This window comes from Phyllostomus hastatus, unplaced genomic scaffold, assembly GCF_019186645.2.
Source record: "Phyllostomus hastatus isolate PE091 unplaced genomic scaffold, TTU_PhHast_1.1 phas_scaffold_1674, whole genome shotgun sequence".
NCBI lineage: Eukaryota > Metazoa > Chordata > Mammalia > Chiroptera > Phyllostomidae > Phyllostomus > Phyllostomus hastatus.
This window is the reverse complement of record NW_025334011.1, coordinates 11,300,074-11,588,431: the sequence shown is the minus strand read 5'-3', so window position 1 is coordinate 11,588,431 and position 288,358 is coordinate 11,300,074. Positions and strand designations below refer to the sequence as shown.

At 41.9% G+C, this 288,358-nt stretch overlaps 1 protein-coding gene across 26 annotated transcripts; it reads right to left on the bottom strand.

Moving 5' to 3' along the window:
* Positions 1-87,481: 87,481 nt before the first annotated feature.
* On the bottom strand, positions 87,482-258,034 carry ZNF438 (zinc finger protein 438). 26 transcript variants are annotated; one of them, XM_045857826.1, is made up of 11 exons: positions 256,381-256,510; positions 254,996-255,030; positions 239,170-239,228; positions 221,140-221,199; positions 209,730-209,776; positions 206,753-207,232; positions 204,906-205,086; positions 176,394-176,475; positions 116,304-116,371; positions 89,402-91,154; positions 87,482-88,274 (listed from the first exon to the last, which is right to left on the bottom strand). In XM_045857826.1, exons 7-11 carry the CDS (start codon positions 204,973-204,975, stop codon positions 87,659-87,661), a joined length of 2,589 nt encoding a protein of 862 aa, XP_045713782.1. In that variant the 5' UTR covers positions 204,976-205,086; positions 206,753-207,232; positions 209,730-209,776; positions 221,140-221,199; positions 239,170-239,228; positions 254,996-255,030; positions 256,381-256,510; the 3' UTR covers positions 87,482-87,658. The 26 variants fall into 26 exon arrangements, with proteins under 26 accessions (XP_045713782.1, XP_045713786.1, XP_045713783.1 ...); XM_045857830.1 differs by lacking the exon at positions 239,170-239,228 and adding an exon at positions 208,899-208,985; XM_045857827.1 differs by lacking the exon at positions 256,381-256,510 and adding an exon at positions 256,243-256,262.
* Between the last annotated feature and the right edge of the window lie 30,324 nt (positions 258,035-288,358).

Below are 288,358 nucleotides of genomic sequence, written 5' to 3'. Positions count from 1 at the left end.
CCACTTTATGGAGATCAAGCTGGACTGCTAAGTACAGCTCGAGGCTATACCACTGATTAACAACTGAAGCAGGTCTCCAGGAGATCTGATACTTTAGCTGACCCTTCTCCAGGCCTGGTGCTGGTAAAAGCCAGCCATGGTGTACAGCCTAGTTCTTTCTGCACATACTCAAGCCCAGCAGAGGGAGCCACAAGCGGTGGATTGCTGATAGCTCTAAACAGTTTGCCTAGGGCCAGTCACAGGGAACATCTGACATAGGTCTGCCCCAGAGTATTTACAGATCTACATAAACATAGTAACAAACACAAAGAAGCAGCCAAAATGGGAAAACAAAGCAGCAGACCCTGTATGAAAGAAAAAAGGAATTCTCCAGAAGAAAACCTACATGAAATGGAGGCAAGCAATTTATCTGATATAGAGTTCAAAGTAATAATTATAAGACTTATTAACATCATGGAAAAAGACATAAACACCATAAAAAATGACGAGTCAGAAGAATGCAATATCTGAAATAAATAATACCCTGGAAGGAATAAACAGTAGGGTAGTTGAAACAGAGGATTGGATCAGTGATTTAGAAGACAAGGTAGAAAAAAACACCCAAGCAAAGCAGAAAAAAGAAAAAAGATTTTAAAAAATAAGGAGAGCTTATGAAACATTTTGGACAACACGAAGCATAACAACATTTGCATAATGAGAATACCAGAAAGAGAAGAAAGTGAGCAAGAGATCAAGAACCTATGTGAAGAAACAATGACCAAAAACTTCCCTTATCTGGTAAAGGAAAAAGACACACAAGTCTAGGAAGCTCAGAGTATCCCAAACAAGTTGGGCCGAAAGAAGCCTATACCGAGACACATCATAATTAAAATGGCAAGTCCTAAAGACAAGGAGAGAATGCTAAAAGCCACAAGAGAAAGCCATGTAGTTATATACAAGGGAGCACCAATTAGACTGTCATCTGATTTCTCAACAGATACATTTCAGAATAGAAGGCAGTGGCATGAAATATTCAAGGTGATGAAAAGCAAGGACCTACAACCAAGGCTACTTTACCCAGCAAGGCTACTATTTCAAATTGAAGGAGAAATAAGAAGCTTCCTAGACAAGAAAAAGCTAAAAGTATTTGTAACACCAAACCAGTACTACAACAAATATTAAAGAGCTTGCTCTAAGAAGGAGAGGAAGAGGAAGAGGAAGAAGAATAAGGAGGAGGAGGGGGAGGAGGAGGAGGGGAGGAGGAGGACAACTACTACTACTACTACTACTACTACTACTACTACTACTACATAGAAAAATAGTCTAACAAGAATATGGCACTGAATATGTACCTATCAATAATCACCTTAAATGTAAATGGCTTAAAAGCTTCAACCAAAGACATAGGGTAGCTGAATGGATAAGAAAACAAGACCCATATACCATGTTTTGCCATGTATAATGTGCTCCTATGTATAATGTGCACCCACATTTTTGGTCCAAACCTTGAGGGGAAAAATCTTTTGTTTTCAGATTTTGTATTAATTAATTAATATTTAAAAACAAAACCAATTATTGTATACCAGGGTTTTATGTTGTATATGGGTATTATTATGGCTTTCTAGAGTTACACTTTTAACACATAAGCATAAATAAGAGAATTAAAAACATTTATATAGCTATGAAATTAGTACTACCCATGTATAATGTGCATTCTTGTTTTTCACTAAAAAATTTGGGCAAAAAGGTGTGCATTATACACAGCAAAATACTGTATATGGTGCCCCCAAGAGACCCATCTCAGATCGAAAGATATACACAAACTAAAAGTAAAGGGATGAAAGAAGATATTTAGTGCAAATGAAAAGGGAAAAAAAGCTGGGGTAACAATTCTTATATCTTATAAAATAGACTTTAAAACCAAGGCTATAGTTAGAGACAAATAAGGACACTACATAATGATAAAGGGGACAGTTCAACAAGAGGATATAACCCTAGTAAATATATATGCACCTCACATAGGAACACCTACATATGTAAAGCAAATCTTGATGGACATAAAGGGAAAGATTGCCAGAAATATAGTCATAGTCAGGGATTTTAACACCCCATTGACTTCAATGGATAGATCTTCCAGACAGAAAATCAACAAGGATACAGTGGTTTAAAAGATACCCTAGATCAAATGAATTTAATTGATATCTTCAGAGCATTTCACCCCAAAGCAGCAGAATATGTACATGTTTTCAAGTGCATGTGGAATGTTTTCTGGGATTGACCACGTGTTAGGACACGGAACAAATCTCAATAAATTTAAGAAGATGGAAATCATATCAAGCATCTTCTCTGACCACAATGCTATGAAACTAGAGATCAATCACAAGAAGAACACTGAAAAAACTCACAAAGTCATGAAAACTAAATAACATGTTGTTAAACAATGAATAGGTCAACAACAAGATCAAGTTAAAGATCAAGATACCTTGAAACAAATGAAAATGAGAACATAATAGTCCAAAATCTGTGGGACATAGGGAAAGCAATCCTAAGAGGGAAATTCATAGCATTACAGGCCTATCTCAAAAAAAAAAAGAAAAGAAAAAGCTCAAATAAACAATCTAACTTTATACTTAAAGGGAGTTGAAAAAGAACAAAAAGCAAAGCCCAGAGTAAGTGAAAAGAAGGAAATAATAAAGATCAGAGCAGAAATAAATGAATTAGAGTTTTAAAAAATATGACACAACAGATCAATGAATCCAATAACAGGTTCTTTGAAAAGACAAACAAGCCTGAAAAATTTTTAACCAGACTCATCAAGAAAAAAAGAGAGAGGACCCAAATAAATAAAATCAGAAATGAAAAAGGAAAAAGAACAACTGACACCATAGAAATACAAAGGATTGTAGGCATATTATGAACAACTATATGGCAAAAAAACTGGACAACCTGGATGAAGTTAATAAATTCCTTGAAACTTTCAATCTTCCAAAAATAAATCAGGAAGAATCAGAGAATCTGAATAGACAGATTACACCTAATGAAATTGAAGCAGTAATCAGAAAACTCCCAACAAACAAAAGCCCTGGACTGGATGGCTTCACAGGTGAATTTTACCAAGCATTCCAAGAAGAACACACACCTCTCCTTCTCAAATTATTTCAAAAAAATCAAGAGGAGGGAAGGATCCAGACTCATTTGATGAGGTCAGCATTATCCTAATTCCAAACCAGAAAAAGACATTAACAAAGAATGAAAATTATAGTCAATATCCTGGATGAACATAGATACTAAAATCCTCAACAAAATATTTGGTCCTCAACAAACCAAATACAGCAATGCGTCAAAAAGATCATACACCATGATCAAGTGGGATTTATCCCAGGAATGCAAGGTTGGTACAACATTCACAAATCAATAAATGTGATTCACCACATAAACAAAATGAATGATAAAAATCATCACATGATCATATCAATAGATACAGAAAAAGGATTTGATAAAATCCAGCACCAACTTAGGATAAAAACCTCTCAGCAAAGTGGGAATAGAGTGAACATACCTAAACATAAAGACTACATATGACAAACACACTGCCAGCATCATACTCAATGGGCAAAAACTATAAGCATTTCCTTTAACATTGAGAACCAGACAGGTATGTCCACTTTCACCTTTCTTATTCAACACAGTACTGGAAGTCCTTGCCTCAGGAATCAGACAAGAAAAAGACATAAAAGGCATCCAAATTGGAAAGGAAGAAGTAAAACTGTTTTTATTTGCAGATGACATGTTACTGTACATAGAGAACCCCAAAGATTTCACCAAGAAACTACTGGAACTGATAAATGAACTCAGCAAAGTATCACAATACAAAGCTAATATTCAAAAATCAGTTGCATTTTTATAGGCCAATAATGAACTATCAGAAAGGGAAATTAAGAAAACAATCCCATTTATAATTCTTTCACAAAGAATGAAATACCTAGGAATAAATCTAACCACAGATGTAAAAGACCTATACTCAGAAAATTATGAGACACTGAGGAAAAAAATTGAAGAAGATACAAATGGAAGCATATATTGTGTTCATGGCTAGGAAGAATTAATATCATTAAAATGTGCATACTACTCAAAGCAACCTATAGATTCAATGCAATTCCTATCAACTTTCCAAGTGATGGATTTCACAGAACTAGACAAATATTTCAAAAATTTATATGGAACCACAAAAGGCCTTGCATAGCAATAATGATCTTGAGAAAGAAGAAAAAAGTTGGAGGAATGACACTACCTAATATCAAACTGTACTCTAAAGCCATAGTGATCTAAACAACATGGCACTCACATAAAAACTGACACAAACATCAGTGGAACAGAATAGAGAGCCCAGAAATAAACCCACACCTCTATAGTCAATTAATATTCAACAGAGGAAGCAAGCATATAATGGGCTAAAGATAGTTTATTCAACAAATGTGTTGGGAAAACTGGACAGATACATGCAAAAAAATGAAACTATGCCACATTCTTACCCCACACACAAGAATAAATTCAAAATGGATCAAAGACTTACATGTTAGACCCCAAACCATAAAAATTAGAGAAGAAAACATAGGCAGCAAAATCTCATACATTGCTCATAATAATATTTTATGAGGTATATCTCCCCAGGCAAGTGAAACAAAAGAAAAAATAAACAAATGGGACTCCATCAAACTAAAAAGTCTTTGCACAGCAAAATAAACCATGAACAAAATGAAAACACAACCCACAGAATGGGAGAATATATTTGCCAGTACATCTGATAAGTGGTTAATATCTAAATTTTATAAAGAAGTTATAAAACTTAACACCAAAAAAAATTACCCAGTTAAAAAACAGGCAAAGGACTTGAATAGGCACTTGTCCAAAGAGAATATACAAATGGCTAATAGACATATAAAAAGATGCCCAATGTCACTGATCATCAGAGAAATGAAAATTAAAACCACAAGGAGACATCACCTCACACCTGTCAGAATGGTTATCCTCAATAAATCAATAAACAACAAGTGCTGGTGAGGATGTGGAGAAAGGGGAAACCTTGTACACTATTGGTGGGAATGCAGACTGGTACAGCCACTGTGGAAAGCAGTATGGAGATTCCTCAAAAAATTAAAAATGGATCTGCCTTTCAATGCAGTGATCCTACTGTTAGGAATATATCTGAAGGAATCCAAAACACTAATCTGAAAGAACATAAGCACCCCTGTATTCATTGCAGTGTTATTTACAATCTCCAAGATATGGAAGCAGCCCAAGTGTCCATCAGTAGATGAGTGGATAAAACAACTATGGGACATTTACACAATAAAATACTACTTGGCCTTAAAGAAGAAGAAAGTTTTATTCTTTGTGACAGTGTGGATAGACTTGGAAAACATTATGCTAAGTGAAACAAGCCAGTCAGAGAAAGATAAATACCATATGATTTCACTTATATGTGGAATCTAATGAACAACGTGAAGTAACAAGCAAAGAGAGACAGACTCATAGATAGAGAACAGAATGACAGCTAAGGAGGGTATAGGTTGAGGGGTGGAGGGATTGAACAAAAAGGCAAAAGGACTCATGGACATGGATAACAGTGTGCTGATTGCTGGGGGGAGGGGTTGTAAGGGGACTAAATGGTAATGGAAAAAATATACAATAAAAATCCTAAAAAGCAAACTTTATAATATGATATAATAGAATAAAGTATAATATATCATATACATTCTTATAATCTTATACAAAAATCCTGCTAACTTAACTGGCTAATATTGTTCAAAAATCTCATTGCCCATTTTTTTCTGATAACAAATGTATATATATTTATTACAGAATATTCAGAAAAGCACAGAGAAGAAAAATTCAAGATCATTCCCTATCTTACCTTACAGAGATAACCATTGTTAATGTTTTGGTGATTCCTCTCTCACAAGCATATATAGTACATACTTTTTTATATATAAAACTGAGATCCCATGGTATGTTTGCCTTTTAAGTGGCTCCATGCATTGAGCAATGTATCTGTCATATGTCCCACAACGATTTGATGGCTGTGTATGTATTTACATCACATGAATGTCCCAACACTTAGTTAACCTTATGCTGGACATTTGTAAGCTCAAGTGATGCTGAGCTCATCAATTCTCCACTAACTCTTTTCCTTAAGAAACATTCCTGGGAGTGAAATGGCTGGGTTGAGGATATCGGCTTTGATACTTGTTGCCAACTTGTTTTTCCCAAGTTTCAGAACAGCGTCTACCTTCACAAACCAAGTGTCCACTTCCCCTGATGCTTGCCATCAGTGATTGGTAGTTTCTTCTTGGCTCTTTAATCGTAAATTCAACAGGCCATGTTCAACACATAAAATTCATCCTCAAAATTCATCACCATCCTGGAGAGCATACAGATGTACAAAAAAGAGCACTTTAGAAATGACCAAAGAAACAAATAATGAATTTAAATGCAGACTAAATTCTGGAATAGGTTTTGCAAACTAAATGATAGAACAACACTACTTTGTTGACATATCATGGATGAAAATTTCTAATATATCCATTGCCTATATATTTAAAATAACCAATTAGCCAATGACAATATCTCCATCACTTGTCACTCTTACCATTCAGTTTCTTGAGGCATAGACTCTATACCCTAGAGGGTCATGTTTTAAACATTACTCCAAGCTTTATTTTTCCAGTCTCATGGCTCCTAGTTTTCGTCTAGGGTCCCGCAGGCTTGCAACTTTGTGTGGGTTCCCTGAGATGGGGAAGGACAAGGGGGTACCCACCTAAGAGCTTCCAGGGGGAGCAGTGTTGAGACTCTGCCATCCATCAAGGCCAAGGTTTCTTCTGGGCGAGAGTCTGCCCCCTGTAACACTGACTCAGGTCCAGCAGACAGCCACGCTAGCTGGATGCAGGAGCGTGACAGTGACTCATCTTCCTCTGGATGGTCGGGCAAGACCACAGTGTTCTCCTAAGGTGAAGCTGCCTCATTTGAAATTCACCAAAAATCCCCAATGTCTCAAACAGTTCCTTCTGTCTGAAAAGTTATATAAGATCTGTCACATTTGGCTACTCACATTTGGCCAAAGCGAGTTCCTGCTCTGGGATTTAATCATCCTATTGAACAACTAATTTGTAAACTGGGCTCATGATCAAAACCACCTCATAGGAATATTAATTGTTTCAAGTTTTCAGCCAGAAAACACACGACAGTCTAGATTTTATGACTCATTCTAGATAACAGTGACACATAAGTGAGAAATGCATCTGCTTCCTAACTCCATAAATTGGATGTTGTTTATAATAATGCAGCTAGAGCAGGAGCACTTTATCATAAGAGCTGCTGTCCCCATGGAAAACCATTATTCAGTGTATACCTGATAAATTGGCCATCGTTCACAAGCAGAAGAGAAATTGATGGGGCCCGTTTGATCTTCAGGGGAATGGGCAATATGTTATCTTCTTATTGGACTGATGTTTTTCCCACCAGAAGGATTATGTTGCCTCCTGTGTATCACCCAGAGAATTTTCTCAATGTCATGAGTCGTAAAGGCTTTAATCCCCTGGGCATAGAAATAACCATTCCTAATCTCAGAATTATCTTCAGGGGAGAACCTTGGAAAGAGATTTTCAGATATGAATTTAATCTCTCACTTCCCAAGTGGAAAAACAAAGAGGAAAGAATGAATGGCAATGACTAACTTTGCTCCCCAGAGCTGGCCTGGTCACGACAGGCAAGCCACAGTGTCCCCTTTCCTTTACACACAGGAAGGCAATGGTTAATTGTGATTTGGTAGATGTGTGCAGCTGCGGGTGAGTCTTCCAGCCCCGCAGACGCATGTCCCCATTGGAAACTTGGCAGCCTCTCCCTGGAGATTAATATCCTTCTCAGTGGAGAACGTGGCATCGCTGCAGGGGACAGAGTCGGGGCTGTGGACATCGCATTACGATGAGGGCTGCCCACTCCAGCAAGCTCTGGGTCCACCACCTGGGGTGTGAGCACAGCTGCCCTGTCCACCATGCCGCCAGCACCTGGAAGAAGGCTGCCCTGGACCCCAGTTGCTGATTCCATCGGCCGGCTACTGAACGAGTGTGCGATGCACTGGTGAAGCACATCGAGACCTCTGAGCATGACGCCAGGCCTGATGTGGGCTCTGTATCTCCCTTACTCACAAGGTCCTGGGCTCCCCTGGAGCCACAGAGAATGTTCCCAGCTTCTAGAGTTTTCCAAAGCTCTAATGATTTGGCTTCCAGGCCACACGGCAGCCTTCAGTTTCTGTCTCTCCTGACTCACCAGAGTAATTGAAACTGAGTTAATCTGCAGGCATTTATTGAGTCTCAACCGCATGGCCAACGTTGTGCTGTTGCAGGAGAGAGCATAGAGGGCTTCTGGATAGAGAACTGCAATTTGTACAGTGTTTTGGCATTTCCAAGGCTTTTACACAAAATTGTGTCCAGGTAACAAGACCAGTGATTACAGTGTGAGCCCAGAATTCCCCCCTCCACCACTGAGTATGAGCCCTTGGCTGCCTCCTCAGTGGCTGCCAGCACCCGTTTTCTCTTCTGGAAAGTGGGGACCACACCGGTACCTGTGTGGTTTGTTCTCCACGGGAGCCAACAAGATAATGCATAATAAGCATCCACTCGATGCAGGCTGTTATCCTCACACCATCCCTTACCTCGCAAAAAGAGACACTGTTGGAAGGGTGCAGGGAGCAGATTATAAATAGCATTTACAGTTTTCATCTGCTGTCGCATGAATCAACTCAGCTGATTTTCCACAACCTTCTCTTTTTACAGGCAAGGAGACAGAGGTAGGGCAGTGTTTCTCACTGTCTGTCACTATTGACATTCGAGGCCAGTTGATTCTTTGTTGGGCCCTGTCCTGTGCATTGTAGGAGGTTTCATAGCCTCCCTGGCCTCCACCCAACAGAGACCAGGAGCACCGTCCTAGTTGTAACAACCAAATAAGTCTCCGGACATTGCCAAATGGCCACGGGGAGCTAAATCGCCCCACCCCCCAGTGGAGACCCACTAAGGTGGGGTTGTTTGTCAAGTGGCTAATGAGGAGAACAGCCAGGACCAGCACCCGGGAGGCCCCGCATACAAGTGGCTTGTCCTCCATCCCACGGCACCTCTCCAAAAGGATTTACTGGAGTTACGGGAACAAAAATAGCAGCAAGTCCTGCCTGATTCCTGAGTGCCATCAGATTTCAGGAAAGGGGGCATCTGAGATGAGGATCCCATTAGACAAGGAGATGGGATGCGGCCTGGGTGCGACAGGCTGCAGGGAAGACTGGACTGAGGGAAAACTGCATGGGGTGTGGCTGCTGAGGAGACCAGAGGCAAAGGCTGGGAGCAAGCTACATGGGGTACCCTGAGGACAGAGGGGTCACAGGAAGCTGGCTGGGGCGTGGGTGAGAGGAGGCAGGCTGTGGGAACCATGGGAGGGGTTTGAACCTGATACCAGAAGAATTCAGGCTCCAAGGGCCAGCCAAGGCTGGTCCCTGCTGGGTGGCGACTTGAAGGAGTGTGTGGGCAGGCTGGTGTGACCTGAAGAGGTCCTGCCACCAGTAGTTCTGACACCTTGTCTGTTATAGCCGGTTCACAAGGGAAAGGTGCTAGCTACCCAAACCTCACCAACCTTGGTGAGGATTAGGCGGGCGGGGGCGGGGGCGGGGGCCTCTGCATGCCCAGCGCTGATCTGGGCCAGCCAGCAGCTCTGAACCTCACTCTGCTCAGAGTTGTGGCTAATGACTTCCGCTTAAGGCAGGCCATTACCACAGAAACCATTGTCCCTTTCCCCCAGCCTCCCAAAGACAGCAAGCGAAGGGCCCTTTGATTCGGCCCCTTCCCAGTTCTGAGGGGGAGGCTTCAGAAGTGTTTGCTCCAACCACCAAGTAGGGCGTCAGGGTTTCCTGAAATGATAGGCAAAGGCTCACAGCTGGCACTCCTACTCCCCAGGAAATCCGGTGAGAGACACAACAAAAAAGAAAGGATAGAAACACACTGTGTGGGTCATTTGTCTATTTTTATTATTTTAAAATGTATTTTATTTATTGAGTTTGAGATAAGGTCCCACTTATTTATGCATTCATTGGTTGATTCTTGTATGTGCCCTGAGCAGGGATCGAACTAGCAACCTTTGCATATCAGGACAATGCACCAACCAACTGGGCCAGCCAGAGAGGTGCATTTTTATTTTGCATGGCCTGACTCGGTGCGCATGTGCCTGTAGCCCTGTCTACCTGTGAGACTTTTAACATGATGTGTATTTAGGAAGGTGTTCTTAACATATCCAGCTTGCAGGTTCTTCTGGTGGGCTGTTAACAGAGGTCAGAGAGTGGTAACTGACAGTCTGTGTGGACAGTACCAACCAGGTTGTGCAATTTTTGAGAGAAATTGGTGACTAACCCAGTGCCTTTTTAATTTTTCCATATTTCAGTAGACCTCTCTCCCACGTAGAAACAAACCACTCACTGAGTCATTCATAGAGTGGTTCTCACATTTATTCAGAAACATTCACAGTTTCTGTGGGTCAGCGTCCATGTTCAAGACTGAATCTCAGGAAGCTATCTGGGTGAAGACGCCAACAGAAAATCCACCCGAGAGGATAAAGCTCCTGGGAGCATGGTGAAAAGTTGTCCCGTGTGTCACACGGGGCTGGATGGCTCCTCCTCACCGAGAACGCATTCATTGCATGCTCATGCCCCCTTTGTCGGACATTAACTGACTATAGAGACTTGGGTTTATTGCTGGGCTCTCTATTCTGTTCCCTTTATCTATGTGTCTGTTCTTCCGCCAGTACCAGACTGTTTTGAAATAAGCCAGTCAGTGAAAGACCAATACCATATGATCTCACCTATAAGAGGAATCTAATGAACAAAATAAACTAATGACAAAACAGAACCACAGGCATGGAACCAGGGAACAGACTGGAAGTGACCAGAGGGGAGAGGGGAGGGGGGTAATAGTGGAAAGAGGAAGGGACTAGACAAAGAACGTGTATGAATGCCCCACGGACATAGATGAGAGTGTGGGAATCAACTGTGGGAGTCGAGGGTAGGCTGGGAGGAGGAGGGCAAAGGGGGAAAATTGGGACAACTATAAAAGAATAACAGTAAAAATTATTAAATTAAAAAGAATGCATCTAAACTGTGTACACAAAACACATGGACAACCAAAATGTTGGTAGTTCAACTTAGGAAAGCAGGTGTTGTCAAGTTCAGTGAGATCAGCTGGACAGATGCTGTCTTTATTTCCCATTACCAGTCACTTCAGAGTGTTAAGGAGAATGCATGCCTGTTACCTCGCTGAGTTTACTTCACCAGCCCGGAGGCCGGCACTGAGAGCTCGGGGGCTACTGCTACCACCACCGCCGGCAGAGGGAGCCTCAGGCTCGTCCGGAGACGGCACTGCCGCAGAGAAGAAAGGCCTGCTTGTGCCCAGAGTGCACTGGAGGATGAAGTTGATCAGAAAACTATTTGGCTCCGTCCCCACTCACTGAACTGACGGAGCCTTCTGTCCACCATGAAGTCACACACAATGGAAAGTGCCTGGCAATTAGCAGAGATTACAAAACCAGAGGAAGGAAGCTGCTGGCCAGGCGGGGGCCGCGGGGATGAGGAGGCCCTGCTTTTCTGTAGGGCCAGCACCCATCTGAGAGGGTGCCCGCCTGAGTTGGTGTTGGCCTTGGAAGCCCCCACCTGGGTCCTTTCTTTGTATCGGGTTGCCCACTGGGAATCCTGAGGCTGAAACTGTGTAGTGAGAAGGGGAGAGGGAAGCCCCCAGGATGGTCTCCGGGTGGGCTGGCAGTCCAATCCTGACTTCACCAGCTAATTGACAGCCCTTTGCAAACGTCAGGACTTCGAGCTCTTTGGCACACAGAAAGGGACCGTAAGTCTTCCAAAGGCTGCGGCTCCATGAGACGTGACAGCTGAAGAAAATTAAATGTGACTGCAACACGGTGCCTGCATTATCCGGCCCGGCGGGCAGCCTGCAGCTTTACTGCCCGTGGGTCTAGAGAGGGTGTCCCAAGGGACAACAGGACAAGAAAATGCTGAGATAGAAAGAAGCCCATTCAGAAGAGTGCCTGCCCACCGGCTTATAAAACAGTAAAGCAGCCTCTTATCACTTCAACGCAACTCAGAGGAGGCACTGCCTCTGCCCCTCAGGTAGCCATACAGGCTGATTGGAGCCCTGCTAACAGGCGTCCTGGCTTCTGCTGGAGAAACAGGGAATTCAGACACGGGTTTTTGTTCCTTCCTCCCAGCAGAGGCTAGGGCCTGCACACTGCTTCGTGGGTATGGGGAGCGTGGGCAGAGCCCTGACGGCTTGTGCCAATTACAGACCACACAGGAAAGCACCTCACCACCCACCCCTTCCCCGGTTCCTCCCCAAGCCCAGCCCACTGGCCAGGCCCCAAGGAACAGAGGCCCTGGCTGTGCGTACTCACTCCGAGCTCAGGTCCGCCCTGGTGCCACCATGGAGCGACCCGCTGCTGTGCCCAGCCCTCCCCCACCCCCTCGGGTGGCGCTGCAGTCAGCGCAGGCCGGCCCTTTTGCGGAAGTGATATTATGTAGATAATAATCATTTATTCACCAGTCATAAAAATGATCCGTGGCCCGAAAGGAATCGGAGCTGGGCTGAGGCGCAGCAGGCGGCAGGCCTAATCAGAAATTCAATATTCTCTGCCTTCCTTTCTATTAAGGATCAGAGCGCTCAGGGAGCAGCCCCGCAGGCCTTCCCTGCAGCCGCTGGGCCCTGTCGCACTGGCAGTGTGGGGGTGCTGTTTGTTCCCTTGGCTTTGGGGTGATGTTGGGGCAGCAGACCGCCCTCCACCTTCCTGGGCGCCCCCTCCTCATCTCTCCGGCCCCTGTGGAGATGGTCCCAGCCCTGCAGGTGGGAGCACAATCTCCAGCAGCAGTCAGGTGGGGCTGCCTCCATCCCATTTGCAAGCCTGCCTAGCTGCTGCTTTCCCACCTGCCTCTCCACCTCTTTATAAATCATCCCGGCCTTTTAAATAAATCCAGGCTGTCTTTCAGGGTGCTCATGAGCAAATAGAAGTCAGGTCTAAGGGAACGAGTAGCAGCTATCCTTGCATCATTTTCTCATTTCCTTTTCAAAAACGACCACTGTACCATTTGCTCCCTGGGCTGCCCAGGGCTCACTTGTAAGGGAGGTAGAATATGGCAGTAGCCTCCTCTTTCTTCATCCTTTCTTCCTCCTTGTCCTCACCCCAGGGGCTCCTATCCTCGAGGAAACTGGCCCTTAAACTGAGTGCACCCTTCCTGGGAGTATTTGCATCTGACAGGATAGGAGACCCCTAGACCCCACAAATGGAAGAATGTCGGAATGGAGGACAAGGAAGAGCTGTTTCCCAGGCCCTTCCATCCCAGCATTTGGAACACCCTGGGAGCCTCTGTCGTGGGCCCATCGTAGTGTGTGCTGCCCTCCTCCTTCCAATCTTTCCCTCGGCCTCTCCTGCCAATGGTGCGGACTCTGCTTCTCTCCCTCCTTTTAGGGCCCAGCTTGAAGCCAGAAGCTGGAAATCCTCTGCATTCACCTCAGTCCTGGTCTCCAGGACTCTGGCTTTCCTCACGTGTGTGAGCACCCAAACGCTGAGACCAGATCACAGTTTAGAAAAGGTCCCGAGCATTGCAAGAGCACAATGCACCTCCCCTCTACCAGGCCACATCCCAGGCACCTCGCCCTAGCACCGGCCCCCGGCTTCCAGACCTCGGAGGGATGTGTGCAGGGTGTTTGGGGCAGTCCCACCCAGCAGAAGTACTTCCTGCAAACAGAAGCCTCCAATCTCCTGGCTGAGGCAGGGGTCCACCCGGGGAGAGGTGGGGTGTCCAGGAAAGGAGTGGCCAGGGTACAGGAAGATAAAATGTGTGCCAGATATGTACAGCTCACCATGAGTCCAGAACATTGGCAGCTCTTTGGAAAATACCATGCTATTTACCACTAGTCCCTTGACGATGGACATGTATGTGCCTGGTGGTGGTCTTTGCAGGGAAATCTCCTCCTGAGCATAAACTGTTGATGTAGAATGAGCAAGCGAGAACTACAATTAACTGGCTCCCGGAGCTCATCCCTGGACCAGGATGTCTCAGGTAAGTGCCCCCATGCTCACAGTGGCCCACGAACTAGGGGTGCCACAGCTAATTAGCAGAGGTGGAAATACACTTCCCCTGTAGGTGGGTAGGGATTTGCCTTCCAACTCCTGCAGTTTAGTTTCCTTTTATAGTCTGGCTACCAGTAGGCTCCTGTGGGTGAGCTCTGTGTGGCTCTCTGAAAAGGGGACAAGAGAGACATCATGCCAATCCTAAAAGAGCGTAAGAAGTTTGCCTGCAGCTTTGAGGCCTCCTCAGAAACCCTGCTCTCAGCCCATGTGCCCATGGACTCTTGTTCCTCTTCCTGGTGGGGCCCAGTGGGAGGAGGGAACTTAGCTCTCTTGGGACCTGGTAGCAGCCCTCCTGGGAGAGTGGGCATTCGCCCTCTCCAATCTAGGACCCTCACATGTGTTTCATCAGTTCAGGGAGCAGTGAAAAGTGTCACTGTTATTTAGAGTTTTGTTTTCCAGAGGCTAGAGGAAAAGGTACAGTGCCGGGCAGGAACCTGGAGCTTCAGCATACCTGCAAGAACAATAAAGAAACGGGTCACTCGGACTGTTTTCCTTTCTCTCTGAGCTCCTCAGTTCATGACAGGAAGCAGATGGAGAAGGAATCTGCTGCTACCCGGAGTGGCCTCTTTGCCCACACATGGTGCTCCTGTTTCCTTAAAAGTCAGAAAGGAAAAGTAAAGAAAAAAAAAGTGCAAAACGAGTGCTTTGGGTCAGGAAATCCCAACTCCTGGAAGCAATGGGTTAATGTGGGCCCACTGATCAATTCCAGCTGTTTCAGTGTGTGCTCCATGGTACGAACTCCCCGTTCCAGCTGGAGGCCGTGCCGTCAGGGTCAGAGTGGGCAAAACGATATCTCCTGCTGTTTAATTTTCATTCCTGCTTCCCAGGGCACCTATGCTGAAATGTCAACTCCTGCCTCAGCTTGGACAGGCTAGTGGTAAGTTACTTTCTTTCTGAAGAAACCAGGAGACTATTTTGCAGGAAGAATGTGGGGCAGAAGTAGGGCAGACGATGGAGAACGGTTTTCACTCAGGCTGGACCTGCCCGCCCCAAGCCTGCACTGAGTGATCCCAGCTGTGTGGCTTCTGGCAGTCTCCTGCCGCCTGCCCACTCTGGGGGATGGACTACCCCTCCCCCCCAACTCTCGTCCTTTATGGTGGAATCTGGGAAACAGGCAGAGAACAGGTGGGTCACAGACAGATGCAGACTGTGCAGCAAGAGGGCCTGGCCAAATCCGGAGAGCCTGTGCAGCTCCCCAAAACTAGGCAGAGTCAGTGCATTTGGAAGAAAGCAACTGAGAAAGCAAACATCAAGCCAGAAAAGGAGAAACCATAAGTATTAGAAAGTACTAAGAAATGCTAGGCTTCAGGAGAAGCTTGTGCCATTAACATCTGATTCTCCTAGGCTGAAACCAGCACTGACAGTGTTAAAATTCTTTTAGAAAGGAGTACATAAGAATTCCAGCCCAACAGAAACTTTGAAGCACTCTTTCTGGCCTGTTTCCTCTTTGATTAAGAAATTGGAATGGGTGATCTCGAAGGTACCTCTTAGGTTGCTCTAAGACTCCAAATTTGGCTATGATCCCTTTGACTAGTGAGCAGCTGACCACCGAGAATTACTAATGCACCATAACTGCCCTTGGCCAGTCCTAGGCTCACTGGCGCCCCCAGAAGCGAAAGAGGTGGACACCATCTGTAATGTTAGTACCCACAAATGTGTGTTTGGAACCCATGGAATTGCGTTGGGACAATCTCAAAGCAATACCTTGCAAATTGTCACTCAGCAAAGCACTTAACGTCCACCCTTCATCTGTAAAAATTTCTGAGCAATGCCCTGCAAATAATCCCAATCACAAATCCTCACAAACCTGAATCACGGGCCTCTCAGTGGGTCACCCAGAAACCACAGTTTATCCTGAAGTCTAAGAGTTCCCACCCGAAGGCACAGGCTCGGGCACCAGATGTGAGACACCGGTGGCAGATCTTCTCTTTAGAATCAGGAACATGACTGCATCTTTATGTTTATATTTTAAGATATGTGTATATTTTCATGTAAAAGGCATTTTATATGTGTCAGTTCTGAGGTTCTCAGATCTGGAAAGAACTGGAATACACTTAATCAGAAAATAATTTATTCCATCCAGCTGTATCTTATATATATTATGAGTCCCCTTAAATGCTTTCTAGATTAAGGTGGGTATACATAAATAAAAAAGAGTAAATGATTCAACCCATATTTATTCTTCACTTTCAGAGTACAGAAGACTGGCTTTATGAAGTTGGGGATTTAGGGAGGGGGGAGGGAAAGGTGGACAGGGCACGCTCTCATAGGGAGACATGATGTAGACCCCAAACAAGGCAAGACCCCGTGGGAAACATAAACCCTGGGAGCAGCGAACACAAGGAAAGCAGGACTCCACAAGAGTGCTGGGGTGGTCAAGACATTGAAATGAAAGGCAGGAAGGACCATTTGACAATCTTCTATCTGCCTAAGAGGCTGTGCCAGTGCCAAAAAGCCCTCATGGACCCCCTCCCCCAGGTCTTCCTGCTTCAGCACAAGCAGCTCACATGAAAGTTGCTTCTTCTGTCACCTGCAGCCTCCACAAGGTCCAGCTGAGGGCAATGCGACTGAGTTAAAAAAGACAAGCAGGAGACAGAGATTTTGAAAAGATAGCCAGTGTTTGCACCATAGGGGGTCATGCAGGGCCCAATGTACAGAGGCTTTTGAGGAGACAATTGTCCTCACTCTATCTTCACATCATGAGGGCTTTTCATCCCTTCCGTGGCCCAGCAATCCCAGGGAGCCGGTGGAAGGGAGTCTGCATCTGGCCCTGTCAGTGTCAGGCCAGCATTGGGATCCGAGCCCCACAGGGTGGCCAGGAGGCCTCGGGAGCCACTGATAAAGGGGGTGGAACCAGAGCCTAGGATACACAGGCCATTAGCTGGAGAAGCAAGCTAAAGACAGCTTCTACCCCAACCGGATCAAAGTTACCCCTAGTTTTTAAGAGGCTCCCTATCTAGCATGAGCCCCCGCCCAGGACCAAAGGATACTTATTGGAATAGAGTCCTCACCATGACCACTTTAAATAGCTCAGCAGTGAACTTGCAGCTGGAAGCTGCCTCAAAGTACTTGGTCTTCAAAGCTTAAGATGGTGGTTTTGGGTTATAAAGACCAATATTAAGACATTTTGAACATGCTCTAGTGATTTTTTCTCCTTTGTAATTAGAGGTGAGGAGAATTTCGTTCCCATTATGATGTAGCCATCCTTTCATGCCATCAGCAAGGTTTTCTTGTGACTCTTGCGAGCACACACCCAGTCCGGTTTGGTTATTTTGCTGACTGCCCAGGGATGGCCTCTGGCTCCCTCAGGGCATCCTGGGGCCCGTGTGCACCCAGACCCCCAGGAAAGGCAGGTCTCTGGAGGGGTGGCTTCTGGCTACGGCTGGCACACTTCTCAGATTAAGCAGTCTTCAGCAAGGGGACTTTTCCAGAAGTTCCAAGTCTTACAAGAGGTTTTATTTTGTTTTTAAACAATTATCAGGGAAAAGAGAAATAAATCAACCTGAGTGAAAGCAGAAGTTCCTACTTCCGGAAACACTCAAATCAAACAGCGAAATGGTCCACACCATCTCCCAGGCATGGCATGCCCGGCAACACGGCTGTCACGGGGCCAGAGTGAGTATAATTGGCCTGGTGGACTTTTTCTTGAGCTCTGTGCAGCTTTCCCATGTCTGTTCCTCATTGCATAAACTTGCTCATGAATTAAGTTTTCACAATTAAATTATATAGATCCCAAAGGGCGACTTTCAAATTACCTGGTCAGAGCATTACACCACTACTGGTTTTCCACGAGGCAACCTGAGGTTGCTCGGGCCGACCCCATGTCAGGGGTGTGGCTCAGGCCTGTAAACAGTGGAGTACACTCGGCATCCTTGAGCTGGCAGCTCAAGTCCCCTGATGGCTGTTAATGACCATTGCTGATAGTCCAGGGGTAACATGGGAAGGGAACTCATTAAACATTCTCCAAGGCCTTGTTGATAATCTATTATTGCAAAATTTCATGGTGTGTGTATTTAAAATGTGAAGGTTCCCTAATTTTCCAACAATTAATTTGTCTTCCAAGTCACACTTAAAAAATCATTTCTCATGAGAGTACCCATCGAAACAAAAACAGTTCTACAAAATATATAATATGTCCTTGGGGAGACCCTAAAAGATTAGCCGTGTGCTGACGGTATTTAGGTACTAAACAGCGGGTTGGAGCTGGGGTCTGGCGGTGAGTTTTGGACGTATGTGACCACACGGGGCGAGGGGGCTGCCCCAGGTGAGCGAGGCATCTTCCTCCACTCCCAGGCCTGGGAGGGGCCCGGAGCCCAGGACCAGAGCCCAGGATGAAGCCAGTCCTCGGGTCAGGTCGGGGGATGGGAAACAGGTGGAGGGTGCTCCAGATGGCCCACCAGGCTCCTGAGGGGAGGATGCTCAGTCTCAGCAGCCTACCTGGATGCATGCTCCAAGCCTGGCCTCCAGAAAGAGGAAGGGACACAGAGAGAAGGGCTCCTCCCAGAATACGTTTGCTGTTATGGTGAAAGGGGCCGCTGCGTCTGGACCCTGACAATTCCTGTGCCGTTCAGCGCTCCCAGTCAAAGCACGTGCGGCAACATGGAGTTCGCCGAGATCTGAGCCGCAATATTTACACTTGTGGAAACTTCACATTTGAACAGAGTATTTCCCAAGCCATGTTTTCCCTATGGTGATGGAAGGGGAGACAGAGACGGAAGCTGCCAGGACGGAATGACAGGGAGAGCTAAGGATACTGTGGGAGGTCCACAAAGCCCTCTGAGCTTTTAAATGAACCAGTGGGTGAGATGACACTTCAGAATGGGAGCAGACATTCTAAGTTAAAAATGAATACTAGATTTACTGGGAGCTGAACTTGAAAGACTGGGTTTTTAAGTTTCTATAATCAGTCAAATACCCCTGAGTCAGGAGAGGCCCTGTGGCTCAGCCCTGCCCACCAGGAGCTGGAGAGGTGGCGGGAGCAACCCCAGGGCAGACCCTGATGGCCAGTGCAAAAGGCCTAGTGCAGTGGGACAGCTGTTCTTAGAGTCCTCATCCAAAAGAGCCCCAACTGAACCCAGATCCGGCTCCTCAGAGAGCGCCTAACTGGAAGCAGAGAGTGTGCCAAGTTCAGGGCCCCCGGCGGGAGGAGGAGCATCGTGGAGCGCTGTCTGCCTTGCGGTAACTGGCACCCGTCACTTTCCTGTCCCTGGCCCTCACACTGGTTAGCAGGACATGAGTGACTTACTCATTAGACCACCTCAGAGGCAGGTGGGGTGAAGAAAGCAGTGGGTGAAGACAAATAAAAGTCTCCATTTCACTCTGTGAAGGCAGCACTTAGGTGAAATGAGGGGTTTTTTAGGCTTCTTTGAAATGAAACCAGAAGGACCGAACTGCAGCTTTTTGGCAAAGGGAAGGCCTGTGGCTGCCTCGTGCTCCCACCCCTACAATTAGGGCAGAGGCCACGTTGCTTCCTGAAACAAGATCTACAGTTCAGCCCTTAGCTCCGGGTGGGACACAGCTGCTGCTGTGGCAGTGGTGTGGTGGGAGGGGCAGGGCAGCCCACCAAGGCGGTGGAGGGACAGCGTGCACAGAGGCCAGGGGCCTCAGGCGCTGACCCTGCTTTAACCTTAGGTAACCTGCACAGCTTTGCTTCTAGCAGCCTAATGATCTGGAAACACGGTGCAGCCTTCCAGAAAGCTGGCAAGACCTTACCCTCAAGGGTGAGCTCTCTGGCTCAGTCCAAGGGACCATGGGGTCTGCTCACCAGAGGTTCTGAGCAGCAGTCTGGGACCATTTTTTCCCTCACATCTAATGTGGAGTGAAAATATGTTTTCCAAGGTATAGCTCATCTTTCCTAGCTCCCTTCATCACCTTGATTGTTGTTTCAGGGCCTGGCCAGTGCCAGCTCCCGCCGCACCCACGCACCGGCGCCAGCCCCCACCTGCACCTTTAATGATGTCAGGAGGCTCCAAAATGCTGACATGTGCTCCTGAAGTTTGGTTTTAAGTGCTTTCTCAGAAATGTGAGTTGACTTACCCTACCTGGAACGTCATTTGGAAAATGCTTGACATTTCTATAGCAGTGCATTTTCACATTTAGGAAAAAATGATGAAGAGAAAATAAGGGCTGGGCTTCAGTGCCAATTCTTATACGCCCCCGACCTTCCCACCAGCAGGAGCAGCATGGGGCTCCCGATCCCTCTCCGACGTGGCTTTATGGCCTCAGCTTTCAGCTGTCACGTTCAGACTCTGGGAAGTTCAGCTCCAACTAACAGCTGGGTGTCTGACAGCTCCAGTTTCTATCCCCAAAGGAACCTTAGTCCTAGTCTCTTAAATTGGCACATGTCACTTTCCTTTCTTTACAATGACGAAACCACAGAATATTAGTCAGATTTTTTTTATTGTGTAACTCAAGGCTACTATAACTGTGTGCAATAAAATCCATTGGGTTCAGGTACTTAAAAGAAGAGCTTAAACAGGTCCAAAGTTTCTGGCAGCTGTAGAACAGAGAAAGAGAGTTTCTGGGAGCAGAGGAAGGGAAGCATTTGGGACACTCTTCCGCATGGATACCCATCCTCCCATGCCCCCGTGAAACCCATGTGGGCCCTGACCTGAAAGTCTTTATTTAAACATGGTTTCTAAACTGTTTCTTGGGAGATGAGGATAAACATGAGTTCAGAAGGACTGTTGAGCAGATAAAACTGGATGTGGTCACAGAGCTATCAGCATCACGTAAAAGGAGTGTGCAGAATGAGGGACGCTGCTCCCATAGGGGCTCATGGGCCTCCTCCTCCTGCAGACGTGTGGCCTCCCATGGAAAGAGTTCAGAGAAATGCCTGAAACTAGAAAACCCACTTTTTCTGAGTTGTTTCTCATAGCCTGTCACTGGAGGTGCATCTCATCATATGCCCCTCAGCTCCCTGCTACCCCTCTGCAGTTCTGAGACTGCTGCCTCTGCCCTTTCTACCTGTGACCTCCACGAAGGTCACAGCAGAGTTCATTAGATTATCTACCCTTCCCCAATGGGGGGTGCCCTCCACAGCCTCAACAGAAAGCTGAGAAGCACATGCAGGAGTCTGGTCACTCTTGAGTTAGTTGTTCTGTTTCAAGCTAACTCTCTCTCTCTTTCTCTCTCCCTCGCCCCCCATACAATATTGTCAATTTATTATTCCTCAGAGTCCAGCCTGAGTTTTCTAGAATTGAAGTGCTGATAGATTATTTGTGCACCCCAAGGATTAACCTTCAATGTTTTCATTTGCATTTAAACTAGATTATAGAGTCGCCTCGAATGAAAAACCCTCAAATACAGTTAATATGTGATCCAAACCCAGAGCATTGGGGGTGAGTGTCAAAGAATTGTTGCTATATATTTAATCTACCACCCCCTCTCTGGCACCAATTTCTTACATTCATTCCACATACAAAATTTCAGAACTCCAAAAACCTCTTCCTGCTATAGCTTCAGGCTCAGGTTCAAGGTCCAGTATCTCGTTCTCTAAAGCAGGATCAGGTCCATCTGGGTGCTTCTTCAGGAGCAGCTCCTTATGCCTGGTTCCTTTTGTTCTGAAGACCTGTGAACTAGAGAGAGAATGCCATGGCCCCCACACATCCAACAAACAATGGTGATATTAGGAAAGGAAAACTCCATTGAATGCCCTCCATTCAAAAGAGGAGAGGAGAGGAAGCCTCATCAGCAATTGGTCCACAGCAGTCTGGAAGTCCGGCCAGGCACATGTCTCTGTCTCCAGGCCCTGAGTAGGCTCTTAGTCAGAAGCTGTTGTGGAAAATACTCTTCAATTTTTTTAAAGCCCTACTGTCTGTGAAAGCCTGTAAGACATGCCTCGAATATTGTTAGAAGCCCCACTAAGTATATCCTTATTCTTTCTTGGGTTTTAAAAGAAGTCTTATAGCTATAGACTTTGGATTGTCACCCTGAGGCCACGCTGTACAAAGTTCCCTGATTTTGATCTTTGTCCTGAAGCCATTTCTCATCGAGTGATATTTTGCTGAGAGACAATGAAGTGAGGAACAGGTTCATTATCATACGCAGAAAGTCCTGGCCCCTTTATACTTTCTCTGAGCTCTGCTCTGCACCTTAACAGTCCCTTCCTTAGTCCATCTCTCTGTTCTCACTGTTTATCGCGGGCAGTTGGAAGCAGTCAGTGGTACATTCCGTCTTCTGCCCGGTGTCTCCTCAGCCAGACCCAGGAGCTCACTGGGTGCCCTTGCTGTTTCCCATGTGACCACAGGTGACAGTGCTCCCAGGCGTTCCATCCAGACATCAGTAACAATTTCCTCACTGTCCTCTGACCTCTCATCAACAGTCTCTTTGAGGTCCTCCCAGCTTTTCCTCCATGCCTTGTCCCAAAGCCAAGGCCATGTATTGTGATTTTGTTACTGTAGCAACCCACTTCCAGGTAGTAACTTGTGTTCTGATTTTCTATTATAGCATAAAAATTTACCCTAAAATTAGTGGTTTAAAATAACAATCAATTTTATTGTTCTTCACAATTTTATGGATATGAAACTTATATAGAGCCTACACTGGGTCAGTCCGTGGTACTCAGCTGGCGAGTGGCTGGTCCAAGGGCCCAGATGGCTCTGCTCACTTGGCGGGGACTGTGGAAAGTGGGGCTACACAGAGACTATCCAACAGAGTCCCTACAGACAGCCTCTCCAGCGTGGCAGCAGTGGGATCCGGTGTATCGCACTGCAGTCAAGGCTTCCAGGGAGAATATTCCTAGAAACTTCCCTTAAGACTTGGGGTGGAAAGTAACATGACATCACTGCTTCCATCTTCTAGTGAATAAAGTTGTCTACTGAAGGGGAGAGGGCACAATGTCCATTTCTGAGTGAGAGAATTATCGAGGAGTTTATGGCCATTTTTGGTCTTTCATATGCCTTCTTCTTCATTTCTGCTTTCTTTCTTCTGCCTGGAGTGACATGTGAAGGCTAGAGTTGCAGCAGCCATTTTGGACCATGAGGAGTTGTTGGAAATCAAAGGCATGCAGTGTAGATCTGCAAGTTAAAAGAAATCTTGATCCCTGACACCATGGACAACCACCAAATCCCTGATCTGTCTACCCCTGGATTTTTAGAATGTCAGAGAAAATAATTATCCTTAAGTCATTGTTATCTGGGACTTTTCTGTTACTTGCAGCCAAATACCTAACAATAGTTTGGGGTACAGTGTACCCTTTGGTAGCTCAGAGTTACAGATTGAGGAAACTTTTCTGCACTCTGGTAATCCATCCCGTACCCCATAGCCAGAGTTTCCTGAAGCACCACATATGGAGTTTGTAAAAGCTCCCCTATAATACCTTACATTGCGAGAGTCCTGAACTCACACTCTGATCTCATCACTTCTTTCAAACCAAATGTTCGATCAGATTAAAGTCCAGCACACAGTTTGGCCTGGACCTACCTTTCCAGCCTGACTTGCCCTCACTCCTCCGCACCCCACCCTGTGGTGAGCCCACTGTCCCACATGCCCTGGGCAGTTCTGCCTGTGGGTGTCTACATCTGTGGCCCTCCCTATATTTTTAGGAGACAGCTCAAATCTTCTTTCGCCAAAGAATCTCTAGAATCACAGACAAAAGGGTTTCCCCTTCTCTGGGACTTTTACAGAAATCATAATTCGAACCCCTCACTTGACATCACATTCCACTGTCAACAGAAGGTTTTGTTTCTTTGTTTCCCCCATGGCACACACCTCAGTTCTCCAACTAGATTTTGAGTCACCAAAGGGCAGGGGCCTGTGTCACTCTTCTCTGGGTCTCCAGTGGCTGGCTAGTTGTAGCCAGCTTTGCTCCCAGGAGACCACACACCTGGAGCAAGCAGTGTCATCTGCCAGCAAAAATGGGGAGTGGAGGAAGAACATGCAGTTCACGAAGACACCCCTTTCTGGCCCCTGGCACACCTGCTGGGCACACATGGCCCACCATTTCTATCTCCCTCCCTCACTGGGCACTCAGTGGTGTAAGTCCACCTCAGAAATCTCACTGTTCTGCTGTAAACCCAGAGGAGAGGGGCCCAGGCTGCCTGCTGGGCTGACCGCAGCCTCTAGGCAACCTCAGCTGCCACTTGACCCACGGACTGCCGCTGAGGCACAGAGTCCTGTCTGCTCCCATTTGGTTCCACACCAGCGCTTTGCCCAGCAATCAGAAACAACACTCAGAGAGGACACGAGCACAGAAATGAGAATGTCTCAGCTTTGCCTGCAGCTGCTTCAGAGAAAACCCAAGGTGTCCCCTACCCAGTGTCCTGCTAGATCCCACCTCCCACACCCACCCCCACCCCTACAGTCCAGCCTGCAGAGAACCAGCACGTACCCTGCGGGGACATCAGATGGCTTGCAAATGGGGAAGGCAGCCGAAAACGGCACAGATTCTGACTTCAACCTTTGGCTAATCTCAGCACTGCTTTTCATGAGACCGGAAAGCCTGACAATGAGTAGAACTGACACCCGGGGAGATTACATTTAATGAGTTGTTTGGCAAGGGCTATTTCTGAAATTAATTATCAATCACTTCTAATTATTTTTAAATGGCATTTATTAATCCCACAAGGCTTGGGGAAATGTGTGTGCTGCTTTCAGGACCCACGAGGAGAGCTGTCTAGAGACCCGGCCAAGGCTGGGCCTGCAGCTCCTGGCCTGGGGTGAGGCCTGGGTCCAGGGGGTGGATCCAGTGCCCAGTTGTCTTCCAAGAGCAGCAAGCAGGAGCCAGGAGAGGAAGATCCTGGCCTAAGCCAATTCTTACCCAGCACCTAAGACACAGCCTCAGCCCCAAGCCTCATTAATAATTCAGCCCCATTTCATCCAATATACCTGAAAATCTAGCATGCCCAACGCATGCCTCACTTGTGGCAGAGGCATGTGCCTAGCATGCCCATCTACACAACCAACAGAAGAAGCTCAGGAAAGAAGGGCAGGTGCTCAAGTGTGGACTCGACCCCCTGCCTTAGCACACTTGGCCAGAGCGCAGGAGCAGGGCTCTGGTGGCTGCTCCTGCCTTCTGAGGACCCTGTCTGGCCCACAAATAGCCAGGCACACACATGGGAATTTGGTGAAACTTGGGAGTGACAGGAGCCCAAGTCAGCACCTCCCCCTGTACTTACCTAAATGGTCCAGAGGAGGACCCATTGTGAGGCTCACCCATCAGCATCTGCCATCCTGGCTGAAGCGTGGGTTGCTCTCTCTACCCAAGATGCTCTTAACAAGACACGCTGCATGCCACATACCCACACCGGGGCATTTTCTGATGGGCCAGAGACAGCTTCCTTCTTGTATGTGCCAAGGGCAGAAGTGGCAGCTTCTTTCTAGTTTTTGTGGCCAGAGCACTCAGCACAGAGCCCAGTATGTGGTAAATGTTTAACAAATGTTGATCTAATGATGACAGATGTTCCCAGACCTGCATCCTATGATTCTTCGCATCAACCACCATGGTGCTGAGAGTCCAGCACTCCCACAGTCTGGGGCAGCCATCAGTGAGAAGACGGAAGGCTGTACTCACACAGGTGTCCGTTCTTGCTCCCCTTCCACCAGCTGCTCTGTAGGCTGCAACACACTGGAGCATTGCTCTGCTTCCGTTCCTTAAAGCTGGCTCAGAGGGACAGAGCAACAGTGGCCAGGGTCTAAAGGCTTTGTTCCAGACCAGCCACTTTGGAAAATAATTTTCCTTTGAAATACGGTGAGTGAAACTTAATGGAGAAGTTTGCAGAATCTCATTAGTCAGAAGAGTTCTGAAATTCTTTCCTTCCTGGAAGTTGCATCAGCATTTCAGCAAACGTTCAGCCACAGAGCCTCAGAAGGGGTGATCCCCACTGGTAATGCTCAGAAGACAGACAACAAGTTATTACGTAGACTAGTACTTGAACAAGCATCAAAATGAGCAGGATGCTGCTGTTTGTGGGGCCTTGACAGAGACAGGATTTATGAGTCCCTGGTGACCTAGGCTGGTGGGGTGCTGGGCCTCCTTATCCTTACAGAAAGTGAGGTCATCTGTCTTGACCTCTTTTGGGCTGACCTGGAATGTCTAGTGAAAGAAGGCTCGGTGCAAGTGAAACATTGACTTTGATATGGGGCTTCCACTCAGAGGGGGGCAGGGTGGGGTTAGACATCTGCCTAGGCCTAGAGAGGTCCTCTGCCTGGTACTAGAGACTGAAGGAGACGAGTCACAGTGCAATAGGTCAGGGAACGTGCACTGCCTCCCCAGTCTGGACCAGCAGAGGCCTGAGAAGGCCGCCCCTGACTCCGATCACCCCGGTGCAGGCAGTCCGTGGGAGGTGTCCACCCCGGACCTGTCCCCAGAACACATGACAATCTGACTCACACAACAACTCAACTGGCCCTGAAATGGACTGGAATGGATCCAAGCAAGGTTTTCTGGAATCTTAGCCCTTCTAGAGCCCGTGGAAGGCCCTGGACTCTGTGTTCTAGGGACACATGTTCCTGGAGCTTGTCTGGTCCTTATGGTCTTTCCCATTATCACAGGGTTGACAACCTCTTCAATCAGGACCTCAGGCCTGAGGTACTGCTTTGTGTGTTGATTTTTTTTAATGCAAAAGATTAATTGAAGAATTGTCCTTTAATTGAGTATATATTAATCACCCTGTAATGATTTACACTTAAAAGATGAGGTGCCACCAAAGAAGGACTAAATATTGGCACCGAACACCAAATTTGCCCAGGGTCCTGTTCTGGCTGCTCCCACCTGGCCTTGTGCCACAAACAGCCATGTCATTGCTTTGGCGCCAGCTTCTACCTATGAAAAACGAGGGTTAGGCTAGCGTGTCTCCCCTCCAGGCCCAAGTCCAATGGCATTCCAACACACAGTACTGGCTTCATTGCCTCCCGCTGGTTATCACGCAAACTGCTCCATCATCTCTCAGGAACCTCTGGTGAGCTGTGGGGTTCAATGTGGCAGTTTGTCACCTCCAAAGGGAAGTTCTGGCAGCAATGACAGCAAGACACTAGAGGGGTATCCTGGAAGGATGGCATGTAGTTGGGAGTTATTTCTTTTAAATTGGCTGCCGGGAGCTGAGCACAGACCGAGCGGCTTCACAAATCAGCACCTGCAGAGTTAAATCTTCAGTAACACATGCAAGATAAATACCAAAGGGTGGACCCAGAGAACCACAAATTGGGGTGTTTGGGTTTAGCACAAACTCCAGGCACCCATTTCTAGGGAGCAAACTGGCCATTTGGCACAGAGATTCGAGCCTGGGGCCTAACAACACTCAACACCTACATCACGCGAGCTCTGAAACGGGGCCTTGCGTGCGGAAGGGAGGGGCCGCTCACAGCCCCAGCCTCTTCCACGGCCCTGCAAAGGATCTGCGTGGCTCTTGTTATCACTGTTTCTAGCTCCACACTCACGTTTTATGTCTCAGAGATAGTGTTTATTGATACTAAACAATGCTCAGCTGCTATGCAGAACATCTGTGCCGCAGCTGCCACGGCCCCGATGGAGATTTTTGTAATAGTTGTAGGGTGATTTGTTAGCACGGCACATACAGTACTGAGAGGGCTACGTTCTGAGAGTTCAGGGAATTAGGGATGACTGGAAATGTGGGGGGTTTTAAGGTTATTGTTAGGTGTGGTTCTGGGGAGGTTGCTTGTTTCTGAAATGTAAGTATAAATTGGAAACATGTTTACAGACGTCAGCAAGAAGGATTCTGTATAGATACACCCTCCCAGTGCCCCCCTGCCCCTGCCCCGCAAAACAGCCTGAGAATTACGCTGGAGAAGTGTCCAAGGCCACAGAGCAGGTTGCTGGGATGTTCTAGAACCAAGCCTGCTGGTGACAACTAATTGCCAGCAGTTAAGCCTGTACTAGGCACAAAAGCAGGCCTTTTATGCTAAAGAGATTTTTGTTTAATCTTGCTTACTGATTTCAGAGAGAGGGAGAGGGAGAGAAACACCCATTTTTTGTTCCACTTATTCAGGCATTCATTGACTGATTCTTTTATGTGGCCTGACCAGGGATCAAACCCTCAACTTTGGCACATGGGGACAATGCTCTAACCAGCTGAGCTACATGGTCAGCATTACGCCAAAGGGTTTTTTAAAAACTACTCATCAAGAAGAGGTTCTGATCCACCGTCCTTCATTAGCATGTGAGCACATCACAGTACTGTTATGCTAAAAGCCCTAAGAGGTTTAGATAAGGAATAAATAAATACCTTCCATGTGTGTGGTGCCCCTGGCTTTGGATCTCTTTCCCTGTTACATTCTCCTAGGCCCACACACACTCAGCATTCTTTTCTTCTGAAAAGTCACTCATTTTCTGAAACGTGGGTAGCGCCTTGTCCAGAACACTCAGCTACCAAATTCTAGTGCTCTCAGCCCTTCTGGGTCTTGCATTCACACCTGCATTGTGTCTGTATTGTACGCCTACTGTGTGCAGCGAGCACGGCTCTAGAAGCATGGTGGTGAACACATCAGAGGGGGCCCCTGGCCGCAGAGAGCAACACTGCAAACATACACAGACGAGCATAGCATCTACTTTCAGTCTTGCATAGCCCTCTTTGCTGTCTACATTTGGTGTTTCCTCTGCTTCCTGAGTGATGAGCGGGGTGGGGCTGCTTTAGAGTGGAAGGTCCAGGGAAGCTGGCTGACGTTGGAACTGAGGTCTGAATTGCAAGAAGAATCCAGCACAGGCAGACGAGGAAGTCAGTGTGTTCTAAGCAGTCCTAAAAGCCAGAATATTGGGCGAAGCTTGGCTTGCCTGAGCATCTGGGAAGTAGGGTGGCAGGTGGGGAGATGAGTTAGGCAGGGTAGGCAGGGAAGATGAGTTAGGCAGGGTAGGCAGGGCCTTGCAGAGTAGGGCATACCACTCCAAGTGCAAGGGAACCCATTGGTGAGTGGGGTGGCCCACGGGGGCACTGCCCCACTTCTCTTCAGGAGAGAACCTGCTGGGAGGAGAGTAGTTAGCTGACTGACTGCTTCTAGCTGCAGTGCCACCCAGATCCACCCAGCATGGGACCTGAGGCCACACCCCTTGCCCCAGGACGGACAGGGACAGGGGTATGCAGAGCTCCCCGCTGTGCCCGCACAGGGTATCTAAAGCTGCACTTGCTAACCCCACCTCTGGTTTCCCCATTCGAAGGCTCTCCCTGACCCTTCCTGCTCCTTCACCCCTTTATCCTTCACTCATTTTTCCTTATGAGCCTTCAAACTCCATCTTGCCTTTGCCCCACAGAGAGCCTGGCCTGATGGAGTGAGTGTTTGAGGGCAGGAACAGAGCTGTGGGGTGAAGGACCAGGACGGAGCAGGAAGCCAGTCAGGAGCCAATCTGGGAACAGAGAAGTGTTGGCCATGCCCTGGGTGAGGGGCCTTTCAGACACTGGGACGAGGTTCAGATCATCCTCTGGACCCAGAGGAAATGCTGCCTTTCCCGTGAAACCATCTTGGCTGTTGCAGCTGAGATGAGCAGCTCGGCCATTCGGTGGGCGTGTGGCACAGGCAGGGCGTGGTGCTGAGCCCTGGACAGTCATGCCCTGTCTTCATAACGATTCCACTGAGGAAATGGGCAGACGGGCTCAGGCAGGTTCCCGGTGAAGGAGAGCTGTCCCGCACCAGGCATTTGTCTTCCTGGTTGTTCTATAGACAGCTGGGACTCCTACTCCACATTCTCTCATCAGAAACTTCTGAACCCTCTCTGAAGTCCCAGGGGCCAACCCTCGGGTTTTGTACCAGCAGGACAAGCACTTCCAGGACCTGCGTGCTCCTGTCTGGGTAAGCACCCCCTTTTCAGTGACGGGCCTGGCCTCCCTCCCCCAGGCTACACTGAGTCGCCGTGCTGTCACCTGGGGACCAGGTGCACATCTGTTGCAGGCAGCACACAGGAGCTGGAGGAGAAAGCAAGTCCTGGCCATTAAGAGCTGAAATGGCAATGACTTGAAGCTCATCCCCTCCAACGTGGGGAGGAAAGAGACCTTTCTCTTCCTTGCCCTGCTTCCCAGGCACCAGGGAGCCAGGGCCTCCTTCTGCAAAAATAACTCTTTCTTCTCTTTTACAGGCCTTACAGCACCCACTTGGAGTACCCAGTGGAGGCCTACTGGCCCGCAAAGCCACAGGGAAGCTCGTGGGCAGAAGCTGGAGCACCATGCTCCCGGGAAGAAAGCTGGCTTGTTCTGGGAACACAAAGGACAGCTGCTGGGCAGGGATGGGCTGTGCATGCTAATGGCCCGGGTACGGAGAGGGCATGGGCTCTGCCCTGTGGAAGGCAGGGGAAGGCAGCTCAGGGCTCCCATCCTGAGCCAGCCCTGATGGGATCTAGGCAAGTGGCTGCTGTGCACCCCACTCATCCAGAGAAGGGCCCTGCACCGGACGCCCACACCCCAAGTGGGCCCAGCCCTCCCCCACACCACCCTGAGTCGCCCGTGCTCGTCGCCTGAGGACCCAGGCGAGCATCTGTTGCAGGCAGCACACTGTCTAAACATCCGTGCAAACTTAGACCAACAGGTCCTGCTGAAATGTGCTAACCATCTGCTTTTCCTTAGCTGTTTTTGAGCAAATTATGTTTATTACGTTAATTTATTTTACTGTCAACAGCACAGAATGACACAGTTGCTGCTAAACAACATCATTATGTAATCTCAGTCTGGCATATTACCAGAAGGCTTTTTTTTTATGTAAATGGAACAGGAATAAGTACAATGCTGAGTCCAGGATGGCAGGGTGATAAGGCTCGAGGTCCAGGCCTGCCTACACCACTGGTCACCTGTTCAGGGACCTACTTCTCTAGGAGAGACAGTGCTGTCTGGGTGAGCCTCGGCCAGGATTGGGTATCTGATTCTTCCTCTCAAAACTTCTTCCCTCAGTAAATCCTCCCATTTTCCAGGGGGTCAAGCCACAGAGACCAGGCAGAGTCCTGAGCAGAGACAGAGTATGCCACTCTAGGGCCCTCGTGATTCACTGGGGACCACCACCCTAAAACCCAACAGGCAGGCAGGGGTTGGAGTGCAGAGTAATTAAGTTTGTGACTGCCTGCCCCTCAAGACCAGTAAACCCCATTCTCCCAGAGAAGAGTGCTGGGTGGGAGCAAGAGAGGGTGAGAAGACACCTCTCAGAACCTACCAAATCAGTTGGTTCATCATGGAGTGGACTGCTTCTTGGGAGCTGAAGAGCCTCATAGAAGCACCATGCTGACTCAGATAGTTCCTCAATTAGGTAACGAGCGACATGAGGTACATGCAGTTTCCTGGGAGGAAAACAGAGCCTCAGACAGAGACCAGAGCCACCCCCTGCACAGAGGCACAGGGTTTCTTTCATTCAGCTCCCAGGCCCAAAGGAGGCTCAGTCTGCGCACACCAATCCAGGCCTGCCTGTGCAGTGGAGGCCAGGCTTCCCTGCGTAATGGAAGGGAGCTTTGCCTGCTGACCCCTCAGAAGCTGAAATAATCCCCAGGTGGGATTTTTATAGCACAAACAGCCCGCCTCAACAAGAGATTTGATAGCCAGGTGGCTTCTGGGTGTCTTTGCAAATATTTGGTTTCCGAGAACAGGTCACATTACACAGTATAATATTGGGAGACTGAAAGGGCTGCAGCAATCAGCCTTTGTCCCCCACTTGTCCTGCAGCCACCGGTAGGCAGCCCATAAAAACGCGGGACTCATGTTCACACAGATGGCTGTTGGTTTTATGGGCTGGGGGAAAGGAGGGAGAGAAGACGGTCACGGCCAGGCTGCCAGAGAGTCTTGATTAAATGGGTCTCAGCTGCCAGGGACACCTGGGGCCTGGCGCCCATCGGGGACTTGATGTTCTTTGAGGGCTCCCTGCCCACCCCTGAAATGGGCACAGGACCGTCCTACCCTGCCTCCCAGAGCCACCACCTCACCACCTCCTCGTCTCAGCATAGGGGTGACCCCTGCCCTTGAAGTGCGGGCTCTGCAGGGCTGGCTCTGTCCCTCCTGAACCTCAGGGCGGGCCCCCTGCCTCTTGTGTTTCTGCCCTCTCTAGGGGCCCAGTTACCCTGGAAAAAAGGCAATAAACTGGCTCACCCTTAAAAAGGTGCCTAAATTCTGTCTCTTAAAGGACAGTTTCTGTTTAATTAGGGCTTAGTTTTACGTCAAAGAAATTGGTACGTTGTCGTGGAATGCAAGAAAGGAGAGCCTGTAGTCCTCTGTGCTTTCAGCTCATTCAGGGACAAGAAGAAAGGAAGGAGGGACCAATTCAACCCTCGGTGGGCCCTCCTCTGCAGCCTTGAATTAATTCTAAACACCCTGGCTCTTAAGGGCAGTCTCCATGGGACCACAGGGACTGTTCATGCTCCTGGAAAAGGGAGATAAAGAAATGCTTGGGGAGGTATTCTGGCCACGAGGTGGCGCTATTGCCCAGGGTGGTCGGTTGCCCTAAGAACGCGGGTGGAGAGTGAGAAGCAACCACACTGGGGAAGGAGACAGGGTAACTAGGGAGTGCTGTCTTTGTGGGTGCTCCCAGTCAGGAGTTCCTAACCCAGCAGGGACCGGAGGGCTGAGCTTAAATAACAAATTGCAAATTCTTCCACATCCTTCTGCATCTCTATTATAAAGCCTTGAGATTCTCTTAATGGCTGGGGTGATGGGTTGGGGGTGGGTAGAGAAGAGCCGTTTATTGGGGTCCTTTGGATGTACGTGTGTAGGGGGTGCTGGAGAAGACACTGCTCTGTGCAGGTTTTAGCAGAGTGGTCCTAGTAGGTTATTGGGCAGTAAGGGCCCTGTTTCCGGGAGGGTGTGAACCGACCTCCGCAGGCGGCCTGGGCCGCGCGGAGTCCGGGCTGGCTACTCAGCCTCTCCGCGGCCCGCCCCAGAGGCTCTTCGCTCACGCCTCCGGGCTCCCTCCTTAGCTGGGGAAAGCAAAAGCATCTCTTCATGCAGAGCTTTCTTCACATAAAGTGATTACCACGTGTCAGAAATAAACGGCTGCTTTCTGTGTATAATCACAGAACACTTCGGAGAACAGTGACTTTGGATCAAAAAGGAAAACTATTTCAAAACAAAATACTGCAAGCTGTCTCTGTCTCTGGGCGGGGGAGTGGAGCGGGGAGGACCTAAAAAACAAACACAAAAAGTCAGTCGGTATCTCCTCAGCACTGCAGCTGACTTCCTGTGTAAACGAAAACCATGTGATATTCCATAAATGTTTCCAGCTCTGAAAGACAGGAAATGAAAACCATCACGGAAAAGGGAAGCTGCAGAATAAAAATTCCCAGTGCAGATAGCATTACAGCGACAGTGCACGGGGACGAAGGCTGGGCCGCCTGCGCAGACCTGCAGGTCATTAGTGGGACTGCGAACGCGGGCGAGGCGCCCCGCACGCTCGGTGCAGCTTCTGTGGGAGAAAATACGGCGGCAGCGGTCACACCCACGGCGCTAGCGGGACAACTCCGCTTTCAATTAGGGACGGAGCTGAGAAAGTAGTCTTTTCTTCCCGCACGCCTCCCGAGGTCAGGTTACGACCTCTCCACTGTGTTCAATCGCGGTGGCATCCATATGCATGAGAGCTAATTAAGTCTGAAAGGCCCGGCTGGCTGGGCCCACCCCGCCGCGCAGGGGTGAGTGGGGAGTGGGCGCCGAGCCTGGCAGCCGGTCTATGCAGCTGCTCCGTCGGCCGCCGGCCGCCGGAGCGCGCACATGTGCGCGGGGAGCGCGGCGTCTCAGCGGCGGGCACCAGCGGGGCGAGGGGAATTAGCCGCGTCATTTCTGGCCAGCCTAGCAACACGTGTGTGCTGATCCTGATGGCTCCTGCCTGGCCACAGCGTCCCAGGGCCGCGTGCAGGAAAGGGACGCGCATTCTAAAGGAGACATAAGGTTTGGGGTTGTACTCAGCCTGGCAGCAGGGAGGATGAGACCAGGATTAGGGACCCAGCGCGGGCTGCCCTTGGGAGCTGGGTAAGTCAGCCCACCTCTCTGGGCTCTCTGCATTTGCCCTGCTGGACAGGAGGTTGCTGGACTGGAGAAAAAAGGTCATGTCTCATGTCCTTTCCACTTACAAATAAGTCCGAGGTCTAGCCAACCTCCATAGTTTCCCAGGCTGAGTGCTTTTAGGTTTCCCAGTTCACAATAAGCCAGGAGGTGCCTAGTTTCCGTGAGATAGCAGTCTGTGGGGTTAACATTGTTACTTCTTCCTGTATCAGTTAAGACCCTTCCATTTTAGATTTTAGAAACTAACTTGAATGAGCTTCAGCAAATTAGAGAAAATTTATTGCTTGTGGACCCACAGCCTGGGATGCAGCTGAGCCCAGAAAGTTCCTTTCACCTTCACTCACCTTTTCTTTCTTCTGCTGCTTTACTTTTGTAAAATAAAGACTAGTAAAGGTAGACTGAAGACTTAGTCTAGCTGGCACGCCACATGGCCCCACCCACCGTTCATCATTTGACAGCTGCTCTAGTCAACAGATGGGCTTGCAGCAGGCCAGCTGAAAACTGCCACATTTCAGGAACAACATATGGGATTGGCCCAGCTAGGATCATGTGCTCAGTCTTGATCCAATCCACTGTGAGCAGAGCCAGTCACATGATACAGACAGGGCTGCCACAGGCCCAGCCCTGCAGATGGGGGACTTCAGGGTCGAAAGGGCCAGAGATGTCAAAGGTTCTTTGCTACGCTGTCTCAGAGCCTGATTTCAGCTGGGTGCGAGGTAGTTTTCTCGGCATGGCTCTCTGGGCTCCTGACTCAGAGCTGGCTTCCCCTTATGGTAAAGAGGAAGGGCAGAATTCCCTCTGTGGAGCTCAGAGGCACCCAGAAGAGCATGCCTGACTTTCCCCAGCTCCTAGCTGGAAGTTGGGAGTGAAGCCATAGACCCTGCAGTGACCAGAGAGGAGGAGAGGCTGACTCTCCCTTGGAGAGACTTCTGTGGCCTGGTGCTGAGGAAGGAGGGTGACTGCTGGGGTGGGGCGTCGGCTGCACCCCTTCTGTCCTGCATTAGAGCAGCAGTCCGAGTCAGGAAGAGAGGAAGACCAAGTATGAGATGGATTGACTCTGTAAAAAAGCCATAGCATGAGTCTACAGGACAGGGCACTGAGGGCATCATCATTCAGAGGGTTGCTGGGAGGGAGCTGGAGCCCACTCAGTGGGGCAGGGAATACACTGCAAGTCAAGCCCAATGCCTCCTGTTCTGAGGAACCAGAGCCTACCTGCAGATGTGACTACCTCATCAGACCTCCTGAGGGCAGAGCAAAGTAGTGGAGCGAAACACTCAGAGCTCTTAGTCATCACAAATAAAACATCCTGTGGCTAGTTCAGCAGAAAAATGGATTTATTAAGTGTATTAGTCAGGATGGGCTAGCCCTATATCAACCCCCAAAGTGACTTAAAACAATAAGAGGCTTATTTCCCATTCACGGCACAGTTCAGTTGGCTATTCAAGGACCCAAACTCCTTGCTGCTAGTGTCTCTACCATCCTCTAGGGTTCTTGTCTTCCATTGGATCCTACTGGGGGAGGAAACTGCCCCAGAGGATTTAGGGAAGATGATCTGCAGTCTATCACCATTGGACAGAACTAGGTTGGGATCAAACCCAACTGAAAGGGAAGCTGGGAAAGGCAATCCAGCTCTGTGTGTGCCCAAGAACCAAGAGAACGTGGGTTCAGTGAGTGAGAGTTGCGGTGAACTTCCAGGATCACTCCCTAAACCCAGCCACAGACTCCATGAGCAGGCCGCGGTGGCCTCTCCATGCAGAAGCACTGAAGGCCTGAACCCTGCGTGACCTCACACGCCGCCTCTGCTAGAACTAACACAGCTTCAGCCCCAGGGCTGGGCTCGGCTTTGTCTAGGCTGCCGCTGCCACAGCCACCGAAGGCCAGTCTCTGCCATCACCCAAAACACTCCAGAAAGTTTGGAGGCATCAGGCTTTTCTCCCTTCCCCCCTACCTCCTCCCTGCCCCATTTCCCCTTCAGTTTACACTTCCAAATTCAGGTCTTGAATAGGAGTCTTTAAAGGGTCAAGGCTTCATCCTCCCTGCAAGCCAGGCTGGGAACTTGAGTTGGAATTTCATTCTGGGAAGGCAGGACCCATGCTGTGGGTTTTTCCTGCAGTGAAGAGACAGACAGTCCTGAGACACATTTCCACCACTGAGGGTGAGAAGGGATGGAGACCTTTGGGCAATTGCAGTTCTGGCTCAGTTTGGATAAAATGGTGTCGAGGACAAATTATAAATTGTTTTCAAGCAGTTCTGAAAGAAAAAAAAAAAGTCAATGGGCAGAAACCTAGGTTCCTGGAGTTAGGAGGACTATTTGAGGTGATCTGTCTAATTTCTACACAGGAATCCCCCTTGACCTGTCCTGTGATCAGTCAGCACCACTGAAAGGTTCAGTGACGGGTGACTCAGTACTGCCTTGTAAGGCAGACTTTGGGGTCACTTTTTGTTCTTAGAATGTTCTTTTCAGTGAAGCAGAAGTCTGACTTTTTTTTAGACCTGCCACCACCGGTTCCAGTGCTGCCCTGGAAAGCCACATGACACAAGTTTGTCCTTCATGAAGATGACAGTTTTTATGTTCTACTATCCAGTCCTTTTTGTACTCTTCTCCGGGCTGAACAGCCTTACTTCTTCCCCCGTCCTCCCTTGGTGGTCTGCCTAAGAGAGACCTGTGAGTAGAAGGTCAGAATTACAGCTTCCCAATGGCCATGCTGTGAATCTCACTACTCCTTAAAACTGCCTCACAGAGAGGCATAACCACTCCAATTTGCCTGGTGGGAAACTGGTGTGCTGAGAATCCAGGCTATAGAAGAAATCCCAAAAACTATGGTCCAGATCAAGATTTGAAACCACTCTCCCGAGTTCTACAGACACCACTTCCACTAGGCCCCATCCTCCCTGGATCCGTCCGAGGGCCCCCATCTGTGTGCTGGGTCCCTGGGCCTGCACAGGTTCCCAAGTCCCGGGAGATCTGGCCTAGGTCTCCCACTGCGGGGGCTGTCACATGGACACCTTTCAACAGTTAGCGTGGACAGTACACGGAGCTGCTCTGGGGACACAGGACTAAGTCCTCCGGGAAGAGCCTCTACAGCATTACCTCGAATGTGTACGGTGACTCACAAAATAAAAAAGGCCATTTCACTTTTAATTTTTTCTTTTAGGAAAATGAAAAAATATATATGTTATCTTTCTGAAACCACCAGCTGTCGTCTCCACTGCACTTGGCCTGACGGGTCCCCACGAGAAAGGAAGCGCCCGTGTATTAGAGGAACCATCATCGACCCCTGCGCAGAGCTACTCTGGAAATGACTGCTGTGATAGACAGCGTCTCGGGCACGTTCAGACGTGGGTGTTTCACAGACGCCTCAACTATCCAGCTCATGCACTCAAATTATGCTTCATTTCAAAAGTCCTAGATCTTTGCTGTACTATCTTCATCCATTCTTTTCACGGTTACAAAGAAAAATAGGTGTGTATTGTCAAATATCTGAAAATTCTGGCAAATGTAAAGAAAAAATGAAAATGGCCACTGCTAACAATTTAGTGCCTATTGTCTGGGTTGTTACACATTTATTTATGGATAATGACGTTAATGTCACTTTGTATAGACAGCGTGCAGACATTGAGTACTGTGTTCACGAGCATTGTGCTGTTCGGGTTTGTTGCAAAGGTGGCTTTAGGACTGAACCACATCCCTTCCTCCATGTGCTGTCCTCAGTCCGGAATCGCTGTGTGTGCCAGGCCCTGGTGCAGGCTCTGGGTGTCCACAGGTGAATCCGAAAGGCAGCGTCTGGCTCCCTGGGGCCTGTCGTCACCTGGTGGATGGAAGGGACAGATGCGGGGATTGGTCATTACAAAAGTGGTGAGTGCAATGGAAAGGGACAGGGCATCACGCTGTCAGCGGGGGCAGGGGTGGGGCGGCCTCCCTGAGGAAGTCCTGCCACAGCAGAGCCCCCACTCCCCCCCCCACCCCCCGCCGGCCGTGTGCTGCAGGAAGTGGTCAGACTCCGGAGGTGGGAGGCGCGCAGAACAGGACTTGGCTTTAACTGCGTGTGAGGGAGGAACGAAGGATGTCTTCAAGGTTTCTTGCTTGAGCAGCCAGGCGGGTAGCCCCACAACCAACCTTCTGGTCTAGAAACTACACTGTTTCCATTTTTTTTTCTTTCACTATTAATAATGCTGCAATGAACACGCTTACACATAATTCTGTGACCGCCTCTCTCTATGTGTCCTCAGGACAGAGGGGTTCCTGAGTGGTACGGGATGGCAGTGTTTAAGGGTTTGATAAGGGTCTTATCAAATCACCTTCCCACCCATGGCCAGAATGCGAGGACTCGTCCTGTAGCCCCCTGCAGTAACGAGAATGACAGTGATCATAGAATGTGTGTTGGTTCTCCCAAGTGGCTATTACTGTTCTAAGAACGTCACATATTTTCACCTATTAAATTCTCACCTCCAGCATTCTACAGTAGGTGCTGTTGTCCTCACATCACGGAGGAGCTGGAGGGGACCCAGAAGTGATCGCTTGCCTGCTGCCACCTCACTAGCAAGCAGGAGCGCTGACGCTTAACCCAGCCAGTCTGACTCCACGGAGTCTTCTTTTCAACATGCAGGGTAGTGTTTTGTTTAATGTGGCCAGTTTCATACTTTCAAAAGTTTGTATTCCCTTGAACACTGGTAAATCTGAATATTTTAATGTTTTTCCTTTTCTATCATGTTTTTGGACATACATATCTGCATGTATGTGGTGAAGTATGTGGAGTACTTAGTATGGTGTGTCGCGCAGGGTGTGTGTTTAGTTGTGTGTGTGCCTGTGGTGGTACATGAGCATGCATGTGTGGAGTAGAGTGTGTGTACTGTGTGCGTGTTTGTGTACCTGAGTGCGTTGTCTGTTTACACTCACAAGGTCAGACAGATCTGGAGTCACGTAGATCAGAGGAAACTTGAGCAAATTATGTTTCCGAGGGGATGTCAGGACGTCCCTTTCCTCTTCAGAAGGGTCGGGGGCCGCTGAGAGAAGACGGCCCAGAACACTGCTCACAGTGAGGCTGCCATGGTCCGGGTGCGTGGGGCCGTGGGCCCATGCTCCACAGCGGCGTCTCTGAGAATCTGTGTGGGCCACAGCTGGTGTCTCTCTGACTGTGAGACACTCTTGTGGCACCACGGGACTTGAAGAACAGCCAGAGACCTGGCCTGGGGGACACCGAGCTTTGCCCAGCCCTCTCTGTGCGGTCAAGAAGGAAGGATGTGCACGCTGGCAGGTAAGGGACCCATGGGAAGTCCCTCGTCGAGGGACAGGAGGAGGCTCTGTTCCACTTCTCTCTCCCTTTCTTAGCTCCACTGAGCTGCTTCCCCTGTGGACCTTGCAGGGGCCCCTCATCTTTCTGCACCTTCCTTCCTCTTTCCACAGACAGATTTTGGGGAGCACTTGCAGTAAGGGGCTTCCCACATATTGAAGACCCTGCATCCTACTTGAACACAAGCAGACACAGTAGAGGATGGAAACGGTATTGATAGGTAAAGCACGCAGACCCACGGCACACAGGGAACCATGAGCACCAGCACAGCGTGCTGGTCCGCCCCTCCGAAGCAGTGGCCTTCAGGTAGCATCCTGGCCGGACCCAGGGGGCCCCTAGGACCTGGTGGGCACTGTCCTGCCTGAGCTGGAGGCAGGGGGAGGGAAGCCCCAGCCTGAGCAGGAAGTACAGTTGTAAATGGAGTGAATCTTTTTATTTTACCAGAACCAGATGTATAAAAGTACCAGGAAAAGAAAGGAAGCCAAAGGTTAAAAAAACAGACTACTGCCATCAGGAACAATGAAGTTTTATGGCCATGCTTGTCGATGGCGTGGTTTACGAGTGAAAACTCAGTGCCAGACTCACTGTGCAGGACGGGGCACAGCCGAGGCCCCGCCTGCCTGGGGTGAGGGCCGAAGCGAGGCCAGTGTCCCGTGCATGAGCCCAGCAGTGCCTCAGCGCGGAAGCTTGCCCGTGCCTTGAATTCACCAACATCAACCCTGTCACCTCGATGACCGAAGTCCCAGGGTTGTCTGTAAGTGATCCATCAGATAGTGACTTCAACATTGCATTTTTTTTGCAGCCACATCTGCTGGGTGACAGTCCTATGAATACCAGATGGACCCGGGTTGAGAAATGGGTTCACAAGTATGAGTGTATATACAATTCAGACACAATCAGAACATCACCTGCTCCCCTGCTCAAAACCCTCGAGTGCTTCCCACCTTTCTCCTTCCTTCCCCTCCCTCCCCCTCCCTCCCTCCCTCTATCCCTCCCTCCCAGGGAAGCAGGAGGCCTCCCAGGGCCCCGCCCACCCTTTGGCTGACTGCCCCACCCCACCCTGACCACCCTGCCCTTCTCCACCAGGCTGGCCCACCCCCACCAGAGGCCTTTCCTCCTGCCCGGATACTCTGTCTGTAGGTATCCATGTCCCCCCTAGCCCAAGTGGGGAGCAGAGTCTGTGCTTCTGAAGAAGATGGCTTGTATACCAAAGGAATTCAGGATCTGGCAGGTGCTGGGGGGACAGGGATGGGAGGAGCTCTTGGCAATACGGGATGAGGATTGAGGAATTAGTGGCTTAAAATGGAGAGAATGTATTGATTTAGGGATATCACTCATGACTGGGGCTTCGTTCCTAGCAAAGATAGCCAGAGCGCGTCAGTCCTCCTAGTGCCAAAGAGGCTTCCTGAATGTAGGGCGTAATGGCAGACTTCGGTACTTGAGGTGAAGATGCTGGAGTCGCCCTTGTGAACTACCGCACAACAGACCGGAAGGCTCAGGATGCAGACCAAGTAGTTGTGAGAGTAGATTGTGCAGTGCAAGGGGAGGGGCACTTCTGGCAGTAAAGGCACTAAAATCCAAAGACACTAGAATATTCTTGCTTATAGAGTGCCTTCATGTCTTCAGATCCCGAGGACAGGGTTTTTGGCAAGACCTACCCAGGCCTGGGAGCTGCAAGGGAGCTTCCTGACTCATTTATGAAACAGGATACATCAAACCTGAACCCTCCAAGTTACCGCTGGCTTTTCCAAAGTGATGTGTATGATGCTGTGTGCATACCCTTACGTGATTTCAGTGAAAGCAAAGGGAAGCTCATGGCACCCTGGCTGATGGAACCAAAATGCTAGACGGTGGGGAGTGCTGAGATAAACACAGCATGATTGGAGCCCAAACTCACCCACTCAGAGAGACGGGGAATGTGGGGACTGATGGACGAGCTGCCCAGAGAGAGGCGGTGCCCATAGCCTTGCCCACCCCTCACAGTCCTTGGGCTCCTTACATCTTACAGAGTTAGCTGTGGACGGGCTTTTGTTTTGGAGCCAAACAGGACAATTATGCATCTGTTTCTTGTTTAAGAACTTGGAACACGTGTTTTCCTTCTTTCCCACTTTGCCCCTCACTCCCTTGGATGTCCAGCCCAGCACAGCTGACATGGGTGAACGTCTCTGGTCATGGGCCTGACCAGGTCCTGTGAGCATTAGCTTCCAGTCACTGTGGTCCCTCTTCGGCAGGCAGAGCGAGGGGCACGATTCACACCTACTGCTGCAGGGCGCGGCAGGGCCCATGGGGGTCCTGGGGCAGCAGCACAGGCCCTGAGGGAGGCACAGCAGCCACTGCGGGCACCACCCCCTTCCTTGGTCTCAGCCAGCTGTGTGCTGCAGACAGCAGTCAGCCAGTGGGCATCTCTCTGAGCACACACATCCAGAACCTCCCCTCCACTTCCCTCTTCCGTCAGCCCAATCTGCCGAGGCAAACACAAGGCCCCATCCACAACCTGAGCTGGGCTGGAGGTGAGTGCTGTTAACTTAATGTATCGCTGGAGATGGAGGCCGAATGTGCTGACTGTGTTCATTCTAATAACTCGGAGGGAAAAATCCATATTGCAAATTACCTTACTTACTTTGGCTTTACACGAACTATTTATTCCGTGGGAACCGCAACGTGTTCATCATTTTCATTCTCCTCGAGGCAGCGCGAAATGGCACACAGATGATTTAAGGAATTTCTCCTCCTCCCTGTAAAAGGAGGGCTAGGAGAGAATGTGTAGACACTGAAATCCTGTAAAAATAATGGATTCAGGTGGTGGCTTTGGTCCTTATGTCTGAATACTGTGATGTTTGGTCACAGTATGTGGTGACGCCCCTCCCTGAGACAGAGGAGGAGACAGTCATCCGTGACCTGCTCTCCATGAGGTCTCTGTATCATCCTGAGGGCATTCTGGCCTCTGCTGGGAGCTGGGGTGATGGAGACGTGAGATCAGGAAGGGTCACTGCCCACAGGGACGAGCGTCAGTAATGCAAGAGGGTGTCAATGGAGTGTCTTAGACATTCAGGTGCAGGGCTCTTGTCTGTTAGAAGTAAAGGGAGAGGAGACGCCCAGCCTGCCCTCCTCCTTGGTGCCTGCATGGCCCCCATCCTGGGCTTCCCCAGGATCGAATGAGGCATGTGACATCCCATGTTGCGGTTTACGTTCAAAACCCAGGGCAGTTTAACAACTGGCTGGGGGTCAGACCCAAAACCACGTCCTTGGACCCCAGATCTGCTCCCTGTCCACTGCACTCTGGGTGAGGGGAGTGGGGATTATTTTAAGATGAAGACACCACGTAAAGGAAGGAGGGAGACAAGAGGACTACTGGTAACTGAGGACACTGAGACTGCTGTGGGGGGCCTTCCTAAGGACAAGAGATGCCGACCCCATAAAAAGGCCAGCTCCCAAGGTGGCTGCACATTGGCCTCAAGTGCCGGCTACACCTTACAGGTGACTACTGCTCTGCCCTTCAGAAGGGGGCAGGGCAGACAGGAAGGAGGGGTCACTTGGCCCTGGGGGGTTGGAGGAAGGCTCCGGGAAAGTCAGGAGTCCATAAAAACATAGTTTTCTGAACCCAGGGATATTCTGGAGTGTTCACCAGAGGCCAGGATGAAAGAGCCCTTGTTTAAAATTCGTAATTCACAACCATGTCATGTCCATCGTATATGAAAAAGAGGATTTTCTTTAGAGCCTAAACATTAAAAGGTCTTCGTGGAAATTTCAACTGAGCCTGAAAATAGTATTTTTCTGAGGGTTATAGACTGTTTCATTAATACTGAGACAACTACTTTCAATCCCTGGCATTTTGACCCGTTTCATTAGACAACAAGGAAAAACCATATTGCCTGTACTTTTGATAGTGTTGTTATATTACGTCAGTGGCAACAATTTCAACTTAAATGATTTAAATGATTCTCTTTTTCTTGAATGGGGAAAGAAAATTAATAGGGCAACTTGTAACCTGGTTTTCCCATACAGACATTTCAGCTTGCCTGTCTCGAGGACAAAGGTCTGTGCCGTTGCAGAAAGACTGTCCTCCTGCAGCACCTCCCAAAGGCTCCAGCCACTGAGCAGAGTGGCCGCCGGAGGCAAGAGGAGGAAGACTAGTCTCTCATGGGGCGGAGCCACCAGCAGAGCCTGTGGAGGACTGTGGTGTAAGGAGATGCTTGCTAAGCCTCCCAGCAGGGGGCCAAGCACGTGGGGCTCACAAAATGGAATACCACATTTGGTGAAACAGTAAAAATGGTCTTGAAAGGAGATAGTATTTGAAATGTTCATAACAGCGTTATTCATAAGAGTCCCAAAGTAAAAACAAGCCAAATGTCCAACAACTGCTGATGAACAAAATGTGGCCTGTCCAAACGTGAACTGCATTCAGCGATAGACAGGACTAAAGTTCTGACGTGTGTTACAGTGCAGATGCATCTTGAAACATTATGCTAAGCGAGAGAAGCCAGACACACAAGAGCACATATTATGTGATGCATTTCTGTGAATGCCTAGAGTAAGCGAATCTTCAGAGACAGAAGGTAGGTTGGCAGTTGCCTTGTACTGGGGGAAATGGTTGCCCAGCTCTGTAAATACACTGAAGGTCATTGTATTATATCCTTTAGTCATGTGGATTGTATGGTATATGATTTCTATCTTGATAAAGTTTTTTTTTTTTAAGGAGATAAAGTTTGAGATGAGCCTTGGAGGTTAGACTGCAGACTCGCAGAGGACTGACTGGCTCCTTCGACGGGAACCCATCTTCAGGTCTGAGCCGAGAAACTGTAAGGTCAGAGCTGCTGCGTTCTTCCCCCTAAGGCGCCGCTGAGAAGTGCTGCGGTTCCGAGACTCTACGCGGCAACTGCCGTGAAGCTTTGGGCGTCAGGGAGAGTTTTCTCCCGCTTCACTGAGGTGTAACTGACAAACAAAATCGCAGTATGTTTAAAGTGTGCTAACATTATGGTCCTTATGATCTTATAGACGTATGTATTTTGAAAGTATGCCTACCTTCAGGTCCTTAAGTAACAGCCATCATATTTACCTTTATTTTTTGGTAGAAGCACTTAAGTTCTACTTTCTTAGCAAATTTTGATTATACAGTGCTGTGATATCAACTGTAGTTGCCATGTTGTGACTAGACCCCCAGACCTGATCTATCTTACAACGGAAAGTGCGCGTCCTCTCCCCAGCCTCTCCCCGCTCTCCCCACCCCCACAGGTCTGAGCCATTGATGACCACCACCCTACTCTCTGTAATTTCTTAAGTTATATAAATTTCCCTGTGTCGTACACCTGAAGCTTGTATAATATTTTATGTCAACCGTAATTTTTAAAAAATTTTAATTACAAAAAAATAAAGTAATTACTGATAAGTATAGACTTGCTATTGCTATTTTGTTCACCTGTTTTGGCTGTTTTGTGACTTCTTTGTTCCTTTCTTCCCTTCCTCTCTCTTCCTGTGGGATGTGATGATCTCCTCTGGTGGTATGCTTTGATTCCTTGCTCTTCATCTTTTGCTGATGTACCCCAGATTTCTACTTGGTTGTTACCATGAGGTGTACATAAAACATCGTATATTTATAGCAGTCTATTTGAAGCTAATGACAAGTCAATTTCAAATGCATAAAAAACTCTACGTTTTTACACTCCCCCTTCATTATGTTTTTGATGTCACAATTTACATACTTTATATTGTATACTCATTAACAAATTGCTGTATTTATGTTATGTTTAATTATTTCGTTTTTTAACCTTTATACTAGTTAAAGGTGATATACCCACCACAATTACAATATTAGTATACTCTGAATTTAACTATATATTTTATACTTTCACATATTTTTACGTTGCTAATTAGTGTCCTTTTGTTTCCTGTTGAAGAGCTCCCTTTAACATTTCCTGTAAGGCTGGTCTAGTGGTAATAAATTCCTCCAACTTTTGTTTGTCTTGTAAACTCATCTCCCCAGTCCTGAAGGACAGCTTTGCTGGGTAAAGCATTCTTGGTTGGCAGGTTTTCTTCCTTCAACACTTTAAATATATCATTCTACTCCCTTTTGGCCTGTAAGTTATCTGCTAAAAAGTCCACAGATACTCTTAGGGGCAGGGGGTGGGGGCAGGGGGTCATTCTGTCTTATGTAACAAGTTGCTTTTTCTCTTGGTGTTTTGAAGATTCTTTCTTTGTTTTTAACTTTTGACAATTTAATTGTAATGTGTCTCAGTGTGGGTCTCTTCGTATTCCTTTTATTTGAAACTCTCTGGATCTGGATGTCTGTTTTTTAGGAAAATTTTCATCCATTATTTCTTTGAATAAGCTCTCTGCTCCCTCCTTCCCCTTTTAGAACCCCTATAATGTGTAGCTTGGTCTGTTTCATGATGTCCCATAAGTCCCTTAAGATATCTTTACTCTCATTCATTTTTTTTGTTCCTATAATTGTATGAATTTCACTGCCTTGTCTTTGAGTTCACTGACCTTTTCTTCTACTTGATCTAGTTGAACCCCTCTGTTGAATTTTCAGTTCAGTTATGATATTATTCAACTGTATGATTTTTGGTACTTTTTAGTATTTTCCATTTCTTTGTCAAAATTCTCACTTTGCCTACACATTGCTCTCCTGACCCCTGTTAGCATCTTTATAACTCTGATTTTTTAAAAATTTTCTCTTGGTTCAATCACTTATCTCTCTGATGAAGGTACCAGCACCATGCTCTCTAAATACAGGTCAGAGCGAGGTATTCTCTGCCTGGTCCCCATTGCTGTGCGAAGCCCTGCAGTCTGCCTGACCCTCTTAGCATTGGGAGGCACAGAATCCCTCTCTTTCTAATGGATGCCTGGCATCTTCATGCCATGTGCTGTTTATATGCTGACCCTACAGCCTAGAATGTCTTCTTCTCTGGTTAAAAAAATCAAATCCAAGACCTAAATGAAGTTGAACCTCCGTGAAGGTATCCCCAGTCCTTCTGGTTGGACTTGATCACACTTTCTTTCCTCTTTGATTCCACAGCATGTACCTGGTGCCACCATTATAGAATTTATTTCATTTTGCTTTTTGTATTTGTTTATATTCCTTTGACTGTAATATATGCTTTTTAATGGCAGAAGCTATTTCTTTACATTCTTTGGATATGACTGGGTGCTACTTTGCACAAGTCATAGAACCTGATATTATGAGAGATACACATTTAATAACATAGACTTTTACTTTAAAAGGTTTGAAGTGCAGTTTTCAACATTTGCTAGAAAGAAATCTAATCTCTTAAATAGAACAAGAGCTCTTACAAATCTGTAAGAATAGAGCAAACATCACTATGGGAAACAAAAATATTTTCAGATGCTGCTGGTGGGACTATTCATTGTCACCACTTTTCTTGAGGGCAGCTTGATAATATTTATTAAAAATATGTGTAGCCCTGGAGAGGTGACTCAGTGGTTGCAGAGTCATCCCATGCTCGAAAGGTCGAGGGTCCAGTTCCTGGTCAGGGCACATGCCCGGGCTGCAGGTGGCAGGTTTGGTTCCCAGCGGGGATGCACCGTGGGAGGCAATGGCCTGACGTTTGTCTCTCACATCACTGTTTCTCTCTCTCCCCCCTTCCTCTCACTCTAAAATCAATAAACATGTCCTCAGGTGAGTGTCAAAAATAATGATAAAAATATGTGTAAACTTTGGTGCAGCAATTCCACATGAAGGATGGCTGCTAAGGAAGCCATGAGGGCATGCACGCATGACGAGGAAACACCCTTGCACTCACCATCATTGCGTTAAATCGCCGTCATTGGTTAAATCACTGTTATTGCGTTAAACCGCCGTCATTGCGTTAAAGGCAGGGTGACTTATGATGCTGAAAATGGAAGTAACACATCTATAGAACACAATGTTTTGAAAAATAAAATCATGTTTTCAAAAGTGTGTGATGGCACAGAATAATATCTGTGATAAAACATCAAAAACAAAAAATAGACATAAAACCCACTTTGATAACAAAATGTACTACTAAGAAGTCATATTTAAGGTTATTTTTATCTTATTCCTTAAAATGTTCAATAATGATTACATATTTATTTTAAAATAAATTTTTTTGGAAGAAACACAGGGTCCAGCACAAATAGTGTCCCTTTTTTATTACAAAATCTTTTGTTACAAAATTATAAGCATGTAATTCTGTAACATAACAATATCACACTCAAGCACACCATATGACATTTTGGGTGAAATGTTCAAGTTAAAACTATAAATTATTACACCCATATTATCACTCTACCAACCACACTCAAGCAGACATCACTGGTGCTGGACCCTGTCCATTACGTCTAAATGGAGAGCTAAGGCAAATGCAGAGAGAGCCAGGCATGAGAATTCAGCTGGTATACCCCAGCATGTCCCAGCAAAGCCATAGTGGCAATGGTCATTGATCATTTGGGGCCCTGATACCATGGTCATTAAATATACTTAATATCACTATACAAATAACTATGATCAAAGGCAGAAAATAAGTTTCTTAAAGCCTGGACATAGAGTTTTAAAATATGACATTCAGTAAAGAAAATCACTCAAAAACTGTTAAGAAAGTAAACGAAATACACCATCATATTCTGTACACATTTAGAATCACTGAGCTTAAGAACTGGGAAGAACCTTAAAGATCAGCCATATCACAAGAGGGAAAAAGACCGTTTAGAAGTATTCACCCCCTCACCTGAAATCCAAGAGATAGGGTGGTGTTACGGGTTGAAGCCATAACCCACAGTTCCACAGAACTTGACCTTATTTGGAAATAAGGTCATGGTAGGTGTAACAGGTCAAGTGGAGATGACCCCCCTTAGCGTGAGCCCTAATCCAGCGTGTCTGGTGTCTGGCTTAGAGAGGAAATTTGGACACAGGCATGCACACAGGGAGAAGAGCATGTGAACATGAAGGCAGAGGTTGGAGTGGTACTTTTACAAGCCAAGGATTACAGTCAAAGATTGGACAAAGATGACCAGCAAACCACCAAGAGTTAGGGGAGAGGCCTGAGGCAGACTTTCCCTCACAGCCCTCAGAAGGAGCCAACCTGCCAACACCTTGATCTCAGACTTCCAGTGTCCAGAGCAGTGAGACAGCACATTTCTGTTGTTTAAGCTGCTTGGTTCGTGGTGCTTTGTTTGGCAGCCCTGGCAACCGACTCCAGGTAAGCAGCAGAGTTGGAGCTCCGACATGCTGGCGCCCGGCTCAAGGCTGAGGCCTCTGAACATGGAGCACGTGTCTCGTACAAGTTTCCCAACTCGGTGAACTCCGGGGCCCTCTCTGAATGGGCGTTTTCGTAATCTTCATGCTCAGAACAGAACTGACTTTGAATTCCAAGCCAAGTTGAGATCGGAACTTGAACAGGAATTAAAGGGTCTGGAGGAGCTAATACCTCCAGGCTACACACGTGGGTGAAAGTGGGTCCAAAGACCCCTCCCCTGCACGTGAGGCCTGGCAGGGTGGCAGAGCCCAGGCTACAAGATGCAGACTTCAATTCGTGTTGTCCTCAAGTGTATGGTTTTCTGATTAAGACTAAACGGCAGGTTTGTGGCCAGCACCTTTAACCCAGGCATTTGGCTGCTCTGCTTGCATTCCTCCTCCAAGCCCAGATGTCTGAGGTTGGAACGCTGAGTTCAGGACTTTTAATTCAATCCAGACTATGTATGAAGTCCTCTTACCATTTGGTCAAAGACAGGAGCTATGAGGGATGGCGTCTGGCTTGACAGAGCTCACCCTGTGCGTGTGAAGCTGGACCTGCTGGCTCGAGGAGAGGCAGCAACAATGCACCGGGCACAGGGGCGCACCACGGAACGGAGACAGGAAGTCCAGCAGTGTGACAGGTCCTCGCTGTCAACAGAATACCATGGCCTCCTGCCGCTGTCAGCCTCACAACGCTGTTCCCTGCTCAGCACCACCTGGAACTCATAAGCAGCCAGAGGACAAGAAGGTCATTGGAATGTGAACTCTTTAGGATGAAACAAAAAATCAAGGCAGAAGATAAGTTCTTAGGACTCATTCCTGTAACTTGAAGTTAGGGAATCAGTGAGGACCTGGAGCTCTGCAGTGCTCAGTCCCTGTGTTGACCCTGGCTAGCCCTGTCCCCGCCTGAATGGGACCTGGAGCTGCTGGTCCGGCTCTCCATCCCGACCTGAGTCACCTGGAGAACCAGCCTGCCGGCCTGGCCAACTCAGAGCAATTGTGTTATGATCCAAAGAACATTTGAAAATGGGAGTTTTTCTACAAAGCAGCTTTAAGTGCAAACAACAGCCTCTTCTGGATATCACTGCCTCAAGCTGTATGAGGAAAAAAAAAACAAATCAAAACAGCAGATTATAAAGTCCGTGATACATTTTGTACATAGTTTGTGGTTTCATAGTTACTTTAATCTTTTTCTCCCTAAACTCCTCCAAAGATTTGAACATCAGCGAGCCAACACACAGTTGCATTTCTGAGCAACAAAGTTGTAAAACTAGATGCTGGGCCACATCCACGACAGTTCTGTAACATCTCCAAGAGCAAAGGGTGACACGAACTATTGAAAAAGATCCAAGGAACCATTACTGTGTTTTGTGTCAAAGAGCTGCTTTATTAAAGTCTTTTTTTTTATTGTTATTCAATTACAGTTCTCCCAATTTTCTCCCATTTCCTCCACAGGCCTCACCCATACTGCCCATAGAGCTCCCACAGTCAGTCCCTACCCTGTTGTCCTTAAGGGTCCATAGGTCCTTTACTCGTGCTCCTAAACTAGACCCTTCCCTCCTTTCTCCCATTACCCCTCCGCTCTCCCCTCTGGTCACTGTGAGTTTGTTCCTTATTTCCATGTCTCTGGTTCCATTTTGCTCCCTTATTTGTTTTGTTGATTAGGTTCCACTTATAGGTGAGATCACATGGTATTTGTCTTTCACCTCCTGGCTCATTTCACTTAGCATAATGCTCTCCAGGTCCATCCATGCTGTCACAAAAGGTAGGAGGTCCTTCCTTTTTTCTGCTGCATAGAATTCCATTGTATATACATACCATCAGAGAGATGCAAATTAAAACCACGATGAGATACCACTTCACACTGGTCAGAAAGGCCATCATAAACAAATCAACAAACAACAAGTGCTGGCGAGGATGTGGAGAAAAGGAAACCCTGGTGCACTGCTAGTGGGGATGCAGACCTGTGCAGCCACTATGGAAAATAGTATGGAAATTCCTCAAAAAATTAAAGATGGAACTGCCTTTCAATTCAGTGATCCCACTGCTGGGATTATACCCCAAGAACCATAAAACACCAATTCAAAAGAACCTGTGCACCACCCCAATGTTCATAGCAGTGTTATTTATAAGAGCCAAGAACTGGAAAGAGCCTAAGTGCCCACCAGTAAGTGCCTTAATAAAGTCAACACCACAAATCAGGCAGGGTTGTGTTTTCCATCTTATTTCCTTACCCCAGGTCTACACAATCAAGTCCAATGGTCCTGGAGGCTGCCCTCTATCAACCCAGTGTCCCCCCCTAAGCTCGGCGTGCAGGCTGCCTTGTCATGGCTGGGGCAGAATGTGGCTGTGACAGTGGAGACAGGTGAGTGTCCTGCAGTGCCTGCAGAAGCAGGACTTCAGGACGTCAGCATTCTCAGTTCCATCCAGCAGGGACGCTGGGCATCCAGTGTGTGTGGCAAACCCAGCATGATGGAACAAGGCACTGTTTTCCACCCTCAAAATCTTGATTTCAGACAAATATTTGTGCCTTTGTGTGTTTCATCTTTTATTGTATTTTTCCCACCATTTCATCCCGATACACTCCCCTCCCCCAGCAATCACCACACTGTTGCCCATGTCCATGAGTCCCTTTTCCTTTTTGTTCAATCCCTCCACCCCCTGACCTCCCCTAGCTGTCATCCTGTTCTCTATCTATGAGTCTGTGTCTATTTTGCTTGTTAGTTCAGTTTGTTCATTAGATTCCACGTACGAGTGAAGTCCTATGGTATTTGTCTTCTCTGACTGGCTTATTTCACCTAGCATAATGTGCTCCACATCCATCTATACTGTCGCAAAAGGTAAAACTTTCTCTTTTTTTAATGGCTGAGTAGTATTCCATTGTGTAAATGTCCCATAGTTGTTTTATCCACTCATCTACTGATGGACACTTGGGCCACTTCCATGTCCTAGCAATTGTAAATAACACTGCAATGATCATAGGGGTGCGTATGTTCTTTCAAATTAGTGTTTTGGGTTCCTTCATATATTCCCAGAAGTAGGATTACTGGATCAAAAGGAAGATCTATTTTTTTAATTTTTTCATGTATTTCCATACTGTTTTCCACAATGGCTACACCAGTCTGCATTCTCACCAATAGTGCAAAAGGGTTCCCCTTTCTCCACACTCTCACCAGCACTTGTTGTTTGTTGATTTATTGATGATAGTCATGCTGACAGGTGTGAGATGGTATCTCGTGGTTTTAATTTGCATTTCTCTGATGATTAGTGATGTTGAGCATCTTTTCATATATCTACTGGCCATCTGTATGTCCTCTTTGGGGAAGTGTCTATTCAGGTCCTTTGCCCATTTTTTAAATTGACTTGTCTGTTTTTTTGGTGTTGAGTTTTGTGAGTGGTTTATAAATTTTGGATATTAACCCCTTATCAGAGGTATTGGCAAATATCTTCTCCCATTTGGTGGGTTGTCTGTTTATTTTGTTGATGATCTTCTTTTCTGTACAAAACCTTTTTAGTTTGATGTAGTCCCATTTACTTATTTTTTTTGTTCATTTCCCTTGCCTGGAAAGATATATCTGATAGGAGAATATTGCTACAAGCCATGTCTGAGATTTTGCTGCCTATGTTTTTTCTCTGATTTTTATGGTTTCATATCTAATATATAAGTCTTTGATCTGTTTTGAATTTATTCTTGTGTGTAGTGTAAGAAGGTGGTCTAGTTTCATTTTTCTGCATGTATCTGTCCAATTTTCCCAACATCATTTGTTAAATAAGCTATCTTTAGACCATTGCATGTGCTTGCTTCCTCTGTTAAATATTAATTGACTATAAAGGTGTGCATTTATTTTGGGCTCTCCATTCTGTTCCATTGATCTATGTGTCTATTTTTATGATAGTGCCATGCTGTTTTGATCACTATGGCTTTAGAGTACAGTTTGATATTAGGTAGCATGATTCCTCCAACTTTATTTTTCTTTCTCAGGGATCACTATTTTTATGTGGAGCCTTTTGTGGTTCCATATAAATTTTTGAAGTGTTTGCCCTGGTTCTGTGAAACACATCACTGGAATCTTGATAGTTGTGTTGAATCTACAGATTGCTTTGGGTAGTATGTCATTTTAATGCTGTTAATTTTTCCCACCCATGAACACAATTGTGCTTCCATTTACTTGTATCTTCTTCAATTTCTTCTTTCAGTGTCTTATAATTTTCCAAGTACAGGTCTTTTACATCCCAGATTAGGTTTATTCCTAGGTATCTTATTCTTTTTGAAGCAATTGTGAATGAGATTGTTTTCTTAATTTCCTTTTTTGTTAGTTCATTATTTGCATATAAAAATGCACATAATTTCTAGATATTAATTTTGTATCCTGCTACTTTGCTGAATTAATTCATGAGTTCTAGTGGTTTCTTGGAGGTATCCAAATTGGCAAGGAAGAAGTAACATTTGCAGATGACATGATACTGTACACAGAAAACCCCAGAGACTTGTGTCTTCAGGCCTGGCCTTTGTCCTCTCTCCTTTCCAAGTAAAGGAGTGAAGCTCTGAGCCCTGGGCCAGGAGAGCCTAGCGAAAGAACCTGTTGGAGAAGGAAGAACTGAGTTAATCTAATTACTCAGCATCATAATTTAATCGAAGAATGTTAACATTTCAAAAGATGTGAAACTACAAGCAGCTTGGGTTTATTTTGTATGTAGCAGAGAGAGGGCCTGGCCTTGGGAGTGAAATGGCCTGGGGTTGAGTCCTGGCTGGTCAGCTGGCCGCCCTCTTCCTCCTGACAGGCAGTCAGGGGCCCTGCGAGGCCACCATGAGGGTGCGGGGGAGGTTCTCAAAGGCAGAGAGTAAGTAACCCTGTCAGACCTGAAGCACCTCTGAGTGGTGGGTGGTACAGAGGGGTGGGGCCCCCGGCAGGGTGTAGGGGGTGAGGGCAGAGGTGCAATTCCCAACTCAACCAGCAGAGAAACACTGGTCAGAGGGACATCTGGCCCCAAGAACGATGGACTGTTGTAAGGGGGCAGGCATAACTCTCCCGTATCCACCCTCTCCCTACCAGGCCAGGTCCAAATCCTCACCTTGGAGTCAATGAGCTGTCTTCAGAAGGGGTCCCAGGTTAAAATGCTCATTTGGAAGGGTGCAGGTGTGGATGCCACGAGACTCATGAGGACCTTCGAATGGGTGTGTCCACCAGCAAAGAGCAGGCCCCGGGCCAGGGTGTGTAGGAGAAGGGGCCGTGTCTTTGTCTGCTCAGGGGACACCCCCATACAGTCTCAGCCCTAACAGCTGGGTGCAGCGCCAGCCCTGAGAGCCTGGCTGCCCTCATCAGGAGCAGGCCCTCAAGGGATAGCAGCTCCGGTCCCCCAGGCCAACCCTGTGTCCAGGGCAGGGAAATGAGCATCACACACAGGCTGTCGCTTTTGATTCTGTGGAGGGTGAGTTGGGCTCTCAAGGACAGCCTGCCAACATGACCATGCCAGCCTCAGCTGTCCTTTGGGTGCCAAGTGTCCTGTGGCCGGGAAATCACAAGACCAGGCCCTAATCACTGACAGGCCTCATGGCCAGCTGGCACCATACCTACTGGCTGTGGGATCTGGAGACCCGCCAACACTCCCCCCTCCTGCAAAACTTGTCCACCTGGAGCACAGTCCTAGAGGTGACGTCCAAGGACACCGAGGTCAGGGAGGCTGTCTTGTGGTCCTGGTGATTAGAGGGGCCCCCGCAGCACTGAGCCCTTTGCTGCATCAGCATGAAAATGATGGAAACCCAGGGAGGATTCCAAATGGGGCGTGAAGAGGAGGAGCCATCGGGAAGGCAGGGCAGCAGCACCAGAGGCAGGCAAAGGGGCTTCCAGAGAGGAGGGGAGTTGAGTGCTGCAACACCTTGCAGCATTCAGTGGTTCGGTATGATGGAGATGATGGTAACGCCACCAAACTGCAGGACCAGGGGCTCCTGGTGGCCTGAGGACTACGCCACACCGCAGTGATCCTGGAGGAAGGGAGAAGCCAGGACAATGAGAGAAAGTGTCCCAGCATCAGGTGTGGAAAGAGACTTGCTACCTGCAAGTAACCCCGAGTCCTGGGCGAGAAACAGCTCCCTTCCACATCCTCTCCCATCCCACCTGGTGCTGTCCGAAAGGGCCTCTGCGGCCCCAGCAGCCCCTCCGCGCTGGCTCGTCTTCCTGCTGACGTGCAGAGGGCAGGCCCCAGGCTTGGAGGCTTCCGAAGGCCACAGCTGAATTTTGATGACATTGTCTAGTTTACATCACATTTTTTACAGTTCTCTTCTATGCTGACAAATGATGTTGCCTTTCCTATTTAGTGAAGTAGTAAGCAATTTCCTTATAAACTAATATGTTGAAGTAAAAATGTGAGTCTCTTTAAGGAAGAAAGCTTGAGTGAATAGGCTACAGTGGTAGGTGGCTATGGCGAAGATTACAAGGGTGCATTGCAGAGGTGGCACCAGCGAGGGTCTGTGAGGGACCGAGGGTGGCAGAGGGTTGGTGGGGGTGGGTCCTGGGGGCGGGGCCTGGCCCAGGCCAGAAGGAGCTGGTGCGTGCCTTCCAGGACAGCCCCTGTTTCTCCGGCCCCAGAGCTTGTTGTGATAAGGGAACAAGAGGGTGGCCTTTGCGAAAGTGCTGGGTGGATCCACCAGCCCGTTTCAGCTCCTCAATCTGTGTCATTGAAAATCTGAATATTTACCTCTTACTGCGCCATGGGGTCCTGTCTTTGATAACGATGTTGCCCACAGAAAGTGAAGTAATGCAAACGTCAATGCTGGGGCCACTCGTCTGGTCCCCTGATGCCAGAGGTGCCTGCAGGGAGGGCACTGGCCCGCGGCCTCTTCCTCCTGCGGCCAGTTCTCTGTCAAGACTCAAGCCGTCTGGAATGAACAAGAGGATTGCAGATAATTGCTGTTATGTCATGCCCATAAGCACCACCGACCTGGCCCGTGCCTCTCCCTGGTGTGGAGAGGGAAGGGAGGGACATCACCATTCAGTCACAGGAAAGCCGCCCGCAGGTGGTGCCGCACAGAGACAGAGGCAATGAGGGAGAGGTCGGTGCGCTTTTTCCTTCCTGGCCCCATAGAGAGCAGAAAGCTCACCTGTGGGGAGTGGAAACTGGCGTGTGCTGTTACCAAGTCAGCCGTGTTCAAATTAAGGATGAAAATCTAATGCTTTTGGGGGCTGGTATTGAGAAATTCATAATGTTCTGAGGACAAGGGCTGCCATTCATTTGTCCCCTCTGGAGAATCCGTGCACCCTCTGTGGACTCCCAGCGCCTCCACAGAGAGGAAACCGAGATAAGGCAGCAGGTGGCCTGTGGGAGTTACCGCTGATGAAACTGCTTAGGAGGCAGGAGTGAGCTTACAATGGGACCAAACTCAAGCTGGAGTTTAATGGAACCCACATTATGTCCGCTTTTCTTCCTTTCTTATTAGCCTTCTCTCTCTGGTGTCTGCTTTTGCTCCTTACTCCTTCCTTTTAGCTTCGACTTGAGAGCACTTTCTCTCAGCACCATTGGGAAAATGAATATGGGGCGAATACAGGGCTGTTCTGAGGCGTTCCCCAAGTCTGGTCACACGGAGTCCTGCAGGGTCCCGGCCCCACTCACCCTGCAGGACTGCAGCTCTAGGAGGGCTGGCCAGGTCTGCACCCAGCCTGCCTGTGTCCAGACACCAAACTGAACAGTTTATGTGTGTACAGTTTATTGTGTCTTGATTATAGAATTGTACTTTAATAAGCATGTGTGAAGGAGAGGGAGGAAAAACGGAGGGGGAGAGGGAGGGAAGGAGGAGGAGGAAGGAGAGAGAGAGGAAGAAGTCCCTGCTCCCTGCTGAGCAGACTCCGGGGCTGGACTTCAACTGCCAACCCCTAATCCTTCCCCAATCCCAACCGGACTTGACCTGATAATACTCATTCGGTGGACATTAGGCCTGCACTTCAGAGTTCAACCGGATTTCATTCCAGTTCATTCATTCACTTATTTATGGGCAAATTTCTCTCTCTTTCTCTTATTCCCTCTATCCCTCTCCCTTCCATCTTCCTTCCTCCCTCCCTCTCTGTCTCCTCCCCACCCCGGCAGCACCCCTCACACACAGAGCCCTCAATAAATCTAGCCACACTCCCTTTGCATGAATACAGGATCCAGCTCTGGCTCTGTCCTTCACTGCTCACTGGCTCTGGAAGGAAAGTGGCCAGTAAGATTTTCAGAATTTCCAGACTTTCTGGGAATTTGGGGTCTGTAAATGCAAATGAAGAATCAGCAATATAATGTGGACGATTACAGAAAAACCAGTCTTCTCTCCTAGTTACTGAGCTCTCCAGAGCTGGGTGCTGCGGTGCCTACAGTGTGCCCCGTGCCTCCACCTCTCCATCACACTCAAGTACCCTTGTTTGACAAATGAGGCAGGAGAGGCTTGAAGAGGTTGGCGATTTCACTAGGTCACATGGCCGGTGGGGGTGCAGCAAGCTGGAGGCACCCTCATGTTAACCCACAGGAAGGTTTTGCCTAGAGAAAAGGAGAGTAGCTGGAGGCAGCTTCCCGATGTTCTTACACAGACAATGCGTATAAGGTTCTCTTCAAGCTAAATCCCTTTGGAAGAGACAGCTCTCAGTGGGCACTTTGGGAATGACTGAAGTCAATGTGGCAACACGCTGCTCCACCCTAGGTCCCGTGTTCGGGAGCTTCATATTCTCACTAGAGATGTAGATGCTCAGAGGAGCTGGTGGCCTGCCAAGCCCTGGATGAGATGTCCTGTCAGAATCTCCCAGCATTCCGGTCCCATCCGGAGTCTAAGCAAGCCAGGAAAGTGGTTCGGGAACAGTCAGCTTCTAGTTGCGACAGTGCGGTGCGGGGCGGGGTGGGGGGGGGGTACTGGCACAGGGAGAGAAAGCAAAGCCCCTGGCTACTCTTGGGGGATGGGCACCAGGGGGCGGGCAGGGGGCCGACATAGGGCATGCAGCTGTGCAGAGGGGACTATGGCGCTATGGGCATGTCCCCACTGCATGGTCACTGGGAAAACGCAGCATAAACGCATGCTTCTCAGGGTGAAGAACGCAGTCAAGCACAGCTGAACTCCATCACTTACCAGCCGTGTGACCCTGGGCAAGTGAGTTTGCCTTGCTTTCCTTTTCTGTAAGATGGGAGAACAATCCTGCCTTCCTTTCAGGGTTGCTATGTAAACATGGAAAGAGACAATGGCCACAGAGCCACTAGCACAGCGCCTGCTCCCAGCCAGTGCAGGGCAGGCAGCGGCAGCCTTTGAAGAAGATTATCATTTGCTGTGCCCTGTTTAATGGATTAGGAAACCTTCTCTTCTTTTATCTTCATCACAACATCAGTAAATGCACCATTTTACAGATGGAAACATAGGTTAAATATGTTGCGTGTGGGTCACCGGCCAGCAGTGACCACGGAACGCTGTGGATGGCTCGACAAAACACGCGAGAAAAAACAACACATGCACAGAGACAGACTAGTTTCTGTGGGGAAGTAGGGACGAAATGGCCACCCCCCTAGTGGGGAGCGCGCTGATTTACCGTCCATACCTGCTTTTATTAGGCTCATTTTGCATAATAATTCAGGTAAAGTACAGTACTCATTAGGGGAAGTAAGGAACTATAGAAAACAAAGAACTCTGCCGGTCTATTGAGTTGGGGCCAAAGAGCTGTAAGACTGAGGAACAAACTAACTTCCTCCTAAGACCCTTCTCATTCAACTGAGAGCATTCTAAACAAAGAAGGTTTCACAGTAATTTACATGTTCTTTCTTAGGCCTGATCACCCCGGGAAATCCGCACTTCTCAGTACCGAGCTGCACCACCCTGTCATTGTTTCAGGCTTAGGTGGAGCAAGGGAACTAGGTAACCAAGAGATAAGGAGATTTTCTCCCAGACGATGAGAACTCAGGCTATGTCAAAGCCGAGGAGCGAGGGTCCATCACCCCCTTTTTGCTGCAGCCCCCCCCCCAAGTCCTTCTTTTGGGGGGGGCCTCCCAAAAGTGATCGTGCCTGGCTTAGGTCGTTCCCCCGTGGGGAATCTTACCCGTCTTTGGCTAACCGACCAAGCTTTTTGGGGTTCAGCAGCAGAAGCAGCATTCCTGCCAGGGAGATAAGCTTTTGTCTCCTTGCTGGCTTACGGTTCCAAGGGCGTTCCCTTAGCCTTAGCTAGGCGGGGGTTTCAGCCTCTGATACCAGTCAGGGCGGTTCCCAACATAAATAATTTGCCTGAGCTCATTTCAAGACCAGGGCTCATCCCTGCACCTCGCCATTCTTTTCCCCTTTGTTTCCGTTAAATCCAATCACCACCTTCAGTCCCCTGCCCTTCCAGGCCTTCAGCGTCTCCCTTCTCACTCAAGACCTGTAGCAGCGAGACTTTCCATGCTGCCCTCTGCTCAGGGCCTTTTGTCTTTGCACCCATCACAGCTTTCATTAACTCAGTTAAAATGTGTTCTGCTGCCCTGAGGTATAACTAAGTGTATTGCTGTGGCTGGTGACTGTCTATGGAAGGATGCGTGTAGAGTAAAAACAGTCTTATAAGTGGCTTAAAGACTTACAGCAGAGCAGGAGACCAGCTTTCGTCATCAGAGGTGGCTTCTCAGGGAAAATCATGGTGAGTGCCACGTCCCCCTTCAACACTGCACAGGCATCAAAATCAGGGAAGTGGACCTTTCAATGATGAAGTTCACAGAGAAGGGGGAGGGGCAGCTTGGTGTTCTGCCAGCAGGAGTCCTAGAGGCTGAACTAGATAGGAGGAGGTTCAGCTTGCTTCCGTTACAACATCAGGATCCAACACTCCCAGATAAAAGCGAATGTCAAACCCACTCACCATTCCAGCAGGCCCTTAGCTGGCCTCCTGCAGAGGAAGAACAGTGGTCAGCAGAGCTTCTGAGCCATCAATGACCTTGACCTTCTTCCTGCCTGTCCCATGTCATCTTGACTCTGCTCCACCTGCACCTTCAAGGCCTGACAGAGGCGGTCAGAGGCGGCTGAATTAAATCATGCTAAACAAGAGCTTTGCTGATGTCTTAGAATTTCTAGGGTGACCTAATTCCCTTTATCTGTTTTTCACAACTTTTCTTTTTACATTTTTCCCCCTCTTGTTTATAAGAGCAAGTTGCTGGATTGAGATCAAGCAGTTCACGGTGCCAAGAAACCAGAGAGGCTGCAGAGACTCCAAGCGCAATGCAGAAAGGCTTCCTGGCGCCAGCACCACCCTGCTGAGGTCAGCCCAAGGTGGCCCCTGCATGCGCCCTGGCCCAGCCTGTGTCCCGGGCCCAGGAGGGCTCACGGCTCAGGGAACATTGCAGCTGCTGCCCGGGGAGCCCATCAGCAGCCTGGCTTGGCTCTAGTGGGGACCTCACTTTTATCCCAGGTGAGAAGGGCTGGGGTACATGTGACTCTCCTGGTGCTCCACAGAATCGAGAGAACATGTCTGTGGGCGAAGCACTGGCCAGAATAACATTTCCTGCCTGTTCTCCACTCTTCCCAGCACTTTCCTCTTCGGGCTCTGCCTCCTGCACGGCCCTACCCAGGAAGGGCAGAAGGCCCTGCGTGTTCTCACTCTCCAGAGGCCTGACCAGGGACTGGGAGCCCTTCATTTGCCCCTGATGTGAGTGAGCTCTGGGCACTTGCAGCATCGTGTCTGTTCTCACCACTGAGCCTCCAGGATTCCTGCGAGCTCCACAGAGCAGATGAGCAGCCTGACCCTGGACAGGGAGGGAGGCTGATGCAAATCCTTGAGGGCACTATAAGCCCAAGATCAGTGAGCTAGTAGGTGGAAAAGCCCCAGCAGAAACAGATTTTTCTGACTCTCAGCCTAAAATGAAGTTACAAGTAAATGAAAACATTTAAACTGTATTTGTTCTTCTGACCATACCTCCCGTGACAGGACTATTTAAAAGAACCCTATGGTGAGTTCTCTGTGGCCCTGTTTAATCTGTCTGACAGAACGGGTTTTTCCTCTGTGCCTTCCTTAAAGAGTCCTTCCCCATCTCCACCACGGAGGGGCGGCGGGGGCGGGGGGCGAGGAGGGTACAGAATTTAATGTGCAGAGAGAAGCTTTGAGTGAATGATGGCTAGCCTGGCTCACTCCACTTAGAGCGGTCTCTGGGGTGGGAGCCTAAAATTCTCAGACTGTTTTCCAAGAAGCCTCATCCACGTATTTAGAATGATGCGACAGAGGCAAAAATATTCAGCAGTAAATCCTCTTGATCCGCCGCTTGAATTTTAATGAGCACACAAAGCAGATTCAGTCGGTGTTTGGGGGGCGGGGCGCCAAGGTGGCGTTCCTAACCAGCGAGCGCCCAGGTGATGCGGAAGCGTCTAGTCTGAGAGCAGCGCTGGAGCCTCCGAGCGCAGACCCCAGGTTTCCAGACTAGATTCCTGGGGTTTCCTGTAGGTACCGCAGGAGCCTGCCTGGGGCGGGAGGGAGGGATTTGGAGTAAGATTTCCCTTGAAAAAAAGGGGGTTTTCATGCTTTAAAAAAAAAAAACCTTGAAAACCACAGGTCTAAATATAAGATCCCATGCATTTGGTGTTACTTGCTAGAATGTGTGGCAAGAAATGTCTGTCCCAAAGATCATTTGTTAAATATACTTTGCTGACTCAAGGGAATCAGCAGCCATATTTGGACAGTTGGCCTCACAGTGACCTCCGGCTACCTCATGGAAAATGTTGAAGGGACTCTACTTAGAAAAAATTATATTTACATAGTTTCTGTGGTCTCTCTCTCTCTCTCTCTCTCATAGATGCATACGGGAAAAAAGAATACTTGCTTCTGGAATTCACCAGCACGAGCTGTTTACTTCTCTTTGAGGACAGAAATTTTATTTTATTTTTTTTCCTGTGGTTAAGTTTCCTCTGGGAAAGAGGGGGAAGGAAGGCTTCTAACATGCAATTATCAGAAATTGTTGCCATCTCTGAAAACTCAGTCTGTCTCAAATGCTTTCTACCACCTACAATTGTGTCCTACAAGGAAAAAGTTCGTAGATCAAATGACCTGGGAACGTGCTGGGCGAAACCAATCTCTCTGCTCTAGAATCTTTTAGAGTCATTTATAAGCTAACATGGTACTGATGTTCCAGAAGGCAGTACGAGTCTGCAGCGCTGCCCAAATGTCCCTGATCACAGAGCCCATTTTTCTAGAGCATCTCAAGGAACACCAGGATTCCATGGAACCTGATTGCTGGCACCTGCTGATAGAGTCCCAGCTCGAGAGTGAAACACCCAAAGCTGAGAGGACATCTGTCCTGGGGTCTGGCTCTCAAAGCGATCAGACACCCCGGCCTTCCAGCCCAGGAATGACCATTCCAGGAAGTTCCTGCCCGGATGCTGGGCAGTCCTGGGAGGGTGGCAGAGGCTGAGGCTGAGGCCAAGTGCTGCTTCTGTGAGTCTGGGCTGGGTTTCCTTCCCCTTTGACTCCCTGGGTGGCCCACAGAGAGCCATCTAGAAATGTGGGTCCAGCTGGGTGTGGAGGATCGTAGAAAGATGGTACAACAGCAACAAGGGGGAGGTCCATGAGCTGGAGGGTGTCCAGAGTGCCCAGGGGACCAGGGAGAACAGGAGAGAGACCTCTGGTGTATAAGAATTGGGATCCTGGAGAAAGCTAGGGAGCAAAGGGTGTTCTGGGAAGGCTGGTGGGTGCAGGGGTCTGGGAGTCAGGATGCCACTCCGAGTCCACTCAGGCTGAGGTCGGGCAGGGCCTTGCTTTGCATGGAGTCCCCTGCAGCTTCTCAGTGTAGCTGGGTGATTCTGAGGGATCTCCCGGGTCTGGCAGTGAAAACCTCCAGCACAGCATGTCCCCAAGCATTAGGATGGGACATTCAAGACGAGCAAGGGGACCTTGGTGGTGCAGAGACAAATATTTTTATTTTAATCGCTATGTTTTTGTTTTAACACTTATTTGAAAAGAAAAGTGAACCAGAACCTCACACCTATGCTTTTCCAGGTGTTCTTGCTTCAATGGAGGCTGAAGTAGGTGGCCCCGGGGCTGTGGCCTGTCCTCAGCTCCTGAATTCTACAGGAATGGGAGAAGAAATGACAAAACTGTGAGCAGGCCAATGATGACTGCAGTTAGAGACACTCAGGAAAACTCAGAATTTTCTCTAGGAAAGACTGTCTCTGACTGCGTTGGGGAGCTGGCCCCTGGCCAGACGGTGTGGGGTCACAGGCTCAGCACCTACTTGGGCCCCCAGCCCCCTCTGGCCAGCGGCAGCCAGATGCACAGCTGGTTTTCTGAGCAGCAGCCACGTACGCATGCGCCCTGCACACAGGCTTTGCTCTGCTCACTGAGTCTCTGGAACCAGCTTCCTAGTCAAGAACTGCTCTGTCCGGATTGTCCACAAAGTGACAGATTCTGAGGACATGGAAGAAAGTCTGGCGGTGAAAAGAAAATACCAGAATGTGGGCAGTTTCCTGCCTGCCCAGCTGCCTTACAATCTACCTTCCGTTCCTTTAAATTCCAAACTTGGATTTAATTCACTGGACGAGATTATGTTAACTCATCCAGCAGCCAATACACCTGGTGAAGCTGTATTTAACAGGCAAGAGAGCTCCTCAGGTAACACAAAATAGGTCTCTGTTTGGTCCCTTAATGCTGTAATTTAACGTGACAGGACTCTTCATATGCAAATGGCCAGGCTTAAATAATGTAAAACTTTCTATTTTCTGACTGTGGCTCCAACCTGGTTTAGGCAGGAGGGCTCTGCCCATTTATCACTGCCAGGAATAATAGTCACTGGAATTTAGTGTCACTATGTGTCAGCACTATTCTGAGACACTGACACATGAATGCATCTAACCCTGTGAGCCAGGATGTCTGTTATTCCCATCTCACAGATGAGGAGAGTAAGGTACCAAGAGGCCGAGTAACACCCAAGGTCACGGGGTCAGCAAGTTGTGAAGCTGGGCTTTCAAACCCTGAGCCACCCCAGGGGGCCCCAGGGGAAAGGTTTAGGACCCATATCCTGTCTGGTCACATGTTTGACAGCAAAACAAAAAGCAAACACCAGGTCCGTGGATTTTCACCGTCAATACTTTTCAGTGTGGTTTTAGGTGATGAAAACATTTCCTCTAACATGGGAATCTAAAAATCTAGAGAAATCTCCAGGTGACTGGTTTCTAGAAACGGGACTGCCTGCTCGAGGAAACACCCCCAGGAGCACAACCAGGACGCCCAGCTGCCCAGTGGGAGAGGGTCCTGAGGAGGGAAGGGCAGATGGGGAGGGGAGAAACCCTTCTCCAACCCTTGTCCTGGGGTTTGAGGCCAGAGAGAGAGGAGGTTCAGCCCTTCCACGGGAGCGTCCAGGGACTGGGGGGAAGGAAATGCTGCGCAGCTACTCACTGGCCCTGGGCCGCACCGGGCCCTGGTGTCTGGGTGGCAGCATGGCCAGTCTGTTCGGACCAGTGAGCAGCCGGGGCCCCGCCCACCCCGGCCCAAGTGGGCAGCACTGGGTCACGGGCCATCGCTGCTGCTCAGGGCCCAGAGCAAGCCCCATAAAGAAGGCAGAGTGGGCGGGGGGCTGCTTCCTCAGGCTACAGGAGCTGGAAAAGGCTGAGCAGACCAACACATGTGGCCTTGAACAAGAGACTTCCAGGGGTGTCCAACCTGTGGCCCATGGGTGGCATGCGGCTCAGGATGGCCACGAATGAGGCCCAACACAAAACTGTAAATTTACTTAAAATATTATGAGATTTTTTGTGATTATGTGTCTCAATGTATTAAATCTGTGGCCCAAGACAACTCTTGTTCTTCCAGTGTGGCCCAGAGATGCCAAAAGGTAGGACACGCCTGTGAGACTTTGGAGGGTAAAGTGGGCCTAATCTCCTCTGCCCTCCGGGCTCAGGCCGGCCTCTTCCGGCCACGCCCACTCCTGTGGGAGGGCTTCTCTAAATACAGTCCCTAGCGTCGAGGAGCCCAACATTTTGTCTCCCGCCGGAGCCTCACTGCTAAACTTGGCCCATGTACATATAACTGCCCACCTGTCATCCTCACCTGAACATTTAATGGGCATCTCCAACTTCACTCCAATCACCCCCATACCTGCCAGGCTCCCTACCTCTGAGCAACCCCACCCACCCAGGTGCTCAGTCCAACGACCTTCACATTATCCCTGACTTTTTTTCACACCTCACATCAAGGTTGTCTACACAAAACGTGCTAGTGTCCAGCCTGAGACCCTGGCCTGTGGCCTGAAGGGCGCCCCTGAGGCCACACGGGGGCCTCACCCTGTGAGTCCTGTCGCCCACGGCCCTTTTCTGTTGAGAACAGCAGGCTGTGACCTGGCCCTGCTCCTCCAGCCTCCCGTCCTCACCCGCTCCAGCCACTCCAGCCCCCTGCTGGTCGTAAGGCTCCACCCTCAGGGGCCCTGCCCTTCTCGGGGGATGTGCTTCCCCGTCAGCCCGCTGACCGAGCAGCTTGCTTCCTCACCTCCACATTCACGTTCTGCCCGCCGCCTTCTCAGCAAGGCCTCCTTGGGCCACTCTATGTATAAGGACCACCCCCGCCGACCCCATGCCTCTTCTCCCCACTTCCCTGATTTCTTTTCTCCAAAACGGTTTCCCCTTCTCATACACCACGCGGTGTCCATGTTTCTGTTCATTGTCTGCATCCTTTACGGTCCGGGGAGCAGGAGGAGGCGTTCTGGCCACTGCTGTATCGGGCACTGAACCACCACCACCTGGAAACCCTGCCTGTCCCTCATGGCATCCTGAAGAAAAGTGCTCTTCACAGGGACGATTACCGTTCAGATTTACAGTTCTTAAACTGAAGACCTTCAGACCCCTGGCTGCCAGCATTGCCCGTGTCCCCAGGTAGCTCACAGCTATGGTTGCCCACAGCATTCCATGTCTCAGCTGCAAAGGGCAAGCGGCGGCCGATCCCCTGGGGAACTCTGAGCTGGGACAGGGGGACCTCCGTCTCAACTCGTACTTGGTAGAACCTTACAGAAGCAGACAACCAGGAGCCACCCCAAGAAGCTGTCAGGTAGTGGGTCAGGCACAGGCAGGTAGGTGACGGGCTGAACACTAAGCTCAGATGGGCAGGCGAGAAACACCCTGCCTTACAGAGCCCAGGGCGGGCGGACATTCTGGTGCCGTGTGTGTCTCCCCACCGGACTGGGAGCTCTTGGACCACAGCACCGCCGCGTCCTCTCCGCCCAGTGCCCAGCCGAGAGACCTGGTGCGCAGCAGACATTCTCACAAGCAGACACGCTTTCGGGCTGGGCATCCACCACATGGCCACTGGGGACACTTTTTTGTTTAAACATTTCCAACAAGCTAAGCCTCTGTGGGGCGGGCGGGCAGAGGTTGTGCCCCCCCCCCCCAAACTTTGATTTGTGGTTGGTTTCTTGAAATCCCTCAGTCCCCTCTGAGAGAAGGCAGCTGCGCCTGCAACAAGAATGTGTCACAGGGGCCTCCCTTCCCCACCCACCCTGGGTCACCCGCAGGACACACCCTGGAAACCAGAGAAACAGTGCAGCCAGCTGTCCCCAAAGAGGGGAGTCAATGGCTGCAAGCGGTTCATAAAGCGAGAGGACTTGGGAGCTGAGACCCAGCAGCTTCATCTCATACGCACCCCTTTTGCTTGCCTAAGGGAACGGGATGAAAACGACCAGGTGGCCCAGCTCTCACCCCCAACGGGACCCTGGCAGCACCACTGTCCCTCCCATGGAAATGGCTTCCCCCTCTCAGCTCACTCACAGCTCTCCCTTGTTTCAATGATTTGCAGCTTTGAGGGATAGGAGTCAAATTCTGAGGCGTGAAGCACCCTGGTACACATTTGCACCAGGGTGCTGGACGCCTTTGCAGGGGATGAAGACTGTGACCCCATGGTGTTGTGTAAACCGAGACAGCCCCCTCCCCCTGACAGCCCCCTCCTGGCCTGTCAGCCTTTCCCCTCGTGCTCCCCAGGCTGCTTCTCCTGAAGGGAGCCCGACATGCCAAGAAAGCGGTCCCCAGCTTGGAATCCCAGAGCCCCCAACTGTGGTGATGAACGGCTGTTTTGTGTGACAGCTACTTAGCCTGTGGATCGCTGGAAAACGCAGCCACACCGTGAGGAGGGAAGTTGGAAAGAATGTTGGTCTTCACTGGGATTTAATACGACAGGTTTCTGGCTCTGAACTTGGAGATTAACTCTTCGTTCTTAAGGGGGGAAAAAAGCCCCTTTAGCTCTCTGAAATCACAGTTCAGTGGGAAAATGTGTAGCTTTGAAAGCATTGCAGGCAGTTGGATGTGCGTGTTCCCTCTTTCCGGGGCTGCATGTTTTCTGTGTCTGATGATATGTTTGCTGCATGTCCTCTCTGCCAGGAACACATACGGTCAATTGCCAGCTCAAACCATGTAATCTCTTAACCATCAGCCTGCCACATCTGTCAGCCAGTTGCTGCATGGCTGGGCTCTTAACGTGGCTTCTAATTTTACTCTTTGCATTTGACATGAAAAGTTTTGATGAGTGTAGGTAATTTATACTTTCTAGCTTCAGAGAATCCTGAAAGAGAAACCTATGCTTTTATCACCCACATCTCTGACGTAAACGGTTTTATTTTCAAATCCCATTTCCTCCCCCATTCCCCCACACAAATGCATTATAAAATAGACCAATGGGGCATTGCCAACCTTCCCCAACACACACTGAGTATTTGCCCAGGTTTGGGTGAAGAGCCTCTCTCAACTCTGCATCCCTATGGTGTATCAGATGTGCGCATCGTTCAGGATGAAACTCATCTTGTGGGTCCCCATTCATTCATCTATAAAAACAAATTGAAAATTGGCATATGAGGGACGACCCTTGAGTCATCTTGAAAGAATTCAGCTTTAAAACTTGCTTTTGCTCTCATGCCTGTTTTTACTGAAATGAGCTGGATTTAGCAATGGTTTGTTCCTGCCAACTTAGTTCACTTTTCCCATTCCCCCAGCTTGGGCCTGCCCTACATCCCCAGTGTGGAAAGTGACTGCGTTTGATCAAATGCAGTTGGGGGTTGACCTTTTTATTCAGAGGCTTGCTTCCATTAATATATTTTGGGGTATTTTTTCAGAAACAAACTCCAACAAGCTAACCAGAAATGTTCAATAACATGTGCCTTTGAGAAAGCATCGCGTTCACAGTTACTTGCTATAGCTGCATTTATCATTAACCAAGTCCTGGGAAATTTCTAAAGGACGCCCCTTCTAAGCACTTGCCCCTCTTCGGGGTCGTCTAGGTTGAAAGCTTGATGACACATTTAAAGTAAAGCCCAGAAGGGACTTTGCTAGTGTGGCTATGAACTCCTGCTAGAGGCTCTGAGGATGTTCTGCAGACACTGTCCCTTTCTGCTGAGCGCATTGCATGTGGCCTTGGCCAGGGGATGGGACAGTGGTGCCCACAATGGGTGGCCAGAGTTAGGCAAACTCCTTTGAATGTTACTCTTTTATTGGTGTTGATTCCGTCAAGTTCACACAAGTTCAGAAGCAGGACCTCAGCACAGCATCTTGTATGAAGAGCTGCATCTCAAATGCACAACATTGTGTCAAATGCAAGAGTCTGATGAACTTGACCCAAGTTACATTCAGGACCCTCTGTTCCTCAGTAGATACGTATTAACTGTTTTATCCAGACGCTTTCTGGGTCACAGGAGGGAGTGGTAAAGCGGAACCAGGCACAACTTTCTTGGCACTTACAGTCCAGCCTGGGAAGAAAATGGCGATTTGACTATGGCAGGGAAGTTTTTCTACCAAAGAGGAGAAGAAAAATCTCTGGATTCTTTTGGCAGTCTGGGGATTTTCCACTTTTCTGGAGTTCTTGGGAACATTTGCCTATCAAACGTATTTTAAAAGCTAGGGGCCAGTGAAGGAATGGTCTCTCCTGCAGAGGGCTGGAGGGTGATGGGGAGGCATCTAGGCGGAACCCAGGCCAAGGGTTCCATTCGAGGGGAAGACTCTGAGGCTTTCAGTGACGTGGTGCACAAGAGGGGCCACCACCGCCGACTTCCAGTGTGGAATCCTCTGAAGAAGACAGAGATGGTGACATGGGAGAGGACAAAGGGACTCAGAGAGAAGATGAGGAAAGAGGGAGGAAGAGTATGGGGGGGGGACGGGGGCGTGGAGGAGGGAAACAGGTGGCTTGGAAGGAGCTGGGGCCCTGGAATGGAATGCTACAGGTTCAGCGCCTGCCCCCCTCACCCAGAGGGGGAGAGCCTTGCTTCTCCGAGCTGAGTTTCAGGGTGACTCTGGTTATTTCCGTCTTTCCCTTCCTCAGCTCCTCCCTTTGTCCCTGCCGTAGAACAGGGTAGGTTTCCGCAGGAAGTCTCTGGGTCCAAAGGAGTATAATTAATGCAGGGGTTGCTACTGTAAATCAAAATTAATTTTAGACAGTAATAAACAACAAGCATTTATTTGAGCAAAAGGAGCTGCAGCCCACGCAGTGCACATTCAGGTGGAGACTTACACTATTTCACTGAGACAAAGGGGAGGCCGCCGTTTATAGCGGAAGTTCCTCGCCCAGGTTCTCAGGCAGGTATGCTTTCCGAAAAAGAGGAATCCAAATCGTGCGGTTTTGACTGGACAGAGCAGGTCTCAGCCCTTCAGTAGAGGAAAGAGGAACCAGCGCTTCCTCGCAGTGGTGGACTCAGGGGGCAAAGACCAGTGGGGCATGGTGTGGGGAGAGATCTCAGTCGGAGGTTCTTCCTGGTGTACAGAGTCCATCAGGAGCTTTTGTCAGGAAAGGACCACCAACTTCTTATTATTTGTAAAATCTGGCCCTCAGTGGACTCTGGGGATTCCATCTCAGCAGAAAAATTCCTTCCCAGGATTCATAGCAAGTGAATCTTTCTTCTAGGGTTCACGTTATGGAGCATGTTTCAGTGGAGTGCAAACGAGATACCTAGGAGTGACACTAGGTCACTCCTGGTGTGACACTAGGCAGCACGTCAGTTCCCTGGTGCCCCATCTGCTGAAATGTGTAAGGCTGCATCCCTGGAGCATTCGCATTCTCAGCTGAGCCCATAACTGTGCCCCGGTTGTCAGGCTCCAGCCCCTCCTCTGAGCCCTGGTCCCCTCGGAGGGGAGCAGCAGAGCTGGACTGAGGATGCTCACCGTGCGGCCTGGGCTCTCACTGCTCTGCAGAATCGATCGCCCCTTGAGATTACAGCAGAGAACTTGCAGGAATGTTTGCAAACCACCTCCTGTGCTGCCCGCCCCCCCCAACAAAGTGCAAGTCTGAGATATTGTGATTTACAAGATATTTGGTCTTGCCCTGGCTGGTGTGGCTCAGTGGATTGCGCACAGGCTGCGAACCAAAGTGTCGCAGGTTCGATTCCCAGTCAGGGCACATGCCTGGGTTGCAGGCCATGACCCCCAGCAACCGCACATTGATGTTTCTCTCTCTCTCTCTCTCTGTCCCCCTCCCTTCCCTCTCTAAAAATAAATAAATAAAATCTTAAAAAAAAAGATATTTGGTCTTTACAGTTCCAGACTATCAGTGCCTCAAACCCTTGGACTTTCCTAAGCATTGAGAATGAAAAGACGAAAAGGTGTCTCTTGTTCTGTTAATGATGTGACTTCTGGAAAGCACCTAAGGGGGTGGGGGGGGGTGCACCTGTTGTCCATGGAGCCAGCCTGGGTGATGAAAGGGTTGGGACTTTCAGCCCTGCTCCCTGAACTCTGAGGAGGGGAGAGGGTGTGAAGTTCGAAACAGTCTCCAATAGCCAGTGACTCAGTCAGCCAGGACCGTGTGATGAAGCCTCCATAAAAACCAGGAGGATGGCTCGTTGGCCTTTTCTTGGGGGAGCTTCCACGGTGAGGGGCCAGGACATGTCCACATGCCACTGTGCCGGCACTGAAACTCCTCCAGGACAGAAGCCCCTTCTTTCCGGACCTGGCTCTATGCATATCTTCATCCAGCTGTTAATCCATATTCTTTAACGTCCTTTGCAATAAATCCGTAATCTAGTAAGTAACATGTTTCTCTGAGTTCTGTGAGCCATTCTAGCAATTTTATAGAATCCAAGGAGGAGGTTGGGGGAACCTCTGATTTATAGCCACTTGGTCAGAAGTACAGATGACAGCCTGGGCTTGCCACTGGCATTCTGAGTCTGAGCGGGGGCATTGGAACCTCCCATCTGTAGCTGGGGGGTCAGACACAGAGGTCAGAGTCTGGGCTGGCATCTGGCCTCTGAAGTGTGTGTGGTGGGGGTGGGGTGAGAGGGCAGGGGGCAGTCTTGAGGACTCAGCCCTTTACCTGTGGGACCTGGTGCTATCTCCACGTAGACAGTGTCAGAATTGACCTGAATTGTAGGACACCCAGCTGATGTCCGAGACTTTCCTGTTGGGCGGGAGGAGCTCCCAGGTTGGAACAGGGTGTGGAAAGCTTCTTTCAAAGCCCCTAACTGGAGTCTTTCTGCATGCAGGTGGGTAGATGGATGACCCCTGGGACAGAGGCGAAGGCCACTCGAACGAAGCCTGTCTGCCATGCTGGGTTGCCTCGGTCCGGCAGCAGTGGTTGAAAGGGAGCAGTGAAAGCCTCAGGAGGAAAGGGAAGAGTGACAGAGGGCTCTCCCACGTGCTCAGATCCTGCAGACCCAGGACCCCCTCCCCAGGCCCCTGCCCACCCAGGGACCCAGACTGGGGAGCGGCCCGCAGGCCGGCGAGTGCGGGGCGTCAGGACAACGCTGCTCTCGCTGAGAAGGCTTCGTGTCCCAGGCATGCGTGTGCCGCGAGGGCAGACGCTGCAGAGTAACGGCCGGCTTCTCACAGGAGGGGAACGAGGCAGCCATCCCTCAGGAGCAGGAGAAACCTCCTGCCTGGGGGTGATGGCCACTCTGGACACTGCCCACGTGAGCATGTCCCTCCGTGTTTATGAAAAAGCACTCAAACACCAGTACCGAACGGCTAAACAAACCCAGATTGTTGCTGGGGATTTTGATGGGGAAAGGATTAACTCACTTCCAAGAGCCTTGGCTTCCGCCCAACACTATTTACTTAGCTGAGAACTGCCTTTCAACACCAGCCTGGTGAGAAAGACCAGGAGGTCTGCGCCTGGGGGAGGTGTGGCTGGAGGAGAGGGGACTGAGAGGGCACGTTACAAAGACATCAGCCCCCACTCTGCCAGCTTTCTTCTTACTGGGTCAGGCCTCAGGCCTCTCGCTGAGACACGGAGACGGAGACGGGGGCAGAGGCGCTGGAGGGTCTTCCTTTTGCGCTGAAGGGAGAACTGCACAAACAGGCTTATCAGCAGCCCACGTGTCCGCTGAGCAGTGGTGGCTTTCACCCGCTTACTTTCGCCAGCTAGTTAATAGTGATTGTCATGATTTAAATATTTTTCCTCTAGTAGCATCCACAGTGATTTCAGAGCAAATATGTTAGGAGACGTTCCAATCCAGACCCCTGAGTCTCTGCTTAAGGCGCTTCTTTTCACACAGAACTGGATGGTTTAACTGCAAATGTTTGGTGACCCGCCTGTTCTGGCTGGTTGTGCTTATGGTGTGTGTGCTCTGTGAGCCTGGGCCGGGGGGGCGGGGGGCTGTCACAGGACCGGCGTGGAGACCATGGGTCAGCAACCCCAGCTCATGTCACCTGCCCACAGAGAGCATGGCTGGTGTGCTCCAGGGACCGGCATAATCATCACACATTCCGTTCAGTTCATTCATTCAGCAAGCTGTTAGGTGTCAGAGTTCATAGTGGGCGTGCACACTCAGATTTTAAGATGAGATGGTAAAATGTGAAGTTCTGACTTTCAGAAAAGCTACAGAAGCCGCCATAAGAAGCTAAAAAGCTGAGAATTGTTACTAGTGTTCACTGAGTACTCACGGAGGCTGGAGTGGTGCTAAGAGCTGGACACCCCTTGTCTGCAGCAGCGATCGCTAACCCTCTCCAGGATGAGGCTTCTCCACGCCCTCCCCACGCTCCACCGTCCCACCCTTCTGATGGCGCAGTGTTACCCCATCCCACCACTGAGGAAAGGGGGGCATAAGACGGGGGCTCACTCCTGGTTGGCACTGAGAGAAAGTGGCGGAGCTGGGATCCAAACCCAGATCTCTCTGGCTCCTGTGCCGTTCACCCCACCTTGCAGAGGCACCTGGGCCCAGAGCACAAGCCTCTACCTAGAGAGACTGGGGAAGGCTTCAGAGAGAAGAAGACCTTTGAAGGGCAACATCAGCTGAGACTTCCTGTCTCTGGACTCCTTTCCCTCTGTGGTCCAGGTGGACCTGTGGCGCTTGCTCTTGGAGCCTGGAGCCAGGGGAGGGGGCCTCTGCTTCCTGCCGGCACTAGAGCGCCTGCCAGCAGGCTGGACTTGGACACTGAGGGATGTTGCTAGACAGATGAGGGATCATACAGGTTTCCTAAAATCACCCCTTCAGCTCAGAAAGAAAAGAAGGCAAGGCCATGAAACCTTAGGGAGGCCTGATTGGGGAGGTGGAGATAGGAATTCCTGGCTGCTAAAAATGCCTCACTGGGCACAGGTGAATTCAGTGACTCTCACAATGGTCAACAAATGGAGCGGCAGAAGAAGGGGGTCTCTGTAGCTTTGACAAACGGCCCTGGAGGGATGTGGAGCCGCCCATAACGCATTCCCCGCCCCTCACTCATGTTCTGGCCACAGAGCTGCCATCGTCCCGGTCACTAACAGCTCGGGTTTGGGTGGGAACTGTGCCAGATGCTTTTAATGAGTTCTTGACTTGGTTTTCAGGTGTTGGCCATGGGCGGACACTCAGATAACTGGCTTCCTGGGCTCTTCAACAGAAAATGGCATTTTCTGCCAAGAAGCCATGAGCAACTGAGCGAAACTAGGACGTCCAGTTGGACCACACAGTGACTTCTAGCAAAGGCAGCAGCTTCTAGCAAAGACAGTGTGGGCGGCTCCCATGTTAGACAAGAGCCACCCAGCATGGGGAGCGGAGAAGTGGACGGTGGCGGGGGATGGCAGGGGGGCGGTGGGATGGGCATGCAGAACTGCCCAGAGAAGGAGGCACTGGTGGTCACTGTCCTGGGTTTTGGCTGAGTGTCAGGTGTCAACCAAAACTTAAAAAAAAAAATCAAGCCCTGGCTGGCATAGCTCAGTGGATTGAGCTCAGTGGACTGAGCGAACCAAAGTGCTGCAGGTTCGATTCCCAGCCAGGGCACATGCCTGGGTTGCAAGCCACAGCCTCCAGCAACCGCACATTGATGTTTCTCTCTCTCTCTTTCTCCCTCCCTTCCCTCTCTAAAAATAAATAAATAAAATCTTTAAAAAATTTTTTAAAAAATCAAGCAAAAGCCACCAGAACACAGAGCCACTCAACATGACTCACCTTTAGCATGCAACGAAGAACACTCTGGTACTTGTCTTTTGGGGCCCATTTAAACACTCCAGTGATAGTTATCTGTGATGCCAATAAAACATCTGGCCTGATGTTCACTATTGCAAGACCTCGAGGAAGAGAGAAAGTCCATACTGGAAAAGCATTTAAGATCTGTGCTTACAATTTCATAAGTCAGACCCCGCTAAAAGGATCTTCTTTGCTAATATTTCTGAAGTGACCTGGTGGCGGGTATATTTCTACCAGCTTTCACCTTCAGTATTAATACTGGTACCATTTCTATCTGAAATGTCTGTTATAATTGTGTAATTACACACCTCATTTATCCAATTGTTAAGCCAGGAGACTGATTAAATATTAACAACTGCTTGGTTCTCCTGGTGTCATTAGTTGGAACACAACCCTGTAATCTCAGGTAACACGCGACGGTAATTATCCTTCACATGCACACTTAGCTGCAAACCCTGAGCAGTCAATCCAGATAAGGTTGCCTTTAAATCCTGCTTTATCTCCGCAGTCTCCAGCACGGAACACTTGAGCCCTGCTCAGGGTTTTAAGCCTGTGCCGGCCCAAGTTGGGAGATGGCTGCCGGAGGGAGGCAGCCAGGCTCACACAGCCCAGTTCCCACCTATCCAGGTATCCAGCCCTCTCCCGTCAAAATCCGACTGGGCTTCAGAAGTTGTAACGGGATTTTTACCCGAAGCACCAAGGTGGAGAATCTGGTTTAGGGCCAGCATCCCTCACTTAGAAAACACGCCCAGGTGCTGCAGAGGGTGTGTGGGCACTGAGCAGTGGGAGGGCGTCCCAGGCCCAGAGGACTCTGGCTTGGCCCTGGGGCCCTGCCTGCACCAGCTCCTCAGGGTCCTTCCGTGCTGGTTCCTTTCAAACTGGCCTTTTCCTGCCAGTCATGCAACGCTTTTCCAACCCAGAGCCCCTGAGCTGTGCCCAGTGGTGACTGAGGGGGACAGGTTTGGGGCTGGCTGGGGCTGCCACAACAAGAGCTCAGGTCTTGGGGGGGCCTGTCTCTCCAGGCTGGGGGAGGCCTGAGTTGCTTCTCTGTTTGGAGATGCTGCCATCTGGGAGCACAGAATCAGCAAGACCAAGCCCTTCCCGTGGGCCCAGGGCAGCCCTACGAGCACTCAGGTGGCCTTCCCTGACTACCTGCACTGGGTCCCCAAACACACCCTCCTGGTTGGTGGCTACTGGTTGAATTCCTCTTGCCCCAGGCTATCAGCTGGCTTTGCAGTCTCTGTTCAGATACAGGGGGAACAGGAGACCGCATTACGGGGCTGGGGTCTCCCTGAAGCACTCCTACACCACAGCGCAGACCATGCAGGGTGGGGGTGGTGCCCAGTGGCTGGGGTAGGCTGTCTCCACTCAGCACAGGGGGCCTGCAGTGGCCCCTCTGCCTCTGGGGTGGTGCTGGTGCGAATTTAGAGGGCTATCTTGAGAAGGATCGGATGTCGCCGTGACATCCTCCTATAAATACGGAGGGTGTGCTGCTGTGCCCGGCTCAGCTGATAATGAGACAGCATTAATGAGAAAGAATTAGGCAATTATTGCTCCAACCACATTTTAAAAACACCACTCTTTGCTGGACTTTGGAGAAATGTCTACAAGGAGTTGGGCTCAATCTGATTTATTAATGCACAGCCATCTACTGGTGTGAGGAGCCAGAGAAAAGAGAAGGCGCAGGTGATGCGGAGCAGATACCACTACACCTGGTGGGGCCTGGGGGCCAGGCAACCGGCAACTGGTGACAATGGCCTTGCCTCCTCATCTCATCTCTGAAGCTGTAAACCTCCAGCTCAGGTGCTTTATAAATCAGGGGTGGTTAAAGAGGGGGGCCTCTACTTTGCATGTCAAAGACTTCCTGCTTTAGCTCAAGGAGGAAATGGAAAAAAAAAACAAACCAACAATCTCCTTTGTAAAAAAACAAATAAAACAAAAACAAAAACCGAAAAAAAAAAGCCCCAAAAAACCAAACCCACAACACCTTCTGGGCTTCCAGTTCAGGGTTTGCATTTATGGCTGGGCAATGCAGGGTGGTTCAGGCCCTCCAGAGCAGCAGCCCGGCAGCAGTCCCGGGAGAGGACGCGCTTTCTTTGACGACTCATTTGCTGGATCTTAATTATCCTGGAGATTTGCGTCGTTGTCGTTGTCATTGTTGTTTGTTTATTTAATACCGAAGTCGAGGAAAAAGTCAGACGGAGCAAAATTACACAACTTTCCACTCTCTAGAGGAGAGCGTCAGCACATTAAAATTGTCTCTGTAAAATGCCTGGGAACCACTACAACTCACTTTAAAAATCAGGGGACTTGGTCCCACTGGCCCCTGCTCGCTAATTTCTTATTCAACAGCTGATCTACAGATTTGCTCCTGCATTCAGTTGGCCCAAAGGCAAAGTCAGTTGGTCGGAGGCCTTTCTGCCCTTCTGGCGTTTCATACAGAGGTTCTGGGCCACAGCTGCTCAGCTCTCTGCTTCTCTGTGACCATCTGAGGCTTCTGGGCTCCTGGGCTCCTGGGCTCCTGGGTGCTTGGGCAGGGCTGCCCGACGCTGCTGCGCACTGCAGCCGCGGCCTTTGTGGGTTTATAATTTTGCTTCCCTGTTTTGCCCTGTTCCTAGGGAATATGTTTTCACAGCTGGCAGTAGGCATGCAGCACCCAGAGGCCCTGAGCCCCCAAGACCTGCCAAGCCTGTGTGAGCCAGGCCTGAAAAATGGGGCTCATCTCAGGGCTGCCGTGGGGAGAACGCGAGAGTTTAATTGGTTCTGACTTCAGGATTCAGATCGTAGTTTTCCCTGGAGGTGCGTGTTGCAGGCAACAATATTACCAAAGCCAGGTCCTTGTAAACAGGCTGCAATTAATCAAGTTCCACGATCATTTGTAATGGGAAAACGTAAGCGAGCATTCGAACATTTAATTATAATATTTTGTAATTGTTAAATCACCAGTGACATTACAAAATGCTCTTGGTGACCAGATACACCATGTATTTCTGTGTGGGAAAGCAGAAACACTCAGCAAGAATGATGTAATTGTAGGCACCTTTTCCTCTCCTTAATCTTCTGCAAAAGGAACCAATTCAAATAAATAATTTAACTTGATTGTTTTTAATTACATTGTAAACACATGCAAAGAAAATCTAGTATAAAGGTAAACACAAGTCACTTGGTAATAAAAATGCAGGCTCCAATTCTTCTTGGATGACAGATGCAGTGAGTTTAATATATTCTTGCTCTGTGGAAAACATGGAATGTTTAAAACTGCAAACAACTGAATTCAATTAGCAGACCTGGTTCAAAACGGCTTGGTGAACTGGAGGGCAAGGACTTCCTATCAGCCACCCACTGTGGCACCAGGGAAGCATCCAAGTTCATGGCTGATAGGAACTGTTGGAGAAACCATTTAAAATTGGTGCCTGTGTTTTTCCACCCAGCCACGTCTGGCAAGCAGATCCACAGAGAGAGTCAGCTGCTAATGTTTTCAATCCCTCACCTTACATAAGCCCTTAATTCATCAGAAAGATATAAAAGTGGAGAAAATACATTCAGTGTTGAAAGATGGACTACTAACTGCACTGCTTTCAAATGCAGGTGAGTCCCAACAGTAAAGTTCAATTCCAAATTTCCCTGCACTAATCAATCACAGTCAGCAATCGTCCGGGGGCCTGTGCCACCACCTCACAGGAGGTCGACCCAGCCAGAGCCCATCCTGGGCTCATTTTTTCAGCGGGTGACGTTTTCTACTTAAGAGGAGAGAACGCCCATTTATTTCAGAGAAGAATGGGCCTTTGCCTTGGTGTTCAAGACATGTTATTTTCAGTTGCTTAGCAAGGCCATTACTTTTACATCCGAAACACATAAATAGCTTGGTTCACACATTTAATTGCTTTGACTGGTCTGGAGCGGGACCCTGTGGGTCACCTGTGCTGCACATAGGGCCTGCCTTTGTTTAACTAGCTGGCTACCCAGGTCCCTGAAAGAAGCAGCTCAAGGCCCTGGAGACTGAGGTGCACAACTTTCTCAGGAAACCAGAGACGTCAGTGGGGCTCCTCGCCCTCCAGAGTCGCCAATCCCAACACACATTCAGTGGACTCCCATCCAGCCTGCGTTTCACTTAGGAGAACTGAGCTGCCGGTGCTCCAGGGCAAGCCGGGGGAGAGGACACAGTTTCAGTGGTGGGGCCGTGCCAGAGGGGAGGGATGGCTCTGCAGCTCCCCACCTGTGGGTGTGAGCCCCCCACTTTCATCCTGGGATCGTGCAGGTTGAATGGATCCCTTTATAAATTTCATTCTGCACCCCGCCCTCCCATAATTATGAGTACTGTAAACCTGGCTCCTGCACCTGTCCTGTGGGTAAGACTGCAGTGACATCGCTGTACTCTGTGAGTATCCCTCCACAGCACTGTGTTCTCAAAACCCGGGCCCGGGGCTGCGAGGGCTGGGGTCAGTTTGACGACTTCCAGGTTTGCCTTCCTCGTGGGGAACAGCACTCAACCCCTCAGAGGATGGGGCTCTGCTTTGCACTTATTTGTGTGGCGCACAACACGACGAGAAACAGAACCACGCTTCCACAGCATGGGGAGCAGTTCCTGTTTGGCACCTCAGGGGTCCGGGCTGCCTATCAGGGTGTGTGGTTGCGGGGAGGTGGGGAGTGTGGAATGAGGGCGTGCCTGGAGGGAAAAGTGACACCTCTGGTGGTGACAGCCCAGGAAGGAGCTCCAGGTGTGGACAGCTCACCCAGGTGGGGAAGGCCAGGCACAAGGGCAGGCGTGCGGGCTGCGGGGAGGCCGAGTCCTGCATGGCCTCCCACAGAGCTGGACTCATGCTTGGGCAGGATGAGGATAAACAAGGAATAAAAGATCACTGTAAAAAAATCGAGGGCTACCTTTCAGTTTGGAGCCCAACAAAAAGCTGTCACTGTTTGAGGAGGTGGGCTTAGACTTGTGTGGTTCAAGCAGAAGAGCAGCTGAGGCCTCCGAGGGAATGGCTCCACCCTCAGGACCAAGCGAGGGTCATCAAAGGAACCACTGTGCATTCAGAGAGGTGGGGAGGCAAGCAGAGCTGAGGGGGGTGGGGAGTGGGCAGCCGCTGTCACCGTAGAGAAGGCAGGAGCAGCTGGGCTGGGCGTGGGGGAGAAGGCCCGTCCTAAGTGGGACTGCAGGGCCGGAGAGAAGTTATTTCAGCCGTGTTCCCTGGATGGTGCATGTAAACCCAGAGTTACACAGCAAATGCAGGTGGGGGGCCCGTGGAGTTTGAGGTGGGATTTTTGGCATGCTTTAGATTCAAGACTTTTCAGTGGTTGTTAATCCTTTCTGAGTCCTGTTTTAATGGTCTTGTAGAAGAATTGTCCATTTAAGACGTTTTCTCAAGGAAAATATTGTGATGACTTAAAAGCTTGCTGTATTGGCACCGATGTCGGGGGCACTTAGCAGGAAATCAGCAGGTCCTGGCGAAGGACTGGATGCAGCTGACTGCAGTGCTGCCTGGTGTGAAAGGTTTCATTCAAACCTCACGGCATGGCAGGGCCGGCTCCCTTGACCCAAGGCTGATGTAGCCTGAGCAGATGACAGCTCCAAGCACAACGCAGAGAACGGGAGCAGTCAGCCTGCTTTCCTGCCACAGGGCCGATCGCTCGGACTTCCGGAGGAGAGCTAGTGCTTTCCACCGCCTCTGCCCGCTCTGCCACCAGCTGCCATTCAGAGGTTTCTTCCCTAAGTTAAAAGACTTAAGGCTGGGGTGTGCCTAAGGTCTTCCTGAACCGACCTGAATTAACTTGTTACTCAAGAAGGCCTTTTGCTCTTTCTGCAGGATTGCTGGTGAGGACCCGGCAGCCCCAGACACTCTCTCCTCCCAGGAGAGGGCAAGGATTGGGTCTGAGCAGCATGGTTTTCTCCGGATGATCTCAGTTCTTTAGCAAACTGCCCAGTTTTGGCACCCAGAGCTTTCCCTTAAGGGCTGGCGAACAAGAAGGCCAGTCGGAGCCCATGACGGCCATGGGTTCGGGGATGTGCAAGCTTCCCAGCTGCTTGGCCTGAACTCCCCAGCGAATCCCACAGGACTCAGAAATGCATGAGTCCCTTGTGAAACTGGCATGAGCTTGCCCTCTTCAAAAACAAAGGCTCTCAGCATTTTAACAATTATTGTTGTAATGCTTGTCTTCCATATGAGATGATAAGCATGTTGGAAGTGGTATTTCAGTGCACTCATGAAAATCAAAGCAAAATGAAAACATTCCATGGTTGGCTAACAGGGCCAGTTCCCTTCTCTGCTGGTGCCTCTCGTTATCCATGACAGGGCCGAATGCCACTCTCCCATCCATGTGCAAGTGGAGACGCACAGCCGAGCAGCCCATCTGACAGACAGCTGGGAGGTCCTCCCCAGTCAGTGCCGCCCTGGGCTGGGCCGGGCCAGGCCAGCCTGCAGGCCAGGGACCCCACAGTGGGCGTGCTGGGTGTGTGGCTCTCCACGGAGTGTGAGCACTCACGAGCGAACAGTGTGTTGGTTTGGGAATCTCCTTGGAGGACCCCTGAATAGTTCCATAAACACTTCTTTTTGGCAACTTGGGACAGACTTAAGCTGCTATAAAAAGGGAACCAGACCTATTTTTTTTAAGCCAACACACTAAAATTGAAAAAGAGGGACCTCTGAGAAATCCACATAGGAGAATGTGAAGTAACGAGGTGTTGCCTTTGAGTGGTTTAGGCCAAGTGACAGCTAAGTAAAAGGCAGGCTTTCCTCCTCCCAGTGGCCTGGGTGTCTGTTATGGAAGGGGCAGTTGGCAATTGTTTGCCTCAATTAGAGACTTGGTCTAATTGTAGAATCACTCCCTGGAGAGGGGATGGGAGGGCAAAGATCACTCTGAAGTCCAAGAGGTCTTTCTTTGACCATGTCCTTCGTTGTGACCCAGTTACGCTGCAGGCCTGGTGAGCAGCAGAGGATTCGACAGGAAAGGGAGGCTGTGAGGAGGAGGAAGGGGTCCTACCCACCCACTCAGAATGCTGGCCAGACCGGGCTCCTAGCCAGGAGAGGAGAAGGGGCTTGGGAGGAGGCTAGAGGAAGACCGCTGGTGCCAGTAGGGCCAGAATTTGCATCTTCTTCAGGGGCCTCCATTTCTGCCACATCATTTTATGAGAATTAGGATGAGAAATGAGAGACAAGTCAAATCCAACCCAATTCCAAAAGAATGAACAACTCTAGTCAAGTGAAACTTTGAAAAGGGGTTTTAAAACCCAGTGGCTTACTGGGGTGAGCCCTCAGCTGGGCAGCAATGTCTCTTGGTTCCGAAGTAACGGCTTTGCCTTTTTCTAGAAGGGCACTCAAAAGCCACACAGGGCCAGGCCATTACCGGACAGGTGCTGAAAGGCCTGCCCTCAGGCCACAGGGCGTCTGAAATTCCCACCATCGGTCCCCCCTTTGGCTTCTGGCCACCCTTCAAAAGGCCTATAAAATGCAAAAATACGTGGGGGAGGGGTGAGCGTCCCCATCAAGCCCAGGACAGCAGGGACCTGAGGGGCTGAAAGCCCAGGAGAGACATGCTGAGCTTGGGGAGGTGTCAGAAAGTCTAAGGTCTGCAGCAGTACATTTCAGATTGTGTTTGCTCCTTTAGTGAGTCAAGAAGCCAATTTAGTGTGGGGTAGTGAGGACTAAAACAAAGGCATCAGAACAGAACCTATCATAAGGCATGTGAATTATATTATGTACACCGTATTATCCTTTGTATGGACTCAGCCTTTTGTCCTGATGGCAGGTCTGTCTGTGTCTGTTAGGTGTGCATGTGTGTCCTGTGTTGAAGAGACGTCTGTCACCTTGGCCATTGTCTGAGTGGGACTGTCAGGCAGCAGGGCTTGGCTGAGGACGTGCGTGGCCACCAGAGCTGAAGGGGTGAGACCAATTTTGCCTTCTTCACCGTGTTGCTGAGGCCTTCCTGAACAGTAACAGCAAAGCGACAGCTTCATCCAGGAAAGTCATTTTTTCAATTGAAAAAAAATGCACTAAAAAATTCCCATAATGAAAAAGTGTCATTCCTTCCCATCTTCCAGAAGCAACCTTCCAGAATTGTCCAAGAATATACAAGCACACTTCTGTCCCTCTCGCCTGCCCTTTCTACAAAGTAATTGAGAGCATGCTACACATTAGTCTGCACCTTGCTTCCTTCACATCATACAATCTCAGCACATCAAGGGCTACAACTTTTACGTGCAATGTGGTATTCCAGCGCATGGTGTGCTGTGATTTTTAAAAACCATTCTGAGGGACATTGAAGTTCACCTGGTCTCTCACTTCTGTAAACAAGGCTGCAGGGGACATCCTCACACGCTGGTCTGTGTACGGGTGCAGTCATATCTATGAACAGGTTCCTAGAAGCGGTGTTCCTGGGTCAAAAGGTCTGTGCATTTTAGGTGTTTGACAGACATTGTCAAATATTGTTTGTTCCACTGAAGTTGCACCAAAATATCAATGGCATTTTGTTGCCTGAACACCAACCAGTTCGGGGCCCCTCTTTGAGGAGAGCAGGGCTGGACTAAGATGGCATCAGTCCTGTCAGCCAAGAGGCCACGTTTAGAGGACGTGCCGTAGAGCAGTGGCTCAGAGGGACGACGCGGCCCCTGGAGCACACGCAGCATGACGCGGTGGACAACACGTGCTTATCTGGAGGGTGACACCACCCTCTCAGCGCGTCACAGGAGAGTGACATAATCAAGGTGTGCATATCAAGGTGGCACAAAACGTGTTGATCCAAGGCTGATGAGCTGAGAGACACTCTGCTGCTCCCGCCCACCCCGCTCTGGGTGACTGTGGACCTGTCGGAGACTCTACCTTGCAAGACGCTGACCAGCTGCCTCCAGGTCCCAGACCTGATCTGGACTCTTACTCCCCAGTTCTCTTGTGGGATGTTATTGCTGACTGTTTCTGAGAGATTATTGTCATTATTGGGTTATTATTATTATTGGGTTATTATAGGTTTGGATGAACCTGCATCAATAAAAGCTGAGTGAACAGCACAATTACCTGTGCTGACTCACTGTCATTCCTTGGGGCTGATGTTGCCTGTAGGGTAGGCGGCCCTATAAGCTGCAGCTCTGGTCCCTGACAAAGGCTGGAGGCTGCCTTACAGATAAGGAAGACTATAGTGTGGATACTGTAACAGAGCCCACTGGGCCTGCTACCGCCAAAAAGCTCCTCGTGCCCCACCCTGACACAGCACTTCCACCCTCCTGCTCCTCCCTCCCCGGACCTGTTACCTCAAGGAGTAAATACTACAGAAAAGACTTTGTCTTCTTGGATATTTTCACTTTCCTTGGGTGTAAACACAGTCAGAAAGGCTTGTTTCAATGAAAGCCCTATGTACAATTTAACTGTGCTTTAATTTGGATTAGACTAGGGAAAGACCATTTTTAGTGTCCTAAGAACGTACTCTGAAATATTACTTCCAGATCCAGCCAGAGCTTTGGGATGGTTATGCAGCTCATATGTTCGAGCAACCTGGATCTCTTCCATGGCCAAGTTTTTGTAGTAAGATCTGCATTACAACTCAGGCAGTAATCAGGTCAAGTTCAAAGCTCTGTTTTTCCAAATGCCTATAGAACTGCTGGTGGTCTCCTTACAACTCCTAGGTGGAGGTTATACTCACATTTAATGTCAGAAGGTAAAATCTTTTCTTTTTTAAATAGTGCTTGATTTGATTTTGGATAGTGCTGTTTGATTTATCAAAAATAATCTATTACAATGCTAATAGTTTGCAATTTTGTTGAAACACACCAAAAGAGGCAATGTTGTCACCCCGTCATAGGTGCACTCTTTACTTCTCCACTAACCGGGAGTTGGGGGCAACTCTGAAAATGAGAGCAACATTCATTAAACAAGCAAACCTACCAACAAACCCACATGTTTAGCTTCACATCGAAATCAGAAACAAGTAATCTTAGCTTCTCTTTCAGCTGTCACATTTGGTTTCCTTCAATAGATAACGATTTTTTCCTAGGGTTAGGCAACACATTGAAACATTTTCACACTTCAGAGTATGGAAAATGTGATGTACTGCTAAGCTAATGTCTGCATACTAAACACAAATTTAAAATGTGCTTGCAAAACCGTACTTATAGTTAGTTTTCGTATGGGGATACACCATGACTGTAACGAAATATGATAAACACTAAACATTTCACCTCCAAAAGGAACATTCCTGAAGGGGTGGATATCGTTAAAATAGATATTGGATTGCACCACAAGCCTAGATAAGCTGCCGATTGTCAGGAAAGTCAGTTATACAGTTGAAGCAAAAAATCTGTTCTGCTAAATCATCTGTACCAGGGCATTTTTTATCAGACTCGGCAAAAAGGGGAGACTATAAAATACGTGCCTAACAAAACATGTCAGCAGTTTGAATGGAGCAAACGAGTCCAAATCTGAGAATTCTAATAAATAAATGAAGCCGAGCATTTATTGCCAACGACCGTGTCACTGGGGCCACAGAACGCTGGAGCCGTGCAGCTGGGGGGCGGGTGTGTGGAGCCGGGGCGGCACTGGACGGCGCCCAGGCTTTATTATTTATGGCGTGCTGATGAAGAGACAACTTTCCATATGAGGAACAGCTTAACAGAGGAACAGTCAAGCTGAACCAGGAAGAGAGCCAGAGAAAGAGCGAGAAACAAAAGGGGACATGAATAAAAATGACAGCTAATAAAACAATACAAATCTAAAATGCTGTAACTTTCAGAAATAATTTAGGGCCAAAGGAAAAGAAAAAAGAAATCTCATTTTGCTGGCCTTGCGACAATTTTCCAAGAAGCACAAGACATTAAGCAAAATGCATGTGCAGAATTTAAGACCTATTTGTCTCTATGCCTTTCTAGCTGTTTGGTTGTTCCTAAAGCTGGATTTGTTCATAAACAGGGAAGTGGCGATTTTGTTTGTATTTAGTTAATGTATCCATTTTTTAAGAAATACGTATCGAGCACTATTCCATGTCAGGTGCTGGACCCTCTGGGGCTACGTGCTCAGCCAAGACACAGCTCCTGTCCTCAAGAGACTTATGACCTACTGTGGGCAGCAGGAAAGACCATGGTCAAGTTCAGGACACTGGGACAGGCACTGTGATGAGCTAGGCCAGGGCCTCTGAACCGCACGGAGGAGCAGCCTGGGGGGCGGGGCGGGGGGGACTCCAGGCCCAAAGTGGAGCCTGGGATGGATAGTTTCATCCCTACATTCTGGGCTTGAGGCTCACCGCTCGCTGTGTCAAATGATTTTTTTATGGTGTAACAGACCTCCTCTTTCAAGTCTGACCAAAGGCACAGCATTAGCCACTAGTTACTGCGTGGCCCACCTGTGGCAGTCACTTCGTTTGTGCTGAACCATGCTTCACAACCACACCTGGAGGTGGGGCCATCACAGGCATCTTACAGACCAGGGACTGGAGCCAGAGGAAGGTGCCTCTCTCCAGGTCCCGTGGAGTAGGCGTCATAGCACTTCTGCCCCTCGAGGCCCTTGGGCCCAGCAGGCAGGTTAGGACCTCGAGAACAACCCGTCTGCACCCAAGGAGGGCATATCCGTGAAGACCCATTGGCTTCACTGTTCCCAAAAGTTTCTTTAGCCGAATCACTCCCTCTTTTCTTCTCATCTTTTCCCACCATTCTCATGGAAACAGTGCTACTATACTAATAAGGGCAGAAATTTCTTATCTTAGTTGACTTTGTAACACAGGGAAGTGTTTCTAGAAGCAGAGAGCTGTAACAAACGTTTCAGAGGATGAGGTGTGGCTCGGGGGGCACACTCCCCTCCCTTCCCTGCAGATGGATGCTCTGATGAGCCAGGGATCCGGCCACAGCACTCGCCCATGAGCCAGTCACATGTCCTGACTTCTGCTCTCTGCCGCGTTCCTAGCTCTCCACTTCTTCCCAAAGGCGGTCTATGCCCTCGCGGCCTTGCCCATGCTATAAGAATAGGCGTGGGACATTGGCTACAGGTGGGGGTCTCCGTGACTTTGCTGACTTCAGATTTTCCTCTTGCCCTCACACCTTCACCTCCGTACACACCCCAGACCCCCTCTCCTGCTGTTAACCAACTGTTGTTTCGGAAATACTGCTTAGTATCTGAAGACTGAGCAGTTTAATGCATTATTTTATAGTTTCAATTCAAACAGTATTCTAGGTAGAGCCCAGTTTTTAGTGTTTTTAAGACTAATCTTCCCAAAACAAACTAGGTAATGCACTGAATGGTAAAGCTGTTTCATGAATAACCCAGTTCTAAAAAGATCTAAGAGTGGAGGTCTAATATCTCTCGGAACCTGGGTAGCATGTAATCAGTCGATAAACCACAGCAAAATTTTTCAGATATTTCCATTCCTACCCTCTTACTTCCAAATCTATAATAATTTGCAAAAAGCCAAGGACTGAATTTTCCCTTTTTGTAGCATTTGAAACACAGCACGTCTATGAGCGTTTGCTTTTAAAATCAGACACTAAAGATATGACTTAAGACCCATTAGCTTATCAATTAGAATGCAGTTCTTCCTCTGTTTCAGTATCTTCCTTTAGCACAGAAAAATGTTATGCTGATGTCCTGGCCGCACTGCAGGCAAGGGGGCTGGCCCCGAGCACTGTGCTTTCATCTAAAGGCTGAAATTTCAGTAGGATGAGCGATCAAGTTCCATTTCAAGAAAATATTTTTGCAGCCAGGATGGCCAGAAACTTCAAACGGCAACTTTTCTGATTTGAGGTAATTTCCCAAGAATTTAAGAGGCAATCATTTACTCTTGACTTCTAAAGAGAACCTGGACTTGAATAGCACAGTTGTGTCTAAAATCGATCATTTAGCAACAACCCACTGAAGTTACTTGGGAGCAGTTGAGACACCTAGACATCTGGACTGAACTATCTAGTTTGCTTCCCAGGCTGTAAATTTTCTGGCCTGAAAATGACTTTTTAGCAAAAAAGTGAAATATTTTATTAGCTGAAGTACTAAAAAAAACTTGATTATGTTGATATGAAACTCTACAGCTGTGAAACTTACATCTAATCTTCAAGGCAATGTGCATTTAAGAAAATAGAATTTTAGGCCCTGGCTGGGTAGCTCAGCTGGTTACAACATTGTCCCTGATACACCAAGGTTATGGGTTCGATCCCCAGTCAGGGCACATATAAGAATCAAACAATGAACGCATGTGGAACAACAAATTGATGTTTCTCTCTCTCTAAAAATCAATCAATAAAAAAAATAAAAATAGAATTTAAAAAATTGAGTCCTGAAAATATGGATTTTAAGTTATTTTAGATGAGAACCTTATTAAACACACTGCTCTATAGGATATTCAATTAAACAAGAGAATTTAAAAATAATAATAATAATATGGTTGGGACAAATAATTCTGTCACCTGGAAATTTTCAATTTTGTTCGACCTATTTAAACAGAAAACATTTGAAAAGGACACACACATACACACTCTAGCACATGTTTTTACTGGAAATGGTCTCTGCAGAACAGCCTAAAATCCTGTACATCTCAATCTCTAAATTCTGATCTCTTTATTTATTCTCAAAAAAATTCTAAGACATGAACAGTTAGTATATAGAATTTTAAAATAAAACTGCATACAGTTAGAAAAATATGCATCATCATGGGCATATATTTAATAAGAAAATAACATTATGTACAAAAATCACTTCTGCTTATTATTGCTGCTCCCAACGTGTTTGATTTTATCACTGAGCACCACCACACAGCCAGAAGTTGGAGGGAACAGTGGTGCAAAACTCCCTCTACCCTCCTTTGGCCCCAGCATTTCATTTCCCTGTTTCCCTGGGAAGCTCCACGCCGCCCTGGTGAGAGAACACCTTCAGAATCCTCCAGAGCCTGGGAGCATCCTCACAGTTGTGCCCTTGTTCCCAGTGCAGGAGGAGCTCTTCTTTCTTCCCAAGGGTCCGTGCACAGAGGACACAGTTAAAACCTGACTGCAACTGGAGGGGTGCTGAGTGTGGGCTGGGACACGCAGGGCCCCGGGGGGCTTCTCCTGGTCCGCTGGGTCCAGGCCGGGCTCCTTCATCTTCTGTGAGTGTTTCCATGTCATCCTGACGATGAAGGCAGAGTTGCCTTTTCAATTTAGGAGCTACAGGTACCTTCTCGTCGGAGGGACAGGGCTTCTGCAGCAGTGTCCTTCTCTCGGGACGCTGCTTCCAGGAAGGAGCAGCTTGTTGAGCCCGTTCCTGTGGAGCTGCCTGGCTCCCGGGGGAGAGCTCCTCTTGGAGCCTGCCCTGAATTTCCTCTCCGTGAACATAAAGCAGATGAAACTTGATTTCGGCGAAAGACTGGGTGGTGATCTGGCAGCGGCCACACTTGATCTGCAATTTGACTTCATCTGCCTGGTTTAGGAGGAGGTCTTCTTCGGGGCTGGACTTGTCCCTGAAAAGGGGGAAAATATTCAATATAAAATTGCACGGGAAAAACAGCATTGGAACTTTTCCTTTTTTAAGCTCCGAACCATCCAAGACCTAAAACACACCTGCTGACGAGAAGCACGAAGCTGATGAGCAGACGGAGGGAGCCCAGGAAGGCCGTCAGCAGGGGCCACGCGACCCTAACGGTCACTCCTGCATGGGGCCACACACTTCCCAAGCTACCAGGGGCATTCAGGCATCGCCCCCAGGGGCGCCTACTAGTCTGGGTGACCGCAGGAACAGGCGGCATCAGCGCGAGTCTGGTGGCACCCAGGGAGGTGCTCCAGGAACACGCTGGGTTTGGCTGACAGTGCCTGTCCCACTCCACCCGCTGCTGCCATGGCTAGTCTTGAACACCAAATACAGGCTGGACATTTTACCTAAAGTTCAAAATGGAATACAGTAAAACAATGGCAGAAGCCAGAAAATCCAGCGTGGGAAATGGTTCATTTCCATGGTGCCCATGAGGATTCAGTTTAGTGAGACTCCCTGGCAGACTTGTTGCTGTAGGAGAGCCCCGCCTGCCAGGCTTACGGCTGGCTTAGCCCGTTTGTTTACAAGGCCAGCCAGCAGGACCTGCAAATCGGAATCCCGCAGGAAGAAGTTAATGTGCCCGAAGGGAAAAACAGGGCTAATGCAGAGGGTTTGAGGTCAGGACACCGTGGGGTCTGGTCGCACCGTGCCGCCACCGTGGGTTATGTGATGTTCTGGAGCAAAGGACACTGTTTAGACATAAATTCTGTGAACACCATTTGGGGAAACGACTTGTGAAGAGCACCAGGAGCTATATACAATACTTAATATTTCACATGTCAGATACAAAAACAATATGTCACCGGACTGTCCCCAGCACATCTGGGGTAGGCATTTGTGGCCTGGCTCCCAGGGGTGGTGTCGTCATAAATCATGACTGATCAGAAACCAATGAGAAATGAGATTATTCTTCACAGAACTAGAGGAAAGAGGTAGCTGTCCCACAAAATCTTAGTCTGAGAGATGTTTTACAAAGTTATCTTTCTGAACACGAAACCTTAGCCTGTCCCCACAATCCACACAGGCCGCCTCGCCAGGCTTCTGCTCCTCGGCACCCACCTCTGCACAGCCGCCTCCCTGTCTCTGCTCTTCGGTGCGTCCCCCGGTGGCAGCTCACTGGGGGCGGACTCGGTGCTGATGACGACCCTGTGCACTTCCTTCAGGTGGCCAAAGTAGACTCTGACGTGACCGAACACCTTTGCACAAAACTCACAGCACACGAGTTTCCTCGGGCGGTTCTCGCCGTGGTGAAGCTTCACGTGTGAGCTCAGGCTGCCGGAACGGACATACGTCTTGCGACAGATCCGACAACTGTAAGGCCGTCGGTTCGTGTGTGTGTTCATGTGGTCTTGAAGGTGCTGCTTGAACTGGAAGTGGTGGTTACAGATGGGACATCGGTGCCAAGGCTTCTTGATGCCAGAGAATCCATTTCTACGTGCAGAGCTGGTCCTAGGGGAAGAGGAGCTGTTGTCCTGCTTGCAGCCGAGATATTTAGGAGGGAGAGAATGACTTAACAGAAGGTCCTGTCCTGGGCCGCTGGGCCTTTGGGACTGTAGCACAGTGGCAGGAGAAGCCAGGGGAGTCATAGTGGGCGTGACGACGACAGGTTTGGGCATAATGCTACGGTATTTTTTCATAGCTCCAGGCTTTTGGTCTCTGGATTGTTGGGGGTCATTTTTTATTCTTTTACATTTCCTCCTTTCCTCCTGAAATGGCAAGATCTCATCTGGTACCTTCAGTTTCCTTCCTTTTCTCTTTGTTGCCCCGCCATTCAGTTTTGCTTTGTGGTTGAGATCCAGTTTGGTAGCTGAACAAAAGGCACTTTCACAGGGACTCTGCTTCAACACCTGCGGACCAGGCACCTTTGTGGCCATTCTGGCGGCTGCATCAGAGCCTTCTGTGATGGTGGATGTCTTGTCGCAGTCGACCCTGAGCCCAGGTGAAGAAAAGTCTACAGTGTTAACGTCTGACTCATTTTTATAAGCCTCTGTTGTTTTTGTTCTAGAGTAGGGTAGGATTGGCAGTTTACCTTTGGGGGCCGAGGGCATCAACTGAAGCGCACTGCCATAAATGGCCGGCGATAACCTGATCGTGCCTTTTGCAAGATCAAGTGGTTCTTTATGTTTTTCACTGGCAGCAACAGAAGGTTTACTGGATGTTTCTTTGCTTGCAAAGTTCTCTTTCCCTGAAATCTTCAAGAGGCCCTGCTTGGCAGAGGGCTCCTCTGGCGTGGATGATGTTGGGATGTCAGGACGGTTCAGCTGTCCATGGTCACTGGTCAGTGTGTCCACGCCGATGCCAGCTGGGGCTGGGTTCAGTGACGGCACTGGCTCGGGTGGGCTGGGACGGGGAGGGGGCTCGGAGTGGTCAGGGAGGGAAGGGGACATTTGGGTTTGGGCAGGAAGTTTGCTACAGCCACTCTCAGAGGAGCTCCGGATCGAGTTCTTGGTTGATCCTTTGTTATTTCTTGGGGGTTGGTATCGAGGAATCGGCAGTTTAAGGTTTTCAGGCAGGGACAGTCTGCGTTTCTGGACTGGCTGAGCTGAGGCAATGTGAGGCAATGCCACGAGAGAAAATGTCCCCTCCGGGCCAGCAACCTGCATCAGAGCATAATTCTGGGTGGGCACCCCCAGCGGTGTGGAGCTGACGGGAGGTCCTGGAGTCACCTGATCGGAGAGTGATGGCGAGTGGCCCGACAGCACTCTGGAAGTTAGGACTTTGGGAACAATTTTCGGTGCAATGGTCCTAAATTGACTCTTATTCTGCAAACCTCTGCCGCTCTGTATTGTTCCAGAAGGCATGACTGATTCACCTGCAATGACATTACAATGCAAAAAGTCACCTTGATATAGTTGTGCTGTTGTTGAGAGTGGACATTAAGCATCTCATCATTTACTCTGCCTAGAAGGCATCCCTAGACCCATGCCTACTCTTCTGGGCAAGCTCCTCCGTTCTTTAGCATCCAGTGTGGAAGTGGGTGCTTGCCTACCTTTCCCAAGGATCAATTATTATTCTCCTCTAAAGTTCCATAGCTCCTATATAAATAATGTTTGCTACTTCTCATAATAATTTATCTGTTTTTGTGTCTCTACTACTAAACAGAGCTTCTTGAGAGCTGGGACTCTGTCCTGCTCAACTTTACTCCACTAGGTCCGTCCCCCCCGTTACCCCAACTCCCATGTGTCTTCACAGGCTGGCGCCACCCCCCTGCTGTACTGCTCTCCTGAGCTGGCCATCCCTCTGGTCTGTTCTACTGTGTATTTTACCTATTTTATATACACATGTCTTGTTGTTCCTATAAACCTTAAGCTTTGTGAGAGTGAAGTGATATTTAATTCATCTTGATATTTCTCCCTGTATCTTCAGTATGAAACAAATGTTTCTTGTATCACACTCATTTTTCACTGACTTTCAGGACACACCATTTGACCCCTTGGCAGTGCGACTGGTTTTGCACAGTGGATGAATTCCAGACTGAATGCTAGCTTTGTGGCTGTTTCCCCATGTGACTTGTGAATTTCTTCTCACACCTTTCAAACTGTTTATGTGTGCTTTTGCAATTAAATCACCAGTATTAAAAAAGCTGATTTGACACCTTAAAAATGTTGAAGAAAAACAAAAAGATAGAAAGTGATAGGTAAAGATACAGAGACAACATAAAAAATACACAAACCCACACAAAAAGCACCTCCTAGGACACTTAGGAACAGTTTTAACTAACAGAATACCACTTTATCCTGCCCCGGTTTGTTACGACTGAACACCAATTACTACCACTCTAAGAAAACAATTCAGGAAACATGTCACTGAGCTGCTTCTAAGGACGGAATCGTCTGCTTTATTCCTGAGGCCGCAGGGTTGTGAGGCCCGGCTGCAGATCAGTCTCCCATTCCCAAGTGCCTCGTTTCAGGCAGGCTTCGCCCCAGCTCACATGAGCTGGGTCCCTACACGACTCTGGGGCCTCTCTGCGACAGGCCCACAGTCCCTTTTCTAAAATCTTAGGGGCACAATATATCCTGGAATTTCTACTTACTAATTTTTAAAAAGTCATAAGGTACACACGCTAAGTGTTACATAATACCCAACAGAGTCTGCAGAGCACCCCAAATTAAGCCTGTTACCACTTCTGTAGCCAAATATATAAATGAGTGAGTATTCACAAAAGCGGGGCAAATGAAGATTTCTAAATAGTTTTAGTTCAGGTTTTGCCTCTGGATGAGTTTTGGTATCCAATTTTTGATAACATTTTTTGATAGAGCTTTTTAGATTTTGGAATTACGAACAGAGGCGTGAAGAATTATTTCTTCAGGGTTACCAAGGATACAAAGATGAACAGATAGTTTCTGCCCTAGGTAGCTGGAATCTAGTGAGAGAGACAATTAAAACATTTTTTTAAAATCAACCTTGATTTTAATGTCTTTAGCTACTGAACTAACAATTTTAGCAGAAAGTTGATTTTTTTTTCAGTGAAAATGACACTCCTCACATGAACAAAACACAGAGTACTAGGAATAAGAAATGTATACCGACTAACTTATTTTATAAAGTAATCACTGTCTGGGAAAGAAAGGGAATGTTAAAAGCGCATTTCCCCTGGGGGCTTGCATTAGAACAAGAAGAGAAACCACCAGTGCTATGGTCTGGAAAACCCGCACACAGGTAAGTAAGTAGCCTGTCTTCCTTTCTAGCTTTGCTGCCACAAAGTTCATGGGTAAACGGATTAGTCAATCACCTGGCGATAGTCACCTAAATGGATCTGTGACATTTGCTTCTTCTTCCTTTGTAAGTTATTTATTTTTTAGTGTTATTTTCAGAGCCTTGAAAGTTAAATAAATGTCTTTCATTTTAAGCCTCATCTCATCTTTTTGGAAGAAGTACCGAAGTTGCAAATAAGTACGTTAAATTGGGATTGTGAGGTTTTGCAAAAAGATTAAAATTATCAATAGCTTTGGTTACCTAGAGACAAAGTTTATTGATAGCTTTGATTACCTAGAGACAAGGCTTGTTAAAAAATTACATTAACAACAATAATAACAGTCTTTGCATCTACATAACAGATCAGGGCGAGGAAGGAAAGAAGAGAAAACCCTGGGTCACTTATATCTAGTTCATACTCTTAATCGATTGAGCACAAAATATTTACAGCAAGAAGAGCTGGAAGAAAGGCTACTTTGTCCTTAGTCATACATCTTCTTGAAATAACATGCGACAATAATACATCAAAGCATAAGCCACATCACCTCACTTGACTGCCCTCAACCGTCCAGTGGCTCTTCATCTCAGAGCAAAAGCCAAAGTCCCTGCAATAGCCAACAAAGCCTCCTGCCATCTGGCTCCTGGGGACCTCTCTAACTATTCCCTCTTCTCCAGCCACAGTGGCTTCTTTGCTGTTCCTTCACTGTGCCACACACTCATTTCCTTGGTCTCTGCACTTGCTCTCTCAGGTGAGCTCTTCTCTGACTACCTTATTTGGAACTTACCTGCATTCTGAACTCCCCAGCCCTCCGTTTCAGTTTCCTTGGCACACTGGCTCCACCCCAGGGACTACATTATGGGCCCTGCACCCCTGACGGTGCATTCCTGGAGGGCAGGGAGCTGGCTTATGTCTTCAGGGCCTAGAATAGCATTGGGCACGTGGTAGAAATGTAATAATTACTTGTTGAATTTGTAAGTGGTAATAAAATGATTAATGGCTGAAATAAAGATTTTACAGATGGAATGTAAAACATTTTCTAAAAAATAAAAATTACTTAAAAGCAAACTTTAACATTTCCAAATGTTGAAAATTAAAAAAAAAGAAATGAGGCTATATCTCTGGAATATTGTTGTTGTTTGTTGTTTTAATTAAATTAAACTTACTGCCAGAATAAGAAAATGAGTTAGTACCATGTTAAGAACCTTTAAAATCAAGGGGTAGGTGAGGCCAACCAACTAACCATCTGAGGAAATGAGAGAGAACAGTAAATTATGCTGCTGGGATACAAACTAAAATAGTCAAAGAAGTAAGCAAGCTCTGAAGAAGAAACTGCATTAAAGAAACACAGACATAGAGGGAAAAAGGGGGGCAGTGAGAGTGTAGAATGCAGAATCAACTAGAAATGGAAAAACTGAACCTCAGAGGCAGTGGATGGTAATGTCAACACGAAGAGGAGCAGAAATAACAAAGAACAGGAGATGCAGCTGAAGCCACAACCAGTGGTCAAGGTCAACTCAAAGTCTCTGAAGACTTAAGTTGGGCAGGGCCTTCCTCCTTTTCATGACCAAGCGTAAGAAAGAAAGCAACCTCCTGACAGGTAAGGTGTCCAGAAATGAGCCATTCCAAAGGGGGTGAGCTAATTATGATGCTGTTGAAGTTAATGTGCTTTGATTGATCGTCCAAAGTTTCCACATTATAATGGAAATAAAATCACACAGGAAGAGCAATGATACTCAAAGGAAAAGGAGGCAACTGTGGTCAGGTCCCGAAGCAAAGGAGATCCTCCGGGGTGATCCGTGGTCCCAGCAAGGGAGAATACTGATGAGGGAGCCTTCTGGGGAACTTGAAACGATGAAGTCCTAGGTGACAGATATGGTGCCTGTCAAACAGTTAGTTCTCCTTAAGTTCCCTGCAATTTAGAGAGGTGGGTACGACGGTAGACCAGTTTATCAGCTGGCTTCATGATCAATTATCATAAGCTAACCACAAGAAATCTGTGGGGTAAAAAGATAAGGGCTTATTGGGTAAATTTAACTTATGCAGGTTTACCTGGATCTGTCGGAAGTGCGTGCAAGGGTGAGAGTCTTCATGAAGGTGTGTTGAGTCTCATTTCCCGGAATCAATAGGGAATACGTGATAGGGAATGAAACTGATGCGTTAGAAGAAACACAAGATAGGAGAAAAAGGGCAAAGCCACAAAAATAGAAGAAAAACCAAACCAAACCATTGGAATTCATACATGTCTAGCAACAGGGTATTAACAGAATAATCATCCACCCATACAATGTAATACTATGCAGCAGTAAAAAAAAGTAAATGATTTAGACTGATATGAAATACTCTCCAAGATGTGAGATTGATAGTATGCAGTCACTTGGATTTTAAAGATTGTGAGACACACACACACACAAAAATATATTCTTGTAAATGCATAGGATGTGACAAGAAACAAAAGAAACTAGTGCTAGGTGGCCTTCGGGTGGGGACCCTGGGAGCACTAAGAGGTCAGGAGGAGACAGGTACTTATTTTGCACTGAATACTTTTTGTGCCTTCGTATAGGAGGTGCTTATAAATATTTGTTGAAGGAGGAAAGGAGTATGAAAGTTTCCCTATCTGAATCTATTTTTAGAAGGGTATCTTTTAGGCCAGCGATTTTCAACTGGTGAGACGCAAACATCTGTAAAACACGCAGTACCTGCCTATTCAGTCAGGGGCACTGGCCTCTTTTCCCTTAGACTGTCAAACAAAAGAATGACAATAGCCACAACAACGACCATCTGGTGTGAGTGAATCATAATTATACCTATATATTTTTGTCAGATTGGCAAAAAAATATTTTTTTTGGTGTGTCGCAGAATTTGTGCAATTAGTTTGTGTGTGCCATGAGCTGAAAAAGGTTGAAAATCGTTTTGGGCTTTTCATGATGGGTGAGTGTGTGGGTGGGAACACACAACTATATCTAGATTACACACAGAAATGTCTCCTGTTTTTTATTTTCCTTGTCTACTCAGTCACAGGAATTGCTAATGATAAGGGCATTGATCTGATGATATTATGGGCAGTGCAAAGCCACCCTGAAAAGTCAGGCACCTAGGAGTGTCAGAGCTCATTACCTCCCAGGACAACTGGAGTCCGGAAAAGTGTTCCCCTGGACATTCCGCTCTTTAGGATGAAACAAAGCAATCTGCAGTAAAGGTCAGTCATGCTACAATAACTACAGGCTCTTTTTTTTCTTTTTAAAACTTGAATAGGAGTTCTTAGAGAAGTTGAAAGTGCCAATTCAGTTTTTAAAACTCTAAAACAGTAAGACTGTTTGATTATAGGAAGTATTTTTTCACAATGTAGCTACAAGAGTGGTTTACTCCACCACACACTTACGAGGCCTTTCACAGATGGTGACCAAAAAACTCTCACCTGTCACCTACTAAATTACAGATGTCGTAGACATGTGCACTAAATAATGAGAGGTAGAAAGTTCCACTGACATTCATAATTTTTGGAGATCCTGCAAAATTACCCATAATACAGTTTAAGAGACTCACAGGATGCTCAGGCTGTAAACATGGACTTTTATGAACTGAAAACATAAAAGGCTCACTCAGTAAAATTAATTTTGCAAAATTATACAATGTGAATACTTAATATCAGGATTTTAAATGTGGGCTGTTTTTAATATATTAAGCATATGAAAAATAACTATTTTGAAAAGTGACATTTACAGAAACTGATCTAACTGTGGATTAAAGGGAAACAAATAGATATTGAGTCCTTACTGTGATCTAGAATCTGTGCTAGGTCTTTTAATTGACCCTCACCTAAACCCTGCACGTAAATATTTTGTTCCCCTTTTATAGATTAAGAAAAACAAGTCTTAAGGAAGTTAAATAATGTGCCAAAGTCCACACAGCCCAGATCTGTCCCTTTCCAACTTGAAGCAATGACCTTCCTCTCCTTCACTCTCCTCAAAAGGAGGAAAATTGTATACAAGTTGTCCTAATTCACTCTAAAATACAACATTACCTCTGAGTGTTTAGGGAAGAAAAAAAGAAATTTTGAAATGAAAATGGCTTGTCTGATCTCCCAACTTCAATTACCTTTAAATGATTCTTTCCAAAAGCCTAGTTATTAGAAAGAATTCATGGAAAATTAGTAATCATTTGAAGGTAAAAGCAGGTTTTTAAAGTTGAACTTGCCACTTACTCTCCATAGGATTCTCACAAATCCAATAAGGTTGCCAGGCACTTGTTTGGGAAAAGCGCACCGTGTGTCTTCCTCCTTTTCCTCCATCACCTCCAGAGAATCAGGTCTGATGGAGTTCGGCTGCGTGTCGGAGGCAGCAGGGGGAGAAGTGAGGGCTCAACGGTGCTAAGTGCCCACATCTGCGCCAGCCTGACCATCTGCTTCACAACACATCTGGCACAGATAATGTTACAGAGCGGTTCTTGGGGCAGGCAACAGCTGCAACAGCTCACTTCCTGATTTCCACGGGCAGAACCAAAGCCTTTGTTCCTTCTGAGCAGAGTCATTCCCGCTTGTGCCTTTGTCAGTGTGGGCACAACTCCACGATCCGGTGCACTGGGGCCACAGGCCTATGCTCCACAAGGAGCAGGAGCAGGGACAGACAGAGAGGCGTGTCCCTGCTCTTGAAACAGGTCCCAGAGATCCAGGAGCAAAACGAAAGTACTGCCAAGTTTTAGCCACGTCAAGAGCCGAAACTGTTAGGTGTTGTTTAAGTTTTAACTTTATTAAACTAAAAAGCCCTATTTTCAATTTTGTTGGCATCCCTTTTTCCCCTCCCACTTGGCTTTCAAATAATAAATTCTAGTTGGGGTTCAAACTGTTTCCCAGGATGGTCTTTGGTTAAAACAAATATGGTAAAAACCCCAGAGACATCTGAGATAAAAGAATTGCCTCATAACACAGGGGAGCTCAACTTAATTTTGTTGAAAACCCTATAAACACGTTTAGCTATTGCCTTCCCTCTCCCCAGGGCACTGCCCGGGCTCTGCAGCAACACAGTCAACAGGAGCTGATTGAGCGCTGACTGTGGAGCATGAGCTGTTAAACGTGCTGGCAGAGGCACAGTGTTCTTTTGTTTCCAGGGACATGGGATGCCAAATGCCATTTCTATCCCATGTATCTGCAGCACCAAGACCTCCTAGAGACGTTACGTCCAGGACCCACATTTCAGGAAATCTGACCCTATACAAAAGAAATAAGCACATCCCCAAGTAGATGTCTTGTGTCCTCAGCCTAGGCTTCTTCATTCTCCTTGGCACATGCCTGGCTCTGCTGACCTACGCTCTTACCTGACTCCCTCTCCTCTGCCTCTGTAACAAGACTGGTGATATCTAGATCCTATTCAGCACTTACTCAGGCCTTTGAGAACTGCCTTGCCGAACACTGAATCCATAGCCTGGCTTAGCAAGAATAAGAGTTCTTTTTCTGAGCATCGGAACTTCTTCATTTCCTAGCACTTACCAATACTGTTTTTTAAACATTATTCCAATGACAAGGCATGTCAGGTTCAGTACATACTTTATATGCATTATCATTTCATCTCCACAACAGCCTGAATTGGGAATTACTGTTATATGTACATTTTATAAAGATTTCAAAGCTGGTAAGTAACAGGCTGGACCTCAAACCTTAGCCCATTTTTGACTCTAAGGGCTCTTCCCACCTTGACATGCAGACTGTAAGCTATTATGCACAGTTATGGCCACTACCATCATCTCTAGTGGAAGATCATGGGTTTTGGGTTCAGACAGAGGTGCTTTCAGCTCCTGGTTCTGTCCTGTGGCTTGTGAAAGACACTCCCTGAGCTGTACTGTTCTCAGTTATGAAGTGTGCATACTAATAGTTTCTGGCTACAAAGGTCTATCAGGGTTACACGAGGAAGGCCCATGAAGAGCAGTGCCTACCAGGTGTTAGATGCTCAGCAGACATGAGTTTGCCACTTCCTCTTGCCAAAACGTATGAGGTTCCTGACATTTATTTTTAATGGGAAAACCCCCCCACAAATATTGAATGCTAATCCTATGGAAATAGTACTGAATCCTTAAACTGGTGTTTCTTTTTTGAGAGAGAAATGAAAGAACGAGGGAAGAAATGGCTGTTACTTGTCGATAGTGTTCCCAGTAAATCTGTAAAGCACGTTTTCCTTCCTGCCTTTCTCCTGCTGCCCGCTGTGGCAGCTCAACCTTCCAGACACCTGATCTATCCTGTCAGGCTCCCTGATTCTCTTTCACAACCCAGCTGACAAAGTGATAGTCAGATGGACAATGGTAGTGAACAGGAATTAACATACATGCATTTTAAGGAGCTGTTTTATGGGGAAAATCCTCCCTTCTTTTGTTTATATTGAATATTATCGATGCTGCTCTCAAACCTGCTGGGAAGAAAGCCTTCCCAGCAGTCTGTTCGTGGGCTGGGGACAAGCCCAGGGCCCAGTAGCCCTGTGAGGGACGGGGTCAAGGGTGGGCCTGGGGACAACTCTCAGGACGTCTGTGAGAGCAGTGCCACGAGACTTCTCAGTGCGGCAGCCAGACCTGTGGGCTCTCACTGAGGGTAGGGGCAGGGGCTTCTGAATCCTGAAAGCGTGTTCTGGTAGATCTCAGCATTTTGCTGAGGAAATCACCAAGAAATTGTTTAAGGTAATTGATTAACTGTATAATTAATGTCCCAAATGAAAAAAAAATTAAAAAGGTTTAACATTTACAATACATTTTAATAATCCTCAATTTCAATCAATTTTCCCTTCATTTTAATCAAGCCCCCTTTTATCAGTCCTCATTTCTGGGAAAAACTGTTTTGATTTAAGGTGTTTCTGATGAAAAACAGTTGAAAACTCTATGAGAAATTTTTATTTTTAATATATTTAGAAAGTTGTTTAGCTTTAAAAGCCAAGAATATTGTTACATGGACAAGATTTTATTCATTATTACAAAATAGTCATTTTGCATCTTTACTCAAATCTATGAATGACCAAGTAGCATAACCCCATCCTATGATTATTTTTTTGTTAATATTACTATAATTGTTAATATTCAGTTGAGTCATATAATTGAGGTTTAGAAGGCTTTGATAACTGCACTTCATCAAGGTAAAAACAGTAAATCACTTCATTTCATGTTCTAGCACCCATAACAAATATCTGTGCACACTTCTCCCAGATCCTGCTGTTTGCTGAGTCAGCTGTTTCTCCATAAGACTGGTGAACATTGAAATATCTCCTGTGAACGAGCTTTAGTAAGCTGTACAAATGTCTCAAAGCAAGAAATCTTCCACCAACAAATTAAAAATGGGCCTTCTCGCCCTGGATGGTGTGGCTCGGTGGATTGAGCAAACCAAAGGGCCTGCAAACCAAAGGGTCACTGGTTCGAGTCCCAGTCAGGGCACATGCCTGGATTGTGGGCCAGGTCTCCAGTTGGGGGTGTGTGAGAGGCAACAACACATTGATGTTTCTCTCTCTCTCTCTCTCTCGCTCTCTTTCTCTCTCTCTCTCTCTCTCCCTCCCTTTCTCTGAAACTAAATAAATAAAGTCATAAAATAAAGAAAGATGGGGAAAAATAAGTGTCTCTTTAAAATAAAATAAAAATGGACCCTCTCTTTTTGAAATCTCACCACCATTTCAATATCAGTTGGAAGAGTTGAGTATCTGGGATGACTAACAAGATGACTGCTGGTGAAGAAACCTTTTCCTTGGTGGGATAAAGGGAGAGTCAGGTTTCCACATCAACTCTGATGTGCAGTCACGTGGGCTAACTCAACCAGGATACATGCCGCAGGCTGAAGGCTCTTGCCTTCGGTTGAAATACCATGATTGTGAACTACAGTGGTAAAAGAGCACCATGTTTCAACAGCAGTATAGTTGAAAGCAAGGGATAGAATCAAAAAGACGTTCTTATTTTTACACTATAATTTCAAAAATGGATTTAGTTCATATGCAAAGTTGGCAAACTGCACTTTAAAAACTGAAGTACTCGTTCCTCCCTTTTATAGTATAGTTTTATAGATGCTTTATCTTCAGTTCTGATTTATCTTCAACTCACAGTGATTTATAACTTTTTTTTTACTGCAGGTTTTTTTATGCTTCAACTTTAATGCCAAATAGTTCATGATTCATAAATACTAACACACAGGACTGTGTATATTCTTTTATGGCCGTAAGTATTCCCTAAAACTCCTACTTTGTAAGTTTTTGTTTTTTGGGGTTTTTTGACTGTTACTTATTTCTTTAATCAAGGCATATTTTACTGTAACATAAAGAGACCACCTACAATACTGAGACTTTGAAGAAAGTACAGAAAAAGCAAGTGAAGCCCCAGGCACTGGCTGGTACTGAGACACCTGGATTTGCAGTAGTTACCTGTGGGGAGCTGTGTAGGCTGGCTGCATATGAGTGAATAGCATAACAGATTCCAAGGTGCAGCTAATGTAGTCAGATGCTGACATGACCTACTACACAGAGCAAAGTCATCAAAGTTTAAAAGCTGTGGACTGCTTAAGAATCCTTTTCTTTTGAATTCTGCCCAGCTTCTTTTCCAGTATCTTTATTGTACTTTGATGACATCTACAGAACTTGGTTGAAGGAAATGTTTACTCTCAGCTACAGGTTAGGAATATGCAAGAGTTCACTCTCCATTTTCTCTGAGGTGGAGGGATTATGCAATTCATCTGTGCTCTCTTCTCTTTGAGGCTCTTCACATTAGGATGTGTGTGCATGTAGGCAGGTACTCCTGGTTCTGGGGCAGGCTTCATAGCTGACCATCCACAAACACTCCCAGCCATTATACTGTGGGTTCACCCCGCTGCTGTCTTCCTGCAGTATCTCCCCCACTGGCTCCTCCATGTGCTCCACTCACACTGCTGGCTACCCAGTGCGGGAGAAGTCCAACCACTGTGAACCCTGGACAACAGTGTAAACTTAAGGTTTCCAGTCTCCAACTGCCGACCTAACCCATTATCTGTTTCCTATCTCTGCAGGCTCCTTTCAGTTCGCTCAGGGGCTAGCCCAGGTCTCACTGCCCCCTTCACCTTTCCCCCACGGCCCTCTTCTCTCCTGCCAATGATTTGGGGCATTAACCTTGCAATGGACTGATTGTCTGTGTTCCTCTCAAATTCATATGTTGAATCCTCACAACCCGGTGTAGTGGTATCAGGAGGTGGAGCCTTTGGAAGCTCATGAGAATGGAGCCCTCATGAATGGGATCAGTGCCCTCATAAAAGGGACCCCAAGCGAGCTCTCTTGCCCTCTTCCTGCCATGTGAGGACACAAGGAGAAGATGGCAGTCTGCAACCCAGAAGAGGGCTCTCACTAGAACCCAACCATGCTGGCACCCTGCTCTTGGGCTTTAAGCCTCCAGGGCTGTGAGAAGTGAATTTCTGTTTGTAAGCCAGCCAGTCTCTGGTGCTTTGGTATAGCAGCCTGAGGGGCCTGAGACCTCATGGAGAAAAGAGAGGCCATCCAGTAGGAATTCATTCACCATTACTTCTTCCTACTTCTAAACTCTCTTCTTCAATTACACAACACAAATTAATTTACCCTTTTTAGGGTGCAGGGAAAGAAGGGAGGAGCACACTCTTAAATACACAACTCATCCACCTCAAGTCCTGAAACATTAGAATGTGGAAAAAATGTTTCTCTCAGAGTAAGAAGATGGAGCATTTCCAGCCTGTTCTGCACCCCATGCTTCCCTCCAGGCCCCTTGTGCTGCCTCGAGGACCCCACTCCAGCAGAGAGCCCTCTGGTCAGGGAGGTCCTCCCTGACCATCCTACCCCAAGGCAGAGGCTCTGCCCCAGGTTTTGTCCTTCACAGCACTTCCCCTTGCAATGAGATTATTCACCTGCTTTCCTGCCACTAGAATGTTAGCTCCAAGAAAGCGGGGGCTTGTTTGTTCTTCACCAGGACCTCTGTCCCTAGATCGGTACCTGTTACATGGCAGTCACACAAGGTGTTAGTTACTGAATGAGTGAACTATTAACCTTCAACGGCGCTGTCTTGCTTTTTCCTTTGTTATTGCTGAATGCACACCCACACAAATAAAAAACAAAACAACTGGTAAGAGTCCTTGGACTCTGTTTCCTCTTCAAGCTACTGCCCTATCCCTTCTTTTCTTCAGGAACGAAGTTACTTACCGTGGATGGTGTATATGTTCCCTGTCTCTATGCACAGACTTCTATTCTTTCTTAAACCTCCTAAACCCTTGAATTCTGGTATGCAGTATTAAAATGTCTTTCTGTCAGGAGTCAGACTGGGTGCTTAATTTATCACCTCACTTAGTCCTTCAGCAGCTCTTGATATTAATATCTTCAGTCCACAGATGCAGAAACTGAGTTTCTTGCAAGGGCACAGAGCTAGTAAGTGACAGCTGGATTTGAATCCAGCCAGATTTCAACACACTGACCTTTCTAAACTATTCTGCAATTTATCTGTTTATGCTAGTCTACCTCCTATGCGGGTATGTGCCATATAACCCATCTCTGTGTTGATAATAAAATCGAGATCATATTGACTAACCTTTTCCAATCACAGTATCACTGTTAGGAGGGAGGGATGTACAGTACAGTTGCCAGAGAGGTAGGTAACGACATTTACAGAGTGATTCCCCTCCCAGTGCCCAAGCCAAGGTGTTGCACCAGGCTGCTTACGCGTGCACCTTCTTTTACAGAGCTCCGGTGAACAAGTCAGACTCATACCAAAGTGGCTTTTTCCAAGCAACAATTAACAATAAATTTAATAATACTTTTAAGTACTGACAGTTTTTACGAGAAAAATGAAAAAAAATCATTACTAAGTCTTTTATAATTTTACAAATAATATAAATTTCCTAGATATTTTCTAAACCCATACTACCTGCCTTTAAAGCTGAGGTGACTGAAGAACATTGGGCCTAAACGAAAAAGTCTAAAGATTCAGAAAGAAATTCTAAATTCCTCATGTGCCTGTTCAGTAAACTTGATAAAATATCAGTGCTGTGGCCTATGGTTGGGATCTGGGGAATTTTCCATTTTTAGAAGGGCTCCTTGGGGAAAACCAGACAAACTTCTTTACATATAAGAGAGCAGAGGTGACCTTGGTTCTTCCATCTACTACGAATGAGTCTGAGCAACACAATATCCTCATTGGCTTTAGTTTCTCCCTTTACAAGAGAGGATTACACGGGATCGTTGAATTTCTCAAAGGGTGGTTTGCAAACCCTGTGGAGGGAGGGTCCCAGCGACCCCTTCTCACACCAATACTAAGATGTCACTTCCTTTTCCACTATGTTGGCCTTTCCAGTGTTGCACTGACAGGCAAAAGGGAGAACTGGGTAACACTGCTACAGTGCCTTAGCATGAACTAAGGCAGAGACAGCAAACTGTTCAAGCAGTCACATTCCCTCCCACATGCTCTCTCAGTGGAACAACAAAAAGGCGGTACAATTTATAAATCCTGATCTTTTTTTTTAAGCTTCTTTTTTAAAAGATTTTATTTATTTATTTTTAGAGAGTGAAGGGAGGGAGAAAGAGAGAAAGAGAAACATCAATATGCAGTTGCTGGGAGCTGTGGCCTGCAACCCAGGCATGTGCCCTGACTGGGGATCAAACCTACAATGCTTTGGTTCGCAGTCCACGCTCAATCCACTGAGCTACGCCAGCCAGGGCTTATAAATCCTGATCTTGATGTGCCTTTTAAAGCTCTGAGTGCTGAAACAGAGGCTTCATGGGTGAATTTTACCAAACATTCAAAGAAGAACTAACACCTATCATTCTCAAACTATTCCCAACAATTCAAGAGGAGGGAAGACTTCCAAGTTCACTTGAGGAGGCCAGCATTATCCTAATTCCAAAACCAGATAAACAAACTACAAAGAAAGAAAATTATAAGCAAATATCCCTAATGAATGTAGATGCCAAAATCCTCAACAAAATATTACCAAACCAAATACGGCATATAACATTAAAAAGATCATACACCATGATCAAGTGGGATTTATTCCAGGAATGCAAGGTTGGTACAGTATCTGCAGATCAATAAACATGATACACCACATAAACAAAATGAAGGATAAAAACCGCACAATGATAGCAATAATGCAGAAAAAGCATTTGATAAAATCTACCACCAATTTATGATAAAAACTCTCAGCAAAGTGGGAAGAGAAGGAACATACCTCAGTGTAATAAAGGCCATACATGACAAACCACAGCCTACACCATACTCAATGCAAAGTTACTAAAAGCATTTCCCTTAAGATTAGGAACAAGACAGGAATGTTTGCTTTTTCCGCTGTTATTCAACATAGTACTGGACGTCCTAGCCACAGCATCAGGCAATAAGAAACAAAAAGCACCCAGTTTGGAAAAGAAAAAGTAAAACTGTCATTATTTGCAGATGACATGATACTGTATATAGAGAACCCTAAAGATTCCACCAAAAAAGTACCAGATCTAATAAGTGAATTCAGTAAAGTAGCAGGATACAAAGTAAATATCCAGAAATCAGTTGCATTTTTATACACCAAAATGAACAACGAGAAAGAGAAAATAAAAAAAAAATCCCATCTACAATTCCATCAAATAATAAAATACCTAGGGATAAATTTAACCAAAGATGTAAAAGACCTGTACTTAGAAAATTGCAGACACTGAAAAAGAAAACTGAAGAAGATACAAATAAGTGAAAGCACATACCATGTTCATGGATAGGAAGAATTAATGTCATTAAAATGTCCATACTACTGACAGCAATCTATACAGTCAATGCAATTCCTATCAAGAAACCAATAGCATATTTCACAGAACTGGAACAAATATTCCAAAAATTTATATAGAACCATAAAAGAACCTGAATGGTCACAGCACTCTTGAAAAGGAAGAGTAAAGTTGGAGGAATCACACTAACTGATCCCAAACTATACTCTAGAGCCATAGTAATCAACAGAGCATGGTAGAGGCATAAAAGCAGACAAATAGATCAATGGAACAGAATAAAGAGCCCAGAAATAAATCCATGCCATTATAGTAAAATAATATTTGACAAAGTAGGCAAAAACATACAATGGGGTAAACAGTGTCTATTCAATAAATGGTGTTGGGAAAATTGGACAGATACATGCAAAAAAATGAAACTAGACCACCTTCTTACACCATACAGAAGAATAGACTCAAAATGGATTAAAGACTTTAAAATTTTAGACTTAAAACCATAAACATCCTAGAAGAAAATATAGGTAGTAAAATCTCAGACATTTTTTGTAGCAATATTTTTTCTGATACATCATATCAAGCAAGGGAAACAAAAGACAAAAATAAACAAATGGGTCTATATCAAACAAAAAAGTTTTTGCACAGCAAAGGAAACCATCAACAAAACGAAAAGACAACCCACTGATGGGAGAACATATCTGCCAATGATACATCTGAAAAGGGGCTAACATCCAAAACTTATAAAGAACTTACAAAACAACACCAAAAACCCCAAAAATCCAATTTAAAAAGAACCTGAATAGACTCTTCTCCAAAGAGAAGGGTCTATTATTATGGCCAAAAACCATATGAAAAGATGCTCAATGTCACTAATCATTAGAAAAATGCAAATTACTAACACAATCAGATATCACCTGTCACAATAGCTATCATCAATAAATCAACAAACAACAAATGCTGGTGAGGATGTTGAGAATGGGGAACCCTCATGCCCTGTTGGTGGGAACACAGATTGGTGTGGCTACTGTGGAAAGCAGTATGGAGATACCTCCAAAAATTAAAAATGGAACTGACCTTATGACTTAGTGATTACACTTCTAGGAATTTATCTGAAGAAACCTGAAGCACTAGTTTGAAAGAACATATGCACCCTATGTTTACTGCAGTATTATTTGCAATAGCCAAGATTTGGAAGCAGCCCAAGTATCTATCAAGAGGGTGGATAAACAGCTGTGGTACATTTACACAATGGAATACTACATGGCTGTAGAAAAGAAGGAAATCCTACCCTTGCAACAGCATGGATGGAAGTGGAGAGCATTACGCTAAGTGAAATAAGCTAGTCAGAAAAAGACAAGTACATAAGATCTCACTCATCTGTGGAATCTAATGAAGAAAACGAACTAACAAGCAAAACAGGGAGTCTCATAGAAAGCAGGCTGACGGCTGGGGATGGAGGTTGAGGGACAGGCTGTAGGGGGCGGGTGACATAGCACAACATAGTGAATGCAGGACTAGATATGGGACTTCAACCATTTTTAAGGAAGCCAGACTTTAAAGATATTTGCAAAAAAGTAAAAGTCAATGCCGGTCCCCTCATTAACTTTTTGTTTTGGAAAACAGCCATGAACATAAAATGTTATTTGTGTTAAGCTACAGTAATCTTAACATAAATTTATTATCTTGAACTCATGACTACCTACTTTCCAGTTCATGGTCTCAAACATGGCAAATACCAACAGACACAACTGACTCAAACTCAATAAGTTTTGAGTGTAAAGGGGTCCTGAAACAAACAAAAAATTTTTTGAGATCTTTTGAAGATGAAATCAAATATCTCAGTTTTGAGATTCTATGCGGTTTTTTTGCTGTATGTGTGAATGAAATAGAAAATAAAATCTAGAACTGTCTTATTTTCGGCAAGTTTTTATTTCTCTCATATTTCTTTTGAAACCATAATACAGCAGATCCACACGACAGAGTTTTGAAAATAAAGTGCCTAAAGTTAATGTATCCTAATAAAAATGCCAGTTATAATGAAAATATCACTAGTGAGACAAGTTAGAATACAGATTTTATAATAAAATGCTTGAAAAAATCTTATAAATACATAATGCTTCAGATATTTTACTTAATTTGAATTTCTATTCATGAAATATGTCATAAATTATATTTAAACTAAGGATATTTGTATTTTCCCCTCAATTTTAAGAAATATTATCACAAGATTCTCCTGGTAGTATACACTAAGGTCTGTCCAGAAAAAGTCCAGCCATTATTAACATAATGAGAACAGTCTGCGCGACACAGATGTAACCTGGCAGCAAGGGAAAGTGGACCGGAATGCACATGTGTGAACAATGACGACTTCACTGTACTAGTCAGTGGGGGCAGTAACACCATTGAGTGAGCATGTGTACTGTGTGGCCATCACATTCAAAATGACTGAGCAAGTAGAGCAATGAATCTGCATCACATTTTGTGTTAAGCTTGGACATTCCTCCATGGAAACTATTCAGATGATTCAGAAGGACACAGCTATGGGCAACTGGTGATTGGCAGCTTCATCATGACAATGTGCTGCTAATGCATCACATCTTGTGCAGAGATTTTTGTGAAACATCAAATCACTCAGGTGACTCAGACCCCTACAGCCCAGATTTGGTGCCCTCCAACTTCTAGCTTTTCCCAAAACTAAAATCACCTTTGCAAGGGAAGAAATTTCAGACAGTTTATGATATTCAGGAAAATACAATGGGGCAGCTGATGGCAAGTGGGAGAACTATGTGAAGTCCCAAGGTGCCTACTTTGAATGGAACTGAGGCGTCATTGTCCTATGTACACTATTTCTTTTATCTTTTATCTTCTTCAGTAAATGTCTCTATTTTTCTTAATACAAAGCTGGATACCTTCTGAACAGACCTCATATACTATCATTGTTTTTCTTTTTTTGATGGAGTACTGTTTTTTAAACTGTTATTAACATGCATTCAAAATCATTTTCAATTATTTTATCAAAACCAAATAATCATTAGTTGCTGTTGCTAGTGCAAGTTAAATGTTAGAATTTCGGTAAATGTTTTATGATTTTGGAGTCAATTAATTTAAAGACAAGAATACGCTTACTCTATCAAAGGCATCACTAGGTTTATTAATTTCTATTCTTAGGAGTATTAGACTTTTACAAACATAAAATGCCTAATCTATATTTTTGGCTTGCATAACATTCTAAATACCTCCGTCAAACTTCTTTGCTTTTATTCCAGCTCAACTCATCACACCAGCCATCTGCCTAAATAAAGATGTAAGCATCTGCTATATGGCAACTGTCTCAGGGGCAGATGTTTCCATCCTGTGCTCATGTCACTGGGGCTGGATACATTATTTGAACAGATGTACACAATCGGAAAGTGTTGTGTCCCACAGTGAAATGTCTCCAACTGCTTTCTATCAAAGTACATAACTGCTATTTGCACCTGCATTTATGTTAATGATATAAAGGCAGCAGGGGTCTGACAAAGTGAGATGTGAAGCTATGAAATATATTTACATGGTTAATTGGAGTTTCTGAGAGACTCTGTTGCCAAATGGCCACAGTGACATTGACACATGCCCAAGTGGATCACCTGACTAGGAGCCTGCTTTTTAAGCCGTGGAAATGTGGCTATTTCTCAGGACAAAAACACTCATAATCTGAATTTACTGGTAAGACTATTCCAGCCTCTGCTATTTTATCTCAAAATAGGAAACTAACTTCCAGTATAGGGTCTCTTAGGCCACCCAGGTCATTTTCATTTTGCGAGGAAATTTCTATAGGTATGTGCATGTTTTCCATTTGTACTTCTGTCAACAGCATAACATGCTAATAATCCATAGTGGTATTTTGCAGAGGTTATTGCATTGGAAAGTTCCAATTTCCAACATTAAGGAGTTAACCAAAACCAGCTTGAAAAATGTCAATTTGTACTTGGTCTGCAACATAAAATGGTACCAAAAATCCAAGAACAGCATTTACACCACTAGTTAAGATCAAAACGTTTCCATATGAATGCCACATATTTGGAAACATAATATTTTGGTAATACATGGGGAATGTTTTTCCCTCAGTAATGAGGTCACAAAGCCATGTTAACCACTAAACGCAAAACATCAAATTACAGTGGTTCTCCTTGCTACTGTGCATTAAATGTGAGGGCTGAGGAGCCAGAGTTTGCAGTAAGAGTTGTCTTTGTAGCTTTATTCAACAAAGAACTTGTGGTCACTTTCAAATAACGTATTTATTATTTTATTAACTTGACATAGATAAAAATCAGCTTTGCATGTAGTTATTCTGTCTGAGTTAAATGGTTCAGTTGGCTGGGGCATCATCCCATAACCAAAAGGTTAAGGGTTCGATTCCTGGTCAGGGCACACACCCAGGTTGTGGGTTGATCCCTGGTCCTGACGTGTACAATCCTGTCTGGGCACGTACAGGAGGCAACCAAGCACTCTTTCTCTCTCACGCTGATGTTTCTCTCTCTCCTTCCTCTCTTGTCAAAAGGAATGAAAAAATATGTCCTCGGGTGAGGATTAAAAAATGTTACCCAAGCTAACTTTTAGTGCCCAAATTATTCTGCAATTTATTCTGCTCTTTAACAGAGTTTACAAGGTACATTTATACACAATTGATCCTCATTATTCATTCACAAATTATGTATTTGCAAATTCACTGGCTCACTCATGGCTTCTGTGGTCAGCTGTGGGCGTGTACAAGCAAAAAGTCTGAGTCACCTGATGTGCATGGTCTCGGCAGGGTCAACGGGGCCCTGCCTTGTTGCAGCTCTCAGAGACAAGTGTCCTTTCTGTGGTACATTTAGTGCCGTATTTTTCGTATCTTCTCTGTTTGTGACTTCGCTGTTTAAAACAGCCCTCGAGAATGATGTGCCATGCTGCCCAGTGTTCCTGAGCATAAGAAGACTAACATGTCTTATGAAGAAAATACACGTTGGATAAGCTTTGTTCAGTCGTGTGTTAAATGCTGTGCCTGTGAGTTCAATGTAAAAGAATGAAGGGCGTAAATTACATGAGGTGTCTTTAAACTGAAACACACATAAAACTGGGTTCTGTATTGATAGCTGATGAAAATGTGCTGTGAGCAGAGGCTCACAGGTACCTAACTCTTAGGAGCAATGGTTTAAAATTCGCTAATTCAGTGTTTCCGGTAACTGCTGCAAATGAGGAGAGTTGACTATATCTTACTTATCTCATTTGCCTGCTTCAGGGTGAGAATTATCATCCCCATTGGAAAGAAGGGACGGAGGCTTTACTGATTTAGCCGAGATCACAGAGCCTGGAAAAAGGGGAGAAGAATGACCAGAGTTCAACTGTCCAGCTCTTGGTGTCCTTTCCCAGAGTGAGAGAGGGGACGAGAAGCGGGGGAGGAGAAGGAAAAAATAGGAAAGGAGCTTAAGAAACGGCTTTAATACCATGCTCGAAAAAGAGAGCCGTAGTTAGATAACATGATACCAAACCATGTTTAGGTTGAATCCTCATAAAATGTGAACTCTGCTTAGATAGGCTGCCCACTTTTATCAACTGGGACTGAGCTATGAGAGAGTAGAACCTAGTTTGGGTTTCTTTTTTCCCCCTTTGTTCTTTGCTCCTTGCCTCTCCAAAGACAATAAATGTTTCTGACATAAACACACAGACCTGAGGATTCCAGGTTGGTGTTTCATTAAAAAAATAAAGACTAATATATTTTCACATCATTTAAGTAACGTGATTTAAAAAGATGTTTGAGAGTTTAAAGCATTTTCATCAAAATTTAATATGTATTTGATTACTCACCACTTGGCCAGGGTGATTTAAGGCCTGCCGAAGACAGAAAATTGATCAAAAAGTTTATAAAGAACCCAAACAATACTAAGAGTCTAAAATAAGTAAGGTTGCCCTGGCTGGGTGGGCCAGTTGGCTGGAGCATCGTCCTGTGAAACAAAAGGTTGTGGGTTCGATCCCTGGTCAGGGCATGTACAGGAGGCAACTGACTGATGGCTCTCCCCGCCCCCACCCCCACCCTTCCGTCTCTCTCTAAAATCAATAAACATCCTTGAGTGAGGGTTAAAAATTGAAAAAATAAAATAAGTGAGGTCATCTTATCTGCACTTAAAAAGAAATCAATTAACAAGCCACTCCAAATGTTCCTTACTTGAGTTCCACATGCTGCCTTCACTAATACCAAAATGCTTATGTATGTAAGATATATATTTTCATGTCTGTAAGACATAGGAATATATTTGTAGGCTCTGCCATACTTATTTTAAAAGCATTTTATTCAATCAGGAAATCAGGGTTTTTTAAACAAATCCAAGTCTGAACTCACAGGACAGATGGTCAGAGCTCTGGCCACACAGCGCGCCAGTGTGCGGGCTCTGAGAGTCCGTGGGAGCAGACGGTGAGTGCGTGTTTAGCTGACTGCACTGGTTCCGCAGGGTGGGGGGGGGGGGGGGCGGCATTAAGAACACGGTGTCTGCTGTCTTCTGACCCCCATTTATTGTGACTCTCATTGAATAAAAATTGTGCTCACAATTTGAAAACTATGTTTAAACAACACAAATGTTATGACAGAGCTGAGAAGCGTCAGAAGGCCTGTATGAGGAGACCTTTCCACCCACTGCAGACTCACTGAGGAAATGGCAAAACCAAATGGTGATGCTGGCACATGACTAGGAGTCTGAGTGAGTCCAGTACAACAGAGCCTCCCTGGACGGACACAAAGACTCTTTCCTGACCAATGAACAGCGGGACATGTTTTAACCAGCTGTGTGGGGACTAAAATTCACCCTGCTTCCTCCAAAGTGCAAACTTCAATCTTTAAATGGCATATTCACAGTGAACTTCTTTCTGGCATATAAAAAACATAAATTGTTCCTGTCAGAGAAGCATTTGGCCAAGTTGCTCATTTGTCTGTTTCTTTATCTAGCAAATAAATAAATTCATTTGCATTTTCAATCACTGTGGTGGTTTTGTCTTTTCCTTCAACAAATTTAAAGTTAGAACAACTGTAGTGGGCCCTATCTCATTGTTTCACACCCATTTCCCCTCGAAAACAGAGTTTATCACTTGTTACAATTTGCTATTTCCAACACAAAATACTTACCCTTATATTTCTATTGGCTTCTCATTTGAAAATGAGAAATTATGGGCAAACCATAAATCTTGTCCCCAAATCCTGAATGCATGAGAAGACAGACAACTGTAATGAAGTAAGTCTAATGGCCTTCTGAAGGGTCTGTATGGAATACCTCCCCACAGGCATGAACGGTGATGTTGCCGAACTACAGTGGAAAGCTTTTAATATAGTACGAATTATCGTTAGAGTGAAGCTATAATGTTAAATGTCTTCATTCGAAATTAAAAATTAAAAAAGCATTTAAGTCAAGGGCACTAGAATTTCTAATTAGTTTCCTCTGGTTCTTTTCTAGCTTCAAATGCATGAGCCTTGACTCCTAAATTCCACTTACTTGAATTCTATACATGTGGTACTGTCCTGAGCAAATGTCATCTCCTCTCTGCTTCGTTGTTTCCTGACCAGCCTCAAAATTCTGGCTTAATCAACTGTCCCTCCATCCTGGTTCTCAAAGTCTGTCACACTCACTTCTCATACAGCATTTGCCAAGCTTTGTTCCAGTTCATTGCATACATACCTGCTGTTCTAACAGAATTCAGTTCTGCAGAAGCGCAGGCACTCTCCGATGTGTCTCTGGATCCCTCAGACACCTGACACAGCTCCTGGTGAGTATTGGCTTGGTGATCACTGAATGCGGTATTTTACTAGGAGACAGTATGTGATGCACTACGTTTTCTTAAGCCCCGCACTTCTGCTGGTGATGTTCTACCTGAATTCTGTACGTCAATGGGTATGATATGTGTGCATGTTTACAAGTCTGAAATTCAAAAGTACCATAATTTATAGGTAGCCATCTAATTAAGAAATGGCATGTTCCCAGCAAACTTCTCACATTGCATAAATGATTATATTTGATGACAGAAATATAAACAATATCATAATTTAAAAATCTGGTATTTTTCTTTGTTAAAAATATTAATAGAATCCAGGCTACAGAGAAAGCATTTGACAGGCAAATGAGTAAATTAATGAATAATTGGATGATTCTTAGGCTTCACATGTACTATACTGTTTTTCCTTACTGATATAATTTATCATGATGTAAATTCTAATTCCTGCCTTTTTTGGTTCAAAATGGTTTTAAATATTCATATATGTAATTAAGCACAATATGTTTGACCAGAGAAGAAAGGGAAATGATCTAAAAGTAGACTATAAATATTCCCTATAAATTTACAGTGTGATACTGGGGACCAACAGTGAGTTTTGGATTTTGATTGATCTAGGTTCAAATCTCAGCTTAGTCACTTAACAGTTGGCAATCTTGGTAAAAGTACCTGAACCTTCAAAACACAGGTTATACCCACCTTACTATTAAGATAAAATGAAACAAAGGGTGTAAAGTGGTAGGTAGAATGACTATAACACTGAAGGCACCTGACTAATTTAGCTCTTTTAGCTGTTCTCTCTCTCTCTCTCTCTCACTCTCTCTCTCTCTCTCTCTCTCTCTGTCTCTCTCTCTGTCAATATCTTGAGTTGGGGCTTGAGTAGCCTTTGTCCCAGAAGTGAGTGATGAAGAATTCACTAGAGCTAATAAAATCCTAGCTAGGCTTGAAGGTGTCTTATATTCTCACCAAGTCAATGGAGTTAACTAAACATATGCAACAGCTCAGAGAGGAAGGCACAAAAACAAAATAAAATCAACCTTGATGAGAAGCAAAGTAGGCAGGATGTGTGAGTGGTGACATGTTTGGTTTTTTTTTTTTACTTCCCTGTATTAGCCAGAAACCAAGTAGCTCATTGTTTAGTTACACAGATTCACAACCTTTCAGAGCTTAAAAAATGTCTAGTAATATTGGCTTTACTAATAGGGAAGCTGAGGCTTAGGGGCAAAATAACTTGTCTGAGTTTCCACAGCCAGTTGGAGGCAGATCTGGGACAGGAGCCCAGCTTTTCTACATTTGTCCCAATACTCTTTCTTCTAAGCAGTCACACCTCTCCTTCCTTGCTCAGATGAGGAAGGTGAGATCAGCTAGGGACCAAACCCAGTACTGCAGAAACCTTCCAAAGATACAGGCACATACCAGAAAATATTAATAGGAAATCCACACTTTTTATTTCTAGATAAGGGTTTACTGTCCTCTTTCTCAGTCCCATCTCCTTTCTTGCTCTGGTATTTGAGACTGGATCTTGTATGAATCTCAGAAACTTTTACCCTCCCCTTGGCCAAATGTCTGGATAAGAACCAAGCTGTGGTCTGCTCTGTTTACTTCCCATGGGTCTCCGTGGATCATGCGTGACCTTCTAAGACCAGTAGGCATTCCAAGAGGGAGAAAGCCAAGTCCAGCTCATTACATTAGCCTCCACACAAGGAGCAAGCCCAGGTATTAGCCACAACTGTTAAGAACAATAGCCACCATCATCTTGTAAGTGCCTACTATGCCATTAACAATCCGCTGGGTGATTCGCATCTATTTACCCCTTTAATCTCCACATGACCTGTGGGGTAGGACTTATTATCTTCACTTTATAGATTTATAGATGAGAAAGCTTAGGTCAAGTGTGTATCTAAGGTTACGAAATTCAGTGGTAGAACTGGGTTTCAAATCCAGACTCCACGTTCTTAATAGTTATGACATTACCCTTTTCCCTTGGTAGAGCGATCAAAGAGTGTTATCACCAGGTAAGGCTCTTTACAGTAAGTTCACCCCATTCACTAAAACTTACACATTCCATTAAGGAAGCCAAATTGTGCATCAACAAAGACACTGTTTTTCTGTGTGAAAGTCAATTATGTGGGGGCAGGGGAAAGACTTGAATTTCTCCCAGAAGTCAGAGTTCTCTCTTTACTGTGCCAAACGTTTATTATTCTTTATTCAGAAAGGACTGTAACTCTACCTTCTGCTTTTCTGAAAGGCTCGGAGCTCCTGTTAAATCATGATTTTCATTTTAAAAATCATGTGGAGGGGAAATGGTTTTTCTTATGTTTCTTTTTAAGTGGGTATGGGAAGAAACAGGTCAAAGAAATGTGTAAGCAAATCCCCTCACGCCCTCACCCTCTCCCCACGTGTGCTGCGTGTCTGTGCATGCACACGTGTGTACAGATTATGTGGATGTATATGTTCTCTCACTGAAAATACATGTCGTTCTGCTTCAGCCAACACTGTGATTTCAGTTGACACCTGCTATACCAGCTCATGGGCTGAGCTCTGGGAGTTCTGTGTGCAACGAGATGGCCCTGCTCTCAAGGAGCTCTCAGCATAGGAGAAATGCCCTTACACCCAGGAACCCACATACACTCAAGGAATTTTCCAAAGGAAATAAACTTTCATGTACATTAAAATTTTTTCTTGGTTCCAGGAAATAAGTCCCCTGTGGTTAGAGGACAGTGGCATTAAATGTATCAGCTTATACACATTTATATAACATACACATTACCATTTTCTTCAGCATGGTGGACCTTACCTTGACCTTTCGGTGGTACTGACAAAGAATTCTGTTTTGTGCTGTGTTTGACTTGAGCAGGAACTGCCCTAAAAACAACCAAGCACAAATAATAATTAGAAAATAACTGAGATGTCAAGTTAGTACATAGGAAAATATAAATTATAAGCTTTTAAAAAAGTCCTTCTACTTATAATTATATGAGTAATGAGGAACGGACCCAGGGGTATCCGACCCATGGCCCACAGGCTGCATACGGCCCAGGAAGTCTATGAATGTGGCTCAACACAAAATCATAAATTTACTTAAAAGCTTTTTTTCCTCATCAGTTTTCATTAGTGTTTGTGTATTTAATGTGTGGCCCAAGGCAACTCTTCTTCCAGTGTGGCCCAGAGATGCCAAAGGTTGGATACCCCTGGCACTAAACTATTAAGAAACTGATGTTTTTATTTCACTCTAATTTTCATACAGGCATTTTTTTTTTTTAATATACTGGCATGGGCCTGGGGAGGGAAGCAATGCCAAATGGAGAGGACCGTATCTGCATCTCTGGCCTCACAGGCACAGGGGTGCGTGGAAGGAGGCAGGATTAAGGTTTCCCTGAAAATGCCCTGCCTGAAAACTGTTTCATATTGTCTGTTTGAGAAATAACTATAGTGTTTAACCATACAGGTAAAAGTAGCATAACTGCAAAATATCATTTGATGAAATATAATTCAGCCATTAAAATGTGATTATGAAGATTATGTGGCAACATGAAAGTGCTGATGATACCATGCATTGGATGAACATAGTAGATGGCATATACACCAGGGTTACACCTGTATAAAATAACACGGGAGCAGAAAAACTCATGACAGGAAATACATTAATATGTGTATTGGCATTGTGTTTAGTGATGAAAATACAAATGTTTCCCCCTCCATTTTAGCTATTTTTCAAATTGCCTATAGTACTGTGTTCCATATTAATAAACTATTTGAATACAAAAATAAGACAAAATACTTGAAAAAGTATAGGTAAATATTTTTATAAGCCTTCATGGAAGTGTTTCTAAGCATGACACCAAAGACAAAAGCCATTAAAGTAGGCACTGATGAATTTTTCTTTTAAGATTTTAAATGTTTGTTCAGTAGAAAATTAGACAAAATTAAAAGGCATGATTTCTAACTTCCAGCCAAGACTGAGTAAGAGAGACCATATTTTCCCAACTTCCTGAAACAACCAAGACACACACAAAGGACATGAAAGCATATTTAAACACTGGGCATCAGGTCACAAAGACTGGTCTTTAAGACACAGGACACAAATGTGATGAACCAACCTGTGACTGTGCTGCAGGAAGGGAAACCCTCCTAGAGAGTCCCAGAGAAATGCAGAAGAGAGGGCAGGGAGGGAGGCAGGAGGAGAAAGGGGGAGGGAGGGAGAGAGGGAGGGAGGAAGAGGGAGATTGGGAGATTGTTACCTAAATGTAACACCTAAAACTATAAAATTTCTGTAAGGAAGCTTTATGGCCTTACATCAGGTAAAAATATCTTAGGACATCTATAGCATAATCCATAAAATAACTAACAATTTGGACTCCAAAATTAAAAACTTCTGTTCTTCAAAAGACACTGTTAAGAGAATGAAAAGACAAGCCACAGAGTGAGAGAAAATAATTGCACAAATAAATAGAATAAATAAATTATACCCAGAACACTTTTAAAACTCATTAAGAAAACAAACAATGCAATTTTAAAAGTGGGCAAAAAATCTGAAGAGATACTTCACCAGAAAAGATATGGTTTGCAAATAATGACATCAAGAGATGCTCAACATCATTAGTTATTAGAGAAATGTACATTAAAACCACAAAGAGATGATGTTGTATACCTATCAGTGTGGCTAATACTGAATAAAGAAGACAATACCAAGTGTAGACAGGGATGTAGAGGCAGTGGAAGTCTTATGCATGCTGGTGGTAATGCAAAATGACACAATTTGAAAAATAATTTGGTGTTTTCTTCAAAAGTTGAGATACACCTATAATGCGATCCAGTCAATTCTTTCCTGATCTAAAAGAGAAGAATATGTCTATTGGATCAGAAAGAAACAAAAATAAAAAGACTGCAAATGATGAATGCTATCAATTATAGCAAGATTTAGTACTTAATAATATTGCTTTATAAATCATACATATGATTATTTTTAATTTTAGTTAATAAGTCATATTTAAACAGAGTTAATTAAAAAACAAGAGTTGGGTGGTTTCTTGAGAAGCAAGAGCCTGACGGTGGTGGACATGGAAGTCTTCCATTGATTCCTATTTGAGGAAACCTGATGCAGACATTGCTTTGTCCTGGTTATGCTGCCCAGCCAAGGTTCCTAAAAGTGAATTTACATAAAGAATCTTACAGAACACACAAAAATCATCCACTCCATGCTCAACAAGCTTGCTGACGTTGACCCATGGTGTGAGTGTGTGTGTGTGTGTGGTGGGGGGGCACCATGCACAGGGCTGCAATATGGACGTTAATCTAGATTAGTATTTCCAGGGGGTGATTTCCTAGAACATATGAAGGGGACCCCAAAAACCTGAAATTTATTTATAAAAATTGTGTATTTATTCTCACACGTTTAAACTTCAGTCACCTTCAAAGTACTCTCCATTTGATACAATACCCCATCAAGACATTTTTTCCACTGCTCAAAACAATTTTTGAACTTGTTAATTTTGATGCCTTTTAGAGCTTTTGCTGTTTTTTGTTTCACCTCTTCCACATCTACAAAATGTTTCCCTTTGAGGACTTTTTTCATCTGGGGAAACAAAAAGAAAAGTCGCTCAGGGTGAGAATGGGTGAATAGGGAGGGTGGGGCACCGGGTCATGCTGCTTTTGGTCAAAATCTGTTTAACACAGCATGGTGTGGACGGGTAAGCTTGTAAATCACCCATCATGAAATGGGCAGACGTGTTAAAAGAGACTTCAAAAAAAAAATTCACTTAAGCTGAACACAGCCTCTCACAACAAGCCATCTGGTACACTGATACAGATGGGTTCCTAGAACACTCACCTAGCTAGTGGGGGAAGCCTGTTCTATATGGGGACTACCTTCCAGAAGACAATTCCACTTTGTTGGGGGGTCCCCCTTTGTCCATGTCATACATCATCTGACACAATGTCATTAAAAAAATGTTATAATCTAATATATTTGTCCAGGAGAACTTGAAATATACAAATAAAATCTTTCGGTGTGTTACCATTGGTAATTTGTAACAGGTTCTTCTTTACATACCAGTACTAAGATAATGCCACTAACCTACCATGCCTACCATGCCACTGCCTGGGAAGCTGCTCTTCTCACGGGCCTTCCTCTAGTTTTGATTCTACTCGCGCTTGTGGCTCTTGATGTTAAGGCATTGCACGGTGATTGCCCCACAGAGTTTGTGTTTTAGGCTAGTACTGGAGTTGGTGAATCCACAGATGACAGCTTCACCTACACTGTATTCTACACTGGAGCTCTTCTGCATTGAGTGCTTACCATGTGCTAGACCTATAAGGTAATTCATATGCACCTCTTATCCTCACATGAGAATCAGCATTATTATCGTCTTCAAGTCAAGAAACTGAGGCTCAAAGAAATTAAGTAATTCGCTCAAAGTCACTGAGAATGAGCTAGAATTAATTCTGCAGGTGTGTCTGACCCCTAACTTCACATATATGTCATGCTCTCCTGCATGCACATTTCCCCCACCTCCCATCCTTCCTCCTTTTTCCTCCCTCACACACACATGAACACATACAAGTGTGGACCAAATCAATGAAAATACAGGTTTGATGCTTTTATGCTGGATATTAGAAATAAAGAAAAATCAGCGAAACAAAAAATAGAAACAAAATAATAGGGAGAAGTGATTTAGAGAAGTTAGGAAAGGAATGAACTTGATTCCTTTCCTGGAATTCAAATAAACAAATTTAAGGGGAAATGACTGTCATCTTCAAATATTTGAAGAGAAGTTACTTGGAAGAAGGATTAGAGGAATCCTATGTCACTCCAGTGGGCAATTAAAATTCCTGAGTCCAGCAAGGGAGACAAGTTACAAGAAGGCAAATTTCTACTAGATATAAGGACAAACTTGTGAAACTGATTTCATATTATACTATATGCACTATTGATCTCTGTCACTAAAAAAATTAAAGGACAAGTTAACAAAAACTTTTATTTTTCAGCCTTAAAAAAACAGCAAAGGAGCCCCAGACACTGAAGAACTGAAAAAGCCCCCTTTCTTTTTTTGTATTAAGGAAATGAAAATGGTCACGGCACAGAAAAGAAAAAAAGGGAACTGCTTGAATGAACTTATAATGGTTAAATATTCAATGCTGCTCTTGTCCTTTTATACATTCAGGTATTATTTTAAAACTTTTAATGCATTTGAGGATGAATTTTCCTAGCTTGTTTTAAGTAATTTCATGTGCTCATTATCTTTCACTATTTTTTTAACTTTTCAAATCAGCTATATTGAGATGTAGTTTTCACACAACAGATATATAAAAATATACACCTGTGTAGTTATCACATTCTTTTTTCTATATCTTATGCTATTTTGACACACTAGGGGCCTGGCTGCCTAGAAAGAGTGCCCCTTCCAGGGCTAATTAATCCTACATATAGCAAACAACTAACTCCTCTTTCAGATGCAAGCCATCAAATCCAAAGTCTAGTCCCCAACCATCCCCTTTAACTCTCACACAGCAAGCCAATGCTTCCCCCCACCCCCTCCCGCTTACATCATTACCCCAGGGCCAGGTACTGAACTAGGACCATTCTATGCCTGAGGACACTGAAATCATTCAAACTGGCCAATCTTAAACCGCTTGTCTTGCTCTGCCAAGCTCTTCCCAGGGAGACCACAATACAACCTCCAGGCCATGCTTTCCCAAGACTAACCCAGGAACTTTCCCATCTGGCCCTGAATTTACGGCACGCCCCCTCCTCTTGGGAACTGTAAATTATGTATTCTTCTTTCAAAGGCAGCTGTTTCTCTGTCTATAACCTTACCACAACTGATTGAAACAACTCTGGAAATATTTCAAAGAAAATACAGAACAATAACATCACCTCAGAAAGTTCCCTTATTACCTCAAAAAGTTGCCTTGTCCTCTTTTTACAGTCAATTCTCACCCCTCACCTGGCCTCAGGCAATCACTGATGCTTTCCATCCTGATACACTAGTTTTGCCTATTCTAGAATACAAGATCATTTCATATCAGTCAAACAGTGTATGTTCTTTATTGTGCATTTCACTAGATCATTCTTTTCTATTGTTGAGTGGTACTGATAGAGAGAGAAGATCAGGGAGGAGTAGGAGGGACTTTAGGAGGAAATTGCCTGAGGCAATGGTAAATTGTCTAGGGTGAGATTGCCTGAGAAGTTGAGTGCCTCCAGAGTGCATGGAATTATGGGTGAGAAGATTTAAAACAGAAGGAAGGCAGAGAGAGACTCACTGTCCTCTTCCTTGAGGATGCCTGGATGGGCCATGCTACAGCCACCTGCATTTCCCAAAGGACGGAATTTTCAATGGGAGAAGGAAGTCTGGGTGCGGCCTAGGGCTGCTCTGGCCTGTGGCAGGGTTATTTTCCTTTGGGTGTTCTACAGGAGACGGGCTCTGAGGTAGAAGCCTACCATTCTTCCAAAATCGTGTAGCTTTTATATCTTATGTTGTTTTAGTTTGTAAGCTAACCTTATTGAAATAAGATAATTAAAAACTAACGGGGAACTCAAGAGTTAAAAGATTTTAGTCTTAATTGATACACTTAAGTGATTAAAGCTGGAGCTCAAGATTTAAAGGTTTTAGCCTTAGTTGATAGGCTTGAGTGACTAATGCATATGCAAAGTTGTTATTCCAAAATTGTGTAGCCTTTGCATAAAGACTCCTTTCTTTTTCATCAGACCTCTGCTTCTGGAGTTTTCCCTAAAGGGTGGGGGAGGCAGCAGGACCTCTCCTGCTGTTTGGTAACAGTATCCCATCCTATGACTAAAAGGCAACTGTTGATTCACTCGCTCACTGATGGGCATTTAAGTTATTGCTAGATTTTGGCTATTATGAATAAAATTGCTGTAAATATTTATGTCCAAGTCTTTCGGTAGACAAAAGTCATACCTCTTTGGTAAAAATCTAGGAGTGGAACTGCTGGGTGGGATAATAACTTCATAAGCAATTGCTTGTTTCCAAAGTGACCAAACAATTATTTCATTGATTTAAAAAAAACCTACTTCTTTAAGCAATGCTAGAATTCATGTGTCTCAATAGCTTCACATAAATAAGAGAACCAAATAACTTAGGCTCAGTTTTGTTAAAATAATAAAAGCTTACAGGACATAAATCTGACTAAGAGTAGTTTCTATCAATTACTCAATTGTAATAAATTTTTACTCCTATCTCAATCTGTCCTATTTAAGAAAGAAATAATAAATCCTCAAATTGGTACTAAAGGATTAGAAAATCTGAAAGGTAATCCACAGAATAAATTTTGATCCATTTAGAAAATTCTAACTGCTTACATTAATATTTGCATTAATATAATGTATTAATATTTGACAATCTTCTTCCTTCCCTAAATGGTTGCATACTGCTAGTGAATTCAATAAAAAAGTATCTCTTTAAATTCAAAGATTTCTGAATGTTAGCCAATGACAATAAATGCTTTGCAGATTCATCTGGGGGCCTAGTTTGTTTAAGACTCTCCAAGGCAACTTCTTTTCAGTGCAGAGTTGGGGAAACTTCAGAAGTAGTCTTACTTCCCCTAATTTTTCAGACTTACTGTTAAGGTGGTATGGCCAAATGCTACTTATTGTTCCCCAAACCAAAGCCCTTAAAAGATAATTTTCAGAGTCACAGTCCAGTACAATTTCAAATATGCGATGAGTTTAAAAGTAGTGGAAGCATCTGTGAACTGAGTGTGGAGATGTATCTTTTTAATGGAAACTTCACACTATATGACCTTGGTCAAATCAATTCATCTTTTCTCTGTCTCAGTTTCCCCAAAGAGAGATTCTGGTCAAGATGGTAGAGTAGGTAAATGTGGTGCTTGCATCCTTCCACAACTAAGCTACACAAAAACCATCGCTGAGAATCTTTTGAAGTCTAGCTGAACAGAAGTCCTATAACTAAGGAAATACAGAGGAAGCCACATTGAGACTGGTAGGAGGGACTAGTCCCACACCAATGTGTGTTGGTTAAAAACTGGGCGGGATATCTCAGCTGGGGAGGTTCCCCCCTGGAGAAGCAAGGAACCAGACCCACTAGCCCAGCATTCCAGAGGCTATGGGAAGGGAAGTCCCTACAGCCTCTGGATATGAAAACCAGTGGGATTTGTGGCTGAGTGAGGCAGAGGGCTCCTGGAGTCCCAGACATAACTCCTAAAGGACTCATGCCTGGACTTACTCAGACTCACTCACCCAGGGCTTTAGTGCTGGGGCAGCAGCTCGAAAGGCACCAGAGACATATGAGGAAGAACTGAGTTCTCTGGCATCAGGGCAACTTTCTCCCAGACCAAAGTGCTGGCAGAGGCCATTATTCCTTCACTAAACCCTCCCCCCACCCAGAGCAAGCAGTCAGGCACCATCTGAGTTTCCATGAATGTGATTAACACAGTTCCCTGGCCCTGGTGATTTGTTGAAACCCCATTCCACCCAACTCTCAGGCCCGCCCAAGTCACTTCCATACAATGGTCTGTTTTGGCTCATGTTTGAACGTTCCTAAAATCCCTAAGAGGTTGACAAACCTCTCCAAAAGCAGCATTGGGCCTCAGCATGTACCACACCTCTTGCTAAGTAGTCCCAGGCCCAGCATTAGAAGCAGCTACCTTTGGTTCGTGGCTTGGCCTCTCCTGGACACTTTCAAGCTCAGCACAGATAGCAGCCACTTGCAGATCACTTTGTAGCCCATGCCTGCTGGTCCCAGGCAGGACACAGATAGTGGCTCACCTTGGCCTGCACCTCTTGGGATGTCCCAGAGCCAGCACACCTGTTGGACATGTTCAGACCACATTGAAGCATCACCCAAATATCCCCATGAATGGCACACTCAGGGGGTGCACTGAGTGGGCAACAGAGCTCCAATGAAGCAAGTCCTGCTCCAAGGGCTCAGACCTTGCAGAGCAGATCCTCCATGGTGGTCACAGCCAGTCCTTGCAGCCATCGGCCTGGGTGTAAACTACTCCCATAGATGTGCCAACTGCAATCAAGGCCCAACTACAATAGGAGGGTGCACACAGCCCTCATAGGAGGCACATCTGGGATGCCCAGTCAGGTGACCAGGGGGACTATGCCATGGGGCTACAGGACACTTACTACATTAAGCCACTCTTAAAGCCTGGGAGACATAGCTTTAAGAGTGGCCTAATGTAGTAAGTTTCTGCTCTACCTAATACGTAGAAACAAACACAGGGAGGCAGCCAAAATGAGAAGACATAGAAACATGTGCCAAATGAAAGACCGTTACAAAACTCCAGAAAAAGAATTAAACAAAATGGAGACAAGCAACCTACTAGATGCAGAGTTCAAAACACTGCTTATAAGGATGCTCAAAGAACTTAGTGAGAACTTCAACAGCACAAAAAAGGATAGGTCATAAATGAAGGATAAACAAAGTGAAGTAAAGAACAATTTACAGGGAATCAACAGTAGACTGGATCAAGCCGAGAATCAAATCAGTGATTTGGAACATAAGGAAGCAAAAAACACCCAAGTGGAACAGCAAAAAGAAAAAAGAATCCAAAAAGAAGGATGTTCTAGCCTTAGACTCTCATTTCTTTTCACTTTACAGGTTTTCTATAAAATTTCTTCCAATTCCTGTGGTTCTAACTATTTCTAGTTCCTAGGTTCCAGGACAAAATGCTCTCTGCTGCTTACTATATATCTATACAAACTAAATGCAGTTTCTGTTTCCTCTAAACTATTTTTCAAAGCTTTCACCTCTGTTTTACCCTACCATTAGGTCTGGGCTTGCTGGTAGTACAAGAGCCTCCTAAATTGTCTTCTTACCTACATTCTTACATCTTTCCAATCTATTCTCTATTATGCAGCTAGAAAAATATTTCCCTCTTTTCATTTAATCAAATGTTAGGTTTATTGGGATGTAATTGACAAAATTATACATATTTAAAGTATACAATCTGATGACTTGACATATGTATGTATATTTTGTAAAATGATCACCACAATCAACTTAATTAACATGTCCATCACCTCACACAGTTACTTTTTGTATGCATGTGGAGAGGATATGTCAGGTCCACTCTATCAGTAAATTGCAAGAACACATCACAGTATTATTGACTATAGTCACCATGTGGTACATTATATCCTCAGAGTTTGTTCATCTTATTTTCTCTGAGACAAGCACTTTCAAGTTTTAGAGGTGATTCTTCTGGTATTTATATCTCCCTATCTGTTGATAAAATGCTTATAATCTTATTTCTTGATCGTTCAGTTTTAGGCAGTATCTAATCATTCCCACTGTAAAGGATGAAGATATATCTCTATTTCTCTATCTCTCAATTAACAAAATTTTGCTTAATAAGTTCTCTGAGTATAAAATTCCAGGTTGAGAGGTTCCAGCCAAGATGGAGGCATAGGGAGAAACACTTTGCTTCCTCTCACAGCTAAAAGGAGGCTGACAACCAATTTAAAAACAGTATCACCAGAACTGCCAGGATAGTAATCTGTATGGAAGTCTGACAACCAAGGAGTTAAAGAAACATTCATCTAGACTGGTAGAAGGGGGGGAGGGAGATGCGCAGCCACGCGGGCAGAGAGGACTTGTGGCAAGACAGAGGACCACATGGGTGAGGAAGGGCTGGCTCACCAGGAAACTAAAGACTCAAAACCTCTAGCTATAAATATTGTGTGGGTTGCAAAGGTGGGAGAAACTCCCAGTGTCACAAGAGAGTTTCTTGGAAAGTGGGGTTAGAGCGAATTGAGTGAGTGGCATTGTTCCCTCTCTGACCCCTCCCCCACAGATAGCACAACAACACAGCAAAGAGGGTTGCCCTGCCCTGACGGATACCTAAGGCTCTGCCCCATACAACATAGTAGGTGCACCGAGACAAAGAAATATGACCCAAATGAAAGAACAGATCAAAGTTCCAGAGAAAGAGCTAAGGGACAAGGAGATAGATAACCTATCAGACACAGAGTTCAAAACACTGGTAATCAGGATGCTCACAGAACTGATTGAGCTCAGTCACAAAATGAAGGAAGAAATAAAGGCTACCCAAAGTGAAATAAAGCAAAATATATAGGGAACCAAGAGTCACAGGAAGGAAACTGGGGTTCAAATCAGCAATTTGGAGCAGAAGAAAGAAATAACATCCAACTGGAACAGAATGAAGAAACAAGAATTCAAAAAAATGAGGAGCGGCTTTGGAACCTCCAGGACAACTTTAAACATTCCAACATCTGAATCATAGGAGTGCCAGAAGAAGAAGAGGAAGAGCAAGAAATTGAAAACTTATCGGAACAAATAATGATGGAAAACTCCCTAATCTGGTGAAGGAAACAGACTTTCAGGAAGTGTAGGAAGTTCAGAGTCCCAAAGAAATTGGACCCAAGGAGGAACACACCAAGGCACATCATAATTAAGTTACTCGAGATTCAAGATAGGGAGAGAATCTTAAAAGCAGTAAGAGGGAAGGAGAGAGTTACCTACAAAGGAGTTCCCATAAGACTATCAGCTGACTTCTCAGGAAAAACCTTACAGGCAAGAAGGGGCTGGAAAGAAGTATTTGAAGTCATGAAAGGCAGGGACCTACATCCAAGATTACTCTATCCAGGAAAGCTATTATTTAGAATGGAGGGGCAGATAAAGTGCTTCCCAGGTAAGGTTAAGTTAAGGGAGTTCATCATTACCAAGCCCTTATTATATGAAATGTTAAAGGGAATTATCTAAGAAATAGAAGAAGATCAAAAACCATGAACAAAAAATGACAACAAACTCATAACTATCAACAACTGAAACTAAAACAAAACAAAACAAACTAAGCAAGGAACTAGGATAGGAATAGAACTACAGAAATGGAGATCACATGGAGGGTTATCAATGGGGAGGGGGAGGAGGAAGAATGGGAGAAAAGGTACAGGGAATAAGAAGCATAATTGGTAGGCATACAATAGACACGGGTAGGTTAAGAATAGTATAGGAAATAGAGAAGCCAGATAATTTACATATACAACCCATGGACATGAATTAAGGGGGGGCAAGGAATGCTGGAGGGTGGGGTGTTGCAGGGTGGAGGGGACATAAAGGGGATAAAAAAACTGGGACAACTGTAATAGCATAATCAATAAAATATACTTAAAATAGAATAAAAAGAAAAAAGAAAATAAAATTCCAGGTTGATATTGAGTCATGTTCTACTTTCTTCTGGTTTCCAAAGTTGGTGTTAAGAAATCCAAAGCTACTTATGATCCTTTGTTTGTAATCTGTTTTTATATTTCTCTATGGAAACAAGGTTTGGAAAATTCAGAATGAAGTGTTCCAGCCTATTTTCATTCATTTGCTAAGTATTTGGTGAACCTCATCAATCTAGAAATTCCTGTATTTTAGAAACTGGGATATTTTCTCCAATTATTTTTCTGAGATTTCCTAATTTACTTTACTCTGCTCTTTCCCCCTGAACTCTTATTATTTAGGTGTTTACCTTCACTGGACAGATACATATTTTTTCCTTTCTTATGTTTTATCTCTTATTTTTGCTCTTTCTGAAAAAAAAATTCCTCAACTTTACCTTCTCGTGTTTTAAGTGAGTTCAGTTGTCATCTTTACTCAATAGTTCACCAATGATCTTTTTAATGCAAATCTAACTGTTTTGCCAATGCTTCATGTCCTTTGGTGGTTACCTGTTGTCCACAAGATACAGCCCAACCTCGCATGACACATGAGACCCTTCACACATTGTCCTTCACGCATTATCACCACTAGACAGCCAGCCAAATAGGCCAGCTCTCACATGCCTCCACAATTATTCACACAGTGGCCTCTCTTCCCTATATAATTCTTACTCCACTTTGCAAAGTCTACCTGGACAGTTCGGAAAATTTTTGTTGATGTGTCCATTATCTCCTCCTAATACTCTTTGACTAACTCTGTCTTAGCATGTAGCATCTGTTTAAATTGTCTGCTTTTTCCTTAAATTTGTGATGCCAGGGACAATCCCATATTTATCTTTATATTTCTATTACTCAGAAGTGACTTGGTATATAATAAGATTTAATAAATGTTTACTGAATTAATAAATGTGAATAATCCTGTGAAAACAAGAATACTAGAAATTTAATACTTGCACAGTTCCATCTAGTGCTTTTCATACCATTTAAATATTTATTTTCTAGGTAAGTTTCTAAAATTCTAAATCATTTTTTAATGAATAGTAATTTTGAAATGTGAAGCAATGTCTTATTAATTATGCCATTGCTGTACTGTTCCATAACTTAAAGTGACAGAACACTAAGTTAATTTTTTCAGCAATGAATTTCCTTTGATCTCTACCAATTGCCTGGCTGTATTTTTAGAGGGACTGAGTCACTCCTAAGGTGATTTTAAAATTCTCTTATGCAAATGTAAAACCTTTCCTAGTTTCTTCCATTTCTCTACTCAGGCCTGGGGCTTTTCAAAAATAAGGGTGCTTCAGGTGTCACTACCCACAGGTAACAAGTCCCAGGAAACAATGATTTCCAACGTGAACTATAAACCCAATTTGTGGACAATGCTGCTTTTCCACTAAATGGTCCCTGTGCCTTTTAGTTAAGTCAAGAAAGACCCAAGGTTTAGGCAAGTTTTAACACACAAGTACCTTTCCATTTCTTATTTATTCAAATGCAGAACAAACAAGTATAAGACAAATATTTGGTTCTTTCTACACTAAACACAAGCATCCTTGGGATTTCCTGCCTGGCTTTTCAATGCTTAAAAGAATGAAGAAGTCAATCAGGCCATGAGGTTACCATCATGATGAAGACAAAAACATTTCAAAAAAGAATTGTACCACTGGGTAACAGATAACACTCGGGAGGAAAATAAACACCACAAAATAAAGAGGCTGTCATTTACATGTCCATGATATAAATACAGATTGTGAATCTTCATTATTTTTCCCCTTCATTCTGGCTGCCAGTGTTTCAATCAGTTTGAATTTGATTCATTACTGCTAACTGGTCTACAGTCTGACACAAAATCATCTTTAAGCTAAGCAGGTTAACAGAAAATTGATGTAACATCATTTTGGATTCCTGACATTCCTTTCCTCTCTTTTTCTTTTTTTTTCAGTAGTTGACTAAATGTTATTAAGGAACATTTGGTTTTCCAACATAATGAATCACATAATAATAATTAACATTTGTTGACTATTAATTTGTGTCACAAGGCTCTACATTTTTAAAGCTCATTTCATGCTAGCAAAACTCTAAGGTTAGCAATGTTATTCTGTTTTATAAAGACTTTCCTTTCCCCCTTTTTTAAAAATCTAAAAAAAACTTATTTTTAGAGAAGGAAAGGGAGGGAGAAAGAGAGGGAGAGAAACATCAATGTGTGGTTGCCTCTTGTGTGCCCCCTACTGGGGACCTGGCCCACAACCCAGGCATGTGCCCCAACTAGGAATCGAACCGGCGACCCTTTGGTTTGCATGCCAGCACTTGATCCACTGAGCCACACCAGCCAGGGCTCATTTCCTCTCTTAAAGCTTACCTGAGGCCAAGCACCAAAAGAGTTTTGGTTTCATCACCAGAGACCAACCAGTGGACTTTCAACAAACTCTACTTTCTGCTTCCACTCTAACCTCCTCACAACATGGCCACTATGGTCCACTTTTCTCTTAGCTCTGCTTGCATCTCTAGCTTTTTCCTTCTTTACTAAAATTTCTGCATTAAATTAAAATCCCATCAATTAGCTTTACAATGACTGTTCAATTAAAAAAAAAACACTGCTCTATTTCCTGCTAACTTCATCCATGCTTTACATTTTTCATGTTCTTGCAGGTGTGTGCCACTTAATGAATGATTCTGGTAATTTTTCTTCCTTTTTTAAAATAATTCAAACCTTCAGCTTTTCCCTAGAGCACTCTAATCACAGATTTACCTTTTCAGTATTACCTACATTTAAAAAAATTCCATGTCCCCGATGGCATTTATCTAACACTTAGGTTACCATAAAACGATTCTTTCGAACATGGAGAAAGCTAAATAAAAATGTACACACCTCCCTCTTATTCTATAACACCAACTCCCCTCCTCGAAGGCAACAACTCTTAGTGCCTTTGTGGGTATACTGTCAGAAACAGTCGTCTGTGTGTTTACCAATGAACATGTATGGGTACGACGTCTGTCTGTAAAAAGTCCAGCCATTGTTAATATAACAAGAACAGTTTGCATGGTATCAGTGTAAGCTGGCAGCCAAGGAGAGTGGACTGAAATGTGCATGTGTGAATAACGACGACTTCACTGTACTAGTTAGTGGGAGCAGTAGATGTCCGTGAGTGAGCATGTGTACTGTGTGGCTGTCGCATTCAAAATGAGTGAGTAGAACAACAAATCTGCATCAAATTTTGCATTAAGGTTGAACATTCCTCTCAGTACACTATTTGGATGATTCAGAAGGCTGCAGCTACTGGTGGGGCAACTTCATCATGACAACATGGTTGCTCATGCATCAAGTCTCATGCAGAGCTTGTGGACAAAACATCAAGTCGCCCAGGTGGCTCAGCCCCCCCACGGCTCATATTCGATGGCCTGGGACTTCTGGCTTTTTCCAACACTAAAATCACCTTTGAAAGGGAAGAGATTTCAGATCATCAATGAGATCCAGGAAAATACAACTCAGCAGCTCATGGCAACTGGGAGAACTGTGTGAGACACCCAAGGTGTCTACTCTGAAGGGGGCTGAGGAAGATTCATCCTATGTGCAATGTTCTGTGTATCTTCTATCTTCTTCACTAAATGTCTTTATTTTTCATATTACACGGCTGGATACTTTCTGGACCTTCTGGACCTCGTAAATGCTCTACCCCCCTTTCTCTTCTCTCCTAATCAGAGTAGATTACACATACTACCTTTTTTTTACTAATATATTTTTAAGAGCTTGCCATATCAGCACTTATGGATCCTCTTAATTCTTTATAGAGACTGTAGAGTATTTCATTGCATGGAACCACAATTTAGTAATCATTCACCTGCTGACAATGAGGTTGTTCTCAGCTTTTTGCTCTTACAAAGCTGCAGTGTGCATTCTTATTCATGCATCTTTGCTGACATGTATAAGGTTTATCTGGGTTGATTTAAAATTTTTATAGATATTGCCAAATTTTGATTCAATGAAGTTATACTGATTTATTCGCCAAAGCATGAGAGTGCCTCAAAACCACGATCTACAAAAATTGCCACAGGAATTTTTCAATCAACTATTGAAAAGCTTCACAAATTCCGGCATGCCTGGATATTTTTCTCAACTTCAGCTGAGTATGCAAACACTGCTCTTTGCTGAAACATAGAAACCCTGACAATAAAGTAAAAAACAAGTGTCGATCTCAAGGATCAGAAGGGTGGTTGTTTATGGGAAGTCCCTGACAGACGGGGAAAGGGAAAAGAGTTGGTGCGAGAGACGGTGGGGCTGCCCAGGGGCCCCCAGAGAAAGTGTGCACCAGCGTCACAGAGCAGGCCCGGTCGTTTGGGTCAGCACATTCTGGCCATGACAATGGAAAGACAAAGTGATTTCCTAATTGAAAAAGACATCCAGATTTTTAAAAAAAGGAGGAAAAAATTCTGCATATTTTAAAAACTAGGCTTATACAAATGTTTTTATCTTGAAGAAATTATAGAACACATAGTATAACTTAATAGATAATTTTATAGTGGTGCCCCTTTGTCTAAAAAGAAAGTGTCCTGACTGAGGGGCTACCAGCTGAAGATCGGGTGAACCCAATTAGCTCAATTTTTACATGTTCAGACCAAGTGGTTTATTTTAAATGTACACTACTCCTTAAGTCCTTTAGGGTACCACATGGAAAAACCATAAACAAGCTATAAAGGTCATGACATTAATTTTCTTGTCATTCTCATGCTTTAAATAGGCATCAAAAAACTAAAAAAATCTTGTCCTCTGGGAAGGAAGGCAAATCTGAAACCAATTATTGTAATACTATTAAATTAAACACAGTGACCCTAGCTAAATTTATTTTGGTACCTTTTGTTAATGAATAAACCTTCCCAAATAAGATTACAGCATCCTCTCAGATAGCAAAATGATTCACTAGAGCAGTGGTCCCCAACCATTTTGGCACCAGGGACCGGTTTTGTGGAAGACAATTTTTCCTCGGACCAGGGTGGGGGATGGTTTCAGGATGATGGGAGCACATTACTTCAAGCTCACCCCTGCTGTGCGACCTGGTTCCTGCTAGGCAGGGTTGGGGATCCCAGCACTAGAGGGCTAGTAGAAGCCAGTAACCACTCAAAAACCTGAATTTCACTCACCTAAAGCTTAACCAAAAAGCTTAATAAGCGTATGTGGAATCTTTGTTCAGGGAGTGCTGTATCTGCCAGAAAGCTTGTAAATACTTGACGCGGGTGGACTGCTCCGCCAAGAGTCATATCTGTTTTTGCTTGTTTTTTGTTGTCTAATATTTCTCCTGTTTTAGGACTAGCTTTTAACGATTGCAATTTATTTAAGCCTAAAAGAAAACAAAGGGGTGGGGAATATCTCAGTAGGTTCTTTTTCTGCTTAGGTTTGCAAGACTCAAATTGCTTTAGGTATTTGGAAGATAAGATGGTCACTAGCAAAAACACAGGCAACAAAAGTGAAAATAGACAAACTGTACTGCATTAAAAAAATACCTTCTGTGCATCAAAGGAAATAACTGAGTGAAAAGACAATCTGCAGCATGGTAGGAGATGTCTGCAAATCACGTTTCTGATACGGCAGTAGTATCCAGAATATGTAAAGAACTCCTACAATTCAACAACGAAAAGAACAAATAGTCTGATTAAAAATGGGCGAAGGACTTCAATAGACAACTCTCCTAAGATGATAAAGAAATGGTCAACACACATATAAAAAAACTCTCGCCCTGGCTGGTGTAGCTCAGTGGATTGAGCGCGGGCTGGGAACCAAAGTGTCCCAGGTTCGATTCCCAGCCAGGGTACATGCCTGGGTTGCAGGCCATAACCCCCAGCAACTGCACATTGATGTTTCTCTATCTCCCTCCCTTCCCTCTCTAAAAAAAAAATAAATAAAATCTTTAAAAAAAAAACAAAAAACTCTCAATATCCCTTACTATTAGGGAAATGCACACGGAAATCATGGTGAGATATCACCTCATATTCATTACGATGGATGCTATCAAAAAACCATTAAAAAGTGTGGGCGAGGATGTGAAAAAATTGGAACCTGTACGCACTGTTGGTGGGAGTGAAAAATGGTGCTACTATATGGTGGTTTCTCAAAAAACTAAAAATAGAATTATCATATGATCCAGCCATTCTATCTGGGGATATATAAAAAAATAAAAGCAAAATTTCAAAGAGATAAATGTACAGCCATGTTCATAGTAGCATTATTTAGAATAGCTGAGAAGCAGCCCAAGTGTCCATCAATAGATGAGTGTGTAAACAAAAGGTACTAGACATATATCGTGGAATACTGTTCAGCCCTGAGGAGAAAGGAGATTCTGACACACGCTAAAACATACATGAACCCTGAAGACATTATGCTAAGTAAAATAATCCAGTCACCAAAAAACAAGTACTCTGTGACTGTACTTATATATCTACAATAGTACTTACATGATGTATCTACAATTTGACTATTTGACAGTAGTCAAACTCAGAGACACTGAAAGTAGAACTGGGGTTGCCAGAGGCTGCCAGGAGGGAAAAATGGAATTGGTTGTTGAATGGGTAAAGTTTCAGTTTTATAAGATGAAAAAATCCTAGAAATGGGTTGCACCAACAACATGAATATACTTAACACTACTCAACTTAAAAACAGGATAATAAATTCTGTTGTGTGGTTTTTTTTTACCATAATTTTTAAAAAGTAAATGTGATTGTACTAGTGCTAAAAAGCACTGGTCTTGTAAACAACATAGTTCTGGGCAAAAATGGCAATCAATCAGGATGTTTTAAGAGGACAAATCTTTAATCTTTATTGGAAGCACAATGGACTTTAGCCAAGCATATATGTGTTCCACTAGAAAAAAATAAAATTAAAGAATCCTTACAAAATATACAATATTTATACTAGACATGTATCTATGTTAAAAGAAATGACACATTAAGGTACTGTATAGGTTTTACTAGTTTTACTAGGTGATAGAGTATTTTCTTATCTAGCATTACACACTTAACTTCTGTGTATATTTTTGAGGAACATAATTTGTACGAAAGTAAATATTGCCTGTAAGCAGGAAATCTCAGCCGAGGGCTCCTCAGGACACAGGCTATCAACATAGCTACTTTCTATTCCCCCAAACACGAATCACCCCATGTTCTCTGGCCAGTGTACCAGAGAGGCAGGGAGTTTCTTTGTTCACACTACTTTAATATTAGCAGCTGACAAAAGACCCAGAGTCACAGGGAAAATACTGCACTACATAACACCTTCTCGGCTCCCAGGTGGCTCAGGCAGCGGTGAGTCCCCCCACGCCACTCCCCTCAGTGCACTGCCACTCCACTTCAGCCACTGCCGCCCTTCCTCCCCAGGCTCAGAGTTGAGGGAATAAAATTAATTTAAGTGGTTCCAGATAAAAACAATTGTAGGCATGCCAGAGATTGGCTGTAAACCCTTCAATTAGCTTTGAGATTAAAGGAGCAAGGGCATGTATTCTTGGGCTTCCCAAGCATGGGGTCTGTATTTACAATGCTGACAGCGAGACGAGCAGGCAGGCATCGGGGTGGGGGTGGGGGGGGGCTGGTAGGCAGAGCTCTGGGGCATGCAGGGCCTTGCGGGGCTTCTCTTGAGAACTTTCAATTACACTGTAAGTATAGAAAATGCTGCAGATTGTACACCTACAGATTATATTCTCTAACACTCACATAGCATGAAATCCAAAACAAATACAATTATTGACAAATCTTTTCTCATTTTGGTATACAATCTTTAAGACACTACAAAATAAAGTGGTTGCTACTATAAATTCATTAAGCATTTGGTTTCCCTATAAATGACTGGGAAGGGTATTAATTCAGTCTAACTAAATAAAGTCATCTAAAATAAAAGGACAATTTTAAAGAATAAGAATTTGCTAAGAGGAGAATCAGTAGGCACATTTAGAAGGGAAATTAACTTTCCACTGTAACCTTTTTTGTAAACCTTTGGAGTATCTTACCTTCTAGAATGAATTACTTAAAAAAACATTATCAGAGATACGGACAAGAATACCGAAGCAGATCTAGAGACACAGGAGGTTCTCAATAAAGGCTGGAGGAAAAGATGTCCACAAAATAATCTTAAGTGAAGCAAACTGTGCAACAGAGGGTACACCTGTCTTTAAGTCAAGGGTGACTACCTGTGGTACTTGGGCTGGTGGAAGTTGCCCTTTATTTCTGTACATGGTGTATATGTGTGTACATGTGAGTGTGTGCATACAGTTGACCCTCGAACAACACAGGTTTGAACTATGTGGGCCCATTTATATGCAGACATTTTTCAATAAACATACTGGAAAATTTTTGGAGATTTCCTTACTACTATGAAGCAATTGGATTGATTACACTAGGCTACGTCAAGCCATCATATTACTTTTTCTGTTATTAACACATGAATTGTTATATCCATAAATAAATATAAATTTTTTCATGTTATCTTTTCACTTTTATTGTGTTAGTAATATGTATAACATCTACAGTGTTTTATATCATATAGGCAATATTATTATAAGTACTGGCAGATGGTTCATCCTGTAAATAGGTGATAAAAACTTACAGCATTGATACAGTACAGTACTGTACATGTATTTTTTTCTCCCTTAGGGTTTTCTTAATAAAATTTTCTTTCCTCTAACTTTATCACAAGAATACCATATATAATACCTATAACATAGACAGTTAATTGGTGGCCTGTATCATCAGTAAGACTTCAGTCAATAGTGAGCTATTGTTGTGAAGTTTTGGAAGAGTCAAAACTTATATGCAGATTTTTGATTGTGTAGGGGAGGGTCAGTGCCCCTAACCCCCACATTGTTCAAGGGTCAACTGTACATACAGATCTATTTTTATGTTAAAAAAAATAAGTAACTGTTCTAAAAGAAACCGAAAAATACCCTACTCAGAATCTATGTTAAAAACGTTTTTGTTCAAGAAGGACAGACAGATATTTTGATTTTCAAGTAGTAAGTGACTGAATTAAATGGTAGTCTTTCGCTTTTTGTATTTTCCTCATTCCAAATTCATGGTGACCATTTGTCTCAATAAATAATTTTCTGTAAAAATCAAATGCACACAGTTCATCAGTTAACCATTTTTGTCTGTCAATAAAAAGCAATTAAATACATTGTGCCTACCTCAAGAAGATGGACATTAGATGTAATTCCTTAAAATTCTTGTTTTTCCCTGGCTGGTGTTTTGCCTTCAGTGGACTGAGCACCAGCCTATGAACCAAAGGGTCATAGGTTTGGTTCCTGGGCGGGGCATATACCTGGGCTGCAGGGCAGGTCCCCGACAGGGGGTATGGGGGCGTGCGATAGGCAGCCAGTGGATATCTCTCTCACACATCAATGTTTCTCTTTCTTTCTCCCTCCCTTCCCATCTCTCTAAAAAAATAAATAAATACAATCTTTTACAAATTCTTGTTTTAATACCTTTGTTAAATTCAAAATAATTTCAGCTTAGTAATAGACCTTTAGCTAAGGATGAATTTTCAAAATCAGCACAAAATAAAAATTTTTTTTCTAAAGAAACAATATTCTGTGACTTCTTCCGACTAGGTTAGGTCCTCTTAGTCTATGTCCATATTGCAAAATTTAATTCTCCTTTCCCAACACTGATCATACTTATATTAATCTGATGTCTGTCTTTTCTGACAGACTCAAAAAAGTTCCACATGGGCAGGTTCCAAGTCTGTCTTGTTCCCATTAGCCCCAGGTCACAGAGGGAAGAAGTCTTCCAGAAGTATCTGATGAAAGTACTTTGAAAGATATAAACCTGAACAAAAGGAGCTACAAGATTTACAGATATTCAAGCAAAACAGATCCTAAATAAAGATTATGTAACCAACCACACAAAAGATATCTACATCATAGTTAAAAACAGCGTAAGGATAGAAGAAAAAGTTATTTGCCTAAACAATTGGTCTGATGAGATGAAAGCATGTGTTCTCTATGCAAAATTGCTAAGAGCCTCCAGAGCTCTGCCTGTCTTATAAGTATTAGGCTCTGAGTCACAAAATCTTGAAAAAAATATCCACAAGTAACTTCTGAAATTGAATTACAACACTATATTTGCAAGGTATGTTATTATTGAAAAAATCATCTTATTAGCAGATTGTTTCAGAATTCATTTTATATTAAGAAGCTTTTAAATAGAATTATGAGATGGTAAATACCCTTGAACACACACACATACACATACACAGCCAGACTTTCATTCTGACAATTCTTGAAAGAAACCCAAGTCTTAATATTCTTTACTGACTATGTATGGCTTTTTGGCATGTCTACACTTATGCAATCTACTACAGTTGAATTAAATCTGCTCATGAACTTGTATTCAGTTTCAACAGAATTAAACCAAAGTGGAAAGACACACTTTTTAAACCAAAACAAAAGTTTTCTGCCACATGGCTAATTAAAGTCATATGTTTTCATTTTTTAGAATTTTTGGTAATTAGTACTATTTAAATTTTTTTCAGTTACAGTTGACATTCAACATTATATTAGTTTTAGGTGTACACACAGTGGTTGACATTTATATACATTACACAGTGATCTGATAAGTCTTGTTCCCCGTGGCACCAGTCATATACTTTCTGGCGAAAGCTTGTATCTTCTGTCAGAGCAGGACAGAGGAAAAGGCATGAGTGGGTTCATTCGATCAGCGGAACGGCCCCACAAGCCAGGCATTCGGAAACTTCCTTGGAAAGGCCATCCAGTGAGTATTGTCAGTGCTGTGGGCCCTATGGACTCTGTCACAGCCGCTCTCTTCTGCTGCAGTGGCACAGAGCAGCCACGCGCCATGGAAACGGCCACATGTGGTATGTACCAAGAAAACATTTTTATTTATGCATACTAACACCTGAATTGTATATAATTCTCATGTGTCACAAAATACCATCTCCTTTTGAATTTCCCCCCAGTAATTTAGAAATGTAAGCTCCATTCCTAGCTCTCCAGCCATGTCAAAGCAGGCCCAACTCGGTTTGAGGGCCAGTTCACTATTTCCTGGCCTAAACCAACTCTTCAGCAAACCTGGTTTGCACCACTTACTGGCAGTGTAACCTTGTCCTCACTCCACCAAAAAAAGTCCAAATGACAAACAAAGTCAACAGTAACCCAAACGGACTTATCTTAATTTTTAGGTGGGAGCTGGAGAGTTATTGTGTTGGTCTAACAACAGGGGCAGTGACTAACACAAATTTTGAGCTTACTATGTTGTAAACAAGGTTTTAAGCATTTTAAGTGTGTGCTAATTTATTTCTCACCGCAGCCTATCGATGGGTATTTTATGACCACCATTTACGTACAGAGAGGTTAGGTAACTCACCTAAGCTCACAGCACTAATAAATGTTGGAGTTGAGGCTTGGAGACAGGAAATGGGTTCTGCTTTTAACCACACCTGCCTCGAACCTCAAAAATTTCCCCTTTCTTTTTTTAAAGTTCCCATTTCAAATGGCAATTCTCAGAAATTAAAACATATAATAGAATAAGCACAGACAGAAAACAATGTAATAGAATTAATGATTATCCAAAAAGAGCTAATCCTTAGATTGAGCCTACATTGACAATAATAAAAATGGAAGCTTGATTCAAATAATTGCAACCCTTGGTGTTCTAAGGGAGAAATTAGGAACAACAGTCCCTGACTCCCTCCCATGTGAGTGAGTGAGCTCATGGGAACACACCTAGTGAAAATGCCCCATAACAGGGTTGCAAAACGCAGGTCACTGTGATTTTCTCTAAGTGACTCTTGACTTTCCTAATTTAAATTTGCCTCAAGCTTTGTTTACCCAAATGACATTTATAGATTTGAAATGTTTGTCTATTACTGGTACATTAGCAACAAAACAGTTATAAGGACACCTTTCCTGTAACAGACACAGTTTAATCTAAATCACAACCCATCTGCATGACCTGTGTTCTTTGCCGGGTCTTTACTGGACAGCTGGTTCTGTGTGCAGATTTTCCAAATCCAAGTGGATACCCACTAACTAACTCCTCAAGGATCGGTTGAAAAAAATTTAGGGGAAAGATAAAAATTTATTTCAGTGTAGCCTTATATCGCTAACTTGGCTTTTAGAAATTATAATAAAACACTATCACTCTAAATAAATCCAGAATAAAAACCTCTTTGAAGAACTTGACATGTTAAGATTTTGGCTAGCCAAGGAAATAAGAATTACTAAATCTGAATTCATTCCAGTTATTCCTCATTGGAAGGTAGTTACCTGCCAGAAAATTATTTTAGAATCTATTAGTATTACTTAACATCAAAATGAGGAAACTTAAATGGCAGATGATCTCTACAGCACTGGGGATCATGGGCAAGGCCAAGTACATGACAGTAAGACACTGAGGATGTAGATTAGGACAAAAGAGACTCCCAGAGAAATATTCATCTGGCAAATATAAAAAAAAAGTCTAGTTTTCTCAATTTTTTCTTTTGATTCCCCAAAATGTTTGCTACAGTGAATTATATAGTTCTATATTATGTTTGACTGCTTTGGTAAGAAAGAACTATTTGTCAACAGGGAAAAAAAGAAAAGCTCTCAGTCCTGGCCAGGTAGGTCATCCGGCCAAAGCATAGTGTTGGCATGCCAAGGTGGTGGGGTCCATCCCCGGTCAGGGCACATAACAGGAATCAACCAATGAGTGCATAAATAAAGTGGAACAACAATTCAATGTCTCTCTCTCTCTCTCTCTCCTTAGCTCTCTATTAAAAAAATTTTTTTTTAAGAAAAGAAAAGCACTCGTGTTACTTGAAGTTCTTCCTAACAAAGTATATACTGAAGGAAAATCTCTGGCTTAGAACTTGTCCTCTTGCCCATTTACTTTCAAAAGTCCAGCATCTGGGAGTCCTGCCTTACCCCTCTGCTCCCTCACTTCCCAGATTTAGGTTTGCATCAAGTCATGTCGGTGCTGTCTTCTAAAAAGCCCTCAGACACGTCCATTTCTATTCATCTCTGCTGCCAACTCCCTGGTGGCAGCTGCTATGTCGTTTCCTGAAGGAACCACTGAATACCCTTTTACTGCTTCCCCTCCTGCTCCTTCTCTCACCAACACAGCCACAGTGATGTTTTCTAAATAAAAATTAGAACATGCCACCTCAGACAGAAAACCACTAAGAGCTATGACGGGTCCGTGAGGTATTATCGCACAGTCCAGTCTTGGCCTGTTTCTCAGTTTCTCCCTGTACTCCCCACTCTCACTTTCTGTGTCCCAATCACACTAGCTTTTCTCCAGTTTTCTGAACATACTTGGGTCTGCAGATGGAGTCTTTATAAATGCTTGCCCCCCTCCCTGTAATGCTGCTTTTCTTCTCAATTAACCTGGATTCACCCTTTGTATCTCAGGGCAATACCACCTCCTTATGAGAACTGTCTCTGACCTAGTCTGGCTCACACACCCATGTTAATAATCTCAGTGAACCCTAGCTCTTTTCCCTTAGAGTATTTACCATAATTGTAATTTTACTTAGATGATGCTAATTACCCCCAACAGACAAGAAGTTCCAGAAGGCACGATTCACATCTCTTGGTGTTCATAAGGTACCCTAAGCAACTGCCACAATAACAGAACACATAGGAACTCAGTCAGTATTTAAACTGGTTATATAATTCCTATACCCTAAATTCATCCTTTTAAAGTATACAGTTCAGTGTTTTTTAGTATATTCACAAAGCTACACATTTATCACCACTATCTACTTTCAGATTATCCATCATCCCAAAAAGAAACCTCACGCTAGTTACTACTTACCTTTCTCCATGTCACTAGAAATCATTAATCTACTTTCTATCTCTGTAGACTTGCCTACTCTGAAAACTTCATATAAATGAAATTATACAATATATGGCTTTTTGTTGTCTTCTTTCACTTGGCTTAATATTTTCAAGGCCCAGAAGCATTACAGCATGTATCAGCAGTTCATTCCTTTATTGCCAAATAATATTCCATCACATGAATATACATTCTGTTTAGCTTTCCATCAGTTGGTGGATACTTGGGTTGTTCCACCTTTTGGCTGCTATGATTAATGCTGCTGAAAACATGTGTGTACACATTTTGTGTGGACATTAATTTCTCTTGAGCATATACCTAGAAATAGAATAGGTACATTCCATACAGGTACAGGCTGAGTGATAGAATCACTCTATACTTAATCCTTTAAGGAATTACAAAACTGATTTTCAAAGCAGCTGTCCATTTGTGTTCCCACCAATAACTTATGAGGTTTCCATTTCCATGTATCTTTACTAAACATTTTTTGTCTGTCCTAATGGGTGCAAAGTGTTATATCATTGTGGCTGTTCTCTAACGACTAATGATGTTGAACGCCTTTCCATGTGCTCCCTGCCATTTTGTATGTTTTCTTTGGACAAATATATATTAAGTCTTTGGCCCATTTTTAAATTGGGTTTTCTGGTTGCAGCTGAGTTGTACAAGTGTGCTTTATGTATTCTTGATGCAAGTCCCTTAGCAGATACATGATTTGCATATATTTTCTCCCCTTTGTTGGTTGTCTTTTCACTTTCTAGATGGTATCCTTTGAAGCACAAAAGTTTTAAACTTTGGTGAAGTCCAACTTATGTTACTGTGCTTTTCATAGCAATCAAAGAAACCATCACCTAATTCAAGGTCATAATGATTTCAGCCTATGTTTTCCTTAGTTTTCGTTTTAGCTCTTACATTTATGTCTCAGATCCATTTTTAGTTAATTTTTTTGTATATACTGTGGGGTAGGAGTCCTTGTTCATTCTTTTACATGTGGATATCCAGTCATTTGCAGACCATTGGTTGACAAGACTGTTCTTCCACTGAATTGTCTTGGCACCCTTGGTGAAAATAAATTTACCATAAATGTATGGATTTACTTGGACTCTTAATTCTATTCTGTGTATGTGTGTGTGTGTGTGTGTATCCCCTTTGGTTTATTATAGCTTTGTAGTAAGTTTAGAAATTGAGAAGTGTGTCTTTCTTTCTTTTCTAATTAAAGACTATTTTGGCTATTATGGGTCCCTTGAATTTCCACATGAATTTTAGGATGAACATGTCAACTTCTGCAAAACAGCTGGGATTTTTTTTTTTAAAGATTTTATTTATTTATTTTTAGAGAGGGGAGGGAGGGAGAAAGAGAGAGAGAGAGAGAGAGAGAGAGAGAGAGAAACATCAATGTGCGGTTGCTGGGGGCCATGGCCTGCAACCCAGGCATGTACCCTGACTGGGAATTGAACCTGCGACACTTTGGTTCGCAGCCCGCGCTCAATCCACTGAGCTACGCCAGCCAGAGTACAGCTGGGATTTTTATAAAGATCACATTAAACCTGCTGATTAACTTGGGGATATTACCAGATTAACAATGTTAGGTCTTCCGGTTCAAGAACATAGAATGTCTTTTAACTTATTTATGTCTTTACTATCAACAGTGTTTTGAAGTTTTTGTGCACAAGTATTGCATAATTTTTGTTAAATTTATTGCTAACTACTTATTCTTTTTGAGGCTATTGTAAATATAACTGTTTTCTTAATTTTGTTTCTAGATTGTTCACTACCAGTATACATAATACAATTGATATTTATACTGATCTTGCACCTTTCAGCCTTGCTGACCTTAATAATTCTTTAAGTATATTTTATTGATTATGCTATTACAGTGGTCCCAATTTTTTCCTCTTTGCCCCCCTCTGTCCAGCACCCCCTTCCCTTCAGCATCCCCTCCCCCTAGTTCATGTCCTTGGATCATGCATGTAAGTTCTTTGGCTTTTCCATTTCCTATACTATTCTTAACCTCCCCCTGTCTATTTTGTACCTACCATTTGTGCTTCTTTTCCCTTTCCCTTTCCCTCATTCTCTCCCTTCCACCTCCCAGCTGATAATCCTCCATGTGATCTCCATTTCTGTGATTCTGTTCCTCTTCTAGTTGTTTGCTTAGTTTGTTTTTGCTTTTTTTTTTAGGTTCAGTTGTTGATAGGTATGAGTTTGTTATCATTATATTGTTCATAGTTTTGATATTCTTTTTCTTAGATAAGTCTCCTTAACATTTCATATAGTAACATTTCATATATTATTGAACTCCTTTAACTTGACCTTATCTGGGAAGCACTTTATCTGCTCTTCCATTCTAAATGACAGCTTTGCTGGATAGAGTAATCTAGGTTGTAGGTCCTTGCTTTTCATGACTTTGATTACTTCTTTCCAGCCCCTTCTTGCCTATAAGGTTTCTTTTGAGAAATCAGCTGATAGTCTTATGGGAACTCCTTTGTAGATAACTCTCTGCTATTCTCTTGTTGCTTTTAAGAGTCTCTCATCTTTAACCTTAGGTAATTTATATAGTGTACCTTAGTGTGAGCTTCCTTGGGTTCAACAACTTCTTTGGGACTCTCTGAGCTTCCTGGACTTCCTGGAAGTCTATTTCCTTTGCCAGATTAGGGAACTTCTCCTTCATTATGTTTTCAAATAAGTTTTCAATTTCTTGCTCTTCATCTTCTTCTCCTTCAGGCACCACTATGATTCAGATGCTGGAATGTTTAACGTTGCTGGAATGGCTCAAAGGTTCCTCAGCCTCTCCTCATTTTTTTAAATTCTTGATTCTTCACTCTGCTCCAGTTGACTGTTTATTTCTTCCTTTTGTTCCAAATCTTTGAGTCATAGTTTCTTTCCCTTCACTGTTTGTTCCCTGTATATTTTCCTTTATTTCACTTTGTGTGGCCTGCACCTCTTCCTTTATTTTGTGACCTCACTCAACTATTTCTGCAAGCATCCTGATTACCAATGTTTTGAACTCTGCATCTGATAGGTTGACTACCTCCTTGCTGCTTAGTTCTTTTTCTGGAGCTCTGATCTGTTCTTTCATTTGGGCCATATTTCTTTGTCTTGTCCTACCTGTTATGTTTTAAGGGGCAGAGCCTTAGGTATTTGCCATGGTGGGGCAACCCATGTCACTGCTTCAGGGTGCTCCATGTGAGGGAGGGGTCAGAGAGGGAACAATGCCACTTGCTTGGCTCTCACCCTGCTTTCTGTCACTTCCCTTCCTTCCATTAAGTGGATTGTGCCCTTTCAGGTGCTGATTCCCAGGTGGGTGGGTTTATGTGTGTTCTAGGATCCCATGGGCCCCTCCAATGGACTCTCCAGTGAAACTGGGAATTTCTCCTGCAGCTGGAATCCCCACAGGTTTTTACAACCAAAGGTACTGAGGCTTTAGTTTCCTGTGCTGGAACCCTGGGTCGCGTGGTCTGTCTCACTCCCCAGTTTTTTCTCCCGGCCACTGGAATATTGAATGTGAGGTCTCCCAGTCTGCTGCCACCACCCTGGTCTGCCAGCTGCTGCCTTGCTGCACACACTCACTGCCCTGGTTTTCTGTCTCCGCCCCTCTATCAGTCTGGATGAATGTTTCTTTAACTTCTTGGTTGTCGGGCTTCCACGCAGTTTGATTTTCTGGCTGTTCTGGTTGTTTTTGTTTTTAAATTGGTTGTTATCCTTCTTTTGGTTGTGTGAGGAAGTAAAGTGTGTCTACCTACATCTCCATCTTGGCCCGAAGCTCTGACCTTATTGATTCTAACAGTTATTTTTTGTAACAGAGTTCTTAAGGTTTTCTACATACAAGATCATGTCATCTGCAAATAAAGTTTTACTTCTTTTTAAATTTGGATGACTGTTATTTCTTTTTTCCTTTCTTTCTTTTTGCCTAACTGCCCTAGTTAGATCTTTCACTATAAGTGACAAGAGAATAATACATTCCTGTCTTGTTCCTAACCTTAGGAACACTTTCAGTCTCTCACTGATCAGTATGTTAGTTGTGGGTCTTTGTAGATTCCCTTCCTCAAGTTAAGAAAGTTCCTGTCTATTGGGATTATATCAAATTAAAAGGCTTCTGCACAGCTAAAGAAAACATCAGTAAAATGTAAAGGGAACTAACTGTATGGGAAAACATATTTGCCAATGATACCTCAGACAAGAGTTTGATCTCCAAAATGCATAAAGAACTCATATGACTCAACACCAAGAAGGCAAACAACCCAATTAAATAATGGTCAAAGGTCATGAACAGACACTTCTCCAAGGAGGACATACAGAGGACCCAGAGACAAATGAAAGGATGCTCAGCATCACTAACCATCAGAGACATGCAAATTAAAACCACAATGAGGTATCACTTCACACTGGTCAGAATGGCCATCATAAACAAATCAACAAACAACCAGGGCTAGTGGGTTGTGAAGAAAAGGGAACCCTGGTACATTGCTGGTGGGGATGCAGACTGGTGCAGCCACTGGGAAAAACAGTATGGAATTTCCTAAAAAATTTAAAGATGGAACTGCCTTTCAATCCAGTGATCCCACTGCTGGGATTATACCCTAAGAACCCTGAAACACCAATCCAAAAGAAACTATGCACCCCAATGTTCATAGCAGCACTATTTACAGTAGCCAAGTGCTGGAAACAGCCTAAGTGCTTACCAGCAAATAAGTGGATCCAAAAACTGTGATACATTTACATAGTGGAATACTATGCAGCAGACAGAAAGAAGGAACTCTTACCTTTTGTGACAGCATGATGGAACTGGAGTACTATGCTAAGTGAAGTAAGCCAGGCAGCAAAAGACAAATATCATATGATCTCACCTATAAGTAGAACCTAATGGACAAACAAACAAATGAGCAAAAGAGAACCAGAGACATGGAAGTCAGAAACAAACTGACAGTGACCAGAAAGGAGAGGGGAGTGGAATATTGGGGGAAAGAAGGGGGAGGGTCTAGTCAAGGAACATGTATAAAGGACCCATGGACATGGGCAACAGTGTGGGACTTGACTGAGGGAGCAGAAGTGGGGGCAGGACAGAGAAGAGCAACAGGAGAAAAACTGGGACAACTGTAACTGAACAACAATAAAAAAAATTTCTATTTCTAGGTTGTTGAGTGTTTTTGTCAGATAAAAGACTTAGATTTTCTCAAATGCTTTTTCTTTGTGAAGATGATCATATGGCTTTTGTTCATTATTCTATTAATATAAGGCTTTACACTGATTAATTTTATGTTAAACCAACCTTGGGTTTCTGAGATATATCCCAGTTAGTCTTTATTTACAATGCTCTTTATGTTACTAGATTTGGTTTACTAGTATGTTGTTGAGCATTTTTGCATCTACATTAATAAGGGATATTGGTCTGTAGTTTTCTTGTGTAGGCTTTGGTTTTGGCACCAATGGTTTATTAATAGAATTAATTTGGAATTATTTTCCCCTCTTCTAATTTTTAGAGGACTTTGTGAAGATTGGTGTTACCCATATTTTCTGGACCATAAGATGCACCTAGGTTTTATAGGAGTAAAATAGGGAAAAAAATTTTGAAGCAAAAAATGTGGTAAAATATTTAATAACATAAATAACATAATATTTCACCAATGTAACAGAACTCAACAGCAGCATTAACAACCATTATTCCTCCCAAATTTGGACGGGGGGAGTATGTCTTATAGTCTGAAAAATATGGTAATTCTTTTTCAAATCTTTGATAAAATTCACAAGTAAGCCATCTGGACCTGGGATTTTCTCTGTGGGAACTTTTTAAAAATTATAATTCAATTGCATTATTTATTATAGGTTTGGATTTTCTGTTTCTTCTTGGCTTAGTTTTGGCAGTTTTTGACTTTTAGGAACTTGTCCATTTCATCTAGCTAGCTGTCTAAGATTTTGATATATAATTCTTCCTAGTATTCCTTTATAATCTTTTATTTCTGTAAGATTGGTAGTAATGTACCCTCTTTCACTGATGATCTTAGTAACTAGAATGTTCTCCTTTTTTCTTTTTTGTTGGTCAGCCTAAAAGTTTGTCAATTTTATTGATCTTTCAGAGACAACTTTTGCTTCATCAATTTTCTCTATTCTTTTTATTCTCTATTTCATTTATTTATACTTTAAACTTTATTATTTTCTTACTTCTGTTTGGTTTACTTTACTCTTCCTTTTGCAGGTCTTTAATATGAAGGGTTTGGTTATTAATTTGAAATTTCTCCTATTTTTTAAAAAAAGTAACATTCATAGCTATAAATTTCCCTCTAAATACTGCATTCTTTAGCTGCATCATATAAACTTTGGAATTCATTACTTTAGATTAATTTATATCAAAGTATTCTCTAATTTCCCTTCTTATTTCTTCTTTGACTCACTGGCTATTTAGAAATGTATTGTTTAATTTCCACATATTTATGTATTTCTCAAATTTCCTTGTGTTATTCACTTCTAAATGTATTTCATTGTGCTCAGAAACATACTGCATATGATTGCAATCCTTTTTACATTTATTAAAGCTTGTTTTAAGGTCTAACAGATCATATATCCTGCAGAATGATCAATATGCATTGAAAAGAATGTGCATCCTGCTTTTGTTTATTGGAATGTTCTATATATGTCTCTTAAGTCTCAATTGCTTACAGCATTAGAATAGAACCCACACTGCTCTGGTGTATTCAGGAGGATACTCTCCTTTTTAACCGTTCACCATTCAAGTTAATATCACCCTAATGGTAAATGGTAAGAGGTATGCACAGTAAAGCCCTCACTTTGGATTTGTTCTTATATATCTACCTTGAAGAACTTGAAAGAGAGCAAAGTAAGAAATAAATATAGCTGTTCTATATTTTATGAATATAATTTCCTATCTCATGGGTACAATGCAACTAGATGATGGCAAAGCATCCTGCAAATAAAACATGAATATAAATGCACAGTGAAATGTAGTCAAACAATTACTACTGAAATTTAGTTTGCCCAAATACTTTCTGAAAGAAAAATACCACTTTATGATTAAAACTCCACTTATGATATATACTTTGAGAAAGAGCATCCACTGCAGATTTTTAAAAGCAGGCCAGATGAGGCAAATCTGGAAATTATGACAACTGCATCAATGTGCAACAGTCATCCAATCAAATGTCTTTATTAATCTTGGATTTGTGGCTTTCCCCCAAAATATCTCTAAAATAAAATTTGTGGACTTTCTTCAACATACTTAGAGAAGATAACTGGATTTTCACACTTAAGAGAAAAGCACAAAATAGTATTATTTATTATCATGAAGAGCACATCTATATTTACTGAAACAAATACACAGTATTTGAAATCTTAAGCAAAATCCATAAAGTTATTTGCCTTATTCTACTGTATAATACAAAAGCTTACCATTTTAGTAAAGTACTAAGATTTCTCAACATATATGTATGTGGATATGACTTAAATAATGATTACTGAATTATATAAAGTTACAAATCCAAAGGTATGCTTAGCTTTGGTTCTGACTATTATATAATCAACACCAAATATCTCACACACAATATCCAGCTGCTGCTACTAAATCACTACCATGTTTACTGGGCAATGGGAAAATTAGACTCCAAAAATACATCAAAAGTTTCTAACAGAATAAAATACAGAGTTCTTGCTTCTAAGGTGAGAGTTTATATTTCCAAAAGATAGAACCCAAAGTCCAAACCTAATACCTGATATGATAAATCTCAGGAAATAATCTTTTTAAAATTATGTATTCTTACATGTTTAAACTATTTTTTAAATTTTTGTTAAATTTATTTTTATTTTTAGAGAGGGAAGGGAGGGAGAAAGAGAGAGAGAAACATCAATGTGCAGTTGCTGGAGACCGTGGCCTGCAACCCAGGCATGTGCCCTGACTGGGAGTCGAAACTGCAATACTTTGGTTCGCAGCCTGCGCTCAATCCACTGAGCTACGCCAGCCAGGGCTACAAAATAATTTTTTAGTTTTAATTTTCTAGTTACCCTGAGCAGCTGCTTTTATACTGATGTGCCCTCTTATTAAAAGTAGTAAAAGAATTTTACTCCTTAATATTGCATGGCAATCATTTTGAGACCTGTAAGAGGCAGTGTTAAGAACAGAAGGGTGCTTTCCATTCCAAATTAATGCCACTAGCTATATGATCTAACTAAGATTTTTGCACCCTTTTACCAACCTCTCTGTATTCTCCCCAAAGCCCAACCTCTGGCAACCACTTTTCTATTTTCCACTCAGTTTCTATGAGTTCAACTTTTTCTTTTAGTCTACATGTAAATGATATCATCCAGTATTTGTCTCTTTCTGGCTTATTTCACTTAGCGTAATGCCCTTCATGGTTCATCCATGTTACCACAGATGTCGGGATTTCCTTCTTTTCAAAGGCTGAATAATATCCATTGTATACATAACCATATTTTCTTGATAAATTCATCCCCTGGTGAATACTTAGGCTATTGCCATACCGTGGCTATTGTGAACAATGATGCGATGAACATGGGAGAGCAGATTCATCTTTGAGATAACAGTTTCATTTCCTTTGGACATATTCCCAGGGTAGAACTGCTGGATCATATGGTGGTTCTATTTTTAATATCTTGAGGAACCCCCATACAGTTTTCCATACTGGCTGTTCCAGTTTATATTCCCACAAACCACATACAAGGGTTCCATTTCCTCCACATTCTTGTCAGCATTTGTTATCTTGTCTTTTTGATAGCAGCTATCCTAATAGGTGGAAGGTGGTATCACACTGTGGTTTTGATTTGTATTTCTTTGATGATTAGTGATGTTGAGCACCTTTTCATGTCCCTGTTGCCCATTTTTATGTCTTCTTTCAAAAAATGTTTATTCAAGTTCATTGCCCATTTTTAAATTGGATTATTTGGGTTTTTTGCTATTGAGTTGTGTGAGTTCCTTGTTTATTCTGTATATTAATTACTTTTGGAGTATGTGGTTATCATATATTTTCTTCTAGCCATAGGATGCCTTTTCGTTTTGTTGATGGTTTCCCTGTCTGTTCAGAAGCTTTTTAGTTTGATGTAGTCCTACTTGTTTTCTTTTGCCACTCTGTTTTTAAGAAAACTGTAAAGGGTATATGAGATACATAGTATTTATTATATTTGCAGTATACTTAAAATTATCTCAAATTTAAATGTTTAATAAAAAGTAGCAAGGTGCTTACAGCTCGTTCTCAAGGATAATTAGATTATCCATTGCTGAGTGCAGTATTCCCATTTTTTAAGTGGTCTTCATCCAGTTTATCCACATTCTAGCCTTGCTGGGTCAGCCCGTGAAGAAGGGCAAGATTTACGTAGACAAAGGAGGGACGTCTTGAGGTTGTAAAGAACACGATAAAACATATTAATATTTCAAGAAGTAGGTCTTGGGATGGATTTGAGAGTTTGAGATGACAGGGGCATAAACAAGTATTTATGACCTAAGAATAAATGCTGCCTTTGGTACTTTGCAGTATTTTTTAAAAATCACATAGAATTAAATTACAAAGCTAACGCACTTGTTTATGCAGCTGGTCTTTTTTAAAACGGAGAAACTTTAAACCTACAATTCTAATAGGCTTACTGGTGACACCCCAATCCTTTAAAAAATAAATGAAACATCATAAATCATCTGACAGTTGTTAAGCTTAGATTTTTACCATCACTCAGATGCTTTAAAAATAAAAAGCAATATGGAAGAATAAGGTCTTGTTTTCTTAAGATAGAAAATAAATTATACTATTAAATGTCATTTAGAATCCTAACTTCAATATTTAGGATTAAATTGGCATAATACCCTTGGTCATTCCTAAGAGATTTGATGTAAGCAGAATAGTTTTCTTACAAAATACTTCAAAACTCTGGCACTTCCTGTGATAAATGGAGCAATAAAGCTTTGGAATTGCAAGTGGGTATCTTTAAGTACTTCATATGGGCAACCAGACTGCCATCTTGCTGGATATCTGGCATTATGAATTTATTATCTGGCATCCATAGGAATATTTGAATACTTATTAAGAGTAAAGGGTTGGGGTAAGCCCTTTTAATTTTAAGTTACAAATTTAGGACCACATTATAGCTACAGAGTTCAACCTTTATTTTCTGGCTGGCTGATTTAAAGAAAAATATTCACATACCTTGAAATGTTTGAGATTCAATAGAAGAACAGTAATATCTAAGCTAAGCCACAGAACCTAAAAGTTTTTATTATAGCTAAGTTTCAAGAAAATAAACTATGGGAGCCATTCTCCATGACCTGACTGAAAGGCAGTTTAATGACTGGTCGATGACCAGTTCAAGTGACATTCCAATTCATGTAAGCGTGCCTTCAGAAGCCCCTGGACTAGCAGTAGGACCTATATCAGACTGTAACCATTTTAGGTTTCAGTAGTTTTTCTAATTCATTTTTAAGATACAGTTACCAAATCAGTAGCCTCCAAATAAGGGCTTAACCACTGTCACACTCCTATGAAGCTGTGTACAACCATTTGATAAACACTTGAAAAAATGACTGAATTATTGATATCCCAACTTCTTATGTCTTGCATATCATATTGTTACCAATGAAGAATTTTTTAAAAGATTATTTAATTTTAAAATGTACATTTCACTTCTCATGAAATTATTATAAAATACTGACTTTGTACCAAACAATATTTTAACATATGTGTAAGTAAAAAAATAAAATAAAGTGAACATATATCTTCCTACTACCCAGCTTAGGGAAAAATAAAAAACATTACTAGTAACTTTGAAGTCACCTTTATGGCCTTTACCATTCCAATTCCAACCCTCCTTCCCACGCCTTCTTCCCAAGGATCCTAAATTTTTCTCTTAGCTTTCCTTTATAGTGTTATCCTATGTATCCTTAGTTAATATAGTGTTTAATTTTGAAAGATTTTGGATGGAATTATATTGGTTGGAATCACACTGGAAGTACTGTTATGTGTTCATGAGATTCACCCAATCTGGTGTGTGTGAATACAGCCGCTTTATGCCTTCCCTTGTTGATGGTTATCTGAATTCTTTCCAGTTCTCATGCATGTTTCTCTGGGTACTTTTGCAAGTGTTTCTATATCTCAGAGTGAAATTTCTGGGTTGGTATACACACAAGTTACTACATAATGACAAACTGTTTTATATTATTGATCCAATTTCTTTAACAACTAGCAAGGGTAAGAGAGGGCAGGATGCTCCATTTCCTTGCCAATATTTTTGCCAATCTGGTGGGTATAAAACACTGTTTTCCTTGTGATATTTTTTAAAGCTCTTTTTCCATTTCTTTGAAGTGAAATGTACATAAAATGAAACACAAATCTTAAGTGTGCCATTCTTTAAGTTTTACAAAATGCATATGCATCATAACCCAAACCTTTACCATCGCCCCAAAGAAAGTTTCTATGCAATCCTTGCCAGTCATGCCCTGCTCTATTCCACTGTTTTGTTCCTCTGTCTCCTAGATAAATTCTGCTTGTTCTAGAATTTCATGAAAACGGAGTAATACTGTATTCTTTTGTATAACACTTCTTTAGTCAGTATAACAAGATCCATCCATGTTGTTGCAAGGATCAGTAGTTCCTTTTTATTTCTGATTTATTTATTGCTCTCCCTACCTCGCTCCCCAGTTCCCACACTCAGTCCCCCCCCCCCCCCCGTTGTTCGTGCCCATGAGCCTCTATTCATGTTCCTTTGCCTGCCCCTGCCCCCCGTTACACCCCTCACTGCTCCCCTCTGGTCACAGTCAGTTTGTTCTTTATTTCCGAGTCTCTGTATTTAAACTTTTTCCTACCCCCAAGTCATGATGATATTCTAACTTTTTCCCTAAAAGTCTTATGGTTTTAGATTTAATATTTAATCCATCTCAAATTAATTTTTATGCATGGCTCAAATGTTTTTAATGTGAAAATTAGGAATTGAGATTTGTTTTAATTCCACAGAAATATCCAATTGTTCTAGTACTATTTATTTAAAAACTTTCCTTTCCCCACTGGGTTGCTTTAGAGCTTTGTTGGAAATCAAATGACCATAAGCTATGGGTCTGTTCCGGCCTCTCTGGTCAAGTGCATTGATCTGTTTGTGACCCTGAGAGCAGTGCCACACTGTTTCAGTTATTGTAGCACTGTGACTGCGTTATGAAGTCCTCCAGCTATGACTTTAAACTTGTTTTGCATATGTTCCATCTTTTACATTTTCACATAACTTTTAGACTAAGTTTGTCAATCTTCAGGAAAAAAAAATAAGCCTGTGGGATTATGATAAGGATTATGCTGAATCTATAGATCAATTTGGGGAGAACTGTCATCTAGCCCAGTCTTCCAATCCGGGAACACGTCATCTCTCTCCACTTATGCAAATCTTCCATAACTTTTCTCAGTAATGCTTTGTTTTCAATGTGCAAATTTTGAATATCTTTTGTTAAATGTCTGTAAATGTACTTTTATTAAAAGTGGGATATAGGCTTACTATTTATAACCTCAATTCAAAACTACTTGTTATTTATTAGGGCTATTCCACCATATATATTTTCTGTGGAAATATTAAATGCATCAAAATTCTGAGCAATTCTGTTCAATAGTACATAGCACATTCTGTATAGTAAGGAAGGCAAGAATTTCTAAAAATGAGACAAGGACTCTATACCTTGGCAGGAAAATAAAGAAATGGATTTAGTCCAAGAATATACATGCTGGAAATTGGATCAGGAAATTTTTATAATCCACTCTCACTTTAAATATATTCTGTGAGAGGCAAGAAGGGTTAGATACACGATCACTTGTGTCTGGAGCTGCACTGATCCTTTAAGCGCAGGACTCTGGTTACCTAACTGTCCCACAGCCAGCTCTGTTGTGAATTCTGGCTCACACAACCACAGACACGGGTTTCGGGAAGAGAGTAAGGCATATTTAGTTTCGACGTTTGAGCAAATAGAACACAAGCTCCTTTTCCTCTGGTTTCCCACTTTGCTTTGTTTCTTTTCTAACTTACTTGTCTCACTTATTCAACTTCAATGTTGTTCCCTTTTCTCATCTCTGCTTCTTCCTGGCATCATGAATTTCATTTTCCACATCTTCAATATCTGATTCTTCAGACTTCTGTATTTATCAGGATATGAAAATGAATGGAACAAATTCCTCATCATTCCTAAAAGGCACCCCTCTATCTCTGAGGGATAGAGGATGCCTTCAACCCTAAAAGGCATCCTCTGTTTTTGGCTTTTGCTTGCCTCTTGCTGGCTACTCTTCTGGCTTCCCTTACGTCTTTTCTCCATATGCCTTAACTTCCTTCTTATGTCCTTCTTGGTCAAATTGGTCCTCTTCCTGAAGCCTTTCTTTCACTTTATTAAGGTCGATACTCCTATGATGCTTTTCCTTAGAATCTTTCACAACGGACTTCCACATTGGTGGCCACTGGTGAATCAACTTCTCTTCTTCAGTAAATGTTATTTTCTTATTAATTTAAAGTATTCCACTACTTACTTACTTTGTTTGTTTCTATGACTTTCTTGATTTTCTGTGCTCTGGTATTTCTGTTCCTGACTTCCATGGTTAACAGCAGCAGAGGAGAGAAACAGAAGTCTGTAAGAAGTTTATCTGCAAGAGCGTTAACAGTGCTCTTTGCTACAAATACTGAATTTGGGGGCCTCTTGTTTGTACTGCTTTCTCCCCCAGCCCCCCTCACATTCCTCTGTTCCTGCTCCTCTTCCTCTCTTCACCCAGCACCATTAGCCAGCTTGTCCCCTTCCTCTCCTGCTTCTGGTCTCCTGCTACCTTACCGAAGGACGGACATTTTCTCACTGAAATAAGCTCTAAATTCTTCCACTTAGTCCTTGGTGAGGGATAGAGCTCTAGGCTCATAAACAATTCTTTGGTTACTTGTTTCTACATTTTCTGAGAAATACTATCCAAGATCTCATAGCAAGGCCAAGCCACACAGCATATTTGGGTAAAGGTAACGCGTTCAAATCAAATACTCCTTCATCCTTCATCAGATACACTAACATATGCAGGAAACGAAACACCTTTGAGCTCTTTAATGATGGATCTTGGGCTAAGAATGACTCTGGTTTTGTTTTCTAGAAGCCCATAAGTTTTTCTGGATTGATTTTTACTTCCTTCATAGGCACTTTCCTCTCAAGAAGCTGCCATACCATCCTTTTTTTCTTCTGAGGGAAGCAAAATTAATAAAGCTTCATCATCTACTTGGCAGGTCTATCTGCTCTGTGAATATGAGTTGGCAACCTCTGGGCAATCGAACGGAAGAAGTCAGTTCACGTCCTGAATATCCAATACCCTGGCTGCAGTGTTTGTAGCAAAGAGCTCTGTGAACGCTCTTGCAGATAAACTTCTTACAGACTTCCGTTTCTCTCATCTGCTGCTGTTCATGGAAGTCAAGAATAGAAACACCAGAGCACAGGCAGTAGAAAACTCAGTTTAAATACTGAACCTCTTTACAACTGAAAAAAGTATACATTATACTCTTGTTCAGATGGCTTTTCAAAAAGGAATACAGGATACTTTTTTTTTTTTTTTACTATAGCTCATATCTTATGTAGTTTTGCTCCAAAGTGATAGGGGTCTTATGATTCAATTTTCTCAGCAATTCAAATACATTCAGAGTTTTTCAAACTCAAGTGCACAGGTCTTTTACAGATTTGATTTGTCTTGCCGGGAATAAAACAAAGTTACTGTTTTGAGGGGACAGTTTTTGATAACAGCATTCATAATATCAGCAAGGTGCTTCTTCATCATAAGCTAACTTTGGAGGTTGGTCTGAATACTCACTGCTTCATCCTTGTGTCTCAATAGTCAAACTTGTGTGCAAATATGTACATTGACATGGCTAGTCTTCTCACACAACTCGTCTCAGGTCATTTCCATCAACGATGAGATTGCTGAAAAGTCCATGATTCTTTCCTACTTTTTGGAAAACTGAAAGGCCTGAGAAACAATCAGTTCTCTCATAGGTAGTATTATCAGAACCCACAGTCCACCTGTCAAAGTTTATTACAGAAGACAAAATGCTTCCAGTCCTGGGACAAGAAAGTCAAGTCTTGCCAGATCCCATTCCAGCAGCTCCACGCACAACTTTCCCTTCCAAAGCCAGGTTCGAAAAAAACTAAAAAGTATGTTCTTTAGGTAGCATTGCCTCAAAAAAAGTACAAAGGACTAATTTTTTAAAACATTTTTTTAGTTTAAAACTATTTGCCCATTGACAAATTTGAAGGACTATTTAGGTAGATAGAAAAATCTATCAGTTACCTATTCTTTTCTTCAAAATCTTTCCCTAAAACTCTTCCATTTGATTTTCTTGCATTGAATGAAATCTGAAACTTACATAATTTCCCACTTATAAATAACTCAACTTATTTGTCTGGCTCCCCTAAGGAATTTTTCTTTACCTTGAATCTAGCAACTTGACTAGGCCCAGAGTATGACCCCTTTCAATATTCAGGTTCTAGTTGTCTTTTATTTCAAAAATGCTTAACCTCTAAAGATTGGTTTTACTTCATTAGTTTGTATATCTCGTATCTACAATTATACATACAATGGATCTGCTCTGCCTGTTTTCTGTATCAGTGGTTCTTAAATTGAGGGACACGTGGGGCTATCTGAAGGCTTTCCAGAAGATATGTGGGCAGAGATAGTTTTAAGACAGTAAATTCTAGATCTTCCACTTCCATCGTTCCTATTACTAATCTTTCTGGGAATGTACCTGCAGGTAAAGTATCATGCCAACCACTTTCTCATTTCCTCTTCCCCTCCTTCACAATCGCTCTTTCCCACTTCATAAAAGAAGTACGGAACCACTCATTAATCCTGTTTAGTGCATTTCCATGGAATATAACCCCCCAGTATGTCGTATCTGTAAATCCTCCTTTGATCAAAGCACAACGATAAGATCTGCTCTTTCCCCATTATATGTACATATAACACATATACTTACAAAATGTGGTAGGTGGGCCCATGTTAGTATACTCTGACTACAGATGTCTAATAGAATGAAGCAGTAGTGCGGGCGTTTCTACTTAAGGACCTTACCTCTTCAGTACCTTTATGATTGTAAAAGAATCATCTCAACTCCGGGACATTTTAGTGAGCACAAAGGACTATTAAAAGCAACAGTATCTCATAATATCCAGGCAACACATGGTAAGGCTCTGTGCCTTATTTATTAATCTGTATTAGAATTAGAATTCAGCTGTCAGATGGTTGTCATGGAGACATGCATTAAAATATTTAAGCTGAAAAATCAAGTCGGACTTTCATTGACAGAAAAATGTCTGATTTGGAAGACAGGTTTGAAATTGAAGACTAACTTTCTCAGTTAAATACAGTGGCAAACATTTTCCCCTAAATTGAGTGATCTATATTTATAGCTGCAAGATTTTGATAAAAATACATCAGACATATTTAAAACAAGTTTCTCCAAAAATTAACACACTGGCAAGTATATATTAAAATTAATAGTGTTTTTTAATATCTCTTTCTAAGTATATTGGGTTAAACAAGATGCCTCTAAGTAAAAAAGTAGTAAGTTCAAAAGTCATTTGATAAATCTTAGTTAAACCTTTTTATTTTTTTGACCTCGTGTCTAATTTTCATTCTGGAATGTAAAGCTCTTTTTAATTAAAGTACAGGTGACATACAATATTATATTAGTTTCAGGTGTAGAACATAGTGATATTTAATATTTATACACCTTACAAAGTGATCCCCACACAAAGTCCACTCCCCGTCTTTCACCATGCAAAGTTATTGTGATATTGTCTGTATTCTCTATGCTGTACTTTACATTCCAGGAACTTATTTATGTTACAACTGTAAATCTATATCTCTTAATCCCCTTCACCTTTTTGCCCTACTCTGGCAACTATCAGTTTTTCTGTGTTTATGAGTCTGTTTCTGTTTTGTTTGTTCTTCAGTTTTTTAGATTCCACACATAAGTGAAATGATACAGTACTTGCCTTTCTCGGACTTATCTCAATTAGCATACTACCCTCTAAGTCTATCCATGCTGTCATAAATGGCAAGATTTCATTCGTTTTTCACAACTGAGTGTGTATGTATGTAAATACATACACCTCCGCTTCTTCTTTATCCATTCATCTACTAATGAACACCTAGGCTGCTTCCATAGCTTCACTATTGTAAACAGCGCTGCAGTGAACATAGGGGTGCATGTATCTTTTTGAATTAGTGTTTTGTTTTTGTCAGATAAGCAACCAGAACTGGAATTCTAGGTCCTCCTTTCTCTAATTTGAATGTTGGTACACCTGATGTTGTCCCATAGGTCTCTTATGCTATCTTCATTCTTTTGAATTCTTTTACCTTCCAATAGGATGATTTCCACTATCCTGTCTTCCTGATTGCTGGTCCATTCTTCTGCGTCATCTGATATGCTGTTGATTTCCTCCAGTGTATTGTTTTTTCATTTCAGTTGTTATATTCTTCAGTTCTGATATATCCTTTTTAATGAGTTATATCTTTGTTGAAGTTCTCACTGAATTTATCCACTTGCCTGCAGAGTTTGATGAGCATCTGTGTGCCTATTACTTTGAACTCTTCATCTAGTAGACAGCTTCCCTCAGTTTCATTTAGTTCTTTTTCTGGGGTTGGGTCTTTTTTTGTTTGTTTGTAACATATTCTTTTCTCTCTTCATTTTGCTTGTTTGTTTCTATGTAATATTAGGTAAGTCAGCTAAATCTCCTGCTCTTGAAAAAGTGGCCTTATGCAGAAGGTGCCCTGTGGGGCCCTTACTTGGAAGGCATCTCCCTGTCACCAGGGCCAGGTGCTCCAGAGGTGTTCCCTGGGACTACTGTGGCCTCCTATTATGGTTGGGCCACAACTTCTGTGGACACACTGGTAGGCAAGGTTCAGCCACACAGGTGCAGAAACACTGCTATATGCTGGTGCTGACTAGGGCCACCCACTGGGTGTGGCAGTGCAGGAGCCACTTTGGAGGGGAGCTTGCCTGGGAAAGGTCAGGACTGAGTGAACACTTAGCAAGGTTAAGAGAGAGTGTCAGAAATGGCGCCTGCCAGTGTTAGACCAGCTAGGTTACAGAATGGGGGGCAGGAATGGTGCCCACCAGCATCTCTGATTCAGGAGAAAGTTCCAACAAATCCCTGTCCCTTCAGCACACACCCTAAATGTAGTCAATGTATAACTTTCACATTTAACCGAGGTGCTTTTCAAACTGCTGCCTTTGTGCTGGAACTCAGAAAGAGCACAATCTCAGTTTCCTACAGCCCTTTGGCTCTCTCAGACATAAGTACTGCTGGTTTTCAAAGCCAGATGTTATGGGGGTTCCTTTTCTTGGTTCATGGCCTACAGGCTAGGGCTTGAACCCTTCACTCTTTGAGGACAACTTCCATGGTTGTGATGTCCCTCCCACTCATGAGTCACCACATGGGGAGTGGGGAGTAGAGTAGGTCCTGACTAGACTTAGTCTCTACTCCTTCGACCCATTTCAATGTGACTTTGTCTTTGTATCCATAGCTGTAGAAAGTCCATTCTCTAGCCTTCAGGTCATTCTCAGAGATAGCTGTTCTATATGTAGTTGTAGTTTTGGTGTCAATGAGAGGAGGTGAGCTCAGGATCTTCCTACTTTGCCGTTTAAATTCAAGGCCAGAAGCCTTGCTCCTGAATGCCAATTTAGGTTGTCTGTGAAATGTTGTTCCTTGTGGTTGTTGCATAGTGTCTGCAAAAAACTAAGTTTTTTGATAAATTTCCCTAAACTCAGAAAGTGTTAATAAATTCCTTTGCAAGCCAGGTGGTTTCTAAGTCTTTGCTTTCTACAAATAATGGAGTGATTGGGTTGTTAGCAGATCATTAAAATAATTTATAGATCATTTTATGATTTTTGGCACTTAACTCAGCAGGATGAAAAAAATTAATAAATGATGTAGTTCTGTCCTATTGTAAACAATAATATTTTAAAATTAAAGGTGTTTCATCACTCTTTTGAATGTATACTTGACTGCATTCCCTTCTCTCATTTATAATTTCTATGACCTCACTCTTTTTCTGCACCATCTCTTTTCTTTTGTGCTCCCTCCAACTTTGTTTTTATTTCTTTGATAGTTTGTTTTCTCTTCAACTTTTTACTGAGTCCTGCTTCCAATTTTATGGTTATATTTAATTATAACTATTCATTCACAAGTTATAAGTTAACTATTTTCCATTTGGTGTATAATGTGAAGTAGGAGTCCAGTTTTACTACTTCATACGAACAGTCTTTTGCCCCAGTTGTTGCTGCTGGTTTGCAGAAATGCAACTGGCTTTCCTATGTTGAAACTCTATCCAACCTTTTTCACACTGATCTACAATGCCAGTTTTGTTGTAAATCAAGGTTCCATATATAGATGGAACTGTTTCTGAAGTATCCATTCTTTGGATATTTCATCCATTGACCAATTTGTATATCCTTATACCACACACTGGATTAACTATTATAGTTTTATATTAAGCCACAATATGGGCAGGAAAACCACTTTGTTATTCAGGAGTATCTTTGTAATTCTGGAATGCTCTTCCATATAAATTCATAATTGTAATGTTAATTAATAGTAATAATAATAATAATACTAAGATCCCCAAAATTTGTTCACAATTTATTTTAAGTGCATTGAGAATTAACATTGTTGTAATATTAAGTCTTCCAATCCATAAATGGTAATTCTCTCCATTTAACTGGATCATAATAAATGTTTTTCAATAGAAGTTTATTTCTTTCTCAATAAAGGTCATAAACATTATATTGTGTTGCTTCTGTAAGTTATATGTATACATACATATAGTCAAACCTCCGTTCTCAAATGTCTCCCATCTCAAACAATTCAGTTTCAACCAAGTTGTTCATGGAAAACAATGTCTCAGCTGTTGAACAAAATTCAGTTCTTGACCCGACCATCCTTTCATCCTTGACCCGATACCCGTAGGGTCAGTCAGGAGTCTCTCAGGAGTGATTTGGTTTTTGAACAAATTGCTTATGGAACAGCTTTCTGAGATGAATTAAGTTCAAGAACTGAGGTTTCACTGTATATTTAATTCTCACCAGAGTATATGTTTATTTATTTAGAATCGAACCTGCAAACTAGGTATATGCCCTTACCAGAAATCTAACCTGTGACCTTTTGATGTATGGGATGATATATATATATATGATTTAATATATATATTCACATTCATATATATTAAATCATATATATGATTTAATTTTTATTGTACTTTTCCCCATTACCATTTAGTTCCCTTATACCCTTTCCCCAGCAATCACCACATTGTTGTCCATGTCCAAGAGTCCTTTTTCCTTATTGCTCAATCCCTCCGCCCCTTTACCTCCCCCACCACCAGCTGTCATCCTGCTCTCTATCTTTGAGTCTCAAAATTGTATATTTTTTAAATAATATTTTCTTCAGTAACTTCACTGTGGAGAAACCTGGCAGACAGATACCACCTTACCCAAGTGATCAAGGTTAACATCACCAGTAATACCATGTATGTGATATAATCAGGAGAAAACACCAGACAAACCCCAACTGAGGTCCATTCTCAAAAGACCTGACCATTATTCTTCAAACGTATACAGTCCCTGAAAGAAAAGACCAAGAAATTGGCACAAACTGAAGTAAAGGGACGTAGCTCTCTGGATGTGATCCAGATTAAAGAACATTGGTAGAAAAACTGGGAAAATTTTTTAAAAAGGCACAGTTTAGTTAACTAATTTCTTAGTTTTGGAAAAAAATATATCATGGCTATGTGGGGTGATAATTATTTCAAGACGAAATGTGGTTAAAATTACATTCTGTTGCATTGCTTTTGCTGCTGGTCTACAGAAATGCAACAGGCTTTTCTATGTTGATTTTGTGTCCAAAACCCTTGCTAAAGTCTAGTTAATTCTAATGATTTAGCTGTGAAGTTATGAAAACTTTCTACATGGACAATTATATAATTTGCCAAAATGGCCATGTTTCCTTCCTTTCCAGTCTCTCACCTTTTCTTGCAGGTTTTTTTAGAAGGCATGTCCTCAGTCTGCTGACTAGGATCTCTGGTAAGAGTTAAATTATATCTCTTGATGCCTAGAGATAATTTTAATATCATTCAAAGAAGAAAAATAAGTTACTTTTGCTTTGAATGTTTCTATCTCAGAGAGAGCAATACCATTCTTTACTTTCAAATACTAAAATGTTTACTCAAAAATGTAAAATAATATGTAACACAAAGAAAAGGAAGTAACATGAAGACACAAAACAAAAGCAATATGGTATTATGTTATTAAAACAAAATAAAAGCTGTGACATTAACCATGTTAACCTGTGGACTACTAACATCATCTAAACTCTGCTTTTCCTGTGTTACGGTGAGGAGCTGCTACAGAAGTGGCTGCCAAGCCAGAGTCTACATTTCCAGACCCTCTCTGCTTGCACCAGATGTGGTCTTGTGAAAAGTTCTCCCCAAAAGAACAGCAGTGGAATCACTTAATGCCAATGCTCAGGTTGCGGCTTTTCAGAAGCAGGGGAGGTGTGTTCATTGTCTCTTTCCCCACCTGCTTGAGGACTCAAACACCCAGGTTACAGAAAGTCAGGAATGCCTTCAAATGCATTGTTTCATTAGTAATCAACACACTTGAATTAGGTTTAAGCTATTATACTTTTGTAGTCCATTTATCACAGTGGTCAGCTTTCCCTAACTAACATAAAAAATGGTATCTTAAAGTGGGGTGCAGACCAAACAAAAAATCTAAAGCATCTGGCAACAGCTTACCAACCAGGCAGCAGGAAATGAAGAAACTGAGTAAAGGATGGAAAGATAGCTATGTCATGCAGTCACAAATACTTAATAAAAAAACTGCTTGCCAAAAGGAATCCACAGAGACAGAAGCCAAAAAGTGGCTGTCTCCAGGGGAGTAAAGCGGGAATGAACTACAAAGGGGCATCCATCTGGGGTAATGCCCATGCTCCAAACGTTATTTTGGGTGGTGGTTTATATAGGTGTATACAATTATCAAAACTCACTGACCTGAATGCTTAAGAGCTGTGTTTATGTAAATTACACCTCAATTTTTTTTAAAGGCTGGGATAGATCGAAAAGCAGGGTGTCTACCAAGTCAACAGCTACAGGGAAAAAGAGATGGAAAACAGAATATTAGAATAACACTATTACTTGCTGCATTTATCGAGGATTTAAAAGAAAGAAATGAGCACACACAAGAACTAACAGATTTGCCCAGGCTGGTATGGCTCAGTGGATTGAGGGCCGGCCTAAGAAGCAAAGGGTCACTACTTTGATTCCCAGTCAGGGCACATGCCTGGGTTGCAGGCCAGGTCCCCAGAGGGGGCACGTGAGAGGCAACCACACATTGATGTTTCTCTCCCTCTCTTTCTCCTTTCTTTTCCCTCTCTTTAAAAATAAACAAATGAAATCTTAAAAAAAAAAAGAACTAGCAGATTTGAGAGGAGAAATGAAAGACAGAATCCAGAAATTTGGGGAATCCCAGGATTACAAAACTGACTGCTTCTGAGCTTCACACAGTAAAAGACTGAAAAAGGTTTTGAGCAAAAATGGCCTGTTATATGTTTCCTCGGGTAACAGAGGAAAGTCAGTCTTGCTGCTGATCAAGTTAAGTATATTAACTTCCCATGAAACCTATTTCAAAATGAGAGAGAGCGAGACAGAGAGACAGAGAGAGACAGAGGGAGAAGAAATTAGGCTTAGGAGTTTTTGGTGTGCATTTTGGCTATAATAATCACACAATTTATTGTCCAAGCTGGCATAGTTTAGAGAGTGAAAGAGGGCATTATCACTTAACATGCACAAGAGATAATAAACGAGCACAGTCCCTGCCAAACTGAGACATATAATCACTCTATTACTAGTACATGGAATTAACTACAAGAAGATAGATCAGGAGCCAACTGAGTTTCTGAGGGAGTAACACTGCCAAACAAAAAAACAAAACCCCAAAAAACAAAAAACAAAAATAACCCCATACAAGTCTTGCTAATAAGCCTTGACTGTTTGACCCTTAAAACAATGCTCAAGCTGCCAAAACTGCATGAGCAAAAAGTAGGAAACACAGGTTAGAAAGCCTCCAGGGAGGGCATATTTGCCAATGTCTATGTAAGTGTGACCTTGGAGGAACCTGGGCAAGGAAGAAGCCCTCCAGAAATGAGAATCCCTGGAGTTAAAGAGAGGAGCTCCTTTTAGAGAGCAGGACCATAGTCCAATCAAGGGACACCTTCTATCTTAGGCAAGGATTCTTCAGCCATTCCGTTATTTTTTTTACAGATTTTTAAAAAAAGATTTTAGAGAGAAGGGAAGGGAAGGAGAAAGAGAGGGAGAGAAATGTCAATCGGTTGCCTCTTGTAAGTGCCCCAGCTGGGGATTGAACCCACAACCCAGGCGCCCTGGGTCTGGTGCCCTGACCAGAATCGAACTGGCAGCCTTTTGCTTTGCAGAATAATGCCCAACCAACTGAGCCACTCCGGTCAGGCCATCCCATGTTTTTTGTCACTGTTAATATTCCTAATTCTAAATGTTCCCTCAGCTTTAGGAAATTAAATAAAAACTTGTAATTTATTCATTGTGCCTAATGCAGTAGATTATAAACAGTGCATGTAAGGTGGTCGTGGTAAGAATAAACCGGAAGGGTCTTTTACAAAGATCACTGAACTGACTGCCAGGAGGCCCATCCAATCTATTAACTGTGTGACTCTGGGTACATCATGATTTCTCAGGACTTGTAAAATGGATGCGAGGATGACTTCCAGCTCTATAATTCTAATTTAAAGTTCTTGACCTCACTGGACCAAAAGAACTGCAAAAGTCCTCTACAAAATGTCAATACCTGGAAAACCCATACTAGGCTAGTTGGTCTGGTTTTTATAGCAAAAGCAATTCAGCAGAATTCTAAAAAGTTATATTAGCAAGGAGAATCCTGGCACTCTTCATTTCTTGATTTTTTCTGTATTATTTCAGTCTCATTATAATCATTAAGAAATAAAGTGTATCTTTTTTAAGTGGGAAAAGACACCTGCCTCCCATTTCATGAGGCTTCAGAAACTAATCCAAAAAGGTGGTGGCGGGGGCACTCCGCATGCACCTAAAAATGGCAATTCTTTTGCAATATTTACTAAAAGTTACAATGTTTTGAAAACCAAATGTAACTTTGAGAAGACTTTTAATCTAAAAATTACCATAATAGTATAGTTTATTAGTTCCTAATAAAAAATCCTAAAAATATTTTTGAAATAATTAAAACTTAAAAATATGCCTGCTAAATCTGAACTTCTGATGCCATCTCTAAGTTTTAGAAGAAAACAGCATTCAGGACTCTGTCTTCTTCACTGATGAAAGGTAAGACAAAAGTTAATATTTTATATTGATCTTTTATAACTCATAATTACTTAGATTTTTATATGTATAAATAGCCAAACATTTAAAGACACTAGGACCCTAAATTTTGTTACTTCAAATCATTATATGTTGGGACACATATAAAATATCAACTCCACAGTACCTTGAGAAAAGAATGCTCTAATCATCTGTTGCATGTATTAGTGAATCAAAAAAATGAGGAACCAGAATAAGTACCATGAAAATACCCTAAATCTCTGAAACCCTAATTTGCAGGTATACCTCAGAATACACAAAAATTCAGTTTCAATGATGGAGAATTTATAAGTGGAATATTTTAAGTGTGCATCTAAGAAACTTTATATTCAGAGATATTTGACAGTAACTTTCAGGTAAAAGAAGTGCTTTTTTATGATAAAAATTATCCCTTAAGAGAACACTTCACAAATTTAGACACTTCCATATTAGTATCAATGTAGAGAAGTCTCTTTCTTGTTTGTTCTCATTCACTTTGTGTATGACAATTTTTTTCTTCTCTAGAAACATTAACATTTACTTCTTCCTTCTGTACCAAATCCTCTTCCGTATCTCTTTGGTATAGTGAGCTACTGGACCTCCTGGGTTGCACCTCTAATTATTTCCTCCTCAAATTCATCTTTCAACCTCTCCAATGACTTTATTTCAGCCATTGTATTTCTAATGCTTACAAGTTATCTCTTGTTCTTTACTTTTTCTTTAATTTCTTTTTTAAAAAAGACTATTTTCTATGCAAAAATTTATCACATTTTCAAAGATAATGACAGTTCTTGTCTCATCAGACTTCTTTGTTTCTGTTTACTTTATCTTTGCCTTTATATTGGAGGCATTCCCAAATATGTGGTGATCCTTGGCTGACTATCCCCACCTTGGTGTACATTATTATCAGCACAGCAAGTCGGCGGCTCTGTCTGTGGGGCTGAGCTGTCGAAGGTGAGCTTCACTGAACAGCAACTGGAGAGCAAGCTGGCTTTCTCCGTGGGGGAGCCGCTAATGGGGCTTTCTCTAGGGCCGTTCAGTTTCGCTCTGTAACTTAGGAGTTCGGCTCTTAGCGTTCTTAGGGCAGGGCAGACTTTTACTGAACTGCGGCCTCCAATGTCTATGTGTCCCTGTGCCTAGATCCCCTGTAGCTGCAATATCTCCAGAGGATAAAACTCCCATCTTCTGGGATGAGATAAGGACCTGAGGGAGTGAGTGTCCAACTGATCCTTTTACAGACTTTCAGCTGATGGTGTTTCCAGCCCCATGTGTTACTGCCTTCTTCAGCCTACCCTGGTGCCTCTAATCACACGACCTCCTAAGGCTCTGCAAGGCAAAATTGCCTCCTGGCATTGTTACCCTCCTCTGTAGGTCTTCATCTTCCTCTGTTCTACTAGATCACACTACCATACTTACACTTTCTGTTCACATTTACAGATTAGAGTTACTGATGTCACCTACTTTTTAATCAAAGAAAGAGTTGAAATTTTTGTTTCCTTTCTTTTGGAAGGATTTTTTAATAGAAGGCAGAAAGTTCTTCATTTGTCATTTTAAAAACAGAAGATAGAGTCTCTAGATCATTTCATATATTGCTTGTTACAGTTTGAACCCACTGCAGTTTTGGTCTGCTGAGCACACATTGCATCCATCTCCCTTCTTCTAATTCCTCTGGAGAAAGCTTCCCTCAGTCACTGGGCCAGGGCCCACTCCTGCAGCACTGGGAAAACATGCTGTAGGCTGGGCCCACAGAGTACCCCATTCCCTGGGATATCGCACATGGGGTCAAACCCGCATCTTCTCTGGGCAGAGAGCTGGATGTTTGGCCCAAGACACTCTCTTTCTGTTGGGACTGCTCAGCGAGGAAGGCCACAGTCTCAAGCTGCTGGTGGCCATCTTCCCGATCACATGCCTGTTTGAGGAATGACGAATAAAGAAAACAGCAGAGCCGAAAAAGTCCTGATGAGATCATTGGAGTTCCTGGCTGCAACCATGCCTGAAGCCAGATGCAACTCTGGAAACCAGTTATATAAACAATTAAGTTCCTTTTATTTTCATAAGCTGGCTTGAGCTAGCTTTCTTTCACTTGCAACCGAATGAGTCCTGATGAATTCATTTAATCAAAACGTTCCAAATTACTAATGCTTGAACTACAGCACATCACTTCATTGCCAAAAATTAAATAGCCTAACTTCTTTTACTAAATAAGATCACGGATCATAAATAACATAAACATATGTCCCTTTCACCATTTAGGGAAGATACTTTGATTTTATTTGAATATTCTCATGTTTCCAGGGTAGCAGTTTGAGAATGAGGCATACAGCGGTGGACAAAAGTAGATGTGCAGTTGCAAATCTGTGAACACAGCTTACTCTTGTATTATTCTTATTGTGTTATTTAGTTGTATTACCACTGTAAAGCTACTTTTGCCCACTCCTGTACACATTCTGTGGTCCTACAAACCCCGTAGCTACTAACCTGCATGACAATTTTCACCCAGATACTTCAAAAAGTCTTATTTCTTTAAACCTTCTCTTTCAGAGCTTTCAGTCTGTATTAAAACTCAAGGCATATGGCTATCCTACATAAAGCTTATATGGAAATATGAAATAAGTTAGCTCAAAGTAACTGCTCCCTTAGGACGCAAAGTATGATTTAAATTCAAAGAATTATTCAGCTTGAATCTCTGATCCAGAGACTGGAAGCCAGGGTAATTTCAACCCCAGGATTTATGGGAAGGAGGTAGATGATGATAATAATGATGATACAATAATAATAATAATAATAATAATAATATACTTTTGGACTATAAGACATACCTCCCACCAATTTGGGAAGAATATGATTGTTAATGCTGCTGTTGAGTTCTGTTTACATTTACATTGGTGAAATATAATGTTATTTATGTTATTAAATATTTTATCACAATTTTTGCTCCAAATTTTTTCCCCCTATTTTCCTCCTCTAAAACCTAGGTGCGTCTTATGGTCCGAAAAATATGGTAGTTCTGAGCAAACAGGCAGGAGTGCTTGGAGATCATGTGTTCTTTGGAGGCTCTCCCTGGAGTGACTTCCTCGTTATTCCCCACAGGCCACTGTGCTGGCCAACCCAAGGGTCAGTCTCTGAGCTGCTGGGTTTGAAGTCTCACCTGCACAGAGAGCCTGGGCAGCTAATCTAAAAGAGTGAGGAAGTCAGCCATTTTACATGTATTGCAATTGTTTTATTTTCATTAAAAAGTAAATCTCATTAAATTTCAGTCTCTCCCTCTTTTTTCATTGGTTCTTTTTATGCATCATTTCTATCTCCTGTTCATAGCTTGTTCATGGTTTCATAAAGCTATCTTAAATAATAGTTTTTTGGCACTGTTACTCCTTGTATATATAAAAATTATGTATGAATAACAGCTAGTAATAATAATGATAATAATAGTTCAGTTAACCGAGCACTCAGTATGTGCTACACATAGTAAGTGCTTTATCTGTATTAACTCGTTTTGTCCTTACTTCAGCCCCATGAGGTAGGTGCCATTATCTTCATTTTACAGATGAGGGCATGGAGGCACTGAGAAGGGTAAGCAGCTTACCCAAAATCACACAGCAAATTAGCTGTAAATATGAATCCAGGCACTCTGCTCTTAAACCACTATTCTGCACTCCACAATGAAATCTGCCATCTATTATGAGTTGTTGTGTTCCCCAAAATGTTCTGTAAACTTATTTGGAAATAGGGACTTTGTAAATGTAATCGGGGTAAGGCAAGGCGATCCTGGGTTAGGGTGGGCCCTAATGCAGTACGGCTGCTTTCTGTGTAAGAAGAGGGAGTTGGACACAGAGGGCAGACAGCCAAGGGAATTTGGAGGCAGAGACTGGAGTTGTGCTGCCACAAACCAAGGCCGTCTAGGCCTACCTGACACTGGAAACGGCAGGGAGGATCGTCCCCTAGAGGCCTCTGAGGGAGCATGGCCGTGCCAACACCTTGATTTCAGGCTTCTGGCTTCTAGAACAGTGAGAGAATACATTTCTGTTGTTTTGATAGCCCTAGGAAATGAACACTTTTTTTCACTTATACTGAAATACATCATCCTATCAACCTATTATTTCCAATTTTAACACAGATGGCAGTATACATAACATTCAACTTTCCTCTTAATTCTATGTGAAGAAAAGCAGCAGCTAGAATAGGGCCGTGAGCACTGAAAAGCAGGTTCCACTCCACTCTACCTGACTACTGACCCATGGCAAGGTAGGCCTGAAGTTGCTAGATCTTACTTTTCAAGAGAACCCAGAAACCTGGATTTGTACCTTAAATCAGTCAACAACAAATTACATCAGCAACTAGTTAAAGTAACACTAATGAGTAATTCATGAATAAAACAAACATTGTACAAACATGACCTGTCTATAAGACCAAATCTGGCCACAATCTCCACTTTGTGTGTTTTCTTTGCTTTCCATGTCTCCTCCCCTTCTTTTCACTGGGCCAGGCCCCAGCTGGAGTCATTATCCACCCACCAGACCCAGGAAGCAGGCCCGGCGCTGGCCCTGGGAGCCACGTGGAAAACAGCCCCTGAGGACGAGGGAACCCACTCTGGGATGTACTGAGTATGGCAGGTGCAGAAAAGTCCTACACACTCAGGAATCCAAGACTGAACAGATGCACACTTCTGGATTCATATCTGAAGCTGATACCATTCCTCTACTGTGTCAGCTGGTCTTCCTAAGGCATTTGTCTTTGCCAGTCCGAAGTATAAGAGACTTAGAGCTTTCATCGGGTAACGGTTTTAGGTTGGCTTAGGACTTGATATTGGTACTTCCCAGGCTCACTGCCGCTTCATTCATAGTACTGTCCTAATATGAAGAGTTCCCTAATTTCTTATATGTATACTTAAAGAAGCGTAAATGGATTACAATAACTATAGCTGTCTTTCAGTCTTCACCATCCTATAATCCTATAAAAGTTGCCAGGACACTGGAAACATTTTGAAAAGCAGTTTTGTGTGCAAAAGAGTTTTATATAATGTGACCTTATTACTCAGGCTTGTAAAAAAGTTCAAAAATATAAAGAATTTTTTTTGAGAATGTTAACATCAACTCTAGTCCATTAAGTCTATTGCTATTACCATGTTTTTCAGACCATAAGACGCACCTAGGTTTTAGAGGAAAGTAGGGAAAAAAAATTGAAGCAAAAAATGCGGTAAAATATTTAATAACATAAATAACATAATATTTCACCAATGTAAACGTAAACAGACCTCAACAGCAGCATTAACAACCATTATTCCTCTCAAATTTGGGGGGGAAAGATGAGTCTTAAAGTCCAAAATATACAGTAAGTAGTCTCAGAATCATCTTGGTTCTCATTTTCTATGAACATTTCTTTAGAGTTCAGACCTATTTGATATGGTATAAAGACTAATGATTGCTTCTGGTAAGTAAAAGGAAGTAACTGATATGTTGCCAGGACAATCTGCTACACTGAGATATTAAATTCACTGATGTGGTCTGGCACACCATGGTGTTTGAACTTGCAAAATTGACAAGTATTACTTTGGAAAGTCTGTAGAGCAATGCTAAGAGGTGAAACACCACACAATCTGTACAAGTCATCAAATTTCATGTTTTGCTTTGGTTTTTTAATATGTTTTTTGCTTGAATTAAAAATCTCTCAATCTTCCTTTGGTTTTTATACCTGTAATATCACACTGAAATTCGCTAGCTTATTATTCTTATAACAATCCCAAATGGCCAGCAACACAGATTTTAACCCTATATGACAGATGAGGAAACTAAAGCTGAGAGCTTTAAATGACTTGTTCGACATGGTTAGTGACAGAGGGAGAGCTTGTCCTCAATGGCCCTGATTCTGAGTTTGCTGATCTTTTCCCAATGAATAAAAGTCACGCAGACTTCTGAGACCAGGCTGTTTAGAGAGTCAGATAAACCTGGGATCAAAACCAACTTCTCCTTAGTTTCGACGTCAGATAAATTTTTAAACCTCTCTAAACCCCATATTGGTTGTGGGTAAAATGGAGTTAAAATGGTAAAAATACATGTAAAGAACACAGCACAGAGAAGACACCTGACAAATGTAGTTCTCTCTCCTCCCTTTCTCCTACAGGACCCCTCAAATCTCAGCAGACCACCCATTCTCTGGTTGAACACCTAGATGATCAGTGAAACCTAAGTAGCTACAGAAAAGTAACTCAAGGGAGATGGGGGTATTAATAAGACAACAAACTCACGATCACGGGCGAAGAGGACCATACAGAAATTGTTGTCATGTGTGTAGCACTGCAGAGTAGCCAAAGAGGGGTTCTTTCAAAAAAAAATTCCATGATGTCAAGTCAAGTCCTTTTGAAAAGGATCAAACCACTCCTTGAACTTATTCTCTGCCAGCTCGTAAATATGGCTCACTGTTTTCAAACCATAACATAGTCAAAACACACTGAAGAGGTATAAAACATTTCCAGCCAGTGGCATGGTTTGAGACTCCTGAGTAGGCGTGCCCTAGCAGCTGCCTTACCCCACACTGGCCTGGACAGTCCCCAGCATCGTCCAACTTGTCAGCGACACAAGAAAAGTTTCAATCAGACTCCTTTAAATCTCCTCTCTGCTGGGGGCACTCAGGGACGGACACTAGCAGGGGATGGACAGGGGCCTGGGGCCACACCGGCAGCCACTGGGGGCGGAACAGAAGTGGAAGCTCAGAGGAAGTGCAGTCGCTGTTGTCAGGAGGCATGCATGGGTCTGCTGCCAAAAAACTAAGCAATTATCAAATTTGATGCTAAAAATATTAAAATACAGAGCATAATTTAGAATATTTCTTCAAATTTTGACCAAATGCTACAGAGTTATGTGCCAATAACTATCTTATATATGTGGCTCCAGTTCTTGGCACCATCCTGCAGAGCTGAGGTTATGTACTGCATATGTGGGTGGTTTAAATGCTTTATAAGGATTATGTTAAAGGTCATATTCCTCATACACATAACTTCACTTACTATTACGAGTTAGACGTGTACATAAGTAGACAATGGTTTCCTTCCATTAAATGCAACTGGCTGAAATTACTGTTTAAGTTGCCAGGTTGTAAGAGAAAAGAGATCACATTAATGAGGGTGAAGCTTTATAATCAGTTTATAAAACAAATCATGCTGAGGACAACGCTGACATCATCAACTCCCACACATCTAAGGACACTTAAAAATGTTACCATCTCTTTTTTCCCCACCACCACTGCTCTACTTCAAGTTGTTTCTTATTTCTCTTCCATTCATAAGCCGTGGACAATCATTTATCTTGGCACACAGCAATCTGGTCATGTCACCCGTCTCAGAAACCTCTGAGGGCTTCCCACTCCTGAGAGACAGAGCCCCAGCTCCTCAGCAAGGCATTCACGGCTCTCCTAAGTCTGGCCCATCCTTCTAATTTGGGGATCCTCAGTCACTAGGGGAGCTCTAAAAGAAAACAGGCTTATGTCTCTTAGCCCAGAAATTCTATTTATTAGTTCTGGGGAAAGATCCAGGGACTTGTATTTTTAAAAATATCTACGGGTAACTCTTATTCGTTGCTGAGCTTGAACCACTGGTGTAATTTTCCCACCTATTTTGCACCCAACATGGACTGAGCTTTCTGTTGCAGCCAGTACTGCTGCTTTGTTTGTCTGTCTGTCTATTTGTTTTTGCTTCTCTAGTCCTCTCTTCATGCTGTTAGTCCAACCTGGAATATAAGTTCCTCTCCCAGCTCTTTATTTAAATCTTCACTATTCCTCTAAGGCAGCAATTTTCAAACTTTTTCAACTCATGGCACACATAAACTAATTATTAAACTTCTGTGGCACATCAAAAATTATATTTTTTTGCTGATCTGACAAAAATGGGTAAAATTTTGATTGATTCACACTAGATGTCTATTGTGTTGACTGTTGCCATTTTTAAATTTGGCAATCTAAGGGAAAAGAGGCCAGCGCTCCTGACTAGACAGTTGGGGATCTCATGTTTTACAAATTCCTGGACACACTGGTTGAACACTGGTGCTCTGAGACTGACTGAAGTCCCACCAGTACCTTTAGAACCAGGGTGAAACATAAGGATACTGCCACTCTGACACTCCTAGGGCATTTGTTATCCTCACAAAGCATTTTATGGCAATTAATAACATATTGTTTGAACTCTGTTTCTTTCATACTTACTCCTTGTATTTCAGGATCCTGGAGGAAAAGCAAACTTTTTGTAACACTGTGGTTCTCTTTCCCTAGCCCCTAGCATCTACAATGGCATTAAGCATAAGTAGACTTTCACTCTTGTGCTCAAAGCTTAGGATGACTGAACACACTCACGTACAGCCTGACAAAGTAAACTGTCAACCTCTGGGCTTGTTTATGCACACAGACGTGTTTTCACGGGACGCGCCACTATGCCCGTGTAGAAATGAAGAAATAATAATCACTTGTTCACAAAAACTGATGTGATGTTAGATATAAGGTTGATACCAATAAAATTGTGTTTTTCCTATAGATAGAAATATTTTCTATGTTCATACATGGTGGGAAAAAGCAGGTTTACAGTCATTCATAAGGGAGAATATACAGGAATAACAATAAAAAATAACTGTCTTGTGTACTCATAACTGTAAACCTACTTTTGCCCACCCCTCTATATTCAATTCCCATAAGTTTGCAGAACAACAGAAAGGGGGACTTAGTAAAACAATTCCTAAACTGTCAATTATCTGACTTAAAAATCACCCACCCACATGCCAGGACAGCTGAAGCCCTCTTTACCATCTTAATCTATTCTGGGGAGAATCAGAAGAGCAAGTGTCCCCTCACCCTCAATTAAGATGACGCAAGAGTATCAGCAAACTACAGTAAATGTCACTTATGCAAATACTGGAAACTGTAAAGCTATTGGTGCGAGAGTATCAAATATGTTAGGCCACTGCTGGAAACACAGTTCACACCCCCCTGCTGCTCACGCTGCCCAGAAAGTGTCCCCTAGGGTGTGGGGGACATGTTTCCACGTCCAAAATGTAGAATTTCTCTGCAAAACAGTGTTAACATGGTGACTATCTGTAGTTAAATCAGCACTGGTACTTATGAGTTAAACAGTCTTGGGAGGATGGCTGAGAACTTAAGCACTATTTATAACATTATTTTTGTGGAAAAACGCTTTCTGCATTCCAAACAACAGAATTAGACATGAACTTCTGGAATAGGGTTTATTTCTTAGGTTGGGAACTGAGTGTATCTTGTTAATTACACTACAGGCAGCATTTTCTAGGATAAAATGCAGAAGGAACGTCTGCCAGGAGTGCATAACGGGAATGAATGGTTGCCATGAATCGGAGCCATGTGTGTCTACAAGGCTGAAAAATGGCTGGCATGATGGGAGAAAAATCCAGACACATTCTTAATTTGCTAAACAAATATTTACTAAACTCTGTTAAGGGCTATGCTGAAGGCTGTGAGAGGCGGAAATAAGTCAGATAAGAGGTTTGATTTTACAGTCCTTACAACGTAGTTGGCGATATGAGACAGACAAACATAAGTAATAAAACTGCATGATAAAATGTGCTATCTTAGTGACAAAAACAAAATATTAGATGAAGTAGCAGATGGCAAACTAATGCTTCCAGCTGAAGCAATCAGGGAAAGCTTCATGGAGGAGCTGGCACCTGGGCTGAGTCTTGAGAACTTGCACAAGATTTCAACTGGCAGAGGAAACAATTAGGGAAGAAGAACAGGGAACATCATAGAAAAACATCAAGAAACAACAGTACAAATCAAGACACAGATAGGAAAAACAGTGAGAATTTAAAACATAGGAAAGACTCCAGTTGGTGAAAGTGGGGATATTTTCAGGAGCTTGGTAGAGGGCTTTGAATGCCAGGCAACAGAGCATGGGTCCCGCCCCACAGTGAGTAGGAGCTATCAAAGGGCTTTAACATTACTGCAGTGATTCTATACACAGACCCATCTGGCAGCAGAATATGGAGCGAGAATGAAGACAAAAGACCATTAGGAGATAGTTCTAAGAGTTGAGGTTGGATAGGATGACTTTTCAAAGCTAGGTTTTTAAATAAATTAAATAAATACTTATACCTTTAAGATTCAAGTGTCATTTAACTGCGAAATATCTCCCTTTAATGATCAAGAAGGCATAAATCATTTAGAAAAGCCGGATAAAGACTTAAACTGAAAAACAAAAAATTACCTACAATGCAAAAAACCCTTTAAAAACATGAGTTTGGCACATAGTCAGGACTATGATGACTAGAACTGATACAAAATAAAAGATTATTCTGAGGTGTTAGTCTCATTTTAAATATAATACCACAAGTTTAAACATTATATTTTAATAAGCACATGAAATGTAATAAAAGTAATTGTTCCACTATTTTCTAAGATGTGTGATTCAACATACAAGGGGAAGCTAAGATATTCTGAGAAATTTGAGAGTTGAGAAAGAGTCAGAGGGAGTGGACTTAATTCTTTGCATTTTAAATCAATCTTAAGTTGGTGCTAAGATGGATAAAATGAAACTTACTTGAATGAAGTACTATGAGTTAGCAAATGTCTTCTAACAGCCAAATTTTCGGTTTTCAAAAAGACATGGTATTCATCTTTACCTGAAAACAAATTTAATGGGAGTAATGAAATGGAAGTAATTGATAGGTAGCATATAGAAGTCAATTAGATTATTATATTTTAAAGATCATAAAAGAGTTATATAAAGTCCTATAAAAATTAAAGCACTTATACTATGTATATTAAAGGCCTAAGATAAAAATCTCAAACTGTGCTCAAAGACTTCTAAAATAGGAGATATAATACATTCCATTCATATGTTTTGTTAATTTCTTAAAAGTTCTGGAAAATATATTACTATTTAGCCTGATTACATATTTAAAATTTAGCCAACAATCAAGCCCTATTCAGTATCAGAACAGGGGAGTATTAGAACAAGTTGAATAAGAGATAGTTTCTGTCCCTAAGACAAGTACAAACCACCAGAGGAGACAGGAAAACATGGATAACCCTGTATCGAGTGCTACAAGCTGTAAAGGTGCTGTGGGGTTCTGGAGAGGGTTGATGACTACATGGAATATACAGGAAGGCTCTGTGTTATGGACTGAATTGTGCTCCCTCCACCCCAAAATCAGGTGTTGACACCCTAATCCCCAATGCCTCAGAATGTGACTGTGTTTGGAGATAAGGCCCCTAAAGAGGTGACTAAGTTAAGATGAGGCTCCTATGGTGGGCAGTAATCCAATCTGACTGATGTCCTTATAAGAAGAGATTAGGACACACAGAGAGACACGGGGCGGGGGGCGGGGGGTGCACACAGAGAGGAAAGACCACATGAGGACACAGCAAGAAGGCAAGTATCTGCAAGCCAAGGAGAGAGTCTAAAACCAAACCAAACCTGGGGACATCTTGATCTTGGACTCCTAGCTTCCAAAACTGAGCAAACAGACACTAGCAAACTAACATGCTCTATAAAGATAAATTTAAATAGAGCTTCAAGAAGTAGGACTATTAACAATGAGAACCAAGTTAGGTTTGGAAACAGCATTCCAGGAAGAAATAAAAGTTCCTTTATTGTATATAAGTGGCCACAATGTACAGCATGAGCTCAGAATAGTCAATGCACTTCTATAATAAGAGTGCAGTTTGGGGGTAAGGAGGAGAAAAGTAAAAAGAGGAGGAGGGAGGGAGGGAGAGAAGGAATGAGGGAGGGACCAGAGGGAAGGAGGGTGGGATGAGAAGCAACAGACAGGTAAGGACTGGAATTTGGGGTGGCGTAAGAGAGGTTGAATACTACATTCAGTACAAGGGGTTCTATTTTGTACGTAAAAGGAGGCATCAAGGATTTTTCAGTAGAAAACATGTTTGAATTTGTATTTCACAAAGATGGGTCTGGTTTTTGAGTATGAGTTACTATGAGTAGAACCACAAGGGGCAGTGAGACCTTCTTGCTACTGCAGTAGTCAAGAAGAAACGAGAGCAACTGCAACGAAAGCAAAAAGTTAAAGACTCACTGAAGATGTCCTTGCAGATGAGAACCAGAGAACCAGAATGACCACCCCATCAGTTAGGCAAGACTGAGAACTGGAACAATCACCACTGCTCATTTATACAGTTACAAACACAGGGTATCTTGGGCCTCAACAGACCTTTCTTCTCAATCATTAATTACCATGTGCTGTGGACACTGACCATTACCTTAAGAAATCAACCAATCCAAAGACTCGCCCTACTCCTCTCTTACCTTGGAACTCCAGAGCCCAACCTATAATCAAGAAAAACCTAAACTCATTTCCTCAAAGGAGGCACCACTTCACAATCATCTATGTGGTCTCTCTCGCTCCAGCAAGTCAACGAAACAGTGTGCTTATCTCCTATAATATTATTTATTTATTTATTTATTTATTTATTTATTTGAGAAGGGGGCTCTCCACAAAAGACTGATGTCAATCAGTGAAGTCAAGAAAGAAGGGCAAAAGGAGGGAGGGCCCGTCCGGCCTTTTCAGAGCAGGAGGAGGACTCAGAACTTAACAGTTACTGGGAGCCTCAGAAAGAAACTTTAGAAAGGCAATGAAAGAGAACAACATTTCCAATAATTAGGGGGTTAAAGAAAAAGGAGAAATGGAACTAACTAGTCACTTTTACTCTTCTCAGGAGTCTCGCACAGTGTGAAAGCGATGCTGAATCCTTAACAGTACAGTCCAACCTTGGTTCTTGAACGTCTCCCATCTCAAGTAGGTTCTCAACCAAGCTGTTCATAGGAAAACTCTCTCCGTTGTCAAAAAAACTTCACTTCTCGACCTGACAACCCTTTCATGCTGATACTGTGTGAACAGTCACCCGTCTCTCGGGCGACAAAGGAGAGAAGGCACAAGTATGAGTCAATCTACCACTAAACTTTGTGTTGTTAACAGCTCAGAAAATTGTGCTATGGGTATTTTTGTGGTTTTCTTTTGCTTTTGTTGCTTATTATTATTAAATATGTACAGAAAGTCACTATGGGTCCTAAGAAGGTTAGTGATAGCAGCAAAGTGAAAAGGAAAGTTGTGAGAACAACAACAGAGCTTTAAAAATAATTGCAAAGTATGACAGAGGGGTTCACAGGTCTGATCTGCCTAGAGTGTGGCACGGTGAAATCAATGACTGGCACAATTTTAAAACATAAAGGGGCCATCAATAGTACTGATGTTACTAAGGGTGTGAAGGTGCTCACAAAACAACCAAAGGCAATAGAAGAGGTAGAAAAATTGTTGATTTGGAAGAACGAAAAGCAGATGGCTGGCGGTAGCATTTTGGAGGCAATAATATGTGAAAAGGCAAAGACGCTGCACACTGACCTCCTGACAGACAGACACGCCTGGAACGAGTGCTGAAAGTGACTCGCTTAAGGCTCGCAGGGGCTGGTTCGATACATTTATGAAGTGGCATTCATAGTGTAGTGAGGCGTGGGGTGGCTGCCAGTTCTAACAAAGGAGCTGCTGATAATTTCATGATAGAATTTCAAGAATGCATAGAAGCTGAGGGATTTTTTTTGCCCCCAACAAGTGTTCAATTGTGATGAGACAGGTGTTTCTTGGAGGAAAATGCCAAAGAGAACCTACATCACACAGGAAGAGCAGTCACTACCAGGATATAAGCCAATGAAGGACAGGCTGACGTAATTGTTGAGTGGGAATGCGAGTGAGAACTTTAAATCGAAGCCTCTACTTGTCTACCCTTCTGAAAACCTGAGAGTTTTCAAGAAAAATAATGTCATGAAAAACAAGTTTAATGTGATATGGAGGGCTAATAGTAATGAATTCACGCAGTGTTTGCCCCAAATGTGAAGAAATGCCTCTGGGAAAAGCAATCACCACACAGGGCACTTCTTGTAAATGGACGATGCTTGTGCCCACCCTGCAGCCCTGGAGGCCCAGTTGGTGGAGGAGTGGAGCCTCATCACTGTTCGGTTTTTGCCCCTTAACACAACTCCTCTCAGCCAGCCCCTGCACCAGCAGGCCATTTCTAATTTTAAGAAACTACACAAATGTACTGTTGGAGAGGTGTTTTGAGGTGATCTCTGAAAGCAATTTAACCCTCAGGGAGTTCCGGAAGGGACATTTTACTATCCTCCCGTGCTTGAGGCGCACAGACAAAGCATGGGGGGAAGCATCTTCCAGGACCACACAATCAGCCTGGAAGAAGCTGTGGCCTGAGTCTGTCGCTGAAACTTGGGGGCTTTGAAGATGAGCCTGTGCCTGCTGTGGAGGACGCTGGGTCCCTGGGCAAGTCCATGGGCCCAGAGGCGGATGGTGACGGCGGGGAGGCGTTGGTGGAGGACCCCACACTGAGCTGACCACCGAGGAACTCCAAGACCTTCAGAGGGGGTTAGCAACAGACAGCAGCTGGGGAGCCTTCTTCGGAGGCGGAGGAAAGGGAGGATATTCCTACTTCACTATCAAGGAAATGCTTGGGAAATGGGGAAAATGTGAAGTTTTAGTGAGAAATATCACCTTGACAAAGAAGTAGCAGACCGTGGGACACACTTGTCCAGTGATGACACAGTGTTTCACTTGAAGCAAGCGATAAAACTCAGGCACAAACATCGCTGGATAGGTTTTCAGCGACACAGAGGCCAAGTGAGCCCGAGGCAAGGTCTAGTGGAGGAAAACGACAGGAGAGAGGAAGAGCCCCAGAGGAACAGCGACCTGATGTTTTTATGAAAGGGGCTCCCCTTCCAAACCACATCATCCTTCCTCCCTCCTCTCCATCTGCAGTCATCGGCAGCTCTCAGCACTAAAGGTAAGTTCAAGTGTGTATGTAAATTTTCTTTTTTTATTGTGCATTTCATTTCCTTTCTGTTAAATTTTCACTTACATTTCATGTTCTTTTTGTTTTTAGAGTGTTTATGGATTTAGCAATACATTAGACATGCACTGTATATAAGAAAGGTTAAAACAGGGAATCATTTGGGGGTATGGAATAAATTAATTCAACTTACATAATTTCTAGTGGGAAAAAATTATTTGGTTTTTGAACAAATTGCTTCTTGAACAGACTTTCAGAATAAATTAAGTTCAAGGTCCAAGGTTCCACTATACTTTTCAAAAAAATTTTTAATGCCAGTAAAAGGGAGGTATACAAAGGGATATTGATAAATAATGAACCAAATTCAAGAGAAGATGAGAACAAGAATGGCGGAAGAATTAACCATATTAAAGAGGAGAAACAGTCTCTGTGATTGGAAATGGAGGAAAGGATGTTTGATGTATATAAATAAAAATTGTATGTAAGGGAATAAACTTGTGGGAGTAAAGATACAATGGTAAAACCACCTATTGAGATACAGGGGGAGGGAGAGGGAGGGAAGAAAGGAGAGATGAGGAGATACAATATGAATGAAGGAATGTCCGAATTTAAGATTTGGAAAGCAAAAAATTGCCAGAGAGGAGGAGAAAAAAATGAGGGGGGGGGGCAGCTTTTAGTATTTGAGATTTTGAAATGATTGCAGTTGACAGAACTGAGCAAGTTAAAAAATAATGATTTGTGTATCAGAACATCAATGACACAAACTAGGAGAAAGCGACTATAATCACAGTGTGTGGGGTTGAGAGGAGATGCTGACTGACATAATTGAGGGAGTTGGAGCAATGTCCTGAAGTCAGCCAACAACACGAGTTAGACGGGGAGATGGAAGCAGAAGGGAAGGAACTGTGCACAGGAGGGGCACACTGATCACTGACCTGACGGCAGAGAGCAAAGGAACACATCAGCCCTGCTTTAAAAGCTAGAGGTAGAAGAACTCAATACTTTTTATTGAAATGGTGGTTAAAAAATGGCACTACTTACAAATGCCAGGTTTAAATTTGGGGGGAGGATTAGGGGGAGGAGAGAAAAGAGGAGTTCTATGGAAAGACAAAAGTTATAAAAACTTGTTCAACATGGAGGACCCAGATGACATGTGGAACCAGAAGTAGGTTCGCAGTGGGTTCCAGATGAGTAGAGTAGGTCTGACTCCCTGGAAAAAGCGTGAGTAAGAGTAGGGCTTCACCTGTACTGACAGGTGCTTTGTCTCCCCCCACCCATTCCACCACCTGTTTGGTGAGACAGGGCAAACATCTGGCCACAGGTGTCACCAGTTTCTCAGTCTCTTTCAGAACTCAGTTCCCCAAACCCACATACATCCTCCTCTCATCCCCACGGCAGATACGACAGGACAAGGTAAGTCAACTCAATCTGAAGGGACAAGAAGGCCAGATGCAGACCTGAGTGCATTCTTTTACCCAGTTTTTCCACACATGAAGGTGACATTTTTATTCCAATCTGAGTTATGTCTACTTTTCAAGGGTTCAGAAGCTGGATGAAAAAATATGGTATAACTAATGTGTCCCCTTAATCTCCAACAAAAGGGGTGTAATGGAAATAAAGGGAAATCAATGTGAAAGAACCTAAATGGAAAGAAAGTAGGTTGAGTGTAGAACTTGTCAGCCACAGTGAAGTTTTAAATATCCTAAAAACATTCAAAGACCTAATACTGAGATCCAATTCAGCTGAAGAATACTTACTATTAGAGGTGGGGAGATTTTTTTTTTATTATGGATTCAATGACTTTTAAAGATATAGCACTATTTCGATTTTTTACTTCCTTTTGTGTCATTTTGGTAAGTTGTATTTTGCAAGAAATTTGCCCATTTCATATAAGATGTCAAAAGTACTGACATAAAGTTATTCACAGTATAATATTTTCTTATTCTTCAAATATTCCTGGATCTCTAATGTTTCCTATGTATACAGATACAATTTCAATTAATTTCAGTTTTCTCTTTTTTCTTAGTAGTTTATCAATTTTGCTAATTGATAACAAATTTTTAATTTCAAAACAACTTTGACTATGTTAATTTTCCCCATTTATCTCCTGTCTGTGTTAATTATTGTCTTCTGGCTTTTTTTTAAATTTAATTTGCACTTCTCTTTCTAGCTTTGTGAGATGGAAGATTAGATCATGGACTCTCAACCTCACCTTTTAAATATGTGCGTTTAAAGCTATACCATTCTGCCTAAGCATTACTTCAGCTGTGTCTCACAAGTCTTGATACTGATCCAGTTCAAAATATTTTCTAATGTGACTTCATTTCTTTGCCCCACAGATTATTTTAAAGTGTGCTGCCTAATTTCTAAGAAAATCGAATATTTTTAAACTCTTTTCTGTTATTTATTTCTCATTTAATTCCACTGTAGAACATATACTGTATGATTTCAATCCTTTGAAATTTGTTGAGACTTGCTTTTTAGCTCAGCACGCATTCTATTTTGGTAGTAAGTTCTACGGACACTTAAAACAATACGCATTCTGCAGCTGCTCGGAATAATGTTCTCCACATAGCACACTGACAACAACTTGTCAACAGGTCAAGCTGGTTAATGGTATTTAAACATTCTACATAAACCTTACAGACTTTAAAAGTCTACTTGTTATAATAGCAGTTGAAAGAAGGTTGTTAAGTTCTCCTACTATGATAGTGATTTGTCTATTTCTCCTTTTTATCCTGTCAATTTACCTTTATATATTTGAAGTTATAGTTAATATATAAATTTAGAACTTTTCTGTCTTCCAATTGAATTGTCCCTTTTATCATAATTTGTTCCTTTTACCTCTTATACTTGTCTTAAACTCCACTTTATCTGATATTAATATATCAGATTTCTTTTAGTTAATGTTTGCACAGTGTACTTTTTTGTTTCCATATCCATTTAAGTAATATGTCTTGTGCAAACTATACACAGTTGAGTATTTTTAAAAATCTCATCCAAAAATATTTGGCTTTTAATTAGAGGACTAATCCCATTTACATTCAATGAATTACAGGTATTTAAGAAAACTTGTTATTGTTTTTTTATTCACCCCATCTCTTCTTTTTTCTTCCTTTATTCCTCTTTTTTCTGATTAATCACATCTTTTATTCTTCTATTTTATCTACTGTTAGCTTTTGTTTAAACATTTTTTATATTTTTTTAGCAATTATCCTAGAGGTTATACATACTTTTCTGACTTATTACAGCTGACTTTTGCCACTTTCTGAACAAAACAAAAATGTGAATTTATCTCTATTTACAGCTACTCATCCTGTGTTCTATTGCTTTCATATATTTAATTTCTACATATATATTAAAGTGCCATAAGACATTATGATTGTTGCTTTAAATAGGCAGAAATCTTTTACATTTACTTACCTACTTATGCTTCCCTAAACTCTTCCATTTTCTCCTGTGGTTCTATGGTTCCATTTAGGACCATTTTTGTTCAGACTGAATAACTTCCTTTAGTATTATCGTATTATGGTATAAAATATGGTAAATAAATAAAATAAAATTATCACAGTTATGGTATTGTGATAAAATCCCCCACCTTTTGTCCAAAAGTATCTTTATTTAGTCTTCATCAAAAAATATATTTTCTCTGGTACAGTTTCATTTGGCAATATTTTTTCATCATGCACTTCAAATTTAAGGATGTCAGTTAGTTGTGTTCTGATTTTAATAATTTCCATAGAATAGTAAGCCATTAATCAATCTTATTGTAGCTTTTTTGAAGGTAGTGTAGTCTATTGCTTTTAGCCATTTTCAGATTTTCTCTTTATATCTTGTTTTCACAACTTTCACTATGCTGTACCTATGTGTGCTTCCCTTTATATTAATCTTGCTTGAGGTTCAGGTTTCTTGTGCTTCTTAAATCTGTGAACTGCTGTCTTTTGAGTTTGGAAAATGTTTGGTCATCTTTTTAAATATTGCTTTTGCTTATTTTTCCTCTTAGTACTCCAATTACATGTATGTTAGATAACATGACTCAGTCCCATATGTTTCTTATTCTGTTTTGCTCTTTCCATTCCCTTTTTTTTTATTTCTGTGCTTTACCTTGTACATTTTTTCCATGGACCTGTCCTTGAGTTCACTAGTTCTAGTTATTTATTTTTTGCTGAGCCTCTTTTTCTCTTAAACTCAAATCTTACTTTCAGATATTAAATTTTACAGCTCTACAATATCCATTTGATTATTTTTATGTGTTGATATCCTTCATCTTTTTACCTATTTTGTTAACCTCTTCCTTTATTTTCTTTAACATATTTATAACAATTAGAAAATCGTTGTATGGTTAGTCCTAGATCTATATCATTGGGGGATCTGCTTTTATTTTCTGTTCTTTGGACACATGTTATTTCTGAATTTTCACATGTCATATAACTTTTTAGTGTCTTCCTGATATTGTGAATATAACAACCATAAAACTGTGGTAGATAATATTTTCTGCCAGTGAGGGCCCATCTTTTCCTCTATTACAGCAGTCCCCAACATTTTTGGTACCAGGGACCAGTTTCGTGGAAGACAATTTTTCCATGGATCATGGGAGGGGTTGGGTGGATGTTTTCAGGATAATTCAAGCAAATTACATTTATTATTTATTATGTACTTCATATTATTATTACATTGTAATATATAATGATTACTCATCACAATGCAGAATCAGTGAGAGCCCTGAGCTTGATTTCCTGCAGCTAGACGGTCCCATCTGGGGGTGATGTGAGACGCTCACACCTGAAGTGTGTAGCTTATGTCCAGTCTATTCCATAATCTCTTGGTTGCTGTCATAGCAAAGAACTCTACATCACAAAGATAGGATATCAGAAATGGAAGGAGGCTTTTAAGTGCTTTTGTGACAATCTCAGGTAATTTTGCCTTGACTTTAATCTAGAACATTTGGAGGTCTGAAGTTGCCTCAGACATAACTTCTAAGGCCCCTGTCATTTGTGATCTCAAGCAGTCGATCCTCTTCTGGCACAAAGTCAATTTCACCTGGCTTATTCACAAATGGAACTGGGATCCATTCCTTCCCAGTTCGGGGGTCTTTTGTCCTTGGGAAGTAATGCTCAAACTCTTTGAAGCTGAGACAGGTGATCATGCACCAGCTGTGAGAAAGCAGGCCGTGGCTCAGTCTCTTTTAAAATCTCTGTTAATGTTTGAAACATGTCAAATATCCCAATGTTCACTCATCACCCCCTAATTCCCGTTTGGCTTTGAATGTAGCCACTTATTCTGCTGATTTAACACAGTTATCCTTCCCTGAAGCAAGAGGTTGAGTTTGTTGAGCAGGTTGAATATGTCCCACAAGGAAGCAAGTTTTGCAACCGATTCTGTGTCACTATAATGTGCTGCCAGTGGTGACTTTTTCTAAAGGAAATCTCTGGAATGGCTCTCATGACTCAAAAACTCTAGCCAGTGATCCACTTTTAGAAAGCCATCTCACTTCTGTGTATAAGACATGTGTGCTCTGTGTGCATCTCCTCACAGAGCTGCACAAACAGACATGGGTTAAGGGCATGTACTTTAATGTGGTTGATAGTTTTAATCACATCCTGCAAAACATCGTTAAGTTCAGGTGACATTTTTTTGGCGAGCCAGCATTTCTCTATGGATGACAAAGAGTGTAGACTCAAATTCAGAACTGACTTTTTGACCTGAGTAGTGAAACCAGAAAGCTATCCATCTGTGGAAGCCACTCTGTCCGTGCATATACTGGCACAAAATGATCAATTCAGTTTTCCTTATATGTAATCATTCAGAGACTTGAATAGTTCTGTAGTTGAGCTGTTGGTTGGCAACAAAAGTGCACATATCATATCCTCATGCACATCCTCCCGAAAAATATATTGCACAAAACCAACCATCGTTGCCTTGTTGTCAATATCGGTAGACTCGCCAACCTGGATTGGGTACCACAGTAGCTCACTAATCTTCTCTAACAATTGTGCCTCTTTATCCTCTGCTATTTCATCAATTTGTTTAGTTATGGTGCTAGCAGAAAGAGGAACACATGCCACCTTTGGGACTGTAGCCTCTCCTAAAAGTTCATGACAGCTGTCCTTAGCAGTGGGCAGGATAAGCTCTTCACCAATAGTAAAGGATTTCTTCACTTTAGCAATGTGGTTACCCACTAAGAATGATGCTGTCAGTGTAGACACATTTGATGAAGTGATGATGGCCTTCAATAATTACTTCTGTTCTTCACGTTAAGGGTTATTTTTTTTTCATTTGAAAAACTCCAAAGGTTTGTTTTTTTAATGCAGGATGCTTGGTTACCATGTGGTGAAGCAGTTTTGAAGATTTTGTGGCTTCACTGGATAGCTGGTCACCACATATTATACAAAGCAGTCTTGAGGAAGGTGAATAACCCATTACAATGAACCCATAACTTAAGTATGACTCTTGATATTTTCTCTTAAATGCAGCTTTCTTTTTGTTGACAGTCTTGGTGTCTTCTCCTTTCTCATCATTGTGTCTTTCCCCCTTTTCAAGGAAGCTTTCCAGCAATATTTGTTTCTTACTCATTTTGGCTAGGGTTAACATGTGGGCTTACCAATACTGTGACTGAGATAAGTGTTCGCTGCAGGAAAGAGACATGGACAGAAGTGGTAAATAATATAACGGGTGGGCCACGAGCAAACTAAAGTAAGTGTCGGATTCTGACTTAAAGCTGCCACCAGATGCAGCTGTACAACTGAAGTACATCAACTCACTGGCCACTATAAACTCTGCCACCATATGCAGCTTAATTGTCACTTGCCACTCACTGATAGGGTTTTGATATGAGTCTGCAAGCAATTGATTTATTATGGTCTCTGCACAGTCAAATCTCTCTGCTAATCATGGTCTGTGTTTGCAGCTGCTCCCCAGCACTAGCATCACCACCTCAGCTCCACCTCAGATCATCAGGCATTAGATTCTCTTAAGGTGTGCACAACCTAGATCCCTCACACGCACAGTTCACACTAGGGTTCACACTCCTATGAGAATCTAATGCCACCGCTGATCTGACAGGAGGCAGAGCTCAGGTGGTAATGCCAGTGATGGGGAGCAGCTGTAAATACAGATGAAGCTTTGCTTGCTCACCTCCTGCTTGTGCAGTCTGGTTCCTAACAGGCCTTGGTACCTTGAGTTGATGACCCCTGAAGTATTAGACAGGTAGGGTAAGGAACTAATCTCTGAAATCCAATTAGTTTATGTCTGGTATAAAATGTTTCAAAAGTGAAATCAGTTGTATATTTATTGGAGCTGTACCCTACCCTCTTAGATGGAGATTGTCTCATAAGCACTGCAAGACTGCAGAAGACTTCACTATATTTCCAGCTCACCTTCTCAGCCTCCCTCACTGCCCTAAGACTCATCAAATAAACCAATGGAGAAAACTAGTCATGTGTTGGAGGACTCTCTAGGTTCAAGTTCACCATGCCAGATTATGCGACCATCAAAACTCCAATGGTTTCTCTTTCCCCTACTAGAGTCTCACTTCCTTAGTGAACTTCATCTTTAGCCAGGTCCATTGGGGCAAAAACATACTCAAAAAAGATAACTACTAGCAATCTTAGCTCACGGACTCTACTATTTCTAGAATTTTGGTTCATTTAGTCCTCTTTGCTTTTGTAGCTGAGATCTGCAAAAATATGACTGTGGTTAAGAGTGAGAAAAATATTTTAAAACTTCTCTAACATAAAGTAATGTAATATCTCTCCCTAATCTTGAATTTGGGTGACCTTAGTGACTCTTTGATCAATTAAAAATAGGAATGTATTACACCTGTTTCTGGGCCTAGACCTTAAGACCCGAACACCTTTAAACTCTTGCATACTGAAATACGCTAAAGCACTGCCACTAAGTGGGTGGAATAATCTGATCCCTTATAAAATATAAGAAAAACAGCTTCTGTTTCCATAAATTTTCTCTATTATTTGTTTTATAAATTTTATTTTATTGATTTCTACTTCTTATTTTCTACCTTCTACTTACTTTGGGTTTATTTTGCCTTTCTTTTTCCAGCTTCTTAAGATGAAAGTGTAGATAGTTTGTTTTAGACCTTTCTTGTTTTTTAATATTAGTATTTTTAAGCTATTTTCCTCTAAGCAACACTTTAGCTGCATAAATACTGGTATGATTTTCATTCATACAATTCAAAATAGCTTAAATGTTTTAATTTCCAAATTTGGGGGAGAAAAGTTCTAGTTATTCTATTGTTACTTAGTTGTTAAGGTCTGTCTGGAAAAAATCCAACCACTGTTAATATAAAAACAGTTTCTGTGACATTGATGTAACCTGGCACTAGAATGTGCATGTGTGAACAACGATGACTTCTTTGTACTTACTACTCAGTGGGGGCAGTAGGTGCCACTGAGTATGTGTACTGTGTGACTGTCACATTCAAAATGAATCAGTGAGTAGAGCAACAAATCTGCATTAAATTTTGAGTTAAGTTTGAACATTCTTCTGAGGACACTATTTGGATGATTCAGAGGCTGAAGCTATGAGCAACTGGTGACTGACAGCTTCATCACAACGAAGTGCCTGCTCATGCATCAAGTCTCATGTAGAGTTTGTTGGTGAAACATCAATCACCCAAGTGACTTAGTCCCCTTATAGCCCAGATTTGGGACCCTGTGACTTCTGGCTTTTCTCAACACTAAAATCACCTTTGAAAGAGAAGAGATTTCAGAACATTAATGAGATTCAGGAAAATACAATGGGGCAGCTGATGGCAATTGGGAGAACTCTGTGAGGTCCCAAGGTGCTTACTTTGAAGGGGACTGAGGCATCATTGTCCAATATATAATGTTTCTTGTATCTTGTGTCTTCTTCAATAATTATCTCTATTCTCCATATTACGTGGCTGGATACTTTCTGGTCAGACCTTGTATTTCTATTTAGTAATAGTGAGACAATATACTCTGTATAGTTTTAATCCTTTAAAATCTATTGAGACTTACCTTATAACCTAACATATGATCCGCCTTGATAAAAATCCCATGCATACTTGAAAAAATGTGTATTCTGCTATTATTGAGTATGGTATTCTATAAATGTCAATTAAGTCCCTGATTAACAGTGTTGTTCTAGGTTTCTATTTTTTAAAATTATATTCTGCCTATTTACACATTAATTGCCAAGGCAGAAGTTTTTTAAATGAACAGCAACTGTAACTTTGTCTATTTTTCCTTTCTTTTCTGTCAGTTCTTGTTTCAAGTACTTAGAAGCTTTATTATTGTGCTCATAGACATTTATGATTATCTTTTTAATTAAATGATTTTTTAATCATTATGACATATCTCTCAATATCATTCATAATATTCCCTGTTCTAAAGCCAATTCTGTTGAATATTAACATAACCACTACAATTTTCCTAATGATTTATGTTTTCATGGTTTATATTTTAAAATCCTTGTTCTTTTAATCCGTGTGTGCATACTTGAAGAGGATTTCTTATAGACAACATACAGTTGTAGGTCTTGTTTTTGTATCTAGCCTGATATTTTCTGCCATTAAAGTATTTATATTTTAATGTAATTATTTATATGGTTGAATTTGAATTAAACATCTTATTTTCTGTTTGTCCCAATTTGTTTCCTCTTCTCCTTATTTCTTGCTTTTTCTGGGATTGCATATTTTTTAATACTTCAATTTAATCCCTCCATTGGTTTATTAGATATACCTATTTCTTTTGTAGTTTTAGTGGTTGCTTGGTGTTTAAAATAGAATCTTTCAACTTATCACAATCTGACTTCTAATAATATCATGGCATTTCACATGTAACAAAAAAATTTTTACAATGGAATATATCTATTTCTTACTTCCTGCTTTTCTGTGCTGTTGTCATCACAATAAGCTACAATAAGACTGTCATGTTGGAGAAGTTAGGTGCAGGCATTTTGGTTGACAGTCCCAGCTAAGACTAGCTTTTTAGTAATCCTCATTAAAGTACTAATAATGTGAGTAAAGCTGTTTTGGACCCTCCAAACTAGTCCACTCTCCAGGTGAATACCAACAACTAGCCTCATCTGATGCTACATGGGGAAGAATAACCACTCACTATAAGCCCACCCTTTTCACTGACCCACAAATTGGGACCCATACAAGTCCAGGAAGCACAGAGAGTCCCAAGCAAGATGAACCCAAAGAGTCCCATACCAAGACATATTATAATTAAAATGGTACAGTTTAAAGACAAAGAGAGAATCTTAAAAGCCACAATAGAAAGGCTGTTGAGTTTTTAGGTAATTTGTTAACAAATTATAGAGAGATAACAGATTCTGTTACATAGAAGTGGGGTTCTACAATAAAAATCTTAAATCATGTAGCATTGGCTTTGGCACCAGCTGTTAGGTAGAAGCTGCAAGATCCTCAGGAAGACTTGAAGGACAAGTAAAAATGTTAACAGATGGAGAAATGACAACCCTTCTTACACAGTGGCGGAAATTTACAACACTATTCTTTGCATAACACAGAAAAGAGAAAATATGCCCCATACATTGGCAGGTTTGGCTAAGGAGACTTTTAGACACAAGGCTGAAACTGTTAGTCTCTTTTAGTCATGTAAGGTAAGGTATGCAGAGAGAAAGATGAGCTAACAAAAGAACTGTTTCATGTTCAAGAATAATTTAGAGTAATACAAAAGAGCCAGGACTTGCTCTTTAAAAAAAAAAAAGTTTCTCATCTCCATTTTCTCCAGATAGAAAAGTAAGAAATAGCTTCAGAATAAACATCAAGTCTAGGGCTCTACAAGTACAGCATGGCTTCAGGATAAAAATCTCTAGAGTGTGTCTATAAAACACTGTGGTCAGACTGTAAAATGATTTAAAACTGTATCTAGTTCAGTTCTAAGAATCTTAACAGTGCGCCTCTTAGACTCTTCTTGATAAAATGTCTCTAGGAATCTTAAGGGCATGCCTTTTGGACTCTTTCAAATAGAAAAGCTCCTACGAATCTCATGGGTATTGCCCTACAATACCTTGCCTGTCGGTCTGAAGCAGAAACAAAACACCTGTCCCAAAAACAAATTTGGTTAGGCTCTCTGTCTAACAAAGTGGATTATATTTTGATACATATGAATCTGACAAAGTTTTTAAAGGAATTACATTATATCGGACTGTAAGGAGCAGAGAAAGCACAAAAAACATGAAAGGCTTTAGGACTTTTAAACTTCTACAAGCAGGAAGCAAGGTTGGAAAGGATACCCAGTTGTAAGCATAAACCATTTTTTATAGAAAAAAAGATGACTCAGAATTGATAGGGGGAAGACAGAGCCATGAACAAGCACTTCCAGGGAGTAAATTTTACCCAAGTAAAGGAACTGACAGCATCACAATTTCAAAATTACTATGGACCAGTGAAAGCTACATGCCTCCTGTTCCCCATTTTTTAATGGAAGTGCTTATTCCAGTTATTCTATGCTTGATTCTTCAGCATATGTTGAGTAATAACTTGTCTCTTGAGAGGAAATACACCTGTGGTGCTTCCTGCATATCTGGACTTGATTTAAATGAAAAGGTCCTGAACCTTAAGCTTGAGGTTGAAGAAATAGTGGGATGAGAATTTGGGGGATTCTCAGGGGTTGGGTATATTTTGAACATAGGAGGAATGTAAATAACTTGTGTGACCAGAGGGTAGTCTGTGGCAGATTTGAATGGTCACGAAGTCCCTGATTACCTCTTCCATGAATAAGTCATGTCTGTTTCCCTTTTCATCGAAACTGGGTGCAGTGCAGGACTGCTTTCATCAACAAAATACAGAAGTAGTGAGATGCCAGTTTCCAGTTTTAGGCCTTAAGACACTGGCACCTTCTACTTCCTATCTCTTGCCAAATTCTCTCTAGGAGGTCTATACCATAGTATGAGGAGTCTGACTACCCTGAGATTACCCTGCTATAGAGATCACATGAACCTAGCCATCCACCTCTGTCCAGACACCATATTCATGTGTACAGATATCTTCTATCCTCCAGAGCAATCCATCCACCAGTTAAACACCATCCACTTACCCCATTCAACACAACATGAAAAAGGAAAATCACTCAGCTAAGACGCGCATTAATTCCCCATCCCCAGACTCATAAGCTATATGAAACGGTTGCTGTTTTAAACAACTAAGTGTTGGGCGACTTGATATGTGATAATGGATTAATGCAACAATGATTTTTCAAATTATCTTGTTTTAGGGACCACAATGTCCTGCCACTGCTTTCTAAAACCGAAATGGAAGCAGAAACCTAAACCTAGATATAATTCAGAAGCAATATGAATAGTTCATTAAAAGGTAAAATTATTTCTTGGAGACAAAATGGCCAACTTTCTGGGAGACATCAACAACTACATTTCAAACATAAACTTCAACTAAGTTACTGCAATTAAAATCAATCATTTTCTTCTTACTAAATAAAGTATTGTACATACATATTCAAAATAAAAGATTCATGCTCAGGTTGTACTTTAGTTAGTTTATTTAATAAATGGTTATTTAGATACTTTCTCATGATTGAAACAAGACCAGGAGTGCAAATATAAAATTAAGACCATTTATAGTAGTCTAAAGCAGTGATTTTTTAAAGAACATAAAGAAACATTAGTTTATTAAGGTAAATTATGGCCCTGACCAATGCAGCTCAGTTGGATGGACATTGTTCCACAAAGCAACTGGTTGCAGGTTTGATCCTGGTCAGGGCACAACCCACACAAGTTGGGGGTTTGGTACCAGGTTGGGGCGCTTATGAGGGGCAACCAATCAATGTTTCTCTCTCACACTGATGTTTCTCTCCCTCTTTCCACCTCCGTCCCCTCTAAAAATAAATAAATAAAATCTTTAAAAAAGATAAATCATGAAATACAGAATAGGTAGTAGTTGTTACTGAAGTGTTTATATACATACACATGTATAATTGTGATGTTTACGTGTATGCACACATACCTTTCTTAAATAAAGAAGTGCCTGACACAGCATATTTACAGCAGCATTACAACAGCTAAAAATTGTGAACAATTTAAATATACACTAATAGACAAATAGCAAAGAAGGGTCCAGAGAAAAGAGACTTTAATTTTTTTTATTCTACACATTCTATACTTGGCATATGAATTCAATTGTTAAAATCTTTACCACAGGTATATAGCACTTGTGAAAATTTACAATTAAAAATACACACCATTCCAAGCTAATATCTCTGACCATGTCCTACTGTCTTTAGAGCCGGAATAAACCCTGAGTCTAAGCACTGGAAAACAGCCAACATTATTTCTCAGGGAGAATCATAACCCATCAGCACATATTTCTTCAGACTACCTGAAGAGATTCATGGGTGGTAGATAATGTATTCAAATATATTTCCTCCTCAGGCTCCCCAACTTTTCTAAAAGGATGCCAATCCTACTCCCAACCTAGCTGACAAAGCAAAATGTTCCATATTTAACTGTAAGTGAGAATAACTACACTCCAGGTACTTGTCAGGGAGTAAAACGCTAATCTTACTGTTACTCAGCTTCACTGAAAGCTTCTGTAGGACGGGTACATGCCTGTTTAGTCCAGCCATTTCTTATTCTGAAGCTGCATGTCTGGATCAAGACATACCAACGATAAATGGCATTCTACATTTTACCCTTTTACTGCTCTCCTCCCTGTTCGCCCTGCAGAACTGTGTTTAATAAAGTGCCTTTGATGGTAAGCCACTAGACTGTGTTGAAGAAAAGTTTAAGAACAGGTCTGGAAAATAGCCTTCAATTATTTACTATGAGGACGCTGTTGAGACAGTTTGGAGTATGCTGCACTACAACTAAAAGGACATATTTTTCTATGAAGTATAATTATTAGGCTTCTCCTAAAGTGCTGACAAATTTTGATCTTGTGAAAACTAGAAAACACTGTTCATCATATGAGAGGTCTCGTTCCAGAGCTTAGATCATAACCCAAGCAGAATTTGTGATCCACCTCAAGCAAATGCATGAGCTTTTATGAAATGTATTGTGTATCCTAACCTTAGTCCATTTGTCCCATTTTTATCATCTCTCTTTTTACTTAAAGGTTTATTTTATTCTCCTTCAAGACAGAGAGGAAGGAGGGGGAGAGAGAGGGGGAAAAAAACACCAATGCAAGGGAGAAACAGTGATCAGCTGCCTCCTGCAAACACCCCAACCAAGGACTGAGCCCGCAACCCAGGCATGTGCCCTGACAAGCAGTCAATCTTTCAGTTACAGGATGGCATTCCAACCAACCGAGCCACGCTGGCCAGGGCCCTTTTTTTAAAGAAATCTTCAACTGAGGATATTTTTTTATTGTTACTGTTTTTGAGAGAGAGAAGAAGGGAAAGAGACAGAGAGAGAAAGGCTGATGTGAGAGAGACACATCAATTGGATGCCCCTGTATGTGCCCAAGCTGGGGATGGAGCTTGCAGCCTTTTGGTGTCCTGACCAGGGATCAAACCTACAACCTTTTGGTGTATGGGACAACGCTCCAACCAACTGAGCCACCCAGCCAGGGCTCATCCCTCTTTTTTTTTTTTTTTTTTTATATTATTGAGCTATAATTTACCTAGCATAGGATTCACCTGTTTTAAGTGTACAATTCAGTGAAGTTTTTGTCAGCTGACTGGTGGCATCATCACTACAATCCAATTTTAGAACATTCCCATCCCTCTCCAATGTTCCCTCGGTCCACACGCAGCCAGTCTCTGCCCCCAGCCCCAAACCTCCTCTGATGTGCACTGTCCGGACGCTTCACACGAGTGGGATCACACCATTTTTAATGTTTCGAATGTGGCCTCTTTCACCCAGCATATATTTGAGGTTCATCCATATTACACCATTTATCAGTATTTTCCTTTTTTTTTTTTTCAATTGCTGAATAGTATTTCAATGAATGGACATATGACATTTTGTCCATTTACCAGTTGATGGACATTGAAACTGTTTCTAATTTTTGTCGATTATGAATAAAGCTACTGGGAACAATCACATACAAGTCTTTGTGTGGGTATATGTTTTCATTTCTGTTGGGCATATTCTGAGAGGTGAAACTGCTGAGTTAATTTTACGTGTCAACTTGTCTGCACACAGTGCCCAGATACTTAGTCAAATGTTATTCTGGAAAAGTGTTTTTGGGTGAGGCTTACATTTAAATTGGTGAACAGTGAGTAATGCAGAGTGCCCTCCCTAATGTGAGTGGGCCTCATCCAATGAGCTGGAAGTCTAACAGAACAAAAGGCTCACCTCGCTGAGCAATAGGGAATTCCCCAGGAGAAGGCATTTGGCCTTTTTCTGCATCATCCGCTCTTTCTGGTTTTCCAGCAGGCTCGACTTGCACTCCAACTGCAGCGTTCCTGAGACCCAACCTGCTAGCCTACCCCACCCAGTTTTGGACTCACCAACCTCCACATGAGACAATTCCTTAAAATAATCTCTTCCTATATATAGATACACCCTATTGGTTCTGTTCCTCTAGAGAACTTGACTTATGCATAGGGCCAAACTGTTTTCCAAGGTGCAGGCACCACCTTACATTCTCACTCACAATGTGTGGCATTCCTGCTTCTCCACAACTAGACACTAGACATTGTCTGTATTTTTAACTAAAGGCATCCTGGTGGGTAGGAAGGAATCCCTCACTTTGTTTTTTTAATGTGCATTTTTCTAATTACTAAAGCTGTTGAGCACATTTTCATGTGCTTATTCATCATTTGTATGTCTTTTTTGATAAAATGTCTATTTAGTTCTTTTTTTTAAAATTGGGTTGTTTGTCTTATTATGGAGCTGTTGGAGTTCCTTATATGTGTTGGATACAGTTCTTTATCAGATAGGATTTCCAAGTATTTTCTCTGTGGCTTGTCTTTTCTGTTTCTTAACAGTGTCTTTTGAAGCACAAAAGTTTTTAATTTTAATGAAGTCAAATTTATCAATTTTACCTCTAATATCTAATAATGTCAAATGCTTTTGATGTTACATCTAACAACTCTTTGCCTAATCCAAGGTCATAAAATTCCTTCTATGCTTTCCTTTACATGTTTTATAATTTTATCTCTTACATTTAAGTCCATAATTAATTTTGAACTTATTTTTGTACAGGATTTTTATGAGGAAGTTCATGTTTTACATATGAATATCCAATTTACCCAGAACCATTAGTTTAAAAGATAATCCTTTCTCCACTGAATAGTCTTAGTAGCTCTGTTAAAAATAAATGGACCTTACTGGATCCCACTCTGATGTTGCCTAAAGTTGGCCACTGGCTGTCTGAGTTCTGGGCCTCTTAGGAGGGACCTTGGCAACATGCCAAGTAAGACGCTGTCTGTGACTGGCCATTGGCAACATGCTTGGAGCTACAAGTGACCCAAAGTTTGTGCCTACCTCTGCTGGGCCTGGGTGCACGCAAAGAAGACCAAGCTGCACACAAAGACTGGCTTTTACCAGCACCAGGCCTGGGGGACTATATCAAACTAAAAAGTTTTTGCACAGCAAAGGAAACCACCAGCAAAATGAAAACACAAGCCACTGAATGGGAGAACATATTTGTTGATACATCTGATAAGGGCTTAACATCCAAAATTTACAAAGAACTTATAAAACTCAACACCAAGAAAACAAATAATCCAATTAAAAAATGGGCAAAGGTCCTGAGAAGATACTTCTCCTAAGAGAACATACAGACAGATAGCCAACAGACATATAAAAAGATGCTCAACATCACTAATCATCAGAGAAATGCAAATAAAACCACAATGAGGTATCACCTCACATGTGTTAGAATGGCTATCATCAATAAATCAACAAACAAATGCTGGAGAGGATGTGGAGAAAAGGGAACCCTAGTGCACTGTTGGTGGGAATGGAGACTGGTGTAGCCACTGTGCTAAGGTCCACAGTATGGACCTTTATCAAAAAACTAAAAATAGAACTGCTTCACAACCCCATGATTCCACTTCTGGGGATATAGCCAAAGAAACTGAAATCACTAATTCAAAAGAACGTATGCACCCTATGTTCATTGCAGCGTTACTTACAACCACCAAAATCTGGAAGCAGCCCAAGTGTCTATCAGTAGATGCGTGGATAAAAATATCTACAGTACATTTACACAATGGAATACTACTTGGCCATTAAAAAAAGATGGAAATCTTGCCCTTTGTGACAGATAGCATGGATGATGGACCTGGAGAGTATTACGCTAAATGAAATAAGCCAGTCAGAGAAAGACAAGCACCATCTGATTTCATTCATACATGGAATCTAATGAACAAAATGAACTAACAAGCAAAATAGAGACAGAGTCATAAATAGAGAGCAGGCTAACAGCTGTCAGAGGAGAGTTTGGGGGCCAGGGTGATGGAGGGTTTGGGCAAAAGAGAGAAAAAAAAAACTCAGGGACACAACAGTGTGGCGACTGCTTGAGGGAGGAGGGGTAGGAAAGGTGGAGGAGGATATGGGGGATAAGTGGTGATGGAAGGAGACTTGACTTGGGGTGGTGAACACACAATACAGTGTACAAATGATGTGTTGTGAAATTGCACACCTGAAACCTGTATAATTTTGTTAATAAGTGTCACCCTGATAAATTCAATAAAAGGGAAAAAAATTCAATGGACCAAAAATGTAAGGGTTTATGTTGGACCCTCCATTCTAATGATCTATATGCTTATCCTTATGCCAATGCCACATTGTCTTCTTACTGTCACTTTACAGTGAGTTTTAACAATAGGAAGTGACAAGGTCCTCCAACTTGTTTACTTCATTCATTCATTTAAATTTTGTTTCATATTTTGTGTATTAATGAATACCATCTTAAATTCTTTCTGAGAAAAGACAGATATTAATAAACCCCCCAAAGAAAATAAACTACATTTTAAAGATATTAAAATAACCTATGTCTCTTAAGATTTGAAAGGGACAATCACTAACGTGTTCCCCTAGAGATAACTGTGCAATTAAGTCTTTCCCCTGCCCACACCCACATCAACAAACATTTACTCAATGCCTATTAGACACCAGGCTTGGTGCAAAGTCAGATGCTAAAGATACAAAGGCAAATAAGACACGTGCCTCACTTAGCATATAAATAGAGAATGAGGGCACAGTGTATTGCTAGCAACCACAGAAGTATGTACAGTGCAGCAAGGGTGAAGGTACCAAGGGATATTAAATTTATCTAATCAGATTTATCTTACTTCACATAATAAGCTTTTTGCTGAAAAAAAAATAAGTTTAAAATTACTGGAGGTTTTTCCCCCCCACAAAGTACATTTTAAAACACCAGAGAGTCTAGTACTTACAAAAGCGTGAAGCAAGCAATCCTGTTACAGGGTGCAGCCAAGAGGGGGGACCCAAATAGGCATTTGAAATGGGGTCCAGAACTCAAGGTGTCTAGGAGATTTTAGGATGTCTTCACCCCCCCCCCCCGACCCACCCCCAGGGTGTGGGTTGGGGGAAGGGACAAATGAGGCAGGGCCTTTGAAAGCTGTTTCGCATAGCAACAGCCTTGTAGCTAACCTCTGGTGTGGTCATTTAACATATCTATAGCCTTTGGCTGGTCGCTTAGATATGTTAAGTAGCTGTGGCCAAGCTCTGAGCCAGGGGAATGGAAGTAACTACCCCACCAAGGTATAACTGGGGGGCAGGTCCCTCGAGTTACAGCGCCTGCATGGGAGCTTGGAGATGACTGGCTCCATGACATGGGGCCACACCTGCCCAGACTCATGATGGCAGTCCAGTAAAGCTGGAAGGGTATGAGTTCTGGCATGTGAAGCCGAGTGTGGGAGGAGTCGGAAATGGGACTGCAGAGGAAGATTGGCGCGGGGATTTAAACCCAGATGTGGCAGCCATTGGGGAGAGAGAACCACACAGCTTTAGCAGAGTGAAGACTCCCGTGGCCCTGAGGGAGAGAACCACGTGCCTTTGCCAGAGTGGGGACCCCCGCAGCTTTAGAAGGGGGAACCACCACCTGATTTTAGCAGAGATCCCAGCGACTCAGCTGAGGGTGCCGGGAACCGAGGGAGGTCTCCCAGTCGAGATGGAGTACTAACTGGGAATAACCAGAGGACTGCCTGAGCCATGGACTTCTATTTCCTTTCCTGAGATACGGTACTCTGGAATGGGCAAGGGGGGGAAGGGAGGACTGTGTCTGTTTGTGGGTGTTTTAAAGGGACTTTGGGATTTTTGATAAAGACATTAGGTCCCTACTTTAAGTTTGTATAGCATTAAATAAGCATTTCCTTTCCTTTTCACAAATCTCTGGCATTGAGAGACGTCTTTCCTCTGGCGGCATGACGGACCTGGGGGCTTTTTTTCCAACAATAGTATATCATCCCAGGCCCCCCTTGTTTGTTCTGTAACAATCCTTTTATAAAGTAGAGGTTCTCTTAACTAGTTAGAGCTTTTCATTTGTTCTTTGTTTTTAAGTTTACAAAAGTAGTCATACTAAAACATAAAGGCTTCATTTTACCTCTAACCCACTCCACTCCATCCTACCCCCAGGGGTAACTTCTGTTATGGTTGGTCAACTCTTGATTTTTTCAGAACTATAGTAGATGCAGAAACTATGAATGCTTAAAATCTTCAGATATATCTCAAACCTTGTTTCAGATAAGAATGTCAGCCTCTTTCCCACTAAACGTGACATCAGAACAGCTAGCAAGCCTTATTAATCATTCTTTTTCCTTCTATATCCAATCTTTTGCCCCAGAAAAGGTACAGATTAAAAGAAAAATGGACATAATCAACAGACCTGAATAATGTGTGTGTATGTAAACTTTATAGTGACAATTCCTGAAACCTGTTCTATGGGAGACTTTAATAAGTGTCCTTAAAAAAGAAAGAAAAGAAGGAAGAAGGAAGAGGAAATGGAGGAAGACAGGAAGAATAAAGTCTGGCAGTGGGCATTTCCAAAATCAAATACATGGAAAATAATGGGTTAAAAAAATACCAACAACATTCATGGAGATGCTCTTACTGTTCATAACATTGCTGACCACCAAACTTTTAAATCACAGATCACCTAGTAATATCTTGAAAGCATCCAGATTGTCAAAAATACATAGCAGGGGAAACAAGCACTGGCTATAGCCTCCCCTTCATTACAACACTGGCAATAATTCATACAGTTGAACAAATGAGAATCTGGAGAGATATGCACAGGACCACATAAATTTGCTATTTGCCACAAGACTAAAGTCTACAGACTATCTTAAGACTCTATCTTCACTATGCTGTAAAAACAGGTTTGCTTTCTTTGGTGTATTATTTTTCCTTTGTATAATAAATGAATAAATGAGAGATAGAAATCTGGCTCTAAAATTAAATGCGGTCAAGTGTTTGCTTTCACTAGTAAGTAAATATAACCAAATGGTCACAATGTACATTCTATCCATTTTTTAATTTCCTTTACAAAACCAAAAGTTAAAGTATTTAGGATATTAATACAATCATTGCTTTGTTGTAAAAGAACCTTTAACAGGTTAATAAAAAAATACTGTTAAGTTATACTTACATAAAGTGACTACAGTCACCTCTATCTGTGTAAAAACAATGGTAAATTTGGATCTATCTCCTTCTATGTTAGACTTCAAATCATGATATAACTCAGCAGTGAGCACTGTTAAATTTGGCCCTGAAATTGGATGGGGTCTTATTTACCAAAGTGTAGTCATGAATGATAACTTTTCAATATATCTTATTGCTGTCTTCCTGCTGAAACTCTAATTGGGTGGGAGAAATCTGGGAGGACTTCCTAGGGAAGTGGATCCTTATGGTAACTAAAAATGCAGTATATCCTCGGGGAAAGCTGTTCTGAAATTCCACTTGAGTAAAAAAAAAAAAAAAAGGGAATAAATACATCATCAATGGAGAAAAGTCTCCATCACACATTTAAGCTTTTTTTGTTGTAGTTTCTTCATTGCCACTGAGAACAGGAAGTGTGATAACTAGCGCCCGTATTTACAAACGTCAAATAGCCTCACTCTGTCATATCCAGATTCCTACATGCCCAACTCAAGCTTACTTTATGAAACCTCTCACCACTGTCTAATTCGAGTCGCAATGACTTCTCCCTCCAGGAAGCGACTTGATTCTTTCTTGTTCAGGCCTTTCACTTAACACATAACCATACTCAATGCACCTACAAGTTGCTGTTTAACTTGACTAGTGCACGCATCCTGTTCGTAGAGAGGTCTAGGAGACTTCAGGTGGCAGGACCAAGGTCATAGACAGTACATCTTTGGAGAACCCACAGTACCAGGCACAATTCTGTTTACATGAGCATTCTCAAGTATTTGTTGACGGATTTATATTACCAGTCAGTGCTTTATGATGGCCCTAGGAAAAATTAATCTCTGGGAGAAAATATAAGTATTTGTCTATCATGAAAATAATAAATGGGCTTATTGGTTTTAGGAAATGTCACTAGACTGTAATTTAACTAATTTATAAGTAAATGCTATTTTTTCCCTATGACAGAGCAGCGTCATGTTAGGCCATCCAGATGCAGATCACATAAGGACTTGGGCACAAAATGTTGTGAGGGAATTAACTGCTTAACAGCAAAGGACTTTGAACAGTATCTATCGTTAGAGACTAATAAGAAGGGTAAGAGTAACATTGCTGAGATGTACATAATCATACACAGTATAGAGAACAATTAAGAATTTAGAAAGTAATGTTGAAGTCTCACTCATTCATTCATTCATTCATTCATTCATTCAACAACCGTCATAGAAAACTTACTGTGTGACAGGCCGTCTTAGCAATGGGCAACTAAAGGGAAATGAGAAATAACCACTCAATGTTGGCTCTCTAAGGCAAACCCAAACAGAATCAATCTAAAAATTCATCTACCCACATCCATGTAAAACCATAATATACTTGGCTAAAGTGTATTAAAATATTTTATCTTATTGCTTTAAGCAATGCAAATAGTTTTCTTTGGCCTAAACACCGGCAAACTTCAATTACCCTAGAAACTCCTTCAAAGACAGATTGCTTTATCTCTGCCCATCAACAAACCCTCAGGCATTTGCTGTTGAAGAAGGACACAGAGATGGCTATAAGCAATAGAGGTAAACTTGCCCAAAGCTTGTCTAAACAAAACTTCCCTACCTGTGATGAGGGCTACAAGGACTCAGTCCCTATCAACACATCAGCAGCTGCTGAAACATTCTTATGCTTCACAGGAGCATAACATTTTCTTCTAAAACTTAAGGAAGACGGCAAAAACAGAAAACCTTTTACCAACCGCAAAAATGTACATTTAAAACGTGTGTGAAATAAAAAATGAGCTGCAATATACTTTTACAAACAGAGAAAAAGTAGAAAATAGTATCTCCCTATGCTCAGCTACAACTTTCTGAATGGAACTGAAGCAGAAATGTTGCAATACAGCTAAGCAGCTTTGCGATGAAGCAACTTAAAATGATCTACCTATTACATAAACTAAAAGTAAGATGATAGGGGAATATCTACTCTTTCAGAATCAGAACCCATTTTTCAAGTGTGTTTTTAGGAGGAAGGACGTAGTCTTTAAATAGATCAGTGGGCTTTCATTTAACTAGAAATTCACTAAACCAGAAGTCAATAGTTTTAAAATCTACACAATTAATTTGACAATAAACTTGACTATTGAATCTTAATTTTAAAACTAATATGTAACTGCTCCGTTCTTGTTCTAAATCAAAGGGATTTCTTCTAGGACCTCAAAGGAATGAGCACTTAGTCTACCTCACGGAGGAAGAAGCGGTTTCTAGTCTTGAAAAACAGGAGAACGCCTACATGATCACCTGGGACAAACTTGGCCAGTGCGAGCAGGCTAGAAGGTTATAGGAGCCTGGGAATGTTTAACATCAAGAAGGGAATTACAGCTCAGTAAGATCACAGGGAATTGCACAGGAAATGTGAACAGTAACCCTTTCATATCTCCGTACCCCTCCCACTGCCTGTGATAAATGGAGTCCTGCTGCATGCTGTCCAGCTAGGCAAATGCATGAGCCAACAGCAGGGGGGAACTGGGAAAAAGGAAAAAAATCCATTTTACACACACACACAGAGCACAGCATAAATTCATGACATGATAAAATCACACTGCTTCAGAAAACAGCCTTTAGCCTTTCTGACTGCCACGTGTGCACCGTATTACTGCCTTATCCAACAGCCCTAAGTAAAAATTCCGAAGAAACTTGAAGAACCAGGCGGGGGTGGGGGTAGAATAGTTGGCGGAGTCATCATAAGTAGGAAAACGTGGCTCCTCTGAAGCTGACCAAACAAACAGGTCTCCACCCCGGCTTATGTTTAAACATCTTGTTCCTAGTCAGTCTGGAGGGAAAACATTCTTTCCACAATAAATAATATGCAATCGAATCAGAAATTCTTACTCCAGCCTTTGTTCCCTCTGTGTAAAAGTTTCTTCAGTACAGTCAGCCAGAAGCTGAGAGAATTCAACTGGTTATGAACTTTTTGTTTTAAGAGTAACTTAGTTGCATAAATTCAAGGCAAGTTAAAATATTTCTAGCTGTTAATTTAGAAAAGCTAATGTGACCACCCAGATCCTATACTCTTTAGAGACCCCTGGTTCGCATCTCAAGAAAACAAGCTACCTTTACTACATCTGCTCCTGGAAAAGGGAAATACTCAGTTTCTAAAAACAGGTGAATTTGAGAGAGATTCATTAAAAAACAAAACAAAAAAATCCTTCATGGTCCTTAGATAATAAAGGTATGGATGGAGTATGAAAATAAAATGAATAAAAAATTGATTTTTTTCAATGGGCTAAGTTTAAAATATGGAATGGTATTTCACAGGTCATTTTGAAACAAGATTTAACTTTTCCCACTGGTATAGCTTTAGAATAGAGATGTTCAGCCACAAAGAGTGGGTCAAGAAATAAATGGCAGTGAGTACAGATACGGCAAAGCAACCAACAATAAAAGTGAAAACGGTAAGCTTAGAACTATCCAGAAGCAGGAACAATAAAACCAAAGGATCTTTTTTTCCCTGCAAAGTGCCTCCTCCAAAGCACACATATTTCCTTTAAGAAATAACCTATACTAGTAGTGTTTTTGTACAGTAAATGGTACACTCAAATGGCAAATGAGATTTCAATTACAGACTTCCTAGTCACCTTAAAGGCAAACAACTGATGTCTAATTTCTGTAGCACTGGCTCACAGGTAGGCAGTCCCGTGACTCTGAAACAAGCTAAAGATGCTGCCCTGACCTACGTGGATCAGCTGGTTGAGGGTCATCCAGTGACGTGAAGGGTCTCCAGTTCAATTCCTGGTCAGGGCACATGACTCAGTGGCAGGTTCAGTGCCCAGTCAGGGCACATACGAGAGGCAACGATCCATGTTTCTCTCTCACATCGATGTTTCTCTCCTTCTCTTTCTCCTTCCCTTCCTCTCTCTTTAAAAATAAATAAATACAATTTTTTAAGGTGCTGCTCTTTCCATGGATTTAGAGTTGCTATAAAATTTACATTAGGAAAGCATTAGCAGAACAAGAGGGCACAAAAATGATAAACAAACTCCAAATAATAAACCAGACTTCTGACCGGGGTCCCGAGAGGGAATCGATTCCCCACTACAGTGTGGACCCTGAAGCTCACCAAGTAGAATCTCAATGGAGCAATCGCCTCATCTGTAAATGAGAGCTCCTTTTACTACTCCGTAACCATTTTTTACTCATGTCTTGTGTAAAGCATAAAAACTTCATATCCTCACTGTATATTATTTGAGATTTCAAAATAATTTAAATATTATATAGTCAAAAAGAAACTATAGCAAGACAATTTTTGCTTTTTTTCAAACAATGTTCTACAACAAAATTTGTTAAATACTTGTATAACTAGACAAATATTAATACTTTACCATTATTTTGAAGACAAAGAGGTCAAAGATAACTACGAACACTAATGAACTGATGAAAATGAAGTGGTGACCATTGGGACTTCACCATATCTCCTCTCATGAAGAATTACTGTAGATGATGTTTTTAGTTCTTACATTATTAGGCCTGAAGAAATGCTGACCAATACAATATTAGGCTTTCAATATTCGTTAAATGATTCAGCAATAAGGCCTCTTTTTTTTATTCTGAAAATAACAGTGCCCTCATATAGTATTCTCTTTCAAGTAATAAAGGATAGAAGCAAGCAGTGTGAGTCTGCAGTACAGAGACAATAGTAAAAGATGCAAATTGTAGTCAGCCTTGACAACATAATAAAAACGGCAAAAGTATCAGCACATTTGTATAGCACTTTGCAATGTATGAGATATTTTATATAATTTCAATCCCACAACTTTATAATGTGGATATCATCTGATTGCAATAGCATAAAGTGGCTTTTTCAAAGTTACTCAGCTAATTAAGCACCATAACTGAAATTTAAACCCTCCTGACAGCCATCCCATTCATTAAAAGCGCTTAACTTTGTCGTGAAATTTTGAAAATATCTTCATCCAAACTCCAAAATCAGGGTATAAATAATAAGCACACCTTTTTTTCTCTTAACCCACCCAGGATCACTCACTCCCTTTCTACTAATTCCCAAACCTTTCTCACGGTTCCCATTGTGACAGCCTTCATTTCCTCATACCAGCATGACAAAGGGCACAAGGAAAAGCACCTTTCAAAACAAACCTTTCCGCCAGGTCTTATGTCTTGCATCACCCAGAACGAGGACACCATCACTGGCATAAGCTTTGAACAGCATTAACTACTGTGGAAATGTCTGGTACTGTCTGTCCTTCGTTCAGAATGAGTCAGACCTGACACACATGCCTCTTCATTCCTAAAAGGTGAGCAGGAGTTACCGTCTCATCTCCAGCCTTCTGGCTCAGTGAAGACGCTCATCCCAAGGAGCGGGCAGAGAAAGGCTGACGGCACACGAATAACAAAGCTAACAGAACTAAAAGTTATATTCCTACCAATTTTTAAAAATCATTCTAAATGTTTTATTTTTGAAAACTTATTAAAGATCGATAAATTAATGGCATTAGCAATTTAATGTAAATGTGAGGTATACTGAAGGTAAAAATTTATTCACATAAAATGAATATAGAATACTCACCTTTGTCAACAAAAGGTCACTGTCACCAATCCAATGCCAACAGGAATCCCCAGTCTGGCTTGTGGTAAAAAGGTGAACAATTTGCAAACTGCAGAAACAGAACCTCTGGTGAAAGCCAAAGGTGTGTTCCGCAAAGACAAGGGAGAGGGGGGCGTTTTTGTTTTTGTTTTTTTAACAGAGAAGTTCCTACCCTGGTTCAGGATTGGTTCGTTTCTATGCCAATAAGGAATCCAAACAGCATAGTTCCCATTGGTCCCAATAGCACTGTCTTGATTGGTCAGCTTTGCGCATTCTGTTTCATCATTATCGAGTTGCTCTGACTGGTCAGAATAAATGCAAATGAGTGGCAAAGTTCCAATGGACAGGGTGGCGCTCAGTGCACGCAGTTGACTAACGTTATCAGAAGCTCCCTTTTAAGGTTCACATCAGAAAGCAGGAGCTCAGTGCAGCAGGCTTGGAAGCTCAGTCCACGGCTTCTCCCTGAAACACAGCATGCGTGAGAGGCCTCTGTTAGCAATGGCTGCTAGACTAGGATTATGATTTTTTTGGCCTAATTAACCATGAGGAATCCTTGCAGATATATTCTTCCTCAGGGTTCACACATCTGAAGCTTATCATGAAGATTATGAGACTAAATCACATGAAAAATGCTAAACTTCTTGCCTAATACATAATAACTACTCAATAAATGTTGCCGTTACAATATTATTGAAGTATCAAAAACAAAACATATATTAGAAGGTCATATTTAAAATGCACCAGAGAACAATATAATCTGTGAATTACCTTAATTTATATTCGAAACAGAAATATCTATTCTGTGCACAGACTCATAGTCATATAAATATTCAGGAAATGATTTGGAAGAAATGGCAAATGACCTCTGGGAAGATGGGAGAGGAAGTAGTCAAAGGAACTTTGATCTGTAATTTTTTTAAGTATTTTTGTATTCCTTCTTTAAATAAAATAATATTTTAAAAAACAAAATAGAAAACTTATTTAGACAAAATAGTATCTTAGTAAGTTTCTAAATTCCACAGTTGATTTCAGTATTAGATGAAAAAGAATACTTTCATTTTTAGTTACTGTGTCCAAATGAGAATTAAAATCTCATTTTCTTGCCCTGGCCAGTGTGGCTCAGTTGGTTGGAGTGTCATCCCATAAACCAAAAAGTCACAGGTTCAATTCCTGGTCAAGGCACATACCTAGGTTGAGGGTTCAGTCCCCTGTCAGGGCACTTACAAGAGGCAACTAACCAATTGATGTTTCTCTCCCACACTGATATTTCTCTCTCTCTCTCGCTCTCTCTCCCCTACTCCCTTCCTTCCCTTCTCTCTAAATCAATAAGCTTGTCCTCTGGTGAGGATAAAAAAAAATCTCATTCTTTATTCAAGCTTTATACTACGCATTGCTTTTAATAATCTTCCTAATGATATTCATAATTACTATATTAAAAATACCTGCTTGTGCAAAAAAGAAAAGAAAAAATCTATTTTATTTAGTTTTAAAACCATTCAATGTATTTAATCAAGGTGCAAGGAGGCTTTCAAAGGCCGGGAAGTCATAAATCAAAAAATGGCTTTACATGAAAAGATTACTTTTTCTGTTAAATTTTGTATGTGGTATTTAATACACCACATACAGAAAGGTGAACCCTCGATTCTTTTTAAAGCCAAAGGGTTGCCTATTTAAAATCATCCTAACAATTTCAAATGTCTTGAGGGTTTCTTTAATTAAAAATCTCTTCTTCCAGGCTCTTCCTAACTTCTAATTCTGGTCTGTACCATGCTGATGCTGGTTTTAAAATTCTAACTTTCCTTCTACTTTACAACCATAACTTTGACTTTTTCATTCCATTCTTTTTTCCTTCAGATCAGCTAGATCTGAGCCTATAAATTGTGGGCAAACCAGATCACCAAAGCCCTTATTAACTCCCTCAGAAGAGCAAATAGCGGGCCTCCAGGCATGAAGATAAGCCACTTGCACCACAGGCCCAACCAGACTGGCCCCAGCGATTTATAGATCCAGCTTATAAATTAGAGGCCTCCAGTGTTATAAAAAGAGACAGACATGTCAAAGGATGAGAGATAGAGAAAGCAGCCTCTCTTTAACCAGGAGGACACTGGGCTGAACAGGAAATCCCCACCTCAAAAAGCTTTGGGATTCAGCTCTTCACTGTGGGAGGCCGTGCAAATCTCTTTTAGATATATTTAATGTTCAAGAAAGCCCTTTTCTGTAAATTAACAGAGAAGAGTATTTGATCAAAAGGTATTCTCTATAATTTCAAATAAAAATTCTAGTTATAACCTGTTAACTACTAGAGGGCAATTCTGATAATAATTATAATAATACACAGCTTTATTTCTAGAAAATGAAAAACATATGTACAGATGATTTTTTTCACCTAGGTGCTCAGTTATGGACCCATTAATATTAAGCTGCTGTAATAAAACGTGCAACAATGGTTCTTCCAGTAGACGACTCCCTTCATTCTGTCTTAGCACAGTAGTTAACAGCATGAACTTTGGAGCCAAATGCCAGATCCACTACATACTAGTTGTTATTGGTTAAGTAACTAGACTGCTCTGGGCCTCAGTTTCTTGGCTAATATTAACACCTGCTTTATAGGATTACTGCAAGGATTACATAACTCATGTTATGTAAAGTGCTAGAACTGTGCCTAACACAGAGAAATGCATTGTAAAATTTGTGCCTGTTATCATCCTTAACACCAGAAATGTTCAGCTCTTGGAACAGAACTGTAAGCACAGCTTACTACAACCACTGAAGGAACAAGTTCCTTGAGACGGCTTAGTTCCGCTCTTAGGACACACTCAAAGTCACTGCACCTCTTTCTGTTGTGCTTTCCGGTGATTGCATCCCTCCTATATGGCTCCATGCATGCTGTGCTCCGTTTCCCCGTTTACTCCACTCCTTCTGGACTATAAATGTTTTGAGAACAGGGACTATATCTTACCTTGTGGTCTCAACACCTAGCACAGAGCCTTGCATAAAGTAGACGCTCTACAAAAAAATGAAACAATAAATATTAGCTACTTATCTGACTGCCTCACTTAAGTTCCTGAGGACAGAGGCTACTGAATGTAGATCTTTGCATCCTTGGAGGGGTCTTCTGCACAGTGGCACTTAAAGCCTATCACCTACATTTTGTATCCAAGTTCCTAATATATTTTGAATTTTATTTGAATTTATTCATGATCCTTTACTAAAACAAAATGCACTTTGAAATGGAATAATTCTCCTTTTTCACCTGAAGGCTCTTAATAGAGAAGGAAATAAATTTTTCAATGATATTTTAGTCCTCAAAGTGATGACCACAAGGAGGAGAAGCGACCGATGTCTGCTGCCTGATCTCTTTCTTCCATGCTGTTCTGGATGGATCTTTGGCAGTGGCCCATCCCCCAGAACCTAGCCAGAACAAAGCCTTCCTCAAAGAGTCACCCTTGGACTGCCGCACAGATTTTACTCAGTTGGTACCATTTCCTACAAGCTCTTTTACATTTATAAGATGTTCATTATTTCAAAATTCTCCCTGGCCACCCAGCTTGTGAACATGCCCAGTTCAGCTGATGACAAACAGCCACCTTGGGCAGCATTCTATTCTGGATCTTGTAAAACATGAATTTGGTGCTGGCAGCCTTTTTACCACTTGGGAGCTCATCAATGAAAGATCTTCAGTGGGACCTTCGGTCTGATTTCTGACTGCTGCCACACAGTGGGGCTACCTCCCAGCACCCTCAATCTCAAGATGCGCACATATCCCAATGAAAAGGGTAATAACCTTTTTAGAGTCTAGATAAACACCTTACATTTCTCAGGGGAAAATAGTGATTTAACATTCCTCTGAGTCATTCTATTACCAGATTACTTCCAGGTGTTAAAATTGTGCCTCTCTCTCCCCCACATCATGTGTCATGGACTAGTATTAGGTCAGAGCACAAATACACAAGTCATGCGTGATCCCTTCTTCTTGTTCTCCTTACTCAAAGTCGTTAGGTAAGTGTTTTATTCCTCTTGACTTTACACGATGAAATTATGCTGACTTCCTTGCTTAATGAAATTAAAAATAAAAATGCTGTCAAACTGACACTTTTTTGCTATCCCTGGTGCTCTTGTTCAGTCAAGGAACATCAAGGCTAGAAAAGACCTTGGAGAGTCATCTTCCTCATTGAATATATCTAGCCTGAGGCCCAGGAAAGTTGAGGCTTTGCCATGGTCTCTCTCTCTCTCACACACACACACACACGCAGAGAACCAAGGCTAGAGCAAAGGTCTTCCTGGCTCCTTTCCACACACCACACTAAATGAGTCTCTTGTCAAGAACTTCACCCTAACCCACAGTGCTGAAGAAGCTGTTCTCATTCTCAGCCTCACCTTATTCTCTACACCTTGGTAGTCCAGCTACATAATTATGTGCCCCCCAAATATGAGAAAGACGAGTCTCTCATCTCAAAGAATAACTTAGGAACATCACTGTTGCTTAAAGATATTATCCCTAGCAACTGTTACAGGCTTCTTTCTTCCACACTGTTTCTAAGACAAGACTGAATGTCCCTAAGATCCTGCTTCCTTAAATAGTCCTCAGGTATAGTCTGATAAAAATGGGAAAACTCCATATACAAGCACTTTTACTATAGAGAAAGAATGGAGCCCGATGCCCACTTGAGAAAGTCATGTGACTAGGAGCATTCAAGGTAAGAATAATAGCCTATCAGAGACTCAAAGCAGCAAGAGGACAGTTTCTGTCATTGGCAGTGAACAAACGTTAATGATAATGTAAATTCCATGCCCTGTGTTACTTGACATAATCATTGGCAGGCACATATTAGAAAACAAGCTTACCAGTATATAACTGGTGACATCACCCCCCCACCCCCCCACCACAAAATCCATTAACCCAAGAGTTCCCAAACATGTTCTAGACCTTAATGGCTATAGCAAATACCAAATACAAAATTTCATACTGTAATTTCAAATTAGACTCTCTCTAGTTCTTTTTACCTGGTCTAGTAACCAGGAAAATGGCCTGAAAGTAAGCAACAGGGAAAAGGAAAAGAGTGTCTATTTTTAAGACAGAATATGGAAAGAGATCAAGAAAATGAGAAGTAATGTAATATGACACAAAAGCATATACTGAATGACTTTCTTAAAGTTTATTTTGATATATATTTGGAAAACAACCATTTATTGAAAGTTGTGACAATCTTAGGGTTTTCAAAATTTTTATGTCTATATAAAAATTAATACAAATATTTTATAAGTAATTTCAAATTACAACTCACTAAAAGTCTGAGATTAAAATCTCAGATCACATTAATGAAAAATAAGAAGCAGATTAGCAAAACCCCCTATTAAATTTCTCATTTCATACTGAGGGAAAACAAAGGACACCATCTCCTTCTTGACAGGTAATTAGAGCTATTACAGAGACTTAAGGTTTCAAAAAAACTTAAAAATTATCCCTAGCAGATTTAAAAGCAGACTATTTACCTTCAGATATACCGCAAATTTAAAATATCAATCAAATCATAATTAAAAAAAACTTTAAGTCAAATAGCAAAAACCCACAATGGAAACAAAAAAATTTAAAACAGAAAGTTTAAAAGAAGATAAATGAAGTAAAAATAATTAAATCATTTTTTGACAATAAACATAAATAAATTAAAATATCTGTTAAAAGATAAAGGTTCTCACTAGGTTAAAAATATTAATTGTTCCACTTTTAGGAAACATACTTAAAACAAATGACAAAGAAAGGATAAATATAATAAGAAGTACAAAGATGTTTAGGAAAATGTAAACTAAGGTAGCAATATTAATGTCAGCTAAAACACAAAGCACCAGGCATAAATTAGAAAGTCATACAATTCTTATAAAATTTATAATCCTCAATTGAGATTATAAATTTTATATTACATTAACACTGATACCAAACCAAAAACTGACAGAAATATAAGTAAAAATTAATAGAAGAAATCACTGATTTATATATTTAGGACTTTCATAGAATAAACAGTAATCATAGAAAAGTTAAACAAAATATTTAGGTATCTTATAAGAAATACAAATTCTTTATAAAGATCTGTAGAACTACTGAAATTTATCACAAACTAGTCCATAAAGACCATCTTAAAAATTAGAAAAGCACAGTACTGTGTATCAATTTATCAGTTTCTTAAATATTAGTATGTAAGTTTAAACATAACTTGGAAAATTGAGAATTAGTCTCCTAAATAAGTACTGCATTGACCTAGCCAGTGTGGCTCAGTTAGTTGGAGCTCTGTCCCTAGGCCAAAGGCCATGAGTTTCTAGTCAGGGCACACACCCAGGCTGTGGGTTCGATCTCCAGTGGGGGCATGTACAAGAAGGCAACCAATCAATGTTCCCCTCTCCCCTCTCTCTCTCTACCATCTCTAAAAACAATGAAAAAAGTGTCCTCAGGTGAGGATAAAAAAATAAAAATAAAAAAATAACTACTGCATCAACAGCACTCTTGTCATCCAGTCCTATGCTGTTCTAGAAATTGTTAATTGAGAATGCACACCAAAATACATTGAATATGGCCAAAAAGTACACAGAGAAAAATGTAGCAGTCTTAAATTCCTAAGTGTTTTTATTTTCTGTTAGGGTATCAGCTTTCTGCCATAACAAAGATCCTCAGAAATACAGTAGATCAAGTTAGAACATTTTCTTTTTCATGTCACAATACAGTGTGGCAGGGGAAGTGTGCTTCACGAGATCACTCAGGGGCCCAGGCTGGCTCTATCATCCTCCAAAAGGCTTCCATCTCTGGGAGGTAGCTGCCATACCTGATGTAACCTCCAACCAGCAAAAAAAGAAAAAACAAAGTCTAGGTCAAGCGGCCTGTCTTTCAGCAGATAACCTTCTACACATCACTATTCACCTCTCAGTCACAGCCTGCTGCAAAAGAAGCGGAGGGAAGCAGTGTCTAGGTGGTCATCCCTGTATGCGCTCAGGTAAAATCTAGGGCTTCTATTCCTAAAAGAATAGATTCGAAGGAACATCAGGATGGCTTCCACACATTCTTTCTAGTTAAAAAAATGAAAAGAACAGTAAAACAAAACAAAAAGAACTAATTATATGTAATTACTTCATTTTAGCTAGATTTTTATGCCAAAACACTACCAAATATAATTTAGGAAATTAGAAAAGTACATCAATGAATTCTGAGGATGCATGGGTCCCATTATAATACATCAAATCATAGGCTAGAAAGTATACTGAGAAGTTCATCTACTATCTTTACTTTTTATGGAAAGTTAATTCATACATTATTGTTTATATTGTGATTTATTTAAGTGGACTTTTCAGGTCTACTCAGCTTTATGGAAGGTTTTAAAAAGAAAAACAACATTGCTGGAGTTGTTTTTATATTTACTGAATATTTTATATATACTGTTTTTATATACTGAAGCACATTTTATGTACAATAAAACATGTACATTTTAAGTGTACAGTTCTGTGAACTTTACAAACACTTATGTCCACATAATTCCCCCCATAGTCAGGATACAGAACACATGCATCATGCTCAAATGTTCCCTTGTGTCCCGTTCAGGTATATCACACTTGACTCTCAGCTATAGGCAACATCGTTACTTGTCTGTTTATTGTCACTATAAAATAAATCTGGCTTTTCTAGCACTTCTGATATAAAAATTCAGGGCAGTAAATGGAATCATAGAGTTTATATTCTTTTGTATCTGGATTATTTTATTCACCATAATGTTTTTGAGATTCCTTCATGGTGTTGTGTGTATCATTACTTTATCCCTTTTTATTGTAAAATAGTTTCCCATTGCATGGACATACCACAATGTGTTTATCCATTCACTAATTGATGGACATTTAAACTGCTTCCAGCTCAGGGCTATTATGAATAAAGTCACTGTGAACATGCACGTACAAGTGTATCTCTGAACATGTTTTCATTTCTCTTGGGTAAATATTTAGAAGCAAAATTGTTGGGTCTTATTGTACTACTATGTTTAACTTTTTAACACACTGTCAAACTGTTTTCTAAAACAATTTTATGATTTACTTTCCCACAACCAACATATGAAACTTCCAATTGCTCTACATTTCCCCTAACACTTGTTCTTTTTTAATTTTTAATTTTAGCTATTTCAATGATATGCACTGGTATCTCACACTGGTTTGCATTTTTCGGATGTCTGATGATGTTAAACCCCTTCCCCTGTGCTCCACAGACCATTCATTATTTTCCTGTGCCATTTATTTAACTGGGTTGTCTGATTATTAATGAGCTGTAAGAGACCTTTATATATTCTGGCCACAAGTCATTTGTCAGATATATGTCTTGAGAATATGCTGTCTCTGTTTAAAGACTGCCTTTTCATTTTCTTAACGATGTCTTTTGATGAATAGAAGTTTTAAATTTTGATGGAGCCCCATTTTTCAATTCTTCTTTTATGGCTCATGCTTTTTGTGTCCTGAAAAGTCTTTGCCTATCTCAAATTCATAAATATTTTCTCCTGTGATATTTTTCTTAAGGTTTTTTTTCTTAAAGTTTTATAGTCTAAGTCTAATTAGAAGCATTACTCTTTTCCACTTATTTTGTATATAGAAGAGGTGAGTGTTGCTGCATGGGATATCTGAGAGTTTCCTGCCTATATTTTCCTCTAGGACTTTTATGGTGTCATGACTTAAATTTAAGTCTTTTATTCATCTTGAGTTTATTTTTCTGTGTGGTGTAAGGTGGTGGTTGAGTTTCATTTTTTTGCATGTAGCTGTCCAGATCTCCTAACACCATTTGTTGAAGAGGCTATTTTTACTCCATTTTAGGTGCCTGCCCCCTTTGTCAAATATTAATTGACCATAGAGACTTGGGTTTACTTCTGGGCTCTCTATTCTGTTCCATTGATCTATGTGTCTATTCTTATGCCAGTATAAAACTGTTTTGATTACAGTGGCCTTGTAATATAGTTTGATGTCAGGTATTGTGATCCCTCCTACTTTGTTCTTCTTTCTCAAAATTGCTGTGGCTATTCGAGGTCATTTATAGTTCCATAAAAATTTTTGAAATATTTGTTCTATATCTGTGAAATATGTCATTGGTATTTTAATTAGGCTTGCGCTGAATCTATAGATTGCTTTGGGTAGTATAGACATTTTGATAATGTTACCTCTTTGATATGTCTCCTAGAGTAAGGGATGTAAAGGAAAGAATAAGCAAATGGGACTTCATCAAAACAAAAAGCTTCTGAACGACTAAAGAAAACATCAGCAAAATGAAAAGGGAACCAAACACATGGGAAAATATACTTGCAAGTGATACCTCAGACAAGGGTTTGATATCCAAAATATATAAAGAACCTACATAACTCCACTGTAGGAATATAAACAACCCAATTTAAAAAAATGGGCAAAGGACCTGAATAGACACTTCTCCAAGAAGGGCATACAGAGGGCCCAGAGACATAAGAAGGGATGCTCAGTATCTCTAGCCATCAGAAAGATGCAAATTAAAACCAGAATGAGATACCACTTCACACTGGTCAGAATGGCCATCACAACCAAATCAAGAAACAACAAGTGCTGGTGAGGTTGTGGAGAAAAGGGAACCCTAGTGCACTGTTGGTAGGAATGCAGACTGGTGCAGCCACTGTGGAAAACACTATGGAATTTCCTCAGAAAACTAAAAATGGAACTTCCTTTTGACCCAGCAATTCCACTGCTGGGACTATATCCTAAAAATCCTGAAAGGCCAATTCAAAAGAACCTATGCACTCCAATGTTCATAGCAGCACAATTTATAATAGCCAAGTGCTGGCAGCAACCTAAGTGACCATCAGTAAATGAGTGGATCAAAAAACTACGGTACATTTACACGATGGAATACTATGCAGCAGAAAGAAAGAGGGAACTCCTACTCTTTGTGAGAGCATGGATGGATCTGGAGAGCATTATGCTAAGTGAAATGAGCCAGGTGGTAAAAGAAAAATACCGTATGATCTCACCTATAAGTTGAACCTAATCAACAAAATGAGCAAGCAAAATAGAACTGGAGACATGGAAATAAAAGAACAAACTGACAGCAACCAGAGTGGGGGGAATAATAGTGGAAAGAAAGGGAAGGGTCATCAAGGAACACGTATAAAGGACCCATGGACAAAGACAATGGGGTGGGGAAAGGACTGAAGGTGGGAGGTTGGGGTGGGTAGGGCAGAGGAGAATAATGGGGACAACTATAACTGAACAACGATTAAAAAAATGAGAGAGCAAAAAGGCCTCAAAGTAATAAATTCCTTAGATGAGGACTTAGATGAGGGCCAATCTGACTGCTATCAACCTTGGTATCAGTTAAGCTCTTCTTTCAGTCAACTCAAGTATTGGGAACTTTACCTAGAAGTGCTTTATACTTCATTGGTGAAATTGGTGCAAGTTTCCTAATAAAAATACAGGAGGATTAAATCAGAGGAGACACTAACAATAGTTGCACTGACAAAAAAGAAGATTCTAAAAGGTACAATCTCAGCACTGGGAAGACCTTCGAAATCAACTGTCCCCCTCTCCACTCCCGCACAGTCTTCCTCCGCCACATCCCACGAGGTGATCACCTCAACTTGTACACTATCAGCGATGGAGAACTCACTGTTCTGTGCAGAGGCCCAGCCTATTTTTACACAGATGTAATTGTTACCATTATTATAGTGCTTTTAAATGGAGCAGAAATCATTCACTCTGTAGTTCCTCTCCAATGATCCAGCTACCTCTTTCTACAGCTCTGAGTCTCTAGTCCCTCTTACACTTGAAAGCAATTCAAATAACAGAAACTTGGAATAATAAAGGTGCAAATTACCAAGCTAGAGGCTGGGCTGGTTAGAATAATGGTATAGGGTAGGGGAGTAGGAGGGATTTAGGTAATTCCAAATGAAGTGGAGAATTTAAGGAACAGCAAGAGGGCAACTGTGGCTAGAACAAAGTGAGACATACTGGTAGGTGATAAGGTGAGCAAGCAGAACACGCAGGGTCCAGCAGGGCACTGTGAGACGGGCTTTAATACTGAGTGTGACGAGTAGCCACTGAAGAGTTCTGAACAGGGGAATGACAGGAACTGTTTAACATTTAAAATATTTAAAAAAGCATTTTTGCCCCTACATGGAAAACTGACTGAAGAGGTACATGGGTATAAGGAGATGAGGAAGGCCAGTTATTATTATCATCTAGGAACTTACGATGGTGATTGTAAGTTATATTCAAGTAGTAGGGCTGAAGTGGCAGTAGTAAAGAGGGATTTGGGGTGTATATTAAAAGGAGGGCATATAAGCCTTACTGATGGGCTGGATGTGGGTTAGCAAAAAAAGAGTAAAGTCAAAGGTGACTTCCAGTTTTCAGCATGAGTAACTGGGTGGCCCATGTATGGAGATGAAGAGGGAGACAGAACAGGTTTTGGGAAGAGTTCAAGGAGTTCTATTGCAAACATGTTATGTTTTTAATGTTTATTAGACTTCAAATAGAGACGATGATTAGGTAGACATACATCTGAGCCTTGAATACATAGGAGAAACTAAGGCAAAGAAATAAATTTCAGAGAATAGGTGGCATTTAAACAAAGAACCACATGAGATCACACAGAGAATAAATGTAGAAGGTGGCCAAGGACTGGGCCCTGAAGAATGCCAACTTTTGGAGACTATGAAGAAGAAGAGATAGATAGTAAGGGAGATACACATTTTTTGAAATTTTATGTGTATTTTATGCTTTCTAGTATAAGAATAACTAGAGATTGAGAGCTACAGAAAGACACAGCTAGACAGGAAAAGTTAGACAGATTTCTGCTCAGTGTAATGAATAAGCACTGTAATGAATAAGCTGGTAACTTACTCTTCCTCAGAAAGCATTTGAAATTATTTTACATCTACAAACTACCAAGTCTATAGCCAGTCACCATAACCTTCTTCAAAAACCACCTTTCAAAGTCATATGCCTATTCTATTCTGACTGCTGCCCACTGACTGCGTCTGGATAGCTGCATTTCACGTGTCAGCTGCTCGTTATTCCACCTCTAGTCTCTGGCATGTGTCTTAGCTCCTGTATCCAAGTTCTCACCCAAACTAACAACTTCTAGTTGCCAAACTCTGACCAAGAGGCACATGGAGATCATATTCCCCAGAGTTGCCAGAAGTTCTTGGCATAGGATCAATGAAGCATACAATAAATGAGTGATTGCAATTAATCGGGTGACAGAGAACAACTGACGTGTTAGGGAACTGCAGAACGAGCCAGATCAAGACTAGAATAGAGAACAGGAGATTGTGCTCCAGAGTAGTTCCCCCAGGGGAAAACCTGCTCTAGGTTCCCCAGTGTGATCAGACATCCTTTTTTACGGAGAAGAGTTGAAGCAATCTGAAGTTGAACCACATGTCCACGGATCCAGGGCTTCCTGGAAGCTGGTGACACTGAGAACCAAACTGGAGGTCGTGCCACCACAGGTACTTGTTCTTCCGCCCCGGGCACTTGTTCTTCTGGCCCCATACCCTCAGGGTTGGCCTGGGGACATCCGCCACTCTCTCAGCCCCAACTATAAAGGGAATTCTAAGCTATCTCATAGGTGCTTGTGAAGACTAAATAAGATCATTGTAAATAAAGTGCCTGGAAGATAGGGAGTGCTGAACACTATTAGCTGTTCTCATTTATACTTCAGATGACCATAAAAGGACGGCCAGTTGGTTAAATGGTAAAGCATGTCTCTAACGGCAACACTTTTAATGCTCTGCTAGCAAAGAAAAGTAATAAAAAGGTTTGTTTTGTTGTTTTTTAATGTGTGAACTGGTATATAATCAGTAAAACTTAAACTTGTCCTGAAAAACCTGTCCGCCATTTTTCTACACTTCTCCAAGGTTTGCCAGTTATATTACACAACTGAGAAGTAAGGATGAGATTGATAATACCAATTCTGAATGAATATCAAGCAAAACAGAACTTTCTAAGCCTAACAATTATTCTGCAAGAGTCATTCAGGCCTGGGTTGCTTGTTTTAAACATCTACATTTTTTAAGTATAATATATTTCTATTTCCTTTTATGAAATTTAAGTTTAACTAAAATCATTAAGTTGGCAACAGAAGCAGGAAACCATTTATAAGGCCAGCATGGCTATTTTACTTTTATTAATGAAAAGTTATGTAATAGTTTCAGCAAACTAGAGTTCCCTTCTTACAGTCTTTTAATATTTATAGAAATTTAAAAGAGTTATACTGCTAGAGTTCATTTTGGAAATTGAGAATTTCTATTATCTGACAGCAATCAATTATTTTAGCTCAATTACAGAAATGGCTATTTAAGAGTTCTGTTCATCTTTATTCATACCCTTTAACAACAGGTCATCTGTATCTAGTACTTGACCTAGAAGCTCAACTAAGTGTGACTGAAGAAAACTGTATTAAGAGGGTCTCAACTCCAAACCACTGAGTCACATTACTGGTCTTTTTGCCTTTAACAGTACATTTAGAAGAGAAAAGAAAGAAAGCAGTGTTCTGGGAACATTTAAAGGGCCTGCTTGTGTTAACAGATAGTGCTGTACTAAACTACCAGAGAACACACAAGCAGCTTAAAGGACTCAGAGCAAAGCTGTGGCCGAGTACGAGGAGACGTTCACAGACGCCATGCCAAGGTCCACAAATGGAGACCCCACGCCTCCTAGGAACTGGAAAACAAAACCTACAGTCGCAGCATAGTTCCCTACGTCTCCATTTCATGAAGTCTCAATTTGCAAAGCATAATTATTTTGATTTTCAGACTACTACACGAAAAGTCACTTGTAAACTACAATTTCAAATCAATAAACCTCTATTATTTATTTTTCTGCTTTAAATAAACTTTTATTTTGGAGTAATTTTAGATTGACAGAAAAGTTGCAAAGCAACTACAGAGCACCTATACACCCTTCACTGTTTCACCTGCAGTGACACCTTGCAGAGCCACGGTTTTGTCAAAAGTAAGAAACTAGCACTGGCACATTACACAAACTACAGACTTTATTTGGATTTAACCTGTTGGTTTTTTTTTTCAGTTCTAAGATCTAATCCAGGGTACCACATTGCATTTAATGATATTTTTTCTTTTAGTGCTTTAAGTTTTAGAACCTGCTAAACTTGTGTGTCTTATTAACAATGACCTCATAATTATTATAGAAAATATAGCTCCCTGTGAAATATGATTTATTGGATATTAGGGAATGTTACACTAAGATTGATATAAATATAACGTTTCTCTTAAATCACTGAATTAAGTTATGACCCATTGCCTACTTTATTAGGAACCTGTTAGATGAGATTATTTAATGTTTCAGAAATATCGCTTCAAAAAATGCTTGTCACTTACCTATCTCTCAAGACTCCAGTAAAAAGTTGTAACATATATGGTAAATCCTTTTAATTACTCCTGTAATAGAATATAAAGTATTATTATAATTCTATTCAGATAATTCCTTTTTATCAAATATATGTAAAAACTGCTTTCCTTTCATTCCCAAATTTTACTTTTAATTACTGTATAATATTTTTATTAAGATACCAAAAGAACTAATTTAAGGGAGAATAATTCCATATGTGAATCACATGTCTTTAAAAATACAGGTATGTGAAATTTAATCAAAGTTTTAAGATAAATAGAAAATGTTCTAGGAAAAAAGGCCACAATGAATAAAACTAAGAAGAATGCTTCACATTTTTTCCATGTGCATAATGCTGTGGAAATTACTAAATAGCCATAAACAAGTGAATCATATTGAGGGTACAGCCTTTCTTATGGAAAAATATAAAAGTTTGGGGTTAGGAGATTTTTGAAAAAATGTGTCTGGTCAAGTGTCCATGTGTAACAGTTTGCCGGAGAGAGTCCCAATGTATGCCCATTGTCCCAACAATTTGTCATTTGTCTTGGATTTTCCACTTTCTAGAGATGCTTTTTTTTTTTTTTAACAGTAGCATTATAACAGGCCAGGACTTTCACTTCCAGGCTCTGCCATGACCTGAGCAGTGAGTGTGAGACGTATGTGCAGTGAACCCATTCTAACACAGACACCAGTGTGGAGTGTGGTGACAGCCAGAGGGAAAAGGGGGTAGGGGGGTCAGTGGAGGGGAGCAAAAAGGAGGAAAATGGAAACTGAAAGACTTTGCTTGGGGCAATGGGGACATGATGCAGTGTGCAGACCATGTTTTCTTGAGTTGTACACTTGAAATCTGTACAGTTTTGTGAACCAATGTCACCCTAATAAATTCAATTAAAAAAACTCTAAAAGGCCCTGAGCAGTATCCCATCTCTGGATGGTCTGTAACTTTATCCTCAAAGCCACTTACAGAAAAAGTGTCACTCAGGAGTAGCTAGGAACAGCCAAGTTGACTTCATTCTTGGATAAAGTTGTAAGAAATATTCAATGCTGCTGCCCCTGCTTCTGACTAGCTTGAAGACACCAATTACAAAAACCATATGGAGAAAATGTTTTACATATAACTTTATAAAGCATGACTTTTCAACGAGATCAAATGACTGTTCTTTAAATTTATCTTAGTCAACTCTGATTACAAATTATCTTGTTTAAACAGCCAAAGTTAAACGGCAGCTGTTATTCTGTTGGCTCTATTAGCAGAAGAAATTCACACTTAAATGATGCCAGCTTCCTATCAGTGTCAGGAGATACATCAACTAGAAAATCAGTTAATTCCAATAATGGTTTGATTGTTTTTATACAATTCAGGGAATCAAAGGAACGCTTTTGGAAGTTCATTCTGTAGAACATGAAACACCTGACGTTGCTGTAACTGCTATTTAAACTCAGTTAAAAAGTTCAACAACAAAGATAAAATTACAGTCAGCTTTCATTATTGAAAGTAATTAAGCTCTATAAAGCAAAACCAAACCATTGCTCTTAGAAGAAACAGAGTTATGTTTCTGTGAGCCTTTGGCCACAACATTTTCATCAACTGACCAAACATAACCTTATTTTACCTGCATTTCTGCTTAGAGACACTTTACTTAATATATATTATTGAGTCACTGATATTGAACTCACAGTCAATAGTACTAACTCCTGCCTGTATGAAACTTACTTAAAATGCATTTTCTCTGTAAAATACATTACATTTCAGCCCTCTGGTACTTAGGAACAACATACAGCAGCACTTCAGCACTGTGCCTGGGCACTATCTTAAACAAGGAAATCATCAACGAGTACATAAACATGCAAAAAAATGTGGCACTAGGCAGACGGTACTTTACAGTATTAGAGCTGAAAAAAGGAGGCAGAGAATTGGTATATTTTACCTAAGCTGGAAACATGTGTTAAGCAATCCAATTTTTGTCTCACTCTACAAATGTCCATGAATGACTATAAAAGCAGCATGAGTACAAATTTTGGCATTACAAATATATTTTTGTAACTAGAATTTGCAAAATGGAATCTGTGAATAATGAAGATAGATTGTCTTTGTTTTCACAGTGCCAATACAAATTTTGTTCAAGCACAGCATCACAGTAAAAAACAATGTTCATATTAATTAAAAAATTATGGAACAAAAATTAAAATGGACTTGTGATTCATATTCACAACTGTGCCATATAAACTTTAATAATATACTAACAATCGGTGTAGAAGCAAACATATTACACAACTGCATCCACCAAAGAAGTGCCATTTACCAAGTGAAATTTATAAATATTTAAAAACATACACACACTAGTTAAAAAAACTGAACTAGAATGTTTTCTGTGGCAAAGAGAATGTTGAATAAGAAAAAACTTCATCATGCCAGTTGTTCCTAAAACTCACATACATAGCCAAGCAAACTTAAAAAAGAACAGAAATGATAGTCAGACAACCCAATTTCAATACTTGTTATATAGTTGCGCAGTATGAACTGTCATAAATGTAAACAAGTAAAACAATGGAATGGAAGTGAAAAATAAACTCTTACTTTTCTGGTCAATTTTGACAACAATGTTAGCCAAAACAGTTTAATGGACAAAAGTACAGTCTTTTCAACAAAAGGTACAGGGACAACATGCAAAAAAATTAGGTTGGACATCTTCTTTATACTAAACTCTGAAATTAACTAAAAACCACAGATGTCAGTGTAAGCACTACAACTATAAACCTCTTAGAAGAAAACACAGAAGTAAATCTTTAGCATTAGGTAATGGTTTGTTAAATAGATAACAAAAGCACAAGTAGCAGAAGAAAAAATAGATAAAATGGGCTACTTCAAAATTAAAATATTTTGTGCTGCAAATGATATTATTAAAAAAAAACTCCAGAATGGGAGTAAATAATTGAAAACCATATAAAGAATATAATAAAGAACCCTTGTAATTCATTAATGAAAAGATTTTTAAAATTATTTAATTAAAATGTAAATAATGGGCAAGGAATTTGAATAAACATTTCTCTAAGGAAGATTTATTAGTGGTTAATAAACATGAGAAGATATTCAACATCATAACCATGAAAACTACAATACATTTATAGTCAATTTGATACTGAGACCATACTTCCCAACCATTAGGATAGCTATAATCAAAATGAGAGATTTAGCAAATACTGATGAGGATATAGAGAAATTAGAGTGCTATATATATTGCCGGCAAGGCAAGGGAATGAAAAATGGTAGAGCCACTTACAAAACCAGTTTGGCAGCTCCTTAAAAGGTTAAAACATAGAGTACCATTTGATCCAGCAATTCTACTACTAAACACACACTGAAGGGAAATGGAAACACACATCTTCACAAAGATTTGTCCATCACTGTTCATAGCAGCATTATTTATAATAGCCAATAAGTGAAAAAATCCCAGATGTCCAGCAATTGATGAAGGAATTTAAAATATTCCATAAGTATAGAAGCAACCCAGGTTCCCACCAACAGAAAAGTGTATGAAAAAGCTGTGGTACTTATATGCAATGGAATACTACTTGGCCATAAAAATTAAAATTTTACCATTTGCAAAAGCTTAGATGGATTTGGAAGGTATTATGCTGAGTAAAATAAATCAGTCAAAGAAAGACAAATACCACATGATTTCACTTATATTGGAATCTAAAGAGAAAAATAAACAAAATAGAAACAGACTCATAGATGCAGAGAACAGACTACTGGTTGCCAGAGGGGAGAGAAGTTGGAGGACTGGGTGAAAAAGGTGAAGGAATTATGAAGCATAAATTGGTAGTTACAGAATAGTCACAGGGATGCAAATTACAGCACAGGGAATACAGTCAATAATACTGTAACTGCGTGTGGTTCCGGGTGCTGGAAACATTAGGGGGACACTTTGTAAAGTACATGATTGTCTAACCACTAAGCTGTATACCTGAAACTAATAGAAAATATTGCTGAATGTAAACTCTTACTGAAAAATTAAATTTTAATTTAAAAAAAGTTAACTTTTGCTTTTAAGAAGTAAAAATGAAATAAACAGATGTAGCGGACCCATACAATGGACTAGTATTCAGCAATCAAAAGGACTGAAACACTCATACATACCACATCATGAACAGACCTCAAATACATTGTACTAAATTGAAAGAGGTCAGACACAAAAGACCTTGTACTGTATGACATGATTTATATGAAAACCAGAGTAAACAAATCCACAGAGACAGAGTGAACCAATGGTTGACAGGACTGGGGAGACTGGGAGGATGGGGATGAGGAGTGAGTGCGAATGGGTTTCGGTTTCTTTCCGATGTGATGAAAATGCTCTCAGCCTAGATTATGGTGACGGGAGTACAATTCTGAGAATCTAGTAAAACCAGTGAATTGTATACTTGAAACAGGTTAATTTTATGGCATAAAATTCTCTCTCAATAAAAATGTTTTTATGTTTATTAAAACCAACTATAGTATCTAAAAAAGAAAACTATGTTTATATGTTAAAAGGACTTATCTAAGAAAAAGATGATGATCAATACTATGAACATTAAAATGACAACAAACTCACAACTATCAACAACTAAATCTAAAAAAAAAACCAAAAAACAAAAACTTAGCAAACTATTAGAACAGGAACAGAACCACAGAAATGGAGATCACATGTAGGGTTATCAGTGGGCAGGGGGAGGGGGAGAATGGGGAAAAGGTACAGGGAATAAGCAGCATAACTGGTAGGTACAATATAGACAGGGGGAGGTTAAGAATAGTGTAGGAAATAGAGAAGCCAAAGAACTTACATGAACAACCCAGAGACATGAACTAAGGGAGAAGAAATGCTGGAGGGAGAAAGGGAAAGGGTGAAGGAGGACAAAGGGGGAAAAAAATGGGACAACTGTAATAGCATAATCAATAAAATATACTTAAAAAAAAAAGAGTGACTGACAAAGTTCTATTTCTTAACCTGGGTGTTATTGGCATTGTAATAATTCACCAAAGCAGTATATTTGATTTGAATGGTTTTGCATTTCTGTTTTATTATACAACAAAAACACTTTTAAAAGGGACATTTTGGATTTTTTTTAAAAAAGGAATTTGCAATTATATGCTAATTATTTGATTAACTTATTAAGATAATGATGAAAATATCCTATATCTGTACTGTCCAATATGAGCTCCAGAAATCTGGCCAGCATATTTGAGGAACTAAATTTTTAATTTAATTTAAGTAATTTAAATAGCCATTACAGGTGGTGGCTACCTCATGGACAATGAAGGCTTAGAGCATAAAACTACTATGAAATTTTTGGCAAAAAAATAAAGAAGCTTACCTTTAAAATATTAAAGTTAAAATGTATATACCAGAGAGATGGCAGCTTTGTGACAACTCCTATTTGTTTTTAAGTTTGCATAAACTTCTCAAAGGTCAATGAAATAAACAGGGCCTGCCATCCTTTTATTTAAGTAAATAAAAGTTAAATTTATATCTCAGAAAAGTTTGGAATCAGATGTTCTTATCTTACTGGACAGGGTTCTTTCTATAAAGAGCTCTCATACTCTGGTTTCTCATCATATCGTATAAATCTTTCACCTTTCACTATAAAGAGCTCTTAACAACAGTCCTATCTCCAGATTTCATCCAAACTCTCAAGGCATGAAAATGGCAAACTCATTAGAACATCACTCAAATAACTGCTACAATACATCGCCAGCCACCATCCCTTCTCTAAAAACCACTAATTCCATTAGAATCTTGAACAAATCGATCTAAAGTCTAAAGTTTCTGTCACCCTCCAAATGGTTTCCCAGTCCTAAGTTCTCCAGATTTGGTTTTATAAACAGTATGTCACTAAAAATCATCTTTAACATTCAATCACTTGACAAACATTTATTGAGCAATTACTCTGTTAGGTACTATATTAGGAAACAGATGAAAAGTACAATCTTTGTCCTCAAAGAGATTATATTCTTGGGGGGAGGGGTCAGGCACCAAAAAACCCTCCAGAATTGAGCAATGTGTTTAAGTGCTAAATGAGTTCCATTTACATACTTCTATGGCTGTACAGAAAAGTAGCATCTACTTCCCAGGAATAGAAGAGAGGTCAGGGAAGCAGGACTCAAGCAGAGGTATACCTGAACTAAATCTTGGAAGACAAGCAGAAAATATCCAAGCAATGAAGTGGTAAAGGATTTCAGGAAAACGGAAACCATGCAAAGGCACAAAGGTCCAAGGGAACTCAGCACTGAGGGAAGCTCAGTACTGAAGCACAGGAAGGGAGGGGAGGTAAGAGAAGTCAACACTAGGCAGGTGGGCAGAGACCCAATCCCAGAGCCCTCTGTTTGCATGGGAAGGAGTCTAGATTTTACCTGGAGGAAGTAGGAAGCCAAAGACTTTGAGCTCAGGAATAATGTGACCAGACTTGCATTTTTAAAAACATCACTCTGCAACAATATGATATATAAACAAGAAAGTCTGAGACTGGAGATAGGACAAGACTTTACAGCAGTACAGGTCGAAAAAAGTGAGGGCTCAAACTAAACCAGAAACAATAGGGATGGAGATGAAATGATGCACTTGAGGGATATTTAGCATACAGAACATCAATTGGCTGTATAAGGGGGAAATGGAAAATAAAGAATTAGGGTGAGTCCCAGAATTCTTGCTTGAGAACAAGAACAATGACATTCACCAATAAAAGAATAGAGGAGGAACAAGAAGTTTGGGTTTGAGAGGTAATTTTGAGTCTTGAAAACTCAGAAAAAAGGTATCAAATGTCCTCAGAGAGTGTAAGTAAGCTTAAGTCTACAGGCCCCCGCTCAGAATTACTGAACAAGAAACGGAGGATGGAGCCCAGCGATGTGTATTTTAACCGGCCACCAGATGGTTCTAGTGCATGCCAACTTGAAGAACCACCGGTCTTGATGAACATTACCAATAATACTGGCACAGGACCAAGCAGTCAGGTAGGCACAGATGATGTCAGAAGGGAGGTGTATTACTACTAGGATCCAGATTATAGGACTTTAAGAAATGAATTGGAGGAAAAGAAATGGAGACAGTACATGTAGACTTTTCCTTCAATAATCTTGAAGAGGTAGGAGAGAGACATACAAAATAAAGATGAGAAAAAAACGATTAACAGAATAAAGTCCTCCAAGAGATAGTTAAGGACTCAGGGCCCAAGAGGAACTTGCCTTGGCAGGTATGGCAGCCACTAGAGGCTGCCTTCCCAGTCCACCCCCCTTCCTGGAAACTGAGTCCTACTTTTGTTCTTCTCTGGAAGGATTGGGAGGCCATAAATCTTGACTAGTCTACACCAACCAAAGAACTTCTATACCCTTTTGCCACTGACTGGTTTAGAAATGGGTTATATGATGTAAAATTGGCTAATGAAATCGAGTCTGCTGGGAGGTTTCTGGGAAAGTGGTTTTTACTCTTAAAAAGGCCTGAATGTTTGTATGTCTCCAAAACTCACGTTGAAACCCTAACCCCCAATGTGATAGTATCTGGAGGTGGGGTCTCTGGGAGGTGATAAGGGTTAAATTAGGTAATGAGGGTGGAGCTTCCATAATGAAATTAGTGTCCCATAAAATGAGAAAGAGACTAGAGCTCTCTCTCTGCCATGTGAGTAAACAGCAAACAGGAGGCTGTCCACAAGCTAGGAAGGGGCTCTCACCAAGAATCAAATCATTAGACACCTCGACCATGGACCTCCCAAACTCCAGAATGATGAGAAATATAAATGTTTGTTGTTTAAGCCACCCAGTCTACAGTATCTTGTTATAACAGTCCAAATTAAGACAAGAGACACTGTCTTTTCTTATTGTCTTGGGTGCTTTGATATAGGGATATAAATCTTGGAGCTAACAGTGCCTGCCACCTTGAGACCAGGAGGGGCCGAGCCTAAGGACAAGCACTAACTGGTGGGAGAATGGGAAGACAGAAGGCTCCCAAGAGCCTAATGACAACACTTAGCTGCTGCATGAACCAACAACTATAAAACAAACTTTCTTCCAGATTTCTATTTTATATGAGACCATAAAATTTACTTCTCATTTGAGCCATTTTCAGTTGGGTCTTCTGTTACTGGCCACCTAAAAGCATTCTAACTGATATAGAATGAAAAAAATATTTTCACTGAAATGGGTGTGGATGAAATTAAGTTTGTGTATTGGAGACTTGGGAATTTGAGGAAGTTTAAAGCCTGAAGTTTCATTTATTATAAAATGTAGCTCATATAGATCTATTTTATAAAGGGAATGACCTTAACAGATCTTTTCTGCTTTAAAAATCAGTATTTTTAATTATAACAATAAAGAGTGAAGATGATGATGATTATGATAATGATATTATGAAAAACCTGTGGTTATTAAAGTATTTTAAAATCTAGGCATTTCATTCTTATATTGTTTATATTCTGCATTCCATTTGACTTCAATAGTGTAGCCATATCAATCTTTTACTCTGCTTATAACAATTTTCATGTCAGTTTCATTTTTCATACTTTCATAGCATGCATAACATTCTACTACACTATAGTTTATACAAGAAATCCTTAACTCTGAAAAACAAACAATTTGAACATTTAAAGTTGTCCCAGAAGCCCCAGAGATCCCTAAACCTCTCCTCATTTTTTTTTAAGTTCTTATTTCTTCATTCTGTTCCAGTTGAATATTTATTTCTTCCTTCTGCTCTAAATTATTGATTTGAATCCTGGTTTCTTTCTCTTTACTGTTGGTTCCCTGTATATTTTGCTTCATTTCACTCTTCATAGCCTTCACTTTTCTTCTATTTTGCAACTGTACTCAATCATTTCTGTGAGCATCCTGATTACTAGTGTTTTGAACTGTGCATCTGATAGGTTGGCTATCTCTTTATCTCTTAGTTCTATGTTTGGAGTTTTGATCTATTCTTTCATTTGGGCCATATTTCTTTGTCTTGGTGCACCTGATAGGTTGTAAGGGCAGAGCCTTAGGTTTTTGCCAGGGTGAGGCAACCCACATGGCTTTGTTGTGGCACTGTATATGGGGGAGGGGTCAGTGGGGGAACAGTGCCGCTTGCTCAGCTCTTAGCTGGCTTTCTGTCACTTCCCCCACTAACCACAAGCAAACTGGGCCTTTCTGGTGCTGATTCCTAGGTGGGTGGGTTTGTGTACATTCTAGGACACCCTAGGTCTCTCTAAGGAACTCTTCTGTGAGGCTGGGAGTTTTTCCTGTCCCTGCAACCCCCACAGGTTTTTACAGCCAGAGGTTTTGAGGCTTTAGTTTCCCTCACTGGATCCCTGGGTTGCACAGTCTGTCTCACTCCCTAGTTGTTCCTCCCAGTTTATCTGCATGCAAATATGGGACCACCCATTCCAACAGGCACTGCCTTGCCGTGCATCCCAGGAGAGGTCTCCTTGGGTGTGCAAGCTTCTGGTCCTGTGGCGCAGTCCACAGGCTTGCTCTACCAGATGTGGGAGAGCCTGGGTCTGCCTCAGCTCTCCAGGCTAGAACCAGCAGGCAGCTAAATTCAAAGGAAAGCACTTTTGTAAGTAATGAACAAGACACATGAAAGCTCTAAGATGTAGATTCCAAGATACCTCCCCCTGACACATACACAAAAGATAATCAGAAAAACAAATGAGAAGGAGAAGAGAAAGAGCAAGAAATTGAAAATTTATTTGAAAAAACAAGGATGGAGAACTTGGGAATCTGGGAAAGGAAATAAACTGCCAGGAACTCCAGGAAGATCAGAGAGTCCCAAAGAAGTTGGACCCAAGGAAACACATACCAAGGCACATCATAATTATATTACTCAAGATTAAAGACAAGGAGAGAATCTTAAAAGCAGCAAGAAAAAGGGTGAGAGTTACCTACAAAGCAGTTCCCATAAAACTATCAGCTGACTTCTCAAAAGAAAACTTGCAGGCAGGAAGGGGCTGGAAAGAAGCAGTCAAAGTCATGAAAAGCAAGGACCTACATCCAAGATTACTCTCTCCAGCAAAACTCTCATTTAGAATGGAAGGGCAGATAAAGTGCTTCCCAGATAAGATCACGTTAAAGGAGTTCATCATCACCAAGCCCTTATTATTTGAAATGTTAAACAGACTTATCTAAGGAAAAGATGATGATTAATAATACAAACATTAAAATGACAACAAACCCACAACTATCAACAATGGAACCTAAAAACAAAAACAAAGCAAACAATTAGAACAGGAACAGAACCACAGAAATGGAGATCATATGGAGGGTTATCAGTGGGCAGAGGGAGGGGAAGAATGGGGGAAAAGGTACAGGGAATAAGAAGCATAATCGGTAACCACAAAATAGACAGGGGGGAGGTTAAGAATAGTATAAGAAATGGAGAAGCCAAAGAACTTATATGTAGGACCCATGGGCATGAACTAAGTGGGAGGGAATGCTGGTGGGAGGGGGTTGCAGGGTGCAGAGGGATAAAGAGAAGAAAAAAAATTGGACAACTGTAATAGTATAATCAATAAAATATACTTTAAAAAACAGTCTGAAAACCAAACAATTTATTAAAAGATTCCTATTTTTATTTCCCATATATTTTCTAAATCTGCTCAAGAAAATAAAATAACATTTCAACCACATCTGTGCAATGATACCTTTGATTCCTATCAGAGGGTGGAAAATCAACACCGCAGCCACAGGAACAGCAGAGAAAGCATGATTTGAGCACAAATAACAAAAAGTACGAGAACTGTGTGCCTGTCCAAGCAGTCCCCAAATGGTGAAAAGAAATTTTTTGAAAATTAAATTGTAAGATAGTTTTTGAAATCCAAAACATTTTTCCTATAGAAACAATGTTGCTATAAGTAATTCCATTATGAGGCAAGTCTATAAAAACTTTATAAAAACCATATGCGTAAGACTACCGTTTGAACTATACCCAGGCAAAACAATAACTTTTCCTTTGGAAAATACATCATTTTCTCCCTCCACCCTCTCCCAAGTCCCACAAGAACTCCAGTCACGCCCTCCCCTCACCTCGCCAACCTCACCTCGCCTTACTCTCCTCTCCCCACGTTCCAAGGTCCCATCAGCCACACTGCCCTTCTTCGAACTGCAGGGCCTGCTCCCCTCCACACCATTGCTGCCGCCCCTCCTGCCCTCTTCTAGGCTACCTCCATTCAGTCTTCTGGTCTCAGCTTAAAAGCTACTTCCTCAGCACAGTTGTCCCTTGTCCCCACACTCAGTCACATATCCCTGCAACACTTCCCCAATACCACAGTATTGATCACACCGCACTGTAGTCACTTCGCCTATCTCCCTCAGAATCTCCATCATGTCCATTTTGTTTGCTATTAGTTTAACCCCAGAGCTTAGAAGAGTGCTTGCCATTTTGAAGATGTTTAGTACACATTTGTTTGTATGAATGAATTTTCATGGGAGAAGGTACATCAATGCATTTTTAACCGCATCTATGGAATATTTAAGCTGATCTTTGATGTTATCAAGGAATAAAGGGTTTCCCCCCAAAATTTCTCCACTCCTGAATTTATACCTACAGATTGTTCATGCAGAGGAGGCTATTTATCCAACTTCTTCCTCACTGGTGGTTTATAAAGTAACTTAAATAGAACATTAAAATTCTAGCAAATAGAAATAAGTATATTTTTAATATGACCTTTATCTCTTTCCTGTAGGTAATGTAATTTATTCTTATGGCTCTCACTATAACAGATAAAATGCTGATCCCCAAACTGTATCCAAGGCCTGATTTCTCTCTTAAGTGAAGAGCCACAATTTCCAGCCGTCTACAGTTTTCTACTCAAATGTCTCCCGAGGACTTCACTCGCTGCCCAGATCCTCCCCAACCTTTCTTTTCTCCTGTGGTCCCCATTTCCGATAATGACGGCACTGTCTAGCCACTGCAGCGTGACGCTCAGGTCTTCTCACCCTTGCTTTTTGAAGTCTGTTCCGTGGACTAACAGTGGTGTTCATGTCCTAGAAACCTGTTAGAAACACAGACTCTCTGGCCCCTCCCCAGATCTGCTGAATTAAAATATACCTTTTAACGAAATCCCCAGACAATCCATAGGCACATTAAAATTTGAGAAACAATAACTTATAATTCCTTTTTTTCCCTATCACCACATATCAACTGTGTCAACAACTCTCTACATAAGAAAATGCCTCAAATATATTTCATCCATGTCCATTATTATTGCTCTGAGTTGAGCTATCACCTCTTTTTACTTTTTTTAATTACAGTTTATATCCAGTATTTTGTATGGTTTCAGGTATATAACATAGTAGTTAGATATTTCAAGTGCCCACCTGAAACTGTACAGTTACAACAATATTATTGACTGTATTCCTCTTGTCTGGGACATTTCACAAGTGATACTGCATTGTAGCTATGAATTTTGTGAGAGGCTTTGTGGCTGGCTGGCTAGGACTGTGCATAATAAAAAGTTCATATTATCTGTGTTGCAACTTGATATACATATATCCCTCAGTCAGCTGTATTATTTTTTCATTACTTATAAATGTTAAATTTTATACATTCAAAACTGTTGAACTGCCTTGGTGAGTTTATTTTCATTGCTCTAATACTGAGTTATTATTCTTTCACAAATCTGATGAATATTATATTCCATTTTCTACTACTTTTTTATAAATGTAATTTTTAACTACTTATCTCTTAAACCAGCTAGACCTGATAAAGATGTGATGCGCATAAACACTCACATATAGCATAAACCTACCTCTTCTAATCCTACTACCAATCCCTTTGCTAGGATACAGCTAGGGAAATCCCTTTCATTCAAACTCCTCATTCATTTTAATTCAAACTCCCTCACATTAGAATGCTGGGAAGAGAGCAGCCTAAGGTAGTGTCCTGTGCATCACCTTAAAGATGGCCCTGAGACATCCACACCCTCTATGAAAGAATTAACAATTAGCATTTTAAGGTCCATGTTAGGGACAGAAGACATTTAAAGGACAGATCAGCAATAAAAATCAAGGCTAATTTTAGGTGTTGTGGCAACACTCACTGTCATGCTTTCTAAGTCCTCAGAACTGGGCCTGGCATGACCACCTTTTGATTTCATGTCATGGAAGCTAATTTTCAAATCAGAAAAGGGGGCTTAGTCAAGTGGTTTGCAGTTGAGTATGCCTGACTTCCGCGGGATCGTGGAAACTGGAGGGAAGGGGCACCTTTTAGATGTCACAGTAAGGGAACATGCATTGTGAGTGAGGAACCAGGGGCCATAAGTGTTCCTCAATGCATAGAGCAATCTTGTGCAACAAAAACTTGTCCCATCCCACATGCCAATAGCCACTTCACTTCAGCTAAGAGCCCTAAAGCCCAAAATGTCTTGTTGCCAGTATCTAGACAAGGCAAGTCTCCTCTCATGTATTCCGTCCACCCTGCCACAGGTACATTTGCTCAGTGGGAGGGCAGCTCTAAGGAAAACTGAGGGAGACCTCGCTGTACTGGATGCCTTGCTTACTCCTCCTGTGGAGTCTCTTGTTTTACCACCCATTCTGGCCTGCATTTGTTCAAGTAACACCCCAAGTTTCTAAACTTTGGTTACTCTCTTCTCACTCTGATCCACCAAAATCTGTTTCCTATAACTTCTTAGAAAATATCTGATAAACAAATCATACTAAAATATTAATGAGGATACAATGCATTCCTCTTCTCAGGGATGTATGTATTTAAGGCTTAAGTGAAGATACTACTTCTTACCATCTCATCTTCTGTTCCAACCCTGGTCCAAGCTACTACCATCTTTTCACCTGGATCACCATAGTAGTTTCTCAACTAGTCTCCCTGCTTTAACCTTCTAACTCATAGTCTACTCTCAACAAAGAGCTGACCCACCTAAGATCCTATCATTTCTTAGCTCAAAACTCCCTAGTTCAATAATAATAAAAGCCAAGAATCTCCAATGGCCTACAAGGCCATGATCAGAAATGAGGAAAGCTGAAGGCAGAGTATATCAAGGAGTAAAAATAAGAGTCTATTTTGGCCATGTTAAATTTGAGATGCTATGAGACATTCAAGTAGATCTGCCATAAAAGCATTATCCTTAGATCCTCAGAAGGCAGCTTTAGGCTCTATGAATGAATGGTTCTCAATGGGGGACAACTGTGCCCCCCTAGGAGACACTCAACCATTTGTGGAGGCATTTTTGTCACACCTGGGAGAGAGGTGTTCTACTGGCGTCTAGTGGGTAGAGGCCAGAGATGCTGCCGGACATCCTACAACACACAAGATGGCAACCCCACAACAACAGCAACAAAAGTAACAAAATCAGCTGGTTGAAAATGTCACAAGCACCAAAGTTGAGAAACCCCGGGCCTGAGACATAAACATGGAAGTCTTATCAAACAGACCACATTTCAAACCCAAAAAACAGAGTGAGGGGAGAAAAAGAGGGCTAAACCTTGAGAAACTCCTCTTTCACAAGTCAGACAAACGTGGAAGAACCAACACAGAAGACTGAAAAGGGTAAGCTGGAATGGGCAAAGGAAAACCAGGAAAGGGTGGTGTGACAAAGGCCAAGGAAAGAGTGTTCCTGAAAGGAAGCAGTGCTCCGCTGTGGTCAGCTGCATGCAGAGCTGCTAAGACATCAAACAGCAATGGCAGGGGTAGGAGGTTTGAAAGAATGGAGGAAGTATGCTGTGGGGAGTGAGATAATAGTGGCACAGGGGAAGACTGCTGGGTAATTTTGAGGCTGCTGAGTATATCATTAAAGTGAAACCAACAGGCAGGTAGTTGAGCTCATCTAGTTCTGAGGCTTTGCCAGACAGCAGAGATAAAAGAGATACAAAGGAATTGAGGGAATTTGCAGGAGAGTAATTTGAATTGGGGCAGCTAGGCTGGATAAGAAAGGAACTTGGGACAGATAGGAACTAATAAATAAAGAGAAATTGGGGGTGGGGGTTAATGAACTGAAAGACTTGGTAAGTCATAAACATTTTCCCAAATCAATAAATACACTTCTCCACCATGTTTTTAATTGCTGTGTAATAAAAGTCTATTTCTTGATATTATTAAGTAAATGTGATTTAATTTAATAAGAAAGAGCTATTTGGTATTTGAACACTGCTCACCCTTCTACTTACTTTTCATGATCTGGATCAAAGGCATTTGTGGGGAAAAACAAAAACAAACAAAAAAATGTTATCATGAAGGATAACAGGCCTGGGTTAAACCATCAGCTCTTTTCTTATTAATGTTATGACCTTGGAAAATTTACCTAACCTTTCTGAACCTCAATCTCTTAATCTAATCAACAGATTGTGTAGGCAGAATAATCCCTCCCCCACAAGGGTATGTAGGTCTTAATCCCTGAAGTCTGTTAATATGTCAATTTACATACTATGTGGCAAAGGGGAATTAAGGCTACAAGTAGAATTAAGGTTGCTAATCAATTGACCTTAAAATAAAGAGAGTATCCTGGACTATGGTCCTCTAAGGGAGAAGAGGGACACAGAAGAGTGCGAACCAGAGAAATGGCATGTGAGGAGGAATCAGCCTGCCAGTGCTGGCGTGGAGATGGAAGGCGGCCAGGAGTCAAGGAAATGTCGGCAGCCTACAGAAGCTGGGAAAGGCAAGAAAACTGATCCCCGCTAAAACCCCCAGAAAGGAATGCAGCCCTGCCAACACGCAGTAAGACCCATTTTGCGCTTCTGACCTCCAGACGAGTAAGATAATAAATCTGTTGTTTTAAACCATGAAGTTCTTGTTAATTTGTTACAGGATCGACAGGAAACTAATGCACAGGTGAAACAAATCATCTTCATAAACTGTTATGTAGATTAACCAACATATACAAAGTAGCTAACAGAACATCTCGCTCATAGGAAGCATTTAAATAGCTGCTATTAATATTATCAGTGTCAATACTATTAACAGCACCAAAACCAATAGACATCAACAGAAAGAACACTGACACAGTTCTAGAACTTACTTAATTCTGTGATGTAAGAGATCTTAACCTCTGCGGGACTCAGTTCTCTCACAGACGAAATGAGGGCGCCTACAACAGACAACTTCTAAAGTTTCTTCCAGCTCTAATATTTTATGACTCTAAAATCTAATTCCTTAATAACACATTCTACTTATTGCTAATTAACTGATTCAGAAAATCCCATTAAATAAAAATAGTAAGCCAAGTAGTTTTCATTTTATGTTTCAACATTTTCAATATTTTATATTGCTGAGTTATAGCCTTATAAAGTTGAGTCATGGCATAAAAATCACAGGCCTGCAAGCAAGGAAAAAATAACTAAGTCATCCTGCTACTATTTAAAGGTGTTATAGTCAAACTACAGTAATAATAGAATCTTCTCAAATAGCTCAAAGTATATTCATACATATTACCTCATTTATTCTTTTCTTAACAGTTTTATTGAGATATAATTCACATTTCATAAAATTCACCCTTTTAAAGTGCACAATCCATTGGTTTTAATATATTCAGAGTTCTGCAACTATCACCACAGTCTTAGGTCATTTTCATTATCCCCAAAAGAAACTCCCTACCCCGTTAGCAGTCACTCCCCATCACCCCTCTTCTGGCCCACTAATCCTTCTGCCCCTGTGGGCTGGCCTATTCTGGACATGTCATATAGATGGAATTATACAATAAATGGCCTTTTTTTGGTCTGGCTCCTCTCACAGAGCATAAAGCTTTAAGATTCAGCCATGTGGCAGAACATGTCATCCAGCACTCTGTTCCTTTTCATCGCTGCATGGTACTCCACTACAGTGGATGGGCCCCACTTGCTCATCCATTCATCAATGATAATATCTGGGTTGCTTCTCCTTTTTAACTATTAGGAATAATGATGCTATGAACATTCATGTACAAGTGTTTGTATATATGTACATTTTTATTTCTTTTGGATATATACCTAAAGTGGAATTGCTGGGTAACATATGGTTAACTTTATGTTTTAATCTTTTAAAGAACTGCCAAACTGTTTTCCGAAGCAGGGGCCCACTTTTACATTTGAACCAACAAGTACCAAGGTTCCAATTCCTCCACATCCTTGACAACACTTGTTATTATCTGTGTTTGATTATAGCCACCTAGTGACTATGAGTACTATCTCTTGTGGTTTTGGCTTGCGTACCTCTATGACTAATGATGATGAGCATCTTTTCATGTGCTTATTAACCACCTGTAAGTCTTCTTTGGAGAAATGTCTACTCAGACCCTTTGCCTATTTTTTAATTTCTGAATTGTCTGTTTTTATTAATGAGTTATAACAATTTTTTCATAAACTCTGGAGATGAGTACATTATCAGATAGATGACTGGCATGTATTTTCTCCCATTGTCCATATCTCATCTACCATTGTGCAGCCATTTGCACCAGACTGTGTTGCTATCCCCACTTCACAGACAGAGCTGGCAAGTCATGTGATTAAACAGATTGGACAACTGACAGACTCAAAAGAAAGCTTATAGCTGTGCTCCTGTTTTTATTTAAAGGTCATATATTGATAGCAACATTGTGACAGAAAACTCAGGAAGTCCCCTTCATTCAACCCTGATGCTGTCTATATTATTTCCACAGCTATATCAGAGATGATGCATTTATTCACTCGAAAAATAGTTAAGTGTTTGTGGCCAGCTTTGTGCCACTCCTATCTCAGGATGCATCGGTGAACATGACCTTTGTCCTCATTAGTCTTACAATTTAGCAGAGTTGTGGAAAATCCCTAACTCTAAATCACTTTATTAATAGTAAACAGTCCAAACAAAGAAATTTTTTATCATAACATTAAAAAGAGTCACCCTCAACTCAGAAGAAACGTTACAGATTTTAATGCAAGTGATATTCTTTTTTAATTCAAAGCACCAAACTTATTTTGTGGCCCAGTGCAACCATGTTCTGAGTATTGGCTTTAGTATGCCAACACTTGGTTCTTATCAATCCTTTTCATAATGCAACAATGCTTACTTTAATATTTGTCAAAATGCAACTTTGACAAAAGGAAGATAACTCATATTTACCTTTAGCCAGAAAAATATGGAGGTTCAGAGTCTCTATCATGGCCCATTCTTACCCCATGCTGAAGAAAGATGTCATATCTCCATTAAACACCAAAACAAAAATACAGAATCACAAATCTGAAAACTTAAAACAGTAGTTCTAATCTTTTCTATCAAAGTATTCCTAATGCAAAGCAGAGAAACTAAATAATCCCCAGGAGACTGGAGCCCTAAGTGGCCCAGGCAAACTTTAAATTTCTTGGTTTTGGTTTTTTTCCCCTTAAAGAGTTTACACAATTGTTACCTTCTCAACTATAATACATCCAGTTTCTTAAAAAGAACATCTGACATTTTTAATTTGGGTCATTATAAAAAGTTGTTGAGAAGGACAAATAGAATGCATGGCTTATAACTGGAACTACATTAACTTAAATGGTGCAAATTTTAGTAAATTAAAAAACAGACAACGAGTAAAATGAACACTCAGGAAAGAGGTAGCATGCCTACCCCATGATTCTGAGTGCCCTCAGCACCCTCCTTTGTCACTGGAGGGTGTGCATGCTGCATCTAGCTGGCCACATGCTTCAGGATGAAGAAGGCACGGGCCAAGCAGGGAGAACATGACCAGAGGTGACCCCTGGGACAGGCAATTGCAGGAAGGCAGCTCACAGCTCAATGCGGGGCTTCTCCATGCTGTGAACTGTGAGGCTAGGGGTTCTCTGCAGGTGTCTTGAGTTGCTTTGTGGGGTCCAGAACAGCTGTAAGTGGGCAGAGCATTGTACTGCTGTCTTACGATTCCCTCACTTTCACCTGTCTTATATACTGGACTCTCATATTAATTTTCTGAAGACTGTGCTCTGACTTCAGAGAAAGGGGCTGAAAACCTAAATCTAGAGAAAGTCTTGGCTAGGCAGACAACAATGTCCATCAGATCTGAAAGACAAGGTGAAGACAAATGGGAGAATGAATAATGAAGCCGGTGAGGAGCAGAGTCAAAAACAGGAAAGGGTGCGGTAAAGCCAAGGGTCGGGGTCAGGCCTTTATCCACAGAAAAGAATGCCTATTGTGGAGTGGGTGCGTCTGCTTAAAGGAACAGCAATGGGATCCTTCACCCAGAAGCACTCAACTGCTTATACCTTAACCTATAACATGCTATTTTGGGGCCACAATCTTACGCTTCTCGCTCTCTAGAATCCTTAAGTCCCATTGCCAATCAATTTTCTACAAAACATCTGAACCATCAGAAAAGTAAGACTCACTCCTCTGATTCAAACCTTCCAATGGCTTTCCCATGGCACTTGAAGAAAATCTAAATTTTTATGGTAGCCCTAATTAATTAACCTCTCATTAATTATCACTCTCCTCCTCATTCATGCTCCCCAGTGCCCTGGCCGCTACTCGAGCAAGCTCCTGGCCAGGCCCTGCCACGCTGTGTCCTTACCCCTGTGCACCGCTGTGTCCTCACTGCATTCCAGACTCAGCTCAGAGGGCACCTCTTCTAAGAGCCTCTTTCCATTCAGAGTATCTAAAACAGCAGATGCATCACTCTCTAACTCTACCCTTCCTCTTTTCAACATTACAATCTAAAACTACACCCCCCCCACACACCCCTCTGTATCCACATATATATATGTTGTCCAGCTCCTACTAGAAGCAAAATCGACCAGTGTAGGGCTCCATGTTGATCACTGTTTTGATCTAGGTAACCACATCACCTAGAACAGCACCTGGAACATAAATGCTCAATATCTATTGAATGAATAAATCATATTTGATCTTAAATATGTTTAAGCACTCAGTTTTCCCCCAAACTCCTCTTTTTTCCCAATCTATCAACTATGCCTCCACGCTTCACTTCTTATCTGCTGTAACCTATAATGTGATCACTCAGCTTTGCCCCTTCTCTTGCCTAAACTCTCAACTGCTTTGTCAGCTTGTCCTTTGCTTAAACCAATCTAAGGATCTACTTCTTCACCCCAAGCCCCACCCATCTAAACATAATTGCTATTAAAGGCCCAACCATACGGGAATGGGGACTCTGTAAACACAGTCTCCCATCTCAGCAGGCCCTTGCTCCCTGCTGCCCATCAATCTTTCGGGGGCTCCCGATCAGCTTTGTATCACACCCCACAGATGCAATTCCAAACTTCCATCACTTTTTTCAAGCTTCCAACTCTCCACTCCACTCAGCAAATGACATCATCTCCATGGAAACAATGAAAAGGTTATTAGGTCTAACTCCCTCAGTTTCTTCCACCCCAATGACCAACAACCAACAACCACAGGCCCACTCAAACCTTTTTCCTGGCTGTGTGAAGGAAGGATGTCCCTCTTCACACCCACAGCCAGCCCTCAACCGGAGCTCCTGAACTCAAGCCACCCGACCCCTCCTTGGGAACCCGATGCCATCATTGATCCACCTTCCCTCCACACACTCAACTTCTCCTTCTCTTCTGGCTTTTCTCCCACGGCATGAATGCTTAAATCTCTCCTATCATAAACCAAATGAATGAATGAACAACAAAATCAATTTACATCCCCAAACCTTGCACTATCCCATTTGCCCCTTTCTCTTCACAGCCAAGTGTCTTAAAAGACAGTCTAAACTCATTTTTACCACTCTGCCCGCCTCCCCAGTTAATTAAGTAACCCTCTGCAAGCTGAATTTTACCTGCAAACACAAAACTGCTCTCTCCAAAACACAGGGAACTTCTTAACTAAAATTCACTCAGAATTTACTAGACCCATCAATTTATTATCGACAACCCTCATTTTAAAATCCTTGTCTCTTGGCTTCAATAACATTACTGGTTCTTGGTGGTGTACTTTTTGGGCCACAGTCTATTTGCTCTTGACTATGATCTGGGAAAAGCCTCTGTCTGTGGTATAGCAGTTATAAGCATGGGCACTGTCATAGTCAGCTTGGGCTGCCACAGCAAAGGACATGACTGGGTGACTAAAAGAAATTTGTTTTGTCACAATTCTGGAGGCTGGAAGCCCAAGAGCAGGAAGCCAGCCTTGTCTGGTCCTGGAGAGAACTCTCTTCCTGGATTCTCACTGTGTCATCACATGGAGGAGGTCTCTGGTGTCTCTTTCTCTTCTGTACAATCAGGGTTCCACACTCCAGCCCATTTAACCTCAAACACCTCCTTAAAAGCCCTGTCTCCAACACAGTCACTGGAAGGGTAAGTCTTCAACATGAATTCAGGAGGGCATAATTCAGTCTGCAGGAGCCAACAATAATATTTTAAGTATGGTAAAACTGAATGTTATGTAACAATAACTGTGCAACTATGAGAACTCTAAAGTGACAAAGAAAATGGATATCACATGAAAATATCAGGATACAAAGTTTTATATATGTAAAAATATGCATATGAAATAAAAAGGAATATATCATAATCATAATAGGAATGATGTTCAAGTAAAAGAGTTTATTGCTGAACGCTTTGTTAGACAATTTAAAAAATAAATTTTCACACACAGATTATGTAAATCAAAAGCTTCAACCAAGAAAAATAATAGAAACAAATCTTTCTCTTTGTTTCCTGCTTACATCATTGCCATTCATATTAACTAGGGTAGAGGCTATTCTGCTGTAACAAAACCAAGAATATAGTGACTCATGCAGGTGGGAGTTTATTCCTCTCTAATGTCCAGGGCTAGATAACTGGTCCCAGGAACATGGAGAACTCTCTTCAGTCCAGGAACAAAAGGTTCCTTCTTTCTTGCCCCACTGCTTCCTGGGGGCACTGCACTTGTCGGATGATAGAAGCTGGCTCACCAATACCTCAACCATGGGGATAAATGGAAAAGAACATGACAAGCAGGTTTTTAATACAAATATAGTTTAAAAGTTGCACACATCATTTCCTTTCCTATCCACTGGCCAAAATTTAGACATGTAGCCTCACGTGGTCACAAGGAGTCTGAGAAATAGTTTCTATGTAGGGGCTCTGAGCCTCACTAAATAAAAGAGGTGGCAGTGCATCCTTCCCATTCTGGAACAGTCATCTCCCTTCTAAAGGTATAACCCGAAAGCCCCATCCTGTTACTGAATTCAGCTCAAAGTCTACAATCTCTGGGGGGATTGATGCACAATCAGATATCAGTTTGACTCTGACCCAGTCCAGTGACCTACAGATAAGTAACCTTTGCTCTCCACCACCACCTTCACAGCCACTGTACAATGGAATGCAAATGAGATGAATGCAACTAAGTCTTACATTCTGAAAAGAATAGTAAATATATGTTCTTACCAATGATGAAGTCCTGCTGGGCAGCAATGGCAAAGAATCCTACTGTACCAGGAAAGCAAGTCCCTTGGTTAAACTTACTTCTGTTTTCTCAGAGAATCTCCTTTGTCAATTTGTCTGCTGGAACCTGGCTTTGTCTCTGGATGATTCTATTTTTCCATTTGCCTTTCTGGTCCTATATGAAGTAGACATGGGAGTATATGTGCTCCAAGGAGGCAGCAAAATACTGATACAAACTTGGGCGTCCAGGGTTGCTTTAGGAGACAATGTCAAACCATCACAGGCTTTTCAAGGAAAACTTGTAACATCTTTAACAACATAATCCTCTCAAAAGTTCAACTTACTGTCTGCCCTCAGTCAGTACCATGTGAAGGGAACCACAACTGAATATTCAGTCTGCTCATAGGTACCAAGCTTGTCACGTCTCCTATTTGCCGGCCCCTGTGGCAGATCCATCTCTCTCTCAATTTAAAGTTTACTACCTTGGAGTCCGATTCACGATGGAAGGATTTACTGTCACACCCCATTTACACAAAGGCATGCCATGTGACTTGAGATACTCCTTCCTACCTGAATGATTTCAGGCTCAACCTCTTTATGTGCTTTGGCCAATAAAATATGAACAGAAGTAACACATGCCACTTCCAAACAACTGGTTCTGCCATATTTCTTTTTCCTTCTTCCACAAAATAGTGATGTCCCTAAAAGGCCTGTTCTTTCAGCTTAGAGTAACCCAGCATGTGGAACAGAGTCATGGACATGTCATGAATAGGAAATAAACCTGTGTTGTTGTAGGGAACAAAGACTTTGTAACTGGAGCTTTAATTCACTGGTTCAAGTGGGCAGGTAAATCCTTAATTGGATCCTTGCCTGGACTGACTTCCACTGTCTGGCCAAGAAAATCTAATGCAAGGTTCTGAGAACAAACTTTACCTCTTACTATTTAGGATACAGAAGCAACTTTTCCCAACCCTGCAATACCTCATATTACTGTTCTTTCAGTCAATTCAGGGCATAGGCGATAATAGAGGAAATCTCCTTTAATAAAACTATATTCCCTTACAATTCTAACTGTAAACTGCTAACTGCAAACCATTCCATTATTTGATACTCTCTTATAGTTCTTTGCTAAAGCAGCAAGGAGTAGCCAATTCCTTTTAGCAGTCATTCCAACCACTCCCCTGGAGGTACAAACTGGATAGATACATCAGCTATCATCCAAGTAATCAGAGGTGACAATTTCACCAAATGTTTTGCCGCAGCACAGTCACCAGTTTCCTAGCCTACTGTTTGTTGACCAAGTATTCAACCTGTGCCATGCATTTTAGCTTTGTATTAAGGCAACACTCCACTTCGGGTACAAATTTGGGCATTATATAGGGTATGGGGTAAGTTCTTATGATAAACTGATGTCAAATACAGTGGCTCAAACAAAAAAGTTTATCCTCTTTCTTGAAAAAGTATAGAGATAGGCAGGTGGCTAAGAAGAGGGTCAATAGTCGGGGGAGGGGGAGCAGTAGTTGGTTCTGCTCCACAGTGTCACCCAGGGACCTAGGCTGATGAGAGAGGGCTCTGCTATACTCTTCACAGGACTTTCACCTGTGGTTTCAAGACAGTTGTTACAGTTGTTGCTGCTTTCCAGTTAGCAAGAAGGGGCAGTGGGGTGGGGAGATGAATAGGAAAGCCACCTTGATTTTAAAAAGATAAACCAGAAGTTGCACTTAACACTTTTGCTCACATCTAATTGGCCAAAACCTAATCACATAGCCATACCTACAGGCAGGGAAAGTGGGAAAATACAGTCTCCAACTACATACGGGGTAAGTCACATTCTGTACCCCGCTCCACCAGAGGGGTTCTGACACTAAAGGAAGGAAGAACTAGATACTGCACAAGGACCAGCAGTCTGTGCCACACCTCAGACCACTATTCTCAATAGTTATCAGGGAGGTTTTTTTTAAGCATACTTCAGTCTGTGGTGCCCTCCATGCAAAACTTTCACTGGCTTCCTATTCAATTAGCATTAAAACCAAAGTGCTCACAAGGGTTTACAATCCTCATGCAGTCTGCTCCCCTAGTTACCTCTCTCACCTCACCGCCTAGTACTCTTCCCCAACATAACACCAACTGTAGTAAAGATGTAAATATGAAAGGTAAAACTATGAAGTTAAAGAAAGAAAATGTAGAATAATACATTTGTGACCCTGAGTGATGAAAGACCTCAAAAGCATAAACAACATGAGGAAATTATGATGGCATTGACTCCATCGAAATTAAGGGCTTGTTATTCAACAAAGACTGGAAAAGTATGTCTGCTATATTTAGAAAAGGGATTTAATATCTAGTGATGCAAAAAACTCTATAAAAACAACAACAAAAAGACAGGAAATGCAATTGAAAATTTAGTAGAAGACAAAACAGACAATTCACAAACAGTAAAATTAAAGTTGTCAGATGTCTAAGTACAGGATGTCCCATTAAATTTTAATTAAAGATAAACAGTGAAAAACTTGTAGTTTAAGTATGCTCCAACTATTACAAGTATATACTTTCACTAAAAATTTATTTGTTGTTTCTATAAAATTCAACAGTGTCCTGTATTTTTATTTGCTAAATCTGGCAACTGTAGGTGAAATCCATTTGGCTAACAAGAGAAGTCCAGCCTTACTAGTCATCAAAGATGCAAATTAAAATTATTAGGTACTGCCTTGGTGGGGTAGCTCAGTTGGCTAGAGCATCATCCCGATACACCATACACCAAGGTTGTGGGTTCGATCCCAATCAGGACACAGGGAAGACTCAACCAATCGGTGCATAAATAAGTGAAACAACAAGACAATCAACCTTGCTCTCTCTTCTCCTTCCCCTCTCTCTCTAAAATCAATAAATTTAAAAAAAAATAAAAATTTAAAAACACCTATGGTATACCATTGTCTTTGCCAATATATGGTATACCACCAGGAATGAAGGCTTTTATGGAAGAGCAAAAAAATCCTTGTTTTTTCCACTTTACTACAAAAGATTACCAGCCTAAGATTCTTTTTCGATCAGATCATTAGGCAATAAAAGCCCAACTATTCACTGCATATGTACAGAGAAAAACACACTTCAAATCCATTTTTTCACACTGTAGGTAGACAGAACAGACGTGATCTCAGTAATCATATTCAGGCATCAAAGATACCAGTAACTTTTTCCTAGAAAAGTTAAATACCTATTTAAGTATAAATTTATAAAATTTAGATCTTGAGGATAAAAACCATTTGAGTATTGTTTAGTAGTTAAACAACAGCTTTTTAATAAATGTATCATATTAATTTTAATACTGGGTTGAGAGTAATCTCTTAAGGTTAACTATCATAGCAGGTCAGATACTTGGAATGCAAACAGAAGCAAGAATTGGGTTTCACATTTTCAAAGAGTTTTTACATAAAAACGCTTTATCTAAATAACTAATATAGCTTTATCTCTGGATAATACCTGGAATACCTGGATAATATCTGGAAGGCAGACTGGTTAAGATACAAAAGCTGCAGGTTAAGGAAGTAAGGGCTGCATATAAACAGGACAGCACCCATTCTTTTAAAAATATCAGCTTATTTCAAATGTAAATAGTCAGTGTGTACTGTATTTTAAACGGTATCTCAATACAAAAAATAAAGTATACCAAAAACTTATTTTGCCTTCTCTAACTTCAAAGATAAAGAATGCCCTCTGAACTTATTAACATCTCCATGGGAAAATAGTACTGCAAGAGATTAATTTGGAAAAATAACTATTTTTGTTACAGTTCTGGTAAATAGTCATAAACAGCTCCTTATTTTATTGTGAAGAATAAAGTGTTCTAAAATAAATATTAAACCAAAATACTTTGTATGATGGTATTATGATGTAACAACTGTGTTAAAATGATTCACAGACACTAACATGATTCAGCCTATCTTATATAAAAGACGTGCAATGTAATCATTAAACTTTCTAAAATGTTGATAACAGTAACTGCTAGCTGACTTTCAAAAAGTAACCACTTCTAGATGTTCCTCTAACAGCAAAAAACCCCAAACTTTTAGATCTATAATTCAGCATCCATCAAAACTAATCTTGGCAGGCATGTGATAGGACACTCCCACAAGAGAAAAAGTAGACAGAAAAGTAATACAGCTTTCACCATAATATTTAACACATTAAATTTCCATAAGTAATGCTACTACGTTTTTAACTACATATAAAAACAATGCTTGACACAACCTGGGTCCCAAACTATATAATCCTGAAACTGATAGAAAACAAATGACATTTCATTTCACTTACTCAGTTTTTTGTTTTATTTCATAAGAAAAGCAAAATCAAATGTATTATATTAGCATAATTGACAACATAAATGTTTGACATTAATGTGGAAAATAAAAAGGACCTCCAACTTCAATAAATGAAAAGACTATTCTTTGGCTCTTGTCCCAAGCTGGGAACAAGTGATCAAAGAACTGATTTTAAATATACCCTAATCAATCAATCTTTAAATTCTACTCAATCTTTCCACTTAAGTACACAGCTAAGAAAATCAGCCAGTTAGGGACTGTCCCCCTTCAGTACTGCTGCTCCTCATAGCTGGCCAGTCCCTTCCAAGTTTAAAATTGGCCAACCCTGAAATTGTCTCACTTCTGAAAAAAAGCCAGTCCTAAATCTCAGAACCCTATCTAAGTGCACTCTGCCTATCTGGGGGTCTATATTTTGCAAGCATAGTTCTCCTTGTTGAACAAGTATGAAATTCAGCTTTGTTTTAGCTACGCTTGAGTAGTGGACTCTTCCTCAGTAATACAATACATATTATGGTTTCTTGGTTATTAGCACGTTTCTTCATGGAGGTGTAAACCAAAATATCTAAAACAGACAACTAATATCCATTTTGGGGTCCTCAAATGGAGGCAAGATATCATCGAGGAAGTTCTACTTACCCATGTCCACAACATAGATGAGGTTTAGACATTTGAACTTTGCCACTTGCCTTAGAAGTATGTCCTGGAACTTGCCCTACCTGGTTTTCCATGTCAATCAAGAACCACATCAACTTACCTGAGAGTTTCATTACCTGGATCTCACCAATCCTTTTTGAACTAGTCATACCATGTTAGGTAGCCACGTTGTTACAGCTTACAGTTTTTGCCTTTATAAACCCTGCCTTTTTTGTTCTCTCCAGAGCTCAACTGGAGTTATTATTTGAATTTGTGCCTCTTGGATTATAGTGCTACACTCAGGTAAAGGCTTTTTATTACAACGTAGGTATTTTTTGGTTCACAGAGGTAAAAAAAAAACTTTGTTACAATAATTCAGTTTTATAGAAAGTTCAGAATCTTCACCTTTTAAATCTAATTATAATCCTTCTTGCCTAATCACCAATGCACTAACAAACAGTCTTTTTCCTTCCCCTCTCAACCCCAGACCCACAATTTCATACTATCAGTGGCCCAAATCCAGGCAACATATGTATTATATGAAACACGAATGTTTCCAACCACATCAAGAATGGAATATCATCAAATATCTTTGAACAAAATAATAATGAATCAAATGTTTAAGTCGGTATTCCTTTTGGTCTAATGAAAATGACAGTGTGGCTTAGTTCTGTAAGACCTGAAAATCTAAATTCTAAATCCTATCTTTGAAATTGATTTACTTCTGTGAACTGATAGTCTCTTTTCAGACTTTCCAATATAGAAAATAAAGTGACAATTACCAACTCCTACCACCTCACAAAAATGATGTACTCACTTAGAGTAAGATGAATTCTAAATGTTTCAGAAAAGAAAATAAAAATCAATCACTATGTTATGATTTTATTTGTTCTTCAAGCCAAGTTAGTCTGAGGTTTACATCGGCATGGATAAAAACTAAGAGAAGCAGCCTCCAAATTGACATGAAAGATGGCTGAAGAGAATAATACAGATTCACATTAGAAATGGGAGTCCTACCCGAATATAAATCCCTCTATCAGACTGGCAAAGTGAATCATGCTGGGGGCTGCTGGTGGGGGGGGGGGGGGGCTCACCCAAGTATGTATACTCAAATACAGCCAACAGCCATCTTTGTACTGTTTTTTGGACTTAGTGTTCTCAAAAAATAAATTTGAAATAGCAAGTAGTATTATCTTATAACTTATCAAAACTTCAAGTTGAGTAGCAACTTGAAGTTGCTACTCAAGTCTAATCATGGTAGTATTACAGAAAATGAATTATGAATTGACTCAAGTGACAACGTGAAGTAAGTGTGAAAGGAAACCAATGTCTCCCCAAAATATGCCATTCTGACATTGCTTATTAGAATTAAGGGCACTTAAGAAATAGCAGGTACAAGGATACTCTAACTCTCCTTTTCTCTTCCTGAAAGCAAGAGGCAAAACTTCCATGTCATATGTACTCTCCTTGTACCAGAAGGAAGGAAGGCATTATCACCAGACACAGGGAATCGAAGAGAGAAATTTGTACAAACAAACCCTGTTAAACTAACCCTTATCTTTCTAGTCACTTCACCATACACGACCTCTAGCCCAAACTCCTGTGTTTTCAATTTTCACAAATTTACTTGTTTCTTGGCTAAAATGTATAAAAGCTTCCTGCTCTGATCACTTTTTTGGGACTTCTCTTATGAAGGCTACCATGTACATGTAAAAGTTCAACAAAATGTGTGTTTTTCTCCTGTTAATCTGTCATATCAGTTTAATTCTGAGGCCCAGCCAGTGACCCAAAGAGGGTAGAAGAGAAGTTTCCCTCACTTACAGTCAAGAGACCTTCTGAGTTAGGTTAGGCACATTGGGTGAATTCATCCAGAAACTGTCAAATGTATTTATCAGAGAACACTAACCAGAGAAGCAGCACAGGCTTAGAGAAAACAGTCAAAACTACACTATGAGCTGGGCAACCCTGAGTAAGTTACCTAACATCTCTGAACCTGTTTCCTCATCAGTAAAATAAGAATAATAAGCCATTTCACAGGACAGTCAGGAAGACTAAATAAGACAGTAGTAACTGGTAGCTTTAAAAATGCTCTAAGCATTAAGGCCTCTGAGTCCTAGATTTGTTTCTGTTACTAACTTACTATAATATATATGGCAAGTCATTTGATCTAAGGTTGTTTCCTCATCTGTCAAATAATGAAGATAATGCATGCCCTACACTTTTCATGGGGTGTATGACAATCACATATGAAAATTAATGTCAAAAGTATTTTTGAAATATATAAACCATGTAACTATAAAATAATTCATTATGTACAAAAATGCAGGAGATTCAGACTAACAAACCTGTTATAACCCAGGATTATATAATGTCCAAATTAAATTAATTTTACTAAGAAAAAAATGTCACAGTCAAAAACAAACCAAGAACCAGACACATTGGTAACCAAAAGTATTCAAGGCTATTACCTACAAAAATTATTTTCCATGCAATAGAGGAACGAAATTAACTCAGCTCTCCAACAAACTAAAAACAATTCAAAACAATCTTTTATTTGAGTCAGTGTTTGCTACTTAAAACCAGCACCCCAATTTAAAAGGGGGAAGAGAGGGGGAGGGAGAGGAGGGGAGGGAGTTATATATTGTAGGGTTTCTCAACAACAGCAGTATAACTGCTTTGAATTAGATAATTAGATAATTTTGAATTAGATAATTTTTTACTGTTGGGGTTGTCCTGTGCATTGTAGGATATTTAGAAGCATCGCTCGCCCCCCAGGAGCAGTGCCCCCCCCCCACACACAGTTGTGACAATCAAATTATGGCCAATCATTGCCAATTGTCCCCAGGGTGAATTGGAGGAGGGGACAAATCATCCCGAGTTGAGATCCACTGAGCTCTCCCCCAGCACTATATTCCAATATTTATCTCACATTTATCTCTCTATAACTTGGTGACTTAGAATGCAGCTTGACACTAGCAGTTTTGCAATATAAAAACCAATAAAAGAATGCTGCCTGTAGGATAGCAACAGCTTAAGAATTAAAGATATAGTAGGGAGTTATGGCTAAATTATCCCTTCCATCAATATGGTTTTTGCTTAATCCTCTCTTAAGAATTTCTTCTTGGGTATTCTTTTGGGGAAACAACTTTGTTAACATGTGACTAGAGCTTAGTCTCCACCTATGTGGTCAAAAGAAAATCAATTCTCAAAAATTTAAGTGCTATTTATGGAATATGGAATGAATCAAAATTAAGTGCTATTTATCTATTTAAATTAGTTAAATACATTTTAAAATGTTAAGGAAAAATACACAAACTAGTATTCATCTATTACTGCCAATATATTTATTTATTTATATATGTGTGTGTGTATAGTTGGAGGTAACACACAAAAATAAAAGAAACCACAAGAAGTGGAATTTTAAAAATTATATTTAGTGCCACTACATACCATCAGTGGGCCAGACACATGGTTTTCTACAAGAAACAATGTCCATATATTACGTTTGTACTGTTAACATAAGGTAGTAGTTTTTAAATTTATGTAATATAAGTTTTAAAAGGAATTTGGAATTTACAAGTTATCTTTCATATTTCATGTGATTCTATATTTCATATGGGTCAGTGTTAGAAAGAATGGCTTCTGTCATCTTCAACTAGGAGGACTTCCCATCACTCTGGCTCTACCAGGAGCTGACAAAAGGAAGTAACCACCAATCCATCCTCGCTGAGCCTGAACTTAGAAAGTGACCAAGCCTGAGCAATCAATGGGCCATGTAAGATGGAATTCTACTTTATACCATATCTAATGTTCTTAAGGAAGCTAACTGCAATTGTGGCATAAAGAAAGACTAATCATTTCAACTCCATTCACTTTAAGGAAGGTACAGTAGTAGATTTAAAATGTTGTGAACTGCAAAATGACATGGTGTATCATTTCTACATGAATTTGTGGAAGGTTCCTGTTTAGAGTTATTGGTGGATTTGGTTATCAGATCAACTGTCACAATGAAAGCTAAGAAAGCTAAACGAAAACCAATTTTGTATACAGTAAGAAAAAAAACTCTAAATTTAACCATAAAGTCCATTATAGTGTAATTTTATCTCATCTTTTAATGGCTCAAATTTGAAATACTCATGTTAGGAAGCAATGAAATTGTGGTAAATAAATCAAAGTACAGTATGCCCTGAAAGAGATACACAGAAATAAGATACTTAGTTTTGTGTGTATTGTTCTAGTTCCTACAATCTACAATGTTCCACATGTAAAGATGTAATCTATAATTCCACCTGACATACAGCACCAGATCCCCTTTCTATGACCCAAAATATATCTCAGTGTTAAAGAGATGATCAGCAGAGAAACTCAAACTTACTTCATTACGTGGAACAAAGACTGGTGGAAACCTGCCTAAATACTTCCCACAGTCCCTCCATCACCCTCTATTCTACAAGCTACAGCTCTTCAAGCCAACTCCCTTATTTCAATAGTGAGCCCTGTCAACAACTGAGGTAATGGAACTGGAAAAACTCATCGCTCCACAATGATATTCAGATACCTGAATATATTTCATTTGGTGAAAATTATATCACTGCCAAATAAAACTAATGTAAATATAGTAAAAACATGCATGATTTTGAGGAATTCTTTTGTTGAAAAGGACTGGGTAAGCCTCAAATTCATCCTGCAATTGCTTAGGCATTCTTGTGCCTCTTTGACCCCTTCATGCCCTGTTCCTTAAGTATACTGGGTGGAGGGGGCTGTAGAAGGCCAGCATGAACTAATCAGCATGCATTTATGCAGTTAGTCAGCTCTAGTTTTATTCCCTCAGGCCTTTCCTCATACTCAGCTCCTCCAGGAAAAGTGCTGTTTTATTCATCTCTGAACTCCCAAAACCTAACCAAATGCCCTGCATATACAGTCATTACTAACATCTATTACCTGGCAGGCATTGGATTAGAGACTAGTGGTAGAGAAGTAACAGAGGAACAGACCTCACCCTTGTGGAATCTCGTGGAAGGGGGACATTGAATATTGGCTGCATGAACAGAATCAAGTAATGAAAGACCAGTTAGCACAACCCCGCTGCCAACCAAAGCTTAGATGAGGAACAGTCTTTCCCTTCAGAAATATAAATGTGTCTCTCCAGTCCTGACCATTCCCAAGTTCTATATTCATATATCCAACTGCCTACTCAACATGTCAACATGGAAGTAGTTGCAGGGATTAACTGCATGGACATGAAGCCAGACCGTTTGGGTTTGAATCCCAGCTCCATCACTCACAAGCTAGGTGACTTTAGGCAAATCATTTGTAACTTCTCTGTGCCTGTTTTCTCATTTGTAAATGGAGGGCATAATGATTCATTCATACTACATACAACTGTTATAAGGATTTATATGTAAGAGTGCTTAAAACCCTTCCTACTACACTGATATAAGTGTATGCTTACATCATGCTTACTGCTATTAGTAGTAGCACCACTACTAGTATGATGAAGTCTGTCAGGAATCTGAAATTTGTCCAAAAACCGAATTCATGGTTTTCTTCTCAAATCCCTTTCGCCCTTCTCGGTAAATAGCACCACTACCTGCCAGTTATTCCAGCCTAAAACCTAAGAATTTTAAGTTTCAGATAAACCCACATTGGTAAGTCCACACCAGCAGCTCTACCTTCAAAAGTATATCATGAATTTGACTACTTCCTACCATCTCTACAACCACCTCCCCCAGCCCAAGATACCACCTAGTACAGCAATGACTTTCTATCTTCCCATCTTCAACGCTCCCTGCTCCACGATTTTCGGTTAATTCTCCATCCAGTAACAATGAAATCAGATGTCATTCCCCTGATACGAACCTTCCAATGGTTTCCACCACACTTAGGAGAGATGATGCCTGGCCCCCCAGCATCATTTGCCACTACTTTCCTCCTTCCTTGCTGTGTCCTCCACACTGTTACCTTGCTGTCCCTTCGCACCTCAGGCTTGTTTCCACCTCAGAGCATTGTTCCATCATTGTTCCAGCTGTGAGGCAGTACCGCATGGCCATTTGGAGCATGGACTCTGAGGTCAGATTACCCAAATCCATACAGTCTCTATGACATTTTAGTTGTGCAACCTTGAGCAAATTTTTAATCTTCCTGTGTCCTTTCCTCGTCTATAAAAATAGGAATATGAGTACTTACTTCATAAGGTGGTTGTAAAAATTTAGTGTTTAGAAGAGTGCCTCACATACAAGCTTTGCCTAAGTATTTACTGCTATTATTATTCCTCACTGAAATGTTTCACCTCCAGCTCATCCTCCACTTTAATTGACTCACCTTGTCCCCTCTTTGGAAAAACCTTTCCTGATAGGCCGTCTAAAAATAACCTGCCCAGTTCCCCCACACTGTCTGTTTTTTTTTTTATCTTCCTTTGCATCACTGGATGTATCACTCTAACGTGATACCACATACTTATATTCTGTTGCTTGTTTCCCCACTGGAACACCAGCTCCACTAGGTTGGAGATTTGATCTTGTTTGCTGCTCTAGTTCTAGTTCTGACTCAGAACCTGAGTTGGAATGCACACATATCTTATTTCTCTGATCCAGGGCTAGGAGACCAATGCAAATTTCTTAATTGCAATATCATACTTACCCTTTCATTCTCACACTCATGATCTCATCTGATCCCTGAAAAAGCAACAGCAGATATACCATCATCTCCATTTTAGAGAGAAAAAAAATTTCAAATTTGGGTTGACTTGTCTTTGGACACAAAGGTAGCAAATGATAGAACAAATATTAGGACCGCTGCTTTCAAAGGTTCCTCTAACTCAAATGGAAGGATATTACACCCTTGAACTAAATTTATAGAAATGTTATCTATTTCCTGAGATGTGTACAACATTCTTCCCTTTTAAGTTCCCGACAAATACTTGCCCTTGAATTTGAAAAGTATTATAGTAAAGTACAAACTCATCAATAATGTATTAATCCATGGCAAGCCAAATAATTCAAGCAGTCATATATGACGATCGTATATTCCAAGTTTACACAGCAAAATTCCTAAAACTCAGTGTATCTGTATTGAGTATAATGTACTAGTTTCAACATTCTAAAAGCTTTCTCTGCAAAACCCACACAAACGGGACCTGGAAATTGCCAAGATCCTTATGATAATGGTGCAGGTTATTTCTTGATCCCTGTTCCACCAAGTTCAGTGACAATAGTTCAGACCGCTAATCAAGCTCAATTGTTGTCTGTGATCAGATTAGGGTGAAGGGCAAGGTGAAGAGGCAAAATTGGGAAAAAGGTCACTATCTACAAGCCCTCTGTCAAACCATTGGCCATCACATTCTCAGAATAACCAATTGTCTTTATAAGCTTTCTTCCAGTGAGTTCATATGTTTGTATTACTTCACTTGCTCTCACAATCCCCATTCCTGTAAGAATGACAATTAGGAAACTTTTAGGAAAGGAAACTTTTAGGAAAGGACAATTAGGAAAAGTGACTACTTTTCCATTTTACACAAAAAGGAAACTAAGGCAGCAAGTGGTTATCTTTATAACTTGTCTTCAGCGATTTGGTAACTTGTGGGATGTCAAGAGAAGCCTGGATATAGAATATCTAAAGGAAACTTCTAGCCCAGACTTCACACGTCAAACTTCTGGGCTGAAGGGAATCCAAGTCCCCCTTCATCCATAAGGAAGAAAGGAGACTTTCATTTAGAACTTCCCCCTTCCTTGACCTGGCTGTCAGGCTCCTAGAGCCCTACAGGCCCTGGAGGAAAAAGTGGGGGGCCCCGCCCAGCGGGGTGCGGCCTCCCCTCCCCGCACTCCTGGCCCTCCTGGCCTTCCTGGCCCTCCCACCCCAAAGGGCGCATTCCCGCTCCGGGCGGGCACCTGTCCCTTAACCAGGTTCGCGGCTCCCCCGGTAGCACCAGGATCTAACAACCCACAGCCTCTACCAACACCGGGAAGACGAGCAGCAGGACGAGCCCCCGCAGGCCCAGGTAGCTGCAGGAATCTTCCGAAACTTACAGTTTTCCTACAGCATGCGCGTCACGGCGAGGTGACGTCACGGGACCCGGCGTTCGGGAAGGTCAACCCTTGGGTCGGGGACCGCTTCGTCCCCACGGCTCCGCCCCCCGCACGCCGGCGGAAGACACACCCCTTTTCTCAGGGCCCGCCCCAATCGTGGGGCGCAGGCGCACACCACCTGCGTGGCCGCCTGCTGGTGGGGTTCGCGTGTCCTGCTGTCTAGGTTAGGGGCTGCTCGAGAGAGCTCTTGACCTGGTTACGGGTCTGTCAGTAGAAGGGGTGAAGACCCCGGGGAACACCGCAAGCAAGCTGTTGGTCAGGGGATTTGGGTAGGACGCCAGAGTTGTGAGGCGTATTTTCCACAGGCACTGTTGTCCTTTTCTCACGTGTTGTTAAAAGTTCTCCACGTGTGGAAATAGGCATTAGCTCTGCATCAGGTGCCTGCGGGTCCCCGCGGGGAGGTGTCAGGGCTCCCACCGGCCCTCGCCCCCGCCCCTGACCCCGCCCCGAGCTTCCCTCCAACAAGGCCCGCCCCGACTCGGCCCTGCCCCCTGGAGTCCACCCTTCCGGCCCCAGCTAGCTGATCCGTCGAGCGCCCGCCTACCCCGCCCTGTCCCGTCGTCACTTCTAGTCTTTTCTTTTGAGATTTTAGTCTTTTCACCTTATACTAGACTTCCCGTTTTGTCTCAGCCTCTATTAAATTTAAAAATGGTGACCTGCGTAAACAAATATATACACTTCTTCGCTGATGTCAAGTTTCCACCACCTCTCGTTCATGTGACATCTTTCTGTCCCCAACCCTGGGTTTCTGCTCTTTCATAATTTTACAGACGATAAGTTCTAGTTAAAAGCTCAGCAGAAGGGAAAAAGGTAGGTTCCAAGAACTGACAATATATTCACGGATTATTTATGGCGTGTAGAATTCTTAGAGTACTATTACAAGTAGAAAACAATGTTATGGTAAAAAGTTGCTGGGACAAATTTGCCTTGAGGGAAAATAAATTAAATGGGAAAAAAAGGCCTTGGAAATAGACCCTATTGAAGGTAGCAAGGACACTTTTAAACACTTACTTGGAATCATGACAAATGATTAGACCTGGGATTTTGCCAGGCAGATCCAGGGTGTAAATAAAACCCGAAACAATGGTTGCTTTGCACTCTCATTTAAAATATTACAGTTAATTTCATAGGAAAGAATGATGACGAGAATGTTAGCCTTTAATTCAACATCTGAGCTGGTCAAAAATAAACATGTATTATTCAGAAAAAAATCTAAGTTTTTAAAAGTTTCCGTGTTAAAAAAGTATTTGTACATTTTATCTTAATATAATTTCATGATGCTTTTAATGATCATTATCAACCAATATGAGTAATGTGTGAAGTTTATACATACTAATTTTAACCATAATAAGGTTTTCTGTGGAGCAATGATACAAAAATTAACAATTTTTTTAAGTTCTACATAATTTTAAAATGACATTTTTCCTTGCAAAACAGGGATTTTAAGAAACCTCTAAATTGTTACTAACATTATTTACAGGTTTATAACCTGTTTTATGTATGTCATCCCAGAAATTAGAATTCTTTTTCAATGAGTTTTTAGGTATACCTGTCAACCAAAAGTTGCTGCCACCAATCCAATGCCAAGAGGAGTCCCAATCTGGAGGGCAGAGAAAGGAGAAACTTTATTCAGGTAAACAAACAGTTCGCAAACCCAGGAAACACAGCCTCCAGGGAAACCAAAAGTGTTCCCAGTCTTCGTCCCTGATTGGCTCATTTTTATGCAAATGAGGAATCCAAATGTGCACAGTCTGGTTGGTTTAAGCAACACATCCTGATTGGTAGTTGTAGAGCTTCTCTGATTGGTCAGTAAAGATACAAAGCAGAAGGTAGCTGTGCAGCTCTGATTGGATGAGACAGGTCTCTGCCCACTGGTGGAAATACAATTCTAGGAACTCCTTTATAAGGTTCAGCTCAGCCAGCAGGAGCTCAGTGTATCAAGCTTAACAGCTTAGTCTGTGGCTTTTCTGATATGCAGTGTGCATTAGAGGCATCTGCAAACAATGACCGTTAGACTTTGATAGTGAGTTTGGGTCCTGTTAACTACAAGGAGTCCTTTTTTGGCAGGTATATTCCTTCTTGGGGTCAATATAACTCTGGGACTGTCCGGTCCCATAGGTAAATGTTATTTGTCATTTTTTTTGGAGGGAGGGATTGAAAATATTTAAGAAGTACACATTAAATGCATTAAGTGTTTTTAATATAGAATACTTTTACCTTTATAGGGTGGTATGACAGAATATCTCCTTTTCTTCTCATCTTATTATTCACTATTTTTTTCTCCCAACATTTCTCCCAACAACAACAACAAAAAACTCCTATAGGGCTAGATGCAGGAAAGAAGTAATGTGACCAACAAAGGATTGGCAAGCAGAAAGGGTACCCCCAAAAGAGAAGAACCTCAGGATATGTCAAGTAGAAATGTGTAGGTAAATACACAATCAAATTTAGTCTATTTCTATACTAAACTAGGATTTGATCTAAATAAGTAACTAGAAGCTAGGATTAAAGTGTGTTGATATTAGACAGGAACTGTGAGGGTAACTTATCTCTTAAAATAAAATCCTAGACGTTCAGGTTAGCAATGGAAGAATTAAGGACCTCTGTTCTAACCCTTACAGTTTCTATTTCCTCTAGTGGTTCTTTCATTTTGTTATCTGCTGCCCCTAGTAAGCTGGCTTCCATAGCCTTCTACTCCTTAACTCTTCCCTTGGTCCTGCTTAGTGAACTGAGAAGAGCTGAAACTTAAGACTAGGGGAAAGTAAAAGAGAACAAAATATAATGGATGATATTTATTGAGTGTTTATATGTGCCAAGCACTGCAGTATCTCATTTAATCCTTGGAACTATATGAGGTAAGTGTTGTTATCTCCATTTTACACAGAGCAAGCAGGGTGCAGGAGACCGACTCAAGCATCCCATGTCACACAGCCTGAATGGCAGTCAAGGTTTGAACCCATACTCCAGAACCTACAGCTATAACCACTGACCTGTATCAAGTTTCAAATAACAAAGTACAAACAATGCAAGAAACAGAGGCTTGGAAAGTCCTAGATATGGAAATCCTAGTTCCAAAAGAATGACCACAATATAAGGGCATCTTCACTATTTTCTAGTCTGCCTCCATATATGCCTCTTCTATTGTGCTTTTTAAGGTGCTCACCATGACCCACTAAGTTGATTTTGTGGCCCATTAGTAGATTGTCACCCTGAAAAACACTAATCAGAGTCCAAAATATAAAAGATCGTATTGAGTCACGTGTAATAAGGGTATTTCCAAAATACAAATTTTGGAAAACTGGTGTTGTAATAATGTGTGTGTATTCTGGTTTGCGATATTAATGTATCTCTTATGCTGGATCCCAATTAAAATTTTTTAAGTACTGTTATAACCACCCCTTGCTTGACTTCTATGCATATTTCATCTTCAAGAATCAAGATCAAGAGAAGCCAAATGCCATTTAGCAACCCCCATCACCACCACCACATCCCTCTCAGCTGCAGGATCTGATCTGAGAGATCTCTTTCCAAACATCAACACAATAATCAGGCCACTGCTACATCTAGAAAGGCTGTTGTCTCCAGCATAAACCCAAAAGTGTACTAATACCCTGACAATATAATAAACAACTGTAAAACAAGAGTCATACAAAATAGAAACGAGGTTGTTCTGGGAAAGGAGCAGAGATAGGGAGCTTGGAAAGAAGACCTGGGACAGAGATTGGAGAGCTATAGAGGGATGTATGTTTAATAACCACACAATCTTACATATGCTGTTGTTACATGATTTGCCAAATATCTCAAGTCTCATTTTATCACTTCTCTGCCCCCATTCTATTACATAGTTTATTCTCCCTATTCTTTTGGTGTCTACTTCACAGGAATTTCCTCAGAGAAACTTTCACTGTGGGGCCTTTGCTCTTCGCCTCAGGAATACTTTTCTTCCTCTGCTAGACTGTAAGCTCTGTGAGAGTAGGGACAATGCTGTCTTGTTCAACCTCTACTTGTGGCTGAGTACCCTACCCTAAGCAGATACTCTAACTATGTGTAGAGGAATAAATACATGAATGAATTCAAATTCAAAGACTGGTGAGGTTTCATATACTCAAAATACTAGTTACTTTCTGAAAGGGGGGGGTTCTGTGTTCATCGAAATAATACTGAGGAAATCCTTTGCATCAAAACATAGTAAAATACCAGTGTTTTAGCCTGTTATTATCTGGCTACTTTTGTGCAAGTCCAATAACCTCTCCAAAACTCAGAGGGGGTTAGGCTCACTAAATGTTATATGCAGTGAATGTCCTAATAGGGTGTTGCCCCTCTGGAGAGCTCTGGGAAATCAGGTCAGGCCACCTGGAGCCTTATTTGCATGGAGTCCTGAAAGAACCTAACAGGCCCTGGGGGCGGAGCAATCAATCCTCTTGAACAAAAGATGTCAGACAAAGGCTTTCCCCAACAGCAAGAGGGTGAGGTAGGGGAGTGAAGAGGGAAATAGAAGACAAGTAATGAGTGTCATTGCTCTGAGGAGCCAAGTTCATGATTGAGTACAGGGCCAGGTGCGCGCTTTTGAGTTTAAAACTGAAAATATCAAGCTGCCTTTGTGGGTGTGTTGGACTGGAGGATGGGGGAGGAAAGTGCAGGAGAAAGTAGAGGGTGTCAAAAAGATTTACAATTTCCCAAGGAAAAAACCTCACCTACTACACCACCACGGACAGAAAGAATGTTTCAGAAACAGGCCTCTAAAACTTTGTGTCTGTTCTTTCATCTTGGAATCTGTTTTCTCTCTTATCTCTAGGGGGGAAAAAAAAAACCCCTGCTCTTTCTTCAAGTTCAAGTTCTATCATTAATTACCTTTGATAACAATAAGCAGCCTTTATTGAGCACTTACTTAAATCAAAAGCACTGCTGAGCATGTGAAATCTTTTTTAAATTTATTTACTGATTTGAGAAAGAGAAATTAATTTGTTGTTCCACTTATTTATGCATTCATTGGTTGATTCTTATATGTGCCCTGACCGAGGATCAAATCTGCAACTTTGGGGTAATGAAACAATGCTCTAACCAACTAAGCCACCCAGTCAGGGCTCTATGTGAAAACTTAGAGGTACAAGAAATAATGGTGTATCTTATAATTTATGGCATCTTTTATTTGATAACAGACAGTATATTGTATTACGTTTTTTTATACTTCTTTCTGCCCCACTAAGCTATGAATTCTTTGAAGGCTGGTTTACTCAATTTTATGTCCTTAGCACCCAAAATAGTTCCTGGCACATAAAAAGCATTTGACAATGTCTTTAATTCAGTTGAAAAAGGAATGTCATTTTCCTGACAGGGCAACAGGTAGGTGCAATCTAGGAGACAAAGTCATCACTGTTGTCACCAAAACTGTTGGTTATCCCCAAGGCCCTCTTGGCCCCGGGCAAGCAAAATCACAACTTTTCCTAGTTTTTTTCCCAGATAAGTTCTATGTAGCTCTAAAAGGGTATGATAGTTCCCTCATGCAAAGAGATGCTTATGTTTTCAGATTCTTATAGTGGAGAATAATGTCAAATATTTTCTTAGCTACACAGTTTCCTTGCTATCAGTACTGCCTTATTTACAGAAGAAAAACATAGGGTTTTTTTCCACTTGAAAAGGTCATTCCTGCTCTAGATAGTTAAGTGGGCACTTACTATATTTTTACTATGTACAGACACACACAGACACACACAAAATCAGGAATATAGATGCCCACTTTACACTAAGTTGCTTTGAGTTTTTTCGGCGGGGGGTGGGGGGTGTTAAAGATTTTATTTATTTATTTTTAGAAAGAGGGGAAGGGAAGGAGAAAGAGAGGGAGAGAAACATCAATGTGTGGTTGCCTCTCATGTGTCCCCTACTGGGGACCTGGCCTGCAACCCAGGCATGTGCCCTGACGGAGAATCTAACTGGCGACCCTTTGCTTCACAGGCCCATGCTCAATCCACTGAGCTACACCAGCCAGGATGTGAGTTTTTCTTTTATATATTACTTTTAAAAGCTTTTTTTTTTAATTTAAAATATTATATTATCCCTGTTAGTTGAAGTAGACCAGTTTCTTAATATGGGCTTGGTGATCAATTCACTAGTAATAATGCATTAAAAATACAATTGTCTAATTCCTAGATTTCCCTTTCTTTAAAATTGGGCCATTTATAAATAGTGTTGAATAAATGAATACTGAAGGTTATACAAAAGAACTTCTCTGAGAAACAAGAACTGAAGAAAATCAGGCCTGATGGCCAAGTGCTACTCACTCATCTTTATATTTTACTTTTTTAGGGTTAGCATACATAGAAAAAAATTCAGAAATAATAAATGTATAATAAATGTGTGTGTGTGTATATATATTAGTTAAAACTCATTGAATACACAGTTGCAATATATATTGTAGAATAATCCCATCGCCCAGAGCGCTCCCTTGCACCACTTTGCAGCCAGTCCCCTCCTGGCCCCTGGCACCAGTGGTTCTTTTGACTTAATGCAAATAGAGACACATAGAATAATACAGTCTTCTATGTCTGGCATGATTTGCTTAGCACAATGTTTTTGAGATGTATTCATGTTGTTGTATTAGTAGTTAAATGTTTTTATTGCTGAATTATTATACATAATATTTATTTAAAATTTTTAATTTATGTTTTCATTTCCCTGTTGACAGATATTTGAGTTGTTTTCATTTTCAGTCATTATAGATTAAACAGCTATAAACTTGGAGTACAACTCTTAGGTTTTCATTTGTCTTGGATAAATACCTTGTAATGGGGCTACATTTCATGGTTAGTATATTCTCTTTAAGAAACTGGCAACTTGTTTTGCAAAGTGACTGTACGAGTTTATATTTTCATTGGTAATGTATGTGAGTTCTAGTGTCTTCACATCCTGAACAACACTTGGTATTGTCAATCTTTCAACCCTTCTATTGTTTATTTTCTAGTGTTCTTTCTAAAAAAGCTTGGACTAACCCAAGGTTACAAAGATTTCCCTTTTTATTTCTTCTAGAAGTTTTATAGTTTTAGTTTTTATGTTTAGGAATATGGTCCATTTTGAGTTAAATTCTGGTATAGTGTAAAAGGTGATTAATATTCTTGTTTCTCCTCATGTAGATAACCAATTGTCCCAGCAGCATTTGTGACAAGATTCGCTTACCCCAATGAATTACCATGGTACCTTTGGCATCATCTCTAGCATTATCCTTTTTCACAAAATCCCATCTCATCTCCTTTTAACCAGTCTTTCCTCACTCAAGACCATCCTTCTCACTATGGTTAGGTTTAGACAAACAAACAAATAAATAAATAAATAAACCAACAGAAAAAAAATACATAAAACCCTGTAGTGCATACCTCGACAAACCCTGTAGAGCATACCTCGACACTGTGACATTGCTCAGATCCTCTTCCGAACAGAGATACTCACTGCAGCTGCCAGATGTTTTGGTAGGCGATGGCTCACAGTTGTGTCTCTCTGCAGGAATTGCTCCCACCTGCAGGAATCAGCCTTGCCCAAGGCTGTACCCTCCTCCCTGGGGACTGATCACATCCAGTGCCCTCTCAGTGTAGGTAAGAAGGTCTGGCCACCTGGACTCAGTGTGGGACAACCCTGAAGGGCCATTTGGGATGCAGCCTTTGGTGCATCTGCATCACAGCCAACTTCCCTTCACCCCCTTATATGTACTATTTCCCAGATTAAGCCCCAGTGAATCGCTGCCTGGAAATCTCAGGGTTTTGTGGACTATTTCCTAGGGAGTCTAACCTATGATCATCTTAAAGCTGATTATGTAATTCCTCTGCTTAAAATCCTTGGCCTACAGACTACAGTGTTGACTCCTTAATTTGGCATATAAAGGTTTACACAGTCCAGCTTCAATCCATCTTTCTCTCCTCAACTTCCTCTGTCACCACTGACTGTCCTCGAGGCAACTTCATGAATTTGTTACCTCGAAATTCCACACACCTCCTTCTTTGCCTGTGGTTCTCTCTCTCAAGGATAAATCTTTCACCTTCTGCTTATCCTTCTGTTCTACCTTGGATCAGAGCTCCTCTAGCAATTTATCACTTTTTCCCTCACAGCACCATGTCCCCCTTTATATAAGAATTTACCACCTAACATTGAAACAGATTTGTTTCCTTACCTGACCCTCCTAAATTGCGAGCTTCTCGACACTGGAACTGGGTCCTGTGCTGTCTTCAGTAGGTTACAGATTTTCAATCCCTTTTTGGTGAATGAATTAATAATAAATACCAGGAAAAGCTGAGTATTGTAAAAAGTATTAAACATTTAGAAATTTTTGCTACACTTGGTTCCTGGTATCTTATATAAGCAATTTTCAACACATAAACTAATTACTAAAATTCTGCAGCACACTAATATATTTTTTTGCCAATCTGAGAAAAATTAGGTATAGTTTTGATTGATTTACCAAAAAAAGTACTGTAATAGTAATCACCTACCCTTTTTGCTGTAAAGTGACTTTTTAAAAAATTAAGTGCCTGTATTTTATGAAGATTTTCAGTACCAAGAATTAACCAATTACAACCTTATTATGTGACATGACCAATATGATAAACTCTATTTATATTGGGTTGGCCAAAAATTTTGTGATCTTTTTTCTATAAAATAAAAGACACGTTTTTCATTTTCATCAATAACTTTATTGATTTTGATATTTTGAGTATGTCAGCTATTTCCCACATGGTAGAATATTGATTGTTCTCAATTAAAGTCTTTATTTGATCACTATCAACTTCAACTGTTCTACCCAACGGTGGAGCATCATCCAGTGAGAAATCTCCAGCACAAAACTTCATAAGTCACTTTTAAAAAATATGTATAATTTATTGATTATGCTATTACAGTTGTCCTGACTTTTCCCCCTTTGTCTTCCTCCACCCAGCACCCCCTACTCCCTCAGGCAATCCCCCCACCATTGTTCGTATCCATGGGTCATGTGTATTAGTTCTTTTGCTACTCCATTTCCTGTACTGTACTTTACATCCCCATGACTATTCTGTAACTGCCTATTTGTACTTCTTAATCCTTCACATCTTCAGTCATTCTTCCTGTCCCCCCTCTCATCTGGCAACCGTCTGATAACTAAGTTTTCTCTTGCTTTTAAGAGTCTCTCTTTATCTTTAACCTTTGGCTTTTTATAATGATGTGTCTTGGAGTGGGCCTCTTTGCATCCATCATAATTGGGACTCTGCACTTCCTGGACTTGCATTACTATTTCCTTCACCAAATTAAGGAAATTTTCTTCCATTATTTTTTCAAACAGATTTCTAATTTCTTGCTCTTTCTCTTCTCCTTTTGTAACTCCTATAAGGCTTATGTTGGACCTGTTAAAGTTGTCCCAGAGGCTGCTTATACTGTCCTCATTTGTTGTGGGGGGGAGGATTTTTTTCTTCTTGTTCTGCATGGGGCTTTTGTTTTTGTTTTGTTTTGTTTGCTTTTTTATGTTCCAGATCATTGATTTGATTCTTGGCTTCATCCATTCTCCTGTTGTTTCCCTATAAATTGTTCTTTATTTCAACTGGTATATCCTTCATTTCTGACTGGGTCTTTTTAATACTGCTGAGGTCCTCACTAATTTCCTTGAGCATCTTATAACCAGTGTTTTGAACTCTCCATCTGATAGATTACTTATCTCCATTTCATTTAGCTCTTTTTCTGGAGTTTTGACCTGTTCTTTCATTTTGGCCATGTTTCTTTGTCTCCTTGTTTTGGCAGTCTCCCTGTGTTTATTTCTATGTATTAGGTAGAGCTGCTTTGACTCAGTGTCTTGGTAGTGTGGCCTAATGTACCAGGTGTCCTGTAAGCTCCAGTGGTACAGCTTCCCCTATAACACAAGTTGGGTACTTGAGGTGTGCCCTTTGTGTGGGCTGAGTACACCTTCCTCTTGTAGTTGAGCCTTGGTGCTGTTGGCACATTAATAGAAGGGGTTAACCCAGGCCAGTCAGCTGCAAGGACTGGCTATGACTACTGTACACCAACCTCCACCCTCTGTGGAGGATCAGCTGTGTAGGGGCAGGCTGGTGGTGCTCTGACATGGTCTGTAGCCATCCACTGTGTGCACTGGGGTTTCCCAGGTGGTTGCAGGACAAGGTCAGTCCGCACCTTTGTTTTTCCTGGGGCACCCTGCCTCAGCTGTAAAGCAATCTGAGATGGCTGCTACTTGTGCTGGGCTTGGAGATTCCCAAGTGAAGCCAAGATATGACTCTAATCTGGCTGCTGCTAGGGCTCACTGAAGCCAGCTATGGCTTGTTTGGTAGGGTTTAGGAGCCAAGACGAGCCATTCTGACATGGGCCTGTAAGTTAAGTGTGGTAGAGTCTCTGTGGATTTCCAAGATGGGTCACGCAATGTTAGCCAGGTTGATGGGAGTCTCAGATATGTCACCATCCTACCAGCTTTATTGGGGGAGGGCTCAGCAAAGGGACAATGGCCTCTGCTTGCCCCAATGCCAGACCCTTCAGTCTCCTCCAAGCTGCCACCCTGCTGCTGGAGCTCAGAGGGAGTGAGTCTGAGTAGGTGAGTCCATGTATGGGTTCCTAAAGAGGAATTGCTTAGGACTCCAGAAGTCTCCTCCACCCACTCAAACCTCATTGGTTTTTGCAGCCAGAAATTATGGGGACTTATCTTCCTGGCACTGGAAACCTGGGTCAGGGGGCCTAGTGTGGGTCTGGGACTTCTTGCTCCCTAGATATTCCCCCTGAATTTTTATCCATTTGGGTGTGGGGCCAGCCCGTTCCATGTTCATGCCCCTCCTACCAGTCTGGATGGATGTGGTTTCTCCAGTTCTGTTGTTGTCAGAGTTTCATTTATGTATTTTTTGGACCATAAGATACACCTAGGTTTTAGAGGAGGAAAATAGGAAAAAAAATTTGAAGCAAAAACTGTGGTAAAATATATAATAACATAAATAATATTTCACCAATATGAATGTAGACAAAACTCACCAGCAGCATTAGCAACCATTATTCCCTGGGGGGGGGGTCTTATAGTCCAAAAATAAGGTGACTCAGTTTCTTACATTCCTGAGTGACGGTTATTCTATATTTTAGTTGTAATTTTGATGTGGTTGTGCGAAGAGGCGAGCCATGTCTGCTTGAATCGCTATCTTGACTAGAAGTCTGCAAGCCACTTTTGACACATTCAATCCGTCACAGCACCTCTCCATACACCTAACAAATCTTTTTTTTTTGCATTTCAGTTGCACATAATAAAGCAAAATATGCTGAAAGTGTTGCTTATTTTCTTTCATCTTCAATATTAAAATGGCTACACAAAAATTCACCAATCTTGGTAAGTTTTTTCTAATGCACGCTGATATGACAGTTGTCACAATACAATCTAACAAATTGTTCAAATGAAGTTAAAGACAAGTAAGCGCTACCAGAGCCATCTTACGGAAAAAAACAAATGAACTTTTAAACCAATCCAATATGATTTATATATTAATGGTTCAAGACAGGGCATTCACACTGGTTGACTATTGTGCTGGCTGTTGTCGTTTTTTTATTTGACAATCTGAAAGAAAAGAGGTCAGTGCCCCTGACTAAATACTCAGGTACTGCATATTTTAAAAATTCTTGTGGCACACCAGTTGAAAATCGCTGATCCACACTACCATGTACCTTCTTTAACAGAGTCTGTATTTTTTTTTAATCTTTTTTAAATTCTTGACGTACCACGTTAACCAGCAACAACTCCAGGCCAATACTTCCAGATGAAATGAAATCCGAACCTCAGGTTTTTAAAGTTAGTTCTGTTTATGTAAAAGAGGACTTCAGAGGGTAAAAACACCAATGATTTCAGGGGGCAAAAAGAGAGATCAGGGAGAGAGTGAGAGAAGCAAAAGAGAGAGACTGGCTAGCAAGAGACTGGAAATTTTCTTCCCATCCCTAAGAGGCTTATTTTTTATCTTTCTTTTTCACACTGTAAAGTGTCAAAAGTGTCAAATTAAATTGCAAAGTTCATTCTCATCACTAAGGAAAGGATTGTAAATATTAATTAAGGATTACTGGGCATTTTAATTTTATTCATGAAGATGGTAACTTTTTAATGATTAAACATTTATTTATTATCTTTTACATATTGACATTATAGAATATTATAATTTAACATTAATACTTTAGACCCTAGGTTCTGGAGACTTGGATGACTTTTTAAATGAGAGCTGTGCTTACTGATGAATTTGATTTTATAAATTACGATGCTGGAGTTCCTTTGAGAAAATTATTTTCTTTAAAGGTAAAGTCCTTAACAAGATGAGATCTTAACTCGCAGGAAAGCCTGAACTCACGGTGGAGAAGAATGATTTGGATTTCACTCTGGAGAACATGAAGTACCTTGTGAACACTCACTGTCTCTTTCAGTGATTCGTCTTATGCAAAAAATGATCTGTGCATTTTCAAACAGATGATGAATCCATCCTTACAGAAAGTGAACAGTTGTTCTGCAAGAAAATCTAAGAGAAAGAAAAACAAAATGATTTGCTTTTGGTAAGGTAACAGTATAAAAACAAGATTTTTTTTTTAAAAAAGCCTTGTATCTTTGACTGAAAACCGAGTTATTTAATGATTATGTCAAAATTCTTTAAACAGTGGGGCATACATTGAAAAAGTTGGAATCGTTGTCTTTACAAATACATGTTTAGGAGGCTGTAAATTCTAAATTATGAAGCAATAATCTGAAAATAAAAGTATAACCAACTTAAAATTAATGACTGTTTCTTTTTCCAAATTTGCTTTGCCTTTTAACATTTAGTTTGGATCCCTCTGCTATGTTCTCTCAGTAAATAAGCTATCCTGATTCACAGATAATATTAAAAAATGTAACTTCTCGGATGGGAAATAACATTGGAAATTACAATGCTTCAAGCAAAACTAAATTGTAGTGCTTTAAATGGCACCAACAATCAAGGATTTTTATTTTTCTAATTAAATCGTGGGGTTTTGTTAAAATGAAAGCTTTAACTTTTTATATATGGACAGAGGGAATATGTGTGTAGACACAATTGTCCACTTGTCACCTTGACAGACAGAGATTATTATTAATAACAGTGTAACACAGGCATACACAGTCTGGAGTTCTGTCTCTGATCAGAATTTAGGTCCTGCCAGTGGCAGCAGCTGTTTTAAATTTAAGAGGACAGGAGTGGGTTAGCGACATTTTGTAAGAAATAAATGAGGCTTCAGCACACACCAATTGCTGGTAAGACCAGAAAATAATAAACATTCTTCCTTGAGCCAGCAAGCAGGATAGAACACACACCTGCAGACACTTATTTTCAAAACAGCAAAGATGTTGCTGTGGAACTGAAACGTTTACTGAAGTCTCTCCATTCCTCTGTTCTCGCCTTTCCCCGTCCTCTCTCATTCGGGACAGTCCCCAGACTTCAGTCGTTCTGGGTTTAAATGAAATAAAACCCCAAACTTCACACAACTCAAAAATGTCAGCTTCAAATTTAAAACCGAAGTAATTCTCTATTGAGTGTTTGTTCACTCTGACCTTCTTTCTCTAGTCTATGCTTCTTTTTCTGTGAAAATAGCATCAACATATTTTATATAATGAAACAACAAAAACCAATCAAACAAAAGCCACCAAAAAGCCATTAAAAACTATCCAGAAAATTTAACAGCTCTTAATCCATATAATGAAGTGTCTACCTGATGCCATATTAAGTGCAGTAGTGTGTTTTATGCTTTATCCTGTGGTTGGCATTGCAGGGAGTAGGTGAAAAACTTTGATCAAATATCTTCTTTAAGTCAATTGTGTGAGATTTTAAATAACCAACTTTCTAGTATTTGTAAATATCATATAATTGATGTAAGTAAATTTTTTATTTCTTAATAAATCTAATTTAAAAACCCAAATTCTTCCAAGTTGCCATTTTAATTTCCTGAAATAGAGCCTTGTGTCTATCACTCAACACCCTGTAAACTATATATACTTCTTATTCCCTTGTCTTAAATCATAATTCCAAAAACCTCTAAAAAGAAGGATCTATATTCAGAGGTAAAGTGAAAACTGAGATTAAAATCAGAATAGTAATGCATAAACTACACTTAATATAATCAAACTATAGTTTTATGCCATAATGTACTTTTAAAATTAAATTTACTTTTTTTAAAATAAGTAAACTCTTTTTTTAAAGATTTTATTTATTTATTTTTAGAGAGGAAAGGGAGAAAGAGAGAGAGAGAGAAACATCAATGTGCAGTTGCTGGGGGTCATGGCCTGCAACCCAGGCATGTACCCTGGCTGGGAATCGAACCTGCGACACTTTGGTTCACAGCCCGCGCTCAATCCACTGAGCTACGCCAGCCAGGGCAAATTTACTTTTAATTAAAATTAAAATTTACTTTTAAAATTACTTTCAAAATAGCTCCCTATATTTGTGGTTTTCAAAACATTTTTTAGGTTTTTGCCATCATCAGGGGTATCATACACACACACTCAGTGGGGTGGGAGGGAGAAAGAGAGAGAAAGAGAGGACAGTCTGAGGTAAATCAACTGAACTGAATTGACAGAATGCATTTTAGGTCGCTTTGAGGCTATACCATAAGTTAAAATAGAGTATTATCTCAAATAAACCCAGCCCAAGCTTTATAAAACTGTATTTCAGTAATAAGGATGCATATCAATTATTGCTTATAATGAAAATTAGTGTTATAAGCTTTAGGGTAGTGGGGAAGGTAAAAGAAATAATAAAATAATTCCTGTTACCATAATTTACATTACAGCTTCTAAATGTGTCATGAAGACGTGAGAAATAAGATTCTTTGTGCCTATGATCATAAATGCCAATCATTACATCCCAAACCACAAAACATTAGAAGCTGGAATTAAAACAATGACAAAACAAATAGGGCAAAGAACTTTAGAGCTGTGCTTTTCTCATTTTGATAGGTTATTTCCCTCCTTTTGCTATTGGGATTGAAAAGAAGTTTGTCTATTATTATTTCTATATAAAATGTGGGTCTGCATATGGCCTCTCTTACATTGAAAGATCCATGGTGGTAGAGGATACATTTTTACTTATCTGTCTGCCAACATATTGCCATGCACACAAAATTCCTTAAAATGCAGTTTCAAAACCAAACAAAAAATAACAACACACTGTTCTTAAGTGTAATCCCAAAGACATAAGTGTCAAAACCTTTAGCTAGTGCTTTAAAGGGGCAACATGAAAAATTCCCATGTCAAGTGCAAGTCTTGAACCAACGGAAGCAAAGCCTCAGAAGCCCTGAACCCCAAACTACAAAATCCAATTTTGGATTAAATAAAAAGCATTTTGTTGAAAATGGTTTCATATATCAAGAATCCTTAATGCCTACCTTCTACTAATTTGCCTTTATTCTGGAAAAAGAAATAATTTTGATATAATCTAGATCACAAACATAACACATTAATTCAAAATTACACAAAAGCAATTATGATGTTAACTAAATATTGGAGAATTTGAAAACTATGAAGAGAGTTTAAGGAGACAGGATCAGAAACAATTTTAAAGATGTCAGCATTCTGAAATGAATACATATGCTCAGCAAAATCTAAATTAATATTGAATTTGTTTTATTATATATTTTAATTTCATACAAATAATTTTAAATGTGTAAAAGAATTTATATAACAAAATAAATGCTAATTTTTCAAAAAGTAGACTTACTTTAGATCTATTGTGTTTATTCATTCAACACACATCAATCAATGCTCTTTTCAAAACACTATAATATTGACTTCTAGGAGAAAAATATTACCAAGGCATTGATTTTCAAGGATCTTTCAGTTCAACAGAGCTGATAAAATAGTAGGAAAGAAGTAATAATAATATAATATATAAAAGTAAGTAGTATTAAATTTCAGTTATAAATATGTTTTCAATAAACAATTGGAAATTTAAACTTAGCAATGTAATTATAAGCCATGACCAAGTAGATTTATTAAATGAATTAATATATATAAAGTTTTTTAAGCATATGTAGTAAGAGCAACAAATGCATTAACTATTACTTATTTATTTCAAAAAAAATCTAAGGATAATTCAACATTATAAAATGTTTAGTTTATTAAATTAACAATTAAAAAAGAAAAGTGTATTTATCGGTATATACAAAAACACTTTTGATAAACTCTAAAGGCAATTAAGAAAAGGCAAACAAAAAACCATCAACTACAATGTTAAAGGGCAAACAGCCAAAGCCATCGTAATTAAAATCAGGGTTCAGCCATGAGGCAGAAGCCACACCAGTTACTTTAGCAGGGAAAATTTAATATAAAGAAATATTAATGAGGTGCCAAATTATTCATAAAGTAGTTTTAAAAAGAGAGGGAGCTTGGGATCACAGAGGTGGCAATTGCAGAGAGCAGCTACAGCCCTCTGATTGAATGAGATCAAGAAAGGCCCTCATGGAAATGACACTCAGGCTTCTGGTCTCTCTCAGTGGCAAGTGCAATGAGGTGGTTTCTACACATGTTGGAAAATTGTTCATGGGATTCATCTGCTGCTATGGGAAGGAACTGCTCTGGCCAAGATGAGGAAGCATTGGTGGGATCATGCTCATAAGAACAGGGAGCAGTAAGAAGCTCCCAGAAAACAAACAGGAAGAAACAGTCCCTTCTTTTTTTCTCCAGCCTGTCATTTCTCCGCCTCTGAACTCTATCAGCAGTGTTTAACTGGGAGTCATTTTGCAAAAATGCTTCAACAAGTTCCAGCCCTAGCATCGCAAACATAGCATCAAAAGGTAGGTTTGTAACTAGGAGATAATAGCTTAATAAATGACGTACTCGCTATCGTCATTATTATTCAAAATTGTTTTTGGAAACCTAGCCGAATGCCAAAGATAAGAAAACAAAATAATCAATAGTAATTAATATAAATCAGGGAGGGGAGCCTTGCAGAAGATGTTATTATACCTATAAAAGCTAAGGACTACATTAAATTATTTTTAAAAATTAAAGTCAGGTAAGGTAGCAAGATATAAGATAAATATACAAAAAATTATTTTTCTCTGTACTTGGTGTATCAGTTAACCCTGTTAGGTAACAAGACAACCCTACTGTTGCAGTTGCATACAATACCAAACATTTATTTCTCACTAACATTCCATGAGGGCTAGTGTTGGGAGACACTCTTCCATGAGTCCCCCATGTTTTTACATATTTTCCTGGGTATGTTCAACCTTCAACACCCAGCTATTTCTCCAGATTGTGTTCGCAGGGAGCAACCTTACAGGGAGGAGGTAATTCCACCTCTGGAGCAAAGAGCAGGCTTGCTCACTGCTTGCTATGAGATGATAGGATTTAAAGTTCAGTGTCCCTGTCCTGGAATGCATCCTATGGTGCTCCTTCAAGCATCCATCTGGGTTCCCCACACCACGAGTGTGGGAGTGGAGACTCAGGTAACCAACACAAACAGGTGGGTACTCTGGCCACCATCTTTTGTCTCTGATTCAGGAGCTGTCTTCTGCCAACATCCATGATACTGGCAAGTTAACATCTTAGCTTGAAAATAAGGTAACATATGAAACCTTTTACAGGTGTTGACAGTCGGCTGCTACTCTGCTCTACTCCAAGCTATGGGTTGGCTGCAGGTCTGCTTCACAAGCATTCTCATTCCAAGATCTAGGTTGAAGGCGCAGCCCCAACCTTGACACTTTAACGCCAGAGAACAGAAGCACATTCCAACCAATCGTCACAATTGAATTTAAAGCTTCTGTTTTAATGTGTTTGTCATGTACACTGACATTCATTGGCCAAAGTAAATCACATGGCCAGTCCAGATGGGGATAGGAGGTATGCTTCATCTCTAAGGAGGTATTACAAATTATATCCAGTAAGCATGGGTGTATAATTCTCTTATTAAAGAGGGAGTAGGTAATGACCAATAATATTGTAATACAATCTATCAAACTAGTGGTTACCAGTTAAATATAAATGGAAAATAAAACCCTCCTTTTCACAATAGCAAAAAAATTTAAAAAAAAACTGTAAAAAGAATGAAATTAACAAAAAATTACAATATCTACATGAAAGAAAACCTTCTTTCTGGAAAGACATAAAATAAAATTCAATAAATGCAAACATACTATGTTACTAGATGGAAATATAGTATGATTGCACTTTACTATATTCTTATTTTAATGCAATTAAATCATAATCTTAGTTTTGGTGTTCTTTAAAATGAAGATAAATTATATGTTTATGTGGACAAGGGAGGATCATCTATGAGAAACCACTAAGTGATAAAGCATGTTTCAGAAAATGTGCAACATACTATTATTTTTATAAAATAAAAGCACTACATATTTATGTGTTAATGTAAACATGAATATATGTTTGTAGGAGCATGAAGAATAATAGGGCAGATAGATCACTTGATTTACCTCAGAGAGATGAGTTTATAAGAGAGACTAGGGGAATAATTCCTTTTTCTTTTTATATCTCTGTCTTGTTTGACGATGGAGTTTAGTCCAACAGGAAACAGGATCTCAGAGAATCATACAAGTATTTTAAATCTTGTCTAAGTCTCCACTAAAAGTTGGCATGTTTTAGGCTACGGACATAGATGTGAGGATAGAACAAAAAAATATTTTGCCTATTGAGCTCACGTACAAGGGGAAACTAGGCAGTCATCTTCCCTCATCATCATTGCTTTACTCTTCTAAACCAGCCTGGCACTCTTGAAAATACCACTCACTAAAATTTTCTTTTTTCCATAAAGTAACTGAAGATGCAGCCAAAACATAAATCTGATGGAGCTCACTTATATATCAAGATTAGATTCAGGCTCATTGCAAACAACAAGGGTTCCAGTTTTTGAGGTCTAAAAACACCGATCAAAGGAGCCAGTGAGTCCCTATCTCGCATTTAATGACATTTAAATTGGAGTCACACAAAACTTATTTTTATATGAGTAGAACTTGTTGTCAGAGTGCAGCTCTCTGCTGTAGGTACTATTAAATATTGGGCCATATTAAGAAGAAACAGTATTAAGAAGGAATGGTAATGGCTGTGAAGACTGGGTGTACAGTAGCCCTTTCAACCACCGGAGGACCAACTTCACAACACTGGTAGAATTTCTCAGGGACCTGTGCATTCCAAGGTCTGCCAAAAGTTTATGTGAGAGAATATTTTGAAGCTATCCCAGAATATTTGTTCTTGTATTTTGTAGTCAGGCACTAGAATGTCTTACCTAATGATATCACACATTGAGTTTTGCAGGGATCAAGTTATGGCTTTTTCTTACTGTGAGTTCTATGCATCTTATGACTGCCCCAAGAACATTGTGCTGCTATACCATGTGTCTATGCGTGACTTGTGGTCAAGATGCTGTGGAAGGAAAAAGCTGTTTCTCAAGACTTTGGGGCTCCAACCAAACCTAATAATATGTCTGAAGCCCTGTCAAAATTCTTCTGAATAAATGAGCTATTTAAAAAATTGGTTGGAATGTGCATTCATGACGCTCCAGTAACACAAGATTCACAGTGAGGAATTCAGCTGGGGGAAATCAGAGTTATTCACTGCTCAACACTCTATGAGAATGAGAATTATTCATATCATTGCCATGGTAGTCAACCCCATGAGCAGTACTAGAGTACATACCATATGTCGAATATTTGAATGTTCATGACAAAGTTCTTATGTTCAATTCTGAAGTTTGCTAGTTACTGAAAAACAAATTTGGCTAAAGAATGCAGGGGCCTTATTTTTGGAACATCAAGGAAACTACCAGCTGCTTCAGACTTTCAAGACTAATGGTTTGATCTTGGCCATATTTGGCAGATATATTTGGAATTCTGTACATAGAGACTGAAATTTTAAGAAGTAAACACCAATATTAATGTGTTAAATATGCTTCGGACAGTTATAAATTCCAGCTATAGGGAAAAAAAGAATGGTCTTTTCTCTTTCTGACCTAATTCTTAAAATTGATGTCAGGGAAAAATGCAAAATATCACCTAGTTTGCTTGCAAGATAAATGCAGGTAATATTTTCCTGATATTGTGTCAGAAAATTCCATTTGGAAATTTGAGAGGAAATTTTGACTTGCTGCTAACATTTCATATTTGCCAAGCAATCCCCAAGAGAAGATTTGGGGAACATATTTGATTTCATTGTAACTTCCAGAAAATTATTTGGAAAATTTTTGGGTTATTTTGTTTCTTATTTCACCCAGAATAAGTGAGCAAGCCTTGTATGCCCTTATCCAATTTGTATGGACTATATTTGTGAAACTTTTTTCTTTAATTTTTATATTACTGGATCTGAAAACAAAGCAGCATCATGGTCTCGATGTTAAAAATGGCCTATATTTTTGCTCTGGCTTTCAACTCTCTTCCAAACTCTTGCTTCCAGAGAGAGCTCAAAAGCTGGCTCAATGTGCACATAAGGCACATAATTAAGATTAAAAATGTAGGTCTCGAGTTAAAAATTAAATCTCTCTTCTAAAATACAATTGCTTTTATTTAATTGCTATATTTAGTTCAATTTAAAATAAAATAAAAAGAAACCATGGTTTGAAATAAGGAAGTGGGTTAAAACTCTTGCCTCCTTTTTTGCTACTTCAGGGAATACATCCTTATCGGTAGAAACATAGAACTGATTGCAATGTCCCGTATACACTGTGTACTTTATGCTTCCATGTCCTCTCAGATTATGCTTTCCTTTTCTGAGATTCAGTTTTCCTCAACTAATTACTTCTTGACTTTCAAATCTCAGATTAAGTAAGTCATTCTCTCTAAAGAGCCTGGTTCAGCTTCTATTCTCCACAAAACCCTACTCAACTTTTTACCTTAGTCCTTTCCACAAACTGTACTCCATGCTGCCCAGGACCATATTTTATTTGATTTTAAATGTGCATCCCCTCTCAGAGTATCTGCGGATGCCAATCTCTCAATATACACTGGTTTCCTGATATATATAGGTAAATGCATGCAGGTATGCATGTCACAGAGAATAAGTAGAGAAAAGTTAATGACTGACTTAAGTAGTAGTAATGGTGGGCTGGCAGGAAAAGACAGAAGAGGTGACACCAAACACGATTCTGATACTGAATAGGCCATGCCACATAGAGGACAAAGTTGAAGGAAGCTTCAGGGAAGAACATCTCAGACAGGGAAAGAGTATGGAAAAGAAGAAAAGAAGGAAGGCAGGGAGGGAGAATGGGATGAGAAGTTTTAAGCAAGGAGGTAAAGAAGTATAAAAAAGACATAAGGTGATGCGGAGTGATGGGAACTGTGGTAAAGTGGAAGGTACATGCCTCATTTAAAGAAGGAAACTATTAGCAAGCTTTTATAGGTTCTCTTCATACAGGAATTAGGAGCCTAAGGTTGCCATATCTTCTTTTTTAACAGAAGGTCATAATGGGATATAAAATTTCCCAGTTTTTAGATATTGCTAAATAACTTTACTTCTTCACACAGCTAGAAAGACACATCTGTGGGCTGAATTTCTTTAATGAGTTCTGTTTTATGTCCATAGCAAGAAGCATGTAAACTGTGGAAAACAAGCTCTCTCAACTCACCAGGTCAGTGGTCAGGTGGTGGTACGGGAATGCTGTAGAAGCAACCATCTCTACCTCCGTGGCTCTGCCTAGTGCACAGCACTTTCCAATGAGAGTGTGTTCTCACTGCCAGCATGCTCCCTCAGGGCGAGACCACTGCTGACTGTGGGCAATCCTGGGGAATTTCACACTCCTGAGTGAAATGGAAAGATCTGGAAAACCCCCTCCAGATAGTTTAAGTTCACACTCTAAATAAATCACCAGGGAGAAGGTAAAAGGGGGAACAATAAAAGGTTCAAGGACAGAAATTTGGGGAATACCTACCTTCCGGGCCCTTGAAGACAAGAAAAGGAAGGAGGTAAAACAAGAAAAACAAGGAGAGTTTGCCATGGAAACCTAAGGAACAAGGCCAGTGAGGTCATTTATTACAATTATGCTCAGGTTATTTCGTAGATTTGTTTTTATTAATAAGATGACATGAAAAGTAATTTTAGTGACTATTAAATTAGCCAGCATTCTTTTGCATGTAGGTTCAATAGTTAACATTCCCGAACAAATAATACACGATGAAAAAAGAGATCTGAGGCCAGTCTCACATCTGCTTTGCTTTAACCTTTCTACACAGGAAAAACAGTCCTGATGGCTTCGCCCAGTTTCTGAACTCGGAATTTTCTTACCTGGAACTGAAAAGCCCTCACACATGAGGAGATGAGTCTCGTGGTGTCAAAACGTCGGAAACCTGGCACTGAATTTTCTTCTTAGATTTGAAATTCACCTGAGAAATATCTATGATCAGTAAGAGAATATGGGGATGTGTTCAGGCTCATTAGCAATCTAATATACACAAATCAAAGCTGCAATAGGAGAGCCTGGATGGTTTGGAATAGTGCTGGTGTCTAGTGCTGGCTGCTTTGCTGTTGATCCTACTATGAAACAGTGCAGGAGGTCGTATATTTGGGACGAACCCTATGAAAAATAACTTGGCAGTGCATTGCAAGAACCCTGGCTCTGTAGTTTTTGGAACTGAACTTGAAATCTACAAAATAAGAGAAAAAAACCCTACATTTATAAGGATTTCTGTGTCACCGTATTTACAAGCCATCCAATGTACTTAAAATGGCTGTGCAATAGCTCAGTAGGTTATTGAGGTTAGTGTCCCTAGAAGCAGAGCCTGAGATGGGGATGGCTGTGCAGTGACTTAGTGAAAGTGCTTTCTGGTAAAACCTACGAGGAAGTGTGGGACCCAGAGAGGGTACTGAGGAAGAAGCCAGGTGAAAATGTGGGTTTAGCTGAAGTCTAGCCTCAGCCTGAGCCCATGGGGAGCTCTGAAGTGTCAACAGCCCCACAGACTGAACCCGCCTTGCGCCAGTGTCTGGCAGTGGCTGCACTTCCTCTCTGGGAGGAGGGTGTAATCATCCCTGCATTTCCAGATGAGGCAGCTCTGTCCCTCAGGAGGAGGGTTTAACTCACATTTCCCTGGGGGATGGGTGCACTGGCCCAGTGCAGTCTGGACATCGGCAAGCACCCGTCTCCTCTCCAGGTTGGAGAATATGATTGATATGTTGAATCCAGCTCCATTATGAAATCTAGTACTCATAGATATGGCAGAACTCCTGGACTTTAATCTCATTTCTTTTTATCAGCCTAATCCTATTTCTTTTTCTTCTACAAAGAGCATGCCCCTTTGTCTGCGATCAGCTTCTTCCAGTGGGAGCTGCTAAATTATTTCTCCAATACTCCTCCTCCCTTTCTCTCCATCCCACCGTCTACCACCACTCTAGCCTTAAATGATTAATTGAAAAAATTGACTGAAGAGAAAAAAATGAGACTTTGGTAGATGGAAGGCAGAAATGTGGCTTCTAGTGGCTCAAAAGTTGGAAAATGTGTCTGTTTTTGTTATTAGTGCCAGTCCAGTATATCACAGTAACAGAACGGGTGAGTCAGAGGCTCGTCCAGTGTCCCTTGGCAGTGTCTGCCCTGTTGTGGTTCGGGCGGTGGGGTGTGTGTCTTTTAATCCAAAAATGTGCTTCTCCATACAGCCTTCTGAATGGTATAGGTAGTGGAGAATCTGGCTGCTCTTTCCCACACAGTCTGCTCCGCTTTAGTTTCCACTTCTTGTCTTTTTGTTTATCTTCCAGAGAATTTTAAAGAGTGATTGGGAGGTATCTCAAAGCTATCAGGAATGGCCAGTCTTCTGCCAAGTTAATTCAGAAGAGTTTTTAAATGGGGTGCGGGAAAGTCTTGCACATTTGAGTATTTCTTTTGAGAACTCTTTAAAATTGATGTCTTTTTACTAAAGATTTCCTGTTTAGACCAGATATTCCCATTTCTACATACACTTTAGAAATAAATGATAAATATGCAAATTCAAAAGCAACACATGAAAAGCACTGAGGCTTTTCCACCTGAAGCCTTAAAAATATTAAAGAGACAAGGGGGTCCAATGGGGACGACAAAGAAGCACAAAAACTTGGGAAGGACGGAAGTGGTCATGCAATTACGTCTGTAATTCAAACCCCTGTTCTACCACTGAAAATCTGCGAATTTGGATAAGGTACTTTCTCTTTCCAAGCCTCAGTTTCTTCAGCTACCTAGTGGAAATGATCATTTTTTCTTCCCTGGGTTAGCAAGGTGGTGGTGAGGGCTGGGGACGTTTATTCTGCAGGCTCTGAAGTCAGCATGCCTGGCTTTCAATGCTGGCTTCACCACGCACTAGCCGTACGACCTCTGGCACGTGGCCCCACTATGCCTCAGTTTTCTGTCTAGGAAAATGGGCACAATAAGAGTATTTATCTTCTAGGGGGTGATTTGAGAATTAAATTAATTAATATCACTCAAATGTTTAGAAGAATACTTGGTATTTAGCAAGCATTAAAACAACATTGGCTGCTAATTTGCCAAATTTTGTTATGATTTTTAAATTAAATAATATATTTAAAGAAAATAAGTGTTCATTAAATCCTATAACAAGGAGCTGGTTGGTCTGTATGTACTTCACAGCAAGGGGTATATTCTGTATAAATGTCAGCTAAGTTTTTCCAATTTGATGTCATCATCATTTAGAGCAAATGAATCACACAAAACACGGCAAGGTAATGGAGGCTTTGCGCGTCAACTATTGACAGATCTCTTGAAGTTTGTATTATTAATATGGTGTATCTTCTTTCTTCATTTCTCTTTGAACAAACAGAAAATATTCTCTCGGCATGATGGATCACACCGACAACACTGACAAGGAAACAGTAACTAAGGAGCAGGCTTTAATAAGATCAGCCTTCCTCTCCTTCCGTGAGGATACAGCACGGAAGGGAGGGAGGGGAGCTGGGAAGGGAGAGAGTGAGAAACGGTGACAGCAAACAAATAGGACATAGATAAAATAAAATGCCTTCATAAATATATCAGTCTGTTGCTTCGAAACTGAAGTCCAGATGTTATCTCCAATCGGTCTTAGAAATTAGTCACCACCGATTCCATGCTGCCTGTGGGGAAGGGGCATGAGAACGCCTTCCCACTCATGGGCAAATGCACGTCATGAAGTTTTCTTTTTGCTAATTTCATGACTTAAAGCAAGGCCTCAAAACCATTTACAAAGATAATGTAAATGCATGTAAATTAAGTGTTGAAATATGTCTTCAAGGTAATGATAATAATACAGGTGTTTCTCCTCTAACGTGATACGTGCTTCCTTAGGGACTGTGCTGTACAGAACCAGGCACTAGGAGTTCAGGAAGAAGTAACGCTGGAGCAGGCCACTCAAAACTATGCAACTTTGTAACCGGAGCACCAGAAAAACAAAAATTGTTTCCTGGAACAATAACTTTGAGAGCCCAGCTAGGCAGCTCTCAGAGTCTAGAGAATGCCACAGGAGAACAAGAGAGGCCAGGCTGGCAACGCATACGGTAGGGTGGGGCTGCTGCACCCCAGACAGTGCAGTGGCGGGGGCGCGGGCAGCGGCGGAGGTGGGCTCTGCGGCCTGCTTCCCGGGGGTGCTGCCCAGAGAACAGCCCTGTCTGTCGTCTTAAAGATGTAGTTTATAGGGTCCTAGTGGTAGTGTGGTGATCAAGCTGAGTTTTCTTTTTCCTCTCCTACTAAAGGTTATAATTTGCTGCCATAACATGCCCCTAGCCTAGAAAAAGATTGTGAACCAATGTGATTTCCTGGTCCTACGAACCTCATTTTTCTTGATCAGCCGCATGTGAGCTCATTTGCATGGTAGGTTCTCTGATGTAGCCAAAATGATACTAAGAAATTTTATACATTAGAAAAATTACACAGCAACTTACTAAAGAACATGTTGCTTTTGACTACCTGAAAGAGAGTTATAATTTGATTAAAGTGTTTACCATCTTTGAGGAAACTAGGAAATATGCAAAGGGGTGAGGTAGATGGGGCCAAAATAATAATAGGGAGGAATAATACTCAGATAATGTCTCTTGGCACACTCTAAGCACACTCCTGGCACACTCTGTTTCATGTGGACTAACCCACTTAATCCTCCCAGCAATCCTTATAAGGTAGGTTTCTACCACTTCACTTTTACAGATGAGGGAACTGATGCACGGAAAGCTTAAATCCCTTGCCACATAAGTGGTAAGTGGGGATTGGAACCCAAGCCTTCCACTCTAAGCCTGCTACTGTGCGCCCCAGGTTGGTGGGCCAGCCCTTTTGCCTGAAGGCCCCTGGTGACTCAGACACACGAAGCTCCCCCAGGCACAGGCAGCTGAGAAAGTTTTCTGTCACCTGAAGCTGGGAGGGAGGGGAGACAGGCTAGATGGACAGTCAGACACTGCAGCTCCCTGCCGTGGTAGCTCCTATGCTGTCATCAACCATTTCTAGACCCTCAGACGCCAGGCCCCAACATCCTGTGCTTTTTTACGCTTTCATACCAGCCCTGGCTCCAGGCGGGGAGAGAGTGTAGAGTTAGTGTGGCTTTAAAAAAACAAAAGTAGATCCTGGATGAACAGTCTGACCGTTTCTCTAAAACATTAAAGGATCTTTGGAAATCCCAATATTCATCATTAGCATTTTCCCAATTTCCTTCTCTCCTTGGGAGGTGGCAGGGCAGGGGGGCATGAAATTAAATCAGTAGACTGAAATAGAAGGAAGGACTGTTGAAGAGAGAGACCAGTAGGCTGAGGAGGACCTGGGATTCGAGCCCCTCGGGTTGGGAGGGTCTCCGAGGACCCCGGCGCATCAGGTTAGCGGCCAGGCCTCAGCTCCGGTGACGGGATGAGGAGCCTGAGGAACAAAGTGGCCTGGGGGACTTTGGACTTAACATCCACAGATCTCCATTTGCTCTTTTTACCCTCTGCCTGTTTCCAGCTGTTTCCAACTTCAAAAGGATTAAAGGATGGAGGAGTTGCAGAGCAGGAGGGTACTTACAGCTGATCCCAAGGCTTAGGAGCCAGAGGAAGAAGGAAACCTTAATCCCAAGAAACAGGTGGGTAGAGTGGAAATCAAAGCAATGGGACAAACCCAAGAATTCTTGGAAACAGAGAATTAATTAACCCAAGGCCAAGAAGCAGCCCGGGGGGGGCGGCCCGTCTGGAGGCCAAGCCCTACCTTGACTCCACTCCATCCTAGGGTAAAGGGGCTCCCTTCTCGGGGCACATCTCACTAGGTCCTGGGGGCCAGCGGTCCCTGTTTCTGTGTGTGGGAAGCATGGGGAGACCAAGAGCCCCCAGGGGCCTTTGCTCAGAGAACAGAGGCTCTGGAATCCCATATCAGAACCAGAAGGCATTTCCCAGAAGAAACAAGAGGGTATATAAGCACAAATAATATATCAAAACAGGAACATTCAGGGCACAACTTGAAGGTCAACACAGTTAAATGATGAGGCAAAAGGGAAGAAAAGGGATGTAATAGGACGGATTGGAACCCACATCTACCTGAGGGGATTCCAAAGCCACCAGGGATGGTGTTTGGCCGTGAGTCCGGGATTGGTCCACGTCACCAGGTTTGAAGATGGGAGGCAGGAAGAAACAGCCCAGGTCTGGCGAGGGGGGGTGGGGCACTGTAGTAATGGGAGCCCGCAGAGGGTGTCCGGTTCAGGTCTGTGTCTCCCCAGTGCACCCCCTGAGCACGAGCCTCAGACACGTGGGTGTTCTCATTCACAGGGCACACTCCCAGGCTCCTCTCTAGGCCCACCAGCCAGGACTTCTGGTGGCAGTGAGTCTACATTGCAACAAACATTCTGAAACATTGACATTCTTCTATGCAGTCATACTGGAGCCCCATACTGCTTTAGGTTTTATTATTTGTTATCTATAAATTTGGGTGTTGGATGAGAAGTGAGAAGAATGATCCAATTCTTTTCCAGAACTATGAAGACTGAGCATCCATGAACAGGCCATAGTATTGTCACTGAGTAACCCTTGTTACATGGACAGTGTACCTAACACTCTTAATCACTCTCTTGGTGGAAGTATTTAGGCACATATGTGAATCTGGTTCCCTAGATGACTGTGATTCATGTGACTTCAAGCATTTCCATTCCGGCATTCCTGCAGTCCTCAGGAGAGAGAGGCATGAGCTGGCAGGATGTTGTAGGGATATAGCTGAGGAACACACCAACTCTTACCAGCATGGGATCTGGGAGATCAGAGGTGCTGTTTCCTACAGCTGAGATACTGGAGAAATGAGAAGTCGTAACTAATCTCTTCCTTGCCTGGATAGAAGATGGAGCCAGCCACCAGGCTGGGCTTTCCTGTATCACATGCGGATCCTCTTAAAGTCCCAGCTCCTTGATTCCTTCCCAGAAGCCCAGGACTCTGATCCTTGAACTTCTCATGGCCTCACTACTCCCTCCCCATGGCCTGCCTGGGGCGGATGGCTAGTGGGCTCCTCCACTGTGAGCACTACAGCATGTCCAGGTGCAGGAAGATGCACATCCTACAACAGCAAAGCCAGACACTGTCTGGCCCAGACCTCTCATTTTGCTGGTGAGAAATGAGGCTTTGAGAATTGAAAAGACTTACCGTATTTTTAGGACTATAAGACAGACGTAGGTTTTAGAGAAGGAAAATAGGAAAAAAAATTGAAGTAAAAAATGTGATAAAATATTTAATAACCTGTGACCCCTCTCCACTGCCACCTTCCCCCCCACAGCGAGCCAGGTAAGCTACGTTGGGACTATTAGATGAACCCCCATTTCCTCCAAAATTTGGGGGGAAGGTACTAGAAGGAAACTTTGTATCTAGAACTTGGGTTTCCAAACAGCTAACACACTGCTTCTCCTTTTCCATAGTGTGCCCGAGTTGCTGTGGCTCTGGCCAGACAGAAGGTGAGCAGGTGACAGGGGAATTGTACACCAGGCTCAGCTGGGCCTGTGAATAGCTTCCTGATCTTTCCCACTCTCCCTGTCACCAGATCACTCCTAGGGTCACCTCGTTTTAGTAGCCTTTTAAAATCACAGCTCACATAGAATCAGTACTGGCAGCAGGATCTTAAGCACTCGTGAAAGCAAATGGGCATTATCTCTTCCTCTCCACTGACTGATTACAGAGCGTCACTTTTGTGAGTCCCATTTGTTTTCTAGCAAATGTTCTTACCCACTGTGGCCAAAGAGATCAAAATGAAATTCTAATGTTGCTTGTGGTAACTCTGAGAAGCTGAGGTAATGCAGCTCGGAAATAAAGCAAGGTTCTGGGGACAGAAGGTACTGCACACAGTACAGCCCTGTTGAATTTCCACATGCTTACGTCATTGGCAAGGGCTGGGAACTTCTGGGAGATTAGACTTGGTCCTTGCCCAGGAGGGCTGTTTCCAGAGAAGTTTATGGGTTGTACAGGAGTGTCCTCAAGTCCATCAGAACTTCTACATTTCAGGATAGTTATGCCAGCGCCAGCTGGGTGGCTCGGCTGGAGCACCTTCCTGTACACCACAAGGCTGTGGGTTCCGTCCCCAGGCTGGGCAGGAATGAGAAGCAGCCAATTATGTTTCTCTCTCACATCAAGAGATGTTTCTCTCCCTTCCTCTTTCTGTAAAGAATCAATGAACATATTCTTGGGAGAGGATTAAGAAAAATAATTTTAAAAATAGTCATGCCACGTAAGTGTCTGATCAAGAAGTTTAGGAGGAAAATAATCAAAGCCCTTTTTACTTCTCCACCCAATTGCCAAATAGCATGAGAAACCATGAGGGCACGTTTTTAAAAGGCACATCCATTCTTCTTGGTAGGTGACCTTCATTTCAGACCAAGTGGAGGTGAAGATGTCTGTTGAAACGGGTCCTCTACAAGAGTTTATCCTCAGCCTGAACAACCCCCAGAGACACCACATGAGTGTTCTTAGCTCCTGTCAAAGGATGCTCGATGGCTCTATAGGGGAAAGAGAGGCCTTTGAGTGCCCGTGGTTCCAGCCAAGAACGAGCAATTTGGCAAGCTTGCCAGGGCAGACTGCTACATAGTTCTGAAAGTTGTTCTGGAATGGTGAGAGCTTTCACTCTAAAGGCCTTATCCAAGAAATCCCCCAAAGCCCCATACCATCACGAACTCTACATTTTCCTTTTCGGAGCAGATAAATGATCCTGTCAAGCATAGACCCCATGGTTGCAAAGAGAAGAAAATGACATTTTTAGTAGGAATTCAGTCATCACTTCACTCCTCTGCAAGAATGAAGGGGGGAAAGGTGTTAGTGGCGTCTAACCAAATATAATAGCTTCAGCTATGTGAAACTCTTTATGCATCTTGGAATTTTTGAAGCTAAAGTTTTCTATGCCAAGATACACTTAGGCAACACAACCTGAGAAAACAAAGTTTTAAATAAAGCATTCTGACATCTCTCTCTAATGACACATGCAATTTTGTAATCTACCAAGCTTACGTCTTTCCTTCCAGCTTGAGAGAGTGCAGCACCATAGGCGTCTGGCCCCAAACCAGGAAGAAAGTTGCATTTGGCCGCACCCCTGAATTCTCCGTGGCAGCTGATCCAAGAGGCCTAGACACAGACAGAGAATTAACACATCACCCCTTAAGCTTAGAGGTTCGGGGGACCTGTTCTCATTCCTTGGTTTCTAAATATAATTATGTGCGAAGACTGGAGCTGGGAATGAGCAGTGCTGGTGTGAAGTCATTTTGGACCCAAACGAATGTGGGATGAGCTCCCTCCCCTTCATGCTTCAGAAGTCACCCAGGAAGGAACCCAAAGTCATCTTTGTGCAGGCTGGTCACAGCAAGATCTCCATTTTACCTCCGAGAGCCTGCCTCAAAGTTAATATGATTTTCTGCAGTTTAAACATTCTAATTAAATACCTGGATTTATTTTTTGGAAGAAAGAACGCAGATCATTTATTTCAGTCATATAAATAACCATATCTTTGGCCTGTATTAAAAACTGTTGGTCTCCCAAGCTCTGTTTGAAATTCACAACATGGGAATTTACGGAGTTTTCATGAAAGCAATTGAAATTACAGCGTCTCCATGAACTCCCAGGGTGTACTTCTATTAACAAAAGATGTTTTGCTTTACTCACACCTGCTCAGTTCTCTGTGGGGGCTCAAGTGATACACATTCCAATAGAGCAGCGTCAATGAAATCAAATAAAAATGAAGCTTCAAGGAATGGAATCTAGATTTTTACCATGCAAAGTGCATTTGAAAAGGAGCTGAGCTCTTGGAACTGACTTTTTAGGTAGAAAGTTATTGCAGAAAGATAGATTTTTTCAACCATAAATCATACAGTTTTGAGTTTGCCGAATTCTCTGTCCGACAACTAGAACACATCTTCTGTATATGCATATGGGTGTGTGGAAAGGAAGGGAAAAAATGAGTGGGGAACATTTAGGAGAGGCAGGAGAAAGGGATAAAAGAGCTAGCAAACTAGCAATTTCTTGTTTCTCATTGCCTGGTACTGGAAAGAGTTAGGGAGCTCTCACAAAGTCTGCCTAAATTAATGTGTTTCTACTATTAGATTATGGTCTTAAAAGAAGAAAACTCATGTTTTCTTTACTCTAAATACATGAAATCTTATGTCTCTTAAGAAGCTTCTGTCCACGTGGAGATGCGGGCAGAGTTGAATTTTCTGTATTTGCCAACACATTCATATTTACACAGTGTCGACATTCTAGGGCTTTGTCGTTCTGAGTCACAAAACGTGTCAGGAGCCCTCTGTATGCAGATTATTACATAATAGTCCCTCTGTCCCTACATACAAACTCACAAGAATCACACTGGATTGCAAGGAAAAGCAAGGTCCTTTGCCTTGAGGAGATTTCTTCCTTTGGGGAATAGGAAAAGGACAAATACATGAGTGATGGGACAAGTTTATTTGTGAGAGAGAAGAGTTCCCTGCTGTTTACAATTCTGTGGCTGTTTTTGAAGGAAGGAGGATCTAAAGAGGGCCCTTTGCAGAGGGAAGTGATGGGTGTGAGGGTGGCAGACTCAGAGCCTCTGGG

Bases quoted from the DNA above. Each gene is read 5' to 3' on its own strand.
- ZNF438 (XM_045857828.1), bottom strand. From the start codon at position 204,975: ATGTGCCCTGACCAGGAATTGAACTGGAGACCCTTCACGTCACTGGAT. The intron at 116,372-176,393 runs GTAAGTTTCATT...GGTTGTTTTTAG, and splicing joins ACTCATAGTACTTCATTCAA to GGCAGTTCCTGCTCAAGTCA. The intron at 91,155-116,303 runs GTAAGGTCCACC...ATGTCATTGCAG, and splicing joins AGTACCACCGAAAGGTCAAG to GTGAATCAGTCATGCCTTCT.